We start from the raw sequence: 288,358 nt of genomic DNA, 5'->3' as shown, positions 1-288,358 counted from the left end.
CCTTGACCAGGTGAAGGACGCTTGCGTATACACCAAGTTAGATCTCCGAGGGGCTTATCATCTGGTGCGAGTAAAAGAAGGCGACAAATGGAAAACGGCCTTCCGTACAAAATATGGATTATTCGAATACCAGGTGATGCCTTTCGGGTTGTGCAACGCGCCTGCTGCCTTCCAATTCTTCATGAACGATGTCCTTCGGGAACTCATCGATGTTTGTGTTGTCATATATATCGATGACATTCTTGTGTACTCCTCTTCGGAATCTGATCACAGAAAGCATGTCAGGGCCGTCCTTGAGAAATTGCGCCAGCACAAACTGTTTGCAAAGCTGGAAAAGTGCGTTTTCCATTCCACCGAGGTTGAGTTTCTTGGATTCATCCTGACACCTAAAGGGGTCCGAATGGATTCACGAAAAGTGGATGCCATCCTCAAATGGCCATCACCTAGTTCGGTGAAAGGTGTCCAAAGCATGCTTGGTTTTGCCAATTTTTATCGCAGATTTATCCCGGAATTTTCACGTGTGGTACAACCCATCACTGCACTCGAACAGGAAGCCGAACAGGCCTTTCAGGAATTGAAAGCTAAATTCACGTCCGCACCTATTTTGAAGCACCCGCGTCCCGATCTCCCATAGATAGTCGAAACCGACGCGTCCAGCTTAGCCATGCGAGCTGTCCTGTCTCAGAGAGACCCTGAAACCAACCAACTGCATCCCGTAGGATTTTGGTCCAGAAAGTTCTCGTCGCCTGAGGTAAATTATGCAATCACCGACAAGGAACTATTAGCCATTAAGTCCGCCTTTAAGGCTTGGCGGCATTATCTTCTTGGCGCCAGGCATACCATCACCGTGATCACTGATCACCAAAACTTACAATATTTAAAAACTGCCAAGGCCCAATCGTCACGTCAGCTCTGATGGGCTTTGTTCTTTGCTGAGTTCGATTTTGTAATCACTTACCGCCCCGGCTGTAAGAATGGCAAAGCGGACGCGCTATCTCGAATAGGAATGGGAGAAATAGACACAAACTCAGAACCTGTGCCGATAATTCCCGAACAAAGAATTTTGGGGATAACCTCTTTACAAACCCTTGAAGACATTCAAGCACGGGTAAAACAACTCCTGGACTCTACAGCCTTGCAGGATTGGATCCAAAGGGGGTCTTACTTTTCAGTCAACGATGGCCTACCTTACTTCCAAGGACGCTTATTTCTGCCAGAAAAGGAATTGCAAGAACTGGTTATTTCCCGTCATCATGATACCCTGATGGAAGGACATCCTGGCATTGCCAAAACTGAGGAAAAAATTAAACGACAATTCTGGTGGCCTTCCTGGCGAAAAGATATTAAATCTTTTGTGATGTCCTGTGGAGTTTGCGCCCAAAACAAAGGCCAAAGGACAAAACCCGCCGGTCTTCTTCAGCCTTTAGATATTCCACCAGCACCTTGGCACACCTTGTCACTAGATTTTATCACGGACCTGCCCCCTTGTAATGGATACAATACTATTCTGGTTGTGGTGGATTTATTTTCCAAGATGGCCCATTTTATTCCGTTGAAAGGATTACCTTCAGCTTCTGTCCTTGCCAAGGAATTCCTCAAAAATATCATCCGTTTGCACGGATTCCCGTCCATACTAGTCTCCGACCGGGGAAGCCAGTTTATTTCTCATTTTTGGAGAAAATGTTGTCAACTGGCAAAAATCGACGTAAGACTCTCAACCAGCCACCACCCACAGACCGATGGTCAGACGGAGAGAATGAACCAGACCCTTGAACAATACCTACGATGTATGTTGCACCAATCGGAGGGTAATTGGAAGGATATTTTATGGGTGGCCGAATATGCATTCAATAACTCAGTACACTCTGGAACAGGACAAAGCCCCTTTTACACCCCATATGGACATCACCCTCGTACTTCAGACCTGGACTCACCTCTGAGCCTTGAAATGCCCGCAGTGGACCATTTGCATTCCACGATAACTCAAGCCTTCAAGGATGCAACTGCACATTTGCAACAAGCGAAAGGGAAATACAAAAAGAAATCCGGATCTGCATCGGAGTGAGGCGCCTCCATACCAAATAGGGGATCAAGTATGGTTAGCTACCAAACACTTATTGCTCAAGGGACCTCGAACTTTTAATCCAAGGTATTTGGGCCCTTACTCGATCAAAGCTATAATTAACCCAGTGGCAGTCAAGCTCGATCTACCAGCTAACATGCAGATTCACCCCGTTTTCCATGTGTCACTTTTGAAACCAGTGCAACCAGGAACCAGATTAATAAAGCCACCAGAACCAATCCAGATAGATGTGGAGCCTGAATTCGAGGTGAAGAACATTTTGGATTCTAAGATCTCAAAATCAAAACTTTTCTATCTAATTGAGTGGAAAGGGTACGGGACTCAGAAAAGGTCTTGGGAACTCAGCGACCACGTACATGCACCTCGGCTGGTAAAAAGGTTCCATCGGAATTTCCCAAACAAACCGAAACCTCCAGAGGGAACGACCTTGGGAGGGGCCTTGGGGGGGAGTGCTGTCATGATGCCTACCCCCGGAGCACCAGGCCAGGCCCAGCACCCCCGGGAGCAGGCATCATGCCCCCGGGTAAAAGCCCAGTGGCCCCTTATAGGGGCTCTTTGGACTCTGTCCTGGCGCCTTTGGCACCAGGCTCATGTTGGACATCAGTCCTGGCGCCGTAGGCGCCAGGCTCATAAAGGAAGGTGTTTTGTGCACTTACCTGATGCAGACCATGCTGCAAGATTCAGGCCTCCCTGAGACCTGAAAGGGACTATTTTTTCATTGGGACTATTTTGCCACTCGGGCGTGGCCAGGGAAGGATACTTACCTGGAACTACTTTGGGGGCTATTTAAGCCACGCCCAGACAGTAGCTCACGCTTCGCGTTGTTCTGCATCCAAGCAGCTGAACGCTCACCGTGTCTGCTCCTGCATCTGGTCTCCAGCCACGCCCGCCTCGATCCTGGAACACCTGTAAGGAAAGAAGAGAAGAGAAAGGTGAAAACCAAGAATTTTATCAAACTTCTGACTGTCTGCACTGGTCGCCACATCTCTGCGCCTAGGGGAGAGAAGAAGAGACAAAAGGTGAGCAGAAGGAACATATCAGGAAAGCCTAATTTTCCGCCATAACACTTACCGGCCTTCTGTTGGTGGACCATTCCTCATTTCGGGTCGGCGCCGCTTTGTTGGCAGGTACCGCACCCCAGCCCCTATGGGGAAAGGACAAAAGACATTACTGGAGGAATATAAAGACATTAAGAGGGATCGCCCCCCCATCGCTAACTCACCTGAGTCTACCATCGGCAATTCAATCTCTCAACGCATCGCCTTCATTCTGCACCTGAAATAAAGGACAGATCACAGGTTAGGAAGACAACAGAAAAGGAGGCTCAACACTTGAACTTTTGTAATCTTCATACTTACGGCGTTCCGCTCGGAAAAGTCAAGTGGATTTTGCCAGCGCCATTCTGAAAACCAGTGAAGTAACTGGACAAACACGCGCCCCTGCACCAGAAGCAGGATGGATAGTTCATCCTTTCAAACCATAAGGTGAGCTTCAACCGGGGATTTCGGAGGAAGTTAGAGAAGAACGAAGGAGGGAAGGGGGAGCAAGCACACTATTCTGCAGAAAGTTAATCCCCTTTCTCATCTGCAGAAGGATATTCCTACGGCCAGACAAGCACGATTTGAGGGTCCTGTTCAGTCGGTGTTCCGAGTTCTGCGCATCACGCTCGAAGAGGCCACAGCAACCCAGACTAGACCAGCGCCTCTGTGGGAGTCAGGTGAGCGTTACACCCAGTTTTACATTGCAATTAAAGCTGGGTTACCTTGCATTTGGCATACCACAATCCACTCTTTGTTGTCTCTTTCTTGGCCAATACCAGTTAGAGGGCTATATGTTTTTTTTACCTCTGTTTCAACTCTCTCAAATGGTGCCCCTCCCATTGCCACATGGGGCGTGTCTCTATATGCCAATCCTTACCCGCACCATCCTCCTCCAATCATTCCATTTGCATACACCAATCGTATAGATTCCTTAATTATTCTATTTACTCGCTCTACTAATACATTGGCTCTCGGTTTGTATAGCGTAGTTCTATTATTTACAATGCCATGCTCACCTAGGTACTTTTGCATCTCGTGCAACACCAACTGTTCCCCATTGTCTGACATGATAATTCCAGGATACCCTTCTCTTACAAATATATATTCCATGAAATCAATCATCCTTCTCGTTGTTATGTTGTCAACAACACCCAATTCAAACCTTTTGGATGCATAATCCACTAGTACAATTGTAAACTGACTTTCCTGCCCTAGCATTCCCAGAGAGCCCATAAAATCTATCACAACGTTCCCCCACACCAGATTTGATACTTCAACTTTCACTGCCTCCTGGGTTTGTGTTTTCAGTGACTTATCACTTATCGTACATGGTATGCATGCCCCCATCTCCACCATTGTATCCATTCCTAGCCACCAAAACCTTGCCCTCAGTCTTCTTTTCATCAACATCTTCTTTATAAGCTCATTATGTGCTAGTTTAATTAATTATTTCCTGAAATTTAGTACAAATCTTTCTCCTCTCGCTACACCAAACTCTGAGATGCTTAATTATTCTTTTACTTTGCGGTAGGGGGACACTTTTGCCTCTTCACTTTTCCACCTTTGTCTTATGTAGAACATTACATCCACTATATCCTGATCCTCCTACACCCCAATCAACCATGCCGACCGTTCTATAATTTTGTATACAGTCACGTCTACCTGCACAATCCAGACCGCACTCAAATCATCCTCTTTCAAATTCTCACCATCCGGCGATCTGGACAAACAGTCTGCTGCAGGATAACTCTTTTTGGAATATGCTCCACCTTAAAGTTATACTCCAGCACTGCTGCTAAGCATCTCGCTATCCTTGGAGTTACCAACCCTGATGCGCATTATGGTCACTTCTAATGGAATATGGCACTCCCCATAAAAATGTCCTAAAATACTTGGACGCCCAATAGCATGCCAGCACCTCTTTCTCAATAGTGAAATACTTTGTCTCACTTTCTGGCAAAGCTCTTGATGCAAACACAATTGGTACTTCCACACCTTCTCGAATCTGACTAAATACAGCTCCAAAGCCTTGCATGCAATCATCAATAGTTACTATCGTCTTTGATGGAGGGTAAAATCTATGCAACATAGAAGCATTTGCAGTTTCATCCTTCAATTTCCTGAATACCTTATCCTCCTCCTCTCCCCACACAACTTCTTTCCTCAATGTTAACAATTCACGCAAACGTTTTTGCAGCAAAGTTCTCTACACATTTTGCATAGTAGTCAATCAATCCTAGGAAGGATCTTAACTCATCTTTATTTTCAGGTGCCTTTACCCTACGAATTGCCTCCTCCATTTCCAGACGTGTTTTAATGCCATCTCTTATTAACACATGCCCTAGATATGATACTTGTTTCACTTTAAATTGCCACTTCTCTCTTTTCACATTGAGTCCTGCCTCCTCTAATATGCATAACACCTTGCATACTTTGCTGTCATGTTCTTCCTCACACTTGGTCCTCACTAGGATATCATCCTGGAAACACTTCACACTAGGTATATTTCTGAACGAGCCCTCCATTAATCTTTGTAATTCTGCTGATGCAGATGCTAATCCAAATAGCATTCTTTTATACTGTTCACACTGTGATAGGTCAGAAGGAGGAGACAGACCAGTAGTTGCTCTTTTCAAACGTTTTATTGGAAAATAATAAAGAAAATGCCCAACTTCCCCTATCCTAAGGGTTTCCCTACCTTACACAACTAAAGTAGGGTGCTTGTCTTCAATGGTGAAGTTCACAATCAAAGGTCTGTCCTCTGTCTGAAAAGAACCTACGCTGACCCTGCCACTATTACTAGACAACAAAATACCAGGAGAATGACTCCCTTCTCCTGGATTGCTTTTCAGCAAAGTTCTCCTCAAAACGGGATCTTCATATAGTCTCTTGCTATCTCTCATAAATAGTCCTTCAGTTCTTTCAAGGGGCTTTTCCAGGCCTTTATATTTTGGTTCCCTTGACTTTCAAGATTCCTCTCCAGACTTCCTCTGATTCTTGACTGAGTCTCTGAATTATGTTTTATTTCAGATATGTCATCGGACATCGAAGATATCAACAATGATGCACCGAAAATAAACGGTCAGCAAATTCCAGCCCTTTTTTATGCAGATGATCTTGTTTTGATGTCAAAAATTCCACAAGGTCTGCAACGTCTTTTAGATGCACTGTCTAAATATGTCGATCGAAATCTTCTGACTATCAATCTGAAGAAAACAAAAGTGATGATATGTAACAACAATGAACGGAAGAAATACACTAACATATGGTTTTTATGGAACGTGCCTCTGGAAATTGTACAACAGTATACATATTTAGGTATAGTGATAAGTAAGACCAAAGCTAACAAAGAATACTACGCAAATTTAGAAATGAAATTGGATACAGCGATATTCCAATCTGTCATCATGCAGGCAAAATATGGAACATTTACCCTTAGTCCTGTAATAAAAATTTTTACTCAAAAAACAACTCCAATACTGTTTAAGGGGGAGGAAACAAAGAACATTTTTAGCAAATCGATGCTGCTGAAATTTGTGGCGCGATATTGGAGACGCATTTTGAATTTACCCAATTGTGTACCAGTAGTATGGGTGCGGTATGAAGGTGGATTGATTTCCTTACATACCAGATATTTATGGCAATTAATATCGCTATTTAGGAAATGTCTGATGGCACCGAATTCAAATATGTTGTTGGGTATTTTATCTAAGCATATGTTCACGTCACGTCATAGATTTGTGCAGAAATGGAATGACACAGTAATTCGTACCTTGTTGGAAACAGAAATATCTGTGCAAACCCTTTTAGAAAATCCTTGTAAAGCCAAAACTAAATTATTTGAATATGACTGAATTGTTACCAGAGTTAAGTGCATGAAATATAGAGACTTCAAGACCAATCCATTTCATGATAAGAAACAGGGCACGGTTGAACAATACACGCTTAAATCACCTTCTGTTGTACACAGAAGTGAATTTATGAGGTTTAGGTTAAATTTATGGCCCACAAAAGACATCCAGAATAGACGTGGGATCATTCAAAATTGTGAGAATGTGTGTTGATTCTGTATGACTGCACAGACTAAAGAGACGTTACAGCACTTATTGATTAATTGCCCAATGGTAGATCATCTACGCACCTTGCACTTTAAGAAGCTATCTCTAAAATATGGTACATTGACGACAGATGAACTATGGAAGCATTTATTTACAGGTCAACAAATGACATTAAGAATTGCTACCTTGAATTTTTTTACATGCATTGAATCTAACTTAACACATTTAGATGAAGTGAAAAAAAGCATGGTAATAATACGCTATAACATAAAGTATAAGATTAGTCTTAGTTTTTGTATTGGATACATTTTAGGAAGATTTTAATAATGATGATATTTTGTGCTGTGTTATATTTTGGAAAATTGCAGAATTTTGTAAGAAATCATTTTTAAAATGTAAAATTGTAAAGTTGATTAATTAGCTGAACCAATAAAAATTAAAAAAAATTAAAAAAAATGATGTTGTGTTTCACAACCTTTCATTCTTCTTTAGCACAAACAAATCAGTTTTCGGAACAACCCTCTTTCCTGTTGCTATTTATCTTCTCACTGAAACAAGTAGGCTGAGTGTTTGGCTCTTGCTCTTCTTGTGATCTTGCCATTCACTGGGACGAGTATGATGAGTCCCTCACTGGTTCACACTGTTCTTATATTCTTCCATTCACTGTGATGAATATGATAAGCCCCTGAGTGATTTTCACTCTTCTTATAATCTTGCCATTGACTGGGGCGAATAGGATTACTCCAATCTTTATATTTGGTTTTCTGCCACACATAAGCATGAGTGTCACATTTATCTTTCACGCCCCTTTGCCTGGTTTTCCCACTCTCCCCTTTACCTTTGGTGTAATGCGGCTGCATCACCGGGTCAGCGTTCTTCCTTTTTTCTGTTCTGTTTTCATTCAGGGCGGCTTCTCAGCTTTCTTCCGTTCTCTCATTTGGCATGCTTCAGTGTCTGTGTGTGGTATCAGCAAAGAAAGGGGTCTTCAGTATCCTCCCTTCCTGGCCACCACCTCTCGTGCTCTGTTCCCTTTTGATATTCTCTTTGGGTTGACAGACCTGCCCTGGTCCATCCTCTGCGTGCTTCACTTCAGGCACATCACGGTTGGGGTTCCTTTTCAGGCACGTTCAAACGTCCCTCCAAGGACTACCAGACTCTGGACAACCTCTCTCCAGTCTGTTCTTCAGATAGTGCACTTCGGGCACTTCTTCTCTCCTGCTGTTTGCCAACGTCCAAACCAGTGTTCTCCCCAAGTTACCAGCGGCCCTCTGCCAGCCGGTTTGAAACTCCCAGGTCTCTCGTCTTGGTTCTCTTGACCCTCTCACTTTTATTACGCCAGGCGGCACTTCCCCATCTTCTCAAGATAGTCCTTCCTTGGTGTTCAAACTGTACTCTTCATAACTCCTTTAGGTTTCTTCATCTCAGTAATTGACAGGCAGGTGCTCTTTATCACTCCTATGTTCTTACTCTTCACAGTATCAGGCTGATACTTTTCTTGTGTCATTGCATTATGTAAGAGGAGTTTATTTGCCTGTCAACTGATAGGGTTGTACTGTATGCTTGAGGATAATGACAAGGGAGTTCCTCACTAGGAAGGGAGATCTTATCCCAAAGAGGGGAGTCTCTCCCTGAGAGGTCCGGCCGAACTGTCACCGCTAGCGGGAAGATTGCATAGCTGGCTCACCACCCTAGTCTCACAGGAAGAGGCTCCCGCCCCTTGGTAGAAGTGACTGAATCCCTTGATTCATCAAATAACTAATTGGGGCAATAAATGCCATCATGGTTTGCTGATCCAGTGTGCTGTACCACCCTGCGTCGGCCATGGTCATAAACATCTTGTTTACTTTAGGTAGTGGCTATCTACCCACCCATATGCTCCTATGTAAGTCCACACATAACCTTTCGCACTCATCAAGCAGTTGAGTAATCACCATTGGGCATTAGTAGTCACTGCTTTCAATTGGTTCAATTATTCCAGCTTGGCACAACTCTTCCAACTCCACCCTCACCTTTTCACGAACACCCAAGGAAACCAACCTCACTTTGTGCCCACTCAGTACAGCTCCTGACCTCAATTCTATTTGGTACCAATAGCCTTTCAACTTCCCTATCTAATTATTGAAGACCATAAACCTTTGCACACCCGCCTTTGCAAACAGGTACAATTTGCTGTAATTTATTATTCTCACTTGCTCCTTCTTGCCAGGATGTAATTCCATTCCTAGTCTCCCCTGATGTCACCAGGCCAACACACAGTCACCATTCTTAGCCATGTATATTTTTCCTCTCACTGATTTTTCACCATAAGCAATGGTATCTTTCATGAAACCATTCTCCTCAATTCTTCCACCAGCATATGCCGCTGGTCTTATATCACTTTCATCTAGTATGTGTTTCTTCCGTGCCCAAGTCTCCTTATAATCCTTCTCTGATATTATTGTGTATGGTGATCCTGAATCCGCCAGCATCTTCACAACTTTGACCGCTAATTTGATTTCCACCTCTGGCAGCACATATCCTCCCTCCTCATCCTCATTGACCATACCCTCAATATTTCCAACTTTATTACAGCATTAATCTTTTTCCTCTACTACATATTTAATGCTCTTCATTTTCCCCAGACTTGTTTGTCATGCACAACCTCACGAAATGACACATTTTCCCACATTTGCGACATGTTACTCACATTGTAGGGCATTCCTTTGCATTAATTGCATGTTTCTCAAACCCACACCTTGTGCATTGCCCTTTCTTCATATCTTGCAGCAGCTGAGCGCTCCTTCTTAAAACATATACCTTCTCTTCATCACTTCCCACCTCACACCTGTTTCACCCCTCACTTAAATTCTGTATGTTTTCCCTTCCTGCTTTGGCATTAATCTCTTTAAGACATTTACTTGTAAACTCCATACCTTTGGCTATGGCCAATGCCTCCTGCAATGATGGGTTTTTAGCTTGCCACAATCGTTTCTGTATTTTAGGAGTAGCTGGTGTGGCGGGTCAGAAGAAGAAGTCGAACCCACTGTGGACATTTCTATAATCTTTTAATGAAATCATAACGAAATGGCCTATCTCTCCCTAGCTCTAAAGGGATTTCCCTATCTAATTAAAGAAACTAAAGGTGCTTGTCTGTCATTAGGAATTCCAAAGTAAATGTCCTCAGTCCAGACCTAACTCTAAATGACCATAAAACGAATATCTATATTTATAAAAGTAAAAATATGTGGGTTTGCGGCTGGGTTTGTGGCATGGTGAAGCATTGTTCCTTTTCCAATTCCACACTGTTTCACCAATCTGCACCAAACTTTGCATAGTTACTTGTTAGGACCCTCCGGACAATACTGGCCAGATGACATTTGGACACCCCATCCTGTTCCCCGGATTTCACCACAATTCAAAATGTGTCTGTGGGTTTGTGGTTTGGCAAAGGGTTGTTCCTTATACAATTCCACGCCGTTTCACCAATCTACACCAAATTCTGCATAGATACCCATTAGGATCTTCCAGACTTTACTGGCTACATGACATTTGGACACCCCACCCTTTTCCCCAGATTCCAGCAAAACTCTAAATGTTCTAAATTATTCCTCATTCAATTCACCACCGTTACACCAATCTGGACCAAATTTTGCATAGTTACCTGTTAGGACCCTCCAGACATTACTGCCCACATAACATTTCTACACCCCACCCCTGTCCCCGGATTTCAGCACCTTCACACATGAGACAGTAGCCTGAAATCGGTGAAACATTAATATGGTTGTACAAGGGCCGGTCCTCAACCCTAGAATGCACGTTTTCTGGGACATATGCACCGCAATGCAGCGCAACGAACTGCACCACGCCATGGTGAGGCAACAGGTGGTGATTGAACACAGTAGGTCCCAGTATGCAGCAACATAACCAATTCTCGCCTCTGCCTAACGTCTGCTCCGGGGTATGTCAGGAAGCCACACACACCCATTCTTAGTGCAGTTTACTTCAGAGTGCAAAGCACATCAAGCGATAACCGAATCCGAACAGCGACCTACAGGATCATTGATTTTCAACAATTGATGAGAGTGTTGTCATGTCTGTCCACAGAACTCATTCAGAGAATGGGTACTTTTTGCTAGTAAAGTAGTGTTAAGCTTGATCTTTACAGGTGAACTTATACCTACATTTCCAAGTACCGGCAGACAGAGTAAATGGACTCCCTAGCCAGTCTTTGAGACCACAGGTGGAATTGGAAACACTGTGCTGGGTCCTCTGTGGCTGAAAGGTAAATATTGTGATTAACAATAACACAGTATTGTCAGGAACCCCCCCCCCCTACTGGATAGTGTACATGCAATCTGTTCTTACCTGAGACCAGGGAAACCCACGCTACGATAGTGCGTAGATGAGAAGGCCCTATGAAGGGCAGGATCGCACCACCCAAGGGGCGCAGTAGAGTGCGCCCAGAGGAAATATTCCAGGTACGATGTATTCCAGAAGGGACAGAATCCGTAGAAACAAAAAGGTCCAGTTCACCAATGTTCCAGAAGCAATCCAGGCAGGAAAACCAAATCCAAAGCACAGTTCACCAGAGTCCATGAGGTAATCCAAAAAGCAGTCCAGGCAACGGAGCCAAGTTCAAAACACTCAAAAAATAGTCATAGGCGCACCTCTATGAGAACGAGCACGGCTAAATGACCTGTTCTTTGGGAAGGTACCCATTCGAGAGTCCGCAGCCACACTTTAGCTCACTGTACCTTTCACAGAAGGGAAATAGTCATTTGCATATCAGTCTTTGTCCCGCCCACATGGGCAGTCCAGCGCCAAAATACTATGGCAATTCTCTTCTGAACAAAAGTACCAACAGCAACCGCAGACACGTGTTTCAGCCTTGTTGGGCCTCATCAGTGAGGAGGAGCTGTGTCCCTCTGAGCACAGTGAGCAAGGGGTCCACTTCTGGATGACCCTAGGAAACTTAGGATGACTAAACCTAAGTTCCTTAACCTATCAAAAAATAGTCATAGGCGCCCCTCTGCGAGAACAACCACGGCTAAATTACCTGTTCTTTGGGAAGGTACCCACTCGAGAGTCCACAGCCACACTTTAGCTAAAGTTCAAAACACAGTTCACCAAAATCAGCAGGGAAATCCAAAAGACAGAAAGCAGGGCCAAGTCGAGAACACTGTGTGAAACAGGAACACAAGATACAACGGCACCACTCACACACGTTGAGAAGCATCACAGAGTGAAAACAGTTCCTTTAAATAATGTGAGCATTGTGGGATTACCTGGATGCGTGGATCACGTGACATCCCTAAGTCACGTGACCGCTAGGCATGTATTCCGGGACCTTGACTGGTGCCGACGCGGCATAGCATTTTATAGGCGTCATGGCAACCTCCATGTAGAACACGGGCCCGAGGCGGTGCTGGTAGGAGCCACTGAGGTCTCACTGCGTTCCGTCCCGGTTGGACACCAACCCGCCGGAGACGAGACAGTGAGTGCTGAGCGTGCATGACAAGTAGGCCAAAATGATGTCTCTCGCCTTCTGGTCGTTTCCCTTTTTGCCTTATCTGTTGCTGCTTTCTCTGAGGGTTTATCTTGGTCCAGATATATCTTCCATATACAAATGTCTCTCTTTTGAAATATATTTCTTATACTGATCTCCTCTGAAAATCTCTTGTGGTTTTATCCCAGGGCTCTTGTAGCTCCTCCCAACTGTACTTGGCTTCTGGTTTCTCAATAATGTTATACATATAAGTTTTCCTGGAGACATTCTCTCACATTCCTCCTTTTTATTTTATGGCTCTCACATTCTTTATATCCAACCTTTCTGAGGTCTGTTATGTATTTATCTAGATTAGAGATCCCACTCTCCTAGGGCTTCTCTATGGGATTCCTTTTCTGGTTATTTGATTCACTTTGTAGTTTTAATTCACAACCCTTTCTTATGGAGAGTTCTCTGTGTTCTTGTAATCTAATCTTTCAGAGTTCAGTTGCGACTGTATCTGAATTCAGAACCACCCCTTCCCCGTGGTCTCTCTACTAGATTCTTTTTCTTGTTATTTGATTCACTTGGTGGTCCTAATTCACAACACTTGATAAACTTTCTTAGGGTGTATTCTCCTCATTCTTCAACCATAACTTCATGTGGCTTTATCCCCCCTTCCCAGGGTATTTGTTTTCACTTTCCCTCAGTTTTACCTTCAACCTTATTTGTTACTCTCTTTACGCATTCCTCCTCTGTCCAGAGATGTTGGGTCACCGTTCGAATGTCGCCCTTTTGGCTTCCACAAGTTCCTCTATTCATAACACATTGTCCAGTTGGCCTCCGGCTTCTGCCGTTCACCCTGGTACCTTTGTTCTTCAAGGTCTCAGTACTTGCTTAGGTAAGTTGCTTCACTTTCTTGCTTCCAGGTCTGAGGCTTTGCAGTTGTCCCACTCTCAGCGTCTCTACAGGATGCTGTGGTTGCTAAATCCTGGTGGGGGGAGCTTTCGGCGTTCCCGGCTACACTGGTCTTTGCATCATTAGACGGGTGCCTGGCCCACCACCGTACTGCCGTGGTAACATCACCATGTCGGACAGTTCTTTTTACCCTATCTTCCCAACGGTTTCTCCGTTGTCTGCCTTGCTGGGACTTAAGCGTCTCTGGCTGGCATTCTCTGACCTTTGAGTTGATGTGGGCTCCACAGCTTCTCTCAGTTCTGCCTCTCCAAGGAGTAATTAAGTCAGGAGGGCTTCCCCTGCACACCATACTCTCTTCTCGTCTGTGATCCAATCATCCCACTTACATACACATCTCTGCTTAAAGAGATATTCCCTTCAACTGCAGATGGCATGTTTGATTCAACATTGCCTGAATCAAAATATGAGGAGGACACAGTATTCATCATAGAAAGCAGTGCCATATATGAGGATAAGGTGGTTGGCCTAGGGAGTTCCTCATGGGAATGAGAGTCCTTGCCCCCTAATGGAGAGTCACTACCAGTGAAGTCCCATTTCCCCCGACCCTTAGGGAGGGTCTTGTGGAGTGAGCTCACCTCCCCTTGGGGAGAAGGGACAAATACCCTCAATTCATCACAATGGTCAATTATATATTCATCTTCCGCACCAGTAAATTCACAGGATGCTAACAACCCTCACAGGTCCACTATAATGTCACGCCTCAGGGAACCTGGCGGCTTTGGAAGAAGTGGAAGCTGCGCCCGCCATAGCGGGTTCCATCACGTGTTTTTTTTGAGCGTGCTGTACAGGTCTAGTTGTCGTTGCGACGTTCCTGACACCGGTATTTAATCCTTTCACTTCCGGGGTCAGGTGCGTTGCAACGTACAGTGTTTTCGTCCTGTTTCCAGCGCCGCTGAATTTTATCGTGAAGTTTTCCTTTTTCCCTCCGTGGTCCTTCTTTTCATTTCCTCCTCCCGTTCTTTTGCTCCGTACCTTTATCTAGTTTATTTTCCTCGTCTTCTTGTCCCTCCTCCCTTGCCTGTTCCGTTCCCATCTATTGTCCTTCCTCCCATCCATCTTGAGCTTTTTCTCTCTATTCTTTTTCCATCTATTCTTGTCTTCTTCCTGTATGGTAATACCCACTCTTGGTCCTCCTCTTTGTCCTCCTCTGTTCTATCTGTGATCTCCCGGTGTACCGACCTCAGCCTGTCTTGTGGATTGCCTCCTCCAGCCCTCACCTGCTTATCCAGTATCGGAATTACTTCACTGTTGATATCCCGTGTACCGACCTCTGCCCGTCTAGTGGATTCCTCGCCTAGCCCTCTACTGTCTATTGGTTCTGGAACTTCCATTGATCTGGTCTCATACCCGATTCTTCCTGGAATTCCTTCTAAATCTGGACCGTGTTCATCAGATTCCTCTCCGTCTACTGCCGCCTCAGGAGTGTGAAACTACTACCTCACTACGTTTGAAGATCCTAATCTTCCGGGGTTTTTTGTGCCATTGGCTTTTTCCCCATTGAACAGCGACCGAGGAGGGTTGCCACAGATCACCCAAAGGGTGTCCCTGTGGCGTCCTACCTTGGTCGTCCCTATCTTCAAAAAAAAGGAGTGAAGGCTCGAACAAGGGACAATCCTACGCCGGAGACTTCAAGGTGAGGAGGAAGGGGAGGAGGGGGAGTCTGGGGTATCTCAGGAAGAAGAGGAGATTACAGACCTTCCTGACAGTTTGCAACGCCACGAATTCGACATGGCCACTCCGCAGCAGGTACAGGAACTAGTAGCAGCCGTCCAAAACTTGAGCCTGGAAGTCCAGAATCTAAAGGGCGCGAACGCAGTGCTACAACAGAGGATAGCAGAGCGGGAACTACCGACTACAGATTTGCCTCCCCTACCGTTGGTCTCTGGGAAGTTTGATGGGACGCCCAAAAGGCTAAAGGAGTTCTTGGATGCGTGTCACTTACATTTCTCATTTCGTCCACAAGCCTTTACTTCTGGTCATACCAAGGTTGGGTTTATGATAACCCACATGTCAGGCAATGCCTTGGCTTGGGCCACCCCTTTAGTCAATAGAACTGATCCTGTGCTTCAGGATTATGAGGCCTTCAAGACCTTGATGAAGCAAACCTTCCTTCGAACCGAGAGCACCTTTCTGGCCTCCGAAGATCTGTTGGACATCAGACAAGAAAATTCAGACTTAATGTCCTATATCACCTCATTTAAACAGATCGCCGCGGAAGCTGGTTGGCAAGAACAAGCACAGTATGCCATCTTTCGGAGGGGTCTGCGAGAAGAGTTAAAAGATGAACTTGCACGTATCGAACGCCCCTTAACCTTTGCTGATCTAATCACTGCAACACTTCGGATCGATTTCCGGCTGTCTGAACGGCGAGCTGAACGACGTAAGATTAAGAGCGGTCTTCCGATGCCCCCAGTACCTTCTCCTTCTGCACCACCTCCCTCTACTCGTCTCTCGCGTGAAGAGCCTATGCAGATCGGCATCACCCGTTCCCCTCTCTCGGCTGAAGAGCGCAGGAGGAGGCGAGAAGGAAATCTATGCATGTACTGTGGATCTTCAACTCACCTTCTTCGAGATTGTCCTGATGTGCCTCCCAGACGCTTGGGAAACGAGCATCCTCGGTAAATTTAGGGACATATTACTGAGGGAAGGATTCCAGTCCCTTTGTTACCCTCTCAGTCACCACTTTGGAGTGTTCTGACGATGATCGACTTATGGTGATGACAGTCACTCTTCTGAGCGGCCAGACCTCAATCCAGACTCAGGCCCTTCTGGATTGTGGAGCCGCAGGAAATTTCATTGATACCCACTGGGCAGAGAGTCAAGGACTGACTCGGATAGCTAAGACCGAGGACCAAACGGTGGAGGGAGTAGATGGCGAACCTTTGAGCTCAGGCCTTATTACCCATTCTACTGAAGTTCTCACCATGCGAATCATGCAGCATACTGAACGCCTTTCCTTTGATATTATCAGAGCTGCTCACTTCCCTTTGATTCTAGGCATTGGATGGTTGCGTCGGCATAACCCTACCATTGACTGGTCCAGAAACCTGTTAAGTTTTCATTCGACCTTCTGCAAAGCAAGCTGTTTGCCGAAACCAACCTTTTCTATGATGCAAACTTCCTGTGGGATAGAATCTAAGTCCATACATTGCTTACCATCCTATTTGAGTGGTTACACTGAAGTGGTGACAGAGAAGATCCCGTTAGAGCTCCCTCCTCACAGACCCGAAGATTGCTGCATTGAATTGCACCCAGATGCCTTGGTCCCATTTGGTCGTATGTATCCCTTGACTATGCAAGAAAGACATTATCTGAGAGACTACCTAGACAAAAACTTAGCCAATGAGTTGATCAGACCATCCAAATCTCCTGCTGGTGCCTCTTTATTCTTCATTCCCAAGAAAGACACGCAAGAGCTACGCCCCTGTATTGATTACAGAGGATTAAACAAGGTAACCATCAAGGACAGATATCCTATGCCTCTCATCTCTGAAATCATTCATGCTGTGCAGTCGGCCACTGTGTTTACAAAACTAGACTTACGCCACGCTTACCATTTGCTGAGGATCCAAACCGGAGATGAGTGGAAGACTGCCTTTAGGACCCCTTTTGGTTTATATGAGTATCAAGTGATGCCCTTTGGCCTTGTAAATGCTCCATCGATATTCCAACGTTTCATGGACAGACTTTTTTCGGATCTTCTGGGACACTCTGTCATCATTTATCTTGATGACATATTGGTCTTCTCCCACACACAAGTTCAGCATAACACTCATGTCAAGGAGGTATTTCACAGACTCAAAGACAATCATCTCTCTGTCAAATTGGAAAAGTGTGTGTTTTCGGCAACGTCCATATCATATTTGGGATACATTCTTTCCTCTGAGGGAATTGCCATGGACCCTCAGAAGGTCAATGCTATTCTAGATTGGCCGTCTCCCAAGTCTGTTAAAGACATCCAAAGATTCCTTGGTTTATCGAATTTCTACCGAAAATTTATACCCAACTTCTCTCAACAGGTACTCCCGATGACCACTCTCCTTAAGAAATATTCCTCTCCTTTCCAATGGTCTTCTCAAGCCGAAGAGAGTTTCCAACAACTCAAACAGGCTTTCTGTTCAGCTCCCATATTAAGGCAACCTGACCAGCTCCGTCCTTTTATAGTGGAAGCAGACGCATCTTCTGCTGCTATCGGGGCAGTGTTACTGCAAGAGTATGAGGGGAAGGAACATCCAGTGTCCTACTATTCCAAAACACTGAACCCCAGCCAACGTAACTACTCTGTGATAGAGAGGGAATTGCTGGCCATGAAATTAGCCTGCACAGAGTGGCGACACCTCCTCCAAGGTGGAGAACACCCTTTTACCCTCCGAACGGATCATAAGAATTTGCAGGTATTGCGTCAATTTGAATGTTACAACACAAGACAGGCAAGGTGGGCACATTTTTTCGCCCAATTTGATTTTAACATTACTTACATTCCGGGTGAACAAAACTTAGTGGCTGATGCCCTGTCTCGACATAATGACTACCTGTTTGAACAAGAAACAACTACAGAACTGATGTTTGCAAGATCTCAGAGGATAGGAGTGGTGTCCACGTTCCTGCAACAGGTCAAGGATGATTCTGGAGGGAGATTTGAAGCAGAAAGACATAGCGATAAGACCGATTATGTAATCAAGGATGGGTTATATATGGTTAAGGACAAGTTGTATCTGCCAACTCCGTCGTTAAGGAAGACAGCATTATCCTGGTGCCATGATACCAAGATTGCGGGTCATCGTGGTATTCGGAATACTCAAGAACTCTTATCGAGATATTTTTTTTGGCCTGGGATGAAGGAAGAGACCAGACAATACGTTCAGTCTTGTGTTACCTGTCTTCGTAACAAGTATTCCACACAAAAACCTCTGGGATTGTTGGAATCCGGTGCCATTCCCACAGGTCCATGGACCACCATATCAACCGACTTCATCGTAGAGTTGCCAGAGTCTCTGGGTTGTACCTGTATAATGGTGGTCATCGTCTCATTCACTAAAATGGCACATTTTTCACCTCTACCTGGGGTACCTTCTGCATCTCGCTTGGCTGAGGTCTTCTTGAGAGACATATTTAAGCTACATGGTATGCCTACTAAGATCATCTCAGCCCGTGGCAGCCAGTACACCTCTCATTTCTGGTCTGCCTTATGCAAGAGATTAGGCATTGAAAGGGCCTTAACCTCGGGATTCCATCCACAATCAAATGGACAAACCGAACGTCTTAATGGTACGTTGGAGCAGTATCGCCAGTGTTTTGTCAACCAACAACAGGAGGATTGGGTCCAGTTACTCCTGACGGCCGAATTCTCATATAACAACACTTGCCACTCAGCCTTAGGTTCCAGCCCTTTTTTTTGTACGTACAGTTATCATCCCCGTACCTTTCTTCCCTTGGCCAACATTGAGTCTTTGGTGCCCTCTGTGGAAGCTTCGTTAGCAACTATTCGAGAAGCCCAAAACAAGGCTAGACTGGGACTCATAGAGGCTCAAGAAAAGAATAGATCCCAAGCTAATAAACACAGGAGACCAGTGCCCAATTGGGAAGTTGGATCCAAGGTACTTCTGTCCACTAAATTTTTACCACGTTGGGTACACCCATCTAAGCTGTCCCCTAGATATATTGGACCATACAAGATAACACATGTAATCAACCCAGTAGCCTTTCGCTTACAGCTGCCTGCTCGATTAAGTCGTGTACATCCGGTGTTTCACACCTCTCAATTGAAGACTTTCATGGAAGATAAGTGGTCCCGAAGACGGAAGAACACTCCGGTCCCACCAGACCCCACTGAAGACGTCTATGAGGTATCCCAAATTTGTGACTCTCGATACCATAAGGGACGTTTAGAGTACTTAGTCCACTGGAAAGGATACCCGAGGTCTGAAGACACATGGGAACCCAGAGCACATTTAAATACACCTCTCCTGTTGCGTAGGTTCCATTTCAGACACCCCAATAAACCTGGTGGGGTGGACCTTCAGAGGGGGCATACTGTCACGCCTCAGGGAACCTGGCAGCTTTGGAAGAAGTGGAAGCTGCGCCCGCCATAGCGGGTTCCATCACGTGTTTTTTTTTAGCGTGCTGTACAGGTCTAGTTGTCGTTGCGACGTTCCTGACACCGGTATTTAATCCTTTCACTTCCGGGGTCAGGTGTGTTGCAACGTACAGTGTTTTCGTCCTGTTTCCAGCGCCGCTGAATTTTATCGTGAAGTTTTCCTTTTTCCCTCTGTGGTCCTTCTTTTCATTTCCTCCTCCCGTTCTTTCGCTCCGTACCTTTATCTAGTTTATTTTCCTCGTCTTCTTGTCCCTCCTCCCTTGCCTGTTCCGTTCCCATCTATTGTCCTTCCTCCCATCCGTCTTGAGCTTTTTCTCTCTATTCTTTTTCCGTCTATTCTTGTCTTCTTCCTGTATGGTAATAACCACTCTTGGTCCTCCTCTTTGTCCTCCTCTGTTCTATCTGTGATCTCCCGGTGTACCGACTTCAGCCTGTCTTGTGGATTGCCTCGTCCAGCCCTCACCTGCTTATCCAGTATCGGAATTACTTCACTGTTGATATCCCGTGTACCGACCTCTGCCTATCTAGTGGATTCCTCGCCTAGCCCTCTACTGTCTATTGGTTCTGGAACTTCCATTGATCTGGTCTCATACCCGATTCTTCCTGGAATTCCTTCTATATCTGGACCGTGTTCATCAGATTCCTCTCCGTCTACTGCCGCCTCCGGAGTGTGAAACTACTACCTCACTACGTTTGAAGATCCTAATCTTCCGGGGTTTTTTGTGCCATTGGCTTTTTCCCCATTGAACAGCGACCGAGGAGGGTTGCCACAGATCACCCAAAGGGTGTCACTGTGGCGTCCTACCATGGTCGTCCCTATCTTCAAAAAAAAGGAGTGAAGGCTCGAACAAGGGACAATCCTACGCTAACTCAACGCCGGAGACTTCAAGGTGAGGAGGAAGGGGAGGAGGGGGAGTCTGGGGTATCTCAGGAAGAAGAGGAGATTACAGACCTTCCTGACATATAAACACATCCACTGATTCACCTCCAATTTGCTTCCTAGTAAAAAAAACATGTGCGTTTTGTGAGGAGTCATTAATACTAGGCGGAAAATTGCTTGTAGTTTGCTCAAAGTATGACATTTTATTAAAGTAAATGTTTTCAAATAAAGCCTTGCTTGCGCTACTCTAACGAGGAATTCTCTACCCAGTCTAAAGGAACAATCTCTAGCATGGGTAAATTGGCCCTCACTCTAAACCACAAACATACAAAGGAAATTATAAAGCAACACAAGACAATAAACAATATTAAACAATATTAAACAATATCTGGATGACCTTCACCTGCCCTATATAAAATCCTTTCCCCATGTTTTAAACTCAACTGCAAAATATTCAAAGGAAAAGGAAAGTCTTGAACCAGTTCTTATCAGTTCCAAGTCAAAGCAAATGTACATCAAACAAAAGTCCACTGGCAACAATTATTTGGTATTGATTGAAAAGATTCCCTTCCAATTCCAGCAAAGAAAAAGGCAACAATGGTAATCCTGGTTATGACGATAAATTGTCTTCTCTTCAATATTATTTGGCAGAGTTCAAAAGAATATGTAATATTTACTTTGAGGACTTCTCCAGCTTTAATTTTACAATTGGTTAGAAGTTCTTTAGTACATTTGCGATATTTGTTAGGATGCTCCTCTTTGGGTTGCTGCTTCCCTTTTACCAACCACCCTTCTACTGTTGTTACGGTGAGAACAATCACTCTTGTCCCACAGTATGCCATTACTTCAAACCACTCCAATGTGACATCCTCAGACAACTTTGTATACCACCACAGTTCAGGTGCTTTTACCACTGTTTTGTACTACTGAATTATCAGGCAAAGTCTCACAAGACACAGCAACCTCTCCCGGTAGGCAAGGCACTCTTCACTTCAATAACTTTCTAAAAGGTAGCAGGCTCTTTGCCTCTTCTGTTTGCCTGACGGCCACAAGAATATAATGTCACGCCTGTGCCACTGGTGCATACATTGGCAATCATCATGGACGATATGGTACTTGTTTATCTTCATAATACTTTTTAAACAACCCCTATTTACATTTTGGTCATTAATTTCCATTTGTACGACATTGGTACTTTCCCATTTAATTCAGCTAACTACATATACCATAATGCACCTTGCTTCAGCTATCAATTCCTGGCCATTCACATTTGTCTGTATTGGAACCACAATCCCCAGAAGCCCTAGCAATCAGTGCTGCTTCCACCATCTCAGGACCAGAGAGGGAGAAGGCAGATTATCTTCAGGTGTGCTGCTCCAGGTGCTGCCAATTAGCCTGCCTCAGTACAGGGCAGGGCTGTATTTAAGCAGCTGCCTGCAGGAGCTCAGTCTCTTGCATCAAGTGTCCTCCCAGCCCCTTTTTGCCTTGTTACTCGAATTTTATATGCTGTTCCTGCTGCTGCATTTTCCTGCTTTGATCCAGTACTCTTTCGCGGCTGCCTGCCTTGCAGCCTGCTACACTCTGCTGCCTACAGCCCTAGCCTTCTGGGCCCTCTGCCTCACAGCCCTGCTCCTCTGGGCTCCCTGCCTTGCAGCCTGCTACACCCTGCTGCCTACAGCCCTAGCCTTCTGGGCTCCTTGCCTCACAGCCCTGCTCCTCTGGGCTCCCTACCTTGCAGCCTGCAACCCACCGCTGCCTACAGCCCTGGTCCTCTGGGCTCCCTGCCTTGCAGCCTGTTACATTCCGCTGCCTACAGCCATAGCCTTCCGGGCTCTCTGCCTCGCTGCCCTGCTCCTCTGGGCTCCCTGCCTTGCAGCCTGCAATCCTCCGCTGCCTACAGCCCAGGTCTTCTGGGCTCCCTGCCTTGCAGCCTGCTACTCTCTTCTGCTTTCAGCCCTGACCCTCTGGTCTCCCTGCCTCGACGCCCTGTTCCTTTGGGTTCGCTCCTTGCTGTCTTACTCCTCTAGGCTCTCTGTCTGCCGCCTACTACAGCTCTCAGTCCTGCTCCTCTGGACTCTCTGCCTTGCAGCCTACAACAGTCCTCTGTCCACTACAGTTTTTCTGCACCTTGTGCCATCCGGTACTGCAACCCTGCTTCCTTGTTTGCATCCCCCCTATTTCCTGGCTGCTGCTCCCTTGCTCTCTTCCTTGTTTGCAACCCCTTGTTCTTGATCCCTGTCCTTCTCTTCCTGGAGTGCTCTGTCCTCCCCTTTAGTTTACCCATTTCTATTGTACTGTTTTTTCCTTCATTCCCTTCTGCTAGATTTCTCTTAGACTTCCTTTTCCCTTGTTATTTCTGTTCTTGTCTCTCTTGTGTCTTATGTTGATCCTTTGTACAGAGCTTGACTGTTGGTTTCCAGCAGGCAACCTTTGCCCCTTCCCTTGTCGCATTTTCTGTGTTACAGACACCCACAGCTGTTGTTCCCAGCCATGAGCAGACAGAGTGGGCCCCTGTAATAGTAATCTGTGCAGAAGGCTGGAGTTTCCAAAGGTCCGTGGAACACTCTTTTCCATTTCTGCACACACCCCAAGAGGGAATCCAGTTTGTTTGTATCTTTGTATTTCCTGCCCCTTTCTGTTCACAGCTACAGTTGCCTACTTTTCTTTCTTGTTGAGTTTCCTGCTGTGTGTGTACTTATCTGTCACCTTACATCAGCACAGCCACCCAAACCCTACCAGGGGGCCCTGTGCCACTCTTGACAGAGTGCCATCCTTGACATATAATTACAACTGTTCAGTACTTTAAAATGACTAGGCATGTATTGACAAGACTCTTTAACCTCTTCAGGTAGGCAGGGCACTCTTCCCTTCAGTGACTTTCTAAAAGAGGCAGCCTCTTTGCCTCTTCCGTCTGTCTGACTACAAGAATAAGCTGATTCTGCCCACAAGACTAACTTCCACTCAGCTTCAGCGGTCTTTAGCATTACAGGTTAACTTCGAAATATTCTTTACAAGCACCCAGCTCTCCTTCCCCAACTTTACTCATGCCTCTTCTGCTCCAATAATTACCAGGAAACCGTAGTGCCACTCTTTCAGCTTCAGGTAACAATGCCACACTGATATCTTGAGCTACTGGACTGTTGACAACTTTACAGAGTCGGCAGATAGCTCTTAACAAGACTGGTTTCACTATTATGGAAAGGGCTCGCCTTTTGACTTGGGTAATGCGTGTCCTTCTCTTCAGTATTGTGTACTCTTAACTCCTTGGAAAAATAAAGAATGTCAATTCTGGATACGATACAAGGTCAGTCTTCAGAGTGAAAACACAATTGGGCACAGGCGACCCCTCTTTAAGGTAGATTTTTAAACTTAAAGTGATGAATAGAATTGCATTCCTGTATAGCGTTAAAGGAGACAACTTCAGACTTCCTTTGGGAAACACAATTGGTCACATGCAACCTTTTTTTGATGCAGTTTTCACTTAATATTACTTGTAACTCTTGTACAACGTCAATGTTACATATTTGGAATGGATTTAACAAGCGTTCCTTCTTCACAATTATGGACACGTGACCACTCCTTTTTCTGAAAAAGTTCAACAATGGATGTAATGGCTCTTCCCTTCTCACGCAAATATTACAGCTTTCGGAATGAGCACGAGTGCTACATTTGCATTTTTAACAGACAGTTTAAAGATATCTAACAACGTTTACTCACTTCAAACGTTATGCGAGTTACTTCAGAGCTGGTTATAGTTACCATCAAGGCTTGTGGAGTGAATCTGAAGACTGTGCTTCACTCAGCGGCTCTGGAAATCTGTGGTTGCGGTTTGCTCTGCTTCCCCAACTTCCCCAATCACTGCTACTACTTCTTGCCAACTTGGGACCCACACCCTTCTCCAGCACAGATGTCTCTGGTCCGGCCACCTTAATTGGGAGTTCCTTTTACTCCTGAGTCCCACGGCTTGCCTTCTGCTTCTGGCCTTGTGCTCCTGCATGGTCACGGCTCTGCAATCACAGCAACTCAGCTCACATGGGGAAAACTTCCCACCCAGCACCTCTTCCTGTGTGCTGTAAGTGGTTTCAACCCAGCACTCCAACTAAGTCAATGCCTAGCGTGAGATGCCCAGCTGGAACCCTTAATTTATATATTTTTATGTCAAAAGTTATTTTATTTCTGGACGATGTACCCTTATATAACGCCCCTCTCTTTGAATCCCCCTGGTCTCACTGAACCAAGAAGAAGTTTTTTTTGCAAAGTCAATCGATTTATTTGATGGATTTGAACAATGTATATATATCACACTTTTATGAATTATGAACAATATCTGGGTGTCACACTTATTAATATTTATACATTGATCAGCAATGGGTAATTTTACAATCAACAAACTCTTTAATCAAAAGGATTGTGGAAGTAAAGAATAATGTAGCATAGGATAAACTTAGTGTGGGTGCAATGAAATGCAATGATAGGAGATTAATGCAGCACAGAAATAAAACTTGATATGGATTCAATCAAATGCAATGTAATCACTCTTTCCCCCTGATACTACTCAATCCCCCCTAATATACAATATGAAGAGATAGAATGAGGTAACACAGGTTTCAGGAATATACAATCAACAGTGCAGTTTCAATCCCAATTCCCCCAGCAAGCTTAGAGAACAGGAATGATTCTAAAACAGGTGAAATGCTTTTGAATGTGATTTTGTAATGAATAGGAAAAATGCTAAAAATGACTTTAATTCACTAAATGGGATTCAGAACTAGTGGGAGTCGCTTTGGATAGGTTCAGGTAGACACTAACAATGATGTTTGAATGACTGGCAGATTGGAAATTGAATTCAGAGGTTGAATGCAGGAAATAGCAATTTTGACATGTGGTGAAATTGAGCCAAATGCAGAATCGCGGCAAACTTTCAGTGCACGGGAAATGTGATTACAGAGAAACTATACTGGAATGTGGTTCTTAGTTCGTCTGAAAGCTGCGGATGTTAGCTTCAATCTGACATTTAGATTTCTTTCCTAGCATGTACGGTTCAGAAGTTATTAAGGTTTTAGTAAAGGTCGATTTTTCTCAAAAAGAGTCAAGATTTCAACTGAAATTGCACTTTTGAATTACAAACAGGGTCTTTATACTATAGTCTATGAAGCCACAAGCTACACGCAGGGCACCCACCAGCCCAGTGGCACCACCGGTTGATTGGGCCTGCCGAGACGCTTGCCTTTCTTCAAAAGTATATTAGCGCAAAGATGATTTATCATTACAATAATCACAGAATTATATCGGTGAGAGAAGGATTCAGGATGGACAAAAGAGATTCTACAATGCAGTTCTGGATATGCTGGAATGGGTTGGATAGGATTACTTAAAACTAAGAGATGGTTAGGGACAGTTCTATGCTAAATACTCACAACTATGGCTTGGTATAGGAATAGTCCCGTCAAAGATCTGGTCAAAGGTTTGGACTGGGATCTGCTCGCCACCGGACAGGATTCAGGCGCTTGGTTCTGCACTCAGCACGGCCTCTGGTTACTGCACGGCTTCTTGGACTGGATCTGACGGGTTGGTTCTGGGTTACAGCGCTACTGGATTGGATCTCTGGGTTCTAGCAAGAGTTCTTGGCAAGAAGCAGAAAAACAGCGCAGCCAGGCTGTTGAATTATTGTGCCCCTGAGAAGTTTGGGGTTAAAATCAGGTTGCAAGATTTTAAAGGCCAGCTGAGAAGGGGTCAGCTTTTTGGATTGGGCCTTCTGCTTCAGGGTTCTGGAGTCTGGATCTGGGTTCTGGAGTCTGGATCTGGATGCTTCCTGCAGGGCGCTTCGCCAGTAGATCAGTTGATGAGTGAACGTGTGTATCCCTCTGTGCCCTCAACAGTCCCTATATATGTATTTCCCAAGGGGGTGGGTAGGCTGATTATACTATGCCCAACCCTCTAAGAATCTGATAGGTCAGACAATTTCCTCTCCCCTGATTTGAGAAGGAAACAGAGTGTCATGATGTTTCATGATGTGTCATAGTGACACTGTGCTTATGGTCCAGAGACAAACCCTCCCCTTTGTTTCAGTACAGAAAATCTATTTTTCATATAAAACATATTTCCGATATCCCCAACTTGTTAATAATACATATTTACATTACAGATGAACTAAGACACGTTTCTGTCAAAGTCATCTTCCTACGAGTTTTGGTTCACAAATGACAGTTTTTCGCGCTTTTGGTTGGTTACCCATTGTCGGATCTGTACAAATTACTCCCCATACATGCAAATATCATCTGGGCATACTCCTGTAAATTTTCATATTCCTACCATAATTACAATAGCTACAATATCAACATTTTCATGGTTCAGTCTCTGAATATCGCACAGATTCCAGAGTAGTTTTAACCTGTGAGCGACATTCTCATTTTAATAACCTCTAAATTCCATATTTTTACCAGTTCGGCACAATTTTCTATAAGTCTTTTTCTCAAACATATAGTTCCTTCAGTTCCAAATACACGTTTCAGTCAAGCCCCGCCTCCAAGGCTTGGCTGAGCCAGAGAGTAACATGAGCTTGTTCCTGCCTGGGCTGGTTTCTGTTGATGCCCCAAATTAGCATTCCCTTTCAGCTCAAGAAACCCATTGTCTCTTTACCAGAGCAGCTGAGCAAATCCCCTCCTCCTCTCATTAGCATCCAAAAGAGAGTTCCTGTCCTTTTGGTGGGAAGGAGAAGGGTGGTGTGTTCCTCAGTGGAGGAAACCTCTTTGAAGTTTAGCTGAATCAGGTTACCTTACAGTAAATTGTGACATTGTTCTTTGTGGAAATTAAAGTTACAAATTTAAAAACAAGCAAACATATCTTCAATTCCAGTCTTTTTCAACATAGAAATGAAATAGTGGCAACCTATGTTGCATTTGATGGCAAGTCTCTTCTTTCCCCACACTTTGATTTTAATGTACCAGTTTAAAAGACAGGGTAAGTAATCACACAGGCGAGTGGCGGTACTGCGCCCATTTTTAACATATTTTTCCAAGCAACCATCTTTAAATATGGATTTTCTTCTGATAAATGTACTTCTGCTGAAATTGTACTTAGGTGGATTCTTGAAGTAAAGTGATGTTTAACACCCAACAAGGAGGTTGGATCTTTTGTGAGGTTTGGGAACCAGGATTTTTGCAAATTTAACAGCCAAGAAAAACGGATTTTAAAGCAGCTCTGTGTTTCTCTTGCAATGCAGCACTACTTTTTCAAGTAGTTTCATTTTCCTCGGTGGGCAGCCAACTGATAGGTTTGGCAGTGGTCTCCTGTGTTACCACTGACATAGACAAAAGTGGATTGTCGGCCTATTTTTCAGGTTTTCCTGTGCACTTCTGGGTGATTTTTAGCACACATAATGCTTTCCGGCGGCCATTCTGATGTTCCTGATGCACACAGTGCACAGTAATGTTGCAGGGCATAGACTAGTGGGTTAAAACATCCCACAAGCCCCCCTCTTGCGATTTGGCGTTGGCCGTCCATCAATGGGAATTCGCAAGACTGGGATGTCAGTCTCATCTCTTTTGATTCCCAAACTGGCAAAGTTCATCATCTTTTCCTCCATCAGGGGTGGATTGATCAGTTTTCCTTGCCCAGTCCTGAGGTGAGTATGGAACGATACTCCGGGCCCCTCGGATCTTTCCTCCCGGTCCCCGGGTAGTCCTCCTTGTTTAGTCTCCATGGTTTCCAATCCTAGGATGACAAAGCAAAAGCATATTTGTAGACATTTCCCCACCACTATTAATGTAGTGGGGCGGACACATACATTTTGACAAATCAGGACACATTTTTCTATGGTAAATCATGGACTATATATGGAATATTTTATAGTTGAAATTTTATGGCGCTGGAGTGACCCCCTCTTCGGTTCCAGAAGACTCCTCCAGTTGCTGCAGAGTGTGCCTAGGATGGCAACACTTTAGTTGGTTAATATGGACCCACTTATCTTCCCCCTCTGCCAAACTGCCTTTGGGGATGCGGATTTTGTAGGCGACTGGTGAGATTTTGTCTTCAATTTCATAAGGACCCCTCCAGGAAGGCAAAAATGTGCGCTGTTTGGCCTGGTTCCTTTGGAAATTGTATAAGAAGACCTGGTCTCCTACATTGTATTCTTTTCTGGTAGTCTTTAAGTCATAGTGGGTCTTCATGCCGTCTGCAGATCTCTCTAGATTTCGCTGAGCATAGGCAAAAGCATGTTGAAGGTGTTTTCTTAGATTTTCAACATACTCATGAGTTGTGCAGGCATTGATCAATGTCTGCTCTAGGGTTCTGTAGAGCAGATGCTGGGGAAGCACCATCATGCGTCCAGTCATCAACTCAAACTGTGACATTTTAGTTGCAGATGAAGGGGTAGATCTGATGGCCATTAGGACAAGAGGTAATCGAATATCCCAACTTGGCCCAGAATCTGCCACAAAATGTTTTAATATGCTCACAATTGTTTTATTATATCTCTCTACTACACCGCTAGAGGCTATCCGGTAAGTAATGTGTAGCTTCCTTTTGACCCCAAGTATCTCCCACATCTTTGTCATTACTTCGCTGGTGAGATGGCTAGCTCGGTCTGACTCGATCCTTTGGGGTAGTCCAAAACACGAAAAGATGTGGTTGATCATCAGGGCAGCTGCTGTTTCTGCCTTGCATTTTGGGTCCGGGAGACATTCCACCCATTTAGTAAACAAGCATGTCACGGTCAACATGTACTTATTTCCCCTAGCGTAGCGAATCACGGGCCAGATGAAATAGACTTGGAAATCTGACCAAGGCAGTGTCATCCCCCTCTTTTGGAGAGGCGCACGGTGTGTGAGGGATGTTGGCTGAAATTGTGCACACACAAGACACCCCTTCAAGTATTGGTCGAGGTCCTGCCCCATGTGTGGCCAGTATGCAACCTCTCTTAAGATTTCAAGTATTGTATGAAACCCCCTATGACCGGCTGTGGCCGCATCATGGGCGTGATTTAACATCAGGCTTCGGAATGAGTTAGGGACCATGCACTTATCATGGCCAGCTAGGGATCTCCTTACCAACAAACTGTCTTGGATTCAGGACATTTTTGGACATTTCATCAACACTCTGAGGTCCTCTTTCCCTATGTAATTGGTATCCATCAGGGGAAAGTTGTCTGGGACCTAGTGATAGCAGTGACCTGGATTTCCCCCAACAGGGACTCGATCTCTAGTAGACCCCCTTGGATGGCTCCAGTTTTGGCCAGCTGATCAGCTAAGTCATTTCCAGTTGTTTCTGGTCCCTCTACTTTGGAAATACCCTTGATCTTTTTCCAGTAGATGGTCATCCCATTCGAGGTGACCTGATCATCAATGTTTTGAATTAATTTCCCATGTTTCAATGGTTTATTATTAGCACATAACATGTCTCTGGTTTTCCAGTTAACCAGGTGCTCCACGAACCCGTTCCGTACATAATCCGAATTTGTGATTATGACCAGTTCGTAGAGTTGATGTTGGACAGCAGTGAGGATGGCTTGATGCACAGCCATCAACTCTGCCACTTGACTACTTCGGGGACCAATCTTGTACCCAGCAGAGGGTTCTGGGTTCTCATTCACTCATGCATTCCCTACGCCGGCCACAAGTTATTTTTCCCCATCGTTGTCAACATGGTAAGGGGATCCATCCACATAGACAGTGGGCATTCCCTCACACTTGTCTTCTTCAAAGACTTTGTGTGGGGAATTGAGGTATGCCTCCATGTTGTCCTTGATTTTTAAAGTTTCGTCCTCGAGACAGTTTTCTCTGGCACAATCATGCAAGTCAGCCAGACCTAGCGCAAGGGGACTCTTCTTGTTTTGGCCATATCTGACCTCCACAGGAAAGACTTGTATTGACAGAATCCAGGAAGCAATTCGGGAATTACTCACATTTCCGGCCCGGATTCTGTCACTTTGGAGATATTGCAGAGGCTTGTGTGGAGTCTCCACTATGATGTGTTCCCCCCGGATGAACGGGCGGTAATTCTTCAATGCCCACACCGTTGCCAGGAGTGCCTTCTCACAATCGTTGAATTTTTCCTCCACAGAGGATAAAGTTTTAGTCGCATAGGAGATTACTTTATTGACCTTGTCATGCTTTTGGTATAATACTGCAGTCAAGCATGTATTAGAGAACCCTGTCTCCAAGAAGAACTCCTTGTTTCTGACAGGGTAAGCTTGGCAAGGCGCTTGTGAGAGGATTCTTTTGAGTTGTCTTACTGCCTCGGCTTGTTCTGGACCCCACTCCCACTTGACCGCCCCCCCTTCAAAAGATGAACCAGGGGTCTTGTGATCTCTGCGTAGTCCTCAATGAACTTTCTACTGTAATTAGTCAGTCCAAGGAGGCTCCTTTGTTCCCGCAGAGTTGTGGGGTCTTTCAATTTCTGGAGTGCTTCCATTTTCTTTTCCTGGGACAGAGACCCTGAGGAGTAATCTCATGCCCCAAGAAATTGACACAGCTTTTGATGAGAACATCTTCTACATAGGCCAGGTTACCCCTTTCACCCAGTTCGGGCATGGCCTTATGTAGAAAAATTTTGAATTCATTGCCGGAGTTGATGTATCCGAAGGGAGTCCGAGTCCATGTGTACTGCTGCCCCACAAAGGTAAAGGCCAGCTTGCATTGGTCCGCCCTACTGACAGGTACAGTCCAGTATCCATTGGTTAGGTCTATTGCAGTGAATACCTGTGACCCCTGGATCTGGGCCAGCCCTTGGTCAATGTAGGGAAGAGGCCATCGGGAAGTATGGACCTGTTTGTTGAGCTCCCTAAGGTCGGCGCAGAGTCTCCACTGGCCGTTTGGCTTCAATATCCCCAGCACCGGATTATTGAAGGTGCTGTGGACTGGACGGATTATCCCATGGAACTCAAGGTTCTTAATTATTTCAGTAAGAGACTCCATTGATGCGAGAGGCAAGCGATATTGCTTCACAAACACTGGAGTCATGCCAGGGTCCGTGGGAATAGTTGTTGTGTGGATGTCGGTGTGACCACAGTCATATGAGTCCACTGCAAAGAGAGCTTGAAAATCCAAGAAAACTTGTTTCAATTTTTGCTCCTGCTCCAGAGTCTCACAGACACCAGCTAGGTTGACTCTCTCTTCAACCATCTGCCAGAAGCCTGGAAAGACTTCTGATTTTGCTATCTCAGCGGCCTCCTCCAGCTGGGTGGAGAAGTCCTTGGTCAATGTGCTGATTTGGACTGGTGGCTTCAGGTGGGGATGGCAGCCCTCACAGACTTGGAAAATCACCTCATCCCTCCTGAAGTCACAAGTCACATCTTCCTTACCATAAGGGCAGGAAGTGTACACCAGGAAGTTCCACCCCCCTGCCGGGTAAAGATCCTGCCTGGTGTTGTGTTGTCATCACTGACCTGACACTGTCAAAACAGTACTTGGGGATTGGTCCTAACAGTTAGTTGCCTAAATCTATGGAAAAATGTCGGTCATCAACTGCTGTAACGCTCACCTGGTATACACGGGGACATCACTCAGCCTGTTCTGACCTCTTATGACCTCGAACCCTTTCCTGGAGGCTATTCGGCTGGAGACTGGGCCTGAAACACAGGATTGGTAGAGTTTAACTCCCTATTGTCTCTATGTGCTTGAACCGCTTCTTCCCCGGGGTCCAACCCTTCCCTTTGATCCACAGCTCACCTTGTTTTCTTGGATAGTGTGTTCTCCATCCTGCTTTCAGCGCAGGGGCACGTTGATTGAGGCGGGCTCGTTGCTGCCTAGTTACTTCACTGGCAAGAGTCCGACAGGTAAGTATAATGAGTCTTTTGAACAGTTCTCTAACTTCGTTCCTTTCCTTCCTTAGATGATGGCCGGCGTCCGGGGATGGCGGCGTGCTGCTGAGATGAGTAGCGCTGAAGGTGAGTGAGAGCGTGATGCGCGATGCACCCCTTTCGTATTTGTATTGAACTGAGCTCTTTTTCTGTGTCTTTTAGGTGCCGCAACATTTTCAGCGTGGATGCCAGTTATGAAGAACAAATGTGGTGGGTAAGCGCGGTATGCAGCGCCTCTAGATGTTTCCACGCTAACCTGGAGTGTCTTTTCCCTCTTGCAGATGGATGAGAAGTTCCGGAGACAGAGTTCCCCCAGAGCGGCTGGGATTCAGGTAAGCGTTTGAAGCTCATACAGTATTTAAAAATAAGCGAAGATTTACAGAATGCTTACTAATGCCTTTTTTCTGTTCTTTTCCCTTTTCCTTAGGAAGAGGCGTGCCGGGATGAGAATGACACCGCCGAAGATGCCCGCAGAACAGAAGGAGCGATGAATGATGGGCAGAAGCGCTGCAAGGTAAGGCTGTTCCTAACGGTGTTCTTGTTCTTGCAGGAGCTGAGCGCAGAAGAAAGATGCAGGCCTACTGGAGACCAACCCGAACAACAAAATGCAAAGCATGTTTCTCAGCCTGGTTGTGGCTTAAATAGTCTCTGGGTATCCCAGGTGTCTCTGGGCTGAACCACACCCAAAAGACTAGACCGCACATGCAGTTCTGGGAACAAAAATATGTGGGGGCATCCATCTTGTCCCCATCAATGCACTACAAGTCCAATCCCCAATGTTATCATATGGGAGAGCGTGAGTCTGGTGCCACAAGCGCCAAATCTGACTCAAAGTGGGTCTTTGGAGGGATGGAGAGGCATTTGAGGACCATGTAGGTGATCGTGGCCTGGCTCCAGCCTGACATCTTGGAGGACTGGGGACATGAGGGGCAGGAATCATGATAGCACTCCCCCCAAGGCCCCTCTCAAGGTGGCTCTTCTGTCTGGTCCTGGTTTGGTTGGATGGTTTTGATGAAATCGTCTAAGCACGCGAGGTGCATGGGTGTACTCACAAGGCTCCCATGTCCTGTCTTGTGGACCATACCCCTTCCAGTCTACTAAGTAGTATAATTTGGATCTGACGTACTTTGAATCTAGGATATCCTCGACTTCGAATTCTGACTCCCCGGCGACTACTACTGGCTGCGGTGGCATTTCTACCCGGGTCCCAGGTTGAACAGGTTTAAGGAGAGACACGTGGAACACAGGATGAATCTGAATGTTTGACGGCAAAGCTAGTCTGACCGCCACAGGATTTATCATGGAGGTGACGGTGAATGGACCCAGGTATCTTGGACGGAAAGTTCGGGTTCCTTTAATGGACACGTGTTTAGATGTCAGCCAGACTTAGTCTCCCACTTGGCAGTTGGGGGCATTTGCTCGGTGTTGATCAGCAAACTTCTTTTGGCGATTCTTAGCTTGAAGTAGGTGTTTGGCTGCCCTTTTAAAGGTTTGAGAAATGGTCGTGTGCAAGGTTTTGACTGCTGGCATTTCCAGGGTTGTAGGAACGTCCAACTCAGAAGTATGTGGGTGCCTGCCATACATGGTATAAAAGGGTGTCTGCCCAGTGCTGGTGTGTAGGGAATTATCATAAGCATATTGAGCTATCCATAATAGGTTGAACCAGCTTCCTTCAGCTTGGTGTAACATGCAACACAGATACTGTTCGAGCGTCTGATTTGTCCTCTCAGTTTGACCATCCGTTTGGGGATGGTGACTGGTGGATAGCCAGATGTCTATCTGGGCCATAGAACAGCATTTTCTCCAGAAGTTAGATACGAATTGAGTACCTCGCTCTGAGACCAAAACTGAAGGAAACCCATGAAGCCGTACGATGCCTTCAAGAAATACCTTTGCCAGAGTGGAAGCATTTGGGAGCCCCTTAAGAGGAATGAAATGTGCCATTTTTGAAAATAGGTCCACGACCACAAGAATAGTGTTAAACCCTTGACCTGGTGGTAAATCAGTAATAAAATCGAGGGACAACGTGTGCCAGGGTGCTGGTGGGATTTCCAATGGTTTTAACAGCCCAGCCGGTTTCTGCTTGGATGACTTGTTTTGAGCACACACTCCACGAGATAGGATGAATTGGATAATGTCTTTACGCCACGTGGGCCACCAATAATTTCGTTTTACCTTGGCTAGGGTTTTAGCGATTCCGGGGTGGCCCGCAATCAAGGAATCAGGATAACCGGACATGACTTGTTCTTGTAGTTCTTGGTTTGGTAAGAATAAACGATTCCTGAAGTAGGGCAACTGATCTTTTATCATGTAATGTTCTCCTTGGGCACTCCACGCTTGTAATTGCTCCGGACTCATCAGGTTTTGGATTTCTTCATGTAATTTTTTCTGAGTTATGGTTGCTGTGATTCCTAGGAGCTTGTCACTCGGGATGATTGCTATTGGGTCAGGGGTCTGATACCCTTGCTCTTCCACCCCCATATGGGAAAGGGCATCAGCCTTCCCGTTTTTCACCCCTGGTCGAAATGTAATCACATATTCAGCAAAAAAAAAGTGCCCACCGTATTTGTCGTGAGGATTGGGCCTTTGCTGTTTGTAGGTACTGGAGGTTCTGGTGGTCAGTTATTATGGTGATTGTGTGTATGGTATGGCGTCCAAGAGGTAGTGGTGTCCAAGAGGTAGTGCCGCCCACGCCTTAAAGGCTGACTTAATGGCCAGGAGTTCTTTGTCTGTGATAGCGTAATTGAGTTCAGGGGGTGTGAATTTACGCGACCAGAAGGCAACAGGGTGTAGCTGGCCTGTTTTGGGGTCCTTTTGTGAGAGGACGGCTCCCATAGCCATGCTTGAGGCGTCCGTTTCCACCAGGTATGGGAGAACAGGGCGAGGGTGGCGTAAGACTGGGACAGATGTGAATCTTGCTTTGGGTTCCTGGAAAGCCTCCTCGGCTTCTGTTGTCCACTGGAACTTTTTGTTGCTTTTCCTTAGTAATGACGTGATGGGATGCACGATTTGCGAAAATCCTGGGATGAACCGGCGGTAGAAGTTTGCAAAACCCAGCATACTTTGAACCCCCTTGAATGAATTTGGGGATGGCCAGTTCAGGATAGCATCTACCTTGTGTACATCCATTCGGATTCCATTCGGGCTGAGAATAAAGCCCAGGAATTCCACCTCGGAGACGTGGAATGAGCACTTTTCGAGCTTGGCGTAGAGCTGGTGTTGACAGAGTTTCTCCAATACGGATCGGACATGCTTAACATGGTCCGGCTTTGATGCGGAATATACTAGGATATCGTCGATGTACACTAGAGCACAGACATCAATCAATTACCGTAGGACATAGTTCATGAAGTATTGAAATGCAGCAGGCGCGTTGCAAAGGCCAAAGGGCATTACTTGATATTCGTACAAGCCGTATTTGGTGTGAAAAGTGGTTTTCCATTCGTCCCCCTGTTTTACACAAACAAGGTGATATGCCCCCCTCACGTCTAGTTTTGTGTAGATTTGGGCATCTTTGACTTGATCAAGCAATTCAAGGATCAGTGGCAGGGGGTAGCGATGATTTACGGTAATCTGGTTCAGTGCGCGATAGTCGATGCACATTCTCAAGTCCCCCTCCTTTTTTGGTACGAAGAATAGAGGACTGGCTGCTGGAGACTTCGAGGGACTGATGAACCCGTTGGCCAGGTATTGGTCAAGATAGGCCTTCAGGTGCTGGTTTTCTGGTTCTGTGAGTGTGTAAATTCGCCCACAAGGGATTTGTGCGCCGGTATCAGGTCAATTTGGCAATCGTATGGTCTATGCGGTGGCAGGGTATTAGCCTGTTCTTTCTGAAAGGCATCTTGAAAGTCCTGGTATTCACTTGGTAGGGTGCCGATTGCCACAGTTGCAAGCGTGGAGGTTCTGGTGTCTATTGGTTGTTTCTCTTGGCGATAACATGTGTGGGTGCAAGTCTCGGGAAAGGCCAATTTTTTTTTCTTCCGAATTGATTCGAGGACTGTGAACTACCAACCATGGCATTCCCAAAATCAACCAGAACTGTGGTGCCTTAATGAGGTCGAAAACGATAGATTCTTGGTGTCCATCCTGGCACAGAAGGGTTAAAGCTGCAGTGCATTGGGATACTTAACCAGAAGCTATTTCCGTGATGTCGACAGTGGTAACAGTGTCGGTGGTTGATTTAGGGCATAACGGAAGCCCCATCTTTGCCGCAAGATCCTGGTCGATGTAATTCCCAACGGCTCCACTGTCTATGTACGCTCTTACTGCGTGCATCCAAGATGGTTGTTGGTGATTGATCAAGACCACAGATAGTGCAAAATGGGAGGTCTGTAGTTCACTTTCTTCACTCGAAAAGTGGACCCCTACACTTGCCGGGATGGGGAGTTTTCCGATTCCTTGATGGTATCTTCTTTGTCCGTGGACCCTACCGTCCTCCTCGGTGGCTTTACAGGGCACTCTTTAAGGAAATGACCTGACCTTCCACAATACAGACATTACTGCTGCTGTCTTCTTTTATCCCTTTCCGCTTTAGTCAAGGGGGATCTGACCCCCCCCGATTTGCATTGGTTCTCCTGAATCTTCCATTGTTCGGGCAGTATTGTCCTTTGAACGCACATACATAGGGCGTGGGTCCGGTCTGGTTCGATCTGCTCTTCAGTCCTGCAACCTATGATCCAGTTGAACAACAAGGTCAATAAATTCTGAGCAGTCTTTCGGGGAGATCACTACTTGTGCGAGAACATCCTTGAGCTCCCCCTGCAACCCCTGATGAAATAATGTGGTTCTCGTCTCCACTGGCCATTCTGCTTCAACTACAAGTCTATTGAACGTGGCTATGTATGTTAATAGGTCTTGATTCCCTTGGCGTAGGGACAGAAGTTCGTTGTCTAATGCCTGCCCATGAGTATGACGGGCAAACAGCTTTTCCATCTCCTGCTGAAAGCCCAGGAAGTCATGCAGCAAAGGATCGTCTTGGGCCACAAAGGGTACAGACCATTCTGCGGCGCTACCACTCAGGTAGGATAGCATAAAAGCGGCCCGTGATTGGTCATTCGGAAAGGCCCCTGGCCTACAAAGGAAGTGCAGGCGGCACTGGTTCATGAACATTGCAAACCTCTTGGGATCCCCCGTAAATCGTTCGGGTGGGGCCAAGGGAACTGCCCCAGGAAGGGTTATCTGAACGGGATTGGCTGATGGTGCTGGCATCGAGGGCACGCTTCCCGGCAATGGTGCATACCCTGCTTGTGACTGGAGAAGTCGCCGGCTTAAATCATCAGTGCGTTCTTTGGCTACTATCAGCTCTCTCCTCAGGGTGTTGGTCTCCTGCCTGGCTGCATGTACTTTGGAACGTAGCTGCCCCAACACATGGGCTAACTGGTCGGTTTCTGACGTTTCCATGACGTCCAGGTGGATTTTGATGTGAGGCTTTGCGTTCTGTAACGCTCACCTGGTATCCACGGGGACGTCACTCAGCCTGTTCTGACCTCTTACGACCTCGAACCTTCCCTGGAGGCTATTCGACTGGAGACTGGGCCTGAAACACAGGATTGGTAGAGTTTAACTCCCTATTGTCTCTGTGTGCTTGAAACCCTTCTTCCCCAGGGTCCAACCCTTCCCTTTGATCCACAGCTCACCTTGTTTTCTTGGATAGTGTGCTGTCCGTCCTGCTTTCAGCGCAAGGGCGCGTTGATTGATGCGGGCTCGTTGCTGCCTAGTTACTTCACTGGCAAGAGTCCGACAGGTAAGTATAAAGAGTCTTTTGAACAGTTCTCTAACTTCGTTCCTTTCCTTCCTTAGATGATGGCCGGTGTCCGGGGATGGCAGCATGCTGCTGAGATGAGTAGCGCTGAAGGTGAGTGAGAGCGCAATGCGCAATGCACCCCTTTCGTATTTGTATTGAACTGAGTTCTTTTTCGGTGTCTTTTAGGTGCCGCAACGTTTTCAGCGTGGATGCCGGTTATGAAGAACAAATGTGGTGGGTAAGCGCGGTATGCAGCGCCTCTAGATGTTTCCACGCTAACCTGGAGTGTCTTTTCCCTCTTGCAGATGGATGAGAAGTTCCAGAGACAGAGTTCCCCCAGAGCGGCTAGGATTCAGGTAAGCGTTCGAAGCTCATACAGTATTTAAAAATAAGCAAAGATTTGCAGAATGCTTACTAATGCCTTTTTTCTGTTCTTTTCCCTTTTCCTTAGGAAGAGGGGTGCCGGGATGGGAATGACACCGCCGAAGATGCCCGCAGAACAGAAGGAGCGATGAATGATGGGCAGAAGCGCCGCAAGGTAAGGCTGTTCCAAACAGTGTTCTTGTTCTTGCAGGAGCTGAGCGCAGAAGAAAGATGCAGGCCTACTGGAGACCGATCCGAACACGGTGAGTGTCATGCTGCAGGTGCAGAAAACGCAAAGCATGTTTCTCAGCCTGGGTGTGGCTTAATTAGTCTCTGGGTATCCCAGGTGTCTCTGGGCTGAACCACACCCAAAAGACTAGACTACACATGCAGTTCTGGGAACCGAAATATGTGGGGGCATCCATCTTGTCCCCATCAATGCACTACAAGTCCAATCCCCAATGTTATCCTATGGGAGTGAGTGAGTCTAGTGCCACAAGCGCCAAGTCTGACTCCAAGTGGGTCTTTGGAGGGATGGAGAGGCCCTTGAGGGCCATGTAGGTGATTGTGGCCTGGCTCCAGCCTGACATCTTGGAGGGCTGGGGACATGAGGGGCAGGAATCATGACAACCGCCATTCCAATAATGGTGCCTGCGACTAGAGTGATACTCTTTAAGTCGCTGTTATCCACCTCTTTTGGAATGGTGTCATGTTCTATATTGACTAGTGGTGTTGGGTTTACCCCCAACCCTTGCTGTTGGAGAGAAGCATTTAGATGAATATAGGCATCAGGGTTTTTCAATTTCTGTCCTCTTTTAACTTTCACTTCCAGGGAGAATTGTCGGGTCCTTTCTAGGATGGTGACTTCCTCTCCAATCTGAATTTCAACTGCATAAGGCAGCAGTTGAGCTGACCTAAATGCTTTCTCTGGGTCATCAAAGCCCATGGGATTATCTGCTAATCGGGACCAAGCTTTGAAGTTTATTAGGTCCAAACTACTGGCAAAGCGATTGAGAATGTCACTGCCTAAGTAAAAGGCGACAGTGACGTTTCGCACGACGCAACAATTAGGGACTATGCTCTTGTTGCCTATGGAGATTTTGAGCATACACCTGCTTGGCAGGAGATGTTTGGAATTGGGTGTTTCCAGATCCATTTCCCATTTGTCTATCAGTTTGAATGTGGGAATGGCTGGATCTTTTGGGAGTTTGCGGAACATGGCCTCGCTGATGAAGCTCTTACCGTTGTTCACACAGACTCGAGCGAGAACAGAGTCCTTCCCGTCATTTAACTGAATTGGGATGAACAACTGCTCTCCAGTTTGCTGAATATCAGCCAGGCTCTGAGCTGATTTCTCAGCTTTCTGGACTATAGAAATAGAAATGTCTGATTGTGGATTGGTAAAGAATTTCAGAGTGTTTCCTTCCAGTGTTGAATGCCACCTTAAACTGGAAGAAAGGTTGATTTTCAGAAATAGAGAGGACCATCCCCCATCACCAGTTTGTTGTCCTACTGCTATTACTGTCACGTCTGGGATTTGGTTGTTCTGGAAGTGAAATTCTACTTGGTCAGATTTTTGTTCAACCATGTGGCAGGTGCCGTTTAAACTAACATGGTTAACACTCTGTTTTAATTTTTTTGGTCGGCTAGTCTGAGTCTATTAGGGGTGACAACCTTCGCAGGAGGTCATTCCCTAGTAACTGGAATCACAACTATGACCGAGTGCTTCACCTTGTGTCGTCCAATTTTAATGTCCAAATCTGCAGTCCCCTCGACGGGAATTTCCTTCCCGTCAAAGTTCTGAAGTTGTCCAGGAAGAAGGGTGAGGGGAATCTGGTAATTCTCCCCCCTTCCTGAATCCAATTTATCAAAGGCCCTTTTTGACAGAAGGGTAGCTTGGGATCCAGCGTCCACCAGTGACAAAATTGTGCCCTGCCCCTGTATTTGTACCAGGGCATAGAATCTTCGTGGGTTAGTTTTCTAGTTTTGGACACTGATAGAGAAGAGATTTGGGCAGAATTCTGTGGGGAGTCGTGGGAATCTGAAAGGAAAAGGTGGCAACTAGATATGAGAGACGTTTTGGGTTCCCCTGGTTCCGGTTCTGGGCTGCCCCCCCCCTTTTTAGAGGCAGTCACCAGGATGGGTTTGAACCAGGGGATTTTCCTGCTGTTGTTTCTGAGGGTGGATGATGGGCGGTGCCAGCTCAGTCCCCGCATCTCCCCAGTCTGGATTTGAATCCTCTGGGATCCATTCTTCTTTGGGCGGAGTTCCCCTATCTCTGAAGGAGAAGATCCTTTTTCCAATATCCTCTGAGGATCCCTCTTCTTCAAATTGGAAGATCTGTACCTCCTGCACAAAATGGGTCTGTTTGGGTTCTTTGTTTCTCCTACCCCCCCTGCTCCTTGGGTGTCAGACTTTCAGGGGCAGGAGATTTTTGTTCCGGTTCCTGGGTGTCAAGGGGCTTTTTACAAGTGGGGAAGGAAACTTCCTCCAAGGCTTTACACCCCCCTTCCCCTTGTGCCTCCTCCCTGGGAACCGGTGGATTGTCGGGTTCTGCCCCCGTCATTGCTCTGGAGCACCAGGTCCAGAGTTTGGGGCATTCTGTGCCGGCATGCTCATCTGAGGGTTCTGTTGAGCCCTCAGCATGCGACCCAGATCCTGTGCCATGTTTTGGACCTGGCGCTCTAGCTGTGACACCCGCTCGGGGTGATACAGGGTTCTCATTTCTCCCCTGGGCTGATCCCAGGAAGGGTAGCTATCCCTTCTCTGATAGTACCCTGGGTTTGGAAGATTTGGGTACCCCTCCACCCTTGGCCTCCCCTCTCCCGGATTAAGTTGTCTGGGCTCAGGAAAGTGGGGAAAGAAGGATGGATTGTTCTGGGGCTGAATGTTTTGTGGGTACCTGGGGAAAATGTTCTGTCCAGGATTTGGGGAATTCCTGCCCTCCTGGGGGAAGTGAGGAGGGATGTTCCCTGGCTTAGGTGCTGTTTGGTTAGATCCCCCCCTTGGGCTGGAGGGGTCCGCACATAACCCAGGATGGGTCTGTTCCCCTTGTAGCGGGGACTTATGTAGTCAGGGGAGTGAGGGATCCCATTTGTGGAACTACCTCCTTGGCTCCCTGACTGTGACTGGCCCGAGGGCCTTCTGGGCTTGGGATTGCTCTGATTTTGTGCAGGCGGGTTTTTAGGCCCCCCATCTCCATATCTAAAATGGGGGCAACCTTCACCCCTGCCACCTTAGCAGCAGCAGGGGTGTTGGTTGGTTTGGGCCTTTTTAGGATTATTCTTGTTCTCAATGGGCTTTTGTACCTCATAAATTCAGGTGCCCTGTTCAATGACCCAGTCTAGTTATCTTTTCTCATGAAAATCTCTCACTAGCTGGGTCATGATGTACTTTGGTAGAGCGTGGAAAAAAGTATTGACAAATTCTTTGCTGTCCGTGTGCACCCTTTTTGTGGTCTGCGCAAAGGCACGCTTTAATTCCTGCACAAATTCTTGTGGGGCCTGATCCTCCCCACATTGCAGGTTGTAGGCTGCTTTGTGAGCCTCCTGGGGATTTCTATGCACAGTAAAATGCTTCAAGATGGCTGCCCTATAGGTGGACCATCTAGAATGATTTTGGTCCTCCAGCCCCGCAAAGAAACTGGAGTATTCTGGTGAGAAGGTTCATTTCACGTATTGAATACAGCTACTGCTGTCCTTCAAATGGAAAGTTTCCATCATCTGCTCAAAGAGCTCTAAGTGCTCCCAAACAAAATACTTAGCGTTCTTATGATAGGGCGTGATGACGCTCCTTATCGCCTTGATTTGCTTTAAGGGGTCCTTAAGCAAGGCCCTTTTTTGCCTTATTGGCCTTCTTGGTTCGGGTAACCCTGGTCCATTCATCCTCTGACTCAGAGGCACTGCTCCCAGAGGTGCCCGTCTGGTCTTCTAGGTTTTCCTGGATTCTGCGAGCCTGGGAATGGCTGGCAAAATGTGGGTACCTAGTCTCCTGTGTCCTGGGGTGCTCAGAGGAGTCTTCTGATTCCTCCTTGCTCCCAGGATTTTATGGGTACCCCCCCACACTGTCCTAGCTGGGCAGAGGTTTTCAGGATGCCCTTAGTGGGCCTACTCTCATGGAGTTCCCCACTACATTTCACAGTACTTGGGTATCCATACCCAGATGCCCGCCCATCCATTCCTGGGAGGTGCTGGTCTATGAGCCCCTTTTTCTGATTGGATTGAAATCTGCGATCCCCATGGCCCTGGGCTCATGCGTGCCAGTGGACATGGGGGTGGCAGAGTCCAGGGATTGGAAGAGGTGAACGCCTCTGGTACTAGGGTTCCTGGGTTTATGCTCAGGTGTCTCCCTTTCCCAGCGAACCTCCTCTCTATCAGCCCCTGCTCCCCGTTGCCATGCAAGAACCTGAGCTTTCTGTTCCTCAATCAAGGCCTTACTAGTCTCTATCAATCTCTCTTGCATGGCTACCTGTCTGTGGAGCCTGTCATTGTTCTCACAGAGAGCCTCATCTTCTCTCTGTGCTTCCTGTTTTTTTTTTTAGTACTGGGCCAGTCTTTGCTGCAGGAGGGTTACCTCCTGAGTCCTGTCCATACCGGCCTGGTCCTTCCTTGCTAGAGCCTCTTCCACCCTCCTGGTGTGCTCTAACAATTTTTGATGGTCTTTTTGGAGGTGCCAGTCCCTGGAGGGTCAGGTGATTTTCTTCCAGTTTCTCTTTTAAATAGCAGCCTTCCTGGCCTAAGGTGTCCCTTTCCTGATCAGGAGCCTGCCTCTGTGCCACCAGATCGTCCCTCTGTCTTTGAAGCGCACCAGATTTCTGGCGCTCTTCATCAAACTCTGCCTGGGTACCCAGGTCTTTCAAAATCAATGTATTGCTTTCCTCTTTCTCTCTGTCTAGTTGGATTTGCAGGGTGTTGAAATTGATCTGTTGCTCCAGCTTTTTGGTACTCCTTCTGCAAGGCCAGAATTCTGGTATCCTGTTCTGGCCTTTCTTGCTGCAGGATACCCATGTCCTCTTTTATTTTGACTATATACTGCCTGCTTTCATTTTCGGACTGCTGGCTCCTGTGTAGCCTCTGCTCAGAAGAGTCCAGATCAGTTTGGGCCTTTTCTAAAGCCTGCAGTTGCCTACTTGCCAGATCTTGGCCTTCAGCATATTTATCCTGTATGGCTCCAATAGATAAATATAGATATCCGCTATCTTGGCAATCTTATTTTGCTCATCCTTGGCCTTAGAGGCCAGATATAGTTTGTTCAGGGCCACATGTAAGGGATCCTGGTCTTTCCATATATCTAACCCTGTTGCAGTGATCTGTTGTGTGATTGCCTGCAACCACACATTCTGCTCCTGCTCTGTCCATTCACCTCTCACAAATAACTTATGTAAAAGGTGTTCTCTAGCCATATTGATCTCTACCAATGTAGCCATTCTGGAAATATTAATTTCCTTCCTGACTTACAGAAGTTTTATTAAATTTTTGCAAAACAGACCGTTTCCTTAGAGCGTTCCCTTTTGAGGGATGCTTTTACAGTGTAACACAGCGTGGTAGCCCAACAGGATTTATGTATCCTGTCAGTTAGCACACTGTATTAAGCTGTCACAAGTGGTACATCTAATCCAGAAATCCTGCTACGAGCCCCAATCTGTAAGTAGTTTCAACCCAGTACTCCAACTAAGTCAAAGCCTAGCGTGAGATGCCACGCTGGAACCCTTAATTTATATATTTTTATGTCAAAAGTTCTTTTATTTCTGGACAATGTACCCTTATATAACGCCCCTCTCTTTGAATCCCCCCGGTCTCACTGAACCAAGAGGAAGGTGGTTTTGCAAAGTCAAAAGATTTATTTGATGGATTTGAACAATATATATATATATATATATATATATATATATATATATATATCACACTTTTATGAATTATGAACAATATCTGGGTATCACACTTATTAATATTTATGCATTATTCAGCAATGGGTAATTTTACAATCAACAAACTCTTTAATCAATAGGATTGTGGAAGAAAAGAATAATGTAGCATATGATAAACTTAGTGTGGGTGCAATGAAATGCAATAATAGGAGATTAATGCAGCACAGAAATAAAACTTGATATGGATTCAATCAAATGCAATGTAATCACACTTTCCCCCTGATACTACTCAATCCCCCCTAATATCCAATATGAAGAGATGGAATGAGGGAATAAAGGTTTCAGGAATATACAATCAACAATGCAGTTTCAATCCCAATTCCCCCAGCAAGCTTAGAGAACAGGAATGATTCTAAAACAGGTCAAATGCTTTTGAATGTGATTTTGTAATGAATAGGAAAAATGCTAAAAATGACTTCAATTCGGTAAATGGGGTTCAGAACTAGTGGGAGTCGCTTTGGATAGGTTCAGGTAGACACTAGCAATGATGTTTGAATGACTGGCAGATTGGAAATTGAATTCAGAGGTTGAATGCAAGAAATAGCAATTTTGACATGTGGTGAAATTGAGCCAAATGCAGAATCGCGGCAAACTTTTCAGCGCGCGAGAAATGCGATTACAGAAAAACTATAAGAAGTTGGAATGGTGCCACCGGTTGATTGGGCCTGCCGAGACGCTTGCCTTTCTTCAAAAGTATATTAGCGCAAAGATGGTTTATCACTACAATTATCACAGAATTATATGGGTGAGAGAAGGATTCAGGATGGACAAAAGAGATTCTACAATGCAGTTATGGATATGTTGCAATGGGTTGGATAGGATTACTTAAAACTAAGAGATGGATAGGGACAGTTCTATGCTAAATACTCACAACTATGGCTTGGGATAGGCATAGGCCCGTCAAAGATCTCGTCAAAGGTTTGGACTGGGATCTGCTCACCACCGGACAGGATTCAGGCGCTTGGTTCTGCACTCAGCATGGCCTATGGTTACTGCACGGCTTCTTGGATTGGATCTGATGGGTTGGTTCTGGGTTACAGCACTACTGGATTGGATCTCTGGGTTCTAGCAAGAGTTCTTGGTCAAGAAGCAGAAAAACAGCAGAGCCAGGCTGTTGAATTATTGTGCCCCTGGGAGGTTTGGGGTTAAAATCAGGTTGCAAGATTTTAAAGGCCAGCTGACAAGGGTTCAGCTTTTTGGATTGGGCCTTCTGCTTCAGGGTTCTGGAGTCTGGATCTGGGTTCTGGAGTCTGGATCTGGATTCTTCCTGCAGGTCGCTTCGCCAGTAGATCAGTTGATAAGTGAATGTGTGTGTCCCTCTGTGCCCTCAACAGTCCCTATATATGTATTTCCCAAAGGGGTGGGTAGGCTGATTATACTATGCCCAACCCTCTAAGAATCCGATAGGTCAGAGATTTCCTCTCCCCTGATTTGAGAAGGAAACAGAGTGTCATGATGTGTCATAGTGACACTGTGCTTATGGTCCAGAGAAAAACCCTCCCCTTTGTTTCAGTACAGAAAATCTATTTTTCATATAAAACATATTTCTGATACCCCTAACTTGTTAATAATACATATTTACATTACAGATTAAATAAGGCACGTATCTGTCAAAGTCTCATCTTCCTACGAGTTTTGGTTCACAAAGGACAGTTTTTCACACTTTTGGTTGGTTACCCATTGTCGGATCTGTACAAATTTTTCACCATACATGCACATATCATCTGGACATACTCCTGTAAATTTTCATATTCCTAGCATAATTACAATAGCTACAATATCAACATTTTCATGGTTCAGTCTTTGACTATTGCACAGATTCCACAGTAGTTTTAAACTGTGAGCGACATTTTCATTTTAATAACCTCTAAATTCCATATTTTTACCAGTTTGGCACAATTTTCTATAAGTCTTTTTCTCAAACATATAGCTCCTTCAGTTCCAAATCCAAGTTTCAGTCTAGCCCCGCCTCCAAGGCTTGGCTGAGCCAGAGAGTAACATGAGCTTGTTCCTGCCTGGGCTGGTTTCTGTTGACGCCCCAAATTAGCATTCCCGTTCAGCTCATGAAAACCCATTGGGCCTCATTACACGGACGGCGGTAACCATGGCGCTATTAGCTATTAGCGCCATGGTTGCCGCCGGTATTTTACTGAGTCCGCCATGGTGAATGGCAGAATTACCGCCCTATTCCAAAGTGTGTGGGGGCGGTAATTCGCCATTCACCATGGCACTTCCCCATTCCCATTTTTGCCCCCATAGGGCTCAATGGGAATGGGGAAGGCGGTAATTACGGTACCGCAAATTGCGGTACCGTAATTACCTCCAAGGTCCCTTTGCAGGTCCCATCCTTAACGGCTGGTAAAACCAGCCGTTAAGGTAGGGTCCCACAAAGGGACCTCGTAGTAAGCCGGTAAGGGTTTACCGGCACCGGTACCCTTACTGGTACTGGTAAACCCTTGCCGCCATCCGTGTAATGAGGCCCATTGTCTCTTTACCAGAGCAGCAGAGCAAATCCCCATCTCATCTCATTAGCATCCAAAAGAGAGTTCCTGTCCTTTTGGTGGGAAGGAGAAGGGTGGTGTGTTCCTCAGTGGGGGAAACCTCTTTGAAGTTTAGCTGAATCAGGTTACCTTAAATTGTGACATTGTTCTTTGTGAAAATTAAAGTTACAAATTTAAAAACAAGCAAACATATCTTCAATTACAGTCTTTTTCAACATAGAAATTAAATAGTGGCAACCTATATTGCATTTGATGGCAAGTCTCTTCTTTCCCCACACTTTGATTTTAATGTACCAGTTTAAAAGACAGGTTAAGTAATCGCCAGCTTCTGACACAGGCGAGTGGCAGTACTGCGCCCATTTTTAATGTATTTTTCCAAGCAAGCATCTTTAAATATGGATTTTCTTCTGATAAATGTACTTCTGCTGACATTGTACTTCGGTGGATTCTTGAAGTAAAGTGATGTTTAACACCCAACAAGGAGGTTGGATCTTTTGTGAGGTTTGGGAACCAGGATTTTTGCAAATTTAACAGCCACGAAAAACAGATTTTCAAGCAGCTCTGTGTTTCTCTTGCAATGCAGCACTACTTTTTCAAGTAGTTTCATTTTCCTCTGTGGGCAGCCAACTGATAGGTTTTGGCAGTGGTCTCCTGTGTTACCACTGACATAGGCAAAAGTGGATTGTCGGCCTATTTTTCAGGTTTTCCTGCGCACTTCTGGGTGATTTCTAGCACGCATAATGCTTTCCGGCAGCCATTCTGATGTTCCTGATGCACACAGCGCACAGTAATGTTGCAGGGCATAGACTAGTGGGTTAAAACATCCCACAGTGCAGCCTCTGCAAAACAGGTTTTGGGAACAAAGGACCCTCTCAGAACTTGCAGGTGGAATCTACTGTCTCCACGTTCCGGTGTCACTTCTGTCCTCCCACCTCCTCTTGACTTGCCAGCCTCGTGCTTCTCCTCTGATACTACTACTGCCAGCCTTCCAACTCCTGCTCCAGCTACTTCTCCCTTTCCTGCTTCCTTCTGAGGCCTTTTATGCCTCACAGGGTTGGCAATAGACTTCAGGTATGAGCCATTAGCTTCAATTGCCCGACTCCTGCAATGGCTTCTAGCCTTAATTGCCTGACTACTACATCTACGTGCCTCTTCAGCCCTCCTCTTCATTCTCAGTTCCTTTAGGATTCTGGGACATGTAGTTATTTTCAACAAAGTTAGGTTTTTCAACGTCTTGATTCTTTATAAGGGTAGATTTAATTCCCATAATATTTTTAACAGAGGGGCTGGGAGTTTTAACTTTTACAGAGGAAGATGGCTTAGAGCAGACAACATTTCTGCAATCCTTTGTTTTGCACCCTTGTGATTGAGGAGGGCATTAAGTTTTAAATACCAAAAAGGGTCTTTCTCTTGGTATAGTGTCCTTTGATGTTACAACCTTAGGGTTCACAACCTTAGATTTAATATGAGGTTGAGAGATATTAAAATTACAATAAGCCATAACCTCTTTTGGCACAGTGGTAAGAATCTCCTTATCAGAGGAAAAATACTGTGTCTCATCCCACAGAATCTTCTTGCCATCCTGGGCCTCGTTTCCACCCAGGAGATCCTCCAGCAGTACATCACCCCAAGATTGGGATCAGGAAGCGCCTGCCTTCCCCAGGCCACCTAGGAGGAGACTTTAGGCAGGGTTTTAGTGAGCGATCCACAGCATTCTTCACACTTCACACTTTACAATACTACATTAGTCTGGTTCCCAAATTGTGCATCCATTTTTTTCATAGCCTTATTCTACAAGCCCCCATCATCACCCCTTTCTTCATCCCTGCCCTCATTACCTTCATCAACATCCGGCAATTTATTCACAATCTTTATCGCCTCAGTCCCCAAACAACACATTAATGTTGAGAACTTCCCTTCACCAGAAAATCCCCTACCCCTCCCTGATGCAACAAAATAAAATCTAAGTAAATCTTTCCAATTCTTCCAAGGTATTGGCGGTTCACCTGGAGTCTCCAAAAACGTCTGGGCTGGTTCCAGATTTGGCATTGCAAGTACAGTTTTCTCCCCGGTTTTACACTATAATGATACTTGCCCATACACTATAATAAACTCTTTGTAACTTCCTTTTTATTTTTATTTTAGGCCAACCCCTTTCTCCTTATGGCAACTATCTATGCAGTCACAGGAGACTTCAAGTTCGTTGTTGTCCTATTGTCCAAATGCTATCTCCAACTGTTCACGTCCAATGTTCCTGCCTCGATCCTCCTTGTTGTGCGCTTCACTGCTGTACTCTGCACTCCCTTCCTTGTTTGTGCCCACAGGTACACCGTTCTCCGCCTTCAGGGTCGCGTTTCCTCTCATGATCACCATGAAACCTGGGAGTCCTTCTTCCATGTTGGGACTTTGCTCACATGTAAGCCGTCCTCTGCCTTCTGGGTCATGTTTCCTCTCACTATCACCTTGAGAACTGTAGGTCCTCCTTCCACATCGGGACCTCCACCTTCAATGCCAGATCCTCACAATGCGTCGGGGCTTGAATCTTCACTGCTACGTCACCCGCAGAGGTACCGTCTCCAGTGGCTGGCTCGGTTTGCTTCTCTATGCTCTTTCAGTGCCACCTCCACGCAGCCCTCACTGTCAGCCTAGCGCAGCTTCATACACCTGCTCCTCTACACCTTTCAGTGCCGGCTTTCATGCAGCCTTTAGTGTTAGCCTAGCACAGTGTAGCTGATCCTAACCTTCACGTCCAGATGACGTGTCCTCAGACGAAATGTCTAACGGCCCACACGACAAGTTGATACCTCTTGGTTTCACAGGTATCACGTTGATAAATTCTTGCTCCTGCAGACATGGGTACGCTGGGGTTACATCATCTTCCCTCATCGCCATGTATGTGATAATCCCAAACACGTCATCCTTGGTTAAGTATAGGTTTATTCTCTTTTATAGTAACCCCAGCTGCTTTCATCAACGGTGTCACTAACAGCCAACATCAACTGACAGCTTGCGCTTGATGACATTCGATTGGAACACAGAGAATGTCATCACACTCTAGAACTATCTACTACGGACTCCCTCCACAGGTGGGTGAGTAGAAAGGCAGGTGTTTGGGCTACATTTCAGATTTCTGTGACGTTCTGCTTTTGAGCAAAGTGACATGCATTTATAGACTGGGTATACTGATTGGTGGTCATATTGGTCGCAATGGGTTAACATTATTCACGTTGATGAGATACTTTTTGCTAATGTGTTTTAAAGTGGACTTGTTCATTCTTTACTGCTGGTATTTCAGTATAGAAGTACAATGCAAAATCTAAGGCTCTTTCTTTTTTTAAATTGCCATTTTGTTACGCCGTACATTCCAAATATAATAGATACGACACGCAGTCCGTAATTCGGATGTACACTTGATTTAATTATGATGTTATGTTGAAAGTACAGCAGTGCAGATTAGAGGGTAAGTATTGAGACAGGAAGAAAGGCATCCACCGGTCTGGTAATCACAGCAGCAAAGCCCCAACTGAACTGAAAAGAACGTTCCCTCCAAACATTGATAAACATTTCAACAGAACACTCTAATATAGAACAGAGCTCACCTGCATTTAATTAACATAGATCCTAACACATCTCCCACTTTAATATTTGAAACAATGAAGCACAACACTGAAAATAAGGAATTGCAAAAATTCATCAAGCTGTACAAGACTAATAATAAACTTTCAATGACATAAAATTCATCAATGTACATTTCATTGACATAGAACTCATCAAAAATGCATTTTGTTGACTTAAAACTCATCAAATGTAGTGCATGGCATTAATCAGCTGAAAATCCATAAAACCAATTCATTAGAGTAAACACTTGTACCCTTCACCATATCCATATCCTTTAATGTGAGTCCCATAACCATGCGAGCAGTGGCAGGCCATTACCACTGGATCCTCTCAATGTGGGAACCAGCCCCCCAAAACAGTCCATGCTAAACCCATAACTTAACCTCGGTACACTTCCCAGAAACAACAGTCCTAGCAAATCTAAAGGATGTAAAAGGACCACCCCAAAACTCCAAAATGCAACTTAGTGCGAAGATAACACGTTTAAGAACAAAACGTGCATCTTTTACTAATAAAATGAAAATGTAGGTAGTGCGAAGCAACAAAACTGTTGCACCCTTTCCATAATGCACCTAGTGCGAAGATCAACCATTACCCCAAATGGTTGCACCTTTTACATAATGCACTTAGTGCGAAGACCAACGAGCTAATGCACTCGTCACGCCCTTTACCAAAATCTAAACATTTGCACCTAGTGCGAAGGTCAATAGGTTAAACCCCACATTGCACCTTTAACAAAACTCCAACATGTGCACCTGGTGCGAAGGACAATGGTTCACCCCAACCATTGCACCTTTTGCAAAAATGTCTAAATCTGCACCTAGTGCGAGGGAAAAAACATATGCACCTGGTGCGAAGGACAATAGTCCACCTTTTCCAAAATCTAAACAAGTGCACCTAGTGCGAAGACAAACGAGATAATACACTCAGATGCCTTTTACCAAAACGTAACAACGTCCCTGTTGCTGTCACAATTTGTAAAAGTGTATAAGATAAGGCAGGGAACCCTCTTTTTTTCTAAGGGGGCTTGACTCCAGAGGGTAAGGCAACAATTATGAAAGAAATTGGAGTCAACAGCTACCCTAGTCATTCACGCTTTCAGTAGGATGCTTTTTAAGAGGTCACAGTGGAGCTAATTTAGCACATATCAGTTAGCTCATAACATAAACACAAAAGGATAAAGATATCTTTTTCAAACATTGAAGAATGAGATTTATTAGATTTACACAAGTAAAAAACCTTTACAAGAGTCGAAAGGTAAAGTATGCCATCCTTGGCACAAGAAAAACAATTTGTTTGTATAAAGTTATGCAGTAATTGTACGCATAGGTGGGTTAGTACAACAATAGTGATTATGATTACATATACTGCTAATGGTTTGGCAGTATGAAAAACTTGTCGACACACACAGAGTTCAGGTGTTTCTGGTACGGTGAGTAGATGGAAAAAACCAGCGGATGAAGGTTGTGGGACCTGCTGGTGATTGCACCGGACTGTCTTCAGGACTGGGGGATTTGTTTTAAAAGAAAACACGAAGAGGTTGGTGAAGTGCCAGGCACCTGAAATAGGTGAGACAAAGGATGGAGAAGTTAAAAATCTGGGAATTAAAATGGGGAGTGTTTTGGAAACACTGTGAAAAAAAGAAGACCTACCTAGGGTAGTTGAAGCGTCATGGCTAACGTGGTTATTTTGTATGAGGCCAGAATCTGGGTGAGTCACTGGCAGGTGGTTTTGTCCAATATTAGGACAGGAGGTCTCTGAAACAAGTGAAAAGACCGAGTTGTAGTTGATTAAATAGATTACAATGTAGAAAAAACGGTTTAATAAACATTTACCTGGTCTGGTTGGCAGATTGAGTCCCAGGTTGTGAAAGATGAGAACAGATTTCTATCTAGGATGCGGGGTAACCGCGGTCTGTAGTAGACAAAGAGGAAGGTTGTTGTAAGCGTGAATTTAGCACGCATCGAGATATCGTGCTTAAAAAACATACTGGCAGTGCCTAAATGGAAGTACAGTGACAGTGATGAATTCAGGAGGTGCTGGATAGGGGCGGTCTCTATTTGTGGATCGAGTGGCTGTGATCGACTCGTTGTTATAAATGTGGCAGAATATGACTTAGAGCAGAGGTCAGTGCCGTTGTGATCTGTCTTACGTGGTATTGGTGCAGTGAGCGGTGGTAGCTTGCTTCTAGGATCACCAAAGCTGGTGGGCCTTATAACTAGTAGGAAAAAGTTGACGGGGAAGAGCTTACCTCTGTAGTCGAGCTTTGTTGGTGGCTGCCGGAGGAGTTTGTGGCTCGCGCATGCGTATATAGATCGAGCAGTGATCTAGATGACATGCGTGGAGAGAGAGTGTTCATGATTGCGTAAGCTTATCCAATGTGAGTGTTCATAGACATGCGCATGCGTTTGAAGATGGAATGAACGCGCGTGTGAAGTGAGTAGTGACACTGCGTCTGCATGTATTGAGTAGTGAAGGGAACTGAACTCCATGGCATCACTAAACATAGAGAAAAAATATATATATAATCAACAGATTCGCCAAATACTGAAAGGTAATATTACGGCAGGAAGAACAAATGTGCATACACTTTTGTTGAAAAAGACATTTTGAAACACGAATGATCAAGACGTATTGTTATAAACATACATTTGCAAGTCATTTTTGTGGCAGACGGACAACCAGTAGAACAGTCTCAAGGATATTACCAGACGTGAAGAAAATACATGATAGGCTTAATTTACAGTAATATGTCAAAAAGGGGGTACTTCAATTACTAGAAATGCAGAACTATGTGAGATATAACATGTCTGCTATTCAAGGATGTTGTGGGGAGTCAAAAGTCCGGACAACGCTCAAGTGGGAAATGTGCAAAGCCATTAGATAAATGGGTTGAGTCATTTGTTGAAAAAAAGATTCCACTCGATGGATATATTTAAACCATTTTTGACAGAATCAAGACGATAAATCCATTTCTGTTCAAGTTTTCGGAGCGCTAGGTCACAATCACCTCCACGAAAAGGGTTTTGGACAGTCTGTAAGATGACCCAGAAAATGTCACTATGGCTGTGTTTTTTCTGCTTAAAATGAGCTACAAGTGGTTTGTCTTCGACGTGATTTTTGACACAGGAGCGATGTTCACAAATTCTTTGTTTGATTTCCCTTTTGCATTTGCCAATATATATCAAGTCGCAAGGACATTTTATGGCATATATTGACCATTTTGTTTTGCAGTTGCTGAAGTTCGGAAATGTCCATCTAGTTTCTTTTAAGTCGATGTATTTGATATTTTTAGTTAAACTACACACTGAGCAGTTGCCGCATTGAAAGTTGCCTTTCACGCTGGGAAGATCCCACAACGTGGTTTGTCTTGTCTTTTCTTTTGTCCTATCTTCATATGTATGCACTAGGCGATCTTTTAAATTCTTATTGCGTTTGAACGCAAATCTCGGTTTTTCCGGTTTGAAGACATCTGTGTTCAATGTGTCCCAATTGGTGAGAATGTTCTTTTTTATGCGATTGCTGAAAGACGTGAAGGTGGTTACACATGTCATTCTTGTTGTTTGTATTTCTTTGGCTGTTGGAGTGAGACATTGTTCCCTGTCAGTATGTTTTGCTCTCCTGCGAGCTTGACGTATAACGTGTCCGGGATAGCCTCGTTCTTTAAGACGTGTGCTGAGGTCACTGCTCGTGGAGTCATATTTGTTGTTAGTGCTGCAGTTTCTCCGTAGTCTGAGAAATTGACTGAAGGGTAGGTTCATTTTTAGGCCTTTGGGGTGGAAACTGCTGTAGTCCAAAAGGGTATTTTTGGATGTGGGTTTTCTGTATAGGGTCGTGGCTAGGCCATTGTTATGGTCTTTATAGATGTAAAGATCCAAGAAAGGTATTTTGTTCCGGTTTTGCTCGCAGGTAAATTGGATGCAGGGGTTGCATTCATTGAGCCAGTCTACAAAAATGAACAGTTGATCCTCCGTATCTTTCCAGATCATGAAAACATCGTCGATGTACCTACACCAGCAGCCGATAGAGTTCTTGAAGGGATTGGAGATATGGTAAATGGAATGTTGTTCGAAAGAATCCATAAAGGGATTTGCCACGTCTGGGGCAAAAGTTGCACCCATACTTGTGCCGTGACACTGCTGGTAGAAAGTTTCTTCAAAAATGAAGTAATTTTCTGTTAGTGCTATCCTTGTGCATTCTAACAGAAAAGAAGTGGGCGGGTCTAGGAGGGTTCTTTTATCCAAGTAGGAGGCCAGGGCTTCAATGCATTCCATTTGTGTAATGCTGGTGTAGAGTGACTCTACATCAAGTGTCACTAGTAGATCATTGCTGTCCACAGTCAAGGTTCTTAGCTTTTTTATCATGGCAGTGGTGTCTTGTATATAAGATGGCATACAACTGATGAAAGGTCTTAGAAAATGATCGATGTAGATCGATAGAGGTTCTAATATTGAGCCAATCCCGGCTACTATGGGTCGTCCTGGTGGGTTCTCTGCGTTTTTATGTATTTTGGGGAGCAGGTAAAAAGCTGGAATAATAGGATGATGGTTGACCAGGAACGCCTTTTCGTCGTCGTCTATCCAACCTTCTTGCCAAGCGTGGCACATTAGGCTTTCGATTTCAGCTTGTAATCGGGTGGTTGGATTTACAGGAATTTGTCTGTAAAACTTTGTGTTGGACAGTTGTCTAGTCACTTCATTGTTATAGAGGAGGCGACTCCAAAGGACAATTCCTCCCCCTTTATCAGCTGGTATTATCAGGAAGTTGTGATCTCCTTCTAGTGACTTTAAAGCTTCCCGTTGTGGTTTGGTGAGGTTGTCCTTATAATGAATAGTATTGGATCTGAACATTTCTCTCATCTCAAGTAGAATGCGGTTTTCAAAACTAAGTATCTCCGGGCATACCATCGATGACAAAGGTGTAAAGGATGATGGAGGTTTTAGGCCGGTTGTCTCTGGTGGATCTTTTTCAGGGCTATCCCTGAAGAAATATTGAAGGCGGATGGTTCTGAAGAATTTTCTGAGTTCTACTTCTGTGCTGAACTGATCGGGTTTAGTGTTAGGTATAAAACTAAGACCTTTACTGAGAAGATTGATTTCATCTGACGATAGGATGTGTTCACTTAGATTGAAAATGGGAATTACCATGCTTGTGGCGGCGGCACCCATTGTCGGGTTCGCATTTGGTGTGGTCCTTGATATCTTGGCCGTCCGCGTTTGCCTCTCCCTTGAAAAAATTGCTGCTGCGGTTGGTTGGTTCTTTGGTTTGCCCCTGCTTGTCCGCTTGTTGTAGAATCAGAGTCGCTGCTATGAGAGCTGTTTGAGAATGTTACAAATTTTTTGTTCCTTCTTTGGTATTGTCTACTGTTTGATGTTTGGTTTTGTTGTTCATAGAAACCGGGTATTAGGTAAGGATAGGTTTTTTCCTCTTTGTAATTTTTTATGTCGTTTTGTAACTGGGACTCAATCTGCCAACCAGACTAGGTAAATGTTTATTAAACCGTTTTTTCTACATTGTAATCTATTTCATCAACTACAACTCGGTCTTTTCACTTGTTTCAGAGACCTCCTGTCCTAATATTGGACGAAACCACCTGCCAGTGACTCACCCAGAATCTGGCCTCATACAAAATAACCACGTTAGCCATGACGCTTCAACTACCCAAGGTAGGTCTCTTTTTTTCACAGTGTTTCCAAAACACTCCCCATTTTAATTCCCAGATTTTTAACTTCTCCATCCTTTGTCTCACCTATTTCAGGTGCCTGGCACTTCACCAACCTCTTCGTGTTTTCTTTTAAAACAAATCCCCCAGTCCTGAAGACAGTCCGGTGCAATCACCAGCAGGTCCCACAACCTTCATCCGCTGGTTTTTTCCATCTACTCACCGTACCAGAAACACCTGAACTCTGTGTGTGTCGACAAGTTTTTCATACTGCCATAACATTAGCAGTATATGTAATCATAATCACTATTGTTGTACTAACCCACCTATGCGTACAATTACTGCATAACTTTATACAAACAAATTGTTTTTCTTGTGCCAAGGATGGCATACTTTTCCTTTCGACTCTTGTAAAGGTTTTTTACTTGTGTAAATCTAATAAATCTCATTCTTCAATGTTTGAAAAAGATATCTTTATCCTTTCGTGTTTATGTTATGAGCTAACTGATATGTGCTAAATTAGCTCCACTGTGACCTCTTAAAAAGCATCCTACTGAAAGCGTCAACGACTAGGGTAGCTGTTGACTCCAATTTCTTTCATAATTGTTGCCTTACCCTCTGGAGTCAAGCCCCCTTAGAAAAAAAGAGGGTTCCCTGCCTTATCTTATACACTTTATTGGACAACCCTTTGGTTGTTGGGCTCATTCATTGATCAAATAACATTCAATGGAGAATGTTAATATCGTTAGTTTTTCTGACGAACTCTATAAAAAACTATTAGATACTCCATCACTTTTAGGTATTACTAAAACACCATCAGGACCAGCCAATAATCCTGGCTCAAATGATCTAGACACCTTACTACAAAAAAAGAAAAAACTAATCAGGACAGAGTCCCATGGCCAAATAATGCTTGAGTATCTAAAAGCAGGCGTGATACCTGATGGTTTACAGGTTAAGAATATCCCACGAGTTTTCCTGGACAACCCCCGATTCATGAAGAAATTCAGTGGCGTCGGCAACAAATGTTCACGTGACTGGATTATCTTAGTGATTGAGACAGCAGATGAGGAAAGTAAGAACCAACAAGAAGAACTGAAAACCCTTGAAGAAAAAATAAAAACAGACTGCGTAATTACAGAAATCAAAACCCACCTTGAGAAAATTGAAGAGGAGATTGCAAAATTCAAAAAATTCACAATTGATAAAAAACTTTGGAAGTTACAAAACGACATAAAAAATTACAAAGAGGAAAAAACCTATCCTTACCTAGTACCCGGTTTCTATGAACAACAAAACCAAACATCAAACAGTAGACAATACCAAAGAAGGAACAAAAAATTTGTAACATTCTCAAACAGCTCTCATAGCAGCGACTCTGATTCTACAACAAGCGGACAAGCAGGGGCAAACCAAAGAACCAACCAACCGCAGCAGCAATTTTTTCAAGGGAGAGGCAAACGCGGACGGCCAAGATATCAAGGACCACACCAAATGCGAACCCGACAATGGGTGCCGCCGCCACAAGCATGGTAATTCCCATTTTCAATCTAAGTGAACACATCCTATCGTCAGATGAAATCAATCTTCTCAGTAAAGGTCTTAGTTTTATACCTAACACTAAACCCGATCAGTTCAGCACAGAAGTAGAACTCAGAAAATTCTTCAGAACCATCCGCCTTCAATATTTCTTCAGGGATAGCCCTGAAAAAGATCCACCAGAGACAACCGGCCTAAAACCTCCATCATCCTTTACACCTTTGTCATCGATGGTATGCCCGGAGATACTTAGTTTTGAAAACCGCATTCTACTTGAGATGAGAGAAATGTTCAGATCCAATACTATTCATTATAAGGACAACCTCACCAAACCACAACGGGAAGCTTTAAAGTCACTAGAAGGAGATCACAACTTCCTGATAAAACCAGCTGATAAAGGGGGAGGAATTGTCCTTTGGAGTCGCCTCCTCTATAACAATGAAGTGACTAGACAACTGTCCAACACAAAGTTTTACAGACAAATTCCTGTAAATCCAACCACCCGATTACTAGCTGAAATCGAAAGCCTAATGTGCCACGCTTGGCAAGAAGGTTGGATAGACGACGACGAAAAGGCATTCCTGGTCAACCATCATCCTATTATTCCAGCTTTTTACCTGCTCCCCAAAATACATAAAAACGCAGAGAACCCACCAGGACGACCTATAGTAGCCGGGATTGGCTCAATATTAGAACCTCTATCGATCTACATCGATCATTTTCTAAGACCTTTCATCAGTTGTATGCCATCTTATATACAAGACACCACTGCCATGATAAAAAAGCTAAGAACCTTGACTGTGGACAGCAATGATCTACTAGTGACACTTGATGTAGAGTCACTCTACACCAGCATTCCACAAATGGAATGCATTGAAGCCCTGGCCTCCTACTTGGATAAAAGAACCCGCCTAGACCCGCCCACTTCTTTTCTGTTAGAATGCACAAGGATAGCACTAACAGAAAATTACTTCATTTTTGAAGAAACTTTCTACCAGCAGTGTCACGGCACAAGTATGGGTGCAACTTTTGCCCCAGACGTGGCAAATCTCTTTATGGATTCTTTCGAACAACATTCCATTTACCATATCTCCAATCCCTTCAAGAACTCTATCGGCTGCTGGTGTAGGTACATCGACGATGTTTTCATGATCTGGAAAGATACGGTGGATCAACTGTTCATTTTTGTAGACTGGCTCAATAAATGCAACCCCTGCATCCAATTTACCTGCGAGCAAAACCGGAACAAAATACCTTTCTTGGATCTTTACATCTATAAAGACCATAACAATGGCCTAGCCACGACCCTATACAGAAAACCCACATCCAAAAATACCCTTTTGGACTACAGCAGTTTCCACCCCAAAGGCCTAAAAATGAACCTACCCTTCGGTCAATTTCTCAGACTACGGAGAAACTGCAGCACTAACAACGAATATGACTCCACGAGCAGTGACCTCAGCACACGTCTTAAAGAACGAGGCTATCCCGGACACGTTATACGTCAAGCTCGCAGGAGAGCAAAACATACTGACAGGGAACAATGTCTCACTCCAACAGCCAAAGAAATACAAACAACAAGAATGACATGTGTAACCACCTTCACGTCTTTCAGCAATCGCATAAAAAAGAACATTCTCACCAATTGGGACACATTGAACACAGATGTCTTCAAACCGAAAAAACCGAGATTTGCGTTCAAACGCAATAAGAATTTAAAAGATCGCCTAGTGCATACATATGAAGATAGGACAAAAGAAAAGACAAGACAAACCACGTTGTGGGATCTTCCCAGCGTGAAAGGCAACTTTCAATGCGGCAACTGCTCAGTGTGTAGTTTAACTAAAAACATCAAATACATCGACTTAAAAAAACTAGATGGACATTTCCGAACTTCAGCAACTGCAAAACAAAATGGTCAATATATGCCATAAAATGTCCTTGCGACTTGATATATATTGGCAAATGCAAAAGGGAAATCAAACAAAGAATTTGTGAACATCGCTCCTGTGTCAAAAATCTCGTCGACGACAAACCACTTGTAGCTCATTTTAAGCAGAAAAAACACAGCCATAGTGACATTTTCTGGGTCATCTTACAGACTGTCCAAAACCCTTTTCGTGGAGGTGATCGTGACCTAGCGCTCTGAAAACTTGAGCAGAAATGGATTTATCGTCTTGATTCTGTCAAAAATGGTTTAAATATATCCATCGAGTGGAATCTTTTTTTCAACAAATGACTCAACCCATTTATCTAATGGCTTTGCACATTTCCCACTTGAGCGTTGTCCGGACTTTTGACTCCCCACAACATCCTTGAATAGCAGACACGTTATATCTCACATAGTTCTGCATTTCTAGTAATTGAAGTACCCCCTTTTTTGACATATTACTGTAAATTAAGCCTATCATGTATTTTCTTCACGTCTGGTAATATCCTTGAGACTGTTCTACTGGTTGTCCGTCTGCCACAAAAATGACTTGCAAATGTATGTTTATAACAATACGTCTTGATCATTCGTGTTTCAAAATGTCTTTTTCAACAAAAGTGTATGCACATTTGTTCTTCCTGCCGTAATATTACCTTTCAGTATTTGGCGAATCTGTTGATTATATATATATTTTTTCTCTATGTTTAGTGATGCCATGGAGTTCAGTTCCCTTCACTACTCAATACATGCAGACGCAGTGTCACTACTCACTTCACACGCGCGTTCATTCCATCTTCAAACGCGTGCGCATGTCTATGAACACTCACATTGGATAAGCATACGCAATCATGAACACTACTCTCTCCACGCATGTCATTTAGATCACTGCTCGATCTATATACGCATGCGCGAGCCACAAACTCCTCCAGCAGCCACCAACAAAGCTCGACTACAGAGGTAAGCTCTTCCCCGTCAACTTTTTCCTACTAGTTATAAGGCCCACCAGCTTCGGTGATCCTAGAAGCAAGCTACCACCGCTCACTTCGCCAATACCATGTGAGACAGATCACAACGGCACTGACCTCTGCTCTAAGTCATTTTCTGCCACATTTATAACAACGAGTCGATCACAGCCACTCGATCCACAAATAGAGACCGCCCCTATCCAGCACCTCCTGAATTCATCAGTGTCAAAGTACTTCCATTTAGGCACTGCCAGTACGTTTTTTAAGCACGATATCTCGATGCGTGCTAAATTCACGCTTACAACAACCTTCCTCTTTGTCTACTACAGACCGCGGTTACCCCGCATCCTAGATAGAAATCTGTTCTCATCTTTCACAACCTGGGACTCAATCTGCCAACCAGACCAGGTAAATGTTTATTAAACCGTTTTTTCTACATTGTAATCTATTTCATCAACTACAACTCGATCTTTTCACTTGTTTCAGAGACCTCCTGTCCTAATATTGGACAAAACCACCTGCCAGTGACTCACCCAGATTCTGGCCTCATACAAAATAACCACGTTAGCCATGACGCTTCAACTACCCTAGGTAGGTCTCTTTTTTTTTTTCACAGTGTTTCCAAAACACTCCCCATTTTAATTCCCAGATTTTTAACTTCTCCATCCTTTGTCTCACCTATTTCAGGTGCCTGGCACTTCACCAACCTCTTCGTGTTTTCTTTTAAAACAAATCCCCCAGTCCTGAAGACAGTCCGGTGCAATCACCAGCAGGTCCCACAACCTTCATCCGCTGGTTTTTTCCATCTACTCACCGTATCAGAAACACCTGAACTCTGTGTGTGCCGACAAGTTTTTCATACTGCCATAACATTAGCAGTATATGTAATCATAATCACTATTGTTGTACTAACCCACCTATGCGTACAATTACTGCATAACTTTATGCAAACAAATTGTTTTTCTTGTGCCAAGGATGGCATACTTTACCTTTCGACTCTTGTAAAGGTTTTTTACTTGTGTAAATCTAATAAATCTCATTCTTCAATGTTTGAAAAAGATATCTTTATCCTTTCGTGTTTATGTTATGAGCTAACTGATATGTGCTAAATTAGCTCCACTGTGACCTCTTAAAAAGCATCCTACTGAAAGCGTCAATGACTAGGGTAGCTGTTGACTCCAATTTCTTTCATAATTGTTGCCTTACCCTCTGGAGTCAAGCCCCCTTAGAAAAAAAGAGGGTTCCCTGCCTTATCTTATACACTTTATTGGACAACCCTTTGGTTGTTGGGCTCATTCATTGATCAAATAACATTCAATGGAGAATGTTAATATCGTTAGTTTTTCTGACGAACTCTATAAAAAACTATTAGATACTCCATCACTTTTAGTTATTACTAAAACACCATCAGGACCAGCCAATAATCCTGGCTCAAATGATCTAGACACCTTACTACAAAAGAAGAAAAAACTAATCAGGACAGAGTCCCATGGCCAACTAATGCTTGAGTATCTAAAAGCAGGCGTGATACCTGATGGTTTACAGGTTAAGAATATCCCACGAGTTTTCCTGGACAACCCCCGATTCATGAAGAAATTCAGTGGCGTCGGCAACAAATGTTCACGCGACTGGATTATCTTAGTGATTGAGACAGCAGATGAGGAAAGTAAGAACCAACAAGAAGAACTGAAAACCCTTGAAGAAAAAATAAAAACAGACTGCATAATTACAGAAATCAAAACCCACCTTGAGAAAATTGAATAGGAGATTGCAAAATTCAAAAAATTCACAATTGATAAAAAACTTTGGAAGTTACAAAACGACATAAAAAATTACAAAGAGGAAAAAACCTATCCTTACCTAGTACCCGGTTTCTATGAACAACAAAACCAAACATCAAACAGTAGACAATACCAAAGAACGAACAAAAAATGTGTAACATTCTCAAACAGCTCTCATAGCAGCGACTCTGATTCTACAACAAGCGGACAAGCAGGGGCAAACCAAGGAACCAACCAACCGCAGCAGCAATTTTTTCAAGGGAGAGGCAAACGCTGACGGCCAAGATATCAAGGACCACACCAAATGCGAACCCGACAATGGGTGCCGCCGCCACAAGCATGGTAATTCCCATTTTCAATCTAAGTGAACACATCCTATCGTCAGATGAAATCAATCTTCTCAGTAAAGGTCTTAGTTTTATACCTAACACTAAACCCGATCAGTTCAGCACAGAAGTAGAACTCAGAAAATTCTTCAGAACCATCCGCCTTCGATATTTCTTCAGGGATAGCCCTGAAAAAGATCCACCAGAGACAACCGGCCTAAAACCTCCATCATCCTTTACACCTTTGTCATCGATGGTATGCCCAGAGATACTTAGTTTTGAAAACCGCATTCTACTTGAGATGAGAGAAATGTTCAGATCCAATACTATTCATTATAAGGACAACCTCACCAAACCACAACGGGAAGCTTTAAAGTCACTAGAAGGAGATCACAACTTCCTGATAATACCAGCTGATAAAGGGGGAGGAATTGTCCTTTGGAGTCGCCTCCTCTATAACAATGAAGTGACTAGACAACTGTCCAACACAAAATTTTACAGACAAATTCCTGTAAATCTAACCACCCGATTACTAGCTGAAATCGAAAGCCTAATGTGCCACGCTTGGCAAGAAGGTTGGATAGACGACGACGAAAAGGCATTCCTGGTCAACCATCATCCTATTATTCCAGCTTTTTACCTGCTCCCCAAAATACATAAAAACGCAGAGAACCCACCAGGACGACCCATAGTAGTGAAGGCAAGCGTCCCCAACCAGCACGATCCTCCCCGTAATGAGAGACAATGAAGGACTCTCCCAAATCGGGAATAAAGCCAAGACAGAGTGCGGGTGAGCTTAAGTGGGAGTTTATCGATCAAAATAGGGCATGCAAAGAACTCTGCAAACTCCGAGAGCGCTCTGTCTGACAATAGCAAAGACAGGCGTATATATTTACAAAAAACGTCATAAGAACCTACATACTATAGGGGGCACAAGTTCAATGGGATTGGGTGGCGATGACTAGCTATAGGTACGGCTGCAAGGTGGTTGGCCTTGGCTGGAAGACGTCACTGGTCAGCCTCGTGGGTTGGGCTGAGCCTGGCGGGTTGGCTGAGTTCATCCGGGCGGTGTTCTTGTGCCATCGCAGCCAGTGTCAGAGATGAATGTCGTTTCCTGACTTATTTGCCCTATGCCATGCACACCGCAGTCATTCAGTCATTTCAATATTATCTTCTTTAGTAAATCTTCCAATAGGTTATTCTACAGGTTAATGCAACACAGGAGGAATGCACCTTGTGAGGGGTCTGATGGTAATACGTCAGGACATGGTTACCAATGTCCTGTTGACCGGGGCCATAGGTCGAGGTGCTAAGCTTCAGGGCCTGGGACGGGTGGTACAGGTCTTTCTGTCTTGTTAGAAGTTGTTATGGATGTGCCGCTGTGTGTTGTCAAAGTGTTGGGTGTCCTGATTGCACAGGGCCATAAGTCTAAGATGATCCGGTGGGTTAGGGGGTTTACGAGGGGGCGCCTTTGGGAGTGTGTGTTCAGGCAGAGGTTTAATGCTGTGCTGTAAATAATGCAGGTGGCGGGCCGCGGCCTTGGGTGCTGCAGAGGGGGCTACAAATCTTTGAAGCGGCTCCAGTCTGGTTGGGGGAGGTGGAGCAGGCGGCGCGGGCCTCTGCTCTCATGTTTGGCAGTCTTCGCAGGGTGGGAGGGGGAATGGCCTTGCACATATTCACAAAGGTATCTCCCTCGTGTTGCCGACTTTAGGTAAAAACATCACAAACATTTGAACACTCTATAATACTTATTCAAATCACTTTAAAACATGCATTTCAACTTTGCTCGATGTGTCTCGATTATATCCAGTCTGAGCACCTTATTCGTACACTATGTTTTAACAACTACAGTATTTAGTTATATGCATATACATTTGCAGTAAATGAGGTAGTAACGAGGTTGGTGGAGTACATAGGAAGTAACCCACCACTGTACGTGACGGTGGTGGTACATAAGGGGCTTTAGACATACACACATGACAAGTGCATTCTCGCGCATCCTGCACATGAGCCCTCCGTATGGTTACATTCGTCTTCTCGTGTACTCTAGCAGCATTAGTTTGGTTATGACGCAATACCATTGAGGGTACGTTACCCAGTGATACAAATAACAAATAGATCCTTGGAACGCCCCTTTATTGTTAGTACCCAACTGCAATGGTGTGGGCTTGCCATTGCTTATATCATGGAAGCATGCTTTCTTATGTTTATACATTTTGCAGGTTTTTGTAATATAAGGGATTTTGTGGAGACAAGCATACTTTGCAAGTGGTCTTGGCATTAATATGTAGAGACTTTCTGCCATCTGATGATCATTTTAGTGTTCTTTTCATTGCCCAGGCCGGCTGGCCGGGTCATGCTGGGAGCGATGATACACTGCGGAAGGTGAACTGTTACAATGTTAGTGTATTACGCTAGCTCATGTCCGTCTTGTTCGTGGGAACGGGCTCGCAGCGGATCTGCCAGGGTGCCGCGGCGACAGGGATAACTGAAACTTTCCGAAGGTGGGGGCCGCGCTACAGTGCGCTGAGCTCACACCATCTTTAGTAGACAATATGGTTTCTGAGGCCTAGCTAAATTCTATACGTGCGGGCAATGTCTTCAGCAGGTGAGCCCTCCACCACCTGGGCCCTGGTGGTAAGGAGGGGACACCCACGAGCCATGGCCCTCACCTGGGGTGGGGGTGTAGGCAAGGGGGGGGTCTTTTGGACCACTCCTCCCCTACATTTCCCCCCTTTCGTTACTTAAGTAACGAATACTTTAAGTCCTCTAACCTTCTACATTCTTCTTCGTCCATCACTGCCTCGTCCCATGCAGGTGTGCCTTTTATGGGCATCCATGCTCTGCACACCCCCCGTAAGCTTTCCCCTCTCCTGGCATATTCATCTGGGGTACAAGTTAGGTATATACATCCGCCATCTCCCGCCAAATCCACCCACACCTCCTGGTACCATTCTAGTACACGGGGCTCTCTAATGGTGGTGTGCCATGCTTTGTCTATGATATCCTTGTCGTGATAGATAGGCACTAGCTGATATCTTGGTGTGTCATCTGTTCCTGTTTGTACCTGTACTTCCTGCATGTTTTGTATTGTCCCACGGGTGTTGCCCATTGTCACCATAATCATTGCACCATTTGGTACTGCGTTAGCACAAACTCGAAGACCCACCTGGCACAGGCAAAAAATTAAAATGAGGAACACCACAGCTGGCATAAAAAATTTCACAGTTGTTCCAAGCCATGAGGGGACCCAGGAGAAGATGTTATCGAACCACGTACTGTCTTCTGCTCCACCTTCCATTTTCATTTTTTCTCCTAGGTTATGGACAGCTTCGATCACATGGGACAGGGAGCCGTTCTCTGCGTCTTCAGAAGGTACGAAAGTGCAGCAGGCACTTCCTATTTTTCGGCAAACACCTCCATCCATTGCCGTCAACAGGTCCAGGACATACCTGTTTTGCATGGTCATCAGTCGTAAAGCCCTTAGTTCCACTTTTATTACGTTGAACCCTTCTTCAGTGTCGTTTGCCAGCTGAATCAATTCCCAGCGTGTTATCTGGAGCCATTTTGCGTTTGCTCTTGCTTGGACACTTGAGACGAGTGAGGCAAAGAATGTTTCTGCGGAGCTGAATAATCGATATTTATCTGGGATCTGAGCCAATAGTTCTGATGATTCCTTTGATATGTAGTTCGATGCACGTCTGTTACGGGTCAGCACTTCTCCCTTATTTCCGGAAGACAGGACATACATTTGTGACTCCGCAGTCGGCTGGGCTGCACTCTGTTGCAGGCGTTCCTGTGTCTTTTTGCTCCTGTCGATGTGGCTTTCTGGTATTACCATTAGGGCTGAGTGCAGAGTGGCCATTGAGCAGCTGCCACTCCATGACGGGGGGAGGTGCAGGTATGCCTGGTTGCCGCATACCCAGTACGTGTCCATCAGGGCCGCTGTCCCTTTTCTCAGATCTGGGATGGTGAGGGTCTTGTTACAGTTCTTGTTTGTTCCCATGGAGGCCTTTCCCTCTCCTTTAAAGCATAGTTCATAGTCTATTTCATTCTGTAGTTTGAAAGGTTTTTCAATGGCGGTTACCCAAGTTAGTTTTGAAATGTGTTCCTTCCATACTGGTGTGCATGTTTTTTCTATCCACTGCAATTTCTCCGGTGCCACACCTCTCAGTGCTTCAGCTTTACACGTTACTTCTTCATCCTTCCATTTGTTGTCCGAAAAAAGTGTCCCTTGTATTACAAAAAATGGTTCTTCCAGACATACCACCCCTGCCGTCTTTGGATAGCACGTTTTTTCGTTCTGCAGCATTTCAAAAGTAACTTCATGTGCTTGGAAGGTGTTCTTAATCCTGCATAACGTGAGATGAAGGAGACATTGGGCATCTATAATTGGCAACTCTTTGGGTAGCAATACTTTAGGTGTACCTGAAGCGTGAGGGATGAGGGAGCAGACATAACAGCTCTCGTTTGTTGTTTGTTTAGCTGTGGCACTCATATCCGCATACCATTTATTTGTCTGGTGGGGGTGCCGTGGGTCTTCCATTTTATCTAGTCCTAACCCATAGTACTCATCGTACTTCCTCCTCCCTGCTTCCCTCTTTCGTCTGTTGTTCTTGTTCCTCATGTACTTCCCAACTTCCTGGGCGAGGGATAAAATAGACCCCCCTTTCTCATTCCCTCCCCCCTTGGCCCATGCATCATATAATATTTCGTGTATTGCTAGCAGCTTTTCCTTTTCGTCCCTGACGTTATCTTGCAGGTTGTTTTTTAGGATGGGGGCAGGCTGACTGGTGGGGGTGTTATACAACCATAATATGGCAGACGGGTTTTGGTCATTTAAACTGCGGGCATTGTAATTAGATGTCCCGGGTGGAGACACTGTGTTGTTTTGCACTCCACCCTGTGGCTTTTTCTTTTGTAAGATGAGAGTACTGGATGGTGTGGTATGATAACCCCATACAAGTTTAGTTCCGTCCCACACCAAAAAATCACCTTCCCTCGTATTGACACTTGCAGTTGTATTGGTCCCAGTAGTGCTGTTAATCCCAGTGCTGTTAATCCCTCCCCCCTCGTTCATCTCGATAGAGATGAACGCTACAAACCAATATGTTACCAGGCAAAACATTAGTATAAAAAACAATGTAATGCAGACAGATAATCCACACTCATACGAATATCTGCATTTCTCATGTAATAATTCTCTCATTCTGCTAATTCTATCCGTTGCGGGCTGCCCGTTAGATGCCATGGTAACTCCTGTTTGAGATATAAAAGTGCATTAAGTGCATGCATGTAAACATTTTGTTGGCACTAATAGTGCCAATATATATTGACGGGGAATGGAAGCGGGTAGGGTTGCAGGGAAGGGTATTCACAGATAAGGGTGTAAAACACGTCATAATTTGACCATTTCATTTATTAGATATAAGTGAAAAAAAACGTTTTTTTTAATTTTTTTATTTTTTGGTAACATCTTAAAAAATAATGCAAGTATACTCATCCGTCATTTTCCCATTCAGGCCCAGCACTAACACACATGCACAAGTCTGTTTTCAGACACTCTGCTCAGTTGCATAGTTTGCTGTTGTTTGTGCCTCCTCATCTACCTCCTCTTGCACATTACTATATGCTTTTCGCACATCTGTCAAGTGCACCCAGTACCTCAAGCCCTTTACTTTCACTGCCGTGGGCGTGCAGAACACTACCTCGTATGGGCCATGGAACCGTGGTGCATTCCATCGACGCACAAAACTCCTGACATAAATTGAGTCACCCGGCATCAGCTGTAGCTGTTGTTCAGGCTCTGTGACAGTCCCTGCTGTGTTTCCCCCCTCTCTAGTGAAGGGTGGAGAGAGCTGCTTTGATATCGCGCGCGCTGCCCTTGTCAGTTTCTTCAAATAGTCTGTAAACTCATCCCCCAATATCGCTGCGCTTCTGTGTGCATCTGAGTGTTCGCGCAGTGGAGAGTGTGCTGTGCACATTCGTCTCCCAGTCACGATCTCGTGCAGGGACAAATGGTGGTCTTTGCTCGGCTGATTCCTCAGCTCAAATAGCGCAAGGGGCAGACAGTAAATCCAATTCTTTTTAAGTGAGAAGCATAGTTTCGATAACCTGCCTTTTAACAGTCCGTTCATCTTTTCCACTATGCCATTACTTTGAGGATGATAAATCGAACACAACTTGTGTTTTATTCCCAATAATGTAGTGACTTCCTTGAAAAGTTCATTTACAAAATGAGTGCCATTATCTGAGCGAATCACGTCACAAATTCCACAGCGCGGGAACACTTCCCTCACTAGGAACTTTGCAGCGCTTTTGGCATCAGGTCTTGCACATGGTCCTGCTTCCACCCACCTTGAGAATGGGCATACAACCACAATCATGTATCGTGCGCCATTACACCTTTCCCCCATGTCGGCGTAATCAATATGTAGCTCTATGAATGGGCCAATGGGTTTTGGAATTGTTCCCCGGAGCGTGCGTAATGTCATTCCCGAATTGTATATTTGACATGTTGTGCATTCCATCGCTAATCGGGATACGTGCTCCTGGAGACAGGGCACGAACCATTCTTCCTGTATTTCTGCTGCAATGTGCTGTTTGGTATTGTGTGCAGGGAAGTGTAGTTGTTGAAACGCAATTTCCAACAACCTTATTGGCATTACCACTTTCCCTGAGTTGCTTTGTCGCCAAATAAGTCTGTTGCCGATTTGCTGCACCCTCGTTTTGTCCACATCAATTTTTCGTCTGCACTAGCTCCTTCCTGTAATTCTAGTATTTGTCATATAGGCATCATGCTGTAGCCTTCTGGGAGCTCCTCGTTTGTCTTGTGCTGCAACATGTACTCACCGGCTTCATATTTCTGAAAATAGGAAGCCTCCTTGGGGGCAGCGTCTGCTGCCGCGTTTCCCAAAGACACAACGTCTGTGTTGGATGTATGTGCTCGGCACTTCACTATTGCTACTGCAGTAGGGTTTTGTAGGGCCTCAATTAACTCTTTCAATAATTCTGCATGTTGTACTGGTGTTCCGTCTGCCCGTCGAAATCCCCTCCGCCCCCATCTTGCTAGACCTCCATGTACTGTCGTTGTCATGTAAGCTGAGTCTGTATATATTGTCACTGCGCAACCTTCTGCTGCATGTAGTGCTTCTATGAGCGCAATCAGTTCTGCTGCTTGTGCGGAGTAATGTGATGGGAGGCGGTACTGTACTAGTGTTTCATACTCACCGTCTTCTAACCTCACTACTGCCATACCAACGTGTTTTTCTCCCGTGTCCACGTCAATCGATGCAGACCCATCCACGAAGTACACTTCCCCCTCACTTAGAGCGTTCTCACACACCACTGTGCCCTCCCCTCTTTCTCCTGTGTAAGTAGCACAATCGTGGTCCTGCATGTCCTCTAGCGTGCACGCTTCTGTAATGAATGTGGCAGGGTTCACTGTCTTGCATCTCACCACATGGATATTGGCGCTGGACAACATGATCTCATAAGCTGTCGCCCGCTGTGTTGTCAGTGTGCTTTTTGACCTCTCAAGTATTGCAAATAACGAATGTTCCACAAACAATGTCACAGGGCAACCCATTACTATTGTGGCACTTTTCTCAATCGCGAACGCGGCTGCAGCGAGTGATTGCTCGCACGCGAAATGGCCTTGCATCACGGCATCTAAAGTGCCACTATAGTAAGCCAGAGGCTTGTGTCCTAGGGACGTCTTTTGTGTCAGAACAGCTGTCATCAGTGTTCCCTTGCAGTGTGAGAATAGGTAGAATTCGCGTCCATAATCAGGATTTGCTAGCACTGGAGCGCTTGAAATTAACTCTTTTAATGATTGGAATGATGCGCTCATTTCTTCTGACCATTCTATTTTTTTGTTCTCCTGTTGTGCTTCCTTGAGTGCTTGTAGGAGGGGCCTCGTGTATGCTGCATAGTCTAATATCCATGCTCGGCAATAGTTGCACATCCCCAAGAATTTCTGCATGTCTTTCACTGTTGTGGGTTCTCCTACTGATCTTATTGCTTCTACCCTGTCAGGGATTATTCTTTTTCCATCTTTTGATATCAGCTGTCCCAAGTATACGACCTCTGTCTTGCAGTACTGTAGCTTTCCCTTGTCTACCTTGTACCCCTTGTTGGCCAATAGTGTTAGGAGCGTTGTTGAATCTTTCCTGCATTTTTCCTGGTCTTGTGCACACACTAGTAAATCATCTACGTACTGGATGATTGTGCTCTCAACTGATAGATTTCCCAAGTCTTCATGCAATATGCGGTTGAATATGCTTGGGCTCTCACAGTATCCCTGCGGTAATCTGCAATGTTCATATCTCTTTCCCCCCAGTGTAAATGCTGTCAGGTATCTACTTTCTTCAGCCAGAGGGATTGAGAAAAATGCGTTTTTCAAGTCTAATACTGTGAAGTGTGATGTCGCTTTCGGGATACTGCATAATATTGATGCAGGGTTCGGGACCAAAGGGAACTCTTTCTGAATTACATCATTTAGGGGGCGTAAATCTTGTATCATCCTCCAAGATCCTCCCTTTGCTTTTTTGATTGGATAAATACATGTGTTACATGGGGAGTTTGAAGGCACTATTATCCCTTGTGCTAGTAGTGCATTTATTGTCTCTTTTATTCCTTCTTCAGCTTCACGGGACAATGGGTACTGTTTCACTCGGGGTAAAATTGCTCCTTGCTTTAGTTTTATTACCACAGGTTGTACTCCGTGCAACAGCCCTACATCATGGGGGCCTGTTGTCCACAAATTATTCGGTACGAGTCTCATGTCATCATCAAAAAATGACGGCGGTGCTCCTACCACCGCCATCAGTTGAGCGGGGATTTCCCTAGCTTGAATCAATATGTCACAGGGCATTGCTATTTCCATTATAATCTCACCATCCCCCTCTGCATCTGAAAAGAGATCCTCGTCTGTTAAGTCTCTTAGGGCGAGGTTGGCATCCGTGCACAGTACTGCACGCCACTCACATCCTTCCATATCTCATCCAATCACAGCAATCCTTTTCGCTGATACCTGTACAGTGTGCAGGTCTAATGATACCACTGACCCTGGGGCTGTGTCGGGGCACCCTATGGGGCGGAAGAGGAACTCTGCTGGAATCCTCCAGTCCATTTTTCTCAGCTCTGGAATTATGAGGGCCAAAGTTTTTAGGCCTTCGATAAACATTTCTCCATTTTCCGGCAATCCCCGTACTTCTTGTGTGGTTGTGTGGGCTTGTACTAACAACATTGCACGCAATGGGCATATTCCGGGTGTTGAACACACTATACCCCTCTCAGTGAATAATATGGTCATGTTGAGTTTACTCAGGAGATCCCTCCCTAATAAATTTATTGGTGAGTGTTCATAATACAGCAAAGGTGTCTTTACAGTCTTACCCCCCACTGTTACATCCAATGCTTCTGTGTAAGGAACTTCAATGACAGCCCCAGAGAACCCCTGCGTCTCTAACTTCCGGTTAGATAATGGGAACCGGCCCTCTCTGATGCATGATTTCTCTGCTCCCGAATCAACCATGAATATGAACTGCTTGTCTCCTATCTGCGCCCCTACTAATGGTTCCTCTGCTGCATCGTAGGTGGTAGATAGAACTGGACACGCAAGTGTTCTCTGCGGGCTGTCCTATGCGGGGTGTCTCATCGCCCCCCCCTTGATTAAAGACACTCCCTGAAACCACTGATACGCCACTATAGGGTGCTGGTGCGGGGGCCCCGTTTGCTGTTGTCGCAAAAGGGTTGCCTGGTGTATACTGCATATTGTCATTGTTTTGTAGGTGGCTCGGTGTTCTATACTGGTGTCTCTGTTGTTGCTCATTATTTCCTTGGCCTGGGTTTATCGGTTGCTGTTGTCCCATCGGAAGACCATACGGGCTCCCCGGGTGAGGATGGCCATAATGTTCTACCTCTTGGAGCCCGTTGTTGGGTCTGCTTCTGCACTCCCTAGAGTAATGCCCCCATCTCCCGCAGTTCCAGCAACTTCCTTGTGCACCTCTAGGACCCTGCCATTCATTTCCTCCCATTCCCCCGTACCCCGGTCCGCCTCCTCTTCGGCCCCTATACCCACCTCGTCCCCCTCGAGGGGTCCACTCTTGCCACTGCGGACCTCCGCCTTGCTCCTGCTCGTTCCACTGCCGCTGTCCTGTTCCCGCCCAATTAGTTGCCATCCTTCCTTGTACTGCTATCAGCCCCTCCTCCTCTTCATCTCCCTCCCTGCTGTGTGGGAGCGCTGCTACTGCTGCTGCGACCTTCACCAACTTTGTCTGCACTAGTTTTGCCTCGTCTGCCAATCTCCTCTGCGCCACCTCCTTCTCTCTTTCCTTTATTCGCATACAATGGTGCACTATTATGCTCTGAATCTCAGGCCATCCCTTCGCCTCAATGCCCGCTATTTTGTCAAGCGCCTTTTGTACTTCTTTTGGGAGCCCTCTTTTTATAATGAAGTAAAATAAAGATGTCGATTGATACCAGGGCGTACCCGTTTCCGCTCTCCACATCTCTTGGACCCGAAAAATATAATCCATAGCCTCCTCCCCGTCATTCATGGTACACTGCATTACTGACTGTAAGTCTGGCGTATCTGGGAATGTTTCTCGCAAGGCATCCCACACCCTGGCACGCACTGTATTAAAGGAGGCCCCATCATGGCGGTCACAGTCTAATGTTACTCCCGGGAAACCGGCCTTAACCCATACTCTCTCAGCCTGATCCCCCACTGCTGATACGAGCAAGCTCTTCACATCCCCTATTGCTAGGGGTACCCCGGCAGTGTGTTTCTCAAAAGCGTATATCCACTTACTTGCCCCTCCTGATAACGGGGGCAATAAATTTAATAAATTGGCTTTATCCATCTGAGCCCATGGGATATAATTCGGCCTCCCTCCTCCCCTATGTATCAATGGGAGCTGTAACCTTCCTTTTGTCGTTGCATCTACACCTGTTTTGGCTGCTGATGCTCCCAGTGATGCCATTTTTCCCACCCTGTTCCTTAATCGCCCCGTCCACTCATCATCCAGTGTTCTCAGTCGTACCATCCACCCCTTCACTTCCCCCTCCCATTGCCATGCTCAACCTGTCGCTTTCTTCTACATCGTCCCGTATATCACATAGTAGTTCCTCTCTGTCCCCTATAGGCCTTTCTTCATTATCAATACCTCCCTCTCGTGCCCCTACTTCAATTATTCGTGTCGGTTCTTCCTCAATTCTGAACAGTATCTCACCTTTTTTCCACCCGTCTTCGATTGTTCTATTCTCACTGGGCGCTCTAGACGTGCGCCCTGATCTTGCAGCATTAAGTGCTGTTTGTTCACATATGTCTTTTATCCTTGAGAGCTCATCTTTCGCTATTGAGAGCCTTGATTGTAAACCATCTGTTAGCTTTCCTATATCCACCCTTTGTGTACCTGTCTGGGCTCGCTCCCTTGTACTTTCATATGGCGGGGGTGCCGTTGGTCGGTGGGGTGTAGTAGTTGTCGGGGGAGGCACATAAGTGGGGTCACTGTAAGTGGCACATAAGTGGGGCCCCTCTGCGGGCACAGGTTTGTTCAATATTGGGTACAAACTTATTACCTCTATTGGTGGTTCTCCTTTTGACAATTCTTTAGCATCTTTCTGTATCATCAGTAGATTGTCTGTGGTGGATGGTAGGTCAGGGTTTACTGCTGGTGCTTTAGGCGGTGGTATCTCTTCAAATAACCTCCAGAGATCCAATATTTCCCTCCTATTGTGCAAGTGCTTCCCCTTGTATTTCAAACAAATGCATGTGGCCACCATATCCAGAACACTTTTATCAAAGGAACCTCCCTCTGGCCATATCTGGGGTAGCCCCTCTCCTTTCAGCTCTGTTATCCATTGGTCGTGATATTTCTTAATCCGCTCCGCGTGCCCTGGTAGATTCTTACAAATATGTGACAAGGGTGTTTAGGCCCCCATCTTTGTGCCCTCCTAGTACTTGTGTGTCTCTGTGTGTCTGCAACTATAATGTAGATGTATTATCAATATTATTTTTCGTTTTCTACTTCACATTCAATAATGGGCTCCTTTGTGCTCTTCCCCCTGCCTGCACAATGCAAAACTCGCTGTACACAGTTTCTATTCTATTCTCTTTGGGGGGCACATACAAGAGCAAACCATCATTTGTTTTGACAATATCAACCCGGAAATCAAAAAGGTACCCACTCACTTCACCTTGTCATTTTTGTCTTCAAGAAGCCTTATCCAGCCACACTTACCATGACCATTCAATTACTATGCATTTATAACCATTTTATACACTCACAGTTCCACATTCTTGTCTGACGCACACGAGGTGCACACACCTCTCTGTAACACTCTATTCACACTTTAGGCTGCCCTCCCTTTCCTCCCTGGCCGGCTGTCCCTGTCCGTCTTATTCAGATATATTGATGCGTATATATATATATTGGTCTGTTCTTCCCTTCTTCTAGCAGGACTCTCTCTCTCTTACTTTTCTCCCTAAATTTTGTGCTTATCTTACCTTTTATTTTCCCCCTAACCCTAAAGAAAAGAAAAGAAAGTAGTAATAGCGGTTACTAATATATTCTCAGTGTCCCCCTTTGCTGGACACCTTTATCTTATACTCCACTTCTTCGTATATTCCCAGTACTAGTTAAGATAGCAATATGCGGCGCCGCCTTCCACCCCCTTTCGGAGCTAGGTTCCCGTCACTTTTATCTCTTATTCACCTCTTAATCCTAATGGCCATATGCAAAGAAAAAGCAAGGAAATTTTAGGATGACCCTTAGTAGGTCTGCGTACCCCCTCTTCGTTCCCTGTCCTACACTTCTTCCCCCACTCCCTTTACAATCGCTCGCACTCAATACTCACGTGCCCGTCTTGAACCGATAGTCTCCGAAACTGGGTCCGTCCAGACAGTGTTGCCGTCAGCTCAACAGTCAGCCCCGGCTCCGGCGAACGGTACTCAAAGGGGATTTTTCAACCGGGATCCCGTACCCTCTCTCTATTGAGTGCGCACTTCTTAGTGTACCGGTCGCCGTTGGCGGGCAGCCTCCCGGAGCCGGCTCACCGTGCGTATCCCTTTTCGACCGGAGATTCTCATGCCAAAAGGGGACGGTAATGTTAGGTCGGGAAAGAATAATAATAATAATAATAATCACGCTTTCGGGGTCACCACTGAAGGCAAGCGTCCCCAACCAGCACGATCCTCCCCGTAATGAGAGACAATGAAGGACTCTCCCAAATCGGGAATAAAGCCAAGACAGAGTGCGGGTGAGCTTAAGTGGGAGTTTATCGATCAAAATAGGGCATGCAAAGAACTCTGCAAACTCCGAGAGCGCTCTGTCTGACAATAGCAAAGACAGGCGTATATATTTACAAAAAACGTCATAAGAACCTACATACTATAGGGGGCACAAGTTCAATGGGATTGAGTGGCGATGACTAGCTATAGGTGCGGCTGCGAGGTGGTTGGCCTTGGCTGGAAGACGTCACTGGTCAGCCTCGTGGGTTGGGCTGGGCCTGGCGGGTTGGCTGAGTTCACCCGGGCGGTGTTGTTGTGCCATCGCAGCCAGTCTCAGAGATGAATGTCGTTTCCTGACTTATTTGCCCTATGCCATGCACACCGCAGTCATTCAGTCATTTCAATATTATCTTCTTTAGTAAATCTTCCAATAGGTTATTCTACAGGTTAATACAACACAGGAGGAATGCACCTTGTGAGGGGTCTGATGGTAATACGTCAGGACATGGTTACCAATGTCCTGTTGACCGGGGCCATAGGTCGAGGTGCTAAGCTTCAGGGCCTGGGACGGGTGGTACAGGTCTTTCTGTCTTGTTAGAAGTTGTTATGGATGTGCCGCTGTGTGTTGTCAAAGTGTTGGGTGTCCTGATTGCACAGGGCCATAAGTCTAAGATGATCCGGTGGGTTAGGGGGTTTACGAGGGGGCGCCTTTGGGAGTGTGTGTTCAGGCAGAGGTTTACTGCTGTGCTGTAAATAATGCAGGTGGCGGGCCGCGGCCTTGGGTGCTGCAGAGGGGGCTACAAATCTTTGAAGCGGCTCCAGTCTGGTTGGGGGAGGTGGAGCAGGCGGCGCGGGCCTCTGCTCTCATGTTTGGCAGTCTTCGCAGGGTGGGAGGAGGAATGGCCTTGCACATATTCACAAAGGTATCTCCCTCGTGTGTTGCCGACTTTAGGTAAAAACATCACAAACATTTGAACACTCTATAATACTTATTCAAATCACTTTAAAACATGCATTTCAACTTTGCTGGATGTGTCTCGATTATATCCAGTCTGAGCACCTTATTCGTACACTATGTTTTAACAACTACAGTATTTAGTTATATGCATATACATTTGCAGTAAATGAGGTAGTAACGAGGTTGGTGGAGTACATAGGAAGTAACCCACCACTGTACGTGACGGTAGTGGTACATAAGGGGCTTTAGACATACACACATGACAAGTGCATTCTCGCGCATCCTGCACATGAGCCCTCCGTATGGTTACATTCGTCTTCTCGTGTACTCTAGCAGCATTAGTTTGGTTATGACGCAATACCATTGAGGGTACGTTACCCAGTGATACACGTAACAAATAGATCCTTGGAACGCCCCTTTATTGTTAGTACCCAACTGCAATGGTGTGGGCTTGCCATTGCTTATATCATGGAAGCATGCTTTCTTATGTTTATACATTTTGCAGGTTTTTGTAATATAAGGGATTTTGTGGAGACAAGCATACTTTGCAAGTGGTCTTGGCATTAATATGTAGAGACTTTCTGCCATCTGATGATCATTTTAGTGTTCTTTTCATTGCCCAGGCCGGCTGGCCGGGTCATGCTGGGAGCGATGATACACTGCGGAAGGTGAACTGTTACAATGTTAGCGTATTACGCTAGCTCATGTCCGTCTTGTTCGTGGGAACGGGCTCGCAGCGGATCTGCCAGGGTGCCGCGGCGACAGGGATAACTGAAACTTTCCAAAGGTGGGGGCCGCGCTACAGTGCGCTGAGCTCACACCATCTTTAGTAGACAATATGGTTTCTGAGGCCTAGCTAAATTCTATACGTGCGGGCAATGTCTTCAGCAGGTGAGCCCTCCACCACCTGGGCCCTGGTGGTAAGGAGGGGACACCCGACGAGCCATGGCCCTCACCTGGGGTGGGGGTTTAGGCAAGGGGGGGTCTTTTGGACCACTCCTCCCCTACAGTAGCCGGGATTGGCTCAATATTAGAACCTCTATCGATCTACATCGATCATTTTCTAAGACCTTTCATCAGTTGTATGCCATCTTATATACAAGACACCACTGCCATGATAAAAAAGCTAAGAACCTTGACTGTGGACAGCAATGATCTACTAGTGACACTTGATGTAGAGTCACTCTACACCAGCATTCCACAAATGGAATGCATTGAAGCCCTGGCCTCCTACTTGGATAAAAGAACCCGCCTAGACCCGCCCACTTCTTTTCTGTTAGAATGCACAAGGATAGCACTAACAGAAAATTACTTCATTTTTGAAGAAACTTTCTACCAGCAGTGTCACGGCACAAGTATGGGTGCAACTTTTGCCCCAGACGTGGCAAATCTCTTTATGGATTCTTTCGAACAACATTCCATTTACCATATCTCCAATCCCTTCAAGAACTCTATCGGCTGCTGGTGTAGGTACATCGACGATGTTTTCATGATCTGGAAAGATACGGAGGATCAACTGTTCATTTTTGTAGACTGGCTCAATAAATGCAACCCCTGCATCCAATTTACCTGCGAGCAAAACCGGAACAAAATACCTTTCTTGGATCTTTACATCTATAAAGACCATAACAATGGCCTAGCCACGACCCTATACAGAAAACGCACATCCAAAAATACCCTTTTGGACTACAGCAGTTTCCACCCCAAAGGCCTAAAAATGAACCTACCCTTCGGTCAATTTCTCAGACTACGGAGAAACTGCAGCACTAACAACGAATATGACTCCACGAGCAGTGACCTCAGCACACGTCTTAAAGAACGAGGCTATCCCGGACACGTTATACGTCAAGCTCGCAGGAGAGCAAAACATACTGACAGGGAACAATGTCTCACTCCAACAGCCAAAGAAATACAAACAACAAGAATGACATGTGTAACCACCTTCACGTCTTTCAGCAATCGCATAAAAAAGAACATTCTCACCAATTGGGACACATTGAACACAGATGTCTTCAAACCGGAAAAACCGAGATTTGCGTTCAAACGCAATAAGAATTTAAAAGATCGCCTAGTGCATACATATGAAGATAGGACAAAAGAAAAGACAAGACAAAACACGTTGTGGGATCTTCCCAGCGTGAAAGGCAACTTTCAATGCGGCAACTGCTCAGTGTGTAGTTTAACTAAAAACATCAAATACATCGACTTAAAAGAAACTAGATGGACATTTCCGAACTTCAGCAACTGCAAAACAAAATGGTCAATATATGCCATAAAATGTCCTTGCGACTTGATATATATTGGCAAATGCAAAAGGGAAATCAAACAAAGAATTTGTGAACATCGCTCCTGTGTCAAAAATCTCGTCGAAGACAAACCACTTGTAGCTCATTTTAAGCAGAAAAAACACAGCCATAGTGACATTTTCTGGGTCATCTTACAGACTGTCCAAAACCCTTTTCGTGGAGGTGATCGTGACCTAGCGCTCCGAAAACTTGAGCAGAAATGGATTTATCATCTTGATTCTGTCAAAAATGGTTTAAATATATCCATCGAGTGGAATCTTTTTTTCAACAAATGACTCAACCCATTTATCTAATGGCTTTGCACATTTCCCACTTGAGCGTTGTCCGGACTTTTGACTCCCCACAACATCCTTGAATAGCAGACACGTTATATCTCACATAGTTCTGCATTTCTAGTAATTGAAGTACCCCCTTTTTTGACATATTACTGTAAATTAAGCCTATCATGTATTTTCTTCACGTCTGGTAATATCCTTGAGACTGTTCTACTGGTTGTCCGTCTGCCACAAAAATGACTTGCAAATGTATGTTTATAACAATACGTCTTGATCATTCGTGTTTCAAAATGTCTTTTTCAACAAAAGTGTATGCACATTTGTTCTTCCTGCCGTAATATTACCTTTCAGTATTTGGCGAATCTGTTGATTATATATATATTTTTTCTCTATGTTTAGTGATGCCATGGAGTTCAGTTCCCTTCACTACTCAATACATGCAGATGCAGTGTCACTACTCACTTCACACGCGCGTTCATTCCATCTTCAAACGCGTGCGCATGTCTATGAACACTCACATTGGATAAGCATACGCAATCATGAACACTACTCTCTCCACGCATGTCATCTAGATCACTGCTCGATCTATATACGCATGCGCGAGCCACAAACTCCTCCGGCAGCCACCAACAAAGCTCGACTACAGAGGTAAGCTCTTCCCCGTTAACTTTTTCCTACTAGTTATAAGGCCCACCAGCTTCGGTGATCCTAGAAGCAAGCTACCACCGCTCACTGCGCCAATACCACGTGAGACAGATCACAACGGCACTGACCTCTACTCTTAGTCATATTCTGCCACATTTATAACAACGAGTCGATCACAGCCACTCGATCCACAAATAGAGACCGCCCCTATCCAGCACCTCCTGAATTCATCACTGTCACTGTACTTCCATTTAGGCACTGCCAGTACGTTTTTTAAGCACGATATCTCAATGCGTGCTAAATTCACGCTTACAACAACCTTCCTCTTTGTCTACTACAGACCGCGGTTACCCCGCATCCTAGATAGAAATCTGTTCTCATCTTTCACAACCTGGGACTCAATCTGCCAACCAGACCAGGTAAATGTTTATTAAACCGTTTTTTCTACATTGTAATCTATTTCATCAACTACAACTCGGTCTTTTCACTTGTTTCAGAGACCTCCTGTCCTAATATTGGACAAAACCACCTGCCAGTGACTCACCCAGATTCTGGCCTCATACAAAATAACCACGTTAGCCATGACGCTTCAACTACCCTAGGTAGGTCTCTTTTTTTCACAGTGTTTCCAAAACACTCCCCATTTTAATTCCCAGATTTTTAACTTCTCCATCCTTTGTCTCACCTATTTCAGGTGCCTGGCACTTCACCAACCTCTTCGTGTTTTCTTTTAAAACAAATCCCCCAGTCCTGAAGACAGTCCGGTGCAATCACCAGCAGGTCCCACAACCTTCATCCGCTGGTTTTTTCCATCTACTCACCGTACCAGAAACACCTGAACTCTGTGTGTGTCGACAAGTTTTTCATACTGCCATAACATTAGCAGTATATGTAATCATAATCACTATTGTTGTACTAACCCACCTATGCGTACAATTACTGCATAACTTTATACAAACAAATTGTTTTTCTTGTGCCAAGGATGGCATACTTTACCTTTCGACTCTTGTAAAGGTTTTTTACTTGTGTAAATCTAATAAATCTCATTCTTCAATGTTTGAAAAAGATATCTTTATCCTTTCGTGTTTATGTTATGAGCTAACTGATATGTGCTAAATTAGCTCCACTGTGACCTCTCAAAAAGCATCCTACTGAAAGCATCAATGACTAGGGTAGCTGTTGACTCCAATTTCTTTCACAATTTGTAAAAGGCAAACTCATCTAGTCAGAGAAACCTAAGCACAAGTTAAATTCAACAAGATAACTATACGTTCTGAAAAGGAAGAGTCATTATATTGTTAGCATTTTCATCATAGTATTAATAACAACAGCCAACAATGCGTCATCAACACCATTTATAATTTTTTTTGCTTTTTCTTGAGACATGTCAACAAAAATATTTTCTTCCTTAACGGCTCCTTGAAATACCCAAAGTATTTATCAACCCACTCTAACTTTGCACGTTCACTTTCCTCTGTCATTACTGGATAGACTTCAGTACTTTCTACAACGTCATCATGAGCATGTGTAACCGGCTCTGTAAAGTTTCCAAACATATCGTCGATCCACTTTAAATCAAATGGAGCGTCGTCCAGCCCCAATCCTGCTGGCTCTTGAACTTTAGCAGCCTTGCACTCCTGTTTAGAGCATCCACATGCAATACATAAACGATTGTTGTCATTTACTATATTGTCGTTTTTCTTCATGGAACACCTCGGTAAACTCTTGTTGGTGCCCTCATTTTCACCACACTCATACGGAAGAAAAACATGACCTTTCTTCAAATGATGCCACGTATTCGAACCATGTTCGCCTCTTGATGAGCTTTCAGATATATCCATAATCATGTTGCTGGAAACTGTGATACAAGGCCAAACAACCTTAGAAACAAAGGAACACTCTGCTGTAGCATTCGTATTAGGCAATCTATCCTTATCGGGCCAACCGTCACTCTCGTGGGCTGAAGGAGTTAATGTTCCTTCCAATGACATCACCATAACAGTCATAGCAATCGTCCTCTGTGGAGCTCCCAAAGCAAACGGACACTCCCCCATGTCATCAAACCACATCAAGCAATTACTCACGCTTGACTGATGACTTGCGGCCAAAACTTCACTCTCACTGCAGGTCTGGCACTCAACAGCAATCGAAGCGCACACATCAAGAAAACCGTAACCTGACACCTCGATAAGCTCCGTGTGCGGGCTTCCTCTCTAGGCAGCGCTGAAGCCTGCCTCGCAGCCCATCACTCGGCCGGTGTGGCCTCCATCCACCCCCTCCTGCGCGGAGTCCTCTCTCAAATGAGGGGGCGGGTAGCAGACACGGTGGATGCCTTCCCGAAGTGCCAGCTCCTGTCCATACGCGCGCTTCACCTCATACTGGTTATCTTTTATGCACACACGATCGAAGCTGCAATTTCCTTGTTCCTCCACATTGTCGTTCGCTGCACCCCGACACATCATATTAGCCGATACTTCCAACCAAAGATGGGACACTCTGCTCGATCCCATCCTCGTCGCCAATGTTACGCCGTATATTCCAAATATAATAGATACGACACGCAGTCCGTAATTCGGATGTACACTTGATTTAATTATGATGTTATGTTGAAAGTACAGCAGTGCAGATTAGAGGGTAAGTATTGAGACAGGAAGAAAGGCATCCACCGGTCTGGTAATCACACCAGCAAAGCCCCAACTGAACTGAAAAGAACGTTCCCTCCAAACATTGATAAACATTCCAACAGAACACTCTAATATAGAACTGAGCTCACCTACATTTAATTAACATAGATCCTAACACATTTCCCGACGCAGCTAGCTAAGAAGCTAGGTATTGCACAGTTGCCAACATGATCCATTCCAATCTGTATGTGCTTATCCAGTCTGGGTTTTTTCTTTGAATTGTAGCACTAATGGGAAAAGGAGAACTACAAGTCCCGGAATGCAAAGAAAAACAAACTGGATAAGCACCTACAGACGGGAATGGATCATGTTAGCAACTTTGGTATTGCTGTGTGTGAGTGGCTTGGTTAGAGCTCACAGATTGCCATTTTCTGACACAGCTAGCTAAGAAAATAGGTATTGCACAGTTGCCAAAATGATCCATTCCAATCTGTAGGTGCTAAACCAGTCCAGGTTTTTTCTTTGAGTTTAGGACTTGCAGTTTTATAATGGGAAAAGCAGAACTACAAGCAAGTCCCAGAATGCAAAGAAAAAACAGACTGCATAAGCACCTACAGATTGGAATGGATCATGTTAGCAACTTTGGTATTGCCAGGTGTGGGCGGCTTGGTCAGAGGTCACAATGTTCCAGTGGCTATGCATGAGCAGGCTGTGAGAAGGCTGTCCAGTCCTGTTTTTTATTGGAATTCTGGGGGGACTTGTAGCTATGCTAAATTTCAATGGTTGTTGCACTAAATGACTTTGAAAAGGATGTACTTAACCGGAGGGGTCTGTTTTGTTATGTGTATGGGTGGAGAGCCCAAATGCGAGACAAAGCAAAATCTGTGTCAACCTTCTTTATTCTCCCTCTCCAGGTTTCTGTCCTGGACTCTAGTATCCTCTCCTCTTCCTCCCTCCTTTACCCTTGTAGTTCTTTTCCTTCTCGTCCTTAAGGTAGTCTTCTTTTTAATGCAGTCCATCTAAAGAAGTTCATATGCAACATCTCCCTCCACTTATCATTGTGTTGTCTCCTCCTTTATCTCTCGTCCTAGTCTCTGGGGTATGTGGCTCAGTGTCTCTGGTGTTACCTGGTGTTCCTACTGCAGCTTGTGTACAGCCTGAGAAATCTGTTTTCACTTTCTCTGGTAGGCAGACCTTTCCTACTTATTCACAACCGGCGCAGAGCGTGGAGCGTAGTGCAGTGTATGGCTCAGTGTGTCTGGGGTCTAGCGTCTGCGCTGTGACACAGCATGTTTGGTAACATCCGGCACGTTATGAAGATGTTTAATCAATCTCTACCCAAACCGCTTTGTCCAAATAACGGTTGTATCCTACCTGGTACTAAGAGGTTGCCCTCTTCTCTTCTGCTAACTAAACTGTGTTTGGGGATCAAGCAGTGCCACACTAAATTGGGACAATCTCGACCACTCACCCTGCTAACGAGGTGTTATTTTTGTGACTGGCTACTAACAGGGGAGTGACAGCAGGTTTGTCCTTTGAGCTCCCTGTGGCTAAACTTGAATCATCTGATATTTTCCATTTGTGTGCACCCTAAGCTAACAAGGTGCAGTTTAGCCAGCAATCACAGTGATTCAAACAGGGGAGTGACTGCAGGCGCCATCCTTTGAGTTCCCCTGTGGTTGAATCTAATCTTGCTGATAAGTTTCACCTGTGTGCTTCTTAGGTTACCGAAGAGCTATGTAACCCAGAAAACACTCTACGACGGGCTTCTAACAGGGGAGTGACTGCGCGCTCCGGCCTTTGAGCGCCCCTGTGGTTGTAAATACACCTGCTGACAAGCTCCTTCCGTGTATATTGCAGGCCAATGTTTAATAAACTCTTAAATACGATTGATGTCCATTTCGAGGAGTGACTGCTGGGTCTGCTTCTTTTTGAGCTTCTTATAGGGGACCTGCTGAAAGCACCTTTTAGTTGATCTTTGACTCTTAGCTCCTCATGTGAGATATACCGAGTGCAATCCTAACTCAGCTGAATGCAATTAACTTCAGTTCTGAAGGAGCATCTGTGGGAAGTTTCCTACACCCCAAGAGACAGTCGAAGTGAATTTGGTGCTACACAGCTTCTATACAGACCGCATACATATTCGAGTTTGTATTTTTGTGATAATTTTAACTGGAACTGAAACTCCTTTACATTTTGTAAGCACTTGGAAATTGAGACACTGTGACATTGTTACATTTTAAATAGCAGGAACTGGAATTTAAAAAGTGATTTTTAGATATTTTTATATTGAAATCGAATTTACATTATTTTTATACTTGGAATTTAAATTTATGAATTTGTGATATTGCATTCAGTTTGTGCCCTTGCCTGGTCAGTGGATCATCCCTGCCCTTCCATGGTAGTCTTATCGTGTTGGGTCTCTCTTTCTCTCTACCTCTCCATGTGGACCATTCTCCACTAGAATGCAGCTCAAGGGACTTAGGAATAAACTGAATATTGATGAAACAATTGATGAAAAAAAAGATATAACTGTTAATGAAGACCTTATTAATGCTTTGCCTCTGGCCATAAACTCTTTAGACGATGCTCAAATGGCAGTTGTAAATTATCCAGCCAAGTGGCAGGCTGCCGGTGTTATTTGCCCCATTCACCAAGAAGACTGTATAGTAACAGCTCAAATCCTTAATGCTGGGTCTAGTGATATCACTCTGACTGCCCCAGCCCATCATTTAGAGGCTGCTGCTACTGATCTGGAGCCATTGGCCCTACTTGAGGGTGCTGGCCATATCGGTAGCAGCAAGGTATCTAAGGTGGGGGTCAAGAAGATCGATTGGTGGCTATGCTTAACCATAACTTGGGGGTATATCCCTCTAATAGTGTGAGATTTGCTTTGCAAGAGGAGGATGGTATTGTCCATGGTATCTCCATTATGAGGGAGGACCATACGACACCGAAGGGTAAAACCCCAATTAGAAAATGTAAACAACTAACACTCCTTAATGGTTCCTCAGTGGGCTTGGCTAGACGATCTATGTCCACATATGAGGATGTACATATAACCCCCGAAAGGCACGCACTGTGGGGAAAAAACAAAACCCAAAGAAATTGATTGCCCTTTCCCCTATTGCTGGACACACAATTATGAACTATTTGGTGGGAAAAACCTGTACCACAACTGAAATTAAATCTATAATTCCTGTAAGGGGGATTGCCAGATTGGACCATTCTTTGATGGATGATGTAGCAAGGAAGCCTAGAGACAATTTACTTTATGATCTAAGCATCATAGAGTTTGCTGACCTTGCTATGGAGGAGAATGGAAAGGATAATTTTGACTCTCTTTCCCATAGCGTAGTGCAGCAGACCTGCAATGCTTCATATGCAGGGTCTCCCACGGAGCTAACCAATTTTATAGACCAACAGACAAAAAACAGAATTGGCTCAGAGAAAGGGGTCTTCTTTCAGAGGTTAATGCTGAATACTTTGAAAATGCCCCAGTTCATTACACTTTAAGGGAAGCGGATGATACAATCCACTTACCGTACCCCACTGTATCAGCCTTAAATGTGGTTCTTAGCTCTTTTGTGAAGCTTTAGGCTGAAGTAGGGCACATACCAAATTCTTGGCAGAAATGTATAATAGATTGGAAGGAATTGAAAAAATGTGTGGGTTGGTCTTGCAACAAAGGATATCTCCGGAAACTGAATATGCATTGAGGGAAGGACCAACGGAAATCAATAAAAGATTAGAAGGGCCTAAAAAGTCTTGTGTGCCAGTAGTGACTCAGCAGGTAGCTGTTGTCTTGGCTTCTGACGTTTGTTACTCGGGGGGTTTACTTACTGATGAAGGTGAATATATTATAGGCTGTGTTATTCGGCTGGCAGACCTGTTCCTGAGCAAGATGCCCCCAAAGTTGAATCTGATATTATAGGTTTAACCATATATGAGACTAATAAGAAAGAAGATGTACATAGTACCAGCGAAAAAGGGTATATGCCAAGAAATAAAAACTTTTAAAAATATTAAAAAACAGAACATTTCCTCACGTAAATATCTTCGGAACCTCACTATACCGGAGTCTCTGCTTTAAAAAAGTAATAGAAGTAAAGGTTTACAGAGTGTGATGACACCCGTTTTAGAAGAAAGTGTTGAGGAGAGAACACCCGAGTCGGGAGAGGGTGCTACCTATTTTGGGGAAAGGCAGCCGGCCCATGGGAGACATGAACCACAGAAAAAGACTGCAGAATATGGGATACAATCCATAAGGGCTAAAATTGGCATCCAGATTTATCCTCAGATGAACACATGGGCGGAACCCGATGATGGAAAGAGGATTGGATCTGGAACCATTTTAGAAGATATGGAAACAGGTGGAAATATTGTTTTGGTTGACCATGGATCCACCCTGGGTGGGACTCCTGCATTAGCTATAAATAAAGCAATAGTCAAGCCTGAACCCTTTAGGAAGGTGTCGCCTTGGTTGAGGAGGGTACCACATTGACAGAAAACAAGACTGATAAGCGATTGTTTGAGAAACTGTCCCCCCTAGTTTGCCCCATTCACTGCCTGTTCTGATAGTGGATGAGGTTACCCACTCAGCAGGTAGTAATATATGTGTATTAGGCAAGGCTTCTGTACAGTTCCCACAGGATGTTACATTTTGGGGGGAAATGTAAGTACCAAATGACACACAGAATCTTGTGGCTTATGATCGCCCTAAATACCCCTTTACCTATCGAGATAGGAAACCTCAGGGTCCTGGAGCGGTGGGATCCCAGAGTATCCTGAGGGGGGATAAGGGAAGTCAGGGCCAAGCTCAATCTATGCATGGCAGTGATAGTGGCACTAAGGGGCCCTTCAATGGTATAAATGAGGACCTCAGAAGGGAACCTGAACTCACAAAAATTATCTAGATGACGAGTCTTTGGGACTTGGCACATGTTGGTGTGTCGTAACCAGGGAAACGTCCTTAAAATATTTGCAGAAGTCCCAAACCTGGGTCTTCTATCCTCCTGGCATCTTAATAGGATCCAATTCCCAGACCGAGATCAATGGGAGAAATGTAACATCTACTTAAACTCCCAGCTGGTAATGAATCTTGTTTTGGCTGAAACTGACACTTTATGACAACTGGGGTTTGAGGTTAAATTAACACAGGGTGAGCAACAACCCTGAAAAGACAACTCTAACTATGGCGGGAACTTGAAAGTTGTGTTTCACCCCAATAGACACAGTTTGTGGCAAGGGAGGCAACAGTACAGAGGCTCTAATAAACAGAAAGAAGATTGGGCCCAAATCACAGCCGCTGTGTGGAAATGATTGCCCCTCTATTTTTATAGATCCTAAAAGGTTGACAGAGGAGCATATTAATTTGTAGATGTTTTCATGGAATACTGGGGGGAACCTACATCTGTTATCCATCCCCGAAACCGTCGCCATGTTGAAAGAAAATAACTGTATATTTTTTAAAGAAACATGGGATTTGGTTAATCTTTCTATAGATGACTATGAGGTATTCTCCCAACTTGCAAAACAAAATAGGGGAGGGTGGCCTTATGATTGCAATTAAGGGGGCATTAGGATTCTCATCTATGACAGTGCCTGACCTCCGCTGGGGATCCTGGCCGCTAAAGTATCCTCCTCGATGGGTAACCTTGAAATTCTCCTTATCAATGTTTACTGGCACAGGGGAATAGCTGGACTAGGTGCATGCTTGGAAATAAGCACTAACCTAATGCAGGACTGGCGAGGAGTTGCTCCTAATGGTAGAGTCATAGTGGCAGGTGACCTCATCTCGGATTGTCATCTGTTGAATGATGATAACGAACCCTGGGAGACCATGCCAGGTATGATTAAAGGAAATCACAAGCATTATTGGGGGAGAATGTGGACGCTATTGCTCGATTCAATGGGTTTGGTCTGTTTGAATGGAGGATTGTATGCCGATACTCCAACAATACCAACTTGGCATCGGGGAGATAGCGCCTCCATCATAGAGTATATTAGTTAAAGGGGATCTAATTAATCTCAGAACAGTGGGACTGGGAAAGGGGTTAGATGGACCCCCCAGAATACAGGGATCCTTAACAATGAATTGACCACCTTCATGAGTACTGGATCCCTGGAATGTAAACTACATGTCTTCATCCCCACTGAATTAAAAAAAGATTTGGGCTGCTTGATTGATAGGGCTACCCCTAATATGAGGTTAGGTGCCCCTAGTCATACACACAGACATATTCCTAACCATCAGCTAGTCTGTGTGAAAGTGTTATGACAAGACTATGGGGCTGGTCTTTGTGGTGCCGTTGGCGTCACTTATCGTGCATTCAAGTGACTTCTCCCAAGATGGCATCCACTTCTCCCAGTGACAGTTCAGTTCTGCAGGTTGGAGTGCATGGAGCTCCTCCTACACACCCGGATGCAGTACATCTGATTCTGGAACCAGCACAACAGTGTGTTGCTACTGCTTTATGTGGCCGTGCTACGTGAGTAATCACCTTGGTAGTGCTCACTATTCTGTGTAGGTTCACACCGTTTCCAGTCTCTCTGACATCCCTTCCATCGCCTTTCATCCCTCAGGGATCCTTCATTCTTCCAGGGCTTGTCAATTTCTCCCGCAATCAATTTGGCTACGGAACAATCTGCCGCTTATCCATTCAATAGCGTAGGTGCCCTATTTCCTTATAGCTACATCAACACAAGTCATCCATTGCTTGAGGTAACATTCTAATCTCTCTTTAGACTGTGTTTGTGACTGCGCTAGCTGGGACTCCAATACCCAGCACCCATCATGGTTTCTCTGCGGACTCCTCTGCATCTGTTTCGTATTGGGAATTGCATTTCCGGTAGGTGGGGATTACAACTACACAATTATTTCTCTCTTTCTGTATTCTCCCAATCCTAACGCTCAAATGTATTCAAGGATCCTACCTGATTACCGGCATTCAAGGTCCCGCCTCCCGTCTACTTACCAACGGTCCCTTCCGCTCCACAGAGAGGTACGCATCACATCTGACAGGAACAGACAGCAACATCATTAACCCTCTCTAATCCTTTCCTTTATTTTACAGTCTTCCCCTGGGTTAAGAGACTTAACAGAGCACTGCTCCTCACTATCCTGTCGGATTAATTCTATGTTCTCAAAACCACAGTCCCTGGTCAAGTTACTGCCGCTCTCAAGCAGCACAGGGTTTTTTCCCCCACAAGGGTTTCCCTGGTGCACTCTCTCTGTGCCATTTGTTCAGGCTTGGAGAGAGTGCATCAGGTGAACTTCTCCTTTCTTCAAGCAGAATGCGATGACCAGGTCAGTGGCTCATTATTTCTGTTATCTGCATATTGAGTACTTGAGTGGTTGCCTTTATATGTTAATTACATACAAGTTAAGGGGTACAACCTTACATAGCTAACTGAAATATTCTATGCATCAAAACAACCTTAGATCGATTCAATGCTCTGGTTGGAATCAAATAGAAAAAAATACTAGAATCAAATTGGAGAAACAAAGGTATAAAAACTATTGTAGAACCAGAAAGGCAGAAATGCTGCAAAAGGATGCTGAAATCATACAGCGTACTCTAGCTAAAAGAGATTTAAGAGCATTCTGAGCACTGGTCAATGACCAAGAGCTGACTACTATTGTTAGCCAGTTGAACGCAGTTTCTGAATCTCAATTGGTCAATCATTTCTTCTCTGATCTATATGGGGATTCCCCTGGGGGCTTGATTGAGGACTCTAATGACCCACACTCATATGGTGGCAGAGAATGGCAGCCTATTATTGAATATGATGTGGTGTTAAGGCTTATTGAAAATGCTAAATCCTCCCGGGCGGCAGGACTGCACGGCCTGACCAACAACACCTTTAAGGAGCACCCAATTGTTTGGGCGCAGATCCTCACAATGCTTTTTAAGAATATCATTAAAAAATGTGCTATTCCGAACTCTTGGCATACAGCCTATCTGGTCCCAATCTTTAAACACAGTGAGAGGGATCAGGCTAGAAATGATCATACCATAGCATTAATCGACGCTGACTGTAAAATATTTGCCTCCATTCTGCTATCACATCTGAACGAGTGGATGACCACATCTCATCGATTAAATTGCTAAAGTAGCTGTGTTATCTCTTGATGTTTCGCCTAAGGTTTCATATAGTTTGCAAAAGGGAGCCATCGCAATAGTTATTGCTGACATGATCGTAGTCATGTCTCTCTTGTTATTTGGTAAATCTTTATGTGTTGATGCTTGCGAGTCAGGTGGTTTTCCGTTTTTTGATGAGGTGTCTCTACCCTCTGTGGGTACAGTGTTCGAAACTGAGTGCCGGCGTCTCATTGTGGTGTACTCAGTCTCCGGAAGATTTGGTAGTCTAGGCGAGGAGTTCCATGGGCCATTAATCGAGCTACGTTGTGGCACAGAATCAAGAGTGGGGTCTTGTGGGGTAGACCGAAGATTGGAGGATGGAAGGTGAATTTTTGCCCAGGGTTGAGGGCTCATTAGTGTCTGAGAGGGATATACTTTAGGTTGGAGCAGATCCAAGATGTCCAGTATTCCCTGTTGATGCCGATGATCTTCAGGCGCTGTAGACTCTCTTATAGAGTCCATATTTCTTCGGTCCAAGTGGCTGCCACTCCCTGACTGCGGCTCTGTTGCCTGACTTTGTTTCCTGTAATTCGGGCAGGACAGAACAGGTTGCGAGAGCCCTAACTGATCTGTCTGCATTTCTGGCTGTTGCATTTGGGTAGGCTGAACGGATATAGGCGGTTCAGGTCCAGGTAGATCCAATATGCCTGAATTAATTCATCGAGTATGTGGAACTGTGTGGACTCCTTTCGTAGACAGACAGTCTGATTGGATGCACTGTTCTGTATCGCTGATAGATTGAGGATAGATGTCATCTGACAGCGTCCCATCATTCTGTATGTTGCGGCCAGGTACTGATTTTTTATTTTTTGATACTGGGGAGCAGTGCGCTGTATTGGTTTCGTTCCCATCCGTAGGTTGAGGCTGGATGTCTTCCGTCGGGATCACCTCTAAATGTTTTAATTGGCCAGATATTAGTTTTCTGCATTTTGGTAAAGGGGGCGTCTCCTCCAATGCTTCTAGAATTTCTGCATCTGAAAGTTCGGAGTCCTGAGAGAGTTTCCGTTTTCCTTGTATCTTAAAGAAGTTCAAGAGGGCATTAGAGAGCAGCGGAATTGGCAGGGACTGCTTCCCCAGCCCTCGTTTTTTGGTCAAAGACTGTGACCCAGTTCTTCTGGTCGTTTTGTTTCCTTTAGCATCATCATCTTCTTTTCTTTTTTGAATAGATGTTTGGTCATTAGTTCCTTGTGGCGGAGGCAGCTTGGATTTCTGCTTGCCTCTTCTTTTGTATTGGATTCTTTTCTTATTAGGCAGAGAGTTCAGTTTCGGGTTAGAAGTGTCCAAGACCTTGGATTGTAGGTCAGCATTTGAGTCTAGGCTCATTATGGAAGGTGAGGTCTGGTTATTTGAGACCACTACTGTCTGAGAGCAGGTGGGGACTTCTGTAGGTGAAATAGAGATCTGTATTAATGAATCATCATTTGACTGCGGAATCGATGTGTGAGTTTCCTCAGGATGGCGTGATAACAGAGCAGTTGACGGTGATACATTTTCTTTGAGACTTTGTTCAGGAGAATGAGCCATAATCTCTTGCGGCAAAGAGTGAACCAAGGCCATTGTGGTCGACTGGGAGGGGGTCCCCCTATTTCCGGGGTCCAGATTCCGTAAACTGTGATTTTTCAATATCTCCGCCGCCACATTCAAGTCCGCCTGTGGACCGCCTTCGCTAGACATACTAGCAGGATTGATTATCTGGGTTTCTGGAGATTTTCCCACGAGCCCCAGAAATGTCGTCCGTGGCTCCAGTGCGGGTGAATGATTACCTCCACGCCCCCTTGCCACCGCCCTCAGACCCACAGCGAGAGATCCTCCGATCTGCTCGATGTTAGGGCCACTCGCCAGAGCGGTGGGGAGGACGATGGCGCGGGTAGGCGGAGTCATCATCCGACTGTTTTCCGGTGCCAGGGCGAAAGAGGCACATCCCTCTGCACCTCCAGATCCCGGCGCGGCCATGGGTGTCTGCATCTGACGTGGTGGTATGACTGAGCCGACTGAGCCCTGCGCAGGTCCTAGCTTAAGCGTCGGTACAAAGTTGTGTGAGTTAGGAAGCTGGGAATGGGGCGTGGACACAGTATTTTTTTTCAAATGGCTTCTGAGACAGCGTTGCTCGGCATCCTCCTCCATTCTCGGCTAGAGATAGGGCAATGCGGACTCAGGTACTGGAATGCAGATAGAGTGACACCGCAGTCACCAAAGACGGGGGTTGAGGGGGCGTGTAGGAAAGAGTGGCTTGGAGGTGGATGTTCAGCAGGATATTCAACGAAACCGGAGTGCTCCAGGAAAAGTGACAGGTGCAAACAGACGGGAAGAAAAATTCCAACAATGAGGGGAATAGAGAAATAGTGGATCCCACCTCACCTCACCTCCGTGTGGATCGTGCCAGGGCAGCAGCGGATGCCCCCCGCGGATGATCCAGGGGGGCGAAGCCCCCTCCCCTCCGCTCTGCCCGCTGCGGACTGGTGCAGACTGGTACTCTGCACGGTACTCCGCGCGCGCTCCGCGCTGTAGGTAGGTTTTTGTAGGCAGTGGAGCTTCTTTTCCTTAAAGCAGCAGCCGTCCAAAACAGAGAAGCACAGAGGCACGTCCTCTCTCACTGGTGTACTGGTGCAGACTGGTACTCTGCACGGTACTCCGCGCGCGCTCCGTGCTGTAGGTAGGTTTTTGTAGGCAGTGGAGCTTCTTTTCCTTAAAGCAGCAGCCGTCCAAAACAGAGAAGCACAGAGGCACGTCCTCTCTCACTGGTGTACTGGTGCAGACTGGTACTCTGCACGGTACTCCGCGCGCGCTCCGCGCTGTAGGTAGGTTTTTGTAGGCAGTGGAGCTTCTTTTCCTTAAAGCAGCAGCCGTCCAAAACAGAGAAGCACAGAGGCACGTCCTCTCTCGCTGGTGTACTGGTGCAGACTGGTACTCTGCACGGTACTCCGCATCGATTAAATACATTCCAGACGGGGTTTAGAGTAGGTCATTCCACAAATTTGAATGAATTGGTTATGAGGGCGTTACAGAAAAAAACAGTGTGAGCAAATTATGGTGGAGAAATCTATGTGGCTTCGATTGATTTGTCGCCAGCCCTGCAACCGTGTTATTAGGAGCCGTTTGTGGGCTAACCTTGCGAATCGGGGGCATCCAGGAGGCCTATTGAGGCTAATTATGGCCCTCTATGACAATGCAGAAATCCATGTGAGACTTAATCTGGAGGGGAATTTGTCCCGTAGGATTCGCACCCAGATGGGCCCAAGGCAGGGGTGTTCGCTTGCCCCGTCTCTTTAATTTATATGTATCCAACTTTGGAGATTATTTGGCAGAAGCAGGCCTGGTAACCCCGAAACTGGGAGAACTGCGCATTCCTTGGCTGGCATATGCTGACAACTTTCTGCTCCTTAACTGCACCAAAGTAGACCTTCAACGACTTATTAACAAATTTGCAAACTTCATGTCAGAAAATGGATTGATTGTCAATCCCAGGAAGACCTGCTTTTTGGTGCTGTCCAGGGGACGGAAAAGGAAAAGGCAGAGTTGGAGTATGCAGGTGGTGCCTATAGAGTGCACATCGAATGTTCTCTATTTGGGGTTCCCCCTAATGGCCCAGCCCTCAGGATGCAGACTTTGTTCTTTCCTCAAACAGAAAGCCTTAGCTCTGACTAATCAAATAGTCAAATTGGATCAAAAATGTGGACGTTTCTCTATTAAATCCTTGATTTGCTTCCATGAAGGCAAAGCTGTGCCAAAATTGACATATGGGATGGAGCTACAATATTGTGAGCTGGTGAAACTTTGGGAAACGTTGGAGGGAAAGTTGAGGAGACGGACGCTTAAATTACCTAACAATATTCCAATAGCGGCTATCAGATATGAATTGGGATTAGCATGCCTGGAGGCCCGGGTGAGATGGAGATTGTTGTCCCTATTCCGTAGTCTGATTGTCCCATTTTTGAATTCGCTCTATGGTGATCTGGGGAAATTGGTGCCTATGTGCGGTTTTGGGGGATGATTCTAGTAAGTTTTTGTGGTGTAATTCTGGATATCTGTGATCAATCGCTGTGTGACCTTGACACAGACAGTGAAACAAACGCTGGCAACAAATCCTCACAGGGTGAAACGATTGCTATATGAGAGAGACTGGATTACAACCATAGATAGACTCCACTCCTATTCCTCTCTGAGTCCTTTACAGTGGGATCATAAGAGATGCAGGGTGATATCTCTGCTTCTCTTGCAGTTCCCAAATCGATATTATATATGGGTGAAAGGCCCAAATGAGAGACAGAACCAAATCTGTGTGAACCTTCTTATTCTCCCTCTCCAGGTTTCTGTCCCGGACTCTAGTAGCCCCTCCTCTTCCTCCCTCCTTTCCTTTCTCCCCTTTAAGGGGGTCTTCTTCTTAAGGTCGTCCATTATTTAAAGAAGTTCATAGACAACAGGGTCATGACCCTAGCTGATGAGTGCGTTTTCATTTCTAAAACCTTAAAATGCATACATGCCAACACTCCCGATTTAGGCGGGAGGGTCCCGATTTTTCATTAGAAAATATTTCTACTTTTTCGTTTCTCCCGCCTAAAATAATGGTAACCCCAATGCAATCCAATGGGAGAATTTGGTTCTCCCGATTTCGGTGAGGCAATCTCCATCCAAAGCAATGTAGCATACATGCCAACCCTCCCGATTTAGGCGGGAGACTCACGATTTTTCAGTGAAAAATCGGGCTATTTTTCATGGTCTCCCGCCTGAAATAGCTGTAGCCCCAATGCATTCCTATGGGGAAATGTTGGTCTCCCGATTTCCCTTTGGAAATCTCCCTCCCAGCTGTGTCTGAATGTTGGCATGTATGATGTAGACTGTTGGCATGTATGAAAATGTGTTTTACTATATGTTTAGTTTGTGCTTTCTTTGCTTCTTGATGAAGAAAGAACTTAACACAAAATAAGAAACCCCTGGTATTGTAATTAAAAAATGCAGCCCATTTGTCACATTGCATGCAATGTTTTTTTTTTCCTTTAAGATTTGTTTCAGAGTCCACATATCGGGTACTTTACGAAAATAACTCCCATTACCTCCACATCCCTTTTCCTCGTCTCAGTACTTACCCACGAGGTGGATGATCCTGCTGGGACGAGGAAGAGTACAACTAGGAGTAATGAAGATTACCGGTAAGTAATCAGAGCGTTACATTTCAAAGCTGCTCATGTCTGCATCATGGTGCCCACTATTGGATCATTCTGTGATCTCACTTAGCAGTCTAGTTCTTTACTGGAATTCTGTGCGGAAGAACAAGAAAGTGTGATAGAGAGGACAGTATTGGCTAGATAGTCTACCATCGGCCACCGAACTGCGCTTAATGGGGAAGCCCGGAAGTCATCGGAAGGTGGGGATGCTGTCAAAGACATCTTAAAATACTCACAACCAAACCGGAAGTGGCGAGTGAAAGGCGGAAGTGGAGGTAGGAGGGCTGCGTGGTGGGGGAGGTGGGTGTTACCGAAACTGGGGTTTAGGTGAAGATCAGTCAGACGGGGTGTACACTTGCACAGTGAGATGAAAGTAGACAAACGAGGTGGAAGGACTGACCGAAGAATCGGGATGGAGGCGAGGCATGGTGTCGGGAGAAGACGAGTGCACAATAACTAAATGCAGAGTAGTTGATAGGAGGAGAAAGACAAATGAGCAGGCGTCTAAGGATGGTTATGTACCCACCCAAAGAAGGAAGGCAGACTGACCGAGGGACAGAATGAGGAGGTGACCAATCTGGCCCTTAGAAGGCGCAGACTGGCCGTAAAAGGTATGGTAGCTTGACAGTGGGTGAGAGGGGCACACTGACAGCAGAAGGTAAGCAGAGTGTTAGGAGAAAAGTAATAGATTGACAGGACAAATACGAAAACGACGATGCACTGATGGCAGGTGCGGCAGACTGGTAGAGAGTGGGGAAACGGTGTTCAGTGGTGGGGAATGGCTCAGGGTAGATTAGAGATATGGGTGGGCCACTGACTGGAGGAACTTTACTAAGTGAAAGGCTTGGGCCATGACGATAGATTGCTAAGAGGAGTAGGGCTACACTGACACGGTGTGGAGAAAAGGGAGCCTGACAACACAGGAAAGAGGAGGGGTCGGCTGACAGGAGAATGACAGATTGACACGAGGAGCGGAGACCAACTTGCACGGGAGGGTGTGTGGGCAGAGTGACGAGTTGAAGGGTCTACTGCCAAGACAGGTATACCCAATTAGCAGAGTTAGAGCAGACTGACCGCAGGATGCAGATGGAAGCAGGGCAGACTGATATGGACGAATGTTCTTAATACTTAGTGATAATCGTAAATCTTGAGATTAGCAATGTCACAATAGATAGGATTGTGTATTTTAGCCACATAGAAAAACTTAGAGAGTGCCAATGCCGTAACCACCCTGCTTGTACATCCTCAAACACACCACCTGAGCACGCTCATTGGGCTAGCCAACCTATACCCTAACACACACCCAACACAAGTAACGCACACAACAACTGGACATTGGACTTTACCTGTACGGACACAAGCCATTGCACGCAACCTTAAGTACCAGTAATCTACACACAAAACACACAGATGCAACACAACAAACGGACACACAGAAAACATCCCAGGCATTGGACCCTAGTATGTATACAAGGTAGGGCATGGATTGAAATTTGCATTTGTTGACCAGGAGCAAAAAGCAGCGAATCTGGCATAAGCAGTTAGGCCAGAGCTACCTCTGGGGAACCAGGAGCTAGTACATATTTTGCAGAAAATCCATCTTTGCGCAAGATGCAAACACTAACTTTTTGTCCATGTCATGTTTTCCAATATGCTCTGAATGTCCCTTAAAGTGTTCTTTATCAACCTTTATGTACATCCTCAAACATAGTTAATATCACATAGCTAGGTTTGTATGGCAGCACTTGCCCCAGGAGTCAAAAGTTACTCCTGGTAGATGTTGGGTTCAAGCTAACCAGGCTCCTCTTGGCTATAACCAGGAGCGAAATAGCTTCCAGCTATTTCAAATCCTGCAATGCATGCAACCTGCCATCTGCAAGCCAACACACACAGGCCAGTTTCTCTTGGTTCTGGACCTATCTTAACACTCTTCGCTCACTAACCAACCCGGTCTGCTTTCTTGCAGAGCCACGTGAGCACTGGGAGACTGCCCTTGGGTGTTATTGGTGTGTGGTATAAATCAACTGAACAGTTCTCTTCAGCTCATATTGCCAAGTGTGCAGGATCGGTGTCTGGGAGAGATCCTGCTTCACATAGTGATCCTGATTAGTGGGGTGAAGAAAAAGGCAGAGTAGATTGCCCCCAAATCACTCCAATTCTACATACAGAGGTATTCGTGGGTTGACCATTGTCAAAGGCCGCAACTGTTCACATCCGTGTTGATCAAGAATGGCAAGGGAGAGTTGAGGGTGAAATCCCTTCATGAGGATTTCAGGTTTTGTCCACCATTGATGTGCAGATCTGATTCGGGCATTGACTGGAACTGGTTTCTGTAAGTCAATCAAGCTCAGGGAGTGTTGGTGGAGGTGATAAAGTATGGGGGCTAGGTGAAAACATACCCAGCAGGTGATGAAGATAGACACTGTCATCAGACCATAGACCCTTGGCTATCTCGGAGCTGTGGCCTCCTTTAGATGGCAGAGGAGTGACGCCTTGCAAATGATGCACCTGCTCTTTGTTCCTGTGAGTAGAATTTACTCGCTTTGGTCCTGAAGTGGTTGCCAATGAAATTAAGATTTTCTGTGGAGTTAACTGGGGTTCAGTGGCAAGGAGATGCAATTACAACCTGTGGTAACTTGTGATTCTATTAATGTCCTTTTATGCAGTTCTATCAATGTGAAAAATGTTAATGTTGGCTTAGCGGTAAGAAAAGTTAAAGTTAGTTAAACAAAACACACATCTAATGTCGGAACATGAAATGCCAAACCTCCTATTGCTTTACACATTTTGAAACAAAAGATAATATCACAAATGCAATTTCTTTTTCTTGACAAGGTACGTACTCCACAAAGAGCAGGCAGTATTAATATCAATCAACCACTTGCCCACAAAGACATTCTTTGGATCGACAAACTAGTATCTCTTTCACCCACAGGAATTAACTAAGATTTGAACTTAACCTTACTTTGAAATTCTGTGATATACATTGTGCATAATATAGGGGAAAGGCTTTAATGTACAAAGAGGTGAAGCCTTACGAGTACAACAAGCTTTCACAATAAAAAGTATTCTCTGAACCAATTAATTGTTGGGAGTGAATATTTAGATTCCTGCAGAGATGGCTATTTACCAGCAAGATTATTTGTGCAGTGATGACTGAGATAGTATCATTCCATTACTAGCTATTTTGTTATCTATAACAATGGTGAACAGTCTACATAACTACATCGGTCGTTTTCTTATAAATAGATACTAGCTGGTACATTGAAATGGATAAGTATGAAGATTAATTGATTAACATTTGAATTGGTATAGTTTGCTTGGTACTTTAGGTTTTCGTGCCTCATCCTCTTGTGTGTTTAATTTAAATCTGTATGTTACTATTCTAAATACTTGTAGTCAGAGAATAGATCGGGCTCTGGCAAGTTTGTTGCATGTTTTAATTTGATTTTAAACTGAAAACTAATATACAGAGGATAGATGACTTTTGCTATGTAATGGTGAATTTCGCAAACATTAATAGAAGTACATTATTTTGAATATTTGGGAAAAAAGTTGCTGGATATTGAAATCTATCATGAAATGGATAATAGAATGTTTTACATTATTTTGTTGCAATGAGCATTTTCAAACCCAGCGATGGAAGGCTTACTAGTCATACAACTAATTGTGTGTATTGGAATTACGTAGAACACATTTCAATATGATCAACGAGGCTCACAGAAACTCAACGGGTTAGACTATTTCCAGATAGGAATGAATATGCTCCCTCTGATTGTCGCATGCTGTTTGTTCATGCATGCCTTAAAAGTTCAAATTCAGTTCAGGGCAACAGTCATTTTGACACTAGATGTACCCAGATGTTCTAGTATGAGTTTCCACCGTTAGTTGGTAGTTCACTGTGTACAATTCAATAGAAGTAGATGATATAGACAGAAAGTTGGATACCAATTGTCGCATAGGCACGTATCATAAGAGGTTGTTGTTTATGAAGTCTGTATCACATGACTCAAATCTCACTCATATACTGTGGATCTAGCCATAAAACATCTGGCAGATTGGGTCATTTGAACTTCAATATGGGTAAGAAAGACATTTTTACTGGAGTACAGACTAATTATATAGATATACACATTTTATATAGCTATGCCTTTTATTGTTTTCTACATGTTTCCATGAAATGGAAGAATAAACTCTTTTGGTTCTAAATGAGTTCTGCTGATTAAGATGGGGCAATCCCTTAGGATTTGTGTATTCCTTTTTGTGTTTGGCGTTCTTATATAGTTTAGTGTTGTACATTTAAATTTTCTTTTTTTTTAAGGTGACCATTTCTGGTAGTACTTGTTTGGCAAGACCAGTATGTCCTCAAGAATAGTCAGTTTTACTTAAAACATGTTGACCATGTGTAAAGTGGACACTCGATATGCCTGTAAAACACAAAGTGTACTATTTAAACAATTGTAAACCTTCAAAAACGTTTTTCCCAAAATATTTTTTGTGTTGAAGTGTGGAAATGTGCTTTATTTTGTAGCAGGGTTGCTCTGGAAATGAAACCTATGTAAAAGTGAATTGAAAGAACTGTATTTAACATTTTTGTACGCGTATATTGCCTTGCATACTATACATTAAAACTCGTCTTTTAAAAAATAAATGTATTCACACAATTTACAATTGTAAAAAGATGCTCAAATTTTTATGACAGAAACAGAGACTTAACCCACCACTGTAAGAGTACTGCAGGATTCCTTCACTGGATATTGTCCGGCACAAATTCCTATGGATCTTGATAAATGGTCCGCACTGGAACCCTCTACACACTGCACAGACACCTTTGACAAGTTTATCTTATTGACTAAGTAATTAGTGTAGTCTATATTATTAGTCCGGCCCCCAGGAGAAACCCATGCTGTGCTTAGCAGCTGCATACCCTTGACACATTTCCTGCGCTCTCGAGTGAGGACTCCTGGATCAGTCAAAAGGGGTAGATTGCGACTCCCTTCTCATGTTGTTTCTCCATTCTGCCAGGACCTTTGTGAACACCCTTGGCGCTGTTAAAGCTGTTGGCCCGTGAGGGAGTGGGGAATCTGATCTGCACTGTAAAATGTTGCCATTGTATCAGATGTCTAGTATCATAATGGGTCTATGAACCATGATATGGGAGAAGTCCGGGAACAGTATTCTATACCTATAGTATTCTAATTATGTATGGCTCTGAGATGTGTTTTTATTTTTTTTTATTTCACGGTCAATGGATAGAGATGCCAATTGGCTGCTATTAATGCTTGCACCCAAGAGCTTCTACTAAAACAGACATGCGCTAAAGGACTATTGAGGCGGTGCTTTCGGAAGCTCTGAGGCACTGGGTGAAGTCCACCTGTACTTCCATCTTGGAGTGTACTGGCCTAAACCTGTTTGAACAATGAGGTATTCTTCTCGACAGGATGTCATCGGGGCGTTTGCCCCACATACTTCACCTGAGGAGGACGACGCCAGATATCGTCAGAATAGAGCGACCGACCCGGAAGTCAAGTACCCCGCATCCCCAGGAGGGTAGACTTACATGGAAGACTAACTATGATTGTTTACGAAGAGTTCGATTGTACTAGAAAGGGGGTTGGGGATACCTGGACGGGGTTACGACCAATGTAAGGACTCAAGACCGTTGGGGCATATAAGGGAAGGCGAACTGGAGGCGGGTTGTGTTATTAGTTTGGTTGGGCTTCTATCTGTTTATACTGGTTGCTGCCTGTGAATAAACGTAATCTTGCGTTGTTCATTTCTGATACGACGCCTGAGTCCTTTTGTATGATTTTTACTTTTGTAGCACCAATGTTAGGCTGAAGGGGAGGACCGTTAACTGGAAATGCTGGTCTGCAAGTACTAATATCAAGCACCTATGGTTGGATTGTCTGAGGGACTCTGAGGGACATTCATGTAGGCATCCTAGAGATCAAAGGATGTATGACTGTTTGCAGGGTCCTCATCTTGATCGAGAGGTTTGCCCGATGGGGCTATACAGAAGTAAGTGTACTTCTATTATAGGAAGGAGGTTTTTTTCTTTGTTAAAAAATCTAGGTAGGGGATGCTGTCCGTTTGCTGCAATTCCTTTTCTCTCACATCCGGAATCGGAGACGGCTCCTTCTCGACAGACTTCTTAAATTGCCAGACTGCATTTGTAGTTGGGGTCGGCGGTGATTGTCCTTTCAGAATTCCATACATTGGGCTATGTCACAAATCCTTCCATATTGTTTCTTTTTCAAGATATATGCCCATTGGTCTTTCCCTGTATTCTTCATCCAAGTGAGATGGGGAATATGAGGATGAGGACATGGAAGTAAATGAAGGGGAGTGCCTGTGTTTGTGGTCTCTAGTCCTTCCTGCCTGCAAATTCTGTCTGATGAAAGATTTTAACTGTTGAGTGGGTCTGCACTTTCTCATCATAGCTCTCCCGCTGGGGTGGGAAGAGCTGGATGTGTAAGTCTTTTCTCTGATGTGTGTCTGAGGCACCATCTTGCTACAAGTAACAATTTTAATGGCAACAATCAATCTGCCCACTTTTGTGCCAGCATGGGAGCAGGTGTTGCAGGAGCCGTTCAGCACGAATGTGTCCTAGCGCTACGCTAGTCTCATTCATACTTTTGTGATCTCACATCTAGTTTTAGTGGGGAGCAACCCCTACTGTGTTATTTATTTGAATTTGTAATGCGCACTAACAGCCCATAGGCATCGAGGCGGTGTTGCAAGAAGGTGTCTGTTACCGGAACAGTTAATTGCTCTGGGTTACAGTGAGCATAAGGCCTAACATTGTATGGCATAGGTGGTTACAGGTTATGGTATCGTATTCATGCAATTATTGCTTTCCGCAGAGTGTCCATGTTACACAAACAACCTGGTTTTTATAGCTTTCCGGAAAGCTAGGAGTAAGTCTATGCCTCTGAGATGGGGAGGGAGGGAGTTCCATTGTGTCGCCACCATGACCGGGAATCTGGAGCCTCCTGCATGAATCCTGAGTGTCTTGGGAATGGTGATATGGTTGGTGTATGCGGTTCTGGTGGGTCTGTCTGTGAAGGGTTTGGAGATTCTCTGAGATAGGTGGAGAGGGGCTGTGTTGTGATGCATTTGTGCGTGAGGTTGAGATTTTTAAAGATGATCCGCTCTTATGGTGAGCTAATTAATTGTATTCTTGGCTACTGAGATGTGCTCTCTTTTGGCGTTGCTGTTGGCTGCCCTGAGGGCATTATTTTGGATGGTCTGGAGTTTACTGATCTTTTTAGAGGAGGTGCCTGCTAGGAGGGCGTTAACAATAATCAAGCCGAGACCCTATTATTGCTCTCGCTATGGTGAAGCAGTTAGGCTCGAAAAGGAAAGGTCTTGGTCTTGCTACATGTATCAGCTTCGAATGGTAGGCAGCAGCAGAAGCTATGGCGTTCACCTGTCTAGTCATTGAGAGGTTGGAGTCTAAGTAGACTCCCAGGGTTTTGACCAATTGTGAGACAGGGATGGTGGTGCTGTTGATCGTGAATGGGCTACACTGTTGGTCAAGCTTCTTTAGGGTTACAGGGGATACAATTAGCAGTAATTCAGTTTCCCCCCATTATGGAACAACCAGTTTTCTGCCATCCATGTTTGGATGGTAGACTATATGGAATTGACTGTTTCCATGTCAGACTGATAGTCACCGGAGAGGGGGATGAGGACCTGCATATCATCAGCATAGTTGGTGTATGAGATGCCTAACATGTCCGGGATGTTGAACAGAGATCCCGTGACCAGGTTGTATAGGGTGGGGGATCTGCATGAGTCCTGGGGCACTCTGCATTTGATGAGGCTTGGGCGAGCGCACGCTTGGTCTGATAAGACTTTCATGACTCTGTCCTGGAGAAAGGAAGTGATCCAAGCTGAGGCCATGGGGAAGAAGTTGGCGGCGGGGGAAAGGTGGTGGCAAAGGGTTTTGTGGTCCACCAAATAGAAAGCTGCTAAGTCAAGAAGCAGAAGGTGGGCTGGTTGGCCCAAGTCTCTGAGATCATCCATTTGATTTTTGAGGTCTAATAGTGTGGGTTCCGTGCTGTGGCCAGGACGGAAGACTTGACTGGCGAAGACCGAGTAGGTTATTAGCCTCAAATTATTGGACCTGCAGATAGGCTGCTTTGTCAAAGATTTTTGAGAGGAAAGGGACGGTGCTGATAGGTCTGTAGTTCTCGGGGATGGAAAGGTCTAGTGTGTGTGTGTTCCTTGAGACAGGTTGGGACGACAACACCTGTGGAGAAGGAAGCATTGATAAAAGCAGTAAGGAAAGGGGCAAGGCTAGAGGAGCATTCTTTGAGTTGAGCAGGGCAGGCATCTCCTTTACAATTGGAGGGTTTGATGGTCTTGAGGAGGGCAATGACTTCCTGTTCGCTCATTTCAGTAAAAGGGGAAAGAAGGGGGAGGGGGCTTGGGAACTGTTGCTGTGGATGTTGATTTGGTGCCTGAGGGCTTGTTGGTGGGTGAGGCTTTTACTTTGAGGGTTGTTAAGCTTGTCTAACAGGGCGGATTGGACGCTGTTGCACCAGTTTTCATCTTTGATGACAGTAGGCGGTGTACGAGTGGGGGATTCCAGTTCCCTGAAAATGGCTAATATTTCTTTAGTATGTGATTTAGCATTGGCAATCCTATTGTTAAAAGAGGTGGCTTTGACTTTGATTATGGCGGATTTATATTCTCTGGGGTTATTCAGGAATGCTCGTTTGGATGAGTCGCCAGGGTTGATTTTCCAGGAGGAGAGCGGTGCCCTTTTCTTAGTGCATAACTCGAGGAGCTGAAGGGAGAACCAGGCATTGGTGCGCTTGGCTTTCCTTAGGGTGAATGGAGCAATGGCGTCTACTGCTTGGGTAATTGTCGTTGAAGGTGCAGGCTACAGTTTCAGGGTAAATGGAGAAAGGAGGTCTGAGGGCAGGCACCGAAAGGTAGGGTGTAAGTCTTTCTTTGGTGAGCTGATGGGAGCTCCTAGTGATGGCCGGGGGGAGTGGAGTTTCTGCTTTGGGTGTCCCCTTGGTGGTGGTGGTGTTGAGATTGAAGTGAATGGTGTGGTGGTCAGACCAGGCATGGGAGAGATGGCTGAGATAGTGAGAGAGCAGTTGTGGTGGGCAACCCAGTCAAGGGTGCGTCCGTTGACATGAGTAGGTTCAGTGACGGCCTGTTGGAAGCCTAAGGTGGATAGGGCTTTATTGAGCGTAGCTGCATGGGAGTCGTTGGGGGTCATTAAGCCCAAGGTTTAAGTCTCCTAGGATTGCTTTTGTGGAGTTCTTTAGATTGACCGATACGGTGTGTGAGGGCATCATGGAAGTCCAAGATTGGCCCTGGGGGTCGGTAAACAATATGCAGCGCAATAGTGCAGTTAGGGGATGGGTTAGGTTTAAAGAGAAAGTAGTCCCTCCTGTTGCCCAGTTCCCCTTCCACTTCTCTAATCGGTATGGATTCTTTAGCTATGAGGGCAATCCCTCCTCCTTTCTGGATGGGGTGGTCTTTCCTGAAAATAGTGGAACCTGAAGTGATGGCAAGGGCTGGGCCTGACGCTACGTGGAGCCAGGTTTCACTGATAATAACGAGATCCAGGTCACAGCTGGTGATAAGGTTGTGGACTGGGAGAGAGCAGGAGTTGATAAGGGAGCAGCGTAGAGTGGGTGGGGTTTACTGGGTTTAGAATGGGGCAAGGGCTGAGGTCTGCCGAGGGTGAGGACATGGATGCTGACATTAAAGTGATATGGGCCTTAGCTGGTGCAGACATGGCAGTGAACACACTAGGTGGTGACTCGTGCGAGTACTGTGTAACATCATGGGGGATATCTGGCACAAGCATAGTAATAGGGATGAATTTGGACCATAAGGCTACAATTCTTGCCCTTTTCCCGTGGCCATACCTGGCACAGGCCACTGTCTTTAGTGTATCTTCTGTGCTTGTCTTTCCCTTATGTCTTCAGAAGTACCATGCCCCATGTGCAAGGCACTGCTGAAAAAGTGACTAATTGCCCTATGCATTCTTCCAACCCTTGGCCTGGCTAGGTTTCCAGGGGAACCCCTACTAAATGGGAGCCCATCTTGCTCTAAGTACCTCACAGGGTGTGGGAATTGGTGATCATTTTTGAGGCCTAGAAGTGCCCTGCAGGCTTCTCAATATGAAGAACTGTCTAGAAGACTGCACAATGAGCAGGTGGATTGTGGGTAGGCCACCCTACTTCTATCCTGGGGGTGGAGGCTGGGAGTTTGGAAAATTGTATACAAAGAAGAAAACAAAATATATTGTGTGTGTTTACAGAAAACGTGCCATGGCACGAAAGGGATTGCACTCCCCAGAACAGCAGTACTAGGCAAAAATCCCTGGTCTGCAAATATAAACCAAGAAAATGATGGTGGGTTTAAAAAGGTTTGGAACAAAAACCTTTCACCTGAAATGTGAAAGTAGGAAAGTCCATTTGAGCCAAGTCACACATTCCACAAGGCTTTCGGGGCTATACTGCACTGATGATCCCTAATAAGGGTGAAACCAGCTATGTAGTTGTCCTGGCAGCCTTGCAAAAGTCTGTCTTGGGTTGATTAATCTATCTATAAATTAGCACTGCCCTCCTAGACAGACAATTTCCTGGAGGAAAGGGTTCGCATATGGGCTAATTTGCATACCCACAATGCCTTGCTGTTGTGGCTCAGAACTGGAGGTGAATTTCCAGCGATGGCTACTAGGTAGCGTTGTGGAATGTGTGACTTGGCTCAAATGGACTTTCCTACTAAGAGGGTGGGAAAATGCAGTGCTTCAAGAAAGTAAGGACCGGGACAAGTCTTGAGTGGCCTTGGGGGTAATGTTGTTGAATGACTGGGGAGCATGGGAACAGAATGGCGGCAGAGGGTGCACTCCTAGATGGGTGATGGTGACTCGCAGATGGGATAGGAAGCTTGCAGACTGACTGAAGGAGCCAGTATGCAGATTAACTGGAGGGAAAACAAGACTAATAACGTTGGAAGTTGAGTTAGAGGACAAGCTCAATTTGTTGGGGTATTCTGTAGTACTAAAATGTGCCTAACCCTATCGTAGATTTACAGATTACTGTGTGAACTAGCTTATGCACTGTAAGTGATGGGGAATGCCAGGTTCCATTACCGAACGCCAGCTGGGAATGTTTTTTAAGATGGGGGAGATCTCGGTCTTCGGCTGGGGCCTCCCTATGGAACAGCCTCCTGGCCACCTTGAAACTTGAGAACTATCTCTGCTTCCTTCCGGAAGCACCTCAAGACCTTTCTCTTTGCTTCTGTCTTTGCCCCTCTTCTCCCCTGCTGATCTGCTTCTCTCTCACGGCATTGTGCACCTGGCCACCCTCTGTTCCCTTGGGCCCAGGTTACCTGCTCACCCTGCCTCCCTCCTGCAGTGCCTCCGGGCCTCCCCTGGCACTGGGATCTGTATCCGGAACCATACGGCCCCCACTCTTTTCAGCATGTATCGGATATACCCTATCTGACTAATTATGCACTTGCCACTTGATGGCTGCACTAAACCCATTATTTACTCTACTCTGTTCTGCACTTTCTTCTTCTCCCTGTTCCACGCACGTTCCCCCTTTCCCTTTTCCATTCACCTGCGTGTTCTTAATGTCACTGGGCCTAGTAAGAGTGTTATTTTGTTCTCCCCCCCCCCCCCTTTGCTTGGTCGCGCTCTGAAACACGTGTGTATGAGCGCGATATAAATAAAATATCATATCATATATGCTCACGTATTAGATGCTTTGGAGAAGTTTATGCCCACTCTCAAGACTTTCATAGTAATTGTTCGGAAGGTATATAGTGTCATTCATTGGAGGTGTCACTTCTTAGAAAGTTTTGCTTAAGTTTAGTACCTGTAAGATGAACTGCCAGAGCTTATCTTCTGGTCAGTAGAGATTGGGTAGAGTGCTAATTCACTCTCTTAACAGCAATCTCTGAAAAGATTTTGCTAGCCAGTTCTGTCTCCAGTTGACAGAGAAGCTATCATTGGGAGCCCATGATGGCATGTATTTCAAAATTCCAACCTTCTGGCCCACACAGATTGAGTACACCTTCTTTTGAGAGAAAAATGTGTGGTGGTGAGGGAGCGAGCAAACAAACGCCTGTATCATGATGAGTAATGAATATGCCTGATTGAATCGCATATAAATGGGCTCAGAAATCGCATAAGAAACATCTGTTATGCACCGAGCAGCACAGCACCAAAGCAGATTTTGTATTAGATTAACTGCTTATTACCTCTGTTGCCATCGTGCTCCATATCATCCGATCCCAATTTAGACATCCAACAACCCTTTGTATGCCGGGGCTTACAATGGGAAAAAAACCAAAAAGGCAAGTTTTTGCAGGTAAATTAATAAAGACATGTCTGGTTAAAGATCTGGCCCTCATGCTGTCTGAATAGTTGGAAACTATGTTAATGTTTCATTTAGTACTTATGGCGTAGAGTGACCACCCCAGCTGTTGAATGTGTTGTATGAGAGGATATCACTTCTTGGGTGGGAGGACAACCTTCCATATTTTTCAGTCCTGTTAATTTTGTTTATGGATTTGTAAATAACTATCTCAGCTTGATTTGAAAATACACAAGGAGACCAATAAAAACAAAAACTGATGTCACTGTTGGCTAGATTTGGCTTGGTGTGCACTTGCTATGTTGGTTATCATCCTGATGTGTGATTAACCAATAGGGAAAATGGAAAGCCTCTGGCTAAAATGTACATTTGCCAAAACAGGGAAGTGGTGGGGACTTTCTTGATGGCCTATTAATTAAAAATATGTATATTATATAGTGACAGGGCCAAAGACCTGACCCTGTCGAGGGGATTGGGCCTGCTCTGATCCTGGGGCAGGAGGCCTAACACTGAGTCACCCAGAGCCAGTCCTGCTCCAGAGGCAGAGTGTGGGAGTTGGGAGAGCTACAGTCTGTCCCTTCTAGTAGTGCCTGGATGGAAAATGGAAATACTAAGTAATACTGAAGGAGTAGATTCCCATTGATGTGTGACCTCCCGACCCCTGCACACTATTGAAAGGGGCCCCTAGGGGTCCCTCGTGTTATGGAAACAAGGCAAGTCACCACACACGATAGATAAGCCAGACACGAGGTTGTATTCCCAAAGCTAGGGTTTATTGCAAAGCAAAAGTCTCAGTTGGCCAACTCTCTAGACCTCGAGGGACGCAAGAGAGCGAATTACGTACATCAGTTACATATATACAAAATGCATATCATACAATCAGCTGTGACATGTTTACCACCACCCTTTATTGGGTTTCTTTGAACTCGGTTTGATGATGGACAATTTCGACGAATATGACACCTTCAAATATCTATTCTAGATATATCTATTCTAGCAACAATATGCAACATTGCAAGTGTAGAGACATCTTTTCTTTGTTGAATAGAACACGGTGCTTCTGTTCTTGTAAGCGAGCTACATGCGGGGAAGAGTCACATTCCAGACCTTGCTATCTTTGAGGTGCTATTCGTGGCCTGGGGCCTACAGGGCTCGGGAAAGGGGGGGCCGCAAGAAGAACATAATTCAAGCCTTTATCTGCTTTATTCTAACATATTCTACCATATAACGAGACTGGCTGGCAGCTGTGGAATGATTAAATGCCCTGCGGCTCTCCTTCAAGGCTACATTCGGGAGGGAGCCGGGCATTCCTCTCCGGAGCTGCCTACGTTGTGTTTCAACAAACTCCTTATTAGCCTCGCGGCCTTGCAGCCTTGTCCTTTCACGTTCAGACATGTTAACAGTCGAGCAGAGTAAGCAAATAATGTGATGTGAAGCAGTTTGAACAGAAAGCAATGAGCAAACGCCAGAAAACAAAATGGCGATCCTTGTTACATCAAAATGGCCGCTCATTGGTCATACTCGGAAATCTGTATTTCTATCGTTATGAGCATGAGACGGTTGGTCTTCGGCCACCAAAATACGTTTGCCGTCAATCGTGAGAGGTGTCCATTTTTCAAACCCTCCTTTTGGCCATATGCCAAACGTCTCATTCATTCATTGTATCCTCCGATGACGATAAGTCTGAAGTACCTATGTCTGAATTTTGCATGCTATTATAAGCATCATCATCGTCATTAATATCTATAGCCATTAATTCTTTCACTGTTTTCATTTCATTCGTGTCTCTGTCATCCCGGCCATAAGTTTGTTTTCTTTTTGTTATCATATGCATACATCCCTTAGTACATCCCTCAGTTATCTCAGTGCAAAGTATCGGTAGGCAGTGTACGCAACAACAGCACGTTATGAATATTCCAAACACTACTACTAATATCGCAATCAACTTCCATCCCCAAGAACGCAGTATTCCCCAAAACCAGGACCCTATTCCCCAGCCCCCTTCCCCAGTAGGGAGTTCGGAGCTTAAGACATGCATTTTTTTTTATTGCTTCAAAAATCGTAGGGGAGTAGTCATCTACGAATACGCAGCACGCTGATCCCACAATTTTGCAAATTCAACCAGGATTACATCGAGAGCCATTCTATTTTGCAGTGTCATTAACCTAATTCCCTTTTCTTCCAACGTCATGTTAAATAGTCTATATGTCGTTGTGTTTATCGTATCCTTTAGTATTCTGGATAGCTTCCTTATGTTATAGGAGTTCACTATCTGGGACAAGAATGGTATGAATGATTTTGCTACGTCCTCCGCTATCAAAACACCTTCACTACTCCTTCGGTTTCTAGATCTGGATAGCCTGGCCATGTCTGCTGTTTCTAAGAGGAACACTCCCCGGAACAGTAGATCTAGGTAACATGTACCTCCCCAGTTTCTGGACAACCAAGGATATGCTTTTTCTCCACATATAAAATAAACAGGATCTCCCACATATACTGGTTCTATTTCCCATTTTAGTAGCGCTGTATTCATGCATCCAGTAAATGTTCCTACTAAATAGGAGCCTTTCTTTTTTAGACAAAAAGGGACAGTTCTCAGGTTGTAATTCACCGTGTAAGAAGGGGGGGTTGCATCTTTGTTCCCGTCTGTCCTTACACGAAATGTCATCACAGATGTTTTAACTGGCGGGGACAATCTATCTTGTCGTGTTATTTTTCGCGTACTTTTAGGAATAGGTTCTGGGATCATCACTTGCGCTTTATGGAATATGGAACAACCCACAGGCCTCATAATGATTTCCTCAAACTCATTCATGTTTGTTCTATCTAATTGACCCGTACTACTCTTATTCCACTTCCCATAAAACATTGCACTTAAAGATGCACTGCATGCAGAACTTAATGGTTATGGTTGTACGTACCAGCCTATTCCTTTCCCCGCATGCTGCGGTAAATGGGTACACACCCAACAATTATTTTTCTTTAGAATTGCATGTGTCATGTTCATGATGAGTAATAGCGTATTGTTCCCATACCCTTCTCTGTGTCTCTCTTCCATTGGGGACAAGGTATAAGTAATCACCTGAACCAGGCTTTCAATAGTGACATATTAACTATTGGTAAGAACATTCCCAATGGGTGTGTAGACTCCACATACCAGAACACAAAGGCTGTCGTTATTGGTGCTACCACACTCATGAAGCACATGATTATTGTCAAAGCCAGCATACAGTTTCTTTTCTCCATGCGTTTTCCCTAAGTTTACAGTCTTTATAACTAACTCATTCTCAGCAGTGGTGCAGGAGGAGGCTGAAACCGGTCCCGACATTTTTCTCACCGTCCTTCTTCTTCCTGACAAAGTTCGTCGTGGATATCTCCCTTCGTCGCACTTGTCCAGATATCAATAAGTTCAAAGGAATTGTCAACAGTTTAGTCTGCCAGCCCTTTGCAGCCTGGATTGCTTATTCGTTCTAGGCAAGATCACTTGTCCTCTCTCACACTGCTCAGAGGACTTCTGAACAGTTCTCTATTGCCTTTGTACCATGTGCGCCCAGCTTGTCCGCTCTGGTTCAGGACACATGTACTTTTTATGATCGCACCGAGGAGCCGCGAGGCTTGAATTGTCTTGCACAACTCTCACGCTTCTCTCCTCTACACCTCTAGTTCCTTCTCCGTCCATGAGCGGAACCAGAGGTTCGCATAAACACCAAAGAACTGTGGATCACTCTGTCTTTCGAGGCCGCAAATCATATCGCCTCACTCCTGGTATTGTGTGATCCGTGAACAGTGCCGTGCACTTCCAGATCCAGGCTCAGTCAGCCTGTGGTGCAATGGCAGATGCTGGTGTGCGCCGCAATAGTGATGCGGTTTTGACCTTTGGCTCTGGCGCAGTGGCAAGTGCTGGTGGGCGCCGAAGGGGTACACATTTAGTGTCTGCCGTTATTTGCAATGCAGATTTTGTCGGCCAACAGTGATGTAGGTTCTGCTGGGCAACCTTGGGGCACTCTTTGCCCTTCCCCCTTTTTGGCAATCTTTTCAGGCTTTGTTTCGAGTTTAACTTCTCGCTCTGACAGATTTAGCGGCAGTGGACTGGCGGCAGTTTCTTTCGTTACTGGGACCGCTATCTCTTTCCGGTCGTCGGATTGGGCAAGTCTTTCAGTGAAGATGGGATCTTTTTGGCATGGGTGGCATGGATCCACGCCTTCCGTCCATCCACCGGTATTGCCGTCTGCGTTGCCAGAAGCACTTGATAGGGGCCGCGCCACCTGGGTGCTAACAATGATTTTCTCTCAAAGTTCTTAAGCAGCACGCAGTCTCCTGGCTCCAGCGCGTGCCCCGGACCAGTATATCTTACGGATAGAGCCTCCTGCACCTGCTGATGAATCATACGCAATTTCTGCATTAAAAGGCCACAATAAGTGTTAAGTACAGGATGCTCCACTTCACTCAGTCGCTTTGGCTAAGGTGCGCACCAAACATTCACCGGCCTCCCCATCACAATCTCATACGGAGAGAGCCCAGTTCTAGCCTGTACAGACGTACGCATGCACAATAGTGCTATCGTTAATGTATCCACCCAACTCAACTTGCTCCCTGCACATATCTTGCTAATTTTTGACTTGAGGATTCTGTTGTGCCTCTCAACAAGACCGGCCGAACTCGGATGCCTCAAACTATGAATCTCTTATCAATCTGAAGACCTGCACATATCTGTAATACCACTGCGCCCACAAAATGTGGACCGTCATCTGACCATATGACACGGGGCAAGCCAAAACGGGAAAAGTATTCTTTAAGCATTACTTTTACCATACTCATTGCTGTGCAGTCTTTTAAGGGATATGCCTCCATCCACTTGCTGAATGCACAGATCACCACTAAGACATATTTCAAGTTTTGGCACCTCTCCATCTCTATGAAATCAAAATGGATTACCTCAAAAGGCATAGAGGGCGGGCCAAAACTGCCTATTGGAGTCACTGTTCCCTTTCCTACATTGTGTAGTAAACACGTAATGCAGTTCTGCACCAACCTCTCTGCATTCTTCTTTATGTTTACATTCTTCCATACCGTAGCTAGGTGCTGTATTATGTTCTTGGCACAGATGTGGGTAGGGCTGTGAGCCATTGTGACCATTGCAGTTACATAGGAATTTGGCAACATCCAGTTTTTAGTTCCCTTGTCCACCCAACAACCCTCTAAATAAATCTAACTCAGCAGAGCCCTCTGCCCACCCTTGTATCTCATCGGCCGTGGCTTCGGCCTGCATTTCTTTGACAGTGGCAATTCCAACTTCTATCATACAGGGTACTTCCTCAGTCTGGACTGTCATCATTTTATTATTGAAATCAGTGGCAGTTTGTTTCGCAATTCTGTCTGCAAATGCGTTTCCCTCTCCCACTTTACATGTTACCTTTTTTATGTGCCTCGCATTTCACTATTGCTAGGCGCTTTGGAAACGTGAGTGCAGACAGCAATCGTACAATCAAAGGGCCATGTTGAATTCTGGCCCAATGTGATGTCAAGAAACCCCTCTCAGCCCAGAGTCGACCAAGTTATGAACCACCCCCAAAGCATACTGAGTATCAGTATAGATATTCACGTTCAAATTTTCAGAAATCTCGCAGGCTCTGGTCAATGCTATTATTTCTGTGGCTTGTGCTGAGTTGTAGGGGATTCTTTTGCTTTCTACAAAGCTCTGTAGGGTAGTGATGGCGTAAGCGGCAGTTGACGTGCCATCGGGTAGTTTAAAACAAGAGCCGTCACAAAATAAATCCATCTGGCTCATTTTGTGGGGTGTCACTTAAATCAACTCTCCCCTTCGTTTCTTCCTCAGTGACCATTAAGCAATCATGGGGTGGTGATTCATTGTCATCAATTTCTTCTGTGGGCAGTGGCATTAATTCTGCAGGATTCAAAGCGCTACACCTCATAATTTGGATATGGGGCACGAATAAGATAAGATATGAAATTATCAGTCTAGCAGAAGTGAGGTGTTGAGTCTGTGTCCTATTTAATAGGACATCTATGGCATGTGGCACCATCAGAATGAAAGTATGACCCAATACCATCCCTTCCGTTTGTTTCACTGACGCAGCAGCCGCCGCAACAGATCGCAAACATCGTGGTAGTGCGCGCGCTACAGGGTCCAGCGCAGAAGAAAAATAGCCGCACAGCCTATTTCTTCCACCTTGTTCCTGTGTCAAAACGGCCAATGCACATCCTTCATTCCCGCACACAAACAATCTAAAAACATTTTCATAATTCGGTGTGCCCAAACCTGGAGCAGAACATAATGCAGTTTTCAGTTGATCAGACGCTCTCTGACATTCTTCATTCCACTGCAAAGGTATCACCGCATCCTTCTTAGTTAATAGCACCATTGGCTTCACAATCAACGCAAAATTACTGATCCACTGCCGGCAATAAGAAGCCATGCCTATTATGGCTCTGACTCCTTTCTGTGTCTTTGGAATAGGCATACAAGAAATACTTTCTATGCGTTCTGGCGTTAGCCTTCTCCCTTCTTTCGAAAGTAGGTAGCCCAAATAAGCTACCTCCTTTCGATTATATTGAAACTTCTTCAAACTAGCTTCATGGCCATGTGTGACAGTAGTAATACGGTGCTCCTTTTTACAAATCTCTTCTATATCAGCAGCGATCAACAGATCTATGTATTGCAATAGTACACACCCCACTGGTAATTGTAGCATGTCTAGCTGCTCTTTTAACGCTCTACTGTAAATACTCTGACTTTACGTATATCCTTGTGGAATGCACGTGAATGTAAATGATTGTCCCCCTAATGTGAACGCAAACAAATATCTACTGTCCTTGTCCACCGGAATGCTAAAGAAAGCATTTTTTAGATCAGTTACACTAAAGTATTCTGCTGAGGCAGGTATCGTTGTCAATATTGTAGTGACGTCTGTGACCAAAGGAAATTGTGGATCTACTACTTTGTTTAGCGCGCGCAAATCAATTATGAAACGATATGGTTCTTCATTGCCTCCTTTCTTATACACTGGAAGAATCGGGCTGTTACATGTACTGCCTGCAATTTCTTCAATTACCCCTAATTTCACCAAATCTGACACAGTACTTTTCAATCCTCTCTCTCCGTTAGCCGAAATTTTATACTGGGGAATTCGCGCCAGTGTAACTCCTTCTTTCAAAATGATCCTCACTGGCTCTATCTTCAAGCATCCTACATTGTTGTCATCAATCGCCCATATACGGGTTGGCACTTTTCTTAACTCTCCTGGCAAAGTTTCAGACATGAATTCTGACACAGGGGCATCTTGTGGGCAAATCGTCAGAAACACCCCGTCTGACGTGCAGTGTATAATCGCACCTAGCTTTTTCAACAAGCTTAATCCCAACAGGTTCTCCCCACAATTTTCTGTTAGGAGAAAGGGACACTGTTCAGTGAATGGTCCTATAGTAACTGGGACTGGTTGGGACACTGAGTTTGACTGGTGTACCTGCAAACCCTACGGAAACATTCTTTTGTCCTGACAGTGGTATATCCGGAACCAAGCAATGGTCTATTGAACACTTTTGCGCTCCTGTATCTACAAGAAAGTGATGCTCCTCATTCCCGTCTCTCATTTCTACGTAGGGTCCTCTCTGATTCACGGGGGAATAGACACTGGTTCCGACCCCTACCCTGGGCTGTCCTATTGGGGAAATAACACATCATCCGATGTGTAGTCACTATTATTACTGTAATACGTATTTGGCTGTGTATTGAAAATGTTCCCATTCTTTCCTCTATTTCCCCCACTCTGATTCCCATACTGTTGGTTTTGTTGACCCTGACTCTGGTTAGGAGCACTTTGGTTTTGGGCTTGGTTTTGATTACCTTCATTATCGTGGTGCTGCTGCATACTATTCCTATTTGGTCCATTCGCTCCTTGGTGCCCTCTTTGCTGTCTTCTCTGGCCAGTTCCATTTCTATTCTGTAGATGTGGACATTGCGCTCGCCAGTGTCCTTCCTCCTTACAGTATGCACACTGATTTGGTCCCAATGGCCCCCCATGCATATTCAAATTACTCCTCCCTTGTGCGTTCCCTCTTCCTCTATGTCCTGCTACTTGCTGCAGTTACACCCTTGTTTTCAAATGTACTCTATCTTTCTCCTCCTGGTCTTTTCCCGCATTCACGCTCGTCTCGTAATATTGGGCCATGTGCAATACTTCACCCAGCATTTTTGCTTGCCATGCACTTTCTGATGTCATTATTAGGTTCTGAATTGGAAGTTTCAACCCCCTCATATCTATCCACAAATAGCCTCTTCCCCGCTTCCGAGCTCACATCCTGCCCACTGAAGTCTACGAATACTTCCTCGAACCTATTGAAATAATCGGTCGCTAACTCATCCTTGCCTTGCACACATGCAGTCAACTTGTCACATTGAATTCTTTTCTCTGGGACAATTTCTTTTAATTTCTGTATTATGCGTGCTGGCAATGCTACCATGTTCGCTCCTGGTGTCCCTCCAACTGCTTTATTCCTGTCTTCTATTACCAAGTCCGCCCATGTGGCGCCATAGGCAGTTACGTCATCCACCTTTCTTATTTGCTTCCATAGGTCTGTTGACAGGATCACTGGGAATATTAGGTCTATGTCACCCATGGTAAGCACAGATGATTGCAGGCAGGATTCTACTTCCTTGTAAAATCCTGCAGGATTCTTTCTTGTAATCGGGAATAGTCTGTTTTATGTTGTTCACCTCCTGTCTGGAAAAGGGGACATGCGCATATTTGGCGGTATAATGGGCTGGCGTTACCTGCGCCGCTACGTTGCCCACTGCGGGAACCTGTTTTTGGCACAAAGGTAGGTGGGACCTCCCTCATAGGGAATGCCCCACTTACTGTCCCTCCCCCTTCTTTCATGTGTAAAAATATTCCCAGATCTAGCGATAGGCTGTTCCTCCTGTCCCTTGCTCTAGTGCTCTCTTATATACTGTCATTATTTCTATTGGGCTGGCCTTGTCGTTTTTTATATCTTTATCTATTAAATGTTCAGCCATCGACTGCAGTGCTTTTCATGGGCATGGAATATTCATAAAATATCTCGTGTATCTCCATTGTGGGGATACTGGGATCCGACGTCCATCTTAACGCCTCTCTTATACATACTTTCAATTTGTCGCCCCTCTGTACTGACAACATTGAATGTCGTCGCTGTATATATGGCTCTACCGCTTTCTTCCTATCTCTCCCGACATCCTTACCCCTGTACCCAGGTGCAGTAAACATTTCAGCATAATCATTATCCAATTAATTTTTGAGCTCAAAGTCCTTACACATGTTCCCTTACTACTTCATCTCTTTCTCTACAGCATGCTAATGCATTCAAATCCAACAATCGCTGCGGTGGTAATTTCCCAATTAACTGTTTCCATCTCTCTTCCAAATATTCACCCATGCATTCCAACACTACCTGTCTTTCGTTGCTTCTTTGGAAGTCATACATCGAAGCCAATGCTGCCGTCCCATCATTCCCATCTATATACATCTCTTCCTGTTGCTGCAATTCCACCTTCCTTTCTTTGCTGATCGCATTGCGAGTTACCCTTATGCATCCACTTTGTTCAGTCCCGCCTCTCGCCCCCGTGGTTTCAACTTCAACCCCTGGAGGGACGGACGGTACCGAGTCTGTATCTAGTGCGGGAGGTGCGGATGGGACAATAGGAACGGGGAGTGTCAGCTGTGGGCCTGGTTGGCTAATAGGAAGTGTTACGTGTGCGGTCTGTGGCTGTGGGAGGGCTTGAGCTACAGGAGGGAGTTTGAGCTATGGGAGGGGCTTGAGCAATACTTACTGGCGTGTTTGGCCTTGCTTCTGATCTTGGGCCTTGTTTTGTATGGATCAATATGTTTTCCATTACTTCATCTGCTATGTGCAATTCCTGTTGTGGGTATATTTTTTTCTATATTCAACTGGTCACGTCTACCTGACCTCCTTAGACTCTCCGTCCACTCCTCCTCCTCCTCCTTTTCTTCTGCTACTTCACCTTTCAATTTATGCCTGCGCGCATGCTTCGCTCTACTTCTAAATCGGAGCATTGCTTCCCTTCTCCAGTCCTTAACGATATCAAGTGCTGCGGTACGCGCTTTCTTATCAACACCCTTTCCAGGTTGTCTATTCTCGCTATCTCAAAACTACCATTTATCGGCCACTGATGGGCTTTCTGGTTTGCCTATGCATAGTCTCACAGAATATTATCTCTCCCACACCATACTTCACATACATCTCATACGCCGGCGTTCCCAGAGGTGGTGCAATTTGGCCATCTTCCAAAGATTGTCTACCGCAGCGGAAAAACCCTGCTAGGGTGGACAATACCCCAGGCATGTTTCAACCTCTCCTTGGTTAATGAACCTTACCCAGGGCGTTTGATTTTGCAAAGTCAACTCTCAACCAATATCAGGGTTATTTTGAATCGGGGTATGGCTCACCTGATAAATCAAATTGACCTCCAGAACACAATTTGTTTGTATACTGACGGAACCAATGACGTGTCTGCATTTCGGGACCCTTGCCTCCTTGTTCTCTAGCCAGATATGTCGATCAGGGAACAGATGTGTGCAGATCTGCAAAGGAATCTCTCATCACTTCTATAGGGTGCCCCGAACACCCCTTGATCCCGGCTCGATCGTCCCGTCCTCGTCGTTCTCCGCAATTACAACGTACATGATGGAACAAGTGGGGGAGGGTCCCTATTTGGGCACCATCTTGAAAGGGGCCCCTAGGGGTCCCTCGCGTTATGTAAACAAGGCAAGTCACCACACATGATAGATACACCAGACACGAGGTTGTATTCCCAAAGCTAGGGTTTATTGCAAAGCAAATGGTCTCAGTTGGCCAACTCGGTCTCACGCCCCGCAACGTGTATCTCTAGACCTCGAGGGACGCAAGAGAGCGAATTACGTACATCAGTTACATATATACAAAATGCATATCATACAATCAGCTGTGACATGTTTAACACCGCCCTTTATTGGGTTTCTTTGAACTCTGTTTGATGATGGACAATTTCGACGAATATGACACCTTCAAATATCTATTCTAGCAACAATATGCAACCTTGCAAGTGTAGACATCTTTTCTTTGTTGAACAGAACACAGTGCTTCTGTTCTTGTAAGCGAGCTACATACGGGGGAAGAGTCACATTCCAGACCTTGCTATCTTTGAGGTGCTATTTGTGGCCTGGGAGCCGACACGCTCTACAGGGCTCGGGAAAGGGGGGCCGTAAGAAGTGCATAATTCAAGCCTTTAGCTGCTTTATTCTAACATATTCTACCATATAACGAGACTGGCTGTCAGCTATGAAATGATTAAATGCCCTGCGGCTCTCCTTCAAGGCTACATTTGGGAGGGAGCCAGGCATTCCTCAGCGGAGCTGCCTACGTTGTTTCAACGAACTCCTTATTAGCCTCGCGGCCACGTTCAGACAACAATGTTAACAGTCGAGCAGAGTAAGCAAATAATGTGCTGTGAAGCAGTTAAAACAGAAAGCAATGAGCAATTGTTAGAAAACAAAATGGCGATCCTTGTTACATCAAAATGGCCGCTCATTGGTCAAACTCGGAAACCTGTATTTCTATCGTTATGAGCATGAGACGGTTGGTCTTCGGCCACCAAAATACGTTTGCTGTCAATCGTGAGAGGTGTCCATTTTTCTAGACCGACACTATCAAGAGCCAAATATCAACTAAAACATATTACTGTGTGTATTTAGACGTGTAATATAAAGAAATATTCAAATTGTCTTAAGGTAAATGTTCCATCAAACATTCTTAAAGAAAAGCATTCACAAAATTCTTATCTTAACAGATTCTGGTTTAATGGGAAACCCAATGCGTTTCGAGACATAACACCCTGCCTCGGGTATTTTACTATGAAGATTGCTGTAACTGAACCAAAAAAGCACCAATGGTAAACACTTGAAGATACAATAATTTGTATGCATCGGAAGAAAGTATCACCTTAAGCTTGATAAGTCACCTTTTTAAATAAAACTTCCAGAAATCCTCTTGTGGTGTGTATGGTCAATAGCAAATATTGCAGATTATTTTTGTCTGGAGATATTAAATACCAGCAACTCATGCTCCATATCTGTAGTACACAATGCTCGGAGGCGTTTCTCTTACCACAGGACCACAAAGACCAGCATGCCTCGCAGTGGCCAGCTTATATAGCCCTGTTGGTGTGTGAAAAGATTGTAGCCCCAGACATTGAAGATCTTGATAACACTGTGCGATTCAGTGCTGGGTTTGCAGAGATGAGAGAAGGCTCCAACACCCAGGTGGTCATGCATCTGTGGACCTCACAGAAGCACAGAGGATGGATCCTACTTTGGAACAGGGATGAAAGAACTTGCTCTCCAGAGCTAACAGGCGATTTCTCAAGACCTTCCTTCCCCCCATTTCATCTACAGGAAGGGCTCCTGTAGCAGGTGGGCATACATTCAAAGTGGTGGGAAGGTACCAAGACCTCAGCCGATGACATATCCAGGTACCCCCTCCAACCACTACCAATCATAAAAATCGTCTTCTACTTCTGGAGCATTCAAGGACCGGGAACAAAAACATTTTGGTAATTCTAGTTTATGCTCCCAGATCCCGGAGACTTTTCCTTTGAGCAACAACACTAAGGCTGTCCTCAAAAGTTCTCCTCTCATTCTTCACCCGAGTTGGCTTCCTGACACTCACTTACCAAAACAGCAGTTTCATGTTGAAGCTGATGGGTGAAATGAAAGGCCTTATTGTTAGTGGTAGAAACGTGGTTGGCTCTAGATTTGGAATTGACCTTGCTGAGCTCTATTATTCCTTGTGCATTGGGGTGGGATTAATGAGTCGCTAGATAACAGAAGCTGTTGAGGTTTAGCCAAAACCCCAAGTAATAAGTAGAAGAAGGGGGGTGTTCTCATTGCTATCTTACTTTTGTGATTTACATCTGGGGCTCTTACATCCCCTAGTTGTCAGCTGACAGGAGCCACTGTATCTACAGGACACCCACATAATGTACCAGGACCCCACAGGGGGTACCAGACCTGAAACCAATAGCCTTGATCAAGACCCACGGGTCGAAACATATATACCTATAAATTGAAGAAAAACCTACCACTTGCACAAATAAAAGTGAGAGTGTATCGCAACAACCAGTGTGGAAGAACAATTTCTTTAAATCACAAAAGCAAGATAGCCAGTTCCATTTCTATCCTGTAGATGTGGACATTGCGCTCGCCAGTGTCCTTCCTCCTTACAGTATGCACACTGATTTGGTCCCAATGGCCCCCCATGCATATTCAAATTACTCCTCCCTTGTGCGTTCCCTCTTCCTCTATGTCCTGCTACTTGCTGCAGTAACACCCTTGTTTTTAAATGTACTCTATCTTTCTCCTCCTGGTCTTTTCCCGCATTCACTCTCGTCTCGTAATATTGGGCCATGTGCAATACTTCACCCAGCATTTTTGCTTGCCATGCACTTTCTGATGTCATTATTAGGTTCTGAATTGGAAGTTTCAACCCCATCATATCTATCCACAAATAGCCTCTTCCCCGCTTCCGAGCTCACATCCTGCCCACTGAAGTCTACGAATACTTCCTCGAACCTATTGAAATAATCGGTCGCTAACTCATCCTTGCCTTGCACACATGCAGTCAACTTGTCCCATTGAATTCTTTTCTCTGGGACAATTTCTTTTAATTTCTGTATCATGCGTGCTGGCAATGCTACCATGTTCGCTCCTGGTGTCCCTCCAACTGCTTTATTCATGTCTTCTATTACCAAGTCCGCCCATGTGGCGCCATAGGCAGTTACGTCATCCACCTTTCTTATTTGCTTCCATAGGTCTGTTGACAGGATCACCTGGAATATTAGGTCTATGTCATCCATGGTAAGCACAGATGATTGCAGGCAGGATTCTACTTCCTTGGAAAATCCTGCAGGATTCTTTCTTATAATCGGGAATCGTCTGTTTTATGTTGTTCACCTCCTGTCTGGAAAAGGGGACATGCGCATATTTGGCGGTATAATGGGCTGGCGTTACCTGCGCCGCTACGTTGCCCACTGCGGGAACCTGTTTTTGGCACAAAGGTAGGTTGGACCTCCCTCATAGGGAATGCCCCACTTACTGTCCCTCCCCCTTCTTTCATGTGTAAAAATATTCCCAGATCTAGCGATAGGCTGTTTCTCCTGTCCCTTGCTGTAGTGCTCTCTTATATACTGTCATTATTTCTATTGGGCTGGCCTTGTGATTTTTTATATCTTTATCTATTAAATGTTCAGCCATCGACTGCAGTGCTTTTCATGGGCATGGAATATTCATGTCCATGAAAAGAATATTCTTCTCCTTATTGTTAGTGTGTTATAGTTTGCAAGGAACGTTTCACATCTTCAATAAAACTACACACATTACCTACATCCAATCAAAATCCACTCCCAAGACATGCAAATTGACATTGTGAACGTCGGTACACAACCCTCAAGCTGACGGACTGGTGGAGAGGTTTCTCCAGACATTAATGTGTATCCTGCAGAGTTGGTTGCCAAAGCTGAAATTGAGCAATTTAATTCCATTGGCCCTGTTTGCTGTAAGGAAAACTCACCAATTGTCTGCATAGTTTTCTCCTTTTGAGCTAGTATGTTGCCGGAACCCCAGAGATATGTTGGATATTATGAGAGCTGAGTCAGGACCCGGGAGCAGATACGAGCAGTGATCATCCTGTCATCCTATGGTACAGAATGCCAGAGAATATATGGAGAGGGTATGAAGTGTAGTGAAAGCCCATCTTCAAATAGTGCAGGCTAGCCAGGAGAAAGCATACAACAAGAAGGCCAGGCTTTGCACCTTCAAGTGGGAGATAAAGTTATGGTGTTACCCCCCTGACCCTCACCACTCCTCTGAACAAGTTATTAACCAGTTGGCATGGGCATATGTCATCACTGGGGCCGTGTGTTGCCTCACAAGGTACAGCGAGCAAATAGAAGAAAACCATCTCAGCTCTGTCATGTGAATAAGCCAAAAGCATGGTGAAAATCGGCAACCATACCAACAACACCAAGGAGACTCCCTTACCAAGCCAAGTCAATGGGGTGATCTTCCTCCCTGTCCTCAGACATTCAGCCACAAAGAACTGGCAGAGCTACTTTGAAGGTATGCAGTTGTTTTCTTTTCTCCCCAAACCAGGGGAGGCGGTACACTGAGTGGTACGCAAGATCAAAACGCACCTTGGAAGAGTGATCAGACAAAACCCTACTGGTTGCCTCAGGTGCTGAAGAAAATAGTTAAAGAAGAATTTAAGAAAATGCTGGACCTTGTTGTTATCTAAAGATCCTTCAGTGTGTGGTCTGTTATCTAAAGATCCTTCAGTGTGTGGTCCTCTCCAATTTACATTAGTACCCAAGCTTGACACCAACTTGTGGATTTGTATCGACTTTCGCAGAATAAACAAAATATCAAGTTTGATTCATACTCCATGGCACAGGTCGACCGACTGGTAGAGGCCATATGGGCTGCCAAATTCATTTCCACACTGAACCTCACCAAGGGTTATTGGTGGGCACCTCTGGATGAAGATGACAAACGAAAAGGGCCATTTCAAATCCCGCTTTTACCATTTGGGCTACATGGAGCGCCAGCTACCGTCCAATGATTAATGGACCAACTCTTCTGTGGACCTTTGCTGGTGCTTAGCTAGATGACCTTGTTGTCACCTAACAGTGGCTTGTAACTAGCAAAGAAAAGCCCATCTCACTGGAGACACAGTGAAATGTCACCTGGCCCAGTCATTTACTTACATAGGGTTCCTGTTGGTAAAAGGATTGCTGCTTTCTCAGTACAGCAAAGTGGAAGCAGTCTAGAGTGTCCCAAGGCCCATTGCTAAGACCTTACGGCTTTTCTAGGACTTGAAGGGATACTACGGGATATTTATTTCCATAGATTCAGAACTTGCAGCATTGTTGATGGATATGATATGGCATTTGTAACGTGCCTATACACAAGCATTTCAAGGTGCGACGAGGCAAGGAAGGTGGAACAGATGAAGGACAGAGACAACAATCTTATTAGGCAAGTGACATTGAGATCGCGCTTGTGCAGGGTTAGGGGGAGGGCAAAAGTGCCATGGAAAAGGGGAGAGAGCAGTGCTGTACATGGGAACAATAACAAGAAGTTTGGCCAGCAGGTGGCATGTGCAAGGGTAAGTGCAGATGTCAGGTGTCCAAAAGTGAAGGTAGGGGGGCTGTAGAGTTACAGATACAGACCCAATTGCAAGGATTTACCAGGAGGCAGTGTGCGTGTGCAACTGGGTGGGTAGGGACCTGGGCCTGAAATCAGAGGGTAGCCAGGTGACCAGTGCAGTATCAGACAGGAAATCGGGCATGGTAGAGGAAGAGAGAATGCAGAAGCAAGGAGGAAGGTCTTGGGGTGCTTCCGGAACCAGAGATGGTTCTCCTCGAGTTTGAGAGAGGCACGGAGGCTGTTTCAGAGGGAGGCCACAGCCAAAGAAAGAGATCTACCACCAACTCGTTGCTTGGAGAAGCAACTAACCGAGGAAGTTGGAGGTGGAGGAGCAGAGAGCTTGAGTAGGAAGGTATTTACGAAGAAGTATTGAGGACATAGGCACCAGAAGGCCTTGTGGACAATGCAGAGGGTCTTGAAAATAATCCTTGCAGCCCTGGGAGCCAGTGCAGAGATTTCAGTGCTGGAGAGATACGATCTCTGGCCTTGAGGCCAAGGACAAGTCTTGCAGTCCTGTTCTGGATGAGTTGCAGAGGGCGGAGAGTAGAAGCAGGCAGATTTAGAAAGAGGCTGTTGCTGTAGTCCAGCCTAGAGAGAACCAGTCCTCTAGAGACAGTGAGCTTCTGGGGGAAGGAAAGGAAAGGAAGAATACCTCCGAGGAGGTACAGTTGGTAGCGTGACTTCTTAGATACATCAGAGATATGAGGAGAAAAGGAGTGAAGTTGAAGATGACCCTGAGGTTCTTAGCCTCACAGGTGGGAGCAGGAAGAGTGCCAAGGGAGGCTGGCCCGAGAGTGACAGGAAAGGAGGGTGCAGGTGTGCCGATGAGGGCAGATCTCTGTGTTAGTGGCATTAAGGCAGAGATCGTTGGTGGCACACCCCTCCTGGATAGCAGACAGTCTGAGATGAGAGAAGGAGAAGAGGTAGTAGAGTGGAGCCTGAAAACGAGCTTCGTGTCATCCGCATAGCACTAAGTTGGAGCATAGAGCGGAAATGTGGTGGGTTAGAGGTGGCAGGTATTGGTTGAACAGCCAGGGAGAGAGGTTGGACCCTCGAGAACACCACAGATAGTGAGATAGAGGAAAGAAAGGACCCAGATTGGACGTGGGAGGGTCGCTCAGAGAGGAACGAGGTGGCCAGGGCCTGATCGGTGATACCCAGGTCATCACAGAGATGATTGAGCAGGATGGCATGGTAGACTGTGTCAAAGGTAGAAGAGAGATGGAGTAAGATGAGGGGAGATTAGAATCCAGGTTAGAGAGCAGGTCTTTGTGGGTGTTCAGGAGAGCAGTTTCCGTGCTTCTGGCTTCTCTGAAGCCAGACTGATCGTTATGGAGACAACCAACAGATTCAGTGTGAGGGTAGGCTGAACAAGACACATATGAGTCCTCTAAGCTGGTATCAAGAAGCCCAAAACCGCATTTACCATTCTAAAGACTGCACTTCTTAAGATCCCCATGTTGGTCATGCTCTTGCTTTAAACAGGGTCCAGGGCATTCTTATCACAGTCCAAAACGGGAGGGAGAAGGCCATATTATTCATCAGTTGAAAGCTCTTTCCATGAGAAAAAACGTTCCCTTAGTCGAGCTGGAATATGTGGCTATATAATGGGCCATTTCAATTGACTGGGTACCCGCAAATACTGAAGGTGTGACGCCACCTACTCGTATGGTATATAGATACATATACAGAAAAGGGCAGTGTGTCAGAGTGCCAACAAAACACATGTATTAGGTATACATAGAAAAACTAGAATCACATGTAAAAATATACAACACTTTGCAAATTGTGTGCTCATCAATAAAACACGACATTAAATTAAATTTACAAATCCACAATACAGAAGTGTCCAACATGTTTGCCTTTTTCAGAGGAGTTCCGACGCTCTAGAGTAGAACCTTGTGCTAAATCCAGTACCCCTACCTCACATAATGTGAAAGTATGGAGATACTGCTTTTGTTAATAAAAAATGTTTCAGTGCATAAACCTATTATAGCATACCCCTTTCCTTCTTACACGGTACAATGCCTGACATTCTTCAGGGGTGATGAATAAATATTGCATGTCCTCCTCATGATAAAATCCACTCCTCTGGGTTTACTCATTCATGGAAACGAGGATCTTCAATTAAGTTCTTGACACTTGTTCAATATGATTGGATATGGTATCACCAATAGGAGCAGCAGTGGTGAATTGACACCCAACTATGGACCAAAACCAAATAAAAGCAAAAATTAGCAAAGCATTCAACCAGCCAAATCAACTCAGTCGTCAATGAATTAATATAAATCGCATCCACACCTTCTCACTTGACCATATCTATACTCCTTGATAAATGGGGAAGGTCCAAATGCAAAGATTGTGGGAGCACATTGAACGTGTACATTTCGCAGGCTCCAAATCAGTTTCAACAAATGGCAACCATCTCAGAAATTGAGAAAAAGAAATGAGCTGTAAATGCGGACAACCATGGAATAATGGCCCACAATAGTAACCCAGTACAAATTCAAAGCTATTTCAAAACCGTGGGAAGTAGTCTGTTAAGTACACAACACTGCCTTGGAAGACGGAACATAAATATGAAATCCATGTGCCACATCATCCAGAACCCAAGGTAAAAACCCCTATCTGATGTTAAGAAGCATTCTATAACCAATAAATGGCAAAAATGGCCCAAGATGGAGCTTAAGACATACACTGAAATCAAAGTACTGCTTAACTAATAAGACTAACGCCATATATCGATAGTGCAACCCACCACCTGACTGTAGAACCAGATGTGTTTTTTTTTATTAGTCAATATCCCACACAGGTTTTCCTGAGAATGCAATGATATATATCGCTCCTTGAAACGTATTGCGATAAATCAGTGTTTTCGTAACACATGATATAATAAATAGACAGGTCAGTTACTCACATGGCCCTTCGCCACCATAACATGCTATCACTGGGCATTTCGCTTGACACCGCGTCTGCGGCAACCCCCACGGCAAAGAAGAGGTAAACCTGCTCGATCACGTGATGCTTTTTCCAAACCTCTTGCTTAGTGTACCAACAACTAAACCACACAATAACTAAATGAATAAAGGTGTGAATGAGCCTGTCTGCCTAGCCTCTCAGCTAGGTCTAATGTAGCGCTTCAACACCAAAATAGGTAGGGTGCCCCTGTACTGAGATGGTTTCTATTTGTTGAGACTGATTTGAATCCTGCAAAATGTACACATGTGATGTGTTCCTGCAATCTTTGTGTCTGGACCTTCCTGATTATCAATGACTACAGGTATGATCAAGTGAGAAGGTGTGGATGTGATTTATATTCATTCTTTGAGGTTTGGGAATAAGTTGATTTGACTAGTTGTTGAGTACTTGTGTTTATTTGGTTTTGGTACATAGTTGATTGCCGATCCACCATTGCTGCTCTGAATGGTGATACTGTGTGCATACATATTGAACTAGTGTCAAGAACTTCATTGAAGATCCTTGTTTCCATTAATGAGTAACCCTGTAGGAGTGGATTTTTATCATGAGGATGGAGATGCAATGTTTATTGCCACCCCCTCCCCCGAAGAACGTTGTGCATTGAAGTGTGTATGACAGAAACATGTTGGTGTATGCTTTAATATATGTATGCATTGAAACCATGTTATTAACAACATATGCAATATCTCTACTTTCACATTAGGCTAGGTTGGGGTATTGGATTTAGCACAAGGTTCTACTCTAAAGTGATCTCCTTTGGGAAAAAAAGCAAACCAGTTTGGACACATCTGTATTGTGGATTTGTAAATTCAATTTTTTGTCATGTTTTGATGAGCACACAATTTGTAATGTGTTGTATATTTTTGTGTGTGATTCTAGTTTTTTTTAAATGTATGCCTTAATTTGTTTTTCTCTGCCATTTTTCTGTATATGTATATAATGGGCCATACATACCCTCCCGGACCCTTGAATGAAAAGGGAATGGGGCTAAAGGCCTGTTATATTTGTATTGGCAATACTAACCTGGCCCCCAGGGAAAATTAAGCCAGTGGTTGAACCAGCTGATGGGAGAAGCCAATGGCAGAGTGTAAAGACTGGTAGGGGGTGTCTGTACTTCCACTCTCTATATGGTAGAGGAGAGGCACAGAAGACCCCATCCAAGATTCTCTATAAGGTAGCAATGGACGAGTGTTCAAGGCCTAGCTTCTCAGGAGGTGATGCGGGCTGGTTCTTAAGTACAGTGTAGTCCCCTAACCCCCACAAAGGAATGTCCACACACTGTATTACTGAAAACAGTCTTTATATAATTAATATTCAAAGGTATGTACACGATCACCATAACGCACTTTGTACTCGGAAGTCAATAATGATAAATATATACAATTCTAAAGTGGTACCACTAATGTTATCGAATCTCATTAAAGTGCATCAACTATACGGTTAAAATGTCACACAGATTAATAACGAGGAAACCAGCAATAGAGATAGGCAGGAACGTAAGATGGTTAAAACAATAGGCAGAATGCTGGCCCCGTTACCTAGACACAGTTCTGTGTGGAGATCCCCCCCCCCCACCTGGGCAACCTATAAAATGAGATCTATCGCACAAGCCCAGTCCATATGTTCAATAGTCTGACTTCTTCCTATTAAGGTTTTACCCCCCTCGCACCCCCCCCCCCCAATGTACCTGGTGGAGTAGAGTTCTCCGATGCGTCGACCGATCCTTCTTGAGTGCCTCCCTTTCAGGCGGGAGCCACGGATCGTCGAGAGGTGTCGGGGAATCGACGGCCCTTCTTGAGTGCCCTCCCTTTAAGGCAGGAGTCACGGGTCGTCGAACGTCCGACGGTGAACAGGGTGAACTACGGCAGGGAAGTGGCCGCTTCGTTCCTAGCGGTGCTCGTCGACGACAGAGCGTTGGCGTCCTGCAAGGAAGAGGCGTGCAGGGCACCTTGGTGATGATAGTTCTGGACCGCAACGAGATGATGAAGAACTGTGGCCCAGCAAGGGCGTCGAGTCGTCGGCGTCTCTGATCTTTAGGTGGCGGGAAACCCACCGGTGGATGCTCCTCTGCGCGTCGACGGTCGGGCCTTCTCCAGCGGGAGACAAGCGGATGACGATTCAGATGAGAGCGTCTGATGATCAATTGAAGTTTTTAGGCAAACTGGAGCACGGCGGCTCCGGTCGGTGACGGCGGTCGTCGACAGTGGCGGACTTCTCCTTGGAGTTCCGCAGCAGTCCCTGTATCGGGTCGGCAGCCTGTCGAAGGTCTGTCTACCAGGGAGCGTTCGCAAAGATCAGCTGTGCACGATGGTCCCTCGTAGCTCGGGAAGAGGGCGCCTTACCAGGTCCTCTCTGGGTCTGTCCTTGGAAACACAGCAGCCTTCAGATTGCGAGGGAGAGCCACAGCACTCCTTCTCGTCCAGCGGGGGTTTCAAGGTCAAGCGTCAGTTACCCCAGTTACTCGCCGTAGTGGACTTCAGCTTCTGAACACGATTCCTAGCAGTGAGAGGTCCCCAGATATACTGTTGATCTCCCATTCATTCCGCTGGGTCACACTCGAGCACCCAATCATGACTACGGGCATTCATGCAGGCAGGCAGCCAATCAGGCACACAAGGTATTCGGGCCATTCACTTCTCTCCAGACACTTGCAACAAGTTATGTGTATTGGGACAAGTACCGATCCATTCACACTCCAAGCTGCATTCATACTGGTTTCGGGCAGGGTTGTCTCAGTCATTGTGTCAACCACCAGATACTAGACACCCACAACACAGAATTCATATTCGTCACACACTCTTCACCCAGGTCCCACCCACAGGAGGTACCCACAACATACATCACCAGGAAGGCTCCAGCCAGTCTGGCCGGGCCTTCACAACAACATCATATGTGGCATTTCCACCCAACAGCCAGTCAGGGGGAAGGGACAGAGTCAGGGCTTCCCAGGACTTTGGGAAAACAAGGTAATGGGTAATAGAAAGCAAGAGGCCACCGGGGCCATCTTGTTTTCCATCAGGAATCAACTGATTCCAATGGCAGGGCCAGGGTATCCCAAAATGGAGGATACTCCGCGCACCTGTCAAATTCAGCATGGAGCTGCCACCAGCCCATACCCTGCTCTGCGGGCCACCCACAGGTGCCCAAAACATACACTAGGGGCACAGGGTTGTACCCCCACCCATGGGTGCCATAAGGGTATCCCACAGGTCTGTTCACCAAACCAAAGGAAAGAGAGCTACACCGCCAGGAGTACCACATGAACTCCTGCGTGGAAAACACAACAAAAAGCAGTAAAGGACAAGGATACGGAGGCCCTGTCCCTCCGATGCATTTCCAGCATCACACACAGGCAGGGGGGGGGATAAAAAGAGCAGTGTTTGGTTGAGCTCTTGGATGAAGGAGGATGACCAAGAGATCAGGCAGAGCAAGGATGGTGTAGCAGAGCGTGGATGAGAATTTTCTGTGTATTGTTGGTTGCGAAAGTGGTACTTGGATGTGAGAGTGCATGCAAGGTGATTGAGTGAGATTAAGGAAGAGGTTGGGAGAGTGTGAGAATAGTGGCTGAGGGAGTGAAAGGAAGGTGATTGTGGAGAAGCTGTGGGTGGTGTGTAGTGGTGGTAGAATTGGAAGGATTGTGTGGCACAGAGTGGAGGTAGGGGTGTGTGGTAGAGTGTGGAGGGAGGAGAGTGCAGTAGTGGGATGGGAAATATCAAAGGGACAGGAGAGGTCAGACGGTGGGAGGAACAACAGAGGAGTGTAGGAGGTTGTCTTGATATTGGGAAAATCTTCCTCGGGGACCAGCCCTTGAGAGCAAAAATTACCCAATTCAGCCCAAAATACAGGTTCTATTGTGCTGAGCAGTGAACTCATGCTAGTGACAAATGACACCTTCAAAAAGTTTTAGCATTTATTCTAAACAGTGAATTTCAGCAACATCTTGGGATTCAAGTTAGAGAAGATTACAAAACACAAAACCTAGAGAAATACAAAATATAGCGAAACATAGAACTTAGAGAAACATAGAGAAACACAGTCTTACGCCCCTTCAATCAGCACTGGGAGACCCTGGCCCTCATAAGCTAGCTGTTGCAAGCCCCGCTCAGAGGACAGTGCTGCAGGGTGCCGACAGAGCAGCAGGTTCCGGACACTCGATTTTGCTCGAACCAAGTCCACAGATCGATCTCCCACCTGAGTCATGTGGGCATGCATTTTTATAATCTTGTGCTGTCAGTCCATGACGCACAGTTCCAGAACTTTCCCTGTGCAAAATATAGGCTTGCTCATGGAAAAAGCCAACTCTGTGAATTTCCACTGTGCTCCTTTTCTGTGCCCCTCCCTGCTTGGAGCCCATCTGCGTGAAAACTCAGGAATGTCTTATCAGTGCCTTCCCAGACAAAAGAGGATTTGTTTACGAAGCCATGCAGGGCTACAGTTAGAAAAGCAGAATATTCTAAGAGAAGTCGAGATGAATTAACCCAATGTGAGCAAGCTCTAAAAGGCATGCACTCATAGCTTAGTGTTCATAGCGCTTAAGATTGGCCATCTAAGCGCTATATAGGTGCCATAATGTTCCAAACACTCCAATAATGTCTATTAGCTACAGAACTGGGGCCTTCGCCCTGCCTGTCTATCTACAATGCATAATGTGACCTACCACTCCTACTAGGCCTGCATATTCCTTGTAGCTCACTACTGCATAATGGAAGTGCTACAACAGACTACTGTCAGCATTTTTGGCACATACTTTGAATAAACTATTGGCTTTCAGCGGCTAATGCTGTCATCTAAAGCCCTGATTGGCAAATTTGCAATTTTGTGTATCACTACACTTCACCCCTATTCAAAGTGTGTGCGACAATGCTGGCTAATACCCATCAACATAGTATGTAGTGCAGTGATAAAGACCTTGGGGCTTTGCAAAAGGTTTAAGCAAACTATCTTCTAGCGGTTAGTCAGCGTGGCATGCAAGGTTAGTAAAAACACTACCTAAACAAAAATGTACACAAAGTGAACAGTGACATATACCCTTGCCAAAACCTGGCCTACACAAAAATACCTACACAAAGTGAACATGGACACTAGCCAAAACCTGGCCTACACAAAAATACCTAAATAATTATTGTATAACTGATTGCCTTGACATTCTAACTGCATGCTGCTTTTTAACTGACAATCTGGTGTAGTCTAATCTACAATGCATTATTGCATTTATGTATGGTTACCAATTCTAAACCTGGCAGCCTTTCACTCTAAGGGCCTACCCTCCCCCTGATCCCAGGGAATTCAAACGTGACTATGGGCTGTGTGATTAGACACTTCCCCCATGTATGTGGAACCCAACCAGAAACCATCTAATTTTCATGAGCAAGGTGAACCCATGGGCACCAGGTTATCTAAATAAAAACAATTCTACTAATTTACATCAAAGCATGGCATGTGTTGTTCATGCAATCAAAAGCAAGCGGTTTTGTTTGCTGGTAACTGTAGCTCTGTGTGCCAGTGGTTTGAGGATGGTCGCCCCCACTCAGAGCGAAAAGCCAACACCTGCTGATTTAACAATGTTTGCCATAAAATGCATCGTGTGTATTTAGCAGTCTTGTTGACCTGCCCTATGGCAGAAAAAATGTCTTCATAACTAAAGTTTTGCCATCTCCAGTGGTTGCCAATACTTGTAGCAGCGTTGGGCTTATCAATGACCCCACTAGGCCAGAAGTTTTGTAGCAGAGCTGGCAACAGAACCCATAGTGGCTAGCTTATTGTGCACAGTTTCTATGTCAAAATAGCTTAAAGCTCCTGTTACCCCCCGCTGCTCCCGCAATTAATGAATCTAGCTCCCTAGCTACGCGCACTTTGGTGATGGGCCATAAAAATGGACTCCATTTGTAGCAGCTTGGTAGTACTTAGGAAACATTGCTTTGCGATAAATCTATGTCTAAGTGTATCACTGTAATAATAGAGGTGTGCATTACCAGCCCACAATTTAAATGTTGCCTTACTACTGAAAAATCTAGCATGTTCACAGTTTCTACTTTGTGTGACTTGGAGAATACCCTTCTCCAATTGGGATGCCTACCATATACAATATTAGTTTTAGCTACAAACACCATACTACCATCTGGCAGTGGCTGTTTCATCGTACCATTGTGTGTAATGCATTTAGTCAAATTATAGTCCATAGAATCTTGGTGTGAACACTCGCTGCAGTTCTTGGTCAGAATAAACATAAAACGAACAAATTGTTGGATCCATTCACTGAAACATTTGGGCCTAGGATTGCATAAGCACCAGTCATATGAGTCAGTGACAAAAGATGCCCGACAATGTGCCAGGCCAGTACGCTAGCAATTCCATGTGGATACTCATTTGTAGCGCTTTTCCAAGGAATGATTTTAAATGTCTACAATCAAAAGGTGACTCTTTGCATTAGTGTGCTGGAGACAGCTGTCCCCACAAAAACATGAAACTGGTTGGTTTAACAAAAACTGTGTCACACACTGCCATAAAATCAAGTATCAAGTCAGTCATGGTTTCATTTACCTGCCTTAAGGCTGGCTGTAAAAGTGTTTCAAAGGTTACCATCTCAAATTAGAGCTCACACACTTGGCAGCATTTTTCTTAAAATTAAGGACCTTAACCTATGCACAGCTAACTTTGGTGTGTGCACTCATTTTATCTCAAAATATATTACGCTCCTGCTTGCATAATCCTGCTGCTCCAACAATTCATAAATCATTTTCCCGCCTACGTGCAACGTAGAAGTTTTTTTTTCTTCAAAAAAGCAAAGCATCTCTGGTTAAAGCAATTCAGTTGGAAGAGCAAAACATTTCGTTTTTTCAGATTCATCTCAAAAAATGCATTTAAAAACCATTTTTCAATGTGTTAGCATTCAAGTGCTGTGTCACACAGCTGTGGTGCATGATGTCAGTCCACAACCCATTGTCCACAGTCCTTTAAACAAGAAAGGCAAAACATATCAACCAAGTTATTTCCAGCAAATGAATCATTTGAATGTGCAGCATCAAATGTTTGATAACGAAGTCTGCACTGTGCCAGTTCAGCAAAAGTTATTACTCTGTTGGACACTTCTCGCAGGTTGGAGAACAAATGTCCTCATACGTCATGCATGTTAGCAGCATTGAGTGCGGTGCAGGACAGGTTCAAAGTTCACATATCATCTCGCAGTGACTCGCTTTCTCTGAGAATGCGTCTGCTTGACTGATCAGTGTCACCCGCAAATTGCACACATCTACCCCAATCATGGCACGCAGCTGTCTTGGTTTTTTGCCTAGGCAAAATACAAACAGAAATGTTAGGATTTCATCAAAAGTACAATGTCATTGTTCTCCACGTTAGGATGTCATCAAAACTACAATGTCAGCGTTATCCACCCCTTCCCTTAAACCACCCCCACCTTCAGAAGTCTCAGGTAACTACACACTTTATCATTGCTACCACAATTATTTGTCATCTTTCTGCATGTTACTGGGGGCTTATTTGCACTCAACCATACGGGGTGTAACTGCCTAGTCACCAACTCACTTGTGCGATGCGATCATAGTTGGTCAATGGTACCTCAGACTGATCTGTGATTTTACAATAGCCATATAATAAGTACCCAGGTCGCACTTCTCAATGGATCACTGCTTTTCTTTGTCACCAGAGCGATCACGAATGCCAGGCGCCAACTTGCTTCCAGTGTTTCATGATCTTGATTTAGGTTGCCCTGCTGGCATCACTCCATTTTTCAAAGGTAAAGTCCTTCAGCCCCATAACGCCTGCAGTTGCACAAGCAGCTTTGTTTATTTTTCTCCATACAGCTAGTGTCTTTCAAGCCTCTGGCTTTCCACTTCGTCATTTTCCCAAAGGGTGTCTGCTGATTTCTTGGGCCACCCCTTTGAGCGCGATAGTCTAAGTCAGTTTCTTTTGTTTGCTTCAACAAATCATTCATTCTTGCACTAAGCCGTGAGGCTTCTGGATCATGGCTAATGTGCAGTGTTCATGTTATACTCCAAAGCCCCGCTTTGCATGTTGTTTCTTGCAAAACGGCTACCTTTGTCAGTTTTGCTTCCATCTGTAACACCATAATGTCTTTGTCAGTTACTCCAGCCCTGGCAACGTAGCTTGCATTTTGCAAGCTGTGCATTTTCACTTCTCAAAGCGCCTAGAGGTTTCTTCTCCAGTGCACAGCGCTTTACTTCAGTTCACATCACATGGAGTACTGGGATGCAGCTTGCACGGCAATGTCACTTCACATCACATGGGGCATGGGGATGCAGCTTGCACGGCAAAGTCTCTTGAAATGGGCGGCTGTCTTTTCTTAGCCCATTCACAGATGCACAGGTTCCCCAAATGTTCAGATGCGATGTGTCCAGTCTGCCATTCTGCATGCAGCATTTGTTTTCCTTCCAGTGTTGATACTGGGCTAATTCTTTACTTCTGATGAGCTCTGTTATTGCATGCCAGAGTCAGAAAGCATGCGTACATCAGCATGTTTAAGGTAGATTGCGCTCTTTTTCATCTTCTCACTCACAACAATTATTGCCTTCAGTTCTGTTTAAGCATTCTGTCTTTGCACCCTCCCTCCTCAGTCTTTGCTCACACTGACGGTGTCTCTCACAGGGGATGGAATGCAGAAATGTCATTGTTTATCTTTCCTGTGCACATGGCAGCGCCATACCACGCAGCAAGCTTATCTCTGCCTATAACTCTTAAACTGGGGCGGGTTCAATGATTAACTCTTTCCTGCACTGCTTCAGCAACTCAGAAAAGCTCCCATATCTGCCAGCTTCTATAAACACCATTTTACTGAACAGGAGCACGGCATTCTGATTTCCTGCCTTCCTCCAACAGTTTTTTTTTTCTCTTTCGCGCACCTCGCCCAAGACAGTGCAAGTTATCTTCAAGGCACAAGCTCTGCACAGCAAGACTCTTATTTTCAAAAGAGGCACTTTTTCTTGTCATCAGATTCAACTCCATGTAATTTTGCAAAATGTTAAAGCGTCTTTTAGCCTGTTTTAAACTGATCAATGTCCCATGTAAAGGCATACATTTTTCTTTTTCCTCGTAACCTTGTAGTTTGGCTTCACAAAACTCACTCCATTGCAATGTGCGATCTTTCAAAAGAACCCGCAACCCACTAAATCTTTGTGCTGTCTTATCACACAGATTGTTTCATTCTGTTGTACCATTGCCAAATTAAAACCAATTATTTCAGTGCATTTGAAACAGGTCATGTGTAGTGCTGCTCCCTGCACGATTTTTCTCTGCAAGAGCAACCCACACTCTATATTGCTTGTGGGCTGTTAATGTGTCAACAACATTTTTCACCATGTATCACAGTCAACAGGTCACTATTTCCAAAACATACATCACTTATAACGCAACAGTACTTTGTCTTTTAGTAGCAAATCCATGGCATACCGTGGGAAAAGTCAAAAATACTCTAGGGGCAATTTAGAAAAATATAAATTGTCTTTTTCCCCAAACCATTGCAAACTGATTCTGCAATTCCAAATCGATACACAAAAATTGAAAATCCAAATACCATCACTCACTTTCTTTTTTAAGTGAGTCTCTCACCCATTGTAAGCATGGCACGGCTAAAATGCAATGTAGCCATTTTAGAGTGTTTCCTTAAACAGAATGCACCACCAGCACATGGAATTTACATTTGCCAAAAAAAAAACCTTTAGGCTCTCACCAAAGATGTTACTCTTTCTCCTAAACTCCGCTCATTCCCAGGTTATCTTCAGGAATGTCAACACTTCAAAAGCATACATTTAAAAAGCAAACCTTCGCCTCCTTACATTACAGCCCCCCACTCTCTAGCACACTGGGGCTGAATCTCAATGTTTAGATCTATTCACAATTTGCATGTGAAATCCTCGCAACTATTTTCCTGCCCTCATGCCAAAATAGAGCAAGCTTTCGTCTCACTTTGTCTTTCAAATTGCAACTTTAAATGGGGAAACCACATGATAAAATTCTTTCCTAATTGAACATCTTTCTTGACCATTCATCGGAGCGCTTTAAACATAGCCATTTCCCGCTTGTTTATCGCCTTGTGCTCCCTGGCTTCGTTCTCAAGCAGTAAGTCAGCCGCGACTGATTTACTGAAGGGGAAAGTCTTAGCTTGTGTGGTTATCGGCCGCGGCAAGCCGACACAAACGTTGCTGTCTTTTTGAAGTCTCAGAGCTGCAGTGAGACCACCAAGGAAATGCGACAGCCTGCTCCTCACTCTGCACTGTGTTCTCTCACTCAATTTGTCATTTCACAGCAAGGCACTACTCTGCACAAATCTCACCGCTGCCACCAAATGTCTTGATATTGGGAAAATATTCCTCGGGACCAGCCCTTGAGAGCAAAAATTACCCAATTCAGCCCAAAATACAGGTTCTATTGTGCCGAGCAGTGAACTCATGCTAGTGACAAATGACACCTTCAAAAAGTTTTAGCATTTATTCTAAACAGTGAATTTCAGCAACATCTTGGGATTCAAGTTAGAGAAGATTACAAAACACAAAACCTAGAGAAATACAAAATATAGAGAAACATAGAACTTAGAGAAACATAGAGAAACACAGTCTTACACCCCTTCAATCAGCACTGGGAGACCCTGGCCCTCATAAGCTAGCTGTTGCAAGCCCCGCTCAGAGGACAGCGCTGCAGGGTGCCGACAGAGCAGCAGGTTCCGGACACTCGATTTTGCTCGAACCAAGTCCACAGATCGATCTCCCACCTGAGTCACGTGGGCATGCATTTTTATAATCTCGTGCTGTCAGTCCATGACGCACAGTTCCAGAACTTTCCCTGTGCAAAATATAGGCTTGCTCATAGAAAAACCCAACTCTGTGAATTTCCACTGTGCTCCTTTTCTGTGCCCCTCCCTGCTTGGAGCCCATCTGCGTGAAAACTCAGGAATGTCTTATCAGTGCCTTCCCAGAGAAAAGAGGATTTGTTTACGAAGCCATGCAGGGCTACAGTTAGAAAAGCAGAATATTCTAAGAGAAGTCGAGATGAATTAACCCTATGTGAGCAAGCTCTAAAAGGCATGCACTCATAGCTTAGTGTTCATAGCGCTTAAGATTGGCTATCTAAGCGCTATATAGGTGCCATAATGTTCCAAACACTCCAATAGTGTCTATTAGCTACAGAACTGGGGCCTTCGCCCTGCCTGCCTGTCTATCTACAATGCATAATGTGACCTACCACTCCTACTAGGCCTGCATATTCCTTGTAGCTCACTACTGGGTAATGGAAGTGCTACAACAGACTACTGTCAGCATTTTTGGCACATACTTTGAATAAACTATTGGCTTTCAGCGGCTAATGCTGTCATCTAAAGCCCTGATTGGCAAATTTGCAATTTTGTGTATCTCTACAGAGGTAGAGAAAGGAAACCGAGCATAGTCTAAGCCCGGTTAAGGACCATAAGGGCATGATGGGACTGGATGAGTGGAGCCTGGGTATTATTTGAACAGCAGTTAGCCAGTTGTTTTACCAATCTGATTTTCTGAAGCACCCCTGAACTGGATTCTAGGAATATATATATATATATATATATATATATATATATATATATATATATATATATATATATAGTTACCGATATCTAGTGACCATCTGGGCTTCAGGGGCACCTGGGCTAGGGAGGGAGAAGCCCATGGAAGACGAGAGAGGACAGCCCTTAATTCAGCCCCTTTGCAGAACCTTTAATATAAAACATTGACCCTTCCTTGCGAGTTGGTGTTCTTGTGGCCATCTGTGACAATACGCAGATCACTGCATTAATTGGAGTCCCAGGTGAGATGTGTGGTTCAAGAACTCTGCTGTAATGCATAACATGCTCGTGGGACATCTGTTATTTGCTCCACAATATAATTAACTAACCTAATTTACTATTACCTGATATCTTAATCCAAGGGAAAGGCCTGTGCAGCAACCAGAAATGTCTGTATTTTAAATAATACAGTCTCGGCCTCATGGATCAAGCTGGAAGCAGTTGTTTGATTATCCTTTTGATAAACTGCTTAGTAAAACACCTCTGTAGGCTCTTTTTGGTTTGCTGTGATTGCTGAATGATTTTGGATTACAATTTCAGGAGAAACGCTTGCTTTGTTTTTTAGTAAGATTCATGGAAAATTTACTTCTGCTTGCACATCGCTCATTCATGAGCAACCTACTCATTTATAAATCTGATTAAAGAAAAACCCATTCCATGTAATTGCTTATATGACCTAACATCATTGGTTGTATGTACAGAGGAGGTGCAATGGTGCGAGTCAGTTGAGGTGTATGTTCAACTGCAAGCCGATCATGCTGGGCAGATATGAATGATGGCATTTTGGTAATCTTGATATTGTCTGGCAGGGAGTTCCATTGGTAGGGAGCAGGGAGAGTGCGTGAACAGACGTGAGAGGCAGCGCAAAGTGGGTAAGAAACAGTTCCAGCATGAAAACCAGCAATGTACGTTGCAGACACTCGGGTCCACTCACAACCGATTAGTTGGGTCTTGACAAAAGTGCCAATATTAAATGGATTAGGTAGTGTACAGTCTATAACTTATCCTTAACCTATACCTACTGATGTGGAAAAACAACCCACACCCCCAAGTTTGTTTAGCAAACATTAAGTGATTGCTTTTGTGATCAAATACCACAGCTTCATGAAGGTAGAGGGGCTTTTAGTGCCTGGCTAAGAGAACCTGGTGCCCTAATTTGCCCAACTTCTACAATGTTCTTATTTGGATCATATTGCTAATGCTGTAAATTTAGTTTTCAATCATGTTTCCAGATTATAATTTTCAAACACGAGGCCTTTCCAATCAATGCAGTTCATTGCTTTATACATAGTGAAAAATAAACATTCCGAGACAAATGTACATGCGGATACAAATATGAAATCCTAGTTAACCTTTTTTCTTTTTCCTGCTCTCCCCATTTTAGATTGTGGCTGACAGAATGACACGATGGACACTGGGGTTTATCCCCTTCTCCCAGACACTATTCTCTTCCAGATATTTTTGAACTTGGATCATGAGGACATACTGGCAGCGGGGTTGGTGTGTCAACAGTGGTATTCCGTCTCTCGAGATGAGTTCTTATGGAAGGAGCACTTCTACCAATACTATCATTTGGACAGAGATGTGCCACGACACCCAGGTCTGACTGCTCATCTTGCATGTTCTAAATTAACTGTTGGCTGTTTGATAATGATGTGGTCGAAATGAGCATGCACAGTCCTAATTAATGTCCGTGTATAGCGTACGTTTAAGCAATAGTGCGAAGAAGAGAGAGGGCACTCCCAGGGAATGCATTAAAGGGCCACGCTCCTACCACCTTTTTAATTTCTAACCGCCAAGTGGCCTCTCCATTTGGCCATTGCTTACTAGCTCCCACGTCTGCTACGTAGTTGGTTTATGACAACTGAAGGCGTTTTTCCTTGAGTAGCAGTGGCAGGCTGCACCCGTGCCCTTGGGCAGCAGCATAACCACACATGTTTTCCTTGTGTTTCCCTTTTTTTAAGTGCCTTCACCAAGCAGTTGTCCAGCAAGATTTTTTCCCTGAAGACAATTATTATTAAATATCGAAACAAATCTGCATATTGAGGTATACATATTACTTTATTGCTCCAGTTTTAACTTGAACATTTCTATTACATCTTATCAAACGTAGAAAACCTTCAGAGGTAAATCTCCAGTGTTTCAGAATAATAACGAAAACGTTACATATGTTGGGTTACAAAGGAGTACAAGAGGCCTATTGTGAACAGGGATACATGCTATCAGTATGACAAACCCACCAAGCCTAGAATGTACCACTGGCTAGTAGCCAACTACAAGTTCAGTTTCTGATTTTTTAGTTTGCAGAAAGGTTGCAGTTGGGGAACAGGGTTGTATGAGACATTTTAAGGTACAGACTGAGGAGAGAGCCGTGGCAGAATAAGTGACTGCAACCTGCCTCTGTCAATCGTGAGTAAAAAGGAGAGAGAATTCCTGGACAGGAAGAAGAGCCTCTGCACAGTATAATGTCCGGTTTCTTAATGAAGCATATGACGGTTTTCCCCAAGATCACAAGGCTGCTCTGCAATACTGCCTTCCCTATCCAATGCTGATTACTTATTCGTAGGTTAAAGCACTGTGGGATGTTTTCCCCCTCTAGTCCAGGCCCTGCAACATTCCTGTGCGCTGCTTGTATCAGGAACATCAGAATGGCCGCTGGAAAGCATGCTGCTTGCTAAAAATCACCCAGAAGTGCGCAGTAAAAATCTGAAAAATAGGCCGCCCTCCACTTTTGCCTATCTCGGTATTAACACAGGAGACCACTGCCAAGACCCATCATTTGGCTGCCCAAAAAAGCAAGGCTGATTGCAAAAGAAACACAGAGCTGTGTGAAAATCCGTTTTTCTTGGTTACAAATTTGCAAAAATCATGGCTCACAAACCACCCAAAAGATCCAACCTCCTTGTTGGTTGTTAAAATCATACTACTTCAAGAATCCACATAAATACAATGTCCACAGAAGAACACTTATCAGAAGAAAATCCATATTGAAGATTGCTTGCTTGGAGAAATATGTCAAAAATGGATGCAATACAGTTACTCGCCTCCGTCAGACGCTGGCAATCTCTAAATCTGACAGGTGAACCTTGTGTCTCAAAAGCTAAATATGCCAAAGAAGGGACTTCCATCAAATGCAATATAGGGTGCCACGCGTTGATTTTCATGTTGAAAAAGACTGGAATTGAAGATAATATACTCTTTGCCGAATCACAAGGATACACTGCGGAGTCTCTAGCTCCCAGTACTGATGTTTTTTGTTTTCCTCTTACCTCCTCGTGGATCACAAGAGCTAAGTGTCTGTGGTGTTTGCCCGGGATCCCTCTTGCACACTGCAGATGATCCCTCCACCAATTGCTCCCCTTTCCTCCCCCTGAATACGAGACCTCTGAATATTGGATGTGACCACGGTCACTGTTACTTGCTACAGAGAACAACCCACTCTCTCCCACTATCTAAACCTGGCATAGTGTGCTTCAAATGCAATACCAGATGGCCCTTTATGTTGAAAAATCTGAGGTCTGCTGTTATGTCTAATTAACCTATTACTACAATTGATGGTTTATAATTTTGGTCGATTTTTACAAATCGAGATTTAAATTGCAGTTTAACTTAATACTACTCTTCCATTTTATAAATATTGCACCAAAATACCTTTCTAATTTGCTTGAATAAGTTGTGAATGCGGGGAGGTGGTTGTTGTACCTTTTTAAAGCCAGAACAATGCATAATTAGGTTTTCTTTTTTTTTTTTTTTTTTAAACGATGTCTACATTATACCATCTGTTTTTTTTTTTTTTTTTTTTTTTTTGGTACCCATTGCCCCCAAATAATACATTTAGTGCCTGTGGTTATCTGAGGGGCTCCACCCGATTACAGGAATACTGCCTGTACAGAAATTAACCCTATTAAAAGCCTTTTGTAATTGATTACAATCTGTGAAATCAGTTGCATTTCGTAACCGTTATGTGAAGTGCTACATTCCGTTGGACTCGCTGTTGCAGATGAGGGTTCTCCCAGCCCTGGATTCAGGGTGTACAATCAACGTCCTAAACCTGGCAGTCTGGTTTCTTTAAGCTTCCACTTTGTTAGCCTTTCCCAGACTTGCCTCTTGGTAGCTGTGGGTCAGCATTTAAAGTCTTCTCTAAGTAGGGCAGCAGGTAGATAGTTATAAATGATGACAGGGTTTTACTTTAATAAAGGCGTAAGGGAATAGCCACACAGGTTTTATGAAAATGTATTTTTTATCTAGGTAAAGATAAGTAAAGAGATTGGTGCTGTTTTCAGGTTGGTAATTCTAGCTCAGTCTCTAGGAGCATTTTTAGAATTGAACTCTACTTGATCAGATCCACAGTGAAGTGACTCATCAGCCAACAGTTCCAGGGGCCCAGCAGTGGCTGTTCTGATGGTGACAAAGAGGATCTTCAAATGGGAAGAACTGCAGTTGAGCCACATGTGATGCCGCTGATTGCAAGAGGAGGGCAACACCTGGAGGAGTACTTTGCACCTGTATGGTTTTGCTAAAGGTGCTCCTCCGGTGCTGATGATGCATACAGTGTCAACCGGATGCAATTCCTGTAGGAGACGGATTGATCCGAGTCCCGATGTTCTTTTCCGGATTCTTCTTTTTTGCACATTGTTTTTTTTTTTTTTTTGGTTAGCTCAACACACAAGGAAACAGGACGTATTTGGGCACTCTAACCGTGACAGTCTTAGTCTTCTGGGCGGCACAATTGGTATTTGTGTGTCTCATTAGAACTTCGAGGACTCTACATAAAATACAAGTGGACAGGTAAGGGAAATCAAAAAACTCTACCTTCCTCTCTCCCCAAAAGGGCAAGATGGTACTGCCGGTTTAAAAGTCTCCAGCAATAGAAGAATTGAATAGGATACACTGCTTGAAGTCATATGGGCACTGCTGCAATAAAAGAAATCCGCTTTGGCAATGCAAGCAGGGTTGACTTCATCTTAATTTTGGGTTCTTGCTCCCTAACTTTTGAACAACGAGGTATGGCCTAAATAGCCATTTTGCTAATGTGTGAGCTCATCGAAAAGGCTCCCTCTTTCTGGTTTAAACTGGGTAGTGATTTAGCTGAAGGCTGCTGGCGGGTGCGTTGCTGTTTAAGATTTTGGTGGCCGTTGTTGGCTGGGTCGTGACTTCCTTTTGTCCTTTCATATTGCTCCTTTCTAGCAGGTGGAAACCCATCAGGATGTTGCCCATGCTTCTTGCCCTTCTCCTTGCTCGCTGCACTGGCTGTCCTTCCTGGACTCCAGGCATGTAGTTGCTGGATCCCTGGTAACATCGTTCAGCCAGAGTGCTTAAGGTTTGCAGTTCTTGGTCTTCCAGGATTGAAGTTGCTGATGCCCTGTCGCTGCACTGCCTTGGAACATTTTGGGTTGCCTTCAGCCATGTTCTCTGTTGTGGCACTGTTTCTTTGCTGGCTGTGCTGGCCTGGTTCTTGTGTGGTCCTGTCACTGTCTTCATTGCTGCATTGTGAGTCAATTCTCCAAGTGTCTTCTTTGTTAGGTCGTGTTCTTCTGGAACATTGCTGGATAATTGGTTAGAGTCACTCCACTTTAAGCCCCGACTTGTGCTAGCTATACCTAAACCTGATGCACAAATAACCTGTGCACTGCCATTCCTGGGCTAAATTCAGAGCAACCGGTTCCTGATTCTGTAGTTTATTCTGTTGTTGGGGCTCCCCTGGGTTTGGGAGTAGTGCCTATACTCTACTTCACTCTACTGACTCTTAGCTTCACACCACTCACTCTCTACTCTCAACATGCCTCCTTCTCCTCTAAAATGGCCTCCAGCCACTCTTTGACTCACTATCAATAGGTACCCCTTTCTGACCCACATCACCTTACCTCCTCTCTCTGTAAACGCTCCAAAGTCGCATCAAGCCCTCCAGCGGCTTTCTGACCTCACTTGTACACCCCTCACTGTCCACTGACAATGCTGGCGATTAATAGCTTTCCCTTCCTGCCTAGACTCTTCCTTCACCTCCCATTGGCTGCTAGTCCACTGATTGCCTAGGCCAATGTCAGGCTCTGTCTGAGCTATCCCCTTGTGGGCTGGGACCTCACCTAGGGGTCTTTATGAGGACTTTTAGTCCTGCCCACTTTTCAGCTTCCATTTGTGCCCATGCAGTCCTTTCTCTGTTCCCCTCTTACAGTAAAACTTTGCCTACAAGTCTTCCCTAGTGCTGGGGCGCTCCCTGCTGGTTTCAGCACCGCCACTGCTGCCCCACTGTCCCCCCTAAAGCCAGTCTGTATTATGTGGGGTAGGTTTTTGGTCTCCTATTCAGCTTCTGTAGAGGGAAACCCGTTTGGCTAACCAGTCTGTTCCTCCTGCTCCAGGCTGGGATGTGTAGGTTGAGCCCAGATGCATTGTGGTTCTTGTAGTTTTTCTACAGATGGTGCTGCTTCCCAGGTACCATGATCCATCCCAGGGGCCTCAAGAGTCTGGTGCATGTTGGTCATTGTAGTTTCTTCTAAACCATCTGAAAGTATAAAGAGTGCTAGCCAGTGTTTATGCGCAGCTTTATGTATAGCGCCGGGCAGGAGTCCCTCAATTCCCCCAACCGACCTCTAGTGTAGGTCTGCCTCTGGTGTTGCCCTGGTATACTGCCTGCCGCAGGTTGAGATTGGCCCCTGTCACCCTCCACCCCCACTTTACAGGGTCAAACCCATAACCCTGTCAACATATTTAAAATGTTGCCTCTTCAAATAGTTTGTGGTGTTGTAGTTTGGTTTGATGCTCAACTGTGAGCATCAGGAGTCCCTATAAATGCATACCTCCTATGTTGTAAGCAGCTACCCCTCTGGGGGCTCTGGCAACACATGACAGGCTGTTGGCTTTTTGTTGTAAACATTTGCTAGTGGCTTCGATTAGGAAACCTTTGCCAGAACCAGCTTCACTATTGGCATATAATGGGATTGATTGGTAATCATTGCCATTGCAGGTTTAGTTGTCAGGTAAACCATGTTCTGTTTCTTTATTGACTTGCAGGTAAACTAGGAGTTGTTTGTCATTTAACTGAAATGCAAGCAATGCTAACTCGTTTTCTGGTGGTTTGGATTGTACCATGGAGTTTTCAACCTCACTCATCGATAGTTCTGCTTCATTTTGTTTAAGGGATTCTTAGAGTGGTTTCTGGCTACTGCCTTCAAGGGATGGTTGGCTTCTTTCGGGAGTTTCTTGACACATTTCTGTAGCTTTTTGTTCTTTTTGGCTATTGTCAGCTAAGATTTTTTTTTATTGCTTACATTTGTCATTTGTAAGGCTGTTTTTCTGTTGCCTCAAAAGCAGCCTGAAAGGCATCATACTGCCCTCTTAATTCGTCTTCTGTTCGACAAGACTTAACTGTAGTAGAGCCATGTAATAGAAAATCTTTTTTTGCTATGCAAATTTGAAAACCCTCACTAGAATGCCTTTGCCATTTACAATAATATGCCTGCTGTTTTATTTACAGACTCATATTTGTAGGTGTAGTGTGAAGAATGCTGCAGATCCATCACTAAGACCCTGCCTGAAGTCTGCTCCGAGGTGGCCTGGGGAGGGCAGACGCTTCCTGATCCCAATGCTGGGGGTGGTGTACTGTGGGAGGATCACCTGGGTGGAGCAGGGCCCAGGGTAGTGTGGAGATTCCGTGGGATGAGACACAGTATTTTTCCTCTGAAGGGGATATTTTTACCACTATGCCAGAAGAGGTTATGGCTTATTGTCATTTTAACATCTCTCAATCTCCTGGTAAAACTGAGATGGTGAAATATAAAGTTTTAATCCCACAACATATTATACCAAAAGAACAAATCTTTTGTCTCCCTAAAAATGAATACCGACCTTCATACCAAAGTTATACTACTAAGAATGGCGATATGTTGCCTTCTCTACACCTTCTTCCTCTAGTAAGGTTGAACCCTACAATTCCTCTTTTAAAAATACTAAGGGAATTCAATCTACCCTTAATATTATACCAGAAGTGAGAAAATCTAACTTTTAAAATGAACAACATTTCCCAGACTCCCATAGGGACTGAGGCGAAGAAGAGGGCTGAAGAGGCATGTAGAAGTAAAGGACAGGCAAGTAGGCCTAATGGGTCAGGCAATTTACCATAATGACCTGCACCTGAAATCAATTGCCCCACCTAAGAGGCATAAAAGGCTGCAGCAGGAGGCGGAGGACGGATGGAGCTGGAAGGCTGGGAGTAGTAGCAATAGTAGGAGGAGTAGAGTGCAAGGCTGGCAGTTCATGAGGAAGTGTGATTACTGGAGGGACGCCAGGACACACAGAAAGCCGATTTCACCTGCAATTTCTGAGTCCTGTGTTCACAAACCCTGCTTTGCCGTGGCTGCACTGAGAGACACTTGCTGAGATGTTTTTCCCAGGTGTGCCTAGTGGCTGTAATTGCAGAACCGTGATTGTGCTGCAGCCCAAAGCCGTGTAAAGAACCCAACCGAGGGACCGAGGAGGGAATGAGACTCCCTGTTGACCAGGCCGGTTCAGAGACAACCATGCTGCAGAGGGGTGTGGGTCCCAAGTGTGCCTAAGTGGTAGCAGAAGGAGAAGTCTAATTGGAAGCAGCCCGCAACGGCAGTGTTCCTGGAGCTGGTGAGTGAAGCTACGTGTCCAGGTTCACTCTGAAAACCTTGCTGGTTACTGTGCTCAATAAAAACTTGCGTAAAACTGTTTGTCGTCGTTAACAGTCCTGCTGACAATGGAAATGTATCATGCACACTTGTAAGTTGGAATGCTTGCATGTAAAGAAAAGCTTTTCATTTCCCATTGTTAAACTGTTAACGTTACCGGAGTGATCTGTCTCCAATTAAGAAGGGGAAAGCTTTTCAATCCCTTGAAAACCCAAGAGCTGACTTTTGCAAATTGTTATGAGACTTATTACATCAAAGAGAGGTCATGTGTGAACAATTGTAGTTTCCGACCAGAGTCGGAGCATATCTCTGTTAAGGAGTGGGAATATAATTGCTTGTGGTTCTTTAAAAATTATTTAAACATTTGACTGATTTTGTATCAGCTTTAATGGTGCGCAGGGGACGGGAGTTGTTGCAGCTTACCCTGCCAATGATACTTGATGCTAGTCGTTGTACCATACCCTCCCGATGCTAATTGCTGCCCTATTGTAACTACTAGCATAGCCCAGCCTATCCTAGCTACTGTGCTCTAACTGACGCTAGTCAAAGTGCTATATCACTACTGTCTCTACCAAATGTAATCTGAAATAACCACTCATTATACAATGTACGCTAGCAAGAGTCAAACGGCCAGCCTAATATACCTTCTCATGCCCCTATTACAACTTACCTTGTCTACTGCTGCAATTAACCATGCACCTAGCAGAAAATGTACCTTGCTCGCTCACAGAAAGAAACATCAGGCTTCCTTGCCATATACCCCGTCTTTATGAGCCCACCTACCACAAAAAATCCCTAATCCTCTCTTGAGATCCACCTCACGACACCCCAAAGTATGCCCTAACCTAACCATGCCCTGAAATGACTTCACCCAACCCAAACTTGTCCCAAAAACTATTCAGGACTCGCCTAACACAACCACCTTATCCAGAGCCCTGATCAACGCTAGATCCCTAGTGGACCACGCCAAGGAAATAGCAGATACCTTATCCTCCAACAACCTCGACCTACTAGCAATCACCGAATCCTGGCTGCATGAAGCAGCAGGCCCAGCACTCTCATTAGCCATCCCTGAAAACTATCAAATAATCAGATTGGACAGACCTAATAACAGAGGAGGCGGCCTGGCCATCATAGCTAAGACCAACCTCAAGCGAAGACCACTCACTCAATCACCCCTTAAATCCTGTGAGCTCCTCGCAGCCAAATTACCTATCTCCAACTGCTGCACCTTAACCATCTACCTGATATATAGGCCACCTGGCCCCATAGGCTCATTCGAGGCAGACCTATCCAGCCTCATAGCCAACAACACAAGACACCTCTCAAATACTACTATTAGGTGAACGACCCCAACGACAACCAGCACAAGCCATAGCCAACATGCTAGCTGAACACGGCCTAACCCAAAAAGTGCTCACCCCCACCCATAATAAAGGCAGGACCTTGGAGTGGATTGCCACCTTGTGCGATACCACCATTACCAAAACCACTCCTCAACATTGGACAGACCACTACCTCATTGACTTCACTTTATCTCTCAATAAAGAAGTCAGCAAAGAAAAGATCATGGCACCACCAATGCCCACTAGAGCAAAACAAAATATCACTCCTGTCAACCTGCTACAACTCCTATTGCCAACACTCAATGCTCTCCCCAACAACCTAAATCCAGAATGCCCAGTAGAAAGTTACAACAAAGCCATGAAAAAAGGACTAGACACCATTGCCCCTCAAAAAATGCAAAAAAGCAAACAACGAGCTCACCTGAACACCTGGTTCACCCCCCACCTGAAAGAACTAAGAATGCGCAAAAGGAAATTAGAAACCCAATGGCGCAATAACCCCACAGAAGAGAACAAACTACAACTGAAACTCTTTGCTAACAATTACAAAAAATAAATCCTCACAAAAAAACCTATTCAATGAAAGAATTGAAAAATCCAGCTCCAATACCAGAGAACTATTTGCTATACTAAGGGAACTAGAATCCCCCATACCACCCCCAGATAACATAATCAAAGACAAACAATGGTGCACCAGCGTCCAAAACGCTCTAACCAACAAAATTAAAACTCTCCAAACTAAAATTGCACTGAAAAAGACTCCCTAACCCCTAATGTATCATCTCCTAGCAACCAACCCATCAGGCCCGAATCCTTTCAGATTCACTAAAATATCCATCCTAGAAACAGAAAGAGTCATAGCCTCACTCAAACCATCCAACTGCAAAGGCGACAACTGCCCACCCCACATAATCAAGGATGCTGCCAGGGACCTAGCTCCCTTTATAACGAAACTGATCAACGCATCATTCTCCTCCAACACCATACCAAGCAACCTCAAAGAATCTTGGGTTCTGGCTCTCCTCAAGAAGCAAACCTTAGACCCCGCTATCCCCACCAACTACAGGCCCATCACCACGGTACCGTTCCTACTAAAAATAATAGACTAGCATACCTACAAATCAAGCAATATCTAGAAACTCACTAACTCCTAGGGGCACGCCAATCCGGATTCAGACAACAGCACGGTACTGAGACAGCCTTAATCGATCTTAAAACCCAGATCAACGAGATTACCGACATATGAAACACTGCTCTGCTCCTCCTCGACCTGTCGGCAGCCTTCGACCTGGTGGATCATATAATCCTGTGCGAACACCTGGCCTTGGCTGCCCACTTCTCGAAAGATGCCATAGCCTGAATCCAGTCATTCCTAGACAATCGAACCATGAGTCTTCTCCGCTCTAGCCTCAGCAGACCCCATCAAAATAACCTGTGGTGTACCCCAGGGCTCCTGCGTCTCACCCACTGTCTACAACATCCTTACCAAGCCCTAATTTGACAAGCTGGACAGACTGGGTGTCACATACACTAATTATGCAGATGACACCCAGATCATCATACCCCTTTCGGGCAACTTCGACTCAGATACGGCCTTGGTAAACAAAATATATCTAATCATTCAGGCATGAATGGCCACATGCAGCCTGTGCCTGAACGATGAGAAAACCGAAATCCTGCTCCTCGGCTCCAACGCCAATCTAAAAAAACTCGGCACCAACTACAAGGCTTTCAACATCGATGGCAACACCATCACAGTTGCCAAAACAGTGAAAACTTTAGGCTTTCACCTAGATTCAGCCTTGTCACTAAAAAAACAAGCAAACTCATTAGAATCCTCCATTGCCTACATGTGCAAGCTAATCAAGGCAAGTAGAGCATTCCTTTCCCAAGCTAGCTTCATCATCATCGCTAATGGCCTAATACTCTCCAGACTCGATTATTGCAATGCCATGTACCTAGGAGCCAACAAATATATGACCGACGAACTCCAAACATTGCAAAACAATGCACTCGGAACAGCCCTTAACCTACCCTCCAAAGAGCACATCTCCAACAAAAGAAGAGGACACAAATGGCTCAAAATCTGCAACCGCATCTCACTCAAAACGGCATCACTCGCCTTCAAATGTTTAAACAATGCAGCCCCCCCTCTCTCGCAACCAGAATAATAAAAAAAAACTCCACCCGTCCCACCAGAATGATTAACTCTTTCTGCCTACAGGTACCCAAATTCAGACTAAAGAAAACGGGCGGCAATAGCTTCCCTGTTATGGCAGCCCAACACTGGAACACCCTCCCACTAAACATCAGAACAGACCAATCTTACCACACCTTTAGGCGAAACACTCACAGCCAACCTGACTGTATATATGTACATCCCTTAGATGACCTACCATATTGTAATTAACTGTATGTATATATGTATGTATGTAGATATGCCCTTCCTTCACCAGATTATATGTAATGTAATGCTCTGCGCTATATTCATATGTGCCTTACCTTACAACCAGGTTTTTATGTAATCTTATCTTCCTGTTTCTCTGCTGCGCCATGTTACCTCTGGGTTTTGCGCGCCATACCAAATAAATAAACAAACCATTAAAGTTAAAGATCTTCTTTAAATAGTTGTCGCGTGTACCTAAATCTGATTTCTCTTTTGAAGATTGAACCTTGTAACATCAAGAACAAGTATTCAGTAAATGTAGAAGTTATTGAACTGATGCGAAGAGCAAGGATTACCCAAGCCAATAGGCGAACACTTTCTATAGTTAAACCAGCCCTATTGAAATCTATCCACCTGAATTCTGAGGTTGGTTGTTAGTTATTAAAGGTCCAATGTCCTATGCTACAACTGGGACCAGGTTATCCAAAGCTGGAAGTGTGGCAATACAGCTTTGGGGTAGCTACTGGAACCAAGAAGGTGTGAATTAAGCTGGGCAAGGGAGCTGGATGCTGTGAGAAACCTGAGGGTATCCTCGCTCCTATTCCTCTGGGATCCTCTCCTCAGGTGGCCAGGGAAAGGCCATCACCCTTGGATCCTGACCCTGGGGGCAGAGAAGCCAGGTAGGATCACCTGGGTAGGATCACCTGGGTGGAGGGTCCTTGGGGATTGGAAGTGGGGTCCCACAGGCGAGACATGATATCCCCCTTTCCCTATTGAAGACCAACCTAATCCTCCCCCAGCCTTTATAGGCTATTGTACAGCATCTCGCCTCGCTTTCCCACACTTTATCTATGACAGTACTGGGGTGAAGAAGAAGCAACTAGGAGTAATGAACAATAGCTCCATTCACCACTCTTGTACTGGGACGAGGAAGATTCCTGCACAGTACTATGAAAGTCAGGCATGTCCCATGGTCCGGCAAGTTCAATTGGGAGCTTACACCTGAAACCTGTTTGGTTGCAGGTGTACAAAAGGAGACCAAAGAACAAAAAGAGACCAAAGAAGCAACAAAGCAGCAACTGGGAGGCAGGTGTGAGAGTCGAGGGAACGGACTGGATAGAAGAGAAGGAGAACCTGTCATGTATTGCAGTGGCAGGTGTGAGCAATTGGAAGCCGAAGAGGTGTGGTAGCAACGAGGGCAGTGGCAGACCAAGTGAACCTTTGGGGGCAGAGTACACCGGAACCGAGGACCCCGTGCCGTTTGGGTCCTGTCCTGTGTTCGGCTAGAAAGCTTGTGCTCCAGGCTGCAGCTGTTGTGCAGAGGAAAAGCTGTGTCGTGCTGGACCATTCCCCTAGAGACTCCGAAGAATGCTGGTTAATCCCGAAGTAAAATAAGACTTCAGAGTGCTTGAGGGGCAGACAGACTCCTCGCTGTGAAGCCAGAAGCAGTGGAAGTCGTATTCCAGGTTCGCTCTGTCAGCGGAACACTTAAATAAAACCAGTGAGTTTCAGTAATCTAAGAAACACCACATCGATGTACATGCAAACGCTTATCTCTAATGCAACAGTAGCAACGTAAAAGTAAAAACTGTGTTGAACCTATCACCGAAAAGCCTGTACGCGACCAGAAACAAAGTAGTAACAGTCCATTGTACAATTGTTAAATCTTCCGGCGAATGAAAGACAAGTCGCGTGTGAGAGTTTCATGAACAATAAGAGTGCTTCTTTGTATCCCGTGCCAATTAAAAAGTTCCAAGTGAACAAGAGGGAAAACTAGAGAAAACCCATTGCCAAAACCGAAAGACTGATGATACCTTAGTAAAGAAAGATTGCTGGAGTATTGTTGAGCATCCCTTACAAAAGTCGAAGGACTGAGCACAATATTGAATAATGAACTGAATGCATTACAATATAGAATGCTGGACTGAATAAAACATTTGTGGCCAAAGCTGTTCACTGATAAAAGTCAAATGGGAAGGTGCCCATTTGAAAATAACCTGCCGAAAAGAGCGCAAGTGTGAATGTGAGTGACAGAGAAGTGAGAAATTGATAAGACCACCACAAAGTGAATTATATAAATGGAGACATTGTGACAAGGCCAAAGAATAGTATAAATTGTGCAACCCTTTTATTGCAAAGCCAAGAGGCTGACCAGGAGAAGTCAAGAGAGTCGGAAGCTGCACGTACTGAGTGGGCGGAAGAGCCTAGGGTTCCTGGTTGCGTGATCTTGGGGAAGGGGAGTTGAAAGGGAATAGAAGAGCTGGAAGAAGCTAAGAACTTTGTTTTGCTCACCATTTATTAGATTACTAACATCCCTACACATTGTTTAGCTTTAGTTGTGAGGGCAAGAATAGGTTTTAGACGCACAGACTTTCAAGCTGTCCTTAAAGAGTCTGCGTCCTTTTTCTGACGCATCAGTCTCCAGGTGATGTGGTTCTGAAACGGAAAGTGGGGTGGATAGGGGAGAAGGCAAGCATTGTGCTCGGCTGTGGATGTGCTTAGGACCATGAGAAACTGTTGCTGAATGGGAGACATCCAGTGTTGGATTTGTGGGGTGTTTGTGGATAGTAGGGTGGGATTGGTGAGTAGGTTTCGGGGGTGTGCGGTTTATTCAACGCTTCTTCTCCATTTGTTATGTTCTCCATGCATCACCTACAGATCAAGGTATCTCTTTGTAGCCGCAAAACAGGAAGATAACTTCATAAGCCCCAGCCATTGTGTGGACCAAATTTATTGTGTAAATGTGTAATTGTTCAATGTTATTCTTGAATTGTGAACAGGTACATCTGATATGTTTGGTTGGGTCATGTCTTTCGGTCTGAGCAGTGCATAGTGGGGGCACAAGATATGGTTGCGAATTGTGCGCTCGAGCCCTAGCGTGCCTTTCTAAAAATGGTTTTTCACTGAATTTCGCTAGCTTTAATTATGCCAACTTTATCATAAAGTCCCTTTTAACAAATACTTTTTAAATACTGGAAAAATATGATCAATCCTGTCACTGGGTATTGCCCATTGTATTATGTATGAGGATTACGGGGCCATAATGTAAATTGAACAATAGTTAAATGTCAGTAATGTTGCGCAAACGTTTCATTGATGTGCCCGATTTTCATTTAGTTTGGCCAATTTTGACAAAGTTGCTACCATGCTATTGCCTCCATTTTTCATTATTTTTTATTTCTTGTTTATTTCTTTGTGATATGGTTTCTATCAAACCTTTCAGTGCCTTAGCGGAAAAATAAAATTGGGAATTCTTAAACAAGATGAATCCTTTCCCCATTCTTAAAATTCTCTCTAAATCGTCATGCAATTCCTTATAAGAAAAAAGAACACATGTTAAAATCAGTGAAATCGGCGTTCTTTTCCTCCAGTCACACCTAAAATTCTTCAGAAAATGACGTTATGTTCAAATAATTGCACAAAGTCCTGTACAAATAATTTGAAATCCAAGTATCTGAAGGGGTAGTTGCTGCACATTCTATGCATAAGTGCCTCTGAGTTTTGATAGCAACTGACAATAAACATTAACATCACTGTTGAATGCGGATCCCTTTGTGCCCCGTTTGATTTCTTCATGCATTCCTGGTAGGAAATCGCAAGATCTATTCCAGAGGAGTGCAATATTTTGGAAAGCTTTCAAACATACAAGACTGCTTTCCAAAGTGAGCATATAAGTACCGTGCCATCTGCCAGGAGTTCTTTTTCTTTTTTCTTTCATGTCTAATTTAGTCTGTTTAGAATCTATTTTAGTAAGAAAAGCTTCAGCCTTTCCTAAAAAAGAACAGTGCTATAATTTGCCCAGTTAAAACTGCCTCCACGATAATATACCCCAGTATTTTTCCCTGCACACCTGATTTTCAGAAACACTGGAGTTTCTTTCAACATAGCATATGTAAGGAAGTTAATCCTCATTGTTAATGGCTTTGATAGACAAACTTGATGAAAGGGCGTAGGAGTGATCTCCAAATACTACACTACAGCCCATTCATCAAGGTTTGACTTGCATCTGTTATGTATGAAATGGTTGGAAAATGTTGGGTTGTTTGGTTTACAGATCCTTCTAATAGTCTATCCAGTTACCATCAAACTGGTTGTCCAAGTTGTTTAAATTAGCTTTGAAAGAGAGTGTTTTATGAATCCTGTTTAGCTTTCTCCTCTGACTTCAAATAAGATGTTGCAAAACCTAGGTAGGTAACCAAATGATTTAGAAACTAATGTGACCAGAGGGCATGTAAGCCTGTGAAGGTGGTCCTTCCCCAAACGTAGATCCCAAACTCGGAATAAATGGACACACCCCAGTAGGGAATGAGACCAGGAGATAGATTGCAAGTTGAACAAAGTTTGTCAGGTAAAAGATGCACGCAGGGGACTCTGCTACTCTGAGAGCGCTCTGCCAACAATACATGAACAGTACATTCTAAAGCAAAAACTCATCATGACTGAGGTCATTACATACAGTGAAAAATAACATTCATTGGTGGGCCGCTATGGCCCAGTATGTAACAATAAACAGTGCCAGACTCCGATTGCTTGCTGTGACGGTCTGTGGGCACATGGGTCAGCTGGGCTCATCTTCGCAGGGTGAAGGTCAGGCTGGGTCCATAAGATGTAACTGTTCTAACTAATGTAAACTACACAATAATCATTGGCATGCAAATATGCTGGGCATAAAAGTTGTACCAGAATGAGGGGGTCACCTATAAATCGTGGGCAAACATACACACATTCTAACCCAGGCCTTCATGGTGGCAGGGGTGCAGTGGCCCTTTTTCCCAGGTGTCTTATCTGGGGGGGTTTTGATTTGTGATTCATTCTCCTGGTGCCTCATGGTTCAAACAAACAGATTTATGGGTGTTAGTCTAAAGGAGAATATATGATCACCCACGATTAGGTATATGGGAGGCAATTCAGGGTGGTCTGTAGGGAAGGGTCTTTCAAACAGTTACATGAAAGAAGAGCAGAGGGGAAAAGGTTGTGCATGCAGTCATTTCTAAAGGTGGGGGTCGAAGGAGCAGGTTTGTGGAGACGGATGAGTACACAAGTCAAGATTCGCCCTGGTCACACACAGGGCAATGAGCTCAGAGGAAGAGAAAGAATGCTGTTTCTGTTTGCGCCTGGGCTTCCATGAGAAAAGGGCTGGTGCGGCGCAGACTTGGGAGGAGGTGGTGGGGGTGTCAGTGCTGACTGTGTGCGGTACTGGACGATGGGAGAGAAGGCTTTCATTGAGCGGCCTAGTAAAAAGTGGTGGCTCAAAATTGAGTCTCTACGTGTCATCGAATGGCTTCCTTCCGCTGTCAGAGGAAAGACAAGGGGGGCGTCTCAGCGCGATGGGATGAGCAATAGATTCCGGTCATGCAGAATGTACAAGGGGGGAGCAAAAAGACCCTTCCTCCCTTAAACTTGGCTGCAGACCTATGTACGCTTAATCAAACAAGACCAAATCATCAGCATAAGGTCGCCAAACAATCTTGGATTGTCCCACTTTCATTGGGAAATTCACTGTTTTCTGCTATTTTGGGCATACCCGCCATTTAGAGATTAAACAATCAGGAGGCAAGCAGGCCTAACCCTCAGAGTGTTTTGGGATGCAATTTGAAAAAAGGCCAGCTGAATTCAGTCTGATCTGTCATATTGCTATGCACCGAAAGCAATCGCTTTAACAGATCTTAATCTAATCCCCATTGATGCAGCTTGTACCCCAAGCCAGAGAGTGCCTGTCTACCATTTCACAAACTCCCTTATTTATTTATTGTTCACTTATTAGGCGCTTATACAGGATGTAAATACTGTTTTAAAGCACCCACAGGGCAACAGGGAGGAGGGGACAAGTTATGAGAAACAAATTGCAATACATAAAAATAAATAGAAGTACAGTGGGGATGGGAAAACGAACCTACTGTGCCTTGTGAGTGTTCAGACGTGCAAGTGAAGAAAGGAGAGGGATGGGATGGGGGCTGGGGTGCTCATGGGTGAGCAACCGGTGAAGTGCAATGGAAGGTAAGTGCAATCCTCCGTGGATGGAGGATGAGCCGAGGCAAGTGTTGAGGATAGACAAACGCTGGGGTGATTCGATGTGGGAGATCAGAGCCCGAGGATGCATAAGGGCCATGAACCCCAATCAAGCAACTCTGAGCTTAGCAGAGGAGAGAGGGATGGAAGGAAGAGGTGAAGATGAAGGTCTTGAGGATCTAAAAGTCCTGCTCAAGACAAAGCAGGAGGGGGAGGCTGTTCCAGAGCAGGTAGCTAGCTTAGGAAAGCGATGGACCACTCGCCCTTTGTTTATTGAAAGCTTCACACACACAGTTGGTGCCAGAGGAGCGCAGTGGTCTGGAGGTGGAATATTTAGTGAGAAAGTTTCCGATAGTGGTCCCCGGCCCCAGACAGGCTTGTGGGCGATACCGAGGGATTTGTATTTAATCCGGGAAGCAACCAGGAGCCAATGAAGACTTTGTAGGGCAGGAGAGATGCGGTCCCTGGGCTTGAGGCCAAGGATAAGTCTCACTGCCCTATTCTGGATTAGCTGGAGGGGTTGCAGGTTGGAAGAAGGTAGATTCAGGAGTAGGCTATTGCAATAGCCTGGAGAGAACCAGGGCCCAGGTAACATTGAGCCTCGGTGGGAAGGTGAGAAAAGGTAGAATTCCTTTGGGAAGGAAGAGCTGAAAGTGGGACTTCTTGGCAATGTCCTGAGTGTGAGGGAGGAAGGAGAGCGAGGAATTGAAGATGACTCTGAGGTTTCTGGCTTCCGAAGAGGGAGTAGGGGAGAGCAGATGGAAGGTCATTTACAACATTTAAATCTACTGTCTCCAAGTTTAGGGCTGAGCTCTACCTCCACAGATGCATTCTGTGACAGTCTAAATTCATGGTTTCCTTGGGATCGGCTAATATATTTCTGTAGAACATACACATTTGTTCCTCGTTTTGCTTATCCGCTTTCTTAAGGACACCCTTTATCTGAACACATGTTTATCTGAACAACATTGTTTGACTGTAGACAAATCTTTGATCATCATGCAATGCCTAATATCAGAAGTTTGAGCATGCAGAGATAATTCCCTTTTCTTATTCTGAGATGACTCCAACCCGCTCAGTTCGTGTAGGGCCTCCTCCTTGGTAACAAATATGTTTGCTAGTTCACTTACAATTGTTTCCTTTTTCAGTTTGTTTTCCCTTCTTTGAGCCATTTTTCTTCCGCTTTTACTAGATTTGTTTGCATTATTTTTATGGGCCCTTAATCACTCAGTATGTTCACTATCCTTAATGCTTTTTAAGCGTAAAGTATTGCAATTTGGCTCCTCTGCAGGGAGTATCCTAATTCTTCCTAGTTGATAAATCAAACCCATAATAATTGCCACTAATTAAAGCGTCCGTGTTTCTAACTTCAGTGTGTAAGCACATGAGAAAGTTTGGTGTCCTCCAAAGCGGTTATTGCTTGTATAAACTGATTGCATTGCAAACCCGCAGGAGAATTCTTTTTTTGTTATCCCTGCTGTTTGCCTAGACCTTCAGTTCACAATAGGCATTTTAGCTTTGGTATCGATGTATATATTGCAGATCTTCTAGATGCACTGTATGAACCTTGGCCTCTTCAGCCCGATCGTCCTATAATAATTAGTTTTGTATACAGTGCTTTAATCTAAACCACTTTACGTAGGACATATTTGCATACATTACTATTATTACCCAATCGAAATTGGTACTCATTTATTGATCTTGGAAGGATGAATGGCCTTGCTGGTATTTGAACCTGCATATCAAACACAGATCACAGCAATGAGCGTTTAACCCACTGAGCCATTTTACCGCATGAGCTGGGATTGTAAGACCACATGAAGAGCCTCTAGTTGAAGGCATGTCGGGAGTAGGTGACTTATTTTCATTACACCAAGATATTTGATCAGGTAAATTAAATAACATGGAGTGTTTACATGTGTGTTCCTTAGACCCATATGTCTGATTATGCATACAAGAGTTAATAAGTGGGTAGTTATCAGACACCTGCTGCTGCAAAGTATCCTCCATATCAAATATTAAGATTTCATTATTTTGTAAAGTTTTATCTTTTTTGCAAATTCAGACATTTCTATAGCAAACCAGTACCAGAGAAGGAGTACCTTGGAGGGTTATCAGCTACGTAACTTGGCTGCAATGTAGCAGAATCCCTTTCTCCAATGATAGAGTATATAATGAAGGTGTGGCATTCTTACGTATTGTGCCATTCCCAGTTATCTTTTCGAGATGCAATGTAATTTTACTGGGGTGTGTTCTTCGCTTGTTGCAATTGGTACACTTTGGATGTCCTGGCGAAGTTTGGAGACTGCATTACTTGATTTCCACTCTCATCGGTGAGTGAGGAGTTGAGTGTCTGCAATCTTGCAGGCAGTGCTTCAGATAGGATTTTGGTGCGAGTATTTTACTCCCATTTTTTTAGAACTGGAGAGTCAATCCAATTTCAAAAGTAAAAATGAATTTCTTCCTTCGCAAGAGAATAAAAAAGTATCTGAAAACTATCCAATTTGTGCATAAAACTGTTCGAAAACATTAGTGACAAAGAACTTGTTGATGCATACTACCCAGCTTCATCTTCATTCTACTTGGATACCAAAACTCTGTTAACTACTACATATGCCAGGTAGTTGCATCATATATCGAGTCCCTCACTCTACCAGCATCACTTCTCTGCCTCTCGGGGCTACTGTTGCTGCCTGGCAATACCTGCTTGACAGCCACTCTGTGTTTCTGCTCCATCTCTCCTTCCCTGGTCTCTCAATTTCTGGTGTTTTGCCTCACACTGTTGCTATACCATGTTTAGAGTTCTGTTGCTCTGTCACTCTTCTTCTCCCATCGCTGCATTCTATTATTGCTGTTTCCCTCCTACATTGCTCTGTATCGGTTGCTATAACTCCTCTTGCTCTCTCATGTCATTACTCTGGCTATATCTGTTTTTTTCTTTTTCTCTGTTGTGGTTGCTACTCCTTTTGATTATCTTTCTTGCACTGCCTCTTATGTTATTGGCCTGCCTTTCTCTAATCTGGATTTTCTATTTGCAGATCTCCCCGTCTGCTGTTTATCTGTGTTTTCTTATTTTACTGTCACTATATGTCTCTCTTGCTCGGCTTCTATCCCTCACTCCTGTTGTGTGTGTCCTATTAACCTCTGTTTCCCTGCTCACTTTCTTTGTTGCCCTCTTATGTAGTTCATTGGTCGCTCTCTTCCTGTTGCTCAAATTCCTTTTTTGGATTGTCTAATACGTTCTTTGTTCTTTCTGCCTCTCCCGCCACCCCTCACTTTGTTCTCCTGTATTGCTTAGGTTCAGAGTACCTCTTTCTCTCCTTTTTGTCTTTTGACATAGCACTAATAAATATTTAAAATGCTGAACCTGCCTTTTCCATTTGCAAATCCAGTGCAGCTTTACCATTCGGTGCTCCTTTTTTAGATGTGTGCAAACCTTCTTTTGGCCATTAGGCTGGGAATTATAGATTTGGAGTTATTAGTTGTCTCACCAGATGCAGTACTTGCTTGAATGCAGATGCTTTACCAGCACTGTATGCCATTACAAGTATAAGAGCCCAGTTGAGATGTGTGTTCTGAGCCTTAACAAGTATAGCAGGCCTGATGAGAGGGGATGTATGTCATTACGACCAGCCGAAATGCAGAATGTTTTTTAGAAAATCAACACCCCTTTCACTATATATATATTTCTGAGGCTTGTGGAATCTGCTTAGATCACATGCTGTGCATAGGCCGACATCTAGTGGAAGCTGCGGAGTATTACAGTTTGTTTTTCGAAACTCGAAAATGGGCGTCGACACAGGCGTGCCAGTAATACTATCCCTAGTGTGACGTCCACTGTACCCAAGATCCCTCACGCGTCTAGGATCCTCAGATTGTTTTTTTCCGCCATACTGGTCGGAAGCATCTTGCGGAGTCCCCTGGCCTTAGCCATACTTTTGCTATTATATTGCAATTTTAAATTATTTATTGACATCCTTCCCCACCCCAACGTCGACCATCGATCTCGACGACGGCTGGAGAAGACATCGACCGTCGGCTGCTGCACGACGGATCTGGGCCTCGGAAGGCCGCTGGCCTCGGCCCGGGCCTAGTAGGCCGCTGGCCTCGGCCCTGCAAGTAGGGAGAGTGGGGGGTGGTACATACTCTTCACTCTTGGTATATAGGTACATATATATTTCCTACACTTATCAGCCCGCTGCCTCAAGGTGCGTATGGAGGGTACCCCTTTCCAATTCTGCCCCAAGTGCAATCGCAAATACCCTTGGGTCGACAGGCACGCCACGTGCAATCTCTGCTTGCCGAGGGACCACCCCGAAGCGAACTGCAGAGCGTGTAGTAGGTTTAAACCTAAAACACTTAAGGACCGTTCGACAAAGCGTTGGGCCCACCACGCCAGGCAGGCAGCCATGGCAGCGGAGGGCGCCTTCAGCGATGGCAGCGACGCCGTACTTTCGGACAGCGAGGGCATTACGGCGTCGAAAGACTGCCGAGCGCAGGTCCCCGACCTCGGAAGGTTGTCCGGCAGGGCGGCTATGGGGAAGACCCCCGGCGACGCAAGCGCTACACCTACACACACTAAGCACACTAAGTCCAACCGAACCTCGACGATGTCGACTTCTCGGAAAGAGGCACGGATAGAACGGTCCGACTCGGTGTCCTCTGGGCGCTCTCGATCGAGATCGCCTCATGACGCAAGGCAATCATCCACTCTTGCCAAGAGTGCCTCGCTCCCTTTATTAACGGAAGTTCCATCGTCGGAAGACGAAGACGACTTCCACCCCCAGGCCGCGCTCCAAGAGACCGAGAGCGCAGTTAACACCAGCGAGGCCCCACGCTCCAAACAGAATACCTCTCCCGACCCTCGGCGCCAGGCGTCGAAAGTCTCTGGGGCCTCTAAGGGGCAGGGAAAACATTTTTCCACGCACGGGGAGGGAGGGAAACAGCGGAAAGCTCAGCCTTCCACTCCTGTAAGACCATCCTTCCACCCCAAGCAGACAGATAAACATTAAATCTACTGGGACAGCAACATCCAGCAAGGGTACCCTTGATAAGTCCTCTAAGTTGCCTACTAAAGCCATACCCTGTTCCAAAGAATGGTCCAGTGAGGACATAGACAGGGTCATGTCAAGAATGTCTTCCTTAGCGGATTTTTATGACAAAAACCCAGAACATTTCCTTTCGTATGACCCTCAAGGGGCCACACCCTCAGGCTCCTCTGATCCTATCCCCCTAAGTAAAAAGGCCCGGGTCGAAAGACCTGACCCCTTCGAGGTGCAGCCTTACTCTACTCCATACTCTACTCCACACCCCAGATACCAAGGACAACCTTTCCCTGAAGGGGACCAGGAGTTCTCAATTATGGAGGAACGAACCGGGTCTGAATACTATGCGGAGGATGAGGACCTGGAGGAGGTAGAAGATGAGGAAATTTACAGAGTAGATTCCCCGGTAGAGAGCGAAGCCCCAGTTACCGACTCGCCAGTTGATAACCAGCCCCTCCTTAATGAAGTTCTTGCTCGCGCAGCAGAACATTTTCACATCGACACCCACGGTGTACAGGAGGAAAGGGACTTCGCAGAAGAGTTGGTGGGAGAGAGGAGGCCGGTCGCTCGGACCATCCCTATCCTTAAATCCATCCAACGTAGAATCGATCCATCCCTGGTGAATCCTAACCTCACCAGAGCCGTCAACCCCAGAGTCGAAAAACTTTTTCGGGCAGCCCAGTCTGACCCTCTTTATATAAGAGGTCATCTTAAACCAGACTTCCTAGTGGTTACCAACACTCGGAAGAGGGCTGGGACACCCTTATCGTCGTCGGAAGCTCCTCCCGACAAGGAGAGCAAAAGACTGTACGGGTTTGGCAGGAAGGTAGCCTCAACGTCCGCCTACCAAGGAAGGATTGCTAACTCCACCACCCTGTTGGCAAGTTACAACTGCCATCAATGGGAAGAGGTCGCGGCACTCATAGCCTCTGCTCCTGAACCGTTAAAGGGCCAGTTGGCTCGGATCTCGGCAGAAGGGAGAGCCGTGTCTGGTTGCATTTTAAAAGCAACTTTCGACGCTGCAGACAACGCAGGAAGATTGATAGCAGAAGGTACTGTTATCAAGAGACATGCGTGGTTACGGCAGTCGGGGTTCAAGACAGAAACACAGGCGTCATTAATAGACAAGCCGGTGGAACCAGATCTATTGTTTGGGAAAGCGGTCGAAGACGCACTTAAAAATGCCAAGGACGAGTACGAGACTCTCAAATCCCTTGGCCAGCTTACCAACAAACCCCCGAACCAGAGGGGGAACAATAATTTTCGTCGCCCACGCGGCCAAAATTCACATAGAGGCAACTATGCCCAAGGACAGGGTACACAATGGAACAACAACCAGCAGTCTACCCAAAGTTACAGTAAAGGTAACAAGAGAGGTCGTGGAAGAGGCAGAGGCAGCCCCAACAAGGGAGGTGGCACGCCTCCGCCAAAGCAGTGACGCTCAGTTCAGGGTCCCTTCTCACGCAACCCCAGTAGGGGGACGCATTTCCAACTTCACCCAGGCTTGGGAAGGGATCACCTCAGACAGATGGGTGCTGTCAACAGTGTCCGCAGGATATTGTATAGAATTACTGCAGCGTCCCCGGAACCACCCTCCACGACAAAGAATACACTCCTTAGAACATCAGAAGATCCTTCTCGAGGAGATCGCCATTCTGCTAGAAAAGGACGCGATAGAACTCGTCCCAGGACACCAGGTAAACAAGGGTATCTATTCAACTTACTTCCTTGTGCCAAAGAAAGATTTGACAATGCGCCCAGTATTGGACTTACGGCCTGCCAACAAGTATGTCAAGCCCCAAAAATTCCGTATGACCACGCTACAAGAGGTAATCCCCCTCCTAAAAAAGGGGGATTACATGGCAACCTTGGATATGAAAGATGCCTATTTTCATATTTCCATGCTCCCAGCGCACAGAAAATACTTGCGCTTCAAGGTGGACAGTCGCCACTACCAATTCAAGGTACTGCCCTTCGGGATAGCTTCAGCACCAAGGGTATTCACCAAGGTACTGGCGGTGGCAGCTGCACACCTACGCAGGGAGGCAATCCCTGTATACCCTTATCTGGACGACTGGCTCATAACGGGGGAAACCCCAGGAATTTGCAGGTCAAACATTCAGAGGACTATCGACCTCCTCCACGAATTAGGCTTCTCTATCAACGAGAAGAAGTCAAGTCTGGTGCCAAGCACCTCAAAACAGTTCCTAGGAGCAATCCTAGATACTCAGAAAGGGTTGACCTTCCCTTCGGAAGAGAGAATTCGGAATATACTACTGCAAATTCCACATTATCAGTCAGGTCAACAAATAACGGTACGCAAAGCAATGCGGTTACTGGGCATGATGGCGTCATGCATTTACCTGGTCCCCCACGCGCGTCTGCGCATGCGTCCCATGCAGGAATGGTTGGCGAAACAGTGGTCTCAGGCAAGTGGTCAGTGGGACGATCTAGTGGTCGTTTCGCCAACACTCGTACAGAGCTTACACTGGTGGACAAGAGAGAATCTCGCAGGGGGAAAACCCTTTTACGATCCCGAAGTACAGGCAGTGGTGACTACAGATGCATGCCTGACTGGGTGGGGAGCTCACCATCTCCACCACACAGCTCAGGGTCTCTGGTCTCACTCAGTAGCCAAGAACCACATCAACCTGCTAGAGCTTCTGGCAGTATTCCGAGCGCTTCAGGCGTTCGAGCCCCATCTGCTAAACTTGTCGGTGCAGATCCAGACGGACAGCACGACAGCCATGTTCTATCTGAACAAACAAGGAGGGACTCGTTCGCCAAATCTGTCCAAGCTTGCCCAGAAAATCTGGATATGGGCACTCAGACGGAACATCTTCCTGTCATCACAACATGTTCCAGGGGAGCTCAATTCCCTAGCGGATGCCCTAAGCAGAGACTCCCTCCCAGAAGAACACGAATGGGTCCTTCACAGAGATATCGTAGAAGATCTCTTCTCTCAGTGGGGTTTCCCCACTATAGACCTATTCGCCACAAGCGGAAACAAACAATGCCCAGGATTTGCATCCAGGTTCCCCCAGCCAGACTCCCAAGGGAACGCCCTGTGGATGAACTGGTCAGGGATGTTTGCGTACGCTTTTCCACCAACTCCTCTCATCAGGAAGGTGGTGTACAAGATGAACAAGGAATCGATGACGCTCATCCTAGTTGCTCCCATGTGGGCGAGACAACCATGGTTTCCACACCTACGCAGGATGGCGGTGTGCGAGCCCATCAAACTCCCAGCCTGGTACAACCTACTGTCCCAGCAACAAGGTCAAACAGTGCACCAGGAACCCAACTCAATGAACCTGGCAGCATGGCTCCTGAGGTCATAGAGTTTGGGCATCTCAATTTACCACAGAGGTGTATGGACATCCTAAAAGAATCCAGGAAACCAAACACAAGGCACTGTTACTTTGACAAGTGGAAGAGATTCGTTATTTGGTGCCAGAATAAACAAATCAACCCAGTTGATTGCACTCCTTCCAACGTTGTAACATACATGCTCCACCTGCTGGACGCAGGTTTGGTTTTTAACTCTCTGAAAGTACACCTGGCAGCCCTCTCGGCTTACACCACATCCCATAACAAAGTATCGTGGTGGAAAGTACCAGTAGTTAAAGCCTTCATGGAAGGAGTAAAGAGACTTCACCCTCCTATTTCGAACCCACCGCCAGGATGGGACCTCAATGTGGTGCTAGCTAAGCTCATGGGCCCCCCTTTCGAACCCATGCATAAAAGTAGTCTCAAACACCTGACTTATAAAACGGCCTTCTTAGTAGCCATTACCTCTATAAGAAGGGTCAGTGAAATTCAGGCTCTGTCAGTGCAGGATCCTTTCTTTACTATCCACAAGGACAAACTGGTTTTACGCACACACCCTAGGTTCTCACCTAAATTTATATCTAAGTTCCATGTAAACCAGTCCATCGAGCTTCCGGCTTTCTTCCAAAACCCGCAAAGCTCAGCTGAGGTGAAACTACACACCCTTGATGTGCTTAGGGCGGTCCTCTACTATGTAAATAAAACCAGACCGCTAAGGAAAACAGATCAACTGTTTGTCTCCGTAGCTACAGGCAGAGAGGGGGATCGCGTCTCTAAAGGCGCGATCCCGAAGTGGATTATCAACTGTATACAGCTGTGTTACTCTCTTTCTGAAAAAACTCTGCCTGTTACGCCAAGGGCCCATTCTACTAGAGGCATTGGGGCCACTCTGGCTTTCATTGCAAATGTTCCCCTCGACACCATTTGCAAAGCAGCTACTTGGAGCTCTATTCACACTTTTACTCAGCATTACTGCATTGACACTCATTCCAAGACAGATACACAAGTGGGACAAGCGGTTCTAAGACACCTGTTTGCTCATGACCCTTCTCACATCCCACCTCCTTCTTCTGGTACTGCTCGCTAATCTATGCACAGCATGTGATCTAAGCAGATTCCACAAGCCTCAGAAGGGATACATTACTCACCGTAATCGTATTTCTGATGCTTGTATCTGCTTAGATTCACATGCGACCCACCCTTCCTCCCCTCCGAGAGAAGGCGCATGATTGCTTGTAGTCTTACCTTTCTGTCTATCTGCTTGGATTATCTGTACTCGCGCTACTCCTCATGCTTCCTCATGTCAGAAAAAATACAATCTGAGGATCCTAGACGCGTGAGGGATCTTGGGTACAGTGGACGTCACACTAGGGATAGTATTACTGGCACGCCTGTGTCGACGCCCATTTTCGAGTTTCGAAAAACAAACTGTAATACTCCGCAGCTTCCACTAGATGTCGGCCTATGCACAGCATGTGAATCTAAGCAGATACAAGCATCAGAAATACGATTACGGTGAGTAATGTATCATATATATATATATATATATGAGACAGACACCCTGCCACCCCCTAAATTCATTATATACTGTACCCATCCCCCTACATATATATATGGGGTCGAAAATATTTTCACTGGTCGCAGTAATTGCATGATCCCGATGAGAGGTGTGTGTTCTGAATCACTGAACATTTAGTAGTCCTTTTGATAAGTTGAAAGCTAAGTAATCTCTCTTACAATTGAATGTTACCTGCACCTTAAACACATACCTCTGATGCAGACTCATTAGCTCACCTATCAACAGGATTTGAACTAACAGGTTGATCTCTGCAGCAGGGTTATTGACCAACTGAGCTACCTTTCCCAACAGGCCGTTGACTTGGAAAGGCACATAGTGTTAGGGCACTTGCAGTTCCATGTGAGACTTGCCTTACGTAAGTGGCTTGTCAAAATGTCGCCGTCCGTTTGGACTATCCTACATTGAGTCATTAGATTCATAATAAGGCTTTGAAATTTGCTAGATTTTTGGTAGTGGGACTCAGTAATGTGACATGGGAGAAGCAGAAGTTTTGAAAAGCACAAGGCAGAGTATGAAGGATTGGAGTATATGACAGCATTGCCATCTTCTCACACTGTCTCCCAGTGTGCATCACACCAGCTCAGGAAGGTGGCGGGAAGGATCTGTGTGAAAATACCACATTATTTACTGCGAGGTTGACAATTCTGCATGTAAAACACATTTTCTGTATTTTTAAAGTGGGGGGAGACCGCTCGCAGCACTGCCCCTCCCCATCTATTCTTTGGGGGACATTTTATGTTTTTCATGCCAGGTTTACTACATCGCAGTAATGGGATTCGGGGATTGTGTAGTAAAACCGGTGGGAAGAGCTCAGACACTGTTCCTGCTCAGTACTTTAGTTTGCTACAGAAAATAGCAACACATGTTTGTGCTTTGTCATTACAGCAGCTCTTTTAAGAAATTCAGGTACTGCCACAAAACATAGCAGTCCTGCTAATAAACGTGAGCATGATGCAATCAGCCCTGCTGTGAATAATTGGCACTGTGCCATGACATGCGTATAGCAGCTCTGCTGATAAATTATATATAGCAGTCCTGTACAGTTACCTGTACAATCTGTGCCACTGAAAATATATACAGCACTGCTTCCACCTGCATCCATTATACCTGCTTTCGGTGGCTGGGTGCTCAGAAAGGGTGTTAAAGTAAAAGTTCAGACTACATGCCCAGCTATTTCTTGCTCTCCAAGACAAACTATGTACAGTGCCCTTTCATGCATGCACACAGACGCATACAATCTTAAGATTAAATAAAACACATCTTCATATAGAACACCAAATGTTTTTCCTTCTCACAAAGGCCAAACTGCTTAATGGGAGGCTCTTCTAAAACCTGGAGACATCAAACGCAATTGATGTGCTTCTGTGATGAAAAGAAAACGTGTGGAATGCCCATGATGCTGCAACTGCGCTAGTTGAAGACCATTTTCATTTTACACAATACTATGTGTCCTAAAGCAATGTGAAAAGCATGATCATGATTCAAAATTCTTCAATAACACTGTAACCTACAAAATGCAGGCAGGTGAACAAAGTGAATAAAACACAAATTCCCTTCTACATTACTTAAAGTATTATCTTGTCAGAATTATGAACAGTGTTAAAAATAAAAAAAACAGGACTCATCCCAGTTGCTTCTTTTAAGGAACTGTCAATTGCTAAAGTAAAGAGTGGGCTTGCAAGCTGCTGCTGACCAGCCTGTCTCCAGTGACCTCCACGATTTATGGGGGTGCTGCTATAAATAGCCTGTGTAAACTGTACATAGGGAACAATTAAAAGGGCCGTAGTGACAAGATTTCTGTGCGTAAAAAGGCCTGAGGCGCACCTTATCTGGAGGGCTGCTTGTAGGGCACTCTGAAATTACAGAGCGATTTGTGTTGCAGCGAGCATCAGCACGTTTGGAATTAGCTTGGCTGAGTCTCCCCGCATCAGATTGGTGCTCCACTTCTTGTACTGCAACTTCATTTTAAAATCTGACTGATGCTAGTCAGTGACTGAGTGAGTGTCTGAAGTCTTGCATTCTCGCTGTGGAGGGGGGATGGGAGCGAGAGATGTCTTGTGTGAGCTTCTTACATTTTTAAAATTGATATCCTGTTTGCCTGCATCAATGAAGTTTGCTAAACCTCCAAATGAAGGGCCAATTCTGGACCTATTGCCCTATCTCCACACAACAAAGAAATGGGGATTGGGTCGGGCATCAATGTCACGCCCACTATAGATAATAACTCCTTACTTTATCTTTGCTTGGGACTACAAAGGAAATTGTTAGGCGCGTCGGATACCACAATTAACATATCTGAACGCTATCATAGCATTACAGGGACTAATCTGTCAGCCACTCCAGACTTGGAAAAGTTGATATCTCCTGATACCTCAGATAGCGACTGTGAGGAGGACATCTCCTCTCAATCATCAGAATCCTCTCTTGAAGAGGATGTGTTCTCTACTCCCACACTGAATGTTGTAGCATTGACTATTGATGCACTCTTTTTGCTGTGTTCTAACATGGATAAGGAGCAATAGGATTTGAAAAGAATTTTAGCCAGAGTGGTCCATGTAATTCTAGTGAGCTATGTTGGTGCTTGGGAAATCAACATTGGATCTAGACTGTTTTCTGGCTCTAGCTCAAAGCCCAGAGGGCTATGAGGACTTTCCTATTATGTCAAGAATTCAAAGGGCTTCTCTTTCCCATAGCCCTATCATCTGCAACACTGCTATACCCTTCACTGGTATAGCCCAAGAGCAATGCTGTCTGGAGCCTAAGGGAGGATCCGTGGCCTCTGACTCATCCTCTCCTTTAGGAGAGGATATCCTCGCAACTTCACCACCTTATCAAGTCACCTGGAAAAGAAGACGACGCGGGTGCATTTTGCTGAAAACTGTCAACCAAGTAAAGCGCAAAGAAGCGTCTAATCTACCAAAAACTAGGTCAGATGAAGCTTGTAAATGTACAACTAAAGATCATATTCTACCTAGTAAAAGGATGGTCACGAGTATTAAATAATGGCACGGTTCACCATGTGCAACTACATGGACCCATGGATAAATGGCTCCAAACAGGACCGGATGCTATGGCTACTTCTGGATCATTGATGGTTCCACCTCTTCAACCATACATGGCCCCCACCCTTTTTAAAAAAACATGGTGACCTTTTTAACACAAACCCATCCTGTGGCTGAGTGTGCCCAATCCAAGGATTCCACCTGTCTCCTCACAAAGCAAGGACTCCTCTTTGCCACTTCCAGCACGACAAACTTCTCAAGATTATGGCTCAGTCGGCGTATTGTCACAGTTGCCTGTGGAGGAGGCATTACCCTTGGAGAAATGGGCCAAAGTGGAATAACTGAACCCTACAGCAGTCCATTCATGTACCGTAGTTTTTTGTTGGATTTGTGTCGTAGTATACCTCAGCTGAAAGCTCTCGCATTGGACAAATTATCCACTTTGAACTACCAGAGATTGATAGCTCAACTAATTGGGTCATCTCGCCAATTGTGGTGGATTTGTTGAGCTCTTGTTATGTAGAAATGAAAGCGTGGGCTATCAACTGACAGTATGTTACTAGCGCACACAGTCAGCTTTTTTGCCCAATGAGGATCCATTGCCTCCCCTACTCCAACCTATTAGACTCATGGTATCTAACAACCACACCACGAAAAGAGTCAGTCTTTTAGCCTCCTTAATTAAACCTGTGGTGAAGCGTACTGTTCTATGGCTGGTGGACCGGTGGATCCCAGATACACTAGGAGCCAATAGTAACTGATGCCCTCGTTTTTCAGAGCATGTTAAATCTCTCTCTCTTGGAACACAAGAGGTTGTAGATCCTTTTTAAGCCAACCTTTGGGCTTTTCGTTCTTCACTGCTAGTGATATTATTCTATTACAAGAAACTTGGATTTGAGTTTAGATGGGTACAGTGTATTTTGTTAACCGGCTGTACAAAAGGAGAGGGGTCGTTCCATGGGGGTACTGGGCATTGGAGACAGGGCTCAGTTTAATCTGAAGGTTTTTTTCTGCTGGGCCTTCCTCTCCTCCTCTCCCACACCCTCCCCCCCTGTCCTGTCTGCCATACTTGAAGATCCATCCTCTCCCACTAACAGGACATTTAATTATTAACCTATATGACCCTCTGGGTGGTCTTGCTTCCATAAATGTTCAGAAAACTACTGAGAGGCTCCTCTGCCGCTGGTTTGATTTGTATCCTGGTAACATGGTGATCGTTGCAGGTAATTTGCCCTTTGCGACCCCTCAATCAGATATTAATGATGACAAAAGCTACATGGGTGAACTTTATTGCACATAGCCTAGTAAGTGTAGGTGGACAGTGGATGGGGGCAACATTTAAACCTTTTTGAAGATCCTCAAATATTAAGGACCAAGGCCGTAATCCACATTGGCATACTTGGACGAATGGCAAAGCTATCTCTATTGATTATGTATACACTGATCCCATACCATTGAACCAATGTAGCCCTTTATGCATCATACAATACTAAGTGATCCTGCCCTTCTCTCCTGGTCTCAGGCCCTGGCTCACCCACACAAATAAATTCAAATTAGTATGGATATCACAGTGAACTCACAGGGACCGCAGCATTAGGTTGGATCACAATGTCAAGAAACTAAACTTGTTAATTTATTCTGACCAGCAGCAATTGGATAGCTGGCTGACCGATAACAACTGGGATATTCGAGGCATGATGACCGTTCTTGCGGGGTGTCTCCACTTGAAGCAAATACGGGACAATCATAAGCATGGCAATCTGGTTTTATTTGATAAATCAACATAAAAATATATATTGCACTGCAAGGCTGTTTGTGGGCTTGCCACTTGTCGCGCGAGGATAGAGCTGCACAACTTCCATCTCTTTCCACCCGATACAAGAACTAGCTAAGGTAGCTCAAAATACTTAATCAGTAATGCTAATTGGAAGTTTCTTTTTCGATTTTTGAGAGATAACGACAACAAAACATGTTGGTATAATTACAGGAAATTCCTTGCAGGCAGTGCCCCTCAAGAACCTAACCCCGTCCCAGAGATGGCATGGGCTAGCTCTATCACGGAACTCTACTATGATAGTAAATTAATGCAATCCGTGCCTGTACCCTTCAATCAGGCTGAAGAGAAAGAGAACTGGTTTTGATGTGGATGACATTTGTTAAGAAATGTAAGGCCTTGCAGCCCCCTAACCCCGATTTCAATTGTAAATGTTGTCATCAAAGCCAATCAGAATATTTGGGCAACTGTATTACAGCAGCTGTACCAAGTATCATGACCAGTGGCACTGTTCCAACTAGTTGGAGGTAGTCCATCCTGATCCCCGTATTTAAAAAGAGGGATGGGATGGACCTCTCCAACTATAGGCCATGCTTGATACATGCTCCAAAATATTTTCCTCCCTTATCCTAAAAAAACATAATCAGTGTGCGGAGGAGAAGGGCATATTGAAGAGGTTTGACACTGGTTTCAGAGGGGCACACAGTACCATACATAATATTTGTGCTGTTCACCATATTATGGCAGAGGTTCCACGACAACCGAATAGAAGACTTTCTTTGATTTATTGACTATTCTAAGGCGTTTGACTCTGTCTCAAGCCCGTTGTTGTGGAACAAACTCAGACGATGGGGAATTGACCCTTACGTACTTCATTCTATAAAAGCCATGTACACAGATACTTAGTTGTAATCCAAGTAAACCAGGAGGATGCCATCACACAACCTATTGTTGCAACTCAACAGGGGTGCATTCTCACACCTCTGTTATTTAATCTATGTCTCAGACATGGATGAGGTAATTGGATCTGTCCGCAACTTCACCACCGACCCCCTCCCTCACACCCCGGACCCCTGTGTCGGAGATGAGGCTGTACCATGGCTGGCCTATGCCGACAACAATGTTCTCATTGATTATATGCCAATAGGACTCCAGCATTCCATGGATGCGCTCTCTACTTTCACCACGACTAACCATTTGAAAATTAATAGCTGAAAGACTAAAATCTTGGTTATTGGTGGTAGAACCTCCAAAAAACTGCTGTTTAATTAGAAATTGGCCTACACTACTTTAGAAGTGGTGGACCGCTATGTATATCTGAGCTTTTCAATGAAATATAGTCCTTTTATGGCGACTTCCTCATGCCCAAAGTCCTAAAAAAGTGTCTTGTTATCAAGAGGTGAGTAGTTAGGAAGGGGAGGATACAACGCGGAGGGCCTGCTTGCTATTTATAGAACAAGTATTATCCCAAGGGCTCTCTGTGGACTCGAGGCTCTATCTACTCGATATGTCATATGGTTGGAAAAGATCGAGGGGAATCTGCTCTGACATTTGCTTGGTGTCCCGATCGCAGTGCCTGTCGAGGCACTAAGATGTTAACTCAGGCCTGCCATCGATTAGGTCTTTAAGGCTCCTTCAATTCTGTAAACTGTTCTTAAAATTGCAATCGCTTGAGGCTGATCTTAACGCTCTCCTGAGATTGATTGCTTCTCATCTCGCTGAGGAGATCCAAGAGCTCTTTCTTGAAGGATTTGCAAACCTATGCATTATCACATCTACGTAATATTGGGTTACCATTGGATCAAGCTCTGGATTCACCCAATGTTCACCTTACATTAACTAGGGATTGGGACAGAGCTGTGGTTTGTAAATCCATGAGGAACATTTTAAAACTGACCTGTTTTGGAGCGCCATACTCTGGGCAGAATCATTGGTAATTACATCTGCTGCTTTTAACATCTGGAAGGAGACACTACCACTTTTTGAAACTGCACCTTAAGATCACTATTGCACTTGCTATCTGATTTGTATGTGTACTGCCCACTTGTATTTGTGCCATAGTGGTTTTAAAGACACGATTTTGGTAGTCTTTCCCTTTCAATTGGTGGATAATTGTTTTCAATGATTTTTATGTGAAATAGTGCAGATTTTATTGTATTGAACTATGGAATAATTGTTGATGTATCCTACATTTTGTATGTGCTAACGGTTTAATTATTAACCAAATGCACAATAAATAAAATTAAAAAAAAGATGTCCACACTACACAATTCTAAGAGTAAACCGCTTTGCTACACACATTATAGTTTCCTGAATTAAGTGTAGGATGACGAATGGCAATCTACTCACATTTCATTGCCAAGCCTTTCAGGTCAATATGTCCTGCATCCTAAAGTACTTAGCAAAAAATCAGTGTTGCACAAGCTAAAGCCAGTAATGTCCCTAGCGCAATCTCAATCATGTGTTTCGTATTATCTGAACCTCCCCAAACAGCGGTAAAGTCTGCAGACAAAGAATCACGGACACTTTGAATCTTTGCCGCTGCGAGATAGCAGTAGTGCATTGGGATGTCCACTCTCCACTCTCCACCAAAGTAAGCCGCTGGATCTAAGTCTGGCAGCCTTTGACAACAAGTCTCTTCCTTCACTTTTCAATATTACTATGTTGATAATTAATTCATGTGGCCACACTGTTTGACCCTATTAAACTTTGTACCCCTCACAATTAATCCCCAATCAGTTTGAAGACGCACAACATATTTGGGGACACATGCTTGATGTTGGGCGTGGCCAATTCCTTTCATTTTATTATTATGGTTTGTGAATTATAAATCTAAGTTCTGTTCTGGAGGTTTTTCTGTTTAGATGAAAGGCGTGTGTCATTAATATGAATGGGTACCCTTCTTTCTAATAGAACAGCAGATCTGTGTTTTTGCTGGTCTTCGGAACCATGACGGTAGAAATATACTGGTTATTGCATAGCTACATCTACTACTTCTGCTGTAGTTTCCTTTTGTCCATGACATACCACCCACTCTCTTTTGTAGGTTGCAAACATTGGGAGGTGTGGCTCTTAAATGATTCTCATTCTTAGACCACCACACCTACCAGACAAAGCTTGGCTCATTTGTCTTACAGCCTGTCATCCATGCATGTAGCGTACCCCAGAGCTCACACTTTGCCTGTTCAACATCTACATGTCTCTATGGCTCATATCATCCATTTCCCAAACAATTGGCTACCAGAAGTACAATAAAACCACAAATGAAACTCTAGCAGCCTTTCAACAGAAAACCAGATTGAGACCTGCCTCATCCAAGTATACCAATTGATTGACGAACAAAAAGGCCACCTCTCTCAATGCATCCACAGCAGACGTTCTTCTGTTTTAATGACCCGCCCCACAGACGTTCAGTTCAGCTGGCCAGCCATGATGGGTCCCCAGACTTAACCCACCCAGAAATGATAAAACCTTGAAGTGCAAAGTGCACTTGGTCACCGAAACGGTATTCAATCACATTTGCCTCCTGAGAGGAATCTTTTCTCTCCTCCCCATGTCTCATCAGATTACCATGGTCCTTGAAGCAGCTGAGCCCTTTTTGCACTACTGCAAAACAGATAACAATGGGCTCTGAGCAAAAACCATCTAACTCTGGATGGTTCAGACTTACACTGGCCGGTTCATCCTCAGAATATGGTGGGTAGTTTCTGTATACCTGAAAGGTTGCCATAGCGGGTTCTTCCAAAGCAATGAAGAGAAACCATGGACAAATTGTTGATTTTGACCTATATTCATTTATTCTTTTTGTTTATTGGTATTCATTTTGTAGTTTGTCTTCATCTTACAATCATAAGAGATTTTTTTCTCATATAGTCGGGTTCATACATTTTTTCAATTGTCATATCATGAATAACATTGCAAAATGTATGTCCTATTTTGAATGGGATGATTTTACTAATCACCCCTACCGTAAAGATTTTACAATTGCACTGATCAGTAAAATAACTCTAAAACCTCAATATCTAATCCATAAGGTACTCCAAGGTAGAAGACAAGAATAGCGCTGTAAGGTCTTCCGCCTTTCCATGCCAGCCAGACACCTAAGATTGTAAACTCTATTGTAATTTTTTGAAAAGTTCCTTAATGAACTATAAAACGATTAAAAAAACCTCTGTATACACTAAAGATGAGCTACGGTTTGGTGGAAAAACAAGGAATGCTGAACCCTCTGGAATGCTCCCCTGCACTCCCTCCTGCTTCAAGGTTTACAGAGACTTCCTCTGATGCCTCAATGCTCTAAAACCCATCTGTTAGCACCCCTTTGGTCCTGAATGGACCGAAACCTGGCCTCCTGTACCAACTGTCACCAAATGAGCGATAACCAGTCAGAACACTTGGAACAACACTATACAAGTACAACAGGCAAAAAAAGATCTAAACGCCTCATGATTGGTGCCAACAAGCTGTTCCGACAAGGAAACTGCAAAACCTTCTATAATCCCATACTTGGACACACTTCCCCAACTCCTCCGAAACAGCTACAATCTAGTGTGACGATAGAAAAGATGAAACGATTTTTTATTTTGTGGTTCATTTATTTGTGTTTCTATGTTAACAACTTTGCACTGCTTTAAGTTTGTTTATTGTGAAAGGTGAAGATGAATGAAGTAGAAAAGAGGTATCCATAGAAAAAACTGAATGGGATATTTGTTAGTATTTCGTCTGAAAGATTATTTCAACAGCCGGATATTTCGAACAAGTTTCTAGTTCGGTGCCATTATAGTGAACAAGGGTATCGAGAGTTGCGGGGGTGTGCCCTGCACCCTTGTTCACTACAATGACATCACTGGTTGCTGGGTTGTTCCCCTGCTCCCTAAACAATAACGTTTTTAAAAGGAACCTGCAGTGCCAGTTCCTATGCACGTAAGTGAATTGAACTGGCGTTGCAGAGGGATGGAGGAGTCTGCGGCACAAAGTGAAGTGTGCCGCTAAAAGGTTGGTAAGAAGGTGGGTTGTCAGAAATGTCATTTTTGCTCAAATAACTTTAGTTTTATTTTCTCCCTCTGACATTTCTCATTCGATCATTTCATTGGCATCCTACAAAAGATGCACTAAAACATGCTTTTATTCTTATTTTTTTGTTTCTCGTCTACAAATGTTGACCTGCATGCTTATTTTGTAGGATAAAGAAAGAAATCTGTTATTGGGTCATTTGAGAGATATGTAACAAAGCGATTCCTGGTCAAAGTAGAGTATATTTTTACAGTAAAATGTTCTTATTATAATTCGTATTCAGTCATTTACCAAAATCATTAAAATTGTTTGAATCTTGTATCATGTGTTTTCACGGTATAAATCTTGATGTCTTACAGCTGCCAGTTCCTGGCATGAGGAATTCCAACGCCTCTATGACACCATTCCATGTGTTGAAGTCCAGACCCTGAGGGAGCACAGTGACCAGGTGCTGCATCTCAGCTTCTCTCACAATGGGCTGCTCTTTGCTTCCTGCTCCAAAGACTGCACCATCAAGGTAAGGGATGACCGGGGAGCGCCTATAGTATTAATAAAGGACTGAGGACTTTCAAGTTGCTAGCTCATCTGAGTCATTGTCCTTTGTTTGAATGGAACACTATACTGAATTGCTGCATGTTCAAAAAACACAGGCAATTTCATTTTGTAGGTGCTTTGACAATTAACCAGGTCTTGTCACTTCTCCCCAGGGGTAACCCTTTCCTATGAGGCTAGGGAGGTGAGGGCACTACACAATAGTCCCCCTAGGGGTGGTAATATGCAGGAGGACCTCCTACGGAGTTCTGCATGACTGGAATTTCTCTCTGAAACTGTTAAGTTTAGTTGTGCCTTGAGATGAATCCACATACGCGTAGGTCACCAATACCACCTGCTGAAAGATGAGCTTTTCCGGATACATGAAGTATTTGTCTTTATTTAAGACTACTGTGTCTTTTGAACAAAGTAGACAATAGCAGAGGCAGACCTAAGCTAAGGTGCCTTTACATAAGAGTATTGTTGGATTGAATGATATATACTGGGTGGTGAAGGGGTAAGTGTCGGAACATAAAATAGGAGCTGGGGCTGGAGGAGGACATACACAGAGAGCCTGATGCCATTATTTACATCTTTACAAATATGAAGTCAGACTTGACGCCTGACAATCAGGAGTGCCGCCACTGGTGTAGTAGTGACGCCACCAGTTGTTCCAAGTTAAAAGGGGAGGCAGGTTTTCTCTCCTTTTCCCTTGACTTCTCAGCCCACTCAATTGTTAGTCCAGAGTTCTCAGCCTCATCTGTATTTACCTGCACACAATAACGTTAGTCCATGTATTCTGTGCCAGAGGAAATTGGACAATCCCGATATGTCAGTCTAACCCGTGCATAACTGCAACCCATGCACTCTGCAAGCCATGGGTATCTGTTTTAGACAAGACTTCCAGAGTTGGTTGGAAAGTAGCAAGACTCGAGATCAATATTTTCTATGGTACTGGGACAAAGGAGGGTTTTTTCAGCTCCCACTGGTCTCTATTGTTATACACGTTGATGGTCTGTGGGCGTCTAGATGGCCATCTCCACGGTTGGTTGATGAAGATGCTCAATGGTTCATTTTTAGGTTATGGGTAGTGAGTTTATGAATTTCTCTGATAAATTGGTCTGTTGCTTCTTCTGTAGGCAACTTCCTGATTCATTGTTGATGTAAATGTTAACCATTGAGTGGACTCTTGAGATAAGACGTACTTCTCATAACTGTTGGCTATGTGAGGAGCCAGGAATAAGATGCAGAAACAGAGGAGACATGTTTGTGGGTACAAACCTTTATTAACAAAATGGGGGTTGGAAAATACCTCACTATCCCTTATCTAGGAGGAATTTCCCCACCTCAACCAAAACTAATGAATCTGTTCAGTGTCGAAGTGTCCAAACAAAAGGTCTGTCCTGTGTCCGTAATCCTATTCTGACCCTCACACTCTTAAACGCCAATGTGTAAGGGTATTGACTCTTGTGTTTTCCAAGTGCTGAAATGTTTAAGTTCAACAGAAAAGTTTCAATCCAACAAAAGGGTTTCCAATGAACAATGTTCAGAGTTGTAGGGATCAGCTTCCTTCCCCAATTTCCTTGTATCAATTTTCACCAATTATGTTCCAAGAGGAGTACTCTCTCTCCCTTGGTATATTTACTTCTCTTGGGGGATCATCTCCCTCCCCCACCCTTTCCTTCACCTTTCGCTGTACAGTTTGCCAATAGTTCATTATTTCAAGGACATGGCCTTCCTTTAAGCTCCTTACAATAGATATTTGTTCTTCACCTGGGATACTCTTCCAGCCAGGCCTTGTCACACAAATGCCTAACTTTCACTTCACCTGGTGCACTTTCCTACCAGGACTTATATAAACATAAATCTTCAACTGCTATACTTTCCTGCCAGGTCTTGATTACACAAACACTTTGTTATGAAGATACTTAACTGCGTTTGCCAGGACAATACGACTCACTCTTTCTTTTAGCTTGGAGTTTAATAACCCACAGATAACTTGCTTTGCTAATATTCTCACTTCTTTAGTAATGGTGCTGTTTCTCTTGGGTGGTGTTCTCAAGAAGTGATTTGCTTTATTTGGCCTCCTGCTAACCCACTTATTCCTTTTAGGTTCACTCATTGTTTCTATTTCTTCTGCAGAGCGACATATACGAATCGGCCCCTCTAACCATTTTTCCTTCCCAGAATGTACTTGTTGTCTCCTGCTTCCGCATACTGGATTCTTATATGCCCCATCAAGTGTTGCACTCTCGTCGTGTCGGCCTTGGTGGTGCAGTGGTCCTGCTGCTCTTTCAGCAGCGGACTGCTTGCATCCTGGTTTCTCCATTCCTGTGTCGGATTCACCTTCAGGCCGCCTGCCACAGCGTGCTTGCCTTAAGCATGGTGCTCAACAGTATTACAGATTACAAGGAATTTCGGCATCAGCAGCTCTCCCCTCTCCTTCTAATAATCTGCTGTAGCCGGGCTGTTTTTGAACTTCCCAGCTTGCGTAATCATTTGCTAAAAACTATACTGCGGCGTTGGTCACCTGGTGTTCATGATCCTCATTACTCCGTTTTTCTTGCTCGTGTCGGTGATTATGGAATTGCTTTCTGAATGGCTTCAAGAACATGGATATTGAGCCTTCTGGGAAGTGATGCTCACTACTTTCTGCCTCTTCCTGGTCGTAGCTGTCAACATATTCTTCCTAATGTGGGTTTGGGGATGAATGTAACAATATGCCATTAAGGCATGGGAGATTAAGGAAACATCCCTGGAAGGGAATGGGGAGCATGTGGTTTTCTCAAACTATTTCATCTGGGCACCCTGAGAATCACTCCAATCCCCAGGTGGTCCTCCCTCATATAGCCGGCCCCAGGGTCAGGATGTCTAGAAAGTGGCTGCCGTACCCTGCCCACATAGGGGGGAGGTCCTCTCAGGGAAAGGAGTGATGATCTAATCCGATTAATCACAGCTATGATACTGTTAATTATAGCCCACCATTTCCAACATCACTTTTCACAAGGTCTGTCCATCTGCATTAAGAACTTGGAATGCTACTTGTAAACCTCCAGTCAATAGTACTGCAGTGAACTGAACCCAACATTCCTTCTCCCATTTGGTTGTTGCTGCAATTTGGTCAAAGACCTCAGGATCATCCCTGATTGATCAAATCTGCAATACTGACGTTGGAGTGGCCTGACATTTCCTTTAGCTGTCCCAACTTGCCATTGACCAGTTTATTCGACATAGTTTTGATGACATTGAGCAATAGCCTTGGGGGGGGGGGGGGTCCTTCTGTCCCATTCCCGGTTCATCCGTCAGCAAGAATACATCCTCTTGGGTGGTGTAATGCCATGGGTAGCGTTCGTCTGTGTTTACATTTTGGCCCTTAGGTTGAAGGTCCAACTAGGGTTTTCCTCTCTGTGGAGTTAAACCACTGGGGTCCGCTGCTAAATGGGCTGCTTATGACATCAGGGAGGTCTGCTCCCATTTAATCTGATGTCATGTCCACCCTCTAGTCTCTCTGGTGATGCTTGACCAGGATAACCTTGACAGCAGGGGTCTACTGGGTTGGAAAGAGTTTTTGTTTTTTTTCTGAGCCGGTCTGGTCTTTGTTCAATGATCTCAGGACGCAATGAATGGCTATGCACGGGAATGCACAGGATTTAGGGGGTTCACGGACTACATCAATATCCAAGGGAGTGTGGGGAAGGCCCTGGCAACCCTCTGCTGTCTCCATGTGACATTTGGATAGACTGAGCCAATAAGCCATAATGAAAGGCTTTAGACGTAAATTGGCCCGTCTTAGTTTGGGCAGGTTGATTTCTCCTGGACTCAGCTGTTATATATTTTTCTATTTCAAATGGGCTTTATAATGGATATATGCTGGTTGGGGGGGTCAAATGAATGATGAAATATAACTGAAACCCAATGGTATGGCTTAAACCTGGAAAAAAGTACTGAAGTCAATACAACCTTTCCTTATCCCCAAATGTGCAATATTACATAATACCAACAGGCTAAATTTTCCTTCTGCTCTGTAATGCTTCACACAGGACAACCTCTCCCTGGGTTTAGCAATACAGAGTTCAATAACACCCACAAGATAACGTCTTCCAGGTCTCACAATCCTTGGTCTCACAACCTCAATGAAGTTCCCTCTCTGAAGAGGATCAGAAGTCCAGTCCCAGGGCTCTTGAGTGTCCCTTGCGCTTCCCTTTTGTCTCCTAGTTCAGTGGGGCCTGCTTCCTGTTCTGGATACTTTGGAAGAACCTTACCAAAGACCTCTAGGTCTACTTGCACCTGCACACTAGACTTGAAACATGGAGTACCTTACAGAGATCTCTGCAGGTTTGATCTTGCTGGGAGATATTTAGCTCTTGAATAGACTATAGGAGAACCTGGTTGGCTTGACACAACCGCCTACCAAGAGCTACATTTGACCATGCCAACCGGGGCCATACAGATATACCTATGTGATAGGCACTGTGCATTTACAAATATGTATAAATGAGCATGTGGGTGCCGCAAGAATACCTTTGATGCCAAATGGGCTTTTAAATTGGACAAAAAGTTATAGTTTGAATCTCATTTAGGAGTACAATTTGTGACACAACATATACTAGCTCCTCATTCCCCCTTGGTAGCTCCTACTTACTGAGCAACACAGGATACATAGCTTTGAGCTCCTCATCAAACCGATCTATGCCTCTGTAAAGTATTCCCTCACGCTAGAATATCACCTTCTACCCCTGAGCTAAACCCTATTTAAAATACATATGAAATGTATCTTGTCAGCCTTTTTCGTTAAACCCAATTATTAATGCTCAGCAGATCCTACATACTCTTGATGTTGAAAGGATGCTCGGGTGTTATCTGGAGAAAAGTGAACATATCTGAACTTCTACAGAGCTCATTGATATGTAACAACAAATGCATGTTACCTGCTTGCAAACAGTCGATTCCTAAATGGATAGTTTGCTGAATTTGATCGTGTCCATGAAAAGGCCAATGGTACTTTACCTGGTAAAACTAGAGGGCATTCAGTGGAACGCATGGGTGTTTGTGTGTTTGCTTGCCATTTTCCGATTAGAAATGTCTATCAAATTGTGAACTGGTGACCCACTTACCCCTTTTGAAGACTTAATTTGGACTCCAGATCAGGCTTGCAAGCGGGACCATTTTCATTTAATTATTTTAGTTTAGTTTATAATGTTGATAGCTGCCACTGGCAAGTATGCCAGTAATATGAGTGCTTTACATTTTCTTGTAGCATGGTCTTGGTGGACATAAGGCACTATAAATACTACAGTGTATGGTATGTGATGTCTTGTTGGGGCTGAACTGCAGAGAGCTAGGCTGAGATGGCAGTATTGGGGTTGGCAGAGGTTTGGGGGGCATGTGAATGGATCTGTAATTGTTGCAATACTAGAAAGAATACTGTAGAGGGAGGTAATGATTTAGCCATGGTCTTTGTAATGATAAGTTAGCACCTTACCCATTAGAACGCAACTATTTTATTTATTGGAGTGTGTTTTACGGAAATCTGGGAGCATGTTGCCACAGTTGTTCCCATCCTTTCCTGCTGCATCTTGAAAAGCAATGGAGATTTCGTTATGTAGAAGGAAACGTTACTTGCCTATAATCTTAGTTCTCCATTATGCTGACCTCTTTCATAACTGGAACCCACACCCTTGTGGAGGAAAAGAGATTGATCTTCACTCCTAATGCTTCAGAGGAACTGCAGTAAGTGCCACTAGGCACGCCATTCTTGCTAGTCTATATCTGGGAGTTTAAGGGGCAGAGTTAATATTTTCAGTGAGGGCCACAGCACATATTTTAATTCATTTAATAATATACTGTACTGAAAAGTATTTTGGCATTCACTGGATCTATGAGTGGAATGTTATGCTATACATATAGGGATTATGCCAGATAGGATCCAATAATGTATGAGGAAAGATATGCATATGCAGCCCACACACACATAATGACCCCATAAATGATTAGCCTGGAAAAATAATTATTTTCTTATGTCTTTCAGATTTGGAACAATGAGCGGTCGATTTCACTACGGCACAGCTCCAACATGAAGCCCTACAACTGGAGCTACACACAGTTCTCTCAGTTCAACTTGGATGACTCACTCCTGCTTGTGTCAGGGGTCTTTGTTGGGCCTCACAACTCCTCCTCAGGCGAGATTGCCGTCATTAGTTTAGGTAAGGCATATGCTTTAGTTTTCCATTGTATTTATGAAGCACATTTCTTGCGTTTTCTTTGGAAACTAAGTCAGATTACTGTTGACATGAGGATTAAAAAAATGCAAGTTCAACTGGCTAAAGGCATTTAGTCGCTATTTATTTTGGGGCAATCTTTCAGGAGATCCTTGTATGCTGAATTGATATGGTTGGGATTCGTTTTGAAAAAAACCTATATTGTTGCAGCAGAGGGAGTAACTAGTGGTAAATCAGCATATGGCATTTGCAGATGTTCTGGAACATGCACATCAATATTTATATATGGGGTCCTGCATCCCAAACCTAGCTGTACAAGTAATATGGGGTTAACGGAAGTTGGTGGAAGGGGAGGTAGTAGCTTCGACATTCTATAATGCAGAGGTTGGGTATATACCTAGGACTGAGGTCTGCAACCCTTGGCTCTCCAGATGTTTTGGGCTACCCCCCATCGGCCCTAGCCAGTATAGTCCATACTAAGGCATCATGGGAGTTGTAGTTCCAAACATCTGTAGAGTCGCAGGTTGCAGACCCATGACCTAGGAGCATCTGGTCCTACGTGACCTAGAGGTATTTCCGGAAAAACGGGTTCCTTCCTTAACTGCAGGACAGGTGAAATCGTCCTGATTGTGACTGGGTTGGCCTCACAGTGATCAGGCTCGTAAAGGGGTGCTAGGTAGGCTGCTTTGCATGCACCAGTTGCCTTTTGTGATGGAGGCAGTTGAGTATCCTAGCTGAGATGCATAGTGTACTTCTCTTAGAATGGGGAGGGTGTGGTTAAAGATTTTAGTACCTGTTGTGCAAAATTGTGTTGAACAGATGTAACTGTGTTTGGGGGGGGGGAGGGGTGGAGGGAGGTGTGAGATTACCAGGGCCTGGACCACTGTTCTGAAATAATAAAGTGGGAGGTGGGAGTGTTTCATCCCGTGGAGTAGTGATGTTTATACTATGGCGTATGGGCTTTTTTTGTTGATCTGTTGCCATAAGGAACCCTTCCAGGCATCAGTGGCACTGTATCTATGTCTTTGGTAATAGTTGAAAAAACGGGACACCTATGGGCCCAGCATCCCCAAAATATAAATGTGTAGCATTCAAAATGTCAAGGTTCATTGTCGCTCTTGGCCAGTCGCTAGGCCAGAGTCAAAGGTGTATCCATTTAACATGCCCGTCGGTGGGAATGGTTGAACTGGAGAGATCTTGTTTAGTGAATCTATGAGTTGATGAAAATGTTCATATGCCTGTTGATGTCTACCCAATGGTCTGGGTGTAGTAGATGCGGATTGTGGAATTCTACGGTAATACCATAAATTCATGTAGGGAATTGTCATTGATTCCTTCGTCCAACCCTCTGGTGAGGGCTGTGTAACCAAATGTTCTTGCCTCCCATAACGCTTGCTGTATCTTATGGAAATTGACTGGAGTTTATAGACTGCCCTTTCCCCATTATCTACCAACTCGCAGATGCTTGCTTTTGTTGCAATGTAACCGCGCACGATTGATTGTGCAAGGGGCAGAGTGAGCTAGTTAAATGGGAACCGTATGTAAGAGGCTAGTGGTGGAGGTTCCGGGCTGCAGATTGTTTTGCTTTGTTTAACCTACTCTTCCCCGCCCGCTCCCCCATCCCCTGACTAAACGTCTCCCGTCTAAGATCTCCAACTACTTTACACTATGAACACATACCCCACACAGACCGCTGCCACAGGCCTAGCCGTTAGCACATCAACAGTAACCGAGCCACGACTAAGCTCTCCTCTTTAGCCCTGTCACGATCTTCCACATCAAATGAACAATTATAAAATAAATTGGTATCTAATCGGACCTAAAGTGATGTGGTCTATTGGATCTTGGTTTCTTCCCTGTAGATAACATACTCCCAAGCAGATTGGCAATTGGGAACCAGGTACTTCCAACCTGCACCCATCAACATCACTGGTTTCGCATCTGCCTGTGCCACTGATGAATCCCACACCCCTTTTTTCTTACAGAGCCATGCACAGCGAGGCCACCAATAGTGGCAGACTGGCGCTATAGAGCACCACTTAAATTACTTCTAACCTAAAGGTGGGGACTGTGTTCAGACCTAAAAGGTAAAACCAAACCTCTATACAGTAGGTAGCTTGTGGCAGAGCAGTCAGGCTAAAATGAGGGTTGAGGGCTGGTTGTGTACAATTGGTTCTCAAAGTTAACAAAAAAAACACAGCTCACTGGAATACTGAAAATATGCACTTTAGTAACAAATTACAAATATACAGCCCCTAACAACCTTAATACTGATGACAATACCAAGGGAATGTCAATTCACGCACCTCCTAGCACCAACCACAATGTTTGCCCCGCCATAGAGGAAAACAACAAACCTCTGACGCCTACATCCCTGAATAATTCCATAAGAGCAGAAATTAATCCCATCAGGGAAGGGATCTCCCACCCTCAGTTACGCAATGCAAAAATGTTGTTGAGGGTGATATCCTGGAGCACGCCTTTTCATTGCCGGTGCGTGGTAATGGAGAACTAAGCTACATTAACATTACACAAAGTCCTGTGGGGCTAAAGGAAAGCACCGTAGGTACCATCTCCCAACCATTGAAGATATCCCTGCTAAACACCAGCTCGCTGCCAAAACACGCATTTGAGATACATGACTACATTGTAGATAACAAGATAGACATTATTTGTATCACGGAGACCTGGTTACAAGAGGGAAATGGCCCAAGCATAGACCTAACAACTCCCCAGGGATATAGCATCTTCAGGTGATTTTTTTTTCAGAAGGGTCATGGGTGCGGGGATGCAATTATAAACAAAGAAGAGCCTCCTCTCTTTGAGACAAACATAGGCTGCGCAGAATGTGAAATTATCCATATAAAAATGACTCCTAATAATAAAGTGTCAACTTTATTCTGTTGCCCTCCCTCTGACATGCCCTCCTTTAATGAGGAGCTAATTCAACCTCCTTTAGTCGACCCAATTGCTCCACGTTTTTTCTGGGGGACCTAAACTAATGGAAAGGGGACACAAAGGACCAAGATACTATCGAGTTGGAACAACACCTTACCAACATGGGCATTCTAATTCAAAATCAAGTTCCTACTAGCATAAAAGGGCACACACTAGATTGGGTGACGACACGTAACATCAGTATAGACAATATTGAAAGTAAAGCATGCATTTGGTCCGACCACTCGATCATACACTGTGTGCTAAAACGACTGGAAAAAATCAGGCCCTTTTCAACGCCCTCCAAAAAAAAAAAAAAAATTAGAAATTTGAATAAACTAAAAGATGCTGACTTAGAAAACTGCCTTCAATCTATCATGATCGCCCTCCTCTGATCAGGACCACCCATGCAAACTGGCAGAAATCTACAAACTGCATAGTTCCACACTTTTAGATAAGTGTCCCTCTTAGATCAAAGACTGCGTGATCGTCTGGACAAACAAAACTGGATTACCCCAGATTTAAGTACCTTAAAAAAAAGCCAAACGACGGGCAGAACAAGCCTGGTTGAAAAACAAAAACACAGAAAACGGAAAGAATTGAAATGTCAGGAAAAAACGTACCAACTCAGAATTCTCCACACAAAAAGGCACTTTTGTAATGAGAAAATTGAGAACACAAGCAATAGTACTAAGACGCTTTTTGAAATCTACAGAAAATGGGAACAGCAAACGCCCTGTGCCACCCTTCTGTCCCTGAGAAATCTGATTGTGACAACTTTCAAAAAGCCTTTTTGGATAAAGTACTGTCAGCCTGCAACAAGATTAAAAACTGTTAGAATAACACGGTAGAGTCCCTTCAACAAAATCCTGATGATAGTCAAAGGAAAATATGACTCCAATATTTTCCTTCAATCTCACTTGAAGAAATTGAGAAAATATTAGCTAATATACGCTCCAAATCCTGTCCGGGAGACCTTATACGAACCAAGATCATGCTAACCAAAATTAAAATCTTCTCCCCTCAGCCCTCCCGATAAGGTACGTATTGGGCCTTTTTATGCACAGAAATCCTGTCAATACGGCCCTTTCAATTCTTCTTTGTGTACATCTTACACAGGCTATTTATAGCAGCATCCCCATACATCGTGGAGGTCACTGGAGGCAGGCTGGCCAGCAGCAGCTTGCAAACCCACTCTTTACTTTAGCAATTGACACAGTTCCTGGTCTATCTTTTTTAACATTCTGTTAATAATTCTAACAAGATAATACTTTAAGTAATGTAGAAGGGAATTTGTGTTTTGTTCACTTTGTTCAACAGCCTGCATTTTGCAGGTTACAGTGTTATTGAAGCATTTTGAATCATAATCATGCTTTTTACATTGCTTTAGGACACAAGTAGTATTAGGACACAAGTAGTATTGTGTAAAATGAAAATGGTTTAAAAGAGACAGCGGAGTTGCAGCATCACAGGCATTTCATAATTTTTCTTTTCATCACAGAAGCACATCAATTGCGTTTGATGTCTCGAAGTTTTAGAAGAGCCTCCAAGCAAGCAGTTGTTTGGCATTTGTGAGAAGGAAAAGCTTTTGATGTTCTATATGAAGATGTGTTTAAATCTTAAGCTTGTATGTGTCCATGTGCATGCATGAAAGGGCACTGTACATAGTTTGTTGTCTTGGAGAGCAAGAAATAGCTGGGCATGTAGTCTGAACTTTTCTTTAACTCCCTTTCTGACCACCCTCCCACCGCAAGCGGGTATAATGGATGCAGGCAGAAGCAGTACTGTATATGTTTTCAGTGGCACAGATTGTACTGGTACCTCTGAACAGGACTGCTATATATATTCAGGCAAAGTAGCCTGATTTATCAGCAGAGTTGCTATACGCATGTCATGCCAGTTATTCACAGCAGAGCTAATTGCATCATGCCCACATTTCTTAGCAGGACTGCTATGTTTTGGGACAGTACCTGAAGTTCTTGAAAGAGCTGCTGTAATGACAAAGCACGAACATGTGTTGGCATTTTCTGCAGCGAGCTAAAGTACTGAGCAAGAACAGTATCTGAGCTCTTCCCACGGGTTTCACTACAAAATCTCTGAATCCCATTACTGCGATGTAGAAAACCTTGCATGTAAAACAAAAAATGTCCCCCAAAGAATAGAGGGGGAGGAGCGTTGGGTAGGGGTAATTAAGTGGGTGGGTGTGGAGGACGTGTGCTGCGAACGGTCTCCTCCCACTTAAAAAAAATACCGAAAATGTGGTGTTTTACATGCAGGATTTTCGACCTCGCAATAGAAAATTTGGTATTTTCACGTAGATCCTTCCCACCAGCCTCCTGAGCTGGTGTAATGCACACTGGTGGACATGGTGAGAAGATCGCAGTGCTGTCATATACTTCAATCCCTCCTACTCTGCCTTGTGCTTTTCAAAACTTCTGCTTCTCCCATGTCACATTACTGAGTCCCACTACCAAAAATCGAACACATTTCAAAGCCTTATTATGAATCTAATGACTCAATGTAGGATAGTCCAAACGGGCTGAGACGTTTTGACAGGTCGGTTATGTAAGGCAAGCCTCACATGGAACTGCCAGTGCCCTAACCCTATGTGCCTTTCCAAGTCAACAGCTTGTTGGGAAATGTAGCTCAGTTGGTCAGTAACCCTGCTGCAGAGATCATTGTGTAACCTGTTAGTTCAAATCCTGTTGATAGGTGAGCTAATCCGTCTGCATTAGAGGTATGTGTTTAAGATGCAGGTAACATTAAATTGTAACAAAGCTGACTTAGCTTTCGACTTATCAAAAGGACTACTAAATATTCAGTGATTCAGAACACACCTCATTACTGCGCCTTTTTTACGGCAACCAATAAAAATGTTTATTTCAACCCCATATATATGTGGGGGGGTGGGTTCAGTATATAAGGAATGTAGGGAGTTGCAGGGGGTCTCCCCCTTATGTAGTGTTGATTTAAAAAATATATAAAATCTGCATTTTTGGTGGTCGCAGTAAATATGGCACAGTGATCACATATATCCCCTCTCATCAGGCCTGTAATGGCTCGGAACATACACGCAACTCATCAGGGCTGCTATTCCTGTAATGGCCAGAAAACATCCCATGAGGGCTGACACACACATCCATCCACGCTCCAATCACATCTGTTATATTGTAATGGGTCAGACCACACATCTCATCTGGGCTCTTGTACCTGTAATGGCATACAATGCTGGTAAAGCATTTGCATTCAAGCAAGTACTGCATCTGGTGAGACGCGCCTCTAACTCTATTATTCCCAGCCTAATGGCCAAAAGAAGGTTTGCACACATCTAAAAAGGAGCTCCCAATGGTAAAGTTGCACTGGATTTGTAAATGGAAAAGTCATTTTCAGTTTTTTAAATATTTTAGTGCTATGTCAAAAGACAAAAAGGAGAGAAAGAGCAACTCTGAACCTAAGCAATACAGGAGAACAAAGTGAGGGGTGGCGGGAGAGGCAGCAAGAACACAGAACGTATTAGACAATCCAAAAAAGGAATTCGAGCAATAGGAAGAGAGAGACCAATGAGCGACATAAGAGGGCAACAAAGGAAATGAGAAGGGAAACCGAGATAAATAATAGGACCCACACACAATAGGAGTGAGGGATAGAAGCTGAGCAAAAGAGACATATAGAGACAGTAAAATAAGAAAACGCAGATCAACAGCAGATGGGGAGATCTGGAAATAGAAAATCCAGATTACAGAAAGGCAGGCCAATAACATAAGAGGCAGTGCAAGAAAGATAATCAAAAGGAGTAGCAACCACAACAGAGAACATGAAAAAACGGATATAGCCAGAGTAATGACATGAGAGAGGAAGGGGAGTTATATCAACCGATACAGAACAATGTAGGAGGGACACAGCAATAATAGAATGCAGAGATGAGAGAGGAAGAGTGACAGAGCAACAGACCTCAAAAACGTGGCATAGCAAGAGTGAGAGGCAGAACATCAGAAACTGAGAGACCGGGGAAACACAGTAGCAAAGGGAAGGAGAGATGGAGCAAAAACATGGAGTGGCTGTCAAGCCGGTATTGCCAGGCAGCAAGAGTAGGCCAGAGAGGCAGAGAAGTGATGCTGGTAGAGTAAAGGACTTGATTTATGATATAACTAGATGGCATCTGTAGTAACTCTTAACAGAGTTTTGGTGTCCAAGTATAATGAAGATGAAGCTGGGTAGTACGCATCGACAAGTTCTTTGTCACTAATGTTTTCGAACAGTTTTAATTTTACTCACAAATTGGGTAGTTCAGACACTTTTTAACTCTCTTGCGATGGAAGAAATTCATTTTTACTCTCTTGAAATTGGATTTATGCTCCAATTCTAAAAAGTGGGAGTAAAATACTCTCCTGCCAAAATCCTATCTGGAGCAGTGCCTCTTTTACACGCAGAATAAGGAAGTAGCCGTAACTCCCCTTGTTAAGAAACCAGAGCTCAACCCCAAGGTTGCGCCGAACTGAAGACCAATCACAAACGAATCTTTCTCGTTGAACATTTTAGCTAGTCCCTGCATCGAATCTAAAGAACCACCTGGATGCATCATCTTTCAGGAGCAATCGTGGGACAGAAAGTGCCCTTCTTGACTTACAGACCCAAATGTTGGAAATGCTGGATGAAAGCAAGATGCTATTGGATCTTTCAGCCGCTTTTGATTTGTTAGAACATACACACCTGTTAAAAACTCTGGCAACTACGGGAGAGCTTCTCCGACTATGCCATTCCTTCCTGAGTTTCAGGAGATCCAACATATGCTGAGGAAACACCTGCTCTGAACCAGCTCCGATAAACTATGGGGTTTCCCAAGGGGCATGGCTTTCACCGGCACTTTTTAACATCTGCATAAAGCCACTATGAAAATAGGGGCCTACACTTCACCAACTATGCCAATGATTTCCAACTAGTAATGGACCTAAGTGTGAACTACATTACAGACTCTGCAAATCTAAACTCCATCTATACATCCATCAGGGAATGGATGATCATCAACTGGATGTGCCTTAACTGCTCGAAAACAAGCTCATGATTTTCGGTTAGGGGCCAAACTCAGTCAGGAATACACAAGTTTCAAGTTGGATGACATTCCATTTATTGACAGAGTAAAGCCACTCGGTACTGTGCTGGAACATCCCTTAACTCTGACGCACACGTTAATAACATAGTACAAGAATTCCCACTACCATCTAAAAGTTCTGCGCTAGATCAATCCGTTTGTCTCGAGCTGCGTAGTGGAGCTAGTAGGGGGAAAAACGTGTACAAACTTCAGATTATCGAGAATGATGCTGTCAGGGTAATATGCAATATTCCTAGATGGGAACATATTACCATGTTCCGGAAAGAACTCCACTGGTTACCACTGAAAAAAAGATACCATTTTTAAAACTCTCTCTTTGACTCACAAATGTCTTTATGGAAATGCCGCCACCACTGATGCAACACAAAAATCAGCAGATCCCTGCGATCCAACAAGGCACAACTGCTGTCTGTCCCTCGCATTAAAGAAACTAGAGGTAAGGGCAGACCGTTCCCATTTCAAGCTGCTCACACATGGAATGCTCTTCCAATGAGTCTGGGTATGGAAGAAAAACCACTACTATTCAGGAAATCCCTGAAAACATTGTTGTTTGAATAAAGGCTCTCCCTGATCATTGATGTTCCTTCTCCAGTTATTCTGTGAAATGTCTCTATGTAAATGTGCGCCCTTATACCTGCGGGCTATGGTGCGTTACAAATAAATAAAATTGAATCCTTTCTGGGTAAAAATAAGTGCTATAAGTGATATTTAACATACAGTACAAAAAATAGTGGCCAGTTTACACCTTAACCTTTCCTTACAGTAAAATGTAAATACACGTCACGGTACTACGTACACTACATGCATAAAGGCTAAAGATGGCGAGACTCCAAGTAAGTTACAAAGTTCGCCATAGAATAAAACGGGGCAAAAATCAATAGACACGTCCACGGTTATGGGGAAAAGAACGGTAAGTACCAGTTCTACCCTGCAGCTGCGGAGAACAATCGACCGCAGGGGACGAAGACACAACCCCCTTGAAGAACTCCTGTGCCAGGTTCGAGACTGACTGCCTTGAGAGAGATGCCTGGGACCCTCCATCTTGACCTGAAATCCTCCAGGCCGCCAGAATTAATGACTCACTGAGGAGAATGGGGTGGCGTTGGTCCGCGGACCCGCTAGGAGATCTGGAGACTGGGGTAGAAGGATTGGAAAATCTGAGGGAAGTTCCAGAAGAACTGAATACCAGGTCTGAGATATCCAGACCGGGGCTGTGAGGACCAGCTCCACCTGTTCCTGACGGGCCTTCGCCAGGGTCCTCGCTATCATGGTGAAGGGGGGGGGGCGGCGTAAAGAACTACCCCCCCACCCCCCCCAGTCCGCCGCTGTAGGAATGCATCCGTCGCTGTGGCTGCTGGGTTCGGTCGCCAGCTGTAAAATTCTGAATGTTGGGTGTTGAGGCGAGAGGCAAAGAGATCTTTGGACATGGTGCCCCATACTCGTTGAAGCTGGCAGAAGATCTCTCTGTGAGTCTCCAATCGCTGTAGTCCGTGGGGTGACGGGAGTGCCAATCCGCGACTACGTTATTGAGACCTGGAAGATATTCTCCAGTGACGGAAATGTACGTGGTGTTCCAGACAGAAGTGCCAAAAATCCTTGGCTAGTTCCTCTAGCGGCCTTGACCTAATGCCACCCAGATGATTGATGTATCTTACTGCAGAAATGTTGTCCATCTCAAATAAAATACAGCAACTCACTCTGTCTCTGGCGAAAGATCGCACGGCGAAGGAGCCTGCTAGGAGTTCCAGGCAATTTATGTGCATATCCAGTTCCTGGGAGGACCACGTTCCCGTCATGGCCACTGTGCCGCATCTTGCTCCCCAGCCAGAGCGGCTGGAGTCCGACTCTATTATTATGTCCGGGACGGATCTGAAGATCGCCCTGCCGTTCCAGGCCTCTATATGCGTGAGCCACCATATGAGCTCTGTCCTTGCCTGTGGCGATAGAGTTAGACGTTTAGAGTAGGAAAGGCTGCATCTGAGATGTTGGCCTTTCAGCCTTTCAGCCTTTGTAGTTCCCAGGAGTGAAGGGGGCCGGGAAATATTGCTTGTATGGATGAGGACATCAGGCCTATTATCCTCGCTAACTCCCAGAGGGAGATCATGTTCCTCTGTAGAAGCCTGCGAATTTCCCGACGTGTCACGTGTATCTTGGCGGTAGGCAGGCGGAGTTGCGAGGTTTGCGTGTACCCAATAAATCCCAGGAATTCTAGGTTCCTGGAGGGGCAGAGCAGTGATTTCTCCCAATTGATGAGGAAACCAAGGTTGTGCAAGAGATCTATGGCAAGACGGGCCTGTTGTTGCACCAGAGCCTGGGATTGAGCCATGAAAATGATGCTGTCCAGATCTATAATCCGTCTGACACCTTTTTCTCTGTGGTGAGCTACAACCGGCCGTAGAAGTTTGGTAAATGACCAGGGGGCCGAAGAGAGCCCGAAGGGCAAGCTCGTACATTCCCAGTCCTGATCCTGCCAAGTAAACCTGAGGTAACTTACGTGAGCCTGATGAATGGGCACTGTCAGGTAGGCGTCCTTGAGGTCTAGGCAAATCAACCAGTCGCCTGGCCTCAGGAGGTCTCTGAGCATGTGAATGCCCTCCATTTTGAAATGACGGTATATTATGAAGTTGTTCAAAGCCTTGAGATTTATCACTGGACACACTTTGTTTTCTGCAAACCAGAAATATGGGGCTGAAAAAAACGCCCAGACTCTAACCTGGGCGTATGGCCCGCTTCTGGTGGAGCTGAAGTACCTTGCTGTCTAGCGCTGCTGCGTCTGCCTCTGACATAACTATTTGTGCGGGATGATGAGCTTGGAAAGGTTGAGCAAAGAGCTCTAGGCGCAAGCCTCTTGCTGCATCCCGAATCCAGGCATCCCCTGATAAGGAGTCCCAAGCCTGCGCAAAGAGAGCTAATCTCCCCCCTATGGGTGACTGCGGCGCTGGTGCTGTTATGGTTGCACTGACCTGTTGGCTTTCTGGATATCTGGCTGCTCTCTCCAGCTGCGTCCTCTTCCTCGACCCCTGGATGGGAAGGTTTTCTGAACGATCTTGGCAGTAATTGTGGTGATCTCTTGAATGTTGGGGTCTCCTGTCAAGAGTATCATCCGGAGGAGTGACCCCTGCCACAACCGGCCCGGTGCATTTCTTTTAATGAAAGTACTCTTTTAATAGAGGCTTGAGCCTTGTCCAAAGCGGTGAAAGTACCCACGAACTTCGCCATTTCTTTAACAAAGGGATCACCAAATAAGAGCCCCTGAGCTGCTGGACCAGACTCGGTGTCCACCAGTTCTCCTAATTTAGGATCAATTTTAAGGAGAATGCTCTTTCTGCGTTTTGTAGAAATGGCACAGCTGGCATTTCCTAACTTGCAGAGTGCCCTTTGGGACCAACCTGCCAGAATAGCGGGGTCAATTGGATTGCCCGTGTCCATGGCCGCTTCGGCCAGATCCATAATTTTTGCCAGGGGCCCCGAGGTGTCAAGGACCTTGTCCTGACAAGAACGTTGGGTACGGTCGATACCTTTCTTTGGATCCTTAACGTTCTTCCCTAGGAAGGTGATCATTTTAGTGTCCAATTCAGGGGTCAAAGCCACCTTTCCCGGAATCTGTGGCTGAGGACACTCAGAGCGCAGCTTGGCTCCGACTTCTTTCTCCAGGGGCTGCTGCAGTCTGGCCTTGATATATTCAGTTGCTCTTGATGATGGTTCCCAGTCTGTCGACCTGGGGTGTATTAAATCCTCCGCAGTGAACATACCCTCAAGAGTGGGATGCTTCCCGGATGTCTGCTTGGGAATTGGGACTGCCATATTCCCAGAAGTAGAAGGTCTAGAGCATATAGTGTTTGTCGTCCTCCGAGGATAGGGGGGTTTGGTCGTCATATAGGCGCTCCCCTTGGGTATAGTAGTCATCAGCGCCCTGCTGTTCTTCCTCCGGGCTCGAGGGTCTGCACCTGCATTGTCTTCCTTGGGGTGAGAGGGTATGACATTGGAAGGGGTCTCCTTCCTAGTAAGAAAGGCTTTTTTAAGTCTGGAGAAGGTGTCCGAAATGGCAGTAGTGGCTTGCTCGGAGGGGAGATGGGGGCGGGGGGTAAAAGAGTCCTTACTCTCGCGAGCCGGTGTACATCCCCCATCTGATAGGTGCTTTCTCTTCTGGGTTCTCTTCTTTCCCAGCGGAGGCGCTGTTTGTAAATGTTCCTTCATGCTGTCCTAACGGTGCTGTATAGGTAACAGCATTTCACAGACGGCTTTCTTTATAGTGGTTTCCACAGAGGATCCTAAGACCCTCTTGAAACTATCTCCCATAGCACGTTGTTGAACTCATAAGCCGCCGCCTTCTTCCTCCTCTGACCAAGCTTGATCAGCCTGAGGGGAGTATTGAGCTGCCATGATAATAAAATGTGCACATTTTTGTTTTTGTTTTGTTATAGTGGGTATTTAGACTGCCTTCTCTCCAACCCACTATAAAGAGCTAAAGGTGTAATCCTTATTTTCACCTCCTTGTTTTCTGAAAAACACAGATAATGCAGTAAGACCTGTAATGCTTCCCTCTCTCGCGCTCGTAAAATCCGTTGGAAAACAGAAACACGCAACGTGAGTCCCGGAGTAGAAGAAAGCACCAAGAGGAAGCATGAGCTCCCTCTTGTGTGCTTGCGCGTAGTGGCACCTAAATTAATACGCTCCGTGCGGCCTCTGCCTCTCTCACAAAACGTTGGCTCGTGCGAGCATCCCAAAGGAAAAAACAGACAGCTGTGGCCAATTTCAGAGAAAAGCTCCGCAACAAGAAAAGGCTCTCCGACGCCGGCCTGAACAGGAGCTGGCCTTGGAATGGCCAATAAAAAATGACGTGCTCGCTCGAGCAAAAGAAAATGAACACGGGCTACGCGAACTGCGTACCTCAATATAAACACTTCAGGTAAACAGTCGCAACTCTAACAGCGTCGGTGATGATTCAAATCAATATAACAGAAAAAAAGATATGGGGTAATGAAATTAACTTATCTCTTGCTGTGAGCAGCAAAGAAAGAGGAGGAGATGCACTATTGGTCCCTATTTGGAGGGATTTACCTAGTGTTATTCGAGGACTGGTGTCACATGTTTAGTGACCTTTTCTTGACCTTGGACCTAGCTTGCTGGGAAATGGAGTTTATTATTTTTCAGTGACTGTTCACTGTGGACTGGAAATTATATAATGTGATTTTACTTCAGTTTAATGTTATTATTGTATGTTTTTCTGCAACCTGTCTATGTATAGATGTCATCTGGTTTTTGGGTGCATCAAACCTTGCTGCTGAGCTCTTTCTATGAAGCGAATAAAGAAAGAGAAGCATAATGTGAGCCTCCGGTCTTGACATTGAATCCGTGAGTGTTAGCACATGTGTCAGCTATGGGGTGAAGTCCTCGAGGTTCTTAGTGGACTGCCATATCTGGAGGTGGGATGTTCGATATTGGTGGGTAGCATCAGGAATTCAGACTTTGTGGGGTTCAGTTTTAGGTAGTTGCTGGACAATAAGTCTCAATCGGGTAGAAGTAGGCCTTCAGTTGGTGGATGTCTTCGATGGGATATTCTAAAATGGAGATGTGTGTTGTCTGCATATTGGTTATTGTGGATTCTCTGCCTGGTGAGGAGGATTCCCAGGGGCTTCATGTGGAAGTGGAAGATCATGGGAGAGAAGCTGGATGCCTGTGGGGCTCCACGGGTGATTAGAGGTGGTGAGCTGGAGTTATACCTCTGTACAAACTGATGTTTTCTATCTAGGCGGGGAATCGGTGGGCAACGGTCTCTGCAACTTTCTTGTGGATGTGCAATGTCTTGAGCCAGTATGTTGTTCAGTCATTTTTGTAGGGTAAAGCGCCCTGCCCTTGAAATATCAAGCTGGCTTCATGCTGCGCCGGATACCTGGTTGGTAGATCTGTAGCAGGCTGTTTACATGTCAAGGTGTGGTTGAAGTTGCATGGCTATGGCTTTTTGAAGGATCTTGCGTAGAAAAAGATTGTTTAATGGTATGGCAGCGCTCACGTCATCCAGGTCCAGCTTTTTTTTCCATTTGTGTGGTTGTGGGGGTAGTTGGGAGGAGATCTGTTTTGAGAATGATTAGGTCAGTATCGTTATTAAGGGATGCATTTGTATTGAAGGTGCTGAACCAGCGCCCTGTGGGGGGTCGGACCTACAACTTGTGGGAGGGACCAAGGGGGGGTGGGGAGGGAAATAGGGCACCCTAAAAGGGGGGGGTGGGGAAAACATGGGACAACCAGAATAGAGTCATAGCATGGGAACAGAGCACTTAGGGAATTGCAGGAGTTGGCATGTGTGGAAATACCCAAACATTTCGGGAATAAAAAACGGAAGGGTAGAAAATGGTAAAAAAAAAAAAAAATAGAAAATGTCGAATAAGGGGAGTGTTCGACATTATGGGATTTTGCGGGAAGCGGGGGACAATAAAAAAAAAGGGACTCTCCGGCATCAGTTCGCACCCATAATTTGGAGATGGAACTGACGTTGAAGGGAGAAGCCGGACGCATGGAGCTGAAGGCAGGTAAGTGTAAGTAGTTTGGGGTAATTTTAAGGGGTATGGGGTGGTGGGTAGAGGGGATAAGGGCATCCAAAATGTTCAATTTTCCAGAATTTCAGCTGTGCATAATTCTGCGGTGGTAAAATCTGCTGCGAAATAATCACGGACAACCGGGATGTCCTACATACATTAACAGCCCAAAGGGCCCACGTACGATTAGCACTCGATGGAGAAGGCCTATTCTAAATAGAACACATATAGCCGAGCAAATCCCCATGTCAGGAAATCCTGCTCCAAGCACATGGCCAACCTTCTGCAGGTCAGGGGAGCGAGGTAGCAGAGCTTGCGGGGAACATCACTGGCCGATTGAGCCAGCTGCAACCTCACTGGGTGATGTCAAAACAGGGCAGCAAGCCAATTCAGCAGGCACTCTGGGTGGAGGGAAGGTGGACCCGAGCCAGTAATCCATTCACAGGGCTGCTAATTCTGATCGACGGGTGCTTATGTGAACAGAAGCTGAGCGGCATTCCTGGAAGAACCAATCAAGAGGTATGTTTTGTGACCCTGGGAGGTGACCAGCCCTCTTGAGTATCATCTACAAACACTGTGCAGGTCAATATTCAAAAAGTACCCTCTGTCTCCCTTCCGACCAGAAGCAGGGTGTCTCTTGTCTCAGTCGCAACAGTGCTGACCAATGGCAGAATAATAAAGCCCCAGCAGTCAGCACACATTTTATTACAAATTGTTCCGGGGAGGGGTGAGAATCGGTGTGGCACCACACAGGAGGGATATCTTGGGATACTGTTGATTCGGTTGCTCCAATCGTGTCTCACTAACATATGCACAGCACTAAAGATATGACATAACACAGCCAATGACTGTCCTGGGAACGATGGAAAATATGTACATTCTAAAGTAACAGTTTCAAATGGACTATTGTACTCCTATAAAACTAATACTTGTTGTGTGCCCGCTTGTTGGCTCTCATCAACCAGTGCCTGTCTGTCCTGTTCGATTTGTGGTTACCCAGCTGTAATAAACAGGGTTGCTTCTTGCCCGGTGTGTGCTCTTTTTGACTCCCATTTTTTTATATGGTGTGATCAGAGGACCCCTGTGTACACATTCATAATTTCCAGGATGAGGTGGAAGGCATCCATGAGGGTGTCTTGGTGATGGAGGCTGGCAAGATTGTATATGAGTAGGATGTTTCTTTGATGGATACTAGAGCCTTTGTCATGTTTTCCACTGAGTTTTTTTGTTTCGGGCATTGTCTGCTTTGGTGTCATTGTTTTGGTGTACCTAGCTGAACTGCCCAACAAGAAAGTTCATTTTAGTGGGCGTCTCAATGGTGTGGCATGAGAGGGTCTGTTAGGGCAGGTTGATCCCCTATTTGCCTTGAAGAGATCTCTGCTTAAATGATTGACTTTGGCTATGGTGTCCTGGTATTAGGAGGCTTTTACTGCGGTTATCTTTTGTCACTGGAAGTCCAGCAGAGGTTTTAAGTAGGGTTCTGATTTGATTTTCCCCAGTTTTTCTCTTGCTTCCGGGTGACTATTTGGCTGATTGCAAGTACTTGTGTGTACAGTGGTGCAGATGATTTTGGTCTCATGGTTAATTGTTGATGTTTGCATGTTTTTGTTTTTTTGCATGCTTCTATTTGTTTGTTGCAGTCCTTATTGTGGGGTCCTGGTAAGGTGGTGGTGAGGCGGATCAGGTCTTCTGTCAGTGGTGTTTAATGGAAGTCCTTTGTAGGATAGGGATGTCTACTTGATGGACTTTAGTTTGGTGTGGTTGGTCAGTGTAATCCGACTGATGGTGAGGAGAACAGCAAGGTGACCTGATCAGTCGAGTGGTAGATGTGTGCAGCATTGGAGGGCTGGTTATGATCATGAAGTCCATGGTGTTCCATTAGGTGACCTGGTCAGTCGAGTGGTAGATGTGTGCAGCATTGGAGGGCTGGTTATGATCATGAAGTCCATGGTGTTAAGTCAGGTAGATTTTGCTTAGTTGTTGAGGTTTAGTGAGTCATATGGTTGAATAGTGCATCCTTTATGATCTTGATTGTGTTGACTGGGATATTGAAATCCCTGATTTAAAATGTTTGGGTTTCTGATAGTAATGACCAGATTGGTGTAATAGTCAAGGAAGAATGTGTTGGGCTTAGTTGGCCTGTTAGCTGTCTGTGTGAGATAGGGGAAAGTGTCAGGATAGTGCTTCAAAGGTGCTGATGCTGACTTCTGGTGCAAGTACAGGGTGGCTTTTGGATTAGGATTCACTTAGATACATGATGCAGCCTTTCAGGGTGAAGGTGTCCTATGCAAAGATTAAGTGTGATGGCTGGAAAGTTACGAATGGGCCGCAAGAACTGACATTGCTCTGGGCAGCCCTGTAAAGCATTTCTGTTAGCCTGCCGTGGCGTTACAATAGGGGAAACCCGTATACAAATCAGGCTTGGTCTTCCCTCTGTCGCCCCTGCACTTGCTAAAGGGGCAGTAAAATCCACATCACACATCATGGACGGCAAGCAACCCCAGGCATGTTTCGGCCTCCACAACAGTCACTGGACATACGTCTGGGCCATTGATCTCTTTTTTGTTGTCTTTGGTGAGCCACCCTAAGTGAGAGTGGATATGTGCCAACTTGGCTCCTTGCTCACTGTGCCTGCATGGGCGTTGATGGACATTCACTTCTGCTTCTTTTAGTGGATGCTGTGTGGGTTAGTTGAAAGGCAATGTTGATTAGTGTGGTTCCCGTTTTACCAATGTGTGGTGTTTGCTTTGTCTGGTGATGTTGGTAATTGGTGCGAGTGGGTGAGACAAATGGTGAATGGCTTGCCTGATGTGCAGTATGAAAGGCCTTTGCCCCTTCCAAGTTCTAACAACGCACACAGGAGTTGAACGTAGTCTTTGTCTGCCCTTTGCTTCACACACCTGGGTATTGAGGCTCTGTAGAAGACGATTTTAGAAAATGTGTAAGATGGGTATTTGTTTTGTACTTGAACTAAACACTATTAAAAACAAAGACGGAAAGATATTGAAGAAAAAATTCAGATTGTCAAAGGGATGAAATATGTGACAACAAACGTTTTCCTTCGACCTTATTTTCCACTGCACTCCTAATCTAAATAGCTCATAGGTTAAGCGCCCACCTCTCGGGAGCTCCATCTGTTGTTAAATTTCATGTTATTAATTTTAATAATATTGCTATTGCTTTCTACCTTTCTTTTCTCATCCTAACTTCCTTTTGATGTGCAGCCATCCACTTAATTGTCATCCGCCACCTGTCCTATAACTCAGCACGTATATATCAGCCTGTACCTTTGGAAACCCCTCACTTTCCCTCCACATTCTTCCTCCGTCTTGAGTTTTTTTGGGGTTGTTTGTTGTCATCTAGGAGTAATGATGGGATACAGCTAGAGAGTGGATGGGGTGTTGGAGATCAGCTAGTTTGGATCCGTGTTAGCTAGGGCAGTTGAGCTATGCATGCTGGGGTGAGCTTTAGTTGGTGTGAGTCCTGGGGTGAGGTAATGTTGAAAGGGAGTGATGCTAGGATGAGCTTGGTTGGAGAAGGTTGAGTGGGTTAGGTAGGTTGGGTGGGAAAACATTTGGTTGGAGGTATTGGTGCTGTTGGGATGTGAAATGAGGTTGGTGAGGCGGAGGGAGAGGTGCTGGCATGAGGATGGGTGAGACCGGGTTGGGGGGGTGTGTGTGGGTGGGTTAACTGGGGTGAGGTTGTATAAGTGGGGTTCTATGGTGAGGGTGGTGAGGATGAGTTGGTATGGCGTTAGTCAAGTTTGGTTGGGTGCTGGGGTGAGATCGGTAGTGAGTTGCTACAGTGTTGGTGGATGCTGCAGTAGTGTTGGGTGCCTCTGAGTGCTAGTTGGGTTGGTGTGGTGCTAAGCTGAGTATTTGTTGTGGTTTTGCATGAGCAGGGTGCTGGAATGAGGCTGCTTGGGTGGTTTGAGGTGCTGGAGGATGAGGGGTTGGTGGTGGGTAGGGTGAGGTGCTGCAATGAGTGCATCTATGCATTTTGCATGTTTTTACTTTCTCCTACATCATTTCTCACCCAATGTGCCAACGAATCCCTCCAGGATCAGAGGCGCCAAGGGAGGTTGTGTCCTTGAGTGTTCTGACTGGTAGAGCATGTCAACTGCTTTCTGCAACCTCATTAGTGCTTTACTTGCTGATTGTGGCTAATAGATGGGCTCTTCCTTCTAATTTCTCATGCAGAAAACTTTGAGCTCCTGTCTCGTGTGAGAAACAAACCCTACGATGTCTTCGGGTGCTGGTTAAATGAAACCCTCCTGATCTCCGGGAACCTTCATCGAATCGGTCGCATAACATCCTGTTCTGTGTTGTGGCTGAACAATGCATTCCAGGTAACACATGTACGTTCGTGCATATAGATTAGCTTAAATTTTTTTTTAACCGTAAAGCATTTCGCATGGTTTGTCTAGCTCATGAGATTTCAAGTTATTCGAAAGACGTCCACTCGTGGCAATTAATATCTGCTTTTAGAGTTTCAAGCCAGTGGTAGAGAACAGTTTGGTTTGTCAGGCTAATAGTTCCCAGGCTACAAAATGTCTGAAACAGTGTCTAGCTTTGTAAAAGAACCCGTGCTCTTGTACCCTCTTTGGCTACCAGAACACAGCACATCTAAAACGGTCTCAATACAAGTCCCACTGAACACTTTTTTTTTTTTAAACCATAGTTACCAGGAAAAGAAAATTGAATGAATTCTGCCCTAATGTGGTGGTGTATCCATAGTGATGCCCTATCATTTATGTATCATTAGGCTACTCTCAAATGCCAGCGCATGTATCCTCTGGAGAAATGTTTCACTACCCAGGTCTCCCCCACTTTGTTAGTCTTTGTATTTGGTGGTTATATCCTATAAAGATTTACACAAGTAATCACTCACACCCAGTTTTCACAGATACCTTTCTGTCGTCATTGTTGATCCTGTTTATGAATAGTTAATATTTGAGAACTCAACAGAAACAACTTTCTAAGGCTTGAGACTGTTTTTAACACAAATAAGCGTTTAATCGCTTGACTTTTGCTCGATCGTTTTTATTTCATTTACATATTTTCATTTACTTAACTACTCCTGTAGCTGGAGCAGCAACCTCAATGTATACCCCAGATGCATCACTTTTGCAGGAATGTAAACTTTCTCCCCTTTCAGCTATTTCTGCACAATATAATCTGTCCGGTGCAGGGGTGGACTGGGAACTAAAAGAGGCCCTGGAAATAATTACTGGGGACCAAAAGAGGCCCTGGAAATAATGTTCAAAGTGGCCCCATATGACACATTTTCAGCAAGTCCAATGCTTTTCCTATGAGAAAATTTGAAAATACCACACACAAGAGGCCCAGGGTGCAGAGGCCCACCGGGAAATCTCCAGAGTTCCTTATAGGCCAGTCCACCCCTGGTCCGGTGGCAGAGTTTCTGAGATACATTGACCTGAAATCTTTCTACAGTGTGCTCCAGAGCTTCTAGTAGTAAGGAAGATCAGGCAGAGATCTGGTGATGCTGGAATCCTGCACCCCCATCGTGCCATCAACATCCAGGCACTAGTAGCTTCCTCTCAACCAGTGTTTCTCGGCTCAGGCGCATGGCAGCCTTTGTTGCCGCAGCCAGTGTTAAACCTACTGCTGATGGTGGCCTGCTTCATGTGGGCCCCCCAGAACAGTAGTCCGCTATCAAAAGGTCCTCACATTGCGATCCAGATCCTCCTGTGGGGAGGACCACATCGAGAGATCAGTTCCCCAGTACCATCCAAACGGCTCAACTTCCAGGCACTTGGGACTCCTTTGACCCCTCTCAAACAGTATTTCCTGCCTCAGGTTTACGGTATAGCCTCATGTACTGACTCTGCTCCTGATTTATTGGCCGTGTCATATGCACAACCCCACCAACTCCCAAGTTCCCATGACAGGTGTCCCTGCAAGGGGTGTCTCACGGCAAAGGGCTTCTAGTCCAAGGGCTGGGTCTGTATGTCCACGATAGGACCTGGCAGGGCCCACCAATCTGGCTCTCAGAACAAAACTTACATCTGTCTCTGCTAAAATACTGCCCTCCTGCCACCTCCTCTGACTCCTTCTACCTCACAGTACCCTGTTATCACCTTCTGTTAAAAACCCATAGCTTTGCTCACACTGATTGAATTGTGACTACATTTTTGTCATCTATGGCCCTGCACGCCCTGATTGTACTGGGACAGCATTCCTCAGGGAATTCCTTCATTTATCTTGCTGCTTACTTCCTGGTCATTAAAAGCCTAACCCCCATCTTATGTACCTGGATTTCTGGCCCACTCCCTTTCTCCTGTGCTCTCTGACCTATCCAATCATTCCCCATAATGGGTGACCTCCCCATCAACAGCAACTGGACTCCACACTCTGATAACTCTTGTAAACCTATGTAGCCTTCCTACCCCCAATAATGGGAACTCCCTTCATATCCTCTTCCTATCCTCCAGTCCCAACCCCTCTCCCTCTGGCTACTCATTCAGACATTTCATCATCTCAATTCACTCTGCACCAAGATTCTGCCTCCCCTCAACTATCACCAAGAGAACATGTAAATCGAGTTCCATGGCTTCATGCTTGGAATGTGTTATAATCTCCCACCAGGGTCCTCTCCCCACCCCTTTCCCACTCCACGTGTACATTGTAGCATTCAGAGTTCAGCAGTACTCTTGCAACCTCCTTGGAATACCACTATTCTGCTCACTCCTTCACCACCCCTTACCTCCGCCCTTAACCATGGATAACCTTACCAATCAGACAACTCAACGCATCCTTGCATCGCCAACTACGCCATTGGTGCAAAATAAATACTCCCGTATCCTCCTCACTTCTTATTGAAAATTCTCTTCTTGCCCTCACCACCGCTCTTACATTACCAAATCATTGTACTACAATGACCTATCTATTTGTTCACTCTTGTAAACTCTCCATGATCCTCCTGGCCATGCTGCCCCCCCCACCTCCAGCCCCAATAACCAGCCTCTCATTCTCTCTCTAAGATGCCAACTTTGCCCCCAACATAATAAAGATATGCAACACATTGACACGCCTCCCATCTCTCCCACCTCCTCCCTCCTTCACTCCACTTCCTATAATCACCATCCTCTCCTCACTATCCCATTTCTCTCGAACTACTACTTATCCTCCATTCAACAAACCCACCTTGTGCTCCTTTGACTCCTTTGCACCTCAAACTATTATAGAACTCGCACCGGCAACTCCTCTCGCCCTACACCTCCCTCCCCTCTCTCCTCCCTATTCAACCTTTGGCGCCTCCGGAAACTTTCTGTTATGCTATAAAACAACCACTGTCATCGCCTTAATTAAGATGTCCACTGCTGATACCAACAATCTTTATCAGCTGCATCAAAACTGCACTTGCCAATGTCTCAATTTTTCTAACCGTGCTCGGCTCACCTTCATTCTAATCTTACTTGATCTCTCCACAGCCTTTGACACTGTAGATTACCCCTCCCTCTTCCTAACACGCTCTTCTCTTGGTTTTATGGGAACCCCACTCAGCTGGGTGATCTTTTATCTCACTGTGACTGTTTCTTTGTCTCCAAGAACTCTAGCACCGCCTCTTCCACACTCCTTCCCGTGGATGTGCTCCAAGGATCTGACCTAAGTACACTTGTTTTTACACTGTGCACCACCTCCCTAGGCATAGTCATCTCTTCCGTAGGCTCCCACTACCATCTCTTTGCCTATGACACCTAAATCATCTCCTTTCTGTCCTTCACCATGACCTCTCTCACCACATAACTAGTTGCATCACGGCCATCTGTCACTGGATGAGACTAAAGCTTCCTGATGGCAATCCTTTTTAAAACAGAAATCGTTTTCCTACCTGCTACTAATGATACCCCCACTATTCCCCGGACATAGATCACAAACTTTGTAGTCCTTTTTAATGGTAAACTCAAGCCATTCCTAACGGCTACGGCTGCTTGAGTCATTCATCTCAATATAAATACATCCCTGCCTCACCTACTGTTCGGCCAATATCACTACACCTATTATGAGTAAACTGGACTACTGATCTAGCTTGTTACTTGATTCTCCGCCTCTATTCATTTAGCTTATTGCTTGATTTTCCGTCTATTGTTTCTTTTCTGCACAAAGTCCAAAACTTTGCTACTCCCACCCTCTACAGCTTACCTGGACCCTTCTTCAACTCTACACCTCCACCATGCTGTATTGCTCACAATGCATAATCACTCCTTAAATGTTTTGTAGCATACAACATAATTTCAACATAAATATAGATACCGACCCTATAGTAAAAAAAATGCACCTGGTACCTATATTGATCAGAAATACACAAACTCGCACCCGAAAAAACTTGATGCCTTTACTTAATAGATGACTCCATTCCAAACCGGACAGTATCTCTCTACACTACCATTGCTGTCTCGAAATGGCTATTAACGAAGTAGTCCCACTCAAATCAAAGCTTCCCAAAACCAAACACAGCTATCCCTGGTTCAACGACGAACTTGGGGATCTTAGAAGACAAAAAAAAAGTGCTTAGAACACCTATTTAGAAAAAAAACATACCTCAGAACTCCAAAAAGAACTCCAACAATTATCCAAAACCTACAAACCGAGTAACAACCCACAAAGCTAAGTCCCTTAACCAATGTATCATCACTGCTGCCTCGAACACCAAAGAATTATTTACTATTGTTAGAGAACTTGAATCACCCATTTTACCAACCAGCCCAGTCAACACTAGTAAAGCCTGGTGTACCACTATTCAGGATGCACTGACTACTAAAGTGAGCACACTCCAAAATAAAATTGCCTTGCAAAGAAAACTCATAGAGCACTTTGCTAAACCTCCCCTGCCACTAGTCACAGACATCAGGTAAAACGTGCTTGTCTTCCATTTCACCCCAGTTACTAATGACCAGGTACTCAAAACGATAGCATCGCTTAAACCGTCTAATTGCAAAGGAGACTATTTCCCTGCTAAAGTAGTTATTAAAGATTGCACCCCCACCCTAGCTCCCATCATCACCAAGTTTGTGAATGCTTCCTTCAGTACCAACGAAATCCCAACCTCCATAAATGTAGCCTGGGTTACACTCCTACTCAAAAAACCTACACTAGATCCCACCTCCCCCACCAACTACAGACTAATCACAACAGTGCCCTTCCGCCTCAAAATCAGACAAAATTGCATACACCCAAGTGCAATCCCATTTAGAAAAAAAAACTAATTAGGGAACAGACAATCTGGCTTCCGCCCCAGACACAGCACTGAGACAGCCCTCTTGGACTTAAAAAACCAAATGGATGCCATCAGGGACTCAGGAAAACTATGTATTTTACTACTACTAGACCTCTCTGCGGCCTTTGATTTAGTGGAACATGATAAACTATGCCTAACTCTAGCTAACAACTTCCACCTCTCAAAGGAAGCCACTATCTGGATAAAATCCTTCCTCTCTGACTGCACCTCAAGAGTAACCATAGGTGACGAAGCAGCAGACCCCATCCCAGTACCATTAGGAGTCCCCCAAGGATCCTGTCTTTCCCCCACACTCTACAACGCTTACACTAAATTACTTTTTGCAGCACTAGACACAATGGGAGTAATTTATACAAACTTTCCTGACGATACACAAATTCTCATTCCAATCACAGGCAACATCGAACAGAATACTGTTTGTGTCAACAAAATCTATTGTCTTATCAAAAACTGATGGCAAAAAATAATCTCTGCCTCAATGGGAAAAAACAAATACTCATAGTGGGCGCTGCGGCCCGCTTAAATAAGCTCCACCCTGAATGTATTTTATTTATTTCTACGGAGCCATAGCCCGCATGCATCAGGGCGCCACATGTACACACAGAATCACATTATACAAACAAGACACAGGACAATCCGAATCTACAGTTTTTCAGGCGGGTTTTGGCTTAGATTAAGGGCGTTACCTAAACAAGTGGGTCTTGAGTTCCTTTCGGAAGGTAATGTATGAGAGCTCCAGTTTTATCTGTGGTGGGAGGTTATTGCATAAGGTTGCAGCTTTGGTGTGAACGGCTTTGCCGAGTCCGTTGGTTTTCCTGAAACTGGTGGTTACGAGGTTCCATAGTCATAGATGGCACACCAAGCACCAAGTCCAAACACTAGGGGTTTACCTGGACTCCAGTCTCACCATGGGAAAACATATTAGCGCACTCGCCTCACGCTCGCCAGAGCCCTCATCCTTACAAACATTGACTATTTTAATATTCTCCTACTAGGCACCTCAAAGAAAAATAAACAAACTGCAGTTACTACAGAATAAAGCCCTTAGAGCAGCACTGGGCATTAACAGAAGGGAACACATATCACAACACAGAATAGAAGCACACTTGGTGCCAGTACAAGCAAAAATACTCCACAAACCACTCACAACCACACACAAATGCATCTCAGACAATGCCCCCATCTATCTGCCAAAGCCTCTCGCGCAAATCCACTGCGAGAACACTCAGATCCAGCGCCAACACATACCTTTACATCCCCCGCTTCACCAATGCTAGATCAGGGAACTCCATCTTCCCCATAGCAGCCCCACAAATCTGGAACTCACTACCTGTTAGGGAGAATTCTCTGTTTAGGCTGAATTTCCTAACCTAGTGAGTCCCCCAGCAGCTTTGCTGGATTTTTGGGGATTGTTTTTTTCTCCTGCCAAGAGTGAGACTCTTTACTGTCACTCTTGGACATGATTTGAGTGTGTTCCGTTGACTCTAGAGGTGTGTAATGGGCTATGGGGTCTTTTACTCCATAGGGCTTCATGTGTTTTTGTGATGTGTGTTACACAGCACCCTCAGTGCAGTAACACAGGGGTGTCATAGTGACCCCCAGTATAGACTCCATACCCTGGGACTGACTACTGTCTCCCAGGGTGTGTAAAGTCACCATTGACTTTACTAGTCTTGAATTCTGAACAGAACCAGTACAAACCATCATATTGTGGATGTACTGGCCGGGGCAATTTGATTGCCCCGGGGTCTGTTAGTCGAGGGGGCACGTCTCCGTCCCCCCTGATCGAGTTTTGGCTGGTGGCAGTGGATACTACTTTTAATATTCAGCCGTGAATATTTCTCTATGGGATTTTCCCATTGTTCGAGGCTACTATCTTTATTTATTTAATTACGATAGCCTCGAACACACCGCCGGTTTATTGATTTATTATTAATTCTCCGGTTGGTATTTTTTGCCAAAACTCGGTTCTAAAATGGCATTTGTGTTCTCTTCTGTGACTCCAACCCAAGTCGAGCCCTTTGTTCCACTTTTTGGCGGGCTTCTCCACAGAAGCCTTCCAAAGTGGTGCCACTCTGTCTGGGGTACTTAGGAGGGGTGGAGGGGGATTTAGGCACCCTGGACTGAGTTGCCTAGGCAACTCAAGTCGCACTCCGTCCTGATTGGCCCAAGGGTGAGCCGGCCGGTTCACCACTTAGCATGTTTGAGTGACAGGCTGAGTGAATGGGGGTTTTCTGCATAAAAGCAGGGCTTTGGGGACTGGAACTTCAGAAGTCGGCACAGGACCTAAGAATCCAGCGAGGGAGAAGCTGAGCCGACCTGCTACGATAACACCACCGGTGGAGCCCTGCGGAACCGTCTCACCACTTTTCCCAACGACAGAGGAGATCTCCCGCCGGAGAGTCTTCTTCATTTGACTGGTGGGGATAACCAGTTTCACCGTCTTTTCACTTTCCCGACGCATTTCGTGGCTGCCTTGCCTGTGCCAAGCACCCCTGCAACGGGAATACCACGTTTTACCACAACCACGAAATAAAGGGTAATACCTTTAACCGGAAAACTCCACGCTGGTCTCTTCCCTGGCAGTGCAACGACCTTCATCTTTCCTCCCAAGTCGAGATCTTCTCTTCTTCTGGACTACGCCGAGACTTGCACCCGCTGCCAGGAACAACTGCCACCGCTTGAGGATCCTTCCCACTTAAGGTACTGTGTTCCGCCTGGCTTCCCTTGCCGCCGACTGTACGGGGTAGATTTAGCCCCCGTCTTTCGAACCTGGGTTAGCCTGGGACACCCTGGCTAAACTTTTCTGAGCCTGTCTAAACTCTTTTCGAACTCTCTGCAAGACTTTCAAAGCCTAGTGTAACTGTGTGATCTTGGGCGCATTTGTGCTCTGCTCTCTCTAAGAGTGGGCCCAGCCTATGAACTTTGGCTCACAAGTGACCTTTGCTCTTCTGCCTTGCTAAAAGTGTTCCTAAAGTTTAGAGTGGTGTATCTTCACATATTCTGCCTTTTTCCCTCCCTTTTTCATGAACTTATTGGAGTGCCATCTATAGTTAAGCGCTCACCTCTGTCTGGAAATAAGTGGTGTTAACTAAAGACTTGTCTGATAAGGAATAAGGGTTGTATATATCATAATAGTAACTGTGTTTAGAGTGTTTTACAAATAGGAGTGCTGGAGTGTTTCAAACAGTGTGTTTTTAAATAAATAATTATATACTTTGATACCAAAGCTCTGGTCAGTGTTTGCTTGTGCTATTGTATCCGAGTGCCTATTGTGTATACTTTGCATACTGCCTAACTCTTCTTGAGGGAAGTCTGACTGCTCAGCCACAGCTACCAGGTAAATCTGGGTGGTACAGACTGCTACCAAGTGGGTTTACTGCTAACACCTGTAGTCCTAAATCTTTTGCAGTGTTCCCAAAGGGAACTGCACAGGTTTCTGCCTAACACTACCCACCAACATATGCAACAAGACCTCTTACCCAAAATTTAAGAAACTTCTAAAAACATGGCTATTCAATAAATACTAACAGATGAAGGCCAGCCCATCCACACCATCTACGCCACTGTCTCATCTGGCTCTTATTCTTGCAATGTCTCTCTAAGATTACAATTAACCAACCAGTGGTGACCCAATTCAACCAAAGGCCTACTTTGTCCTAGAACATAAAGTAATGTGAGCCCAAAAATATCTTCAGAGTTTCACAACTGTACTTTCAAGACACACATCTAAGAAACTGTCATGAGGATACTGGCTTAGTCATTGACAAGGGCATTCAACTTGTGCATGTTGTGATAAAAAAAATGTAAGTGTTACAATTAAAGGAAAGGGGTTTGTTTACTTAGTTACTATATTGGCTGTTTTAGAATATTATATGGCTCAGTGGGGTGTTTGGGAGCTTTGAATTCAGTTGCACACATTGCATTGTGAAGGATTTAAACATTCAAATATACCTTAACTGAGCTTCCGAGACGCGTTCTGTAAATCCTGGCATTGTATTGCATGGCATTTTGTATTCCTGTAGACATTTATCGGTGCAGAGCTACATTTACCAGAATGAAATATGAAGTGAACCTCCAAGCCACAGCCGGTTTATTTCACGCCTGACATGGCACACCTTGAAATCGCTGCAAAATACCCCACGTATGGCTGTAACTCTCGGACTTACAATCCAGAATAGCCACCTGCTTGTAGTCCTTGTTTGATAGAAGCAAACATTTTGGTACTACGCACAAAACGCATAACATTTGTAAATCTGCACTTAACTGTGCTGGCCTGGCATTAACTGTGGAAACTATTAGATGTAGCTCACCCCTACCATATTGGCTTCCCCTTATGGAACTCTATACTAACTGTTCCCAGGGTAGATGCTGCTATTGAGCCGCAGTGGTTACAAAATGGATTTAGCTCATTGGGGAATATGTATCTAGATGGGAACTTTATTGCTGCTGATGCTATCTCTGTGCTCACGCAGTATAAAACTTTGCAATGGCTTCACTATATTGGTCTATGCAGGGTGTTTAAAGGGTTATGGCTGGAATTCCCAGTTGAGCCTGCAAATTACTCCATAATTGGGCATATAGAGGCACATGTTACCCGGGACATCGTCTCTACTTTGTATAGTCTAGTCCAGAGCCCAGTTCCTGTGCCCCTAACCGAGATCCGGTCCAAATGGGCGCAACATGAATCTAGATATTACAGATGAGATCTGGGGCGATATGTGCACACAACCCTGTGAGGTTTCCTACAATTCTCGGTTCCGTTTTAATACAACTTAAAAGTGATAAACAGGTACAATTACACCCCGGCTCCATTGAAACTCTTCTCTCAAGCAAATACGTGCTGCTACCCTAGGTGTGGGGATGATAATGATGGTTATTTTCACATGGTGTGGAGTTGCTCAAAACCTGATGGTATTGGAAGGAATTTCTGAGCTAGTGCCCACTCGTGGGAGACTGTGCTCTGCCTGCTCAGAGCGTCTGCTGCCATGTTCTCCTCTCCAGCCAGATGAACCACCGCTAGGGAGATTCCCTGTTGAATTGCACAGAGGTAGTGGCCCTACACCTCCTCTCTTTTTGAGGTAATGCATGGCCACTGTTTTGTCCTTCATTATCAGGACATTCTTCCTGTGCACAGACGGCAGGAAAGCCTTCAGTGCTAGCCTGATTGCTCTCAGCTCCAAAAGATTGATGTGTAGTTTGGACTCTGATGGAGACCAACGACCGCTGATGGTCAGATGTGAGGGAAGTGTCTGTCACTACAGTTACATCCGGCCACGGTTGCCAAAAAGGCTCTCCTTTCAGGAGATTGTCCTCGCTGGCCCACCACAGAAAATCCTGTGAGACCTTGACAGGAACATGAAGGAGATCCGACATCTGGCCCGAGAACTGGGACCATTGAGTCTGGAGAGCACACTGAAGGGATTGCATGCTTAGTCGGGCCTCTGGCACCAGAAAAATGCAGGATGCCATTAGGGCTAGCAACCTTAATAATTCGAAAGCCGGAAGGGTATGGGTTTGTTGAAATTTGGCGACCATCTGTAGAATGTGTTGAGCCCTCACTTTGGGTGGCGAGCACATCCCCAAGGACGTGTCCAACACATCCCAATCTACTGGAGCTGTTGGGAAGGTGTCATGTGCGACTTCTTGAAATTGAGGGAGAAGCCCCGCTTGTGAAGGAAGTGGAGGGTAACGCGCAGATGATCCAAGGCCTGTACGGGATAAGGCGCCCTGATCAGCCAATCGACCAGGTAGGGGTAGACTTTAATTCCCCTTCTCCTGAAATGCACTGCCACCACCACCACCACCACAAGCTTGGTGAAGACCCATCGGGCGGAGCTTAACCCGAAAGGCAGGACTCGAAACTGATAGTGCGAGCCACCAACTGCGAACCTCAGATATTTCCTGTGCTTGATGGATCGGCACATGAAAATAAGCATCCTGCAGGTCCAATGACACCAACCAATCCAGAAGCTGGAGGGCCTGAAGGATCTGAGAAAGTGACCATCTTGAACTTGTCCTTCCTGAGGAACTTGTTCAAGTATCGTAAATCCAAGATGGGTCTCAGTCATCCATCCTTCTTGGGAATAAAAAAAATACGGGGGGTACCAACCCGTGTTCCTCTCCACCACAGGCACTGGTTCTGTAGCGCCTTTCTCTAGCAGGGTCAAAATCTCATGCATAAGGGGCGGATCCGGAGGATTGTCGTGCGTCGTCCTAGAAAAGGAAGGCGGTAGCCGTGGGCAACTGTTTTCCAGAGCCCACGCATCTGAAGTAATGGCTCGCCACTCTTCTAGATGCTGAGACAGCCTGCCCCTAACGGTGAAAAATGAGTTAAGGCCTCGGTTTTGAAGCGGCTGCAGCAGCGCCTGATGGCAAAGAGGCTGCTGCTTGAGTGGCTTTGGCACCTCTACCTCGTCCACCACGAGGAAACTTAAGTTGGTCCCTTTGACTGGCCATCCCTCTCGCCCTTCCAAAAGAGGATTAGTAGCGAAAGGAACCACCCCTCCATTGCTGTACCCTAGGACAAAAAGGCTGAGGTTGTCGAACAGCTGCACCCAAAGATTTGGCAGCTGCTTTGGGAGGTCTGCTGCCAAACAGATGAGACCCGTCAAAGGGCATGTTAAGAAGACGAGCCTGCACATCTGGTGCAAACCCGGACTTCCGCAACCATGCAAACCTGCGATATCGGTGCTCGTAGCCATGGACCTGCTGACACTATCCGCAGTGTCCAACCGAGACTGAAGGGATTCACACATGGCATCCTTGCCATCCTTCACAATAGCTAGAAAGCCATCCCTTTCTTCCCCTTCAGGAATATGTTCAGCCGCTAAAGAAATGCAATTCCACAGAGTGTGTGAAAACTTTGCTAAGGCACAGGTGGAGTTGGCAGATATTAACGCCATATTCCCAGCAGAAAAAACCTTGCATGCCCATCCATCCATGCGCTTATCGTACCTATCCGGAGGGATGGTAGGGTACGCCGCCTGCTTCGAGGCGGCCTTAGCAGCCTGAACCACCAAACTCTCCAGAGTGGGGTGTGTGGACAGGTAGCCGGGGTCGCTACTTGTTGGGCAGTATTTCTTCGTTAACGACTTTCTCACCGCCGGAATAGTTTCCGGGGCATTCCAAGTAGCAGCCACCCTATTTTGCAACGCCACATGAAATGGCAACACCGGGTCAGTGGACGGACCCCGATCCAAATATCTGTAAGATCATCTTGATCAAACTGCACTGGAGGCCTGGACCAGCCCAGGTAACTCCACAACTCTCAACATTAGTCTCTGATAAGAGGAGTCGGCATGATCCCCCGGATCTGGCGTGCCGAACTCCATCTCAGGGAAAGTGTCAAGGCCACTAGCATCATGCAAAGACTGACGTAGATCCTCCATCCGACTCTTCAGAAATGAGACAGTTCAGAACACCAGGAGTCCCATACGGAAGACCAAAAGGGCCAAAATCCTCATCTGACCTTTCTTTGTCCTCATAAATGTCCTGGAGGGATTTAAAGAAGTCCTTCCTTGGTAGAGGAGTAACCCTCTTTTCAGCTACAGGCTTCACAGACTTCGAAGTAGCCTTCCTCAGAGGGTCCACGGGCAAATTCGGCCCAGATGGCATGGAAGGCGTCGACTGCTCAGACTGCTCTGACGACGTCCGCTTCGACAGTGGCGCCGATGGATTCGAGGGCCTGACCGGGGGCAAAGACCCAACAGGTGCACCCAATTGGCATGGCGCCGATGGCATCAACGCCTTCAAGGGCTTTGATGATTTTGTAGGCTTCGACAGCTTTGCCTGAGACGAATACTGTGACCTGGACCTGGCATATCTCTGGTGATCACCCGATGCCTTGTCCGAGCGGGGCCTCGAAGGCTCCCGATGTTTAACATGCCGTCCACCCGGGCCTGAAGGCGTGCGAGTATCCGGCCGAAACCGTTCCCTGCCGGCTTTGTCAGAAGGCGCGGACGGAACTGTGCCCTGGGACTGAAATAGCTGCAACATCTGTTTTATTCAGAAAGCCAACCTCTCCGAATAGCTCTGTCACAGAAGTGGCTCAGCTGGAGACCCCAATATCAGTGGAAGAGGTTTCTCAGGTGATACGATTACTTCCTAATAATAAAGCTCCTGTCAAGGATCGAATATCTGCCTTGTTTTATAAGCGGTTTTTAGGTGTATTGGCCCCACATCTAGCCACCCTTTTTAATGGTTTTGTGACGGGTGCTGTTACCCCTAATATGGGTGAATCCATGTTGCCATTCTTGGGGAAAATTAGGGAAAGATGCAACTAGATGTGAATCACATAGGCATGTTCAAGTCCTTAACTATGACGGCTGTATTTTCTCAAGATTTGGCCACCAGGTTAGTGGTATTCTTCTGAGTATTATAGTAAGGGATCAGACAGGATTTATCCCTGCTAGACAGACTCAAGATAAGGGCAATTGATGTGGTTGAATGGGTGCGGGAAAGAAACAAGTCATTGGCACTATGGTCGATCGATGCTGAGAAAGCGCTTGACAGGGGCTATCTTTCTGAAGTATTACTGGGGTTTGGTTTTGGGCCCACCTTTTATTAAGAGTGTATGCTAATTTTGTTCACCCTACCATAAGAATCAAATGTTTTCTAATCCACTTCCTTTATCTAGAGGGACTCGCAAAAGGTGCATATTATCGTCTTGCTATTTGCTTTATCCATGGAGCCATTGGCATGTAAAGTCCACTCACAGGAGTTTATCTTAGTGAGCTATTTCTATTCCCTTAATAAAGTAGCATTATATGCTGTTCTTTTTTTTTTTATGCAGGCCCCTATCGTCACATACTATAGTATCCCTGTTAGATTCCTTTCACAAGGTATCAGGATTTAAAATAAATTACACTAAATCCCATATACTTCATATATATCTGAACGATCTGACAAAGTTACTAGGTTACAGGGGCCTTAACTTTCATTGGTCTCCCCACTGTTTAAAATACTTAGGGGGTCTATCTTACACCTAGGTATGATCATATATATTGGGATAATATTCCAGGGCTACTACTATGTCTTATAGAACATTTACTGCACTGGAGTAAAGTTGACATTTCATGGCTGGGAAGTGTGGCAGTGGTAAAACGGCCTCTGCTGCCACTTTTGTTGTATGTGTCACAGGCCTTGCCCATTCTGGTTCTGAGGAAAGTAATACAGGATCTCCAAATCGTTAAATTTATATGAGCCAGGTGGTTTCCCAGGGTTTCCCTGTATACACTAATGGCAGCTAGAGAGATGGGTGGTTTGGGTGTGCCAGATTTGGAGAGTCATCTATATACAGCGCAGCTGGACCCACTTTTGGATAGTAGAGGGTCTTTTCAGTCAGATAAACATTGAATTGGCATTAAACAATTGCGAGTGGGTGTTCCTTTGCATGATTGGTGTTGGTGTATAATGTTTGACTCGGAGCTACACAGTTACTTCCTTCATTTAAGGTTATGTTGTTATATTGAGCTAGAGCAGAAAAGAACTTGAGTCTGGAAAAGTTTCCTCCAGGGCTTTATCCCAGTCGCTATACTCGTTGGATAGGAGGATTGCAGCAATTGGGACAATTATTCGACTGGGAGAAGCCATTGTCTTTTTGAAGGTTGCCAACAGCTATTTTTAATTGAGGACACCGATAGATATAGCTTTATATAGCTTCTGCCTTGAGTTTCTAATTCTAGATTATCTTGACAGGCAAGGAGGGAAACAACTCTTATGTAGACCTATTTTTGGGAGACTTCCCCACCCTGCCACCCCTGATGATTTATAAGCTTCTTAGCACAAGCCGATTTCAACCTCCAAACACATATATGGCGCAATGGAAGGGGGATATAGGCTTCCCTATTGACGAGTTGTCAATAGGATCTGGTCTAGAGCTGCAAAGTCATCCAACTGTGTTCAGTTGATGGAGAACAGTTATAAAATATGATATCGCTGGTATCTCACCCCGGAGCGACTTCATAAACTCAATTTGGCAATTCCTTCAAAATTTGGGAGATTTGCTCAAGCTCAGGGAATGCTGTTTCATATTTGATGGACCTGTGCTCTTATTCAACCGTACTGGATGGAGGTGCTTGCCCAAATCACTTTTATCGGGTAGATCTCCCATTGAATTCACTGGTGGTTCTATTGGGTATGAAGATCAAGGGGGCCAATATAAATTGACAGCAAAGGCTTCTAAATTGTTCGCTCACCTACTGGTATTGGCCAGGGTCACTGTGGCCTGGAATTGGAAAACAGTGATTACACCAGATATATGGGAATGGTGGCCGGGACTGTTGTTTCTGGTCGCAATGTGTAAATTGGAGGCCTCTCTTAAGGGTGAGATGCCACGATATTTTGAGTTATGGGGTCCCTTTATTCAGTTTGTTCATCTGCATGATTATCCAGGGGGTGCATCATAAGCCTCCAGGATTTGCAGTGCTTCACTTTATTGTGATAAGTTATGGCGAATTGAGCGCTTACTTTAATATTTCTTGTAACAGTGGTAACCTTAGAAGAGGCGCAGCCCTTGGGAATGTGTTTAGGTTCGGACGGCAACTTTAATTGTCATTCAACTTTTAATTAAGATATGTAACTGGACACAATTTCTATTTATACAATGTTCTGTGTTATGGTGTTTCGTTGTCCATGAACAATTTTAAACTGATAAACTTAAAATATGTGACTGGCAAAAAAGACTGCAGAGGGGATTTCTTCCTCCACCCCTTGTTTATTATTTATAAGCGTCCACTGCGAATATGTGCCCAAGCGAAGCCGGTGAGGAATGTGGGAGCTAATCATTCAGACCATGGCCATTCATATCTAGTAATTGTGAAGGAGGATTAATAGAGGAGGAAGTACGATGCATTGAGTCGGCAATCAAGAATTCCAACAAAGCAGAGTATGGGTGGGTGGTACACTCTTCTTCATCAGTTGAGGATACCTGAAACGTATAGGTGTTGAAGTGGCAATGTCGATGATTGGTATGGACCATTCATATATGTGAGCATGTGCTAGGTGTCCTTAGCAGTCACATTCGTGAGGACGACTAGAGTCAACCACTTTGAGGCTTCCCTGGGTACAATGAGGTTGTATGCCGGAGTTAGCCGAGTATGACTCTGAGGACCTGCTGAACTCTGAATTGTATGGTTCTGTGCTACACTTGGATTGTCCCTTCACACAGTCCGATTTGGAGTGGGAGTGGAAAAGTACCTCTTTATGGTGCATTTCCTATACCTAAGCAATACTATTTTGACCCCTTCAGGAGCCCCTGAATCGATGTCTGCACCATGTGAGTCCACCATTGGCTAGTCTTGCAGGCTATCAACATGGCTGTAACAGTAAAACAGAGGCGTTGCTGGGGGTGCTATATCCCTTGGTCTTTTGGTTGTAGCCCCGGATAGAAGCTCAGGGGCTACAACCAAATGTCTAGCTAGCCCTTAGTCCCGACAGTCCTGACATCAGTGTAGCCCTGGATCTTTTCCAGACCTAGCAAACCCCCTCCAGTAAAGGTTTTTGCGAGTGCCAGAACTGCTCACCTTTGATGACTGTCCTAACCATCACATGAGCACCACAGCACCTATCCTCTACCTCTGCCCCTGCGCAGTTGCACGTTTTGAACACTCACAAAGCACAGTAGGTTTGTCTCCCCTCCTTTTTTTCTCAATATTTGTTGTACTATTAATTCAGTTATTTATCATTGTTGTAAATAACTGTTTACCTTCCACTGTCCGCACCCTGTTGCCCTGTGAGACATAACAATTTTTGCTATTTGTATAAGCGCCTAACAAATGACCAATAAATAAATGTCTCCACCGTAGACCTGTGAAACCATTGTGTTCCCTTGCTAATGAGACACTTTGGACACATGGCCACTCTTGCCTCAGTATAGGAAGCATTTTCCTCTGGAAGGCAATACTTGTAGTGCTCTAGGTGAGATAAATTGTGAAAGAAACCTGAAGGTGTCTCACCAGCTAGTCCCTGGGGATCTGTCATCCCGGTGGCCAGGACATGGCCATTGCTTTTGGATCCAGTTCCTGGGGGTCAACCAGTGTGGAAGGATCACCTGGATGAGGGGTCTTTGGGAGTGTGACACCGGATGGTGAGGCGCGGTATCCCCTTCCCTGTAACACCTTTACCCCAGGAACTGAAGCCCCCCCTGCACCCTTTCACAACACAAACACTTTCTCACGGATAGCTTGCTATGAGAGAAAAAGGACTAACACCCGAGCCGTATACCTAACATGTCCCAATATAGTGGTCAGGCAATTACTGACACACACTTAACTACCATTACACTTCCCCACAAGGATAAAAGGTGGAGCACGAGAGCACACTCTGAGCAAGGCAAGCACACGCAGAAGCAGCAGTTCCAAGATGGCAGTTTAATGACTGGAGAAGGACGGCAAAACAGAAGAGGATCGCAAGGAGGGAAGTGCCCTTGACCTTTTCAACGATCAACCGTTACTTTCACGAAACCTCGAATAGAAAGCATAAAACCCGGAAACCGAGCTGAAGAATCCTGCATTGTGTGTTGGGAGGTACCCGGGGCCCTTCTGCGTCGGTGATCAAGGCGGGGAGAATCCCCTGCTGCCGTGGTACTGTCCTTGGCCCCTACAACAAAGCAGCGCCAGTGAAATCAACACAGCCGGTGATTTGGGGAGACTGATACCAGACTGTCTGTGTTGAAGCCAAGGTTGCAAGCAGCAACATTGTATGGTGAGCGCCGAAACGAACAGTGTATGAAACGCATTTGAACAGATGAGTGATTAAACTTTGAAACCAAGATACAATACCTTTTGACGAGAGTGGTCTGGCACCACGTGCATGCTCATTCGAATGACTCTGTAAGGTATCCAACTGAGAGTTGAGAATGCTGAAAGAGTGGCAAAGAACAGTGCATCAAAGTGGTCCTGGGCGGGTCAAGCACAATCTTGTGCACAATCGAAAGTCTTCGATTTTGCGACTGCCAAGAAAGTTGATAGTAGATAAAGTTGATCCAAGCCTGAACAAGGGAGATCAATTGAAAGCTTTTGGGTTAAAACAAGTTTGTGTTAGTGAATCAAATTGGTCCGAGCCCTGCGGAGGGAGACGGATTGAACATTGTATTAAAACGGATTTGAGCCTGGCTGAGGGGGATGCAAGGTGAATAGTGAATCACCCGAGAAATTGGGGACGTGTGAAATCCTCAGTGGAAAATAACTTATTGTTTATCGCATCAGGCCCTCTGAAAGAAGAGACTTTGAAAGGCAAAGAGACTTGGGTACGGAAGGCCCTGATGCTAATGTTTGAACTGTACCCTCCTGCTAGAGAAACCAGAGACTGTGCTAAGCTTGTATGTACCGCCTTTTCCCGTGCTAAAAATGTGTGGTAGGGAGACCAACGGCCTGAATATCCTGACCTATCATTTCTTGAATACTTTTTTTGTTTTACACAACATTGTTTCCCACACCAATTGTATTTAGAGGTAAGGATTGGCAATAGGTTTTTTAGTATAGGCCCTTTTATTTTGACAAGACACCACTAGGGCTATGTTATTATTTGATGGTCGTAGCTTGCTCCCATCTTTAGTTTTAGGATTAGATAGGCGTTTTTCAAACCCTTTTTGAAGGTCAATAAACACCCTTGAACTGTGGTCACATGTGTCTGTCTTACTGTTGATACCATGCCTTCCTTATGGATGGCAGAGTGATGGCCTTTTCGTTAATGGCTTTCAGTTTGCTATCTTGATGGTGAAGGAGTATTCATAGATAGTGGGTCTATGGAGATAGGGTTAGGACAGGAGAGCAGAAAGATCAGGTCCAGGGAGTTTGTGTATGTTGGTAGACTGGTTGTGAAGGGGTGAAAGAGAGTTGTTGGAGTGGAAAGTATCAAGTAGAAACTGATTTGGCTTGGTCAAGCAAGGGAGGTTGGAGTCACCACTGACCGTGATAGATGCTTCAGAAGGGAGGGATTCCATAAGGAGATCATGCTCATAGGAGATGCTGAAAAGGGCGGTAAATGACCAAGATTGTGCGAGTTGGAGCAAGAAGCTGAATCCCAATCTGCTTAAAGGAATATGGAGGGAAGCCCAGAGGAGGGAGAGGTGAGACGGGAATATTTTTCTTGATCAATATGCGTACCTGACACTGAAGTTGGCAGAATCTATGTGTAGAGCTACTAGTGCGGTATGTTGTGGGGTGTAATATGTTTTGTCACAGCCATCGCAGTTGGGTTTTGTTAAAGAGGTCATATGCTGTCCAAAGCTTGAGTGGAACAGGGTGGGGTGAGGGTGAGCCGCAGATAGTGGGGGGGAAGCAAGGTGGGTGAATTCAGGTTGGTCTCTCTGGAGCTGTAAAGGGAGCGTTTGGGGTACAGACAGAATAGGGATCAGGTGCAAGTACTGTTGGTGAAGCGTAAGGGGATCCACCAAGTAGTAGGCTGGAAGGATAGAGTAAGAGGAAGATGAGGAGTACAGAAACACATGTGGGAGCAGGTTAGGAAAGAGAATGAGAGAGAGGTTACATAGGGGTCGATGTGATGATGGTGAAGTAATTTGCAAAGTACAATTTGTTTCAATGAGAAATCGCAACAGTAGTGACTAACAAGATTCCTTTTCTAGAATCTGTGATTTTTTAGTGAAACTCCTATTCTCAAATTTGCGGAGTATGGCGCAGGATAAGAGGATAATTAGAGATGGTGGATTTGTTTTGTAAAATAACACCAGAGAAAGTTACCAACTCTGCCGGTGGTATGTCCAAATATCTGCGCAGATCAGACGTGGCATTTCTGGAATAGCCATTCCCACTGTCCATTTGAAAGTGGAAATGGATAATGTACATTAGTGGTTCAGTCATCTAGTGGAACCATATCTAATCGTATATACAATACAGATTTCCAGGTAAGTGAAGTATTTTAGTACTTATAAATGGTTTTCATAGTTTGTGAAAGATTTTCCAGAGGGTTCAATTGGGAAAACGTCTGCAGGCATCTTGTGTTTCTAATGAAAAGCTACGTAAATTTCACCTGCAAGTACCGGGAGCTGTGGAGTAGGCAAACTTTGCTATGAAGAGGCTTGTGGAATGCACCAGACAGTATTCAGGCCCAGATGAAAAACCTGATGCCTGGTGAAGGAAGGTTGCAGAGGTGGAACAGCTGCCCCATTGCAGTGAATCTTGTGGTTGGGGGCAGGGAGGTAGGGGGGGGGGGGCTTGGAGCAGGACTGCAGGCGAAGCCCCAATACCGGCAAGGTTGATGTCAGTGATGGATCTGAAGTCTACGTGATCAGGCCGCGGCTGATTTTCCCGCGGCCAGGACAGTTTGCATGTGAAATGTACAAACCACAAAATGTTCATACATTTCCCATGCGAACACACGTTCAATACCACTGCATACCCACCCCCACCGACAACACACCCACGACGCCCCCTCCCACCCACATCCCCAACACACCCCCACCCTACTTACCATCTCTTCATGCTGTGTCCCTGCGGCGCCAGTTCCCTTTCACTTCTGTGATGGTGAACCAGCGCCGGCCAGGGTCTTTTTTTTTTTTCTTTTTTCCCCTTTGGGAGTTGCAGGGGTTTCCCCCGCTCACTATACTCTAAAAAAAAATAATAGTGTAACAAAGTATAGGGAGCTGGGTGTTGGGGAGGTGTGACAATGTGTATGAATGCAGACTATAAGGCTACAGTTACCGACGCATAAATCCAGGAAGTCCACTTCGTCCACTTCATGTATGGACTTTCCTCTAATGTTTTTCTGTCTCTGCTTGTGGTTGCCAGAAGACGCCGAACGAAGGGGAGAGCGAGGAGAGCCGTTACAGCTGGGCATATTGAGAGACAGCTGATAAGTTCAAGAGTTGTTAGACCAAGTCTACGCCGTTGCGCGGACGCGAGTTATTAAGGAGTTAATTTTGTTTTGGGTTGTCAGAGAAACTAGGCTGGAAGAAGTCGAGCAAGAATAAACAGAGCAGCGCTGTTGCGCTCTAACTGGTGCTGAGGAAGACGAGGCGATCGTTGTTGCTCGTTTCGTAGACTGGGCGGAGACGTGGCTGAAACGTAGCGACTCCCTGCACGGAGGTGAGACCTGAACGAAGGGGACCGGAGCCGGCACCCGATTTGAGGAGGAGGAGGGCAAATGCCGTTGGAGTCGCGGAGAAGAACCTTGACTCTGAAGGAGTGGAACAAAGCCATCGGCAGACGTCGAAGTAATGAAGAGGGTCGCTGTAAGTACTTAACCGGAGGTGGAAGTGTGTCAGTTGAGCGAACTCCAGACAAGAGAGGTGCCTGGCCGAAAGACCGTAATGAAATTTAGTACGCACTGGCTGAACAGGCGGAGTGTATCAAGAGGCGAATGTTGACTAATAAATTAACACTGAGCTGGAACATTAACGGAGAGCCTTTTCCAGGAGAGGAAACCACGCAAGACAAGGTGTCTGATACATCAAACCAGCTAAGTGCAGATAACAAGAGAAGTGTTTAAGTCAATGTTAACAAGGAAAGCATCCTGTCGCTAGTGAGTACAAACTGTGACTTAAGAGGGGAACCAGCCTGCATTAAGAACGGAGTAAACAGCACAGAAAGTTCTAAACGAATCTTAAAGGAAGTTGAGACCCAAGAGACCAAAAGAAAGACTGAAAAGAAAGACTCATTGAGAGAACAGAGAAGGGAGTAAAGAGACTAGATGGAGTGTAATAATACAACAAACATTCTTACCCAACGAACTTACCAAGTTGTTCTTACCTTGGTGTACACTAACCAGAACTTTGTCCGAGAGTACCGAAGAAACATATCCTTTTCAGTTACATAAAAAGAAAGAAAGAATTTGTTTTGTTCAATAAAAGAATTGGACTCTCTTTTAGTCCAAACAAACTACTTGTTGGCTAAGTTCTCATCATTTAAAGTGCAACATCCCTGAAGCGTCACAGGAGGGGACACCCCCGCAGCCCCTGTTGTATTATTTTTTCCCGTGTATGCTGAGGGGGTAGCATTTTTCCAACTTTTTGTACGGTCAGACCTTTTTTCGGTTTGATCGTACAATTCCGATGGCCCAGGCAAGCAATCAAAGAAGACCTGTGTTCAGGCTGGACTTAGTTTTGGTAGCATTGCTGGTTCCAATTGTATGGTCTGCAACCAGAGTCCCAGTTGATGTCTCATGAAGAAAATCCCACTGGCAACATTGGATGAGCCACGCAAGGTGGCCAACAAAAGAGCTGGACATAACCGCTCAAGCAGCAGGTAGGAAACACAATGACACTTTAGAGCACATGGATGCTTCTGAGGGTGAAAGGAGGTGTGGGCTGGACAAGGATGCAAGGAGGAGCAGTTGAGCCAGGATGTCTGACAAAGGATCAAGAATGTTTGGTGCCGCAGGATTCAGGGCTTCAGGCAGCAGTAACCCCCTACTTCAGGTCTGGTGATTGCAATGAGTCCAGGAAAGTTCAGAGGAGCACCAAAAGGCTGCAGGCAGGGATGTTCAATCGATTCCCGTTGGATGGAAGACTAGGAAATCCCTGAAGGATTCCAAGAGACAGAGGCAGAGAATCCCCTTAAGGAGTGAGCAGTTCCCAGCGATCTTCATGGACGTCTTTACTCTCCACTATCTTCCAGGTGAGTGTCCAGTTACAAATCTGTAAAATGGCCATGGGTCTCCCTAGTTATACACACACAGGGGTTGGAGGTTATCCCACCCCACTAATCGTCAACCCTGCACCTTGCAAGGTGTTGACGGCCATCCCATCAGGATTGGCCAGCCAAACTCAACTTTTGCAGACACAAACCTACAGAAGTGGATTGAGGTGTCGGATCCACTCGGAACCAGATACCAGTTATACTGAGATGCCTTTGGTGGCTCCAGTATAAGCCCATGTAGGCGGATGGGCAACTTTGGCTTTTCTATGTGGCCCCACCACACAGAATGCAAACAACATGACTGAAGTGTTGAATGGTAAAAATATGTGGATTGTCAGCAAAGTCTAGAAACCAAAAATCCAAGCCAACAGCTTTTTACCACACTTAGAAAAATGAGTCAAAAGGGCTTTCTGACCCAACCACTTGGTTTCCCAGTATGTCTTTTTTTTCAGGCAATGAGTCCTTTCTCCATTTGCTCTCGGCTTTGCAACAATATTCCAGCATCAAGCGCTTTCTGGGTCAAGAAATTTCTCGGTTCACTCTGGCCTTATTGACTGTTCTGCATGCATTGTTTTACCCAGAAAGTGTCAATGTGTGATTTGGCTTCACCAGGGTGCTCTCTGGTCTCCTACCGCACTGATGTGCAGCCTCAGCAGGATCCCCCCTGTCTTGTCCCATTCTCACTAGGGGTTTTCGAACACATGGTTTTCACCCTTCACTCCTACTGGATGGTGTTCACATCCTCACTCTTCTCTCTTTGCACTGCAGGTGGGAGCAAACATCCTTGTTTGCTCGGCTTTCACCCAGGTTCCACACGGACCCTCATCCGACAGCATCTTTCTCGGTGTTCCCCACTAGGCAGGGTTATTTACCTTCTCCTCTTTGTAGTGGCAGAGCTAGCCTCAAAATTGTGGGGGGGGCTGGATGGCAGTTTTGAAATCTGGTAGCGAGTGAGGCCATTAAAGCCATTTAGCTGTTGACCCCCAGCCCCTCTTTATGCTGAGCCCAGAAGGCTAAATAAACATTTCACCTTCCTTTGGCCCATTAGATGCAGATAATTGGAAGTGTGTGTCATCTAAAAGCCTTTAGCTTCATCACAGGGGGCATAGAAAGGCGTTTGTCCTCTGCCATTACTTGTTTGCTACTCTGCTGACGCAGTCACGTTAATGTCTGCTTAAGAGTAAGTAAACTCACAGTTCGCGGAGTGAAGAAATGACAGGCTCTTGTCAGCCGAGTGCTGCCTTCTTCCTCAAAGTGAGAGGCTTCAGGCCTCCTAAGCCCTAGACTAGTGCTGCCGATTCCTCTTTCAAATGGACTGCCTGTGTCTGACATGCATGTAGCAGGCCAGCTGGTGTAGGGATTTCTTCAGCGATCATCTTCTGTCAGTCAACCAGAAAAGAGTTTGAGTATCCCCCTCTTCTTTATCACTCCGGCCAGCTGCCTCACAACAGATGAGTGAAGACTTCACCTTGGTCTTTAGCCTGGCTTTCATCTCCTGCCACATTGCTGCAGTGACCCATGTCACCTTGTGCTAAAAATAGAACAAGGACCATGAATCTTGGATTGTTTGCCAGGCTGAGTAGCAATTTATCAGACCGTATTTGACCTAGTGTACTGCTTACCTGTGGAGCTTGCTTCTTGTCTAGGTCTACTTATTTTGCTCAGGTGTTTCAGTGACCATGCACCCGAAGCCCTCCATCCCACAAGCCCAATCCGTAACTGCAGTGCCTTTGGAATGCAAAATCGTGGTGATAGCTCTGTAAAGCGGTGTGAGCTAAAACGGGGTCTAGCCTAACGGGTGGTTTAGGTAAGTACCACCAACCCCTGGCGGGTGTCGGCTCTACACATTTTCTTCCTTCATTGTGGTACCGACCCCATCCAGACATCCCTTTCAAATGAAAGATTCAGGGATCATGTCCTTTGAATTCCAGGTGAGGGGGGTGATGGCCCTGCAACTCCTGGTTAAGGGGGGGATCCCTGGGGGGACACCACGCCTTTTTTTAAATAGTGTTGCCAACCACCGCCAGGCATCCCTTTAATTTAGAGATGCAGTGATCATCCTCGCTGCATCTCTTAGTTCAAGGGATGCTTGGTGGGGCATGTCGCCATTAAGGGAGAAAGGTGAGGCTGATTGAAGCCACCACCTTTCTTTCCTAAAGCTGAACCTCGTGCGCAGGAGCTTCAGGCTTTAGAAAAAGAGCCTTTGCCTCTAGTGGCCTCATCGGCTGGGGCTACCCGGGGACTTTATGGAGTCCTGTTAAATCCGCAGCAGCAGATGAATAAAGCATGAGAAATTAAACTGTGTAATTAAATAAAACACAGGAGCCAGCAGAGGTTTTTTCTTCTTTATCTAACAGCGAACTAACTTGGTGGTTGCCCCACCTCTGAATTTATATGGTGGGCTGCACCCACATCAGTAATGGAAAGGGAATGGGTGGAGTACTTGTCCTTAGGTTGTCATAGAAAGAGGACATTACCGCTTCCCCTTGCTTAGCAAACCACTTTCTTCAATCCATCTCAATGGTTTACAAATTCCCCTTCTAGATGGGGTCCGCAGGGTGGGAGTGCTTCTGTTGTTGCGGTCACTGTCGTATGTGTCCCAGTCACCATTCATAAACTCAGTCTGTACCTGACGAGTTCTCGCAATCTGCTAACTCTTCTCTCGCGCGAGCTGAATCTCATTCAAATGACCGGAAGAATTATGAGTTTCTTGTGACTGTGCCTGTGGGACTAGCTGAGGTTACCATGGTTCCATGAATGCGAGTTACTGTCATGGGCTCTGGTTTGAACGCAGGAGTTTCCTTCGTCTCTTGTGCTTGATGCACTAGTACTTGATCTACTTGAAAATCACTGGTCGTGCCTTTCCTCAGTGGCCAGCATACTCTTTCATTTTGTTCTTTCTTTCTCGATCCTTTGCTCTGGCCTTAGTTTCACTATTCTGAAGCCTCACCAGACAACCCAACATTAATGCTAAAGGGCATACTCCCGTGGAACTGTGCGGTGTGTTCCTGTAGTCCCGGAGTAATGTGCAGATGGCCTGCATAAACGATCCCCTGGTGATTTGCCAGATTTGAAGTGTACGTTTTAGATTGGCCATACATCTCTGTCTCATTGGCTTAAGGCCAGAGCGGTGTGATTATACAGTTCTGGAAGCCTAGATGTTCTGCGAACATTCAAAGGCATCCCCTGCTGAATGGAGGTCTTTTGTCCATCTTTACAATGGTGGGAATTCCATAATCGGTGAAGGTATTATCCTGGGATGAGCGCTTGTGGAATGGATCAGATGTATTTCGGAAAACTGGACATTTCGTCCATGATTACTAGCACATATTTGCCATTGTAGAGCGGACCAAACATGTCGACAGCGACTTCCCACACTTCCCGGGGCATTATCTCGAGCGGTTCAGGGAAGGTGCATGGTGCGACTGCTTTGCACGCTATGCTTTTTCCCAGCGTCTATTCAACTTTGGCATCCATCTGTGGGAACCATACCTTCGTCCTGAGTTGCCTCTTTATAGATACAATGCCACGGTGTCCTGTGTGTGCTAAGTCGATTACTTGATCCTGTAAACTTACAGGGATGACGATTCTGTTTTCTTTTAGTAGTAGTCCTTCTGGCAAGACGAACCGCGTGTGCTTTGCGGATTCTCTGGAGGTGCTTTTCCTCTGCTGCTGCCTTGGGCTTATCGTGGTTGTTTCTTTGCCACTTGCCCAGTGTTGCACAGTTTTCTACTATTGTGAGCAAACTGTCTTGCTTTGTGCCTTCCAGTATTTGCGGTAGCGTGAGAGACTTTGGCAGTGCATTGCTCACAATGTAATTTAAATATTGATTTGCTTTGTTGGAATGTCACTCATCTTTGGCGGGTAAGGGCTATCTGGATAGAAAATCAGCAGGAATGTTGTCTTTTCCCGGCCGATGTATGATGGTAAAGGAATATTCTTGTAAGCGTAGCCCCCATCTAGCGATGCAAGGTGGCATCTTCAATGTTGGTTTGCCATAAATAGTCGTGAGGGATTGGTGATCTGTTATGATGGTGAATGGTCGACCATAGAGGAACAAGTGATGCTGCTTGCACGCCCATATGAAGTGGCCACCGATTAATGGATTTGAAAACATTGAATCGCGGTTACTGCATTGAATTTCACACAGCACCATACAACATCCCACCATAAATAAGCACCCAAAGGCAGAACATCTAATACTTTTACAAACAGAAGTAACAGAATTGATAGAGGGGGCCATCAAAAGGGTCTCAGTTGGGGACAAAGCACAGATTATCTTCCAGCATATTTCTTATTATCAAAGGAAAACCTCAAGCTGCATGCAGTCCTGGATCTGCAGGCTATGCACACATTTGTAAAGAACCAGAAATTAAGGATGGGATGACGGCCCTGCAAGAAACATTTTCACTTTTAACAATGGGACATACATGACCACGTTCAATATGAAAGATTCATACTTGTGACAGGTGACATTATATAGGACATCAATGATTATTTAACTAATGGCATCAGGCATAAGGTATTTGCACATATTAAGACCACCCTTGTGTTTCTACATGTGTGATATTAGCATTTTAAAATAGTTAATGACGGAGTAAATTGTTTAAAACAGTAAACAGCTTCACATGCATCATATTACTACTTGTGAAGCTTTCCTTTGTAGTACTTTAGTAAAAGATATCTGAATTCTAAATGTCATATATTACAAATATGTTTACTTTCTTTTAATAGCAATAAAGTAAATAAAAAGTACACCGCTTAGAATGTGCCTTTCGAATGGATTGTGTCCTCTAAAGTATTCCTCATCTATGATATGTAAGCTGTGGACATTACATATCATAGATGAGGAATACGTTGGAGGAACATGCAGTCGAAAGAATGTTACCAGTTTGGTAAGTAACTTGTTCGTCTGTGCCAAATGTATGTACGACATGTTCACTATAATATGTATATACAATCACAAAAAAATAGTAGAAATAGACGTATGTTGAACTCTAATTATTTACTACATTTAAAAATAAAAACAGTTATATACTCAATTGTTTTATTGTAAGAAAAATGTGTACACGTATCATTTTCTAAATGACATGAGAAGTGCTTTAAAACAAGGAACAACTATGTATTAGGATATATTTTAAGATTTCCATACATGGGTATTGAAAAAAGTTATATGTATAAAGAAATTGAAGTTTTAAAATTCAACATTTGCTTGAAAAAATTTATGTATTTCTTAGTCTTTTGTAAGTGATTAACATATTAAAATTGGAAAAAAAACATACTGTACAAAGTAAAAGTAACCTTTAAATAGTATCCAATTTAATGCATTACTTTTGTGTATGTCATAGTCACCAGTGATGTCATCTGTGATGTCATCATTGTGGTCATAGGCTGTGCACCAGGGGGCACGAAGTTAAGGTTGCTTTAGCTGAATTTCAGTTCTCAAGCTACGTCCTTTGGCCGTGTCCACTGTATATCACCATGCCGGGAAGTTTAAAACTGCCACACCTGACAGACGTATGAGAGAGTGGCAGAGACTGAGTTTGATGGTAACGTGTTCTGACACCGGTCATAAAGCTGGTGGTGCAGAAACGGTTCGAAGCAGCACAGAGGCTGACCCTAACAGAGCACAGAGAAACTGGAACTAGTGAAGCTCATGGTAGCGCGGGCTGTATGCTGCAGAAGAAAGCAAAATGAGAGCGAGATGACTAACGGGACGCACACCGAATCAGCAAACCGAAGCGGACAGAAAAGGAGAGACGCAAGGGACACTGAAGCTGCCAGGTAAGCACAGAGAAAACAAATGGGTTACTGGGGTGTCTGAAAGTGTATGCCAGAACACAGAAACAGGAAGGAATTTGAATATTTGCAAATAATATTGAAAATGCTTCAAAAGAGTAGTTAATGTAAATCCGAACAGTATTGGAAAAGGGGCAGAAGCCCAGTATTTGAAAGAGTTGAAACTGAGATGACCTTTAATAAACAAGGGTCAGTGACCCGATATTGGTCAAATAGAATATTGTGGATGAAAGAGTGATTGGGACTCGCACCCATGAGAGAAAGACAGATGCATACTAATTTGACATCTTGGCAGGAGAGTAAACCAGGAGTCGGAAGCAATTGTGAAACTGTAAGAAACGGGTGTAAAAGGGAGGAATCATACCCCTTGTTTGGAAAACTGATGAGAACGTTGCAAATACCCGGCAGGAGAGTACACCAGGGATATACAAAAACAGAGCAGCTAATGGAAAAAGGAAGAATGGTGACCCGTTTAAATTGATGAAAATACTGAGTGTGAGAAACTAAACATTTAAAAGAATTGTTACATTTGAAAATGAGACTCAAGGGAAGAGTTATCCCTCTTGAACAAGTGTGAACTGTGACTAAGTGACTTGTTAAATTACCAGAGGAAATCTAGCGGAAGGGAGATCCCTTTTCCTGGTGGAACTTTGTTCCTTTCTGTTCTAACCTTTAGATCTTTCTGTTTTGGAACTCTGAAGGGAAGGTACACGTTTATAGCTTACAGAAATCCCCCTGTGCACATTATGTTAAGTTTAGAGTATAAGGGTCAGTTTTGTGTTTGGCCACAGGACTGAGAACAAGCTTTTTGTTAATATCCTGACACAGACATTCGTTTGTTTTGTTCTGGCAGGGGTACCCATCTTAGAGTTAGGGATAGATAGGAATCCCACCAACCTTCTTATTATTTTGAAAATAAGTCTATAGCCAACACTTAATATGCCACTGTGTCTTACTCTTGATCCCTTACAATTCTTACATATTTGTATTGATATACATACTGTTGGTCTTGTTAAACCTCATTAATGAATTCCTATTTGAACTGTGAGCTGTTCATGAACTGGTTATTCAGCTATGAACTGATGTTCGCTTTTTCGCTTTCTTTCCCCTTTCGGCACTCCCTCTCCTTCCACGCTTTTTACCTTGCTTCCATTATCCCCTTTTTCTTGGAAAAGATTTCAGTTTGTTTTCATCAGTTTCCTATTTTGCATACATTTACTTTGTAAAACCCAATTAAAAAAAATCATTCCAATAACAAGATGCTGCTGTTTATTGCGCTTGGAAGAATCACTATTGGAAAAGCAAAAAAGAAGGAAAAACCTCCTTTTTGCTTTATAAAATGTATCTGATGCTGTCAATTACTAGCCAGTTGACATGGGCAGAAGTCCTCCGGACCCACATTACATTAGCAGAGGGAAAGCATCTTAAACAGCATTTTTTACGAATGCCCTCTGCTGGAGGTCCGGGCGCTGTCTATACATATGTTCTCAAAATACTATTGTGTGGACTTGATGGCAGTATTAAGGTCTTGCAAAATTAGTTTAATCATGTCGCCATCTTACCAGAAGCCACATATTTGTGTGCATGCGTTGGATATACTTTTGGCTATAAAAGAGGGGGTGATGCTGTGTGGCTCCGAACTAAAGTATCCCCTGCCAGCCTAATGTTGTATCTACAAAGAAGACCGAATAAAGTGATGTCATACCCTCCCACTCGTGTTGCTTTGATGTTTTCCCAGTGTCCTGTGCGACAAGGCCTGGTAAGCCTTGTTAAAGTGGGGAGGGAGCACGCACCCCAACACCCTGATGAGGTGCCAGTCAGGGCAGGCCCTCACGGCTACTGCCTACCCGAAGTGCTGGCGTTGGGACTGTGGCAGTCCCTATCATAACCAGGAGAGCCAGGTGGAAGACTGGTGACGCTGCAGAGCAGGGTGCCATGGGACACTGGAGCAGCCATGCCGAGATGAAGGGATTCAGCCAGCGTCTTCATACTGGCAGCGGAGACGGCTGTTTAACGGGATGTGGCAGCCGCGTTTACACCAGCCGTCGCAGAGGCTGAAAGTGTGTTGCAACACCAGTTGGAGTCCACGAGAAGAGAACCACCACTGCTATGCCACCAAGGATCCTCCCTAGTAAAGGGTGGTTCACTAGCCCACAAGATACTTTTTACTTAAAAGCCCCATTAAGGCCTCAAACCACTAACCCACCAGCAATATTATTATTAATGAAAGGCCCAAGATGGCCTGGAACCGTAATTCCCTATGGGCCCCTGTGTAACACTGGGAAAAATGAGGCTGCACTACCTGAAGAAGGGTGGGGGCAGGGCTTACTAGCCCCTACGATGCCTCCTGAAACCTCCCTCCCAAGGAAGGTGAGCTATTAAGTGGCCAATCATGGGAGGAGATGGAGTATTTAAGTAAGTGTGTGAGTGTCTTGGTGTGGGTTAGTTGGGTGAGGACAGGAGGTGGTGGAGGACGTCTGAGAGATCAGAGGAGGAGAGGTTGACTGGAGTGCGGATGCTATTGGAGAAAGGGGGTCTGTGGAGTGTTTGTGTGTTGACTAGTAGGTAGCGGAGTAGAGATGGTAGTGAGTAGTGGAGGAGCGGGTGAGCGAGAGGTAGTAAGTAGTGGTAGTGGGCGTAAAGGACAAGTTTGGAAGTGGAATAGGCAGTAGGAAGGTAGTTGGCAGTAAAGGGTGATGGCGAATAGAAACATCAGTAGTGTGACGACAATAGTGAGAGGAAGGAAAGCTAGTTTTCATAACGGACTAGGAATAGCAGTAGAGGGAGAGTAAGAAGAGCGACTGGGAGTAGAAGAGTAGTGGTAGAGCAGTTATAACTAGAAGAATAGCAGGAGGCAAGGAAGTAGAGGGAGGAGAGAAGAGAACAGCAGAGGTAAATAGAGCAGTGGTTTGAGGTAAGGTCGATAGTAAGAACAGGAGTAAGAAGAGTACGATCAAAGGGTAGAGTTGGAAAGGCAGAGTGAGAGATTGGAGGGAATGTAGTATGGTGGGAGCAGAACACCTTTGAGACCTTGTAGAAAAGGGTCAGGAGAGAACAGGCGTGGTAGACAGAAGAGTGATAGATACCTGGTGAAAAAAGGCACCATATGTAACTCACTAAGACTACTAAGCAGGATAGGTCGGGGAAAGAGTCTGAAGACACCTATGGAGTCAGGTAGCCACTGTATTCGGGAAACCCCATTAGCCCAAGGAATGATAGACATTAGGGGGTCACCTGGTGGTAGTACCACTATCCTGTTATGGACGCCTGGGCAAGGGAGGAGGGGAAAGGCCAGGGTAGTCCAACTAAAGAGGAAGGGCCTTGGCACCACTTTCCCTAAAGAACCAGTAGGTCCCGAAAAATAACCCACCAGATCCACTGCCAATCTATTGTAAGAATTCCAATAAACATTCTTGGAACTTAACTTGCACTTCCGAAGTGGTTATTTGTGGCGGGCACCCCGTCACACCTGTTGGATGTTGTTGACTTTCAACTGGATCGATGTATGATGGTTGTAAGGTATGCTGTCTGTATGCCTATCAGGTTGGTGAGGTCGTAGCGTTCTGTAACGTCCCTCTTGAAAAAACCCGGTTTTAAAATGAGGTTTTCCCATGCACATTATTTACCATATGCGATCAGACATCAGCGTTTGGTGTGAGAACACACATTATTTCCTTTTGTATGTTCACACTTCTAGCTTCCCTGGGAAAATGTAATTACTTTATCCACATATAAGTCCAATGTTCTTGCAATGTTTCCAGTTGGGTTCCTATTTTTGTAGCTTTGTGGTGACTGTGGTCATTTTCATTCTCGCCTCAATAGACCTAGTTTATAGTACTAGCGTGTTGCAGGGCTGAGTATTATCTTTCACATCTAGACAAAGAAGGATGTGGCCATAACACTAGCGTATCTCTTCCTTTTAAATGTTTCTTTACAAAAAAACATGTTGGAGAAAGGGAGGGTTGATCAGGTAAAGTAGTGTGCAATGTTTTTTGTGTGAATGTTTGTCAGAGTTGTTTTAATAATCTGAAACCAGGAAATACTTCATGCTCCTTTTGGTCCTGACTCTTGCACACTTGTAGTGCCCTGGTCCTGTATGCGGTCTCTTGATGCAAAGCTAGGATTGTGGATATCTGTCACTCCAGCATCTAACATATGACTTTCCCCCTCCCCCCCACCGTTTTAGGACGTGGAATCTGAGAATGTGAACGTGGTCAAGCGATTGTTTAAGCTCCAGAATCTGAATGCCAGCACGATTAGGACTGTGATGGTAGCAGACTGCACCCGTCATGATTCCCCAGACCTGCTCCTAGATTACAAGGAGCAGCAAAATGGGGCTGTGTCTTCAACCTGCCATGCGGGCGTGGAGGTCCAGAACGAGGAAGGTAAGGAGAGATTAGGCCCAACACTGGAGGAAGTGCAGGAGCAGGCGGATGGGGGTGCCATAGATGGACTGCAGCTCTTCCTGGGAGACCTGCTGGAGGGCCGAGTCAGGCCTGTACCCACTGAGCAAGAGCTAGAAGCCAAAGTGGCTGAACTGTTTGCAAGTTACAGGACTAAGCTGCCAGAGGGGAATCTGCTCTCCACGGATGGACGCTACAAGAAGAAATACTTGATCTTCACTACAGGATGTCTCACATACTCTCCACACCAGATAGGTACTGTAATGCGTTTGCCTTGCCAGTAAAACATGATTTTAAAAAATTGGGTCCCTCTGCGGACATACATTAGTGTGTAATGCTGAGAGATCTACTGCTGCTGTGTCTTAACTATTTAAGACGCAAGCTCACAGTTTAATAAAACAAGGGTCACTTTGTGTTTGCTGCTCTGGTAACCCCTGTGTCAGATATCCTTTAAAGCTTGTGTGCAGTGCTAAGTTATTCTACAAAAGCCAAAGCTTGTGATGCCCTTATGAGTGCTGCTCCACCACTGCCCACTCTGACCCCCCCCCCCCATGTTCTATGATCCCTGCTCTGCTGTTCCCACATCTAACCTGCAGTAGCATCTCTGGCCAGCTAAACCTTTGTCATAGTAGGACCTTAAGATTCGGGGTGTGTGTGAAGTTTCTTAACGTCCAAATCAGCTCTACATTAAATGCTTATTATCTATAAGTAGCACTGGGATCCCTAGTGTGGCTAAGTGCAGGCTGTTTCTTTTTATAGACGTTATCAAAACACACACATCCTTATACGTTTTTATAATCAAGCATATAAGTAATCTGCAATGTCGAAGAAGCTCAACCGTTTCTCTGAGGTTTTGTTGCAAATGCGTATACATTTTAATTCCCAGCACCGTGCATCATCGATAATCGCCAATTATGATCTTGTTGATGCAAGATTTGTTTAAATGCAGGCTGGGGTCCGCTATCAAAATGGGTCAGAGAATGCACTTTCCCATAATGGGTGAAGGCGCATCTCTGCACAGCAAAGTATTTGCTTAATGCTGAAACCATTGCATCTCTGTGTTGCTCTGGTCTTGCTAGGTTAGATAGCATTCCCATTCAGTGACATCTCTGTTCTAGGTGAACCTTGAGAGCCCCAGTTTGTCATGGTTACTGACAAGTCTTCCCCGTCCACTTAGGTCGCAGTATATTTATTTCTTGCCTATTTATTTTCTGTTTAATATTGTTGCATAAGGGACCCAGGTGTGGTATGTGTTATTAATTTCCTCCGTCAGGTCATTACGGTTTCCTCCATAAAAAACACTTGGTTGCCTCAATCCGCTTCTGTGCTAATCCCAGATTAAACCGGTTTGTTGCTCGTCGCTGTGCAGTAAACCCACTTTGTGATTCCAAAGTTTGTGTGCCAATGCTATTCCCATATCCGAGTTGGATTAGGAGTGTATGTTGCTACATCTTTATATAATAGAAATATATAAGGGTCACCTAATGGCAGAAACAGGATCTCAATCACTTCTAAGTGGTAACTGTTTGTCTATCCAAGTGATTGCCTATTCCTCAAGAACATAAAATACAAAACGACATTCACTCAGGTCAACCTCAATCACATACAGTATCTATATTAATTACATTGGGTCAAGAAAACTCCATATAAAAGCAATCCAAATGAAAATAATACAAACATAGATACAATTCTAAAAGACATGTAAAAAAATAAAAAAGCAAGAAATAACTCAGTGGTGAAATGCACTAAAAAAAACCAATTATTCGCTTATTAGCTTAACAAGTCAAGACCTCGATACTCAGGCTCTAAATAAACAATTGGCAACCCCAAAACAACAATGATTCTGTCACTGAACATATTCCTGAACTTAACAATGGGACTAACCAGGGACATACGACCCAGTGCAGGGGGCAAAAGAAAAGCAAATAGCTTCTATCCTCTTTAACCCTTTCGCAATGCATACAGGTCTTTGATCTACCCCTCCTCCACCTTGCAGCAACGGAGCCAATCGCTGAAATACTCTAGGCTACCTTAAGTGGGGGATATGTTGTCCGAAGACCACCATGTAAACTTTCCCACACCATTGCTCCCGTACTGAGTCCTTAGATCGAGTCCTTTATCTGTTTAGCCACTCGGGGCATTTGATCTGGTGTTTCGCACCAGGACCACAAGTCCAAAAGTATTTAGCATACTTTTTGAAAACTTGATCCAGGTGAGTGAAGTGCCACCAAACTGGCAAGCAGATCGGTCAAATTCCTCCAATAATGTGTAATGTGTCCACTGCCACATTTTGTGCCACTACTTAAGGGCATTCCAATAAAACTAATTTGTTCTGTTGAACTTTGCGCTGCGCGTGCATCATTCAGGTTGGCTGGCGTGCTGGCTCAGGTCGTATTGCAGATTGTTTAGGAACCACTTCAATTGTTGAGAGAAAAAGCACTCGCCTTTGTTTAGGCCATAACGTATATGTGATTGCATATTTGTGCCGTGTGCTGCGTGGGCTAGCAGATCCCTTTCGCTGTGTAGGAGCATAACGCTCTGCGCCCAAACTACATCTCCCAGCCACCACCGGGTCACATTTAAAGATGCATCAGCGCCAAGCCGGTCATCTACGTGCATAGGCGTCTAGGCAGAACCAAACCGGTAATCTTCTCACCTTTGTTACGCTATTATATTATCTTTGTCCTGGAGAGTTATGGGCTACCCCTCCGGATGCTCAGTGACCTTGGCCGCGCTGCAAGCGGCCCGGCTGGCCTACATTAACAAGCTCAAGTTCACAAAGTTAGACGCACTGCCCGTTCCATGCTCATCAGTTACTGGGCTCGCTGAGGAGACCAGCTCTTTAGAACTGAAGGTTGTACCGGGTGCTCTTATAACCTCTGTAGACTCTAGCATGGCCATCGAGCAATGTGCGCCTCAACTTCCTCCAACAACCACTGTGTCTTCTCTTCCCCCCTGTTCATTTGAATACACCACATACTCCTGCGCGACGTGTTCTAGCCCCGACTTGCACTCTAAGCTCTGTAAGAAATGATGTAGCTTCAGTATCCTCTGCCGACCCCCAAATCGGGAAATCGACCCTTAGTTCACCTAACCTGAAACATATTCAGTTGCCTACTTTTCACATCTTGGAGGCTCTGGGTCAGACGCTGAAGTCGGCGCTTCTAAATACTAGATCACTTAACAAGCACGCACAAGATATCCAGGACCTCATTGTTGACAATTATTTGGACATACTGTTTCTTACAGAAACGTGGAACACAGACACCAGCGGTCCAATGATAGATCTTTCTGCTCCCATGGGCAACTCTATTCTTTGTGGGAATAAAGAGTTAGGACACGGTGGGGGATGTAGCAATTATTGCTAGGACCACACTTGATCTTTTTTCTTCTCCCTGCTCCTGTCAGAGATGCAAGATTGTTCTTGCGAAAATGATTTTCTAATAATTTCTGCCTTAACCTTGTACTCGTCTACCGGCCACCCAATAATATGCCTGATTTCAATGATGAATTTACTCAGATCTTGAATAACCTTGATGGTCCGAATCGCATGACTCTCCTCTTAGGAGACTTCAACCGCTGGCAGGGAAATGACCCAGAAGCTTTGGCTCTAGAAGCTGCCCTTAACAACATTGACCATTATGTTCAAAATAAAGATCCAACAACAGGGAATAACATTTTGGAATGGATTGCGACCAAGAACCTTAATGTAACAATTGAACAGACCAAGCCTTGTGTATGGTCAGACCACTTCATAATTGATTTTCACATCTGCCCAATTAAACCCCCTATGCAACCCAAAATTCCCACCAAGACTGTAGTCGTAACTTCAAAAAGGTATCCCTACAGGACTATCAAGCGTGTCTTGACTCGATCATGACCAATCCTTCCTCCAGTAACCTGGTTAGCGATCTGGTGGCTCTATTTAATAGACACTTTCAGATTATGCTCGATAAATCTGCCCACATGAAATCGAAGCTGGTAAGAGAACCCGGGTCACCATAAATGGTTTACTCCACAACTCGCACCGCTGAAAAAGCAAAAACGTAATCTTGAATCTCGCTGGCTGAGGCACCCTATGGAGGAAAACAAAACCGCCTGGAAGAAGTTTGATAAAATCTACACACTTTTAATTGAAGACACAAAAAAAGACTTTTAATTCCCACATAGACCATTCAGCCAACCATATGGGCAAACTCTTTGAGATCCTCAAGGCATTGGAAAAACCTAAGGCAGCGCAAGTCCCATTTCAGCCAACAAATCATGACTTTTGTGATTGCAGGAGGCTTTCAAAGCCAAAGTTAATACTGCCAGACACAAAATAAAAAAACAAGCAAGCTCAGACAATCAAATGTGATCTGGTGCAAGTACCCCCTCGGGGGCCCTCTACACAAAAGTTTAGGCTATCCCCCATTACCACCATAGAAATGATAAAAATGCTTTCATCCATGCGCCCTGCCCCTTGTGCTGAAAATCTTCTTCTGCCTAATATTATTTTAGAGCACAAAGATCTTTTTGCCCCTTTCTTAACCAGGTTTGTAACTCTTCTTTCAGGGACAGTCCGGTTCCTGTCCCCATAAAAACTAGGACGGTTACCCCTCTTCTGAAAAAACCTAATCTCGATCCTTAGGAACTCAGTAATCTTAGGCCCATTTCAGCCAGCTGTCTCGCACCTGTAATTATCACCTGTGTTTACTTAGGACCCTGACCCTTTTATATCTGAGAAGAACTGTGCCACTGTTGCCTGGGCAACTGTGCTGTCTACACTTGACTATTGCAACTCCTTGCCGATTGGAGCCTCCTCGAGTAATCTGAAAAAATGTCAAACATTGCAGAATGATGCTGTTCGTATCACAAAAAAGATCTCCAGAAGATGCAGCATTACAGAGCATAGAAGGGCTCTGTACTGGCTTCCAGTGAATTAGAAAATCATCTTTAAGAGCCTTACCATTGCTCACCAATGTATTTTTGGAACTGCTCTTAAGTATTTAAAAGCTTGGGTATCTTCCCAAGTAGAACGTTGCGTTCCTCAGCCCAGTCCCTGCTTGGATGTCCAACTGTCCAACATTCAAGCGCTAGGTGGAAGTTCGTTCCCGGTCAGAGTAGCAAGATCCTGGAACTCCTTGTCCCACGCCCTTTGGCTAGAAGTAAATGTAAGACTGTTCAGGAAGTAGCCCTCGCCCGATGCGCTGAATAACTGCTCTCGTTTTGTCCTGTCTTTGATGGTCGTTCCCTGCGTGTAATTGTGCACCCTGATGCTCATGGGCTACCGGCGCAGTATAAATAAATAAAATAAACTCAAGCTAAAGGGAAATATTGAGAGTAGCGGACGAATGGCCCCAAATTTCTTTATGAAAGGCATGTTCCTGCACACCAATAACCTTACTTGCTTTAAACCCCCCGACCCCCAACACTTGTGTTTCTGCCCTATAACCAGCTGCGCCCTCCCGTGCCTGTGCTCTATAGAGTCCCATTACTTGGAACATAACTTTTCCACCAAAGACCGTGGAGAAGACAATAACTACTCCGCCATGTCGTGTTAGTTTGCAGGCTGATGACCAGAAAATCAAAGGTGCCAACTTGTTCTGCCTGCACACTTTTAAGTTGCAAAACAATCAAAAGCATACTATTACGTCCCAACCCTTTCCCCCCCAATACTCTTGGGACGACCCACAGAATGGAGGATGGGACTGCAGCGAGTGGCTAAGCAGCCTATTGGATTTCTTTTTCCATGCGGGCATGTCCTGGTGTCTTCCGCAAGACGCATCCTCTGCACGCCCCACCCAACCGTCTGTCTCTTTCTCCACGTCAGACGGAGCATTGAGCAGCAGCTGCGCCTTGTTGCGTATAAAACTTTACAGCTCCACAGCTCATGGCCAACGAATTTTGAAGGTGTATGGGGTGCACACAGAGCTATCCCTCCACAGTCCCGCACACTGTTTGAGTAGTTCACTCACGTGGCAATTGCGTCCCACATGCCTACATCTCAATTTGGACTTTACTCAACAGGCATACGCACTGGGAGGATGCTTTCAGTGATTAGCTCAAAAAAGTAGATGAAGACTTTGTGTCAAGATTTAAGGTAAGTGACCTGTTATTTACAAAGACACTGTTTGAACGGGACTCCTGCAGGGTCTCACCAGCACTTGAGGGGAACAACTGATCCTTTCCTCCTACAAACGTGGGCACACTGGGCACGGGCCCACGGCCCCTGTAGGGACTGCTGAAACACACTGTTCCGCGCTGATATCTCTAGTGAGCGGGAGGAGGCACGCTCTTGGTGATGCGTGTGAGCCGCCAACACCCCACGTTTTCCTGTGTTGGTTGAACATGGGAGGGAAAGGACACCAGCAGAGTGGGATACCCTGTGCACGTTTAAGAACTCACAGCAGGGTCGTAGGTCCTGCTTCCCAAACTGATGAGGGAATTCATCATTCATGTTCAGATTCAGAACATATAACAGAGCGCACGGATGTACCATCTGCCGCTGTCCCATGCAAATAAGGGCAGGGGCACAAGAGGCTCAAAAAAGACTCAACATCCGTCACTGAACACAGGACGAGTGAGGAGCATCATTCCCCAGAACAACCCAAAAACAGTACAGGTTTACATGTGAGGGTCACCAGTATGGGGAAGGCTGGAAAGAGGCATGTATCGGCATCACTTTGGGAAAGCCCCAGATGACTAGGCTGGAGGAAACCACTGTGCAGGGTCCCCAGCCCAAAACACTAACAAGGCAGGAGGTGCAGCTACATACCTTTTGAGCCCTTTGTAACGGGGATGGTACAGTCTTGTGATCCATACCTGGGTATTTATTCTTGGCACGTACGGTCATATTACATTCTGGTTTGGTGGATATACAATACAAACCATTCTGTGACGGGGGCAGGTCATAGGAGACTCACTGGTCATGGGGACGAGCCACTGATGACCAGGTTTAAACAGTTGTTGCATGGGCCGGACATGCATAGCTTTTTTAAAGAGCTCATAAGCTGGTTTTACCCAGGCAGGCGAACTGGAAAATTACAGTCGCAATCTTGCAGCAGCCTACCCGAAGCACCACCCCCTCCCAAGTTGCGGTGGTGCAGATGTCCATGGTACACACACCAGACCCGGACACAGATGATACAGGTAATGAAGAATGGCAAGGAGACCCCATCCACCTCTATCGGGATGTTCCAAGATAGTTTGGGAATATAGTAAGGTTCTTAAAATTACCATTCCATATATACCCCACCGGAAGAATTTGGTGTGCCCTGTGAGATGCTTGCAAAACACACACAGAGTAGTGGAATTCCCATGCAACAGGACATTATTGCAGAAGTCAAGAAGTTCTGGGAGAAACTGCAAATGTGTCCCATCAGCAAAAAGGTAGACTTCCGCTACAAAGAAGATTCCTTGACGACGCTGTTTGTCATCAAATCCAACAGCTCATTCAGCAGTAGCGTCTCGGTCCTTGGCCCCAGGAAAAGCACCCACTAGGGATTCACCAACCACTGAGCAAAGGGCACTAGATGCTCTGGGCAATACAGTGTACTTAAATGTGGCACTTCACCTGAGACGGGCCAATACCAATGCCATTCTTGTAGCCTGTAAAAACAAGCTATGGCGCGAAATTGAGGATTTCGCACAGGATTTAACATCTGAAGGAAAATAACGGATTAGCCAGATTACAAGATGCCAAGAGGGTAGTTCGCAATATGTGTGAGGCAGGCACAGGTCACGTGGCTACAGCTGCCAGAGGAATGTGCCTGGGTGTGGATTTAAGGACTGCCTTGCTGAAGAACACAAAACTCTTAATCAAAGTACAGGACAAGGTCCGGGTAACATTTGTTTCATCCATCCACCATTTGGGAGTTGGTGAAGGAAAAGGCACTTGCCCTTCTGGAAAAAGCCGCTTGGCAATATGGAAAAAGCTGTTTGGCAATATTGTGGCCTATCGGCTAAACGTGGCCATACTCCTATCCGCAAAAGCCTCAGCTCTTTGTAAAACTATTTTGGTCGTACGTACCGCTGTTTTCATGTTTCACAATTGCTTTGTCTACAGCAATTGTTGCAGGCCATGCCTGCTTGTGTCTACAGGTTGTTTGGCCAAGACTGGTATATACCCTTGGTACTTTGAGGAATTGAAATCGAGCCTTGTTTTTTACATTTTTTTATTGGCTTAATACTCTGTGTACATCACCGCTTTTTGGAACAAGGGATCCAGGGTTTCTGCTCGGACGGAGAACTGCTGGCAATTTCACTCCACTTTATTCTTGCCTTGCTTTCCACTTTATGCTTGCCTTGCTTTAAAAAATGTAAATGTTATGATTCTAAGTGACATCTTTCTTACCTCCCGATGAGTTCCCCTAATGACTGGAATAACCAATAAGCCTCGAACGACCTTCAGCGTGTCCTTTGTAGCTACACTGCTGTTCTCAATCTAGACGAAGGTAGGCCATTGTACTGTGCACTAAAGAAAATGGGAAAAGAAGCCTATATTGGAAGCAGCCAAAGATAAGTGACAAGAGGGGTCATAAGGCAGTCATTATCCAAACTCAATTGATGTGCAATGCAATCCCAGTCGAAGTCTCCAGTAAAAACAACCAAACTCCTTTAATGTACTCAGAAATGGCTGATTCAACATCCCCCCAAAAAAATGGAATTATCTGCGCCAAGAATTGACATCCCCTTTAGGTAGCATAGCCATAGTATCAATTTTCTTAACTCTGAAGTTCCACACTATGCCTAAAGGGCCAGTCGCCCCATAGGCAACTAATATGGCCGGGTTTCGGGAAAGGCCATCAAACTCTACAGAGCTTCCAATCACTCCAGCCCAGCAAACTTCCTTTAAACACAAACTAGTCGCATTTACACATGCAGTGGTACCCTCATCGAAAACAACACTGATACTGAACTATTGTTGCTTCACTTACAAACTGCTTCCGAATAGATTGCTCACTTTACATGAACAGTCTAAACAAAAACACACACAGGGAATTATTCCACTATCTAATTTTTAAGATGGGACCTCTTAAGGCACCCTAAAGTAGGGGAAATCCGTCACACAATTTCCTCTGCCTCTATACCAAGTTTGTGTAATGGAATTTCTCACACTAGCATGCACCCAAGGCCCCCTCTCCACAGATCAACGCCGCCCTCTCTCCACAGATCAACTCCACTTTCTCCCCTCGTGTGAAGTCCACCCCCCACCCCTCCACACATCGGCTCCACCCTATCCTACTTGACATTGAACTTACTCTGCAGAATGAAATGTTTCCTCTCACCAAATTACAATGTGCAACCTAAGCACTCATTGCCATAAAACTAGATTACTGTAACTCCATCCTAGAAATGGCCAATGCCTCTTCACCCAGACTGATCTCCAACACCAACCATTTTGAGCATGTACAACCTACCCTAAAATCACTTCATTGGCCTTCATGGCAAAACAAGATGAACGTTTAAATCTCTTTGAAAAGTCTTGCATGCACCAGACTAGCTGACTTGATCTCCTCCCACAAACCTTGCAGAGCACTATGGTTGCCTAACAAAAACCTTGCAGACTCTCCATCTTGCACGTCTTCCATGGGTGGAGGTGGATTCGCAAGTCCATGCCACCCTCCTCTTGAGCTATCTTGCTGCAAGGTTTCTGAGACATCTCAGACCTCTAGCACTTTCGACATAGTCTGAAAGCATGGCTTTTTTTTGGGGGTTTCCGACGGCCTCCCTCATGTCTATGCCTAACCTTTTCCAGGCACCTTAAGGCTTTGATTGCGCTACACAAAACCATAACATAAATATCATCACATTGTAGCTAATCGAACTAAAAGAAAATGCTATTCTTGTTCCTTCCAGAAGACCAGCATTTTCTAATTATGATTCATTACTGTAGTGCATGCTTTCTGTGAAGACTTCGGAGACAAATGCGAACCAATTAATTGTAATTGGCTCAGAACAGGTCAACAACACATGTTGCTAGGAAATCTCTACTAGTTCCCTCTAAAGCAGACTATCCTTTAACGCTTTCCACGGTATACAGAGCATATCCAGGTGGAGGATTAGAAGTCTGCAGGCTGTTTCCACATTACTTGCCAAGCATGTCTATGCTGCAATATGTGTTTAACGGGCCATGTACCAAGTGTCTGCTAATTGTATGGCTTCCCTGCGAAGCCTTTAAATACATCAAGTAGGGTGATCAATAATGGTGGTCGTGTATTTCCTAACATGTGAAATATCAGGGTTTGTTGATTGCTGCTTGCATCACAAAACCTAATGTAAGAACGACAGATGTCCACAATCTTGTGGAACTCTCACGTCCCCTGCACACCGAATTCTTATTGTACGAACAAACAATTTTTCAATAATTGATAAAGCGTATTCAGTAATGTAATTTCTTACCCAATTTCTGTTAAAAAAAAAAGGGTAACTCAGAGTGCAACCTGGAACTGATTATGAGTTATTGAATATGATATTATGCTCTTTTGGAAAACAAATTGAAACTCACAATTTCATATAACTGAAGTAAAGTTACCTTTTTTTAAAAACACAAATTGGGTCAGAATTATATTATTGAATACGCTTTATCAATTATTGAAAAATGTTTTGTTTATACAATACGAATTGGGTGTGCAGGGGGCAGCAGAGTTCCACACGATTGTGGACATCTGTTCTTACATTAGTTAGTACAACCCAGTGTCAGGGTTGGGTTTCTCCCCAGCACCCCACTAATCACCTTAAGTTAATTACCACTTTCTGAGTTAGCAGGTGTGCTATAGGCTTAGTAGGCTAGAGGCTTTGCATCACAAAACCTGCCATCTGTAGTTCACAAAGTCGGATGTACTGCGTAAGCACCTGTCTACAGCACTTACGTAGTCAAGCCTGTAGCCAAATATTTATGGGCAAATCCTTTTTTTGACAAAGCAAATTTGCTGAACATCTTATTTTTATTTTTTTTATTTTGATTGATTTAGGACACTGACGTTCATCTTGTTTGTCTTCCAGGAATTAAGCAGATTCTCCCTCACCAGATGACAACGGTGGGGCCGGTACTTGGAGAGGAGAGGCGGACAGACGAGTTCTTTGATTCGCTGGATCACGTGATAGATATCCATGGTCACATCATCGGGATGGGGCTGTCCCCCGACCACAGGTAGGCATTGGCTATTGTGTTTGTATTGAATTGATTTTTTTATTTGGCTTACTTTTATTCTGTGATTTGTATAGTGAACATTGCAAACATATTTGTAACCGGTTGTGTGCCCTGCCATTTATTATCTAGCAGTGATTGTTTGAAAAGTGAATCGCCATTTAAATGTCAGAAGAACCTTTTAAGAAAACTTCCTTATTGAGATGAATTTCATATTCTCCAGACAACATCCAGTTCCAAGACTCTGTGCACAATACCTCTGCCTTTAGAATTCAGCTATTCCCCATGAAGGAAATTCAGTCTAACTGCACACATGCATCTCCTGTTCTCGCATACTCCCGAGACTAACTTTTCGCTCCCATCCACCACATACACATTGCAAGAGACAGTGCACAGCACCTCTGCCATTAGAATGCAGCTATCCTCCATGATAAATTCGATCTAGCTGTGCACATAATGTCCTTCCTGCCCTCGCATACTCTCCCGACTGCATTTTGGCACCCATCCACATGCCTGCTCGACATGGCTGACGGCAGGGACTTGGCCACCCCTACCTACCTTTTATTGGCTAAAATGCACACACGCATTTTGCAAATCTCTGACGAATTTCCCATACCTGGACTTCTGTCCCTGAGGGTGTTCCACCCACAGCGTGTTGGGACCACACCAATGGTGAAAGGCGATATACTGGGGGCTTGCAATCTTGTGCAGAAAGTATGTAATTCAAGTTAGGCCTGGGTTCCCTTTTAGATATGGGACCAAGCCTGATTTCTATATTGTCTTTACCCTTCCTTAATGACATTGTAGGCTGAAAAGCTATACTTTGGAGTAGCTCTCTTGCGTCCAAGCCCTGCTGTTAGGAGTTCTAGTTTTCATGTGAAGGTCAGGGTGCAGTTGGTGCAGAAGGTCAGACATCCAGATAAGAGGCCCCGCTGTCTGTTTAAGACAAAGGCTCTCACCAAATAAAATACCCGGAGTAACAGATGGGCAGGTGTCTATTGCTACCTGTTCTACTGCATTGATGTTTAGGCATCATCTGTGCATGCCACACAGGGTATTGCGACTAGTTGAGTGATCTAGTCTAAAAGGATCCTATAAGATTACTTTTCATTTATGGTAGTTGGTGAGCACAGAGAAAGCATGCGTTTTGTTATTTTTTTCAAATGTGGCTTTTTAAATTTAAAATGTATTTTCACTTTCCTTAACATGCTGTCATCGACAATGAACGATTTTTTTCTTCAACAACAATCCTTGTACTCCCAACTTAGAAAAATGGGGGTGCAATATCCCCACATGAATGTCTTATTTGGTCCCTACATAATTGCACAAAAGGTAAGGTGGGATTGATGGAGCCAAGTACCAACGCAGAAGCTATTTTTCTAAATGATGCTACTTTGAGTTTGAAGTCTGATGTGCGTTGGGGGTGGTCAGAGTTTAATTTATACGTGCTTGCTATTCTGAGTCCTTTGTGACCGTAAGTCCTTTGAAGTCGGATGTACATTGGTGTGTACGTATGGACCATGTCATTGAGGTTGGTTGACGGGCATTTCAACCCCAAATGTATGGGGCATTTTTTCACCACCCATTGCCACAGACTAGAGGAGCGAGGGAAGCACTGATGGAATACGGTCCTATGGAAAGCCAGATCTGCTTATGGTATTCTGATTTCCCACAACATTGCTTCATCTCTGCTTAATCCCTCAGCACTTCTAGTGTTAAGCAAAGACCCTGAATATCTTGGCATGCACTGTTTATCCCTTCACAGTGACGGGTCTCAATATAGTTCTCAAATTACAACAACCAGGAAAACGTCTGTGGCCTGCCGGCATACTCTTCAGCGGTTCAAATGTTGAAGCAAGGTATTGTCTGGGCATAGATATGGAGCAACACTTGGAGGTTTTTTTTTAGCGGATATGTATGGCATCTGGACCGAACCCTGTTCTTTGAGAGCAAAACTGTGGGGTGCTCTGCAAAGCAGTTGCTACCTCTGCCATATCATTGCTGATTTTATTTTGATTTTATTCTCCATGTGCACCTTGCATGCATCAAATGTTTTCCTTGATCCCACAAATGATTGAAAAACCTCAAAATGAAAGGCACCCTGAAAGACAAGTGAGGGGCACTTTGTACAGTTTTATTGCTGCTGTGCCGTCGCACCATTAGATACATGAACATTGATATCTGTTCACAAGTTCATACCTCATTTTATATAGGGGCAGGGGTTGCTATCAAGCTTATGAAACCTGCGTCACTCTTATAGACGAAGGCCCTTTTATGGCAGCATAGCTAGATCATTTATGAAAGTGCTAACTGGACAATGGTCCTGCTGATGTCTATAAGGTTTATATAAAAGTGTTTACAGCATCTGGCCTGCTATTGTATATGTACCCAGTGCATGTGACTGGATGAACATGGAAGACTCTACAAACTTCTGTTCTTCTCCTTAGGTATCTCTACGTGAACAGCCGCGCATGGCCCAGTGACTGCGTGATCTCTGACCCCATGCAGCCACCACCCATTGCTGAAGAGATCGACCTCCATGTCTTTGACTTGAAGACTATGCAGGAAGTGAAGCGCACACTTCGCTCGCATCGTGCTTTTACCCCCAATGATGAGTGCTTCTTCATCTTCTTGGATGTCAGTCGGGATTTTGTGGCGAGGTACCTTGTAGATCTGATTAACAGAGTTTATTCTGAATTAAATGTTCCTAAGTATGTGCCTCTGTTGCAAGTCAGTTCAACATTTTATAAACTGCTAACCCGTATGATAGAATTTTATTTGTATTTGCAATTTTCTTCCTCCTTTGGCCAAGGGTGCCTCAGGGCACTGCTGGTGTTCCAAAGTGTGTTTGTGGGGAGGGGTGGTGGGGGTTCAGGGGTGCGGGTTGAGGAACAGGGTGGTGCTAAAAGAAGACAGAAGAGAACTAGCAGAACAACTGTAAAGTAGTTTAGTATACCTGTCTTGAGGAAATGTCGAGCTTTCAGCACACTTCTAAACGTCCTGTGGTCCCAGATTGATTGAGAAATATAGAAATACAGTGGTAGAGCATTCCAGGTGAATGAATACTTGATGGCGAAGTGATCTTAATTTTAAAAAGTATATTTTTGCTGCTGGTAAGCAAGCAGGATTTAAGAAGGGGTTGACTGTTCTATCCCTATGCTTTGGATGAACGGCTGTGTGATGTGACTGAGAAAATGTTGACTGTGTGTCTAGAATGTTTGTATGTGAACTGTATTCCAACCCAGGCATTTGAAGATGTAAGCCTGGGTGGTGGGTGCCAGTGGGGTCCCCTTCAGGGATCAGCCCTGATCCTGAGCTACCTACTTGTTGCAGCTTCAAAAATGGGACTTGAGTGATCTTACCTGCTGCCTCCTGGAGTCATCTTTACAGTGGCCTTGGGCATCTAGTTGGTTGGTTAAGGGCTTCCTAGCTATGAATACATTCATGGGCAAGACAAAATAATGTTTTATTGGTATGTTCAGTCGGTAGTCTATATAGCGTTTTCATGGCGTAAGTGTTGCGATCACTTTAGGTTGAAGATAGTGATTCTCATAGTTCTGAGACCTATGCATGTTTTGCAGCTTTTGATTCGATCAGGATGCTGATTATAAATACCTTTGCAGTAGTTGGACCGGGACATGACAACGTAGGTGAATAGTGTCTGTAAGACTTCCATAGAAATGGGAGGGTTCCATGCTGGAGGTTGATATTAGATGGTTGATAGTGAACATGTTTACTTGTGGCATGGTCATAAGTATTTTGTATTTGTATTTATTGATTTATTAAGCACCCTACACCAAAGCGTAAGGCACTTACGTGACTTGTCTTAAGTGACTTGGAGGTTGCAGGCATGCCCAGGCAGTTGGCCCAAGGAGGGTATTGGAGGTGAGCCAGGATCCACAGGACCTATAGATTCAGTCCTTTTTTTTTTTTTTTTTTTTTTTTGCAAAACAAGGAAATTTTAGTACCCTGGGTTTGGGGGTGGGGGCATATCATGAGATTTTGAAAACGCCTTTGCTGCCAGTCTGATCCATGAACACTTAAACAAAATAAATGCATAAAACGAATTAAAAAAAAAAAAACAGGTGTCCTCGGGTGCACACTTACATTTTCAGGTAGTTTGGCTGGGTTCTCCCAGAGTCCTTGGCTTCAAGAAGTCTATTTTCAGATCACATCTTCTCGTAGGAAAAGGTGAGGGCCACTAATGATTCTGCGGAGGAAACAATTGATGCAGAACTACTGTCACTAGTAAGTAACTTTCTTCATTTTCCAGCAAGTGATCCTGCACAAATGCATACCGTTTTTAATAGATCTCCCAACATTGGTCTCACTGGAGAAGAGGGGGTTTATTGTATTTTACTTGTCATTTATATATGCGCTGTTAGTGGGAACGCCCTCAGAGGACCAAAGTCCAGAGTGTTGGAGGTCATGGAGTAAGATTAGGATGTGTGTGTGTGTGTGTGTGCATTTGGCCAAATAGGGCTTAGCAGGGCTGGCCAGGCTCCTGCATAGAGCAACCCATGCGGTCAGGCATGTGGGTGGGTGCTGAGAGGAGTCGGGTGATGGCGTGAGTGTGGAGTCTTGCTATGTGTTCACTGTGCCCAAAATGTGTCCTAGGTCTCGACTGCTTTCTGTCTGAGGTGTTGAGGCGTAGTTTGGTGTAAATAGGTAGAGAATTATGCGAACAGAACAACCACATTTTGTCATAGTCCTTGCTGTATTCTGATGTATGCAGGTACCCATGCCTGCGGCCAGTGTCCACCAGAGTGGTGCGTTATACATACATAGTGGAATTCGGTGGTATTTTGCTTGTGTGCCTGCTTGGGTGTAATTGACTTCTTCTGTTGATTTTTGCGGCTGCGATAAAACTGTTCACAACAATCTATGCTCCAATTATTTGCAACAAGAGGAGCACGGGCTGTACCTCCCTGTTCTTCCAGATGGATAGCGTAGCAAGTCTACCCAGATATAGAGCGCTTACTGAACCTTTTCAGTTGTTACCTTTACCATGGGTGGCCCATCCTATATTTCATGCATGTGCAATACCTGCCCATCCACCCCACCATTCATTGCAGAGCGATTCCGGTGCTAGTTCTTGATTGGCTTCCTGCAGTATTGCGTGGGGGACCCCCACCTACCCTACTGGTGCAAGACATGGCCACAACACATGTCCTCCTTTGACAAATCCCCTCAGTGCATCCCAATCTGTCCAATTTGTGATGGTGGTGATTCTATCAGAACCACTTGTGAGTGCGTTTTTGCCTGTTTTCCTGTACGTTCCAGGTGCCTTGCCTCACCAATCCTGTGATATTTCATATATGAGGGGCTGAGATTCAGTTAGTGGTGTTTGTGGGAAATCAGGGTCTTGATTGGTGTATGATAGTGTGTGGTCCGGACTTGGATGTGTAAATTGACATCTAGGTTGACGCCTTTAAAAAATCTCATAGTAGTGCTTCTGTTGCTGCCTTTTTTTATAGGAGTTACATTCAGGACACTTAGTCCTATTCATGTTCTGGTATCACTGTAAAGCAGGATACAGTCCACCTTCAGATAGCTTTTAACAACAATTCTAGTCCTTTGATATTAGAAAGGTAAAATTCTTGAAGGTGTGAAAAATTGTGTCCATTCCAGGTATAAAGTTCCAGCGAGATTGTGTACCATGATACTGGTGTTCCTACTAAGTTCGGGTGTGGTCATGAGGATAGTCCCAACAGATATGGTATGGGATGTTCATTATATTATGATAGGTGAATGGGATTTATCCCAGACACCACTGCCATTTGCACAGTTTCCAGGCCCTAAAATGGATCTGAAAAGAAGAGGAAGTAATCTGCACTCTGCCTCTTCTCCCACTAAGAAACCCAAGTGCATTTGCTGTTGTGTTGGTAGTTTGTTTGTAAAAAGCAGGCCCCGAGTGTGGGTTTGCTTCTAGGTGGTATGGGTCGGCGGGTATGCAGGAGCCTGAGCCCGTTTGGGGGGCTTTGTTTGGTCATGGCATAGGGCAGCATTAACCATGTTGTGATTGTGTGAGTTATTAGAGGAGGTGTGTAATTTGCTGTTTGGTGTCAGTGCAGGTGTGGGGGTTGTTGTTATGCTCTCTGGTTAGCATTGATGGTCTACATTTACTGTTAGCCCTCTAGCGTTTTGTCTTGGCCATTGCATGGCGCACTTTACAAGGTAATGGCTGCCCTGGCAAATCTCCTATGCATCCTAGGCATTCAGGTATTCACTGGCTGAACTGCTGCTCTTTTGAAAGGCATACATCGATTGGCCCATGGTATTATACTTGTTGATAGTTGGAAAAAGGGTTACCTCCCCTAATACAGAGACTACTGTTCAATAGAGCGCTACTTCTGAACAGGTGCCCACACCGTTAAGTTGCCGATCCTGCTCCTCTCATTGTGTAGCTGTATGAAACCGCTTCATTCGCCAACGCTAAACTGAAATCTACATGTACATCTTGGAACTTTTTTTCTCTGCCTCAAAAAATGTATTTAATTCTTTCATATAAGAATAACTAAAGAAATTCTAGTGCAGCAAGACAACACATTAGGGCTAGCTGTTGTTGCAATTGAGGGTCTGAATTTCCTGCAATGTTGGACTCTGAAGTCCCTTCAGTATGGATATTTAAGGTTAATCCTCCCAACTCTTCATCAGGAATTAGCTTTCTGGACTAGGTGAAGTTTAATCATGCGTCGCATTTAGAGTGAATTTTAGCCACGTGTCCCATCCAGATGGAACTGAGAAGTTTAGCCATGCATCACACTTGTATACAGTTGTAAGGTTTAGCCAGGCGTCACACCGAGATAGAATTGTGAAGTTTAGCCAGGCGTCACACTTGGATAGAATTGTGAAGTTTACCCATGGTGGGTAACATTTAGATAGAATTGAGAAGATTAACCATGTGTCACGCTTGGATAGAATTAGGGAGATTAGTCATTTGTCACAACCAATAGGACTGTGTAGATTAGCTCCACAGAAAAACTTAAACCACCCTGCTTCTTCTTCCTCAAACACTATACACGCCCAATGGGTAACCAACCTATATCCTAACATACACTTACAACAAACAAACTCGGACACTTGCCCTTACCCCTACGGGCACAAGCCAGTGCACACAATCTTAAACACCTGCTAATCTACACATAAAACACAGACACGCCCCAACACAACAAGCAACCACGCAGAAAACATCCCAAGCATTGGAGCTTACCCCGTACGGATACAACAAGCCAGTGCACGCAACCTACCATCTGCAAGCCAACACACATCCAGTTTCTTGTCCTATCCTATCATTCTTCCCTCACTAACCAACCCTGTCCTCTTTCTTGTAGACCCACGTGAGCGCCTGGAAGACTGCCCTTGGAGGGGATTGGCGTGCGGTATAAATCGACCTAACATAGATTTCAAAGCTATTGTAGCATCAAGTATATGTAAACTGTGTACTGCAATAAAGGAGGGATTTTTTAAGAGTTGGCAAAATAATTGTCTGAATAAACAAATTCTAAATTGGTTTGTATGGATGAATGAGTCCTCTGCATTGCTTTGGCTCTGTGGAATACAAAAAAATGTTCATCTACCCGAATATGGATTTTTTGAAACTTTGAACATTTGATTGTGGCCGAAACATGACCTGCTAGCAGACGCATGCTGTGTTCTGGTGACTGTTTTGGGACTTTAGAGAAAAATTACGTTTGAATTCAGGATCTAGAAAACCACTTTGCACATTATCAAAGGGGCCTTATCATTTCACAATTGCCTGTGTGGTGAAGCAGTTGGGCAGTTTTGGCCGTCAGTATGTACATTCCCTCCATGCTTATGGCATGTAGCCTCTGTGAAGCTGTCGGCACTGGACCATGAAGCAAAGAAGCATCTTAAATTAAAAAAAACGTGCAGCCGGGAAAAAATTGTGCCTGCGGCCATGCTCAACACGGTTTCCTCCCTTGCACATGCTTCCAGCTCCAACACAACTAGTACACATTTAAACATAAGAAATTATACATAATGGGCAAAGGTAAAGTGCTCATCTCATGCAGAAGTTGGATTTGCTGTGCGGTAGCTCCTTCCTTCTGGGTGATGCCCGACACCCAGGGGCTGGTTTTAGCTCTTGCTCGTGGAATCTTAATTTTGAGCCCTAGGGCATTCCTCTGAATGCGCATATTGTGCAGCATACAGCACAAAATGACAACATTGTCTGCTTTCCCATGGCTATTTGTTGGGGGCCCCTGTCCGATCCAGGCACCAGACATTTTCCTGTAGTAGTCCGAATGAATGTTCAGTGCCGAACTTGGTCCGGCAGTGTGCATCATTGTATTCTGCCTCAAGCACTGATGCAGAGTTATGAATGGGAGTTATGAGCTAAGATAGCTTGGGATATCCTGAGTCCCCTGCAATGGGAATGGTATCCAGTTGGTGCATTGACAGAATGAGTCCCCCGTGCGCCCAAACCTTAAATTGTATATAGATGGCCTTTTGTCCCAATAAAGCATCGCAACACAATCTGTCTGAAAGACTTTAGGACACAGCTTTTATATTCTGCTTTACAGATATACAGGTTAGTGAACTGGACCGACATGCACCCAGATCATGACATGACACGACATTCTACCTCTGCTGCATCCTTCTGTCCCTTTTTGCGTTTAGCACCCGTACTGTCTCTTCTTCGGCTTCATTTTTCTATTTCGTAGGCTACGGTCTGCATAACCGTGGTGAGGGCAAAATGGGACATTTTTGTAGACATGACCAGGCACTCGCAGACTACTGTGTTGCTCAGTTGGTGCAGTTAAAAGGACTGATCACATAGCAAGACATGACCAGAGTTTTCTGTTGGATCAGCTGCTCCATGAAGATGCATGTATTGTTACACACGCCCTAGTAAACTAGGAGGCCGGACTGAAATTCCTCCAAGGGCAATTATATGTGCGCATTGGGATGATTGACACTTATTAACATCTCATTGTCATCCTCCACCCCCATCATTCCTGAATGAATAGTCCTATGTTGGCTATCCATGTGCTTGGTGAGATTTGTCCTCTGTTGAATCAGCTTGCGTTCTCTGTGTGTCTGTATCTTTACAATACTGTTTTTATCATGTTCCACTGGACTGTAGGTAAACAATCGACCCCATGCATTGTGCCACCAGACACCCAAGTGCCCTTTTACTGGTGCTTCTCTGACCAAGCTACTGATCTGGCTAGTATGTTTTTTGGACTTGCAGTTCTGAGGTTAGTACGATGTGAACCTGGTTACGAGTTCTACTAAGATATGGTTGCACAATGGTTTGGTGGTCTTTTGGGCCATGTTACTTGTTGCCGGGTCACCCATTGGATGCAGCTCTGGTAAAGCTGTGGGTATTTATGCATGCCATTGACTTTCTTTCCATACATTTGTCCTTTTCATCCCACCCAATTCTTCACCGCCACATGCAAAATAGTTTTGTGATTCCGTTACAGATCCATGATCCAGGCATGTTCTCCACTGTGGGTGTCAATATATCCAGTAGGGTGCTGTCCCCTACCACCAAGTTCTCGTGGGAGGAACCTGGGAAATCGGCATGGGAGTGGATCACTGTCTGTCTGCTGTTCAGGCCATCCGCTGTTTCTCGTTCCGGAGCACTTGCTCTGATGCCTGGGGAGGGGTTGCAAATGCACATGGACCTAGTACAAAGCTGCTTTTGAGTTAGGAAATTGTGCCATGCTGTAGAAAGGTGGCATTTACCTCTTGTGGGAAGGTAGCCACGTAGAAGTGCTTGTATGCATGTGCAATACTGCACTGAGCACCTGAACCAGCAATACAGAGAATGTTGGCTGGAACATACCGCAGCATTAATACAGTTTGCTGAAATGTTCCTGTGGCACAATAGTGAAGGACACACGAGCTTCAGCAGGTGTGTAGGGGATTGAAGTTTGGATATTAATCCTACTGGGGAAGTCATCCTGTATCGGGTGAGCAGGTTCATGAGGATGTTCATGTTGAGGCGACACAGGGTGATCAGCAGCCCATCTTTGAGGGCACAGGTGGATAGTCTAGCACAGGAAATGGACAACCACCTCCGCCTTTGATGTGGTGGTAGCCTTGGTGTTGCTGTCCCACATGCCTTTGTAGGCTATGTAAAGAAAGGGGATGTGTTATGTCTTCGTTTCCATTTTAAAGGGGCTGCATGTCGGTAGACTGTGAGGTTGGTGAAGGTGTAAACCAGAAATATCCCTTTGAAGACAATTGGATGCACCTGGGGCATATTTTTTCTGGACATGGCTGCATTTACCTCTGCATATTAGGTGGTGATTGTTTTTTTGACAAATTGGTACCAGTTTGTGGCGATATTGTGACTTGTACAAACAGTGCAATTACCACAACGAGTGCCTAAATCTGCAATTTATCTAGAGGAATTAGTGCCATTTATTTGGAAGGAATTCTGCCAGAGGAATTGGTGCTTATTTCTTTTTTTTTTCAACTCGTGATTTGACAGAGTGGTGAAAGTGGCAGTAATTGCAATAGTCAAACTCGTTTAAGGAACAGAGATCCGTGCAGATAAGTACACAAATACACCATATTTGTTTTATCATCATAGTGTGCAACAGGTTAGACTCACTACTTAGTAAAGGCACTGCGAAACATGCATACCTACAGTTTGGTAATGCTGGAATGTATTACCTACCAATTTAATATTTAACACAGTTAGACATGGGTGTATGTGCAGTGTAGGATATCTAAATTGGTTGAGAAAAGATTATAGACAAGATCGCAAGCTTGAATATGGCTGGGATGCCTTAGCACGCAAGAACTATATGCTTTAAAAGTCCATCCTTGATACGCCATTTATAACTCGCCTGTACAAAAGTGTTTTTTTGCACTTTCCAGAGTTTCTGTTCCAGGCAAGTGGTGTTATCAATCAAAGAAATTCAATTAAAAAAAAGGTTCACAGTCAGTTTTCCAGCCATGGGTGAATGTAGGCTACTACTTGTGCTCTGAGATCTCAATCCCAGTTCCTTCTCTGTCCCTTGACGACCTTGTGCCTCATCACGCTTCTGCTCCTTTGCACTTCTTGCACCAAGGATTAGATCCCTGTCTTCTATTTTGCATTTTTGGTCCCACTTAAAGGATCATTTCATATCCCCCCTCTACTGCCTAAACTTACTGGTAGATCAATGTATGTATATTATTGTACCATGTTTATTTTGTGATGCACTTTGGCAATAAGTGCTATTTAAATTACATACAAATACCAGTCCTAAAGCCCTAGAAGACTGTAGATGGGAGGGACTCCTGATTCAGGCTCCTATGCTTATAGCAACCTTTCTAGATTAGGCCTTCATGCCCACGGCAAGTAAATGGGGATAAGAGGACTTGTATCTTGACCCCCAAACTCCAACATGCAAAATAAATAACCGCCTGGGACATGGTATCAGTGTGGACAATCTGGCTCATGGAGGATTTAGTTGCTGAAGGCTCACAGGCTGTGCCGTTCAAGGCATTTACTAACAGTTGGGTCAGGCCTGTGTGAAGACCTCATGTCAGGGTGAATATTTCTCGGTTTCAGTAGCAGCAGCAGACTGTGGTAGATGTTGATCTGCTCCAGAACAGGGTTGTCTGGCCATCTGGAGGAATGCAATCAGAATTCTTCACGAGCAATGACTGCAGCACGTTGGCAAAGGTCCGAGCAGAGCAGTAAGGATGCCAGCAATGAGGCTGAAAACTGTCTATATAGCAGTACAGTCTCATCTCGAGCAGGTTGCAGGCCAAATTCAAATCCAGCAATGACTCTGACCTTAGGGATGTGATGGATGTGGAGCAGCTTCAGACTGGTTGATATGTTCAGTCCAGAGGAGAAAGGCACCCCAGGTCAAGTCTTCCCTATCGAGAGCGAGGTCTGATATGCAGTGGTTGGTTTTGCCAGTGCTTGTCCATGCAGCAGTCCTCAGCCTCAAATACTTGGATCTTGTGGTTGACTACATTGAGTGACTAAAGTTATCTCCTTTCCTGCAGAGCTTAGTAGGACACCAGTACACCAATGAAGGATCAAGACTAAAAGCAGATATGTTTAGGGGTATTTGTTAAAGTCACTAGAGGAAAGTTGCGAGAAGAATAACTTTCCCAATATGTTGGTTCTACAGGTTGTGGAAGCACTGTTGCCAATGATGCCAAGGCACACATTTAAATACCTGTACTTGCTGACCACGTGGTAATCTTCCTGCTTCCTTCATATGGTGAATTTGCGATATCAGCACACCAGTCGGAAATCACATGGCAGAGATATCCTGTTAAGAAACTGGAACAAGGCACGTTTGTCTAAAATATCATTGCAAGGGATTTTCTTTGGAGCTTATTGTGCAGGCTGTGGAGTTGGAGAACAATGTAGCGTTCACCAGGCTCGTGTTGACCCCTTTGAACTAATGTGTTGTGTGGAACTCCAGTTCCTCATATGGAAAAATGGCTTTCTGGTTGAAATTGAATCACTGGGTGAGCGAGAGTCAGGCTTTCTCGGCAGCGGATTCCATATGTCCCGTTTCACGCAAAGTGGCATTCACTCACCCACGGTTCTTACCCATGATAGTCTGAATTCCATCTCAATCCAGATGTGAAGGCTGAGATAATACCCCAAACCTTTGTAGTGATATCAGGCTTTAGTTACTAAGTTGACAGAACAAAGGCCTACGGCATATAAGTTATAATGGCCAACGGGCAAAAGAAAAAAAGTCAGGCTGTGGTGTTAGAGTGAGCAATCCCCAGATGGTTGATGAATGGCATAAGGTTCTGCTGTGACAAATCCAAGAGGCAGCTGCCTGAGCGAATAAGAGGCCCTGCCACAAGAGGAAACGCTACAACTCTGATATTCTGGTGGATACAATGTTTAGCCACTTTTAAAGCCATGTCTTTGAAGCTGTTCTGTGAACTCTGCTGCCTGAACAGACATTCGAGTGGGACTGGCACCCTTGAAGAATATCTTCAATGGAAGGCAACCTCTCGACCAGTTTCTTGAGGACAATCTCTTTGATGTTCTAGTCAAACAAGCGTCTGACTCTATTAAAAAAAAAAAAAAAACATAAAAGGCCAATGCTGGGGAAAAGTGACTTACCCGTAAATATACTTCTGAAGCATTGATATATCTTATAGGTTCACATGCATGTAAGGGCTTATGAACTGGAGGAGCAAGAGGCAGTTGCCCCCCCCCCCCCTTGTCTAAGTGGTGTGGTACAGGGGTTCTTGTCCACTGCTACCTTCGTGTGAGTGAGTGCCAGCATGGATGAGTGGATCCTAACAGTTTTCGGCCGGGCTTTCTCAGAGACAAAAAGGTTAAAAAAAAAAGTTGAAATTGTCTCATGTACTGCCTTTGAGGTGCAGGGAATCTTCTGTGCTAGGAATTGGAATCCGCTTAACTGTAAGAACACCTCAGGAGGGTGTGCTTTGGGAGTTTAAAAAAATGTACCTTGAAATTGGTCTATTTACAGTTAGCTCAATAAGTGCTTCTGTCAGGTCAACCAGTCGTGTTTCCTTCATGCCTCACACTGGTGTTATACCTAGTGTGATCTGTCGCTTTTATTCTGTCTTGAGTAAATAAAAAAAGCAGGAAACATGTGTCAGATTGGCTTTACACCCCACAAGCTACCACCCCCTTCCATTGGCTGTAACATTAATGGAGGGTGGGGCCATGAGGAATTGAAGCCAGCGTCTGTGCGGTGTGTGCATGTGTGGAATTGCGCCTTTTTTTCCTCCTATATTTTGCAAGAAATGCTCTGTGTTTTGATAACGGGCGCAGTTAGCCTGTGTAGGGACATAAGACTACCAGTTTAAGTGATACTATTTATTACACGCACCTTATATACTGGTCTCTCAACGCAATCCTAATTCAAATGGACCTGCAGTGCAGGTTAGTTTAAGGAAAGGGGTTGTGTGGGGTCATTGGTGATTGTGAGGAGGGCAGCCTTGTGTTTAACCTTGCGGTTTCCAGGTGTGAGCTGTTCAAAAGTCTGCCATGACCTAGTTTGTGGTGTAGGGTTATCCTATCAATAACTATGCCTAAACAGTATAGAATATTTTAGGAAATGGATTTGATGTCTTCTCTATCCACACCTCCTCCTCAAGTGTTGGTAGAACAGCATGGGCAGGTAATGTTTGGCCTGCTGTTATGTATGTTGCCTTCTAGGCTGCATTCATTCTGTAGGACTTGAGTTCTGTTGTTGGAGGTGTTTACGAGGCAATTAGAAAGGCCATGCATATAGAATGTGCACAATTGTGCTGCAAGCCTAGAATTTCTCAAAACGCTCATGATGATTCTTACCCAATTTCTGTCTAATTTCTGCAGCGGAGCCGAGGATCGTCATGGCTACATTTGGGACCGACATTACAACATCTGCCTGGCCAAACTCCAGCACGAGGATGTGGTGAATTCTGTGGTTTTCTGCCCCACAGACCAAGAGCTTCTCCTCTCTGCAAGCGATGATGCCACCATCAAAGTGTGGCGCTCCCCACGCATGAACCGGTACCTTCAAGCCAAGAAGCCCAAACCGCGGAAGCTGTTATTCTCCTGGCTGATGAATCATAAAAACTGAAGCCTGGCAGTCATGGACCCTGTTTTGCTTTTAAAGTTTTGTTACTAAGTTTGTTTTTGTCTGGTTCCTATAAACAGCAGGGTGACTTTGCTCAACATAGTACGGCTAACTTGATTGCTGTTGATTCTCTAAGGAGGTTCAAACAAAGTGTAAAAGGTTTGTATCGACCGGTTGGAGGCGGGGAATGATGGTCGAGCATGATCATCCCTTCTTGGAATATATACACCATGGAGGTCACCCTTGCTGGGGAATATTAGCATATGATGGCACTGTAGCTGACTCAGAGCCTCTCTGTGTTAGGACATGAGCCTTCCAAGAGGTTTCCAGTGGCAGCGTTAAATGCAGTCACTGTGGTTTGGAAGATGGTGTAGACCGCTTCTGATCCTGTTTCTTCATGCTGAGGCTCTGTTTCCTGAATACCTTTTTATTTTTTGGGTTGGATTGCACCCACCCCTTTTACGTTTACGGTGCTGGAGCGTAAAGGGAGAATGAAACATTGAAGAAAGTGTGAGTTGGGAAATTGGGATGAAATACTCAGCACAAGATATGACAGGTGGAGCAGAAATGATCACTGCAAAGGCCATTGCTCTGTGGGATGTGTACTTATGGCAGTAGGTTTGCTTGATGGAGACCATGTGATATGTTGAGTGACACATGTTCAGCTTTAAGTCATGTACGCGTAAGAACTTTGGACCTCATCAGGACATTGGATATGTGACCGCCTTTGTTAACTTCCACCAACCTCTTCTTGTTTTGCTTTGTTGATGCGGCTAATCCTGACTGATGTTCCACAGGTGGTAACCGCGCCTCTGCATCAGGGTTTGGTCTGCACATATTTGCTCGATGTATGATCTTGTTTACATTCGTTGTTTCCACCCCACAGAAGAATTTGTATTGCATTTAGTGCCTGGGAAAGAAATGTTGGGCAGTGGCGCAGAATGAGACCGACTTGGAATTGCACACTGCTCAACAGTTTTTCCGTTGCTGGCAGTGACGTGTTGATTTGATTTGGTAAAAGCAAAAAATTAAGCACTTGTATATGTGGGTTGGCAGCTGATTTATTTTTTCTCTGAATGGCTTGGTGTCCTGTAAATACAATATGCAGGATTGGCTCTGGTTGTCTGTTGCAACCCACTAAGGATTCACCGAGTGCTCCCTGATTGGATTATTTTAGGGGCTCCGAAATCCTTATGCAGATTTGCAAAAAGGACGAGTGCTGATTCTTCCTCCTCCCTCTCTGCCCCCTCACCCCCCGCCCCCAGGCGAGCATACACAAAATGCACGGTTTTCATGGAATCCATTTACAATAGATGAAATGTGACTTCCCCCTCCTCCCAAGCCTAAACCACCTCCTGCTTCATACTACATTTCCAAATTTAGTACGAAATTCTTGAATCAATCACACAACCGGCAAAATTCATTAATTATGTTGCTGAAGAAAAATGCATCATTTATCACACTGAAAAGGAAAAATGGTATACTAAGTTATTTTGAAAAAGGGTCTAGCCAACCACTGATAAGGTTCCCACAGGCTGCAGGAATAGATGCAGCATTGCCACTGCTTGCCACACTTCCAACAGGTGGGAGCTGCTATCTCTTCCCAGGCAAACTGTAGACATTGATTGCTTTTTCCAGTTAAAGGATATCCCCCACCTTATACATTGAGAGCTTTACAAAACATGATCCTAAAATAATGATTTCATGTTTGTCGCTTGTGCCCGCCGAGCTTCAAAAACTAGTTCGACTTCCTCACCCCCATACTCCCCTCCCCCACCCCCATCCCCCGACCAGCTCTACTACTTCTAACTAGCTAAAGAGTTAAACTTGGAAATCAACTATATTAGTACAGATCAGTAAAACTCCTGCCAGCTGTGATTGGAATTGAAAGTGCGTGCATGTCACTTGTCCAGTGAACATGTGTTTTTTCCATCCGTTAGGGCAGTGTTTTCTTCTGTTTTGGCGTTTTGGAAAACCTTTTTCAAATGTATTTTTTACATCTGAATTTTTTAGCACATTTATTCCCAGCGGGTTGGTCTTTCTGTTGGCCAATAATTGGCATGAGAGGCCTGCAGACATGAGGTCAAGATTAACTACTATGTCTTTAAGGGCCAGTACATTTTATTTAAACCTACTTAAGAAGTGTGCTCTGCTGCACTTGAGTATGAATGTTTAAACTATTTATTTTCATGTTTCTTTGCATGATAAATCTATTTATTCTTGGAGTTGAGGCCCTTTTCTTTCCCATATTGTAGGGTAGCCAAAACATGCAGTGGTAGAAAGTGCATTCACGTGAAAGGACTCCCAAAACACTAACGACCTCTTTAGTCCGCCCACAACCTTTATATGAGCACATGTGCTTTTGCCACTTCCTATTTCTATTTATCATTGTAGGTAATATGCCAAAGGTAAACGGACCTTTTTAAGGACTCCTTTGTTTCTATTCTTTTTTTCTTTCACATGGTCCTTCTTTCATTTTGTAATGTGCTGGTGTTGCCCCTGCAGCAGGTCACAGAGAAGGTTGTAATGTCAGCAAAATATTCACCACTTGATATTCAGATATTTTTCGGTAGTAGTATGGTTTGCGGTCCAGCGCTCATAAAGAGGCCACCCCTGGCACACCTTTGTGTGCAAATTCACTTCACTTTGTGGTATCCCCTGAACTATTGACAAGGAGTGAATATGGCTTGGTGGTTCAGTGCTGCTCATCTGGCTGTATCAACTTAAATGTCTGATCTGTGGCATGTTGTGACCTTGCAGGGCTCTTTCCATGCAATACCTGCTGTCTCAGGATTCCTTCATTGAATGAAAACCAAATGTTAGGAAGCTAAGCAAGGTCTAAATGTGCCTCATTCACACCAGTAGTTGGCTGTCCTGTACCCTCTGTCTGTGATCGAGGCAGGTAATCGGTAAGATCCAGGTGATGTGTATAAGGTGCTTGCTGGATAGTTATCATAGCCTGCTTCCTATGGCACCTTTGCAAAAACTCAAAGGTGGTGGTTCTATTTTGCACTTATTCATTTGGCGCTAAATAAATATTTTTTGCTAAGGCGCACACAGAATGTTATGTGAATCGCTCATTTCATTAGAAGGACCTTAAAGGGTTGAGTGGATGCCATAGTTCATCCGGTTACATCTCGTGGCTGGAATGCCTTGAAATGTCAAGATCTGGGTTTACAGAGCCTCCTTTGCTCCTCCTAATGTCAAGCAGCAAAACAAATTCCAACAGCCAGAGCCAAAACTTACTGCTAATTCAGCAAACTTCAAACCAAGTGAATGTAAGTGTAAATATTGTGAGTATGTGCACCACATGTAATGTTAGTCGTTTCAAAAGGGTCGAGGGGGCGTGGCTTGGTGCTGAGGTTGATGGCTGCCTGTACGCGCACCTCTGGCCCACGATATTACTTCCTGAATGCCTGCAGCATTCCTTTTACAGTTTATTAATTTTAATTTATAGCTAGCAGCTCCACTTCACATTGTTTGTCTTGTGCTACAACTCATTTCAGTTTTATGGGCAAACTTGCTGTAGTAGAGCTGCTGAACTCTGCGGCGGCAGCTGTCTGAGCAAGAAGCCACAGCTGAGGAGTGACATGGCAGGTCTTGCTGGCAAACGCCAGGAGTCTCCGGAACTGAGCCTCTCGCCTATGCCATCTGCTGAACAAATAACAGAAGGCACGAATTAAAGTAGAAAGGAAAGCTTTTCAATACTATCTTCAACAACTGCTTCGTATCGTGGTGAGAATTCTTTAATTTTCGCTTATTCTATCGCCTGGTTGTGACTGTCCTACATCTCTCTAGTCTTGCACAGCTATAATCTTAACTGGGACATTAGTTTTGTCACCACCCAGAATACCACCAAAGACATTCCATTGACCTAAACCCTATATTCTCAGAATATTACAACAGCTTTTTCAGGTGCACATTAGGGCATCAGGAAAAGGCAGTCAAAGGCTTGCACACTCTACCAAATGCTCCAAGCCACACTGAAAAGGCCCAAGAGTGACTTTTCTCCATCTAGTTCCTCTGACACCAACATGGAGCTATTACTGCAGGAGATCATTGAAACTACCAATCTAAAATTGCAATAACTTGACGGCAGATGGGGTGTATTCGAAAATAGAATAGAAGTGGAAAACAGAGTAGGCTTGATAGAAGACCTCTCTCCTAGAGTACTGTCACTTGCAAGCACTGTCAAATAACTCCAGAGGCATAATGAAGAGCTTGAAAATCAATGAAGAAGAAACCATCTCTGTATCTCAGACCTTCCTGAAGGTTGTGAAGATAAATATGCTATTGTTTTCCTGCAGAAAATGCTTACTGCACTTCTCCATATTCCACCAGACATTGGGCCTCATTACGACCCCGGCGCTAAACCATGGTGCTATCAGCACCATGGTCCATGCCGGGGTCCGCCATGGTGAATGGCGGAATTACCGCCCCATTCCAAGGTTTGCAGGGCGGTAATTCCCCATTCACCATGGGCCCTTCCCCATTCCCATTTTTGCCCCATAGGGCTGAATGGGAATGGGGAAGGAGCTAAGTACGGTGCCGCAAATTGCGGCACTGTACTTAGCACCAAAGTCCCTTTGCGGGTCCCTACTTTAACGGCTGGTAAAACCAGCCGTTAAGGTCGCGTCCCGCAAAGGGTCCTCGTAATTAGGCGCTAATAGGTTAACGGCGCCGCAGCCTTTTACGGCGCCGTTAACCCATTAGCGCCTGGGTCGTAATGAGGCCCATTGTCGTTAATATTCAACATGCGCACAGATTCGGCCCCCTAAAAGCTGCTCATTCACATCCCATGCCTTGTACTCTTTATTTTCTTATTAATGGAATACACACAGCTGGAGTTCATTATATCCAAGGCAAAGGGAAAAAAATGTTTTAACTGGCAAGGTAACAGGATATACATTTCTCAAGATGTTGCTCGAAAGACTGCACAGCGACAGAAAGAGTTCCTCTCATCGTCCTGCCCTTAAACAACTCAACATCAGATATGGTCTTTTTCATCCCCGTTTCTTCAAAGTCGCACATAATGGGAGAATGTCTGTCTTTGATGTCCCTGCAGATCTCAAATCCTTCCCTCAAAGCTGACAATATGGATACCTTGTCACCACCTGCGCCTTCTACCTGCAGCACCTGAATCTCCACCCAGATTATTCTACCTTATTGTATTGTTCCTGTTTTATGCTGCGGACACGGACTCCATACTATGTTACATTTGATATAGGTTCTTCCTTGACAACAAAGATGAAGACACCGCTACGGTTTACAGCTGCGATATATTCAAAGCTGCATTGAGAGGTCATACCATTCAGTATGTCAGTAGAAAGATGAAAGAACATAAAAGGGAATTAGAATAATTAGTTATTGAACTCTCTAAAGCTCAGAAAATGTATTACCAGTCCCCCTCGCAGCCTAAATTCAGTGTTTTATCATTATGTATGCAAATCAACAAAAAACTTACAGAACAAGCATCGAACAACATCTTAAAGTTCAAATCCAAGATATACCAGACCTCCAATAAAGCAGGGAAAGCTCTTGCTTCCTTTCGCAAATCACGCAAAGAAAAAACCTTTATCTCGCATATTAAAAAATAACACTGGTACTAAAGTCACTAACTCCGATGAGATTCTGCATGTCTTTAAAATTTTTACTCTAATCTTTACTCACAGATGATGCCATCACCCCTGAAAACCTGCACTCTTTCTTTCAGAACATTAATAGAGACTGTTATCCCCAAGTGGATCTTAGTAGTCTTGAGGGCCAAATCTCTATGAAATCAATCAGGCAATCCTAGATCTGAAGACAGGTAAAGCACCTGGTCCAGATGGCCTTTTTACTGAGTTCTTTCACCACTTTTCCAATATCCTATCCCCCAAACTCGGATCACGCGTCACCTACTTTGCTAACTTCTTCATCTGGGTCATTTGCAGATGCCACCTTTAATCCACTTTCCTAAAGCTCTAAAATGCTCTAATCTCCCTAAAAATGGCAGGCACATCTCCCTAATAAACATTGAATGCAAGATATTTGCAAGAATACCTGCTAACAGAATTAAATCTTACCTCCCCAAACTTATCACAGCTGATAATGTTGGTTACGTAAAGGGAAGACACATCTCTTCAAGCGCAAGACTCTTGCTCAATGCTATCTATCTCATTGTGAAAAATAAAGCAGACAAACAAGGTTACACTGCCATTGCACTTGATGCCGAAAAAGCTTTTGACCGGGTTAGCTGGGAATTCTTGTTCCAATCTTTAAGATGGCAAGGTTGTGGGGAGGGTTTCATCTCATCGGTCAAAATGTTATACTCCAATCCCAAATCCTCTATCTTAATTAATGGTCAATCGTCTTCCTATTTTCACCTTAAGAGGCACCAGACAAGGCTGCCCTCTGTCACCCATTTTTTATGTATTCTCTCTCAAACCTCTACTAAAACGTATTCGAAGTGATAGTCAAATCCCTGGTATAACTTCTGGTAATCGAGCATTCAACATTGTGGCATATGCTGATGATATTCTCATCCTCTAAAAAATAAAATCACATACCATCTTTACTATCAGTCTCACATGAATTCTCTTTAGCCTCTGGATGTAAACTAAATAAGGACAAGTCGGGAGATCTTACTTCACAACTCATTCTGCCTCAAACATGAAATTAACATGCTTTGCTTTAAGTGATGCATCAAATCACTTAAATATCTTGTTCTCCTCTACACCCCTTCCACCAAAAACACTAAAACTAAACTCTGCATCTCTCCTCCATAGACTTAAGGAACTTGCCTCTCTCTGGTCTCCCTTATATCTATCTTGGTGGGGGTGTCGCAAAACTATCATGATGGTGTTTTCACCCTTTATTCTCCACTACCTACAAGTGTTTCCAATTCCATTCCGCATATCTTTTTTTTTTCTGCTATTAACTCTATCCTACTCAATTTCCTTTGGAGCATTTGCAAAAAATAAGAGAATTGCGATCAGTACGCCCCCTTCATGCATGGTGGTGTCAAGTTTCCAGATTTAAAACGTTACCACAACATATTTCTATTTAAGCAATTGTGCATCTGGCTTACTTCTTCTGAAACCAAAGACCTTGCTTCCTGTTTTTTTCTTGAAAAATAATTAATTGCCCCTATCAAAACTCAAGATTTGATGTGTGTGTTTGGATCTTTCTCCTCTAAGCTCACCATCCCGATCAAGGCTGCTGTCTCCTCCCTTCGTACCTTCCTCTTACCTTCTACTCCCTTGCTGACTCTTAAGTTCTCACCATTCTTATAGAGCAACAAACACATTTCATTTAATGGAAAGTCGTTTTATTTTTTTAGAAAGTCCTGGATTGATAGGTCTATCGGATTCATTAATCAAATATATCACCCTACTGGTTGGTAATCCTTCGAAGATCTCAAAAGAAAATTCACATTAACCTCATCAGACTTTGGCTTTTATGACAAATTACTTAATGCATGCCTCAATAGTTTTGATAATTTTACTCAAAATGAGCTTATTCCCAACCCCACAAGAATCCGGACCATGACCATTACTCCCATGTCAAAGCGGCCCAATTGTATAAATCATTGTGAGTCTTTAACTCCCCCACTGATAGATGGTCTATCCAAGTTCAATGGGAAGCAGATTGTGGGGAACAGTTTGACACAACCTGGGAATCACTCTGGACTAGCGTCAAAACTATTTCCACAGCAGCCAACATACCTCAACATCTATTTTTCTTTCAACATGGCCTTCTTAACCCCAATGTGCCTGTTGAAAACTAGATTCAGCACAGATGGATGCTGTTGGAATTGTGGTGATATGTGGATCCTACAGTCCTATGTTCTTCCTATGCCCCTTTGTCTATTCTTTCTGGCATGATGTATGGTCTCTCCTGAATATCATTTTCAAAATCAATCTCCTCCTAACCTCCACGAACATACTCCTAGGCAGTATAGCCCTTAAAACGGAAGGAACACATTCCACCTTTGGTCTCTGACTTATTTATTGCCATCAAACTCATCACTGCCAGTTGGAAGGATTCCAAAATCCTATCGGGCAAGGGTTGGTGGAACAATGTTAGTCACATTCACAGATTGGAACTCTGCATGGCAACGCATCTTGATGTTGAGTCAGGCATGATCTTAAATGGACTGTTTGTTTTTAAACAATATCCTTTCACAATATGTCAACTCATGGTTCATGAATTTCCAAGGCTTCCATGCTTCAAAGGATGTTCACATGTTTATCACATGTTTCTTCTAACTATTTATACCCACTTTATGACCATTGCAAATGCTCGCCTCTCTCCTTTTGTACCTGGTTTTTACGTCCTCCCCTTGTCGGTTCATCATTATCATCATAGGGTGATTTGATCATTAACTCTCTAACTATGATACTATCCCCACACTGTTATAACATTTGCATTGTTTTGCTACATCATTTCCATAGCAGTGTTGTGCTATTTCTTTTCCAGTTTATTAGTTAATGGAAAATTACCCTTGTATGGATCTAATCATCTGTTTCTCTGAAATAGTTTTCAAATGTTTAATAACAATCATTAAACAAATAAAAGGGAATGTCTATGCCTCTAAATGTGGGTACAGAAAAACACAACTGTTAAACAACCGTTACAAGCAACCTGGAATACCTTACAAACCCATTGATGGTCCAGCATCTGCTGCTGTTACCATATTCTCAGATTAATAATCTCCATCCCCTGCAGATTTCTGCTATCTCCCCACATGTCTTTAGGAACACATTCAAGAAGTCTTCCATGAGCCCTGTAGTCCCAAAGGAACTCTGCTTGATTCACTGCTAGAAGATTTTTCAACAACTAGAGACTTTACTGGTGCGGGATGCCAACAAGCAAACGACGACCTACATTGGAGCATGCAATAGTATCCTTCTCCCACCCTACTGTTATGCTTTAATAACTGGGTGATGGGCCGTGGCTGTGAAAAAAAAAAAAACTATTCTTAATCGCCAACAGGTCAATCCATTGCTGGTTTTTACTCTCTCAGATGTGACCTATCTCAGTGCGTATGACTATCTTGATCACTGTGGTTCCCTCCTTCGAACTATGCTCCGTTTAACTTTGCTGGTGGATCTGTTTGGTTCAAAGCTGATCTGGATACTATTATCCCTATGCAAAAACATGGATGGTCCTGGGAGTCGCTCTGCCGGACATTAGTCCTGGTTACGAGAGCCTTACCCAGAGTCTTTAGCTCACTATCTTTCACAGAGGAGAAATGTCGAACACATATCGCTCTTTGTCGTGCCCTGGAGCAGTCCAACCGAAATGCTAGGCAATTCGCCTCTGAACAAGAGTACCAACAGCAACCCCAGAAACGTGTTTCGCTCTGGTTGGACCTCCTCAGTAGGGTGGAGCTGTGCCTCTCTAAAAATAGTGAACACTCTTGTTCAGAGAATTGCATAGCATTTCAGTGCGGGACTGCCCCAGGGCACGACAAAGACTGATATGTTTTGGATATTTCGCCTCTAATTAAAAATGGAAGACCCACCCCTGTATAGGAAACAGAGAATGCAAACCTTGAAAGCAAAGGAGGGTACTCTGTGTTAACACAGCAATGTAGGCAATTGAGTTGAAGAGCAAATGTCAAAAGTACTTAAGTGTCCTGAAAAGACAAAGAGTGGGGTCTTCTAAGACATTGGCCACTTGAGGTGGGGCAGCACCACTGCAGATATCTTCATTTCTTGTCTTGGGGGAGCACCAATGTGACGCAGAACTTCTTCGTGCTTTTCTGCAGTCGAGACAATCCAGTTGTGATCTTCCAGTGATGAGTCTGCTTCAAGTTGGTGCTTCTTATGAGTCAACTCAATGGGTCCCAACAGTTTGAGTTGGTGGGAGAGTCAGGTCAAAACGATGCATCCTATGGGATGAGTCCGCATTCAAGATGGGCGAGTCGATGGCTTTCAGCAGTTTCAGTCAGCTTTTGAGTCGGGTCGAGATGATGCTTCTTTTGGTTCGAGTTGTGCTCTAGGGCTTTGAGTTGGGTTCTTCCACAGCAGCAAGCCGGCAGTCGAATCACAGAAGCGCAGCGCTTCACTTGATCGAGTTGGCATTAAAAAAGCTTTGAAGAAGCAAGTCAGCAGTTTGTAGTGTTAAAGCAGCACTTGAGGTCCTGTAGCGGCTCGAAGTGCATTGAGTGTGGTTGTGCCGGCTTCACGAAGTCTCTGGGTGGTAAATGGCGATGTTGGACTTCTGAGTTGCTGGGAGTCCCAGTCCAGAGTCTGCAGGACAAGGTGAATCCTTTGTCTAGGACTCATGCCAAGAAGATTGTGTGCCACCAACAGGGGGTCCTTCACATCCAGTGAGAAGGATCCTGGTTCCAGTGAACAAGCGGCAGAGAGGACTTGGTCAACAGCAGGGGTACCCCCAAATGTGCCACTGAGGTGGGTAGAGAGAACATCTTCCTCCATTAAAAATACTTTCTTCAACTCTAGGGCAGAGGACTTGACAATAGAATGTATTTGCAACAAAGATCCAGGTGGATCCTTCTTGTCTTGAAGTGCAAATATGAATTAACAGAGGATAGACAGCCCCCCTCATCAATTGGTCTAAAGCAATCCATTCTGCTGTAAAAAGTGTCCTTTGCCTTATGATGTCATACCCCGAATGCTTTGTCTGCAGGAGGTGGAGGGCGGCAGGAAGTTTAGCCTTAATCCAAGATGATGGAACCCCTCTCTTATCCTTAGGATCTTGTGCCGGGTTTAGTTTCAGTTGAGAACACTGCTTACCATGCACACATGGTAAGCACTGTTCACAATTACAATTAAACCATGGACCCCATAGAGATCACCAGCATTTGCGCTGGCACAAGAATCCATGCCGGCTCAGATGCTGGAGCATTTGTATGGCGGAGAGGAAGGGTAGTGGCAGAAACGCAGTTTGCGTTCTGCCCCGCTTCTCTGCCATACAATTGATGGAAAATGAGCTGTGGCATGAATGGAAATAGTTAAAGCCTTCCATTCACGTTATGACTCATAGGAACATGAAATCCATAGTCTACTTGCCACTCTGACACTCATATCACATCCAAATGCCAGGGTTGTATATTTGAGTAACCCCAGCAGCCACCATGTCATAACTAAACCTGGCTTATATTTACAATTTAGTGGGCCACCAGTGACAAGGATTCACAATCTTGTTATGAACCGGAGGTGCAGACTGTTAAAAAGCTACCTGGGCCTGTAGCTGTCTGGGCCTGTTGGAACTTTGTGTTCAGGCAGCTGTCAGGGATGCACATGCAACCTTTGACTCTTCCTTTGTTACGCTCACCTGGTATCCACAGGGACGCCACCCAGCCCTGGTTGGATGATTTGCACTCTCGAACCCTCTCCCGGTCCCTCTGGTTAAAGATGGATCTGCAATATAGGAGAGCTGGATTCAATACCAGATTGTTTTCCCACCTCCCTTGGCCTCAACTCCTTCCTCCCCCTTGTGCCTTCTTCTCACCTTAATAGTGTAAGAGGTGGATTCTCCATCCTGCTCCTTGTGGCAGGGGCGCGTAGATGTGGGGGGGCTAGCAGCGACCAAGTTACTTCCTGATGCAAGCCCCCCTGTGGGAATCCCAGCCTGCTGCAACTCTGTAGGTTTGCTGCTTTACAATCTTTATATGCAGTTCTTATGTTCCTCTTAGTTCGAATAATAATGTCTTGCTTCTTTCCTTTTAGATATGGAAAGGTATTTTGGTGTTGTCATGCAGTTTGAAGATGAGCATGGGCCGGTAGGCGAAAGCGCGGTGTGAGCGATGCTGTCCGGTGAGTAATGCGCGATGCATGGCGCTGTTTTGCCTTTTATATTGCTAACCTGTGCCTTTCTCTGCTTGCAGGTTGCGATGTTCCTCGCCGAGCGCCGTAATGTTCCAGCAATGATACTGACCAGGAGATGACCACCCAGGTAAGAATTGTGTGGCTTTCTTCATTCGGGAGGAAACGTGAGTAAACGCTTACTAATGCTGTCTTTCTTTCTCCTCTTTCCAGGTTATGGTATTCCAGGATGCATGCAGTGCCGGATGATGGAGTTCGTACCTTCAGGTGAGTGGAACTGAAGTCAGCGATGGATTGAAGACAGGATACTGCTCCAGGTAAGTTTCGTAGTGTTCTTTCTCTCTCTGCAGGTCCTTGGTTTCAGGTGAGCTGGCATCAAAGAACTGGACACAGTGAGCGTTACGCTCCCCACAGCAAAGCATGTTCTATGTTCAAATTTGAAAGGTCAAAATGGCTGAATTCTTCTCAACTCAAAAGGTGCTCCTCAAGAGTCGTCCCTGCTTTGACCTCTCGTTCACCTCCCTGCCTCCTGGTCTTGGACGTATGACCTCCCAGACCCTCCTTGCTGAACTAATAATGACTTGTTCCTGTGAGCCTTGTCACTAGCCTTCAAGCTGTCGTCTAACCGCCAGTGTTCAACCACATGCTTGTGCCTTCTCCCACACGCCACCCCCCTAACAGATAGAGTTGTATTGTCACCCTATCTTGTTGCATCTGAGGGACTTGCCCACTTCTCCCCCCTTTCGCTTTGTCTCTACTTCAACTGCCTCTCCTTTCTTCAAACTGCTCTGCCATCCACTTTTCTGGCCTTCTGTTAGCACTAGCACCAACTCCTGCTGCACTTACACCTTCTCTACCAACTTCTGCACAGCACTGTCTCCTACTCTACTAACAACTTCTTCATCGCTGTTAGGCAGAATTGCGTGCAGTACCCTCTGGCAACACCACACATAATTAGGACTACAGGTGTAAGCAAAAACCAACCTTTGGTATAAGTCTGTACCACAAACTTTTTGGTAGCGAGCTGAGCAGCTAGGCTTATCTCAAGAGGGAATGTGAGCAGTAGTTGAAGTTATACAGAAGTATTACAATCACAGTGGTTCAAGTAGACACTTATACTCAAGGTTTCTTGGTAAACGATACTTATACATTTATTTACACAATCATTTAGAAAACATTCACTAGTAGAAATCAACTTAATATGATGACAGTTTGCTCTCCCCCGAAAAAGGAGCCAAATGGCACTTCAATTACTTTCAATGAGAATAGCAAGACATAGGTTTGTACAATGGATTAGCAAACACTTCTGTTAGGCAATGCAAAGGTTCAATGGACTAGGAGGGTCAGTTCAATTCAATAGGCCAGGCCAAAGTCAATAGTCTAGTGTTCTTGGATAGGACAGATCAGTTCTGGTAACAAGTGGAGAAGTCTTTGTAAAAGTTCTCAGAAGTAGTTTAGACGAAAACGAAAGATCTGCTGGGACACAAGTTGATTAGGCCTGCAAGTTGGGAAAGTTTCACGAACTTTCACCGCGAGAGGTAGGATCTCTCAACCAGATGGCACAGTACCTTAAAGTGAGCAAAAAGATGCAGCTGTAGATGTTGGTTCCTGGCAGTTCCTGCAGGTCTCGCTGTTCCTGAGCCTCTGTCATGGGGACAACAGGGAGGACGTCGGGGGACTCCTGCACTGCACGGGATCATCATTGGACCAAACAAATTGGAGTCACTTCAGTTCAAGTAGCCGTTGCTTCAAGACACAAAATGGTTTCCCACGCCCTGTCTAAACCTTAACCAGCATTGAGAAATGGTATCCAGGTGTCTTCTGCGCCGATTGGTCCCACCAACTCAAAGGAAGACACCGTCTTTGAAGGAGCTTCTCTGTCGAATGGAGTTCTGTCAATTCGGATTTGCAGCAGAGCTTCACCGGGCAAACCAAGTGGTTGCAGCAGCCATCCTCTTCCATCTCGTCTTTGGTTCTTTTGTTCCAGTGGTCGACTCTGCCTTCCAGTCCTGGAGACTTGCCTTTTGAACAGTTTTCTCCCATTCATTCCAGCCTAGCTGCAACTCACCTAGCAGGGTGGCTGTCCTCGTCGGACAGTCAGCCAGCCAGCCAATCACCCAGAGTGCATTTGGGTCTCCTAGGAGACTAAGCACAGGAAGTTTCGGGCACTTCCCTCACTTCCTGCCCACTCAAGACGCCAAGGGCGGACTTCAGTCCTGAAGCCCGCCAAAGGCACATGAACAAAGGGACCAAACCTGGTTTGGCGCGCAGAGTTAAACACCAGAAGGACCTTTCCACAAAGAAATGGCGCAAAAAGATGACCGGAGTCTGTTTTTATAGAGGGGTCTTGGGCGCCATATTGAAAAACATGGTAGTTTGTTTTAAAACCACTGCCACCAGCCCTTTCAATAGGAAAGGGTCGCATTTGACTGCTACAAGAGTGTTTAGATACAGGGGATACTATGTAACCCCTCCAGCACTGCATTGTAAGATGGTGTGTACTGGGTCTATGAATTTAGAAAAGGCTAGTAAAGTCAATTTGACTTTACATTATCTGGGAAACAGTAGTTAATCCAAGAGAAGGTATTTAAACCTTTGGGAAGTCTAAAAAGACATCTGTGTCACTGCACTGAGTGTGCTGTGTCACGCACATGAAAAGATGCCTATGGAGTTATCTTAACACTCCAAAGTCAAAGAACACAAATGTAAAACACATATCAAAATACATGCAAGAGTGGGAAATAAAGGTTCCCACTCTTTCCAGGAAAACAAATCAAGTCCTCAAAATCCAGCAACGTTGCTGGGGGTCTGTAAGGTGAAGGGAATTAGCACATTCATGAGAATTCTCCCTAACAATCGCAAAGGCCTCCACTTCACCTTTCGCCTCTTACAAATTTCCACACCAGACTTCCTTGTGTAGATTTTGATGTTGCGTAGTCCTCTACCCCCAAGGTAGAGCTTATTATAAAGTCTTGCAGCTAGAGGTAATATTTATTGCTTAGGGATTGGTTGGTCCGCCCAAGCATCCCAAGCTCAAGTCTATTAGTGCTAAATTTCCTGGTGATCTCGGCTTTTAAAAGGCTGGTCCACCATCTCTGATCTTGCTGACTCGGGCATGTTCAGATGCATACAGTCGCCAAGCTTTTTGAGTGGAGTGGGCACAACCTTGGTCTTTCATGGTCTATGCCCCATCCAGTGAGGGAGCAGCAAACTCGTCAAGAGCAGATTGTACCTTTTGTAAGTATTAATGGGACATCTGCATGGGTCCTGCTTTACTGGTTTCTGTATAAGAACCTGAATCGGATTGTAAAGAGGTAGCAGCAGCATATGTTGGCAGACCCCCAGAGTTTGGGGGTGGGCCAGAGGGTTATGGCAGGCCCAGCTCTCTGAGTTCCCCCTTGCCCACACAAACACATACCTTAAAGGACAAGCACGGCTCATTGCACTAGGCATTCCTGCCTACCTTATGCTGCGGCTCTACATCCATCTATGCCAAAGGGACCAGATACCACCTACCTGAAAAAGTCAGCAGTGGCACCTTCATGGGTTATCATCTCGTGAGTTCTTGCAGGGTAACGTATGCGATACTTCTGTAAGCTCAGGTGAGAAACTCCCACTACCGGAAGAAAAAACAATGACGCTGTGTACACTTCTTGGTTCCATCAATGTCATAATGGAATTCACTGTCCAGATGCCAAAGCAAACCTGCCCTTCAGAAAGACTTTAGATATATTGCTGATTCCCAATTAATTGCTACATGGTGCCCTAAAAAAGGGCTAACAGCCCCTGCTGGATCTTGCTTCCACTGATATCTGAAACACCATCTGGCTGCTGCTGTTAAAGCCTCAATGAAACGGCATTAAATCAATTTCCATGTTCCAGTGCTTGTTGCCTATCGCTACTCCAGGTACCATTTTATACTTAAAAAAAGAATTCTTGACCCTGAGAGTATAATCCCCAGTTACGCGCACTGCACCAGTTAAAATCTCCTGTGACCTAGACAGTGCCAGGAAGTAGCAGCATGGCTGTACGTCCCTGATTCTCCTATAGCACGGAAATGCATGGCATGGCTTCTCCTGTAACACTAGTCCTACAGGGTGAGTAAATCGTAAGAGTGGGACCCTCAACCTGACATACAGGGCAAGGTCCCCAGGCAGGCTTGAATTGCAATACTGAGTCCCTGGTAGCACATATAAGAATAGAGATTTCGCAAGTAATTGAGTAGCTAGTGCAAGTAGATCTAGATTTCTTGACCTCCTCCCTCCCTCCCCCCCACACATGCTACCCTTTTGGTGCCTTTTTGTCACTTTTTCTTAGCCATACCGCTTTCTTTCCCTTATTTAGCTGCCATCCAGCCTCTTTTCCTTTGCAGTTGGTCAACTCTTGCAAGTGGATCTAGGTCACTTTTCCTCTGCCCCAGCCACCTTCTAATCACTGCTAATCTTTTGGTGCCTTTTTTGGCACTCTTCTTCTTTACCACATCCCTTCCTTTCCGCTACGTAAGCTGCCGTCCAGCCTCTTTTGCATTTAGATGATAAAAGTGGATCTAGGTCACATGACCTCTGCCCGACCCCTCGTCTTATCCTGCACCTTGCTTTCCTTTCTTAACTCTTAGATCACATGGTGTTTCATGGCCGGGCGTCCAAAGTGAAGGGCAGATGAAGAAAGGGGCAATCCCTATTGGGACTTGGGAAGGGCCGGAACCCCTGATCCCTGCATCCCAAAGAGCAAATGGATTTGGGTTGTTAGCCATGTGGGATGAATGTGGCCATTAGAAGAACAAATTATGTACCTTCGATAAAGTTCTTTATGAAGGTTATAATAATTCCCAAAACACATTCATCATTGCCCTACTGCCTACACGACTTAATTAAGTACTTGAATATTTTGTGATTTATTCTCTCTTGTATGTGGCAGTTCTGCCTTTCCCTTTGGTTGCCCAACATCAAAAGGTGGAATTGAAAATCGCTTTGGTGGTGCCAGGTATTAAAATGGATGCCATTGCTTCCAGCGCAAAGGGGGGTGCCAAGGAGCTGTGAGGGAGCTGAGCTGCACAATGCCCCCTGGTGGCTGTTAGAAGAATGTCCAGACTGTGTCTGGTGGGTATTTCAAAATATGAGGAATCTTTGGGAAGAATGATTATATCCATGAAAAAAAAACATTAACAGAGGTTGGTAATTTGGCCATTATTTTGCAAAAAGAGTCACTCGAGACTTTGGAACAAGTGTGACTTACTCGCAGTAAAGATATTTATACGCTGTCTTCTTTCTTGCTGTTGCACTTCTTAGGCTTGGGGGCCATGCCCCTGGCCGTTGTCAGCTCACTTGCCTGACAATAGCCATTCTGCCATACCCCACAAAATATAAATATATTTCTGAAGCTTGTGGCTCTGCTTAGATCACATGCTATGCATAGGCTGACATCTAGTGGTAGTAGCAGAGTATTACATGAGTTGTTTTCGAAACTCGAAAAAAAAAGGGATGTCGACTGGGCGAGTCAGTGATACTATCCCTAGTGTGACGTCCGTTGTACCCATGGTCCTTCACGTGTCTAGGTCCCTCAGATTGTTTTTTTTCTACCATCATAGTCGGACACTAGTTTGCAGAGTTCTACAGGCTGATGCTTTTTGATTAGAAAAAATGTATTATAGACTTTATTACTATTCTTTCGCTAACCTGCCATCTCCCGCCGCAAGATCTGAAGTGGATTTCAACAAACAGAGGCATTGTCAACGACAACCGAACAACCGTCTCGAAGGACACTGATCGCAGCCTACACAGGCCTCAGCCCATCACAGTAAGGAGAGTGGCGGGGGGGCATACTTTCTTCTCCTTTTAGAGAATGCCTAATCTCTTCCCCTCATTTTCTTCTCTTCGCTGTGCTGCCTTTTCCGCTAATCATGGAAAATACAACTTTTAAGTTTTGTCCATCCTGCAATAGGAAGTACCCCTGGGTAGACGCACACAGGGTGTGTAACCAATGTCTCTGACGGGATCACCCTGAGAAGAACTGCAAATCCTGCAAGCTCTTTCGACCAAAGACATTGAAGGCCCATAGAACAAAACGCTGAGCCACCCACGCCATGCAGGCCGAGACCTCCATTGACGTGGAGGGAGCTTGCAGTGATGGCAGCATTGGTGTCGTAAGTGACGCTGAGGGCATACAGGATTGCAAAGACTCCCAGGTGTGAGCCCCCGACTCCATTAAGCAGGCCAGCGGTCCTGTTACGGAGACTACACCCGGTGACTCAAGCACGCACACTTCACGCCACAACAAGCACACATCCCACAGCCAACCGTTAAGCCACTCGGTGTCAAAGGAAAGGTCCTCGAATATATCCCTGCCCTCTGGGCCATCGCGATTGTGTTCGCCACATGACAGGCTTCCGAAACAGACACAAGTCAGTTTCTGACACCGCGCATAAAACAGATGCCCTTTGGCAGGCCGAAAAGCATGCATGTAAATGCGCTTTGATGGCCCCTTCCACTACCTCAAAAATTAGAGAACTCTTTAGGAAACACGTCCTGGGCCCTCTTTTAAAATCCAAGGTGCTTAAATCCACAAAAAATGTGACGCTTCTACCGTCTAAACCCTCTACTTCCCAAGATAGTGGCCCCTCTAAATCTAAGGACACCTCTGCACCCTTAGACACTCTTTCAGGTACCATGCACCACAAGGAGCCTACCCCCTTAGAGGACACTCCTACTTCAGTATTTCCAAGGTCATCTGAGTGGACACCAGAGAGCTTCGATAGGGTCATGAGGAAGATGTCCTCTTTTGTAGACTTCATGGACCGGCACCCTTTAGCCTTCAGGGCCAATCACACACAGTAGTAGCTAGGGATGAACCAGCAGCCAAGAAGGAACGCATGGACACTTTTCAGCCCAGCACCACCCAAAGCCAGGCTACCCCTCGGCTCCCTCTCCCCTCTCAGGACTTCTATTTTGTAGACACCTCAGGTTCACTTGATCCTGGCTCTCAAGGAGATGAAGTGGACCAATATGACCAGGGTGACCAAGACCAATATGAGGATGTCTACGTCATCCATTCACCAGACCATCAAGATCAACCAGTGGCTGACTCCCCAGTCGACAACCAGCTCCAATGCAATGAGATTCTCCTCAAAGCCGCAGAAAATAGACACCCAGGTTGATAAATACTTTGTGGAGGACATTCTTGGAGACCAGAAATCTGCAACACAATTCATTCCCCTCCTGCAATCTATTCAGAGATGCATTCAACCCTCTCTCCTAAAGTCGAACCATACTCGAGTAGTCAATCCCTGCATTGAGAAGGTGTTCAGACAGACCTCTACCCGCCCTGTATACATCCAGGATCACCCTGGTGGTTACCAGAACTAGGAAAAGGGCAGACACATCTCTAGCCTCTGCAGTGGTGCCATCAGATAAAGAAAGTAAAAAGATGTACACTTTTAGCAGAAAGGTAGCTTCCTTGGCTGCCTATCAGACTACCCTTTTGGCTAGCTACAGTTACCATAAGTGGGATGAACTGTAACAACAAATTGACAGTCCCAGAGCCCCTAAAATCTCAGCTCTTGAAGACCTTAACTGAAGGCAGGCAGGTGGCCAACTGCATCTTAAAAATCAACCTGGATGCCGTGGACAACGCAGGCCGTATCGTAGCTGAAGGCACGCTCATTGAGCGTCGCCTGGCTTAGGCAATCAGGTTTTAAACTTGAAACGCAAGCCACATTACTCAAGATGCCTATTGAACCAAATGCATTAAGTGGTTGAGGATACCCTTGAAAGCACCAAAGAAGAGTATGAGACCCTAAAATCTCTTGGGCAGCTGTCCAACAAGCTGTTTGTGCAGAGGGGATCTTTCAACACAAGACGGTTCCATGGGCAGGGCCACAACGCTCCTCCAGATATGAACAAGGTAACCAATCTACATCATGGGGCACCTCACAGGGACAGTCCTCCACCTCCAATTTTCAAAGAGCCTACAAACGATCAAGGAGCAGAGGTAGAGCCTTCTCTGCAAGGGGCTCCACCCCTCCCAAACAATGACGACCTGCTCCAGGTCGCCTCCCATGCCACTCCACTCCTTTCTTTATAGTTTACAGTTTCAGAGGGTTTTTCTATTTTTCTTGGCGTTTCAAATTCAAAGGAAAATGGCAATGTTAACGGTTCTCTTCTTACCTCTGAGGAAGGCAAGGTTAAGGACATGAGCTGAAAAGACAGGGGACTCTTTTCAGGATCTGGTGTTGATCAATCATCCATGATTAACAGTGGTATGGACAGAAGATGATTGGGGTTTGGCTCGATGGACGAGCCATAGATGGGTTCGTACATTGCATTTTTCCTTTGGCAAGGGATTTCCCAGCCACTCGACGTTTTGATAGAGATGGAGAGCATAAACTATTCCCAGGCCTCCAACCCTTTTAGGCCCCTCTGTTGAACTTTTCAGGATCGATAAGCTAACCCCCTTTTATGGCGTTTCAGGGAGTTGGGGTCTCAGGTTTACGGACAACGGATCTTCTCAATTGCTGAGGTAGGAGTTCTCAGTTCATATTATTCACTGTTCACCCTTGTTGCCTTAAGTTTCATGGGATGGCTAAAGAGTTTCTTAAACTGCTCATCTGCTCCCTCCCGGACTTTCCATAACTCCTGTTACCTGTATTTGGATCTGGATGCTACATAGGATCAGTAGAAATTCAGATGATGGTTAAATGCCTTCTTACGCTCTCATCATCCCCCTACAGCTGGCTGTTGCAAAGCGCACCAGGGACTCAACCTTCCTTCCCTGTAGAGAACGTCCAGCCACCACCTCTCTGGATACTGTTCAGGTCTGTGTAGATAGATGTGAGAATGCATACGTTTATTGGTTTCGGCACAATTGTTGGACTGCCCAGTCCACACACTACAGGTCACGCCACCACAACCCAATCTCCATCCTTTGGTAGGGCAGACTAGTATGATGCTTTCCTCGTGTCTACGAACAATGCACTTCTGGTCAACCGGGCGTACTGCCACTCATTCTCTTGTTTGGCTTGCCTCTCACCCACCAGCTTTCAGTTGAATTGCGTTTGGCGTTCAGCCTCCATGTGGAATGCCTATTTTCTTCTTCATTTCTGCTTTCTCTGCTGCCAACACCCCGTCAGCCTGAGACGTCCTTGTGCATTCCCCTGAACCACACCCTCCATATCTCTTTCTCGAGCTTCGAAGACCTGCCTTCGGGTGTTCTCTTGGCTTTAATTTCTCTATGATTCTCCATTTCCCTCTCCACCTCGACTGCCTTCTCTGGTATCCTTCCCGGTAGCATTCCGCCTTTGTTTCTGGTGCCTTGATATAGTAAGGTCTGCCCTGATGTAACATCCATTTCATTGACTACAGCTGCTCTGGTGTTGTTCCCGCATGCTTGTATCGTTCTCAGGAGTCTCAGTACCTAAACCGTCAGAATAGTTTGATGTTTTACAGTAACACATGGTTTTTCAACATGAGTTTAGACTCATTAGGTTTGGGTCCTACTATCTGCCTACCAGGTTGGGGTTTAAAGGGGCTGTACCTCCCAATTGCATCCTTAGCCCCAGGAGAGCAGTCCCTCTCCACGAGAGCCTCCTGCATATTACCACCCCTAGGGGGACTAATGTTTAGCGGCCTCAACTCCCTAGCCTCATGGAGAGGGATTCTCCCCTGTGGCCCCCCCACAGGAGAAGTGAGGCTATCTGAAGGACCTTCACAATGCACACAAGCTAATATTTTTCACCCCCTTGGAGGGAAATTTTCTCACAGCTGGAGAATTTGTGTTTCCTATTGGTTTGCATTGGGGTAGGAATTATAGGAAGTATATGCACAAGGATTACATTTGTGGCTCCTCGTCCTCCCTTTGCTGCCTCTCGCTTCCGCTGTTTCTCTCTTCTTGCTCCACTTGCATGAAATTTGCTTCCCCCGGGCATCTGAGAAACCGTCCACATGGATTTGTTAAAAACCCAAGTAAAAGCCTACCTACTCGCCTCTGAGTTACCCTCTTATCCTACCTCTCATCTGCCTGCTGGCTAACATGTTTCCCCTCACGTCCTCTGCTTCTACTTTAACCATCATGGTCAGAGGCCGAGCACAGCTGGTCGTACCGCCTACCTGCACTTGGCCAATGTTGGTTGTCTTTAATCTATGCATGTCCACTTATGTTTCCCCCCAAGTGTGTTCCATTTACTCCCCGCCACAACCTGGTCAGAATGTCCCTCAAACTCACCCCATTGTAAGAAGCTCACTGCTTCCCATCAAATCTGATTTCTTATCTATTGTACGTTCTTTTGTTATGTTATTTGGCATTTATATAGCGCTATAGATATCATTGGTATGACGTCAAAGCACCGGTAGGTTGAACGCCCTCGGGGACCATGATCGGGATCAGTTGAGAGAATAAGGTGGCATAGGGTGCATGAGTGCACCGATTGTGTGCAGCTGAAGCGACTGCGCGATAGTAGCTGCATCCTAGCATTAGGTGTGGTGGTATTTGATATCAGTAGAATGTGGGCAGTCAGGGCTATGGTCACCAGCCCTGGGTTCTGGCTGCGTTATGCCTGTTTAGGGCGCTTATGTGTGCAGCTAGGCCAAATTCGAGGGGTATAGCTGCGTTTTATCAGAGTGCTGAGGTGTTCATGCGGCAATGTTTGTATGTGAGCGAAATTGATCGAGGGCTGTAGCTGCATTCTAATTGTGTGTTGGTGTAGAGTAGAGAGTGAGCATGGTGATGAGGTGAGTGTATGGGAGGAGGGTTTGATCTAGCAGGTTCGCTGTTCCGGAATTGAGGTCCGCGTTTGCGATTGCCGTTTTCAGAGTAAACTTATTCGTAATTTATTGGCTGTCTTCAGTGGCGTTATTGCTCAGATTGAAAGAGCATTGTTCCTCCTGTATATAACTACATTTAAAAAAAGTAAAAATAAGAATTAGTTTAGTAAGTAGAAAGTAAATAAAATAAAAAATAAAAATTATTTTTTAAATCGGGTGTCTCCTGACAAAATTGGGAGGGTTGGCATGTATGTTGTATGTATGGGATATATAAAAGTGCACCCTTAACTGTTCTGGTACATCACCCTTCTGGTCCCTGGTGAATTGCTCTCCTCTGATTCTTGGGTCCACTGGTCCATCACCATTTGGGCCTTGGCTTCCTGGGAGAATCATTTTCATTTGGTCTGTTACCCCTCTGGTAGAGGGACCAGAGGGGAGCTGGAGCGGAGGAGCCATCTCTCGTAGGCGAGTCATTCTCCCTTGGTCCTTGGCTCCTCTGGTCGATCACGCCTCTGCTCCTTGGTTCCCTAGTGAGTCGCTTTTGTTTGGTGGTTACGTTTCTGGTACTTGGCCCCTTGCTCTCCTCAGGTCCATCACATTTGGGTCACTCTCCTCTGGTCCTTGACTCATCTGGTACTTTGCTCCTTGGTTCCCTGGTGAGTCGCTTTCGTTTGGACCATTTCCTCTCTATTCTTTGGCTCCCTGATCAGTTGCTCCTCTGGTCCATGGCCCCAACAATGACACGTGGTTGGCTTAATCAGTTTCTACTTCGTGGTGTCTGTCCAACTGCAATGTCCCATAATCCCATGTAAGACAGCATGGCACTACAGTGGGGGTGCCAGTGAGCATTTCCAAAGGGAGATCTGGCAACTGACTAGTCACTCTGGCCCCTGATTTTAGGCCAGGGCATAGTGACCTGGCATATCATCGCTTAGTCTGGCAGTACATAATCTAGTACAACAAGACATACAAACTGGAGAAAGAAAGTTTGTATAGGTACAAGTAAATAAATGCGACCAACTGTTATGTTTCAAAAGTGTAAAAGGTAGCCTCCAGTTTTGTTAGCTAATCCGTTGGGCAAGGTAGGATAACAATAACCACATCAAAATCATTCTACCTACCCCTCTAACAAACAACACATCTTGACACAAATCTCCCCCAATAAAATACAGGTTACCCAATGGAACGTGCACACAAAGACACTAGTCTACACTACGTTTCACCAAACACCACACTAACTCACGATGAATACACCAACACAATTCTCAACATTGCTTAGAAAGCTCTCCGACAGACACCACAGACAATCACACAACATTTGCATTAGGTTAGCATCTAGGACCACACAGGAACCACTCCAGTTTTATCAGTGTTTGCACAATAAGTGCAGATAGAGTACATATTTGACCAGAATCACATTTAAACAGTGAAGCAAGGATTTTAATCCACTGCAGTTTGGGCACTTGGCCTTACAGGCGCTAGTACAAATATTTAAGTTTTTAATTTCAAGATACAATAATACTGTCTTCTGCCATTTGTGTATTTTGCAAGGAAAGGCTATAACCCGACAATATGTAAATCTTTATAGAAACCTGTTAAACCAACGAATCACTAGCCCACCCTTCTTTATTCCACATCCTCAACAGAAACTACAAGTCCCAGAATAATCTGTTTTCACCACTGTGCTCGGAGCACTTTAAGACGCGTGTGTTTGTTAGAAGACATCATGGATGTAAACTGATGTTTTAAAAGTGCTATATATTCTTTTCTTCGTTATAATTGTTTTGGAAGCAGACAGATTTGCTACGTAACTGGAGCTGCGCTGGACCTTAAACATCCCAACGCAGTGCCAATAGCCTAATATTTGTGCATAAGCTTTGCCGCAACACCCCACACTAGACCCCGGGCCCTGCATAGCAACATGCCTGATTTCACTTCCCCTTGGTTCTCTTTGTGTATGCCTCCAGTCACATGTCCCCTATTGCCATGCCTTCCACTCCCCCGCCTCCTGAAATAACATGCATACTCAGATTGTGGGTGGACAGGCCGCAGTTGCTTTATTAAGCAGGAGGTAGCTTACAGGTGTTCTGTTAATGTCAATACAGCATCAGGATTCTGCTCTGAGCTGCAACCCCTTACACTTCCCTACTTGGTGGCGGGCAGCATTCGTCTCGTGCAGAGCAGATGCCCTTACACTTTACTAACTGTTAAACCAACCACTCCCCATTTCGGTAAACAGCTTTACATTGCAGCTGCCTCCAATTTCATACTTTTCCCAGGTGCAGGATCATTAAACATCTCTTTACCCCTGTCTCCTGCTCCCCCGGTGTTCAGAGCTCTAACCCTTTCATTCACCCCAAACCTTTAGGTACCCTGACTCCCCAGTTTCCATGTCCCTAATGATTCCTTGCCCGGAGTTCTGGAACTCTCTCACCTCCTAACCCACTCCCCTGGTGCTTTACCCTCTGCCCCATTTACCCGGTCTCTTGGCCTTCTCTGCTGTTCCCCGTTGCTTTCAGTGACTTACCTGCTCCCATTTTTGTTTCCTGTCTTCATTCATTCCCTGTTGCACTTGCCCCCTTCCCATGGTTACCGACCACCAGTCCTCTCCTAACTCCCCATGATTAACTGGATTCCCCTGTGCCCTGTTTCCTTGTTGCCTTTCAGCCACTTCCGCCTGTTGCCTTGTCCCTGCCATGACTCTTCGGCGGCTCACGGCGCCCGGGGCGGGGTTCCCCCACCTGCCTTTTGCTCGGGCTAAGTACCAGCTTGATCCTAGTCCCTCTCTGTCTTCCAGTGTCCTTGTGATGCTTTGTCCAAAAAGGCGCCTTTACAGTTCAGTCTCTTTGCCCCCCCAGGCATTATCCTCACCCCCATTACTTGACACCCCATGCCGACTACCATGTAGCGACGTTGGCTTAGTTCAAATCACATCCTGTATGTTCATACCTTTTGAAGTTGCTTGCTGCCGGGTTTCGTCGCCCTTCATTGCCCCTGTGCCTGTTTCCCACCCCCGCCCTACTCCCCTTGCTGGCTATCATAGCGGCGTCCACCCACTCAACTTGACCTCTTAGACAGTACACGCGTGACTAGACCACTTACACTTCCAAGATCTCGTACCACTTGCACATTCTCCCACATCTCTTGACATCTTAAGACAGTTCAGTTCCCTCAGCTTTATATTTGACATAACATTTCACTTATTTCCAACTTTACTTTTCACTTTACCTTTACTTTATTATCCCTCCTCCCACCACCCTCCACATGCCCCGTGGCGCCTAAGAGGTTAAGTCCCCGCTGCTGTCATATTCATTGACCGCTCACACTTTTCCCAGGTCACTTGACCACTTACACATTTCCCAGGTCTCTTGACTTCTTACACATTCCCCCCCAGCACTCTTACACATTACGTCCACTCTTCCTCGTCCCAGTACTTACCTCATGAGGCCCCTGCCTCCAACACAGGACCTTTTATCCCTATAACTCCTCCCCCATCACCATGTCACTCAGTTTAATTTTTCCGGTCTCCGGCAGGTTGGACTTGTTTTTCCCGGCGCAGGGCGCTGGGGAGCGATGTTTGCTGGCCCCCTGATGGGGATGTGTGGTGGGGCCTTCGGCTCCCTCAGGTGCAGCGAGACTCCTGGGTTCCCTGCGGGGCTCGGTGGAGTTGGTTGCTTGGCCTGGTTTCGGCAGGGCTATAGCCAGTGCAGGGCTTTCCGGCCCGGGTCCTGGAGAAACGGGCTTGGGTGCAGGTAAGGAGTTTTTTGAGTGGGGAGGGGCTCTGCTGAAGCAGGAGTCTGCCGGCTCCTCTCCTCTGTCAGGTATTCATCATTGTGATGTCGTTTTCCTCCTAACGCCGTTCCGCTCAAGCAATTTTTGCAGCTTGGGTTGGTCTCTCCACGTTGCTCCAAAGGTGTGTCGGCTCCACCTCTGGTGCTATAAGTGAGGTTGATGTAGGGATTAATGTGGTCCTATTGGTTGTTTTTGTTTTCTGGCTCTATATAGGGAGTGGAGGCTAACGGCTGGTTGCCGTTTTGTTTTGCATCAATATTGAGAGGTCTTGGCATCCTTCGGTCACCTGCGTTCTTTGAAAACATGATGGGTAAACATTCCTTGAAGAGCAGGCATCTGGTCCTGTCTTCTTCCTCGTTTTCCTCTTCTCCTGTGGTCTGCAGAAAGAGAAAGAAGAAGGTTACGCGTTTTTCCCTGTCCAGCAAGGAGTTAAAAAAGCTGCTTAAACATCATGGGAGGCGGCGAAGACATGGACATGGAGATGGACATGGACATGGACACAAGCGCAGGCGTCTGTCTTCCTCTTCATATTCTGGTACTGACTCTTCGGCCTCTTGTTTGTCTTCTGGTTCCTC

The 288,358-nt window shown here is 45.0% G+C and overlaps 1 protein-coding gene across 3 annotated transcripts; it reads left to right on the top strand.

Annotated features, from left to right (window-relative positions):
- Window positions 1–96,209: 96,209 nt before the first annotated feature.
- On the top strand, window positions 96,210–264,522 carry FBXW5 (F-box and WD repeat domain containing 5). Of its 3 annotated transcripts, none has more exons than XM_069609772.1 (9): window positions 96,210–96,377; window positions 140,644–140,859; window positions 177,751–177,908; window positions 183,951–184,125; window positions 202,923–203,071; window positions 235,567–236,038; window positions 246,770–246,917; window positions 249,362–249,574; window positions 261,217–264,522. In XM_069609772.1, exons 2-9 carry the CDS (start codon window positions 140,667–140,669, stop codon window positions 261,461–261,463), a joined length of 1,755 nt encoding a protein of 584 aa, XP_069465873.1. In that variant the 5' UTR covers window positions 96,210–96,377; window positions 140,644–140,666; the 3' UTR covers window positions 261,464–264,522. The 3 variants fall into 3 exon arrangements, with proteins under 3 accessions (XP_069465873.1, XP_069465871.1, XP_069465872.1); XM_069609770.1 differs by having other exon boundaries at window positions 96,255–96,377; window positions 202,923–203,080; XM_069609771.1 differs by lacking the exon at window positions 96,210–96,377 and adding an exon at window positions 97,586–98,625 and having other exon boundaries at window positions 202,923–203,080.
- The last annotated feature ends 23,836 nt before the right edge of the window (window positions 264,523–288,358 follow it).

This window comes from Ambystoma mexicanum, chromosome 8 (assembly GCF_040938575.1).
Source record: "Ambystoma mexicanum isolate Mex_15411 chromosome 8, UKY_AmexF1_1, whole genome shotgun sequence".
Taxonomy (NCBI): domain Eukaryota; kingdom Metazoa; phylum Chordata; class Amphibia; order Caudata; family Ambystomatidae; genus Ambystoma; species Ambystoma mexicanum.
The sequence above is the reverse complement of the archived record's forward strand: the minus strand, read 5'-3'. Positions and strand labels throughout refer to the sequence as shown.

Bases quoted from the DNA above. Each gene is read 5' to 3' on its own strand.
- FBXW5 (XM_069609770.1), top strand. From the start codon at position 140,667: ATGGACACTGGGGTTTATCCCCTTCTCCCAGACACTATTCTCTTCCAG. The intron at 184,126-202,922 runs GTAAGGCATATG...TTTCTCATGCAG, and splicing joins GATTGCCGTCATTAGTTTAG to AAAACTTTGAGCTCCTGTCT. The intron at 246,918-249,361 runs GTAGGCATTGGC...TCTTCTCCTTAG, and splicing joins GGGCTGTCCCCCGACCACAG to GTATCTCTACGTGAACAGCC.